Here is a 269,788-nt window from a genome sequence, read left to right as displayed (position 1 = left end):
AGGATATGCGTTTTATATTATTTTTGTTAATTTTATAATGTTAAACTTTAATAATAACAAATAATTGTTGAGAACTGATTATCGAGAACTGCTTTATCAAAGTTCGCATTGTTGATCAGTTGTTAGAATTCGATCACCATTGTTTGGACTTAATGAACAATGGCATTTTTTGGGGATTGGTAAGGATGAAAACATTTTGTAACTGTCTCTCAGACGATACACATCGTACTGCGTGCTAGTAAGCTAGTTAAACAAGTGATGTCATTACAAATCAGCTATTCAGATAATTTAGGTTATTTATTTATTTCATAAATACATAAATTTTCTTGAATTTAGCAGACGGTACTCGTATTATTTATATTTTATAGTGGCGGCAAAAAGTCTAGCGCCGGCCTTGAAAGTGACACTTACGACTTACGTTACGGCAAATTCATGACCTTTTAAAGAACGACAGCAATCTACTAAAAAAAATTCACTCAAATGAGAAATATGCCAAAGAATAAAATAATACTATACATAATTATTTATTTATTATATTTGTAAATTGTACTTATGTTGAAATTTAAAAAAATATATTACAATACTATTTTTGCATTCTATGAAAATTTTTGTTGCTCCATATAGACAAAATTTTAAATCAAGAACCCCTTCCCGGTCAATGGTGTCCCGCTTTACCAATGTTAAAATCTGGTCACCTTACCCTAAGGCTGCTTTTTCTCGTTATAGAAAAAAAAAAAGCTTATTATAGACCAGTGGCTTTCATTTTATTTTACTGAAATACAAAAGAAATATATGTTAGCCCAGCCTGTATGAGCATCAATCTATGAACCAGGAGGTCACTGTTGGATTCCCTGTGGGGGGTGCAGGAGTCAGCCAATCAATGATTCTCTCTCATCATTGATGTTTTCTCTCTCTCTCCCTCCCCCTTCCTCTCAGAAATCAATTAAAAAAAATAAATATATATTACACACTTTATAATAAGTTGTATGAAATTATACCCTGGTTACATACTATTCTCATCTATTTTTTTTTCCTTTTATTTAAAATGATAGTTGATTATAAATCTACTAGATTGATGTCATGATCCACTGATGGGTCACAACCCATAGTTTACAAACATGATATAAATTCGTCCATTCATTCTACTCCACGTTATTATCTACTGTGTGCCAGGCACTTTTGTGAGGTGGAGAATATACATCAGTTCCTGTGCTCCATGGAGCTTAGAGACTAGTAGCACATTCAACGAAAGCACAATGAGGCTTGCAAACCAGATGCAGTGGGAGTGTATGGCAGGATTTCTCTCCTAGTCTAATGAGTCAGACAACAGTTTTAATCAGAGAAGGGATCTGACTAGTTTTGCATATTAGAAAGATCATTTTGACTGCAATGTAGAGAAACAATTGGAGGGGCCAAGACAGGCAGGGAAACCAATTTTTTAAAAAATATATATATTTTATTGATTTTTTACAGAGAGGAAGGGAGAGGGAGAGTTAGAAACATCAATGAGGGAGAAACATCGATCAGCTGCCTCCTGCACACTCCCTACTGGGGATGTGCCCGCAACCAAGGTACATGCCCTTGACCAGAATCAAACCTGGGACCCTTGAGTCCACAGGCCGTCGCTCTATCCAATGAGCCAAACCGGTTAGGGCAGGGAAACCAATTTGGTGGTCAAATGAGGCACAGTGGTGGCCTTAACTGAGGGAGCAGCAGTGGGATGCAACAGATGTTGGGGTGAGGAGGCAATGATGACTCCTTGGTTTCTAACTTAAACAACTGAGTAGTTGGCAGTGCCATTTATCGAGATGGGAGAGTCTGGGGATAAACAGGCTCAGGGGAGTAGAGCCCCACTTCAGGCTTGGACATGTTGAGTTTGAGATGCCAGCGAAACATCCAAGTGGTGATATCTACATGTTTGGGAATTCCAAGAAGAGTCTGGGCTGGAAACACATTAGGAGTCTTCAGAGTAGATATTTAAAGCTGAGAGTGGATGCCATCACCCAGGGAAAGGGTGTTGTGTAAGAAGAGAAGAGGGTCTAGAACAAAGCCTTGAGGAACACCAACATTCCTAAAAGTGTGGGCCAGCTGTTAGTTCTAGCATGTACAACTATCACTCGAATGAAAGTGGCTTACATCGAAGAGGTTCACTAATTTCATGAACCACAAAGTATGGAGGTAGTGCTACCAGAACTGAAGCAGACTCAGCAATGTCATTGAAGAACTGGGTTCTTTTCATATTTCTGTCATCCAACCTCAGTGTGCTGAGGGAGCCTTGTGGTTGCCACAACTCCAAGCACCATGAGCAGACTAGATGGAGACAGCCTTTAAAAGCTAAAAGGGCGGGAAAGAAGTGACAGAGAACAGTGGCTAGATTTGACTAGTCATCTAGTCAAGTCCATCTCCAGCTAGAGACTGGATATTTAATTTGAGACTGTTTATTATGTGAAATTTTATACTTAAGTGTTTTGTTATAATGTAAAGAGCAGGATTTGGGTCTTATGTGGATAGTGTTTAAAAACAAAGCTACAAAAGAAGCAGGTTCTGAAGGAAAACCCCAGGCACTGACTTGACCAAGGCTTAGCACTAATGAACACTACTTTGGGATTTCCCCTCCTACTCCTTTTAGACACTAGTACAACTTCGTCAGCTCCAAAACAGAAGGGAAGGAAATGAAGGGGGGCTAAGTGTTAACTGCTCTTCTCTGGTTGAATTTAGGGAAACTTTGGCATTGCATAAAAGGCTCTTTTCTCTCCAAAGGCCCAGGAAGAGGACTGATGCTACTAACATTAGTATTTTGCTGAGAAGGCAAGAAAAAGAAAATTTTAATAAATATCTAAGAAAATGCAGTAAGATATGTTTACTACTTATGACTATTATTGGTTTGTTTTGTGTTGGCTGTATCAAAAAAACATAATGGAAAGGAAAGACTTCATGCAGGACTTTCAGTGAAAAGAACTGGGACAAATTACACAGGAAGACAAATGAAAATTTAAGAAGATATTTATTATCTGATTTACATTTGACAAAGCAAAGGTAGGTGCAACAAAGAGCTGTTTGACAAAGTCAAGCCCCAGATATCAAACAACAGTATTTCCCTGGCTGCCCAGAGGGCACTTTGCCACTCCTAGGTAGCTGTGCTCCGCAATGCAAACCACTCAGTGTAGACACGATGGTGCTGCACTTGGAGTATAGACCTCAAAGGAGTGGACCATTAAACACTCAGAGCTCTAGTTCAGATGTCAATAGTCAATGTTAGTAACCAACAAGTACTACTAATTATGTACTAGAGTGGTCAGAAAAGCAAAACAGGCTTTGAATACCGTATATAATATACCTTTATAAAGTAGCTCTTGTTATGAGCTGCCTCTAACTTATTGCCCCTCTTTGCCAAAATCTGTTTATTCGTGTTAAATCAAGGACATATAGTATAAAACTTTTTAAAAAACTACTTTAACAATGGCAATTACTTTTTCCTTAAGTCACATGCCTAAGGTTATTTATAGAAGATTTGGGATCATCATAATTCAGGAGACCCTTTAATTCTGAGCTTAGGAAGGTATCCTTTCTACTATATAACAGGATACTCAGAAATACCTGAGATATAATCACTGAGAACCTTCTTGAAGGAGGGAAAAAGAAAAAGACTGGAGTTTCCTATACTGGCATAAAAGTACATACACAGTTGATAAAAAAAAAGAACAACACTAAAATGTTAAAGCGTAACAGATAATTGAGAAGGAACTTGCTATAAGGCTCCATTCTTCTTACTATACTTTGCACACAAGTTTGGTAGAATAGATTCTCAGGCTGTACCAAAACTAATTTTAGGCAAAAGCTTCAGCAAACAGTAAAACCCAATTCAAGACAGAATTCATTTCTAGGGACAAGCATGCACCAGTATACAATTATCATGTTTCTTGGTGGAACAGCAACATCAACCTAATTTTCAAAAACTCACGTCTGGTTCTCCTTAATCAGATGTGCTTCACTTGGCTGTGCCTACACCCTTGCCCACCTCTAAAGTGATTTTAGCACTGGTTATAAAAAAGTACAGTAATGATACAGAACACTCCAAAACCTTAACTTATAGATGCTTAATTTATAGATATTTATATAATAGACATAAATCTCATAATTTAACATTTTGTACTACTCTATGGCCCTACATTTTCTTACTTCCTGATATCTCTTAGGAACTGGCAACAGGAAGATTACTTTCTTAGAGAATAAATAAAAAAGCTTTAAGAATCAGCTAAAAAAAGAAATATAGAAAACACACTGCAAAACTTCCAAAATAGCTCACCTGCTAAGTCTTAAGCATGAAGACTTCTGAGTTTTCTGCTGTGGTGTCTGCATAACGGGGACCTTGTAAGTGGCCCAAAGTTCTAGAAATGGCATTGACTAATGGCCAAGACCAATGGCCCAAAGACACTCTGATGTTACTGGACCTCCTGGAGAATAATCCCTTCCAACGACAACCTCACATTCAAAAAGCAAAAGCCTTGACTCCCCCATTAAAAAGTTAATTCTATAATTTCACAGATATCTAGAAAAAGGCAGATGTGTTTTAATTATTTTATATTTAAAAAATCAGTCTTCAAAGCAAGCACCTGGGTTTTACTTCAGCTTATAATAAATAATTTAATGTGCCTGAGAATTTTTGTGCAAATACATGTCATCTTTCATTAAAAATATGCGTAGCACACTTTGGAAAGAGTTTAGTTGCCAACTGTACTTGTTAAAAAAAAGTGTACAGTGGTAAATATACAATATTCTCTAATTCCTACTGATTGTACTTCTGATTTAACCTCATCCAGCCTCCAAGGAAATTCATTTATGTTCACATTCCTTGGCCACCACACTTATCCAGAATAAATATTCTGGAAAAAAGTTACGTTGGTTCCAATTTACCCATATTTCCTTCTTAAAAATAAATCCTACCTCCCACAATGTTGTGTTTCTTTTGGATGTTGTATAAAAATACAAATTTTAAAAATGAACTTGTTAATCACAAATACAAAAGGAATTTGGGTGGTGTTTGGGCTCCCAGAGACTCACCGGCCTGAAAATAGAAAGCAAAAAGACTCTCTACTGTTCTGATTTTATGAAAATACCTTGCTTGCTAATGCTGAGAGCTTGCCATATGATGAAGGCGTAATCTAACCAGACATCAACGGAAAACATAAAAGCCACCTCACTGTTGTCTCAGTAACAGACTGATTACCCCAGCAACCTTCCAGAACAGCTTTCTCTAGGCAACAGTCAAGGCGGGTCCTTTTCTCTTCCCACCTCCTCCTAACCGGAGTGTTCTCTGCTTATACTCACCAGAAGTAAATGTGCTAGCAAATTAAGTATTCCTGGTATATTTCAATATTACTGAATTTATTTTCTGGTCACACTTCATTTTCAAAACAAAACAAAAAAAACAACTGAAGGAGTGTATTAAACCTTTGTTCCTTTTCTGTCTCCACTCATGACCCATTCATTTATACTTTCAATTTACTAGACTTTATTCCACTGAGCCAAACCAGTTTTGGCTAGACTTTATTCATTAGGACCTCATCCCAATTGTTTCCAATCTTCCACTTTCCTCTTCCACATTCACAGCCCATCTGCAACATTCCTTTTCTTTCAATAAGACCGGACTACATGTGTCAGTGCAAATCTATCCTTCATGTGCTCATTTGTATAGGAGTTCAGTTAACTGCTGAACCTCACTCCTCCTTCAGGTTATCCATTTTGGGTGAGGATGTGCAAACTGAGGTGCCAAAACTACCTATCATGATTGGAAGACTCTGATTCCTCCTCAATCCACTCAATAAATTGCTACCTGAATTTAAATAAACAGTAGAGTCTGGTCTTCGAAGACCAATTTCTGCCTCTTGGCTTCTTCCATGTTCCTGGGCATCGGGGGTCTTGATCACTCTGGCTATGCCCAATCTCTTCAGCCTGTCTACTAAGTTCATCTTCAACTGGCCAACATCAGGAGGGTTCCGGGAAGGCCTCAAGCCATACATCTCCTGGAGGAATGTTTCGGCCGGTCGTGAGGCCAAAAAATTTTCAGAGAGATGTACTCGAGGCTCAAAGGGCAAAGGAGAAGGGCAAGGTGAGTGAGATGGTGAATTTGGGGGTGTGGAAGGGATATCCAGGACTCTAGGGAGAGGCTGAAGGAGGGGGTTCTCTGGAACTTGGCTGTGGTACACTTTAGCAGAAATGCCTCGCTCTTGTAGAAGTTTGGCCAAGCTCATGGTGCTGCTGCAGGTTACAGTGGAATCTCGTCGGTTGGTGACGGATTCACCAATGCTGAGTCTATAGGACGTAGCAGGAGAATTCACTGCCGTGCTTGATGAACTGCTACTGCTACTTCCACAGGATAACGAAGGGAACCCAGAGCTTAAAAAAAAAAAAAAATGCAGGAGAGACAGTTTAAGAATAAAAAGCCATCTCCAAAATCAGTATTTAATTACAGTAGTTATCCACAGTAAATATAGAGGAACTGAACTGAACTCTGTGGTAGAGATCTGAGGAATGAAAATTTTTATATGTTACTTCAATGATTGGCTAATATTTATAATTTGAAACATTTCATAGGATATGAAAGTTTACTGTACTCAGATAAATTCTTAAATTTTAACTATGTATCTGAGAATATAATTAAATTTTATGATAGAAATCAAATAAATTTAAATATTAAAGTAACCTCTAGAAATTTTTTATTAATACATCCACTCCATAAAGTGAAATATGCCTAGACAACAATCCATAAGTAAACAAAGGATTTATTATTATTTTTTTTATTTCAGAGAGCAAGGGAGAGGGAGAGAGAAACATCAATGATGAAAGAGAATCATTGATGGGCTGCCTCCTGCATGCCCCCTATCAGTTACGGTCAAGTGCACATGCCTGCATGCCCCGCAACTCAGGCATGTGCACTTGACCGTAACTGAACCTGGGACCTTTCAGTCCACAGGCTGACACTCTATCCACTGAGCCAAACCAGTTAGGGCAGTGGTCGGCAAACTCATTAGTCAACAGAGCCAAATATCAACAGTACAACGATTGAAATTTCTTTTGAGAGCCAAATTTTTTTAACTTCTTCTAACGCCACTTCTTCAAAATAGACTCATCCAGGCCGTGGTATATTGTGGAAGAGCCACACTCAAGGGGCCAAAGAGCCGCATGTGGCTCGCGAGCTGCAGTTTGCCGACCATGGAGTTAGGGCAACAATGGACTTTTTAAAAAACACAACCTTTCATATTTAAACCTAAGATGCTCTTCCTAAGGAGAAATTTGTTTCTTTTTAACCTTTCAATTTTATATTATTGAGAACAAATAAAATTCTGTTAAATTTCAATTTTCAGGAATGTTAATTCCAAACAGTAGTATAAGGATATCATGGAATACATTTTTCTCAACCTTGACTTAGAATACAGGTTTCTGGGAAATTAAAAATAATTAAAAGCTTTAACAGCTATTAGAATGTTTCTTCTTGTTTTGTTAAAAGGAAAAAAACAACTAAGAAATGGTGATAGAATGGGGAGAATATTTCTTTAGTCAATTTCCCCCCCCCCTTGAATGTTACCGTATTTAATAGATAAACTTTCATTTCAACAGAAAAGACTCAGTATATCAAGATATCAAGGTTTTTAAAGATTCTGAACAAAATGTAAGCCTAGGATCACTAAGTAAATTTTTCAAAGTACCGGCTTGTATAAAAGCAAAATGCAAATGACTGCTTGGTTAAACTAAAAACCTCTAAACGGATGAGGTCTGTCTACATACCGTGCTGTCAGAGTCCATCCTCCCTGTCCCTACTTAATGCAGAGTGTGCCTGTCCTTCCCTAAATTGTACACTTCATTGATGGTATCAACCTGGACTGAGAGTCCCCTCAGGAACTAATTTTATAAAATTTACCTTGTGGACTGTAAGAACAATGTGGAAATACTGCAGCTGTCTGTTCGTTACAGACTTTATTGAGATCTTCACTGGATATCCCCCAAATGCTTCCCTACACAATTGATTTGCTTCTATCTGATAGACACTGTGGATCATAATGTTATTTTCCTCCACATTGGCAGGTGGAAAGTTAAGACTCAAATGCATGCTTCACCTCAGCAAGTATATAAAACTTTATGGTACAATATGCACACTAAGCTTTATTCCTCTATCCATTTTATAGCCTTACTCTTTGCTTTACCTTTCTTCTCTCCTTCTAGTTAATAGTATCACTGCAATGGTCTCTGAATTTTTGAAAACTGCCTTATATTCTATTTGGGAACTGATAGGACAGAAATAGCAATATGGCTTATTAAGTTGAGATCCCTCAACTACTTGTTGGAATGGAATATCCATGTTCTAGACCGTGTAGTAAATACTTTGGCCTTGGCTAGAGGGGTCTGGTCTTTTTGCTCCACTTCTGGGAGGTAATCTATGCCATATCTGATACAAGTGTCTTTGTTTAGGATGGAAGCTGGCCACAGCAGATCTTGGTATGGGCCTGGCCATGTCAGACAGACCAACCATTTTATTTAGGGTGGTGGATTTGGGTCAGTGGACCTGGAGGAGAGTTCAACCATATGGGTAATCAATCAATCAATCATGCCTATGCACCGAAGCTTCAAAATAAAATCTGAGACTTGCGTGAGCTCCCCTGGCTGGCAATACTCTGTGTGCACTATCACACATCAATGCCAAGGAAGTAATGAATCCCAAGGTCAAGGGAAGCTTTGCAAGTGGAACCCTTCCCGACTCGGGTCTATGCATCTCTTCCTTTGGCTAATTTTAACCTGTATCCTTTCCCTGTAATAAATAGTCACCGTGAGCATAACAGCTTTCAGTGAAGTCCTGGGTCCTGTTAGCAAATTATCAAACCAGGGAGTGGTTCTGGGAACCCCCTGAACTTGCAGGTGGTGTCAGAAGTGAGGGTACTTTGGTGTGGAGAGGACTAGTCCCCTCAACTCCTGCAGTTTGGCTAACTGTGGGTAGAGCCCAGATGGGCCATTTTCAACCTGTCTGCCCTTGGATCAGCTACATGAACTTCCTATGCCTCATTTTCTTTACTTACACGACACTCACTTGCCCTGCCTACTTCAAAGACTTACAATGACCAAATGAGAAAATACAATGTGAAAATATTCTGAAGACAAATCATCACAGAACATTAATTAAAATTCTGGGAATTAAAGTGAAAGTAATTTTTAAAAGAAATTCATGAACACATAGTTGGAAAAAGAAGTCAGGCCTCAAACCGCCCAGACCTACCTGGGAGTAACCTGAGTGACATCGGAGGGGTGCAATATCCTACAGGTGGTGAAGGTGAATGTTAAGTTTGTGCATGACACACATTTTCCTGGGTTTGAAGCTGCAACTGAAGCACAGACTTCTAGGGATTCAAACACAACATTGAAAGACCAGGTTAATAATGTAAAAAGTTCATTAACACCTATTAATAATAATACAGCACTTATCAAGTGTCATTTGTACAAAAATCCCCAAATCTGGAAATAAAAAAGATATAAATATTTTAATTAGTATTGACTGCTTAGTATACAGCTGAATCCTTTAATACTTTAAAACTGTAATTTAAAAGGATTAAAAATAGCTTAGAAACAAGACAAAAAGATATTCTGAAAAAAAAATTAAAATAACCAACAAGCAAGATCTAGTCATTCAATCTTTTATTAAAAAAATATATTTTATTGATTTTTTACAGAGAGGAAGGGAGAAGGAGAGAGAGTTAGAAACATCGATGAGAGAGAAACATCGATCAGCTGCCGCCTGCACACCCCCTACTGGGGATGTGCCCGCAACCAAGGTACATGCCCTTGACCAGAATCGAACCTGGAATCCTTCAGTCCGCAGGCTGACGCTCTATCCACTGAGCCAAACTGGTTAAGGCTCATTCAATCTTTCTAGTCAAACTATCTATTCCAGTGGTTCTCAAAGTGTGGTTTACAGACGCTGTGGGAGTCCACTTTCGTAACAATGCTAAGACACTATCTGCCTTTTCGACTGGGGTGGCATTTGCTGTTATCTATTCATAGCATTAAAAAAAAAAAAAAAGCCAGATTCACATAAGCAAGTCCTTGATGAAGCAGCAAAAGTTATTAAATCTTGACTCTTGAATCTTTTTAATATTCTGTGTGATGAAGCGGAAGTAGTCATTAAGCACTCTGCTGTATACCAAGATACCAGAGGAAAAGCACATGTGCAATTGAGTTGTAATTTTTTCATGGGACATCATTTTTGCTTGAAAGAACAATGAATAGGTAAACTACAGTAATTCAGACTTGGATAACTGGCAGAAATCTTCTTGAAAATGACTGTCGTGAATCTGTCTATTCAAGAAAAATAGCTGACAATATTTGCTATCACTGACAAAATTTGCGATTTCGAATGAAAATGAGATTTTGGAAAACTTGTGAGCTTGAAAGCTTCTTAATACTAAAAGACTTATCTGATGAGACAGGTGGTGATATTTATATGATTTTAATATATTACATAATGAAATGTGTCAACATCTGCATAACTTCAGTGAATCAATATCCTCCAAATGACCAATGCATGATGCAAAAATTCATGCATGGGGAAAAATGCATTCAAAATGTAGGACAGACCAATAGATTTTAATGTAACAAAGTATAAAAGTTCACTGATAGGGTTTCAGATATCATATTGCTACAAACCTTGATCAAGTTTTGGTATAAAATCAAAGAATATCCACAAATACCTGTAGAGGCTTTTAAATTCTCTTTCTTTTTCCAACTACATATATGTGTGAGGCTGCATTTTTTTTTGCACTCTTCAACCAAAACAACAAACTATAATAAACTGAATGTGGAAGCTGATACAAAAATTTATCTTCTATTAAAACATAAATAAGAGATTTGCAAAATTATAAAACAAAACCACTCTTCCCACTACTTAAAAAGTAGCCATTTTTCATAAAACATATTGTTAACATGTAATTATTATTTTTAAATTAGTTAATACTTTTATAATTCATTTCCAATATGGTAATTATCAATAGATACAACACACAGAGACAAGCTCTCTGGAATTCTCATTGATTTTTAAGAGTATAAAGAGGTCCTGAGCTCAAAAAGTTTGCAAGCCAGTGACTGAATTGATCTCCCCAACCCCCTCCCCCCCAAATCTAATTATGTTGGCTGGCTAAGATAAAGTAGAATTAGAAGGGCCACTAAATGTTATAGGTTTTTACTATATTACTAGAGGCCCGATGCACGAAAATTTGTGCAAGAGTAGGCCTTCCTTAGCGCAAATAATTAAAATGTAAAAGCTATCAAGACTACATTATAAAATTTCCAAAAGCCTCCTAATATTTAAATTTAAAAAGGGGGTGTTAGTAGAAAAATATCATGTAAGGAAAAATATCCTGTGAGTAAATTACATCTAGAAAATTTGTACTTTAGAAAATTAACTTTCATTTGAAATGCTAACAGCAAGACACCCATGAAAAACACACATGGTGTCAAAACAAGCCAGAGGAAAATCATTTGGGGGGAAAAAAAAAGAAAAAGTATCCCAAATCAAATTTATAGAAAATATCCCTTTATTAACTTTTGGTTGAGAATATGTTTGTATATTTTCAGAAAACAACTCCGAGACCATGTGGATTCCTGCAACTGAGAGGAATTGACAGGAGTGCTCCAGCCATGAAGACAGAAGAGAAACAGTCCAGAGATGGAAGACGCTGACAACGCCTTGCCATACTAGCAGACAGCAGCTGTGCATCGCTGAAGGATGCCCAGGACCAAACCAGAGACGGTCGGACCTGCATCACCACCATTTGTCCACCAACCAGAGACGGTCGGACCTGCATCACCACCATTTGTCCACCAACCAGATCTGAAATATCATGGCTGACATGTACACATAAGGAACTGTTTGACATTGAAATTTGGACTCAAAAGAACTGTTGGCCCAGAAAGGAACTCACTACAGACTGATTTATTTGCCTCTCAGCATAACCATTATGGCTTGTCTCATTTTCGGTTCTTATAAGGGTATTTCTTGTATCACATGATCTCACGCATCTAGGGGAAATAATGAACAACATAAATGATGAACAAAAACAGACCCGGAGACAGAGAAGCAGCGATCAGACTGTCAAACCTCAGAGGGAAGGTAGGGGAGGGTGGGGGTAAGGAGGAGAGATCAACCAAAGGACTTGTGTGCATGCATATAAGCCTAACCAGTGGTCATGGACAACAGGGGGGTGGAGGCATACGTGGGGAGGGGTTTGGGATGGGAATAGGGGCATGAGGACAATTATGTGATACCATAATTAATAAAGAAATTAAAAAAAAAAAAAAGAGGAGGCCTTCCTTCCCCTGGCTGCCAGCACCGGCTTCCCTCCAGCACCCGAGACACAGGCTGCTGGCACCAGCTTCCCTCCTCCAGCCACCGGCAGGCACCCGGGACCCGGGCTTCCCGCCTCCGGCTGCCCGCAGGCACCTGGGGCCCGGGCTGGCTTCCCTCCAGCTTTGGCTTCATCAGGAAGGATGTCCAGAATGACGTCTGGAAGATGTCTGGTCTAATTAGCATATTACACTTTTATTATTATAGATATTACAAGACTAAGTACACTACAGTGAGATTGAAATGGAGGTAGTCAGCTGACCATAAGTAAGTGAGGATGCAAAGTACTACTAGTTACTAGATTATATTCAACCAAGCACTTTTCTCACCTGTAACTGGACCACCTGCTGAAGTAATGGGCGGTAGAAAGATTCCTGTTACTGGCTTGGGATCTGTAGGTTTCTGTTCCACTTGAAGAGGTTGCTGGACCTGAAAAGTGATACCTTCTTCTTCATCCTCTTCTAAATCTGAGAGGCGATAGATGTCCTTGGGCAACTGGGTAAAGCCTTTAGTGATGACACCGGGTCGTGAGTCAAGAATGGTTCCTAAGTTTGGTTGAGCAAGCTGCTGCCAGTGGTGCAGAGTTTGTGATCCTGAATACGCAAGACAAAAAAAAAAGGCATGTTGTAAATTTCTCACAAATATTAAATCTTGAAGCAGAAGCTAAAATTACATGTGTAAAGAAAAAGAAAAAAACGACTTATTTGATCTTAATATTTGGTAAAATTTGCAAATTAAAGTCCTCTGTGGAAGAATGACAAGTTGCTGAAGATACAAATAATAACCTTTCTATTTCAAAAGTTAATTTTAAAAAGGACATCTAAAGCAGGGGTGAAAGAAAAACAAGACAACAGCCTTAGGAGGAAATGAGGTGCTGAGGCAGTGATGAGAAGGAAGATACGTGCCTCAGAGGTGGGGCTGTTATTTTCCCGGGTGACAAAAATCAATACTTCCTTGGCTTATAAACTTTCGAGTCAAAAGCCAGGATCCTAGGATGGAAGACACCTTGAATTTTCAGTGGGTTTTGTGTGTACTTCCTCACCTTGCTCATGACTCTCCTTTCCCCAGGCTGGCAGGGAGAGTCAGACAATGAAGGAAATGATGGAAGTAGGATATGTCGCCCTGGTTCCTGTCTATGAGTCCTGGTGAATGATTACCCCAAGCATTTGCATCACATGCAATGTCTAATTAAGACACTACAGTCATTTCATCCTAAAAATGGCAACTCCGACAAATGCCTGCATTAATCATTAGTGAATGAAACTAACATATAGAACCTTTGAGTTTGAGGGGTCCTCAGGTTTCCTACTAAAAATTTTTTCTAACACAGACTCTCTTATGATAATAGCAGAGAATCATTTGAAGGCTGGCAATTTTCTATAAAACAAGTAATTTATTTTGAATTCAAGTTCTATCGTAGGAGAGAACAGTAACAACTAAAATGAACAGAACTGAAAAAGAAAAATAGAGGGACATATACCTCCAAGTAGATGATATTTCTGGGGTAAAGAACTCTTTTTTAAAGAAATATATATTTTATTGATTTTTTACAGAGAGGAAGGGAGAGGGATAGAGAGTTAGAAACATCGATGAGAGAGAAACATCGATCAGCTGCCTCCTGCACACTCCCTACTGGGGATGTGCCCGCAACCAAGGTACATGCCCTTGACTGGAATCGAACCTGGGACCCTTGAGTCCGCAGGCCGACGCTCTATCCACTGAGCCAAACTGGTTAGGGCTGGGGTAAAGAACTCTTTTTTGAAAAGAAAAGTAGAGGTGAAGTATTACATCTAGATTATTCTTACTTATCATATTCCATTTATCTTACCATAAAAATTGCCATCAACAGTATTCCGTAGGAAAGGACAAGGAAAGATTAATCTTCCTCCATCACATTTATATTAAAAAAATAATCAGTAAAAAGAAAACTAATGGCTGATGACCTGGAGAATGCAGATCTCTTCATTCATTTCCCACAAAGTACTGCAAAGCATTGTCACCCAAACAGTGGTATTTAGGGATAATAAAGACATCTTTTGCACACAGTGCTCTTACAATGACAATACAAATATCGTCTAGGACAAAGAAAAGGCCAATAAGGAACATGGCTTAAAAATGGCCTTTACTGATTTATTACCTTCAAGGGGCTTGACAATTTGTAATTTTTCAGGCATAAAACACCGAAGGCAGCTGGTACTGCTGAAGTCCGTGGTCTCCGACTGGTCAGTGCACAGAGAGGCAAGGCTCTCGGTGGAGGTGCCACAGCCACTAACCCCTTCCTTCTGGTCAGCCAGAACCTGCATCTTCCGCTCCCATTCTTCAGCAAAGAACTGCTTCTCACTGAAGTAGTTTTGTCGCCGCAGACTAAGGCGATGCAGTGCTGTAGCCAAATCACTATCTTCAGAGGGCTCTGGTTGACCCAGCTTCTGAACGTTCCTGTGGGAAAATCACACTCACTGACTAGGTCACAAACACCACCTAGCCCTCTCCTTTCCGCAACGGTGAATGTTCAAAGACTGATCTTAAAAACACAGTAGTTTCTCTTAGATATCTAGGATACAGAAATAGTAACAACACACCAAAATCATTAGTACTATATATATTTTGATAGACAAAATAAAAATAGTGACTTCAGATAGACAAAAATATACTTTGTTATTATGTTTTGTTTACTACCCTTTCTATTTCACTTGATATATGAAACTACAGAAATGACCATCTATAAATTCAGTTTAGGTAGTAAGTATAAAAAAATAAGTATTATATTTCATGAGTCTATAATACCACTTATTACAAAAGGCGCCATTATTTTATGTGCTACCAAGAAAGAAAAAAAATGCTACTCCTTAAACTATGAGATGCAAAACATAAACAAGTTCAAAAATATTAAAATGTGAAAAAGTTGCTTTGGGTCATAGAACTCTCTATGAACATTACAGAACATTTAAAAAGCAAACAAGATTTATAAATACTGCATTTTCATAGTTCTATGACACATATTTTTTTTACTTTTCACCAATTTTAAAATTAGAGGCATCTTATAATTGAAATCAAAAGGAAGAGTAGCAAGCTGAGTTGTAGTTGCTCCTGGTACTATGAGTGAATTCACATAGATCTGTTTGTTCAGTCTTCTAAGGTCAGGTACTATTCACACATAAAGCTACTATGGGTGCAGAGCATGCTCACTACAGACCAGGCAATAAAATAAAAAACCCAGAGTACTGTCATTATTTTTGCATTAGGGAAGATTTCTCTCAGGTGCCAAACATCTATCACTCAAAAACTTTCAGCTGAGCTCTAGCCAGTTTGGCTCAGGGGAACAAAGAGTCCCGGGTTCGATTCCAGTCGAGGGCATGTACTTTGGTTGCACGCTCCTCCCTGGCCTGGGCCCCCGTCAGGGCTCCTGCAGGAGACAACCAATCGATGTGTTTCTCTCACATCGAGGTTTCTCTCTGTCTTTCCCTCTCTCTTCCACTCTCCCTAAAACTCAATGGAAAAAATATCCTCCGGTGAGGATTAACAACAACAAAAGGACCAAAAACAAACACCTGAACAGAAACAGCTTTTAGCAGCTGCCCAGTCATGTTTACTTTCTAGTTACACATAATTCAATGAATTGAATTACATATTTAATACAATAAAAAGTGGAAAAAACATAAGTTTAAACAACTAGGAAATTAAGAGCAAGCTAGTTTTCCTCAATAGGTATTCATACTTACTGTTTATTCTAAAGGCACCAAAGTAGTTGAGATTATGAGCATGGGTTATGAGAAAGGGTCATCTGATACTATGTACGTATAACTGCTAGTGACCAAACGCATTTAAACAAATTTGAATTTGAACAGGAAGATTTAGACTCAAACTTGATGCAAGCTCCATTTTGAATACATTTAATTAAACGTAGCTTTTTCACTCTAAAACCTTTTTTGCTATCAGTGATCAGTCTTACAAACAATGATATGTGGCATCATTACTGAATGAAAAGGCGGTTCCAGAACTTCCTTGGGACAGCACAGAGCAATGCTGGATGTGTGCATGTGAATCTGTTATGTCAATGCCACAAGAAATGCAGAATCACTGCCTCGATCTGTGTTTCTTACCCTGGAACCTCCTCCGAGCTGCTCCTCTGGCTCAGGAGGGTTTTCTCTGCTGTTTGTTGTAAACCAGACTCAAAAGGTTTTGCTGTCATGATGACACTTGAGTGGTTGGAGCCTGGAATGGATAGTAGAGCTGGGAATGGGACAGTGCAGCCCCGTGTCTCATTGGCAATCCTGACTGTATCAAATACCCGTTTCAGTTGGGCCCTGTCAAAAAAGAAGTGCTCATTATCACTCCCTACTGCTGGGGTGCTTCAGGAAAGAGATGTCCTATATAATAAAAGGCTAATATGCAAATAGACCAAAAGGTGGAACAACCAAACCGGTTGCTATGACGTGCGCTGACCACCAGGAGGCGCGCATGGAACATGGAGGGCGTCAGCAACAGGAGACAGAGAACGGAATATGGCGGGCTTTGGCCACGGCGGGATGGTGGAGCAGGTGAGCGGGGGCGCCAGACCAAGGCTGGGAACCAGTTGCTGTCATCGGGGCGAGCCTCTGGTGGTTACTGAAAATTCTTTGCTCCCATGCGCTGTGGTCCTGCCCGGCGCTTGCACCTGCTGCTGGCGCCAGCCCCACTTGCACCCACTGTGGGCGCATAGCGCTGACACCTCCCCCTGCTCCTGAGGGGCGATTGGGGCAGCAGCCACTGCTCGCACCCGCTAACAGCACCGGTCCCACTCACACCCTCTGCGGCACCGACTCCAATTGCTCCATGCCGTCAGCAGGTGCGAGTGGGGCCGGCGCCGTCAGCTTGTGGGAGCGGTGGCAGTGGGAGCGAGGCTGCCAGCAGACAGGGGACCGGGGGCCACGGTGGGAGGGGCTGGGCAGGGGCGCGGAGGATGGACCGAGACCCACCCCTGTGCCCACCGCAGCCTCGCGGCCCATAGTTCCTTTCAAGGTGCACAAATTCGTGCACTGGGCCCCTCGTATAGGTATAATTCATTAAAAATAAAGCCATCCTGAAGAGCCTCTAAAGTGGAGGAGAGGTCATGAGAAAATAAACATCAGAACACAGGCACTCTCTCACAAATGTGAGTAGTAAGAGGAAAAAATGGAAAAGTAAGCAGATTTACTACTGAATCTCTTTATCCCTGCTACTCTGGATTGTGGCTTCTTTTAAATTTCCATCCTAACAGTTGAGTAACAGCACATGTATGTGATCTGCACTTACTTTTGTTTAAAGAGAGACGATTCCTCATCCAAACTCAACTTTTTACGCATGGTCCCCTCAATCTCAGATGCCAGAGATTCCTAAGGAAAAGAGTTTGAGATTCCTATAGTGATTACACAAGAAGCCTGCTGGGTGAAATGGACTGTTCTTAAATTAATTAACAGAGTCTGCAGAATCCAGTACTTTTGGTGTTATAAGAAAATACAGAAGAAAAAAAGAGACATTCTGGAAATGTAACTTTTAAACAAGAACCAACTACTTTTTCAGGAAAGCGGTGGCAAAAACCAGTACGATAAATATTAAACATTATATATGCAGATACACAAAAATAAAGGGTATGAAAGGCTATAAAGTAAGTTGTTAATAGTGATTCTGTGGAGGGCAATATTTGAATTTCTTTTGGCTTCTTTTATTTTAGAAAAGTCATTAAAAGAAAAGTAAGCAATGTTCCCCTTCCCCTGGGCTGGGTGAGCATTCAACTAGCATGCGTGGCATGCTCAGTGGGCTGAGCTGACAGTGACTGGGGTTGGAGGTACTGGTGTGAACAATGTGGATGGGAAGGAAGATACAGCTGTGTTGGTGTGGGTATTATGTATAAACATATGTATATTTCTTAGTTTTATCTGCCGAAGGACCTGGAAGCAATGAAACTAGTGGCAATAGACACAAAGCTCCCAGATGTTGGAATCTAAATATCATTCCTCACTAAAAGTAACCAGAGCAACTTGGAAAAATGGTTGATTCCAGGACTGAGACAGGGAAAGGGCAAGATGAGCTTAAAGGAGATCCCCCTGGCCATACTTGGGACATTTTGAATATTAAAAAAAATTAAAAAGTAATAATGAAGTATAATCCTTTGACTAAAATAGGAATAACTAAATGAATAAGTGAGACAGAAAAGCTCTACCTTACAAAAGATAATAAATGTTGAAAACATAATGAAATTAAAAAATTACTATCTCACAATTATAGTATTGTACGGATGTCAATACTTTTTCTGACTTGATGGTGGCAGTGTGGTAATGTAGAGAGTGCTTTTGTTTTTAGTAAATACACACTGAAGTATTAAGGGGAATTAGGGTGTATCTGCAACTTACTGTTGTTAAGTGATCAGGATAAGAGAACGATATGGCAGATGTAGTAAAATGTTAAAAACTGAGGAATCTAAGTGAAGGATATATGAGAGTTTTTTGAACTATTGTTGGAATTTTATTCTAGATTTAAGATTATTTCAAAACAAAAATGTGCTCCCAACTCTTCTTCAGAAAATCTATTATAATTTATAGTTTCAGTCTTTAAAAAAATTTCACAGGAGTGAATGAATGTGTTTAAGAACTAGATTGTTAAAATAAGTCTTTGAACCAATATTACAAATTCTGGCATAAACTCAAAAGTTTTCATTAATTTCTTTAATTAAAAATACTGTTTATTGATGAATTCAATAAACATTAATCCTGCCCTTACGGGGCTTACACTCTAACTGACGTTAAATATATCAAGAAATTCAAGATTTATGAAAGATTTTAGATGCTCAGAGACTATTTGTTAAGTGGAATGTAGTGGGCCTAGGGCAGTGATGGGCAACCTTTTGAGCTTGGTGTGTCAAACTTCGCCAAAAAACTGAGCATAACTCGGGTAGTGTGTCACTTTGAGGAAAAAACTAACTCCAAGACTCTAGTCGCAAATGTTTCATCCTCAGGAGCAGCAAATGTTTGTTTCATCCTCGGCATGTGGCCGCGTGTCATCAGAAATGGCTACGCGTGTCAGTGCTGACACGCGTGTCATAGGTTCGCCATCACTGGCCTAGGGTAAGGATGACCCAAGGTTAAGTAGCTCTATGGTACACAGACCTAAAACTAATTTCTCTGGGGTTCACGTCATATGCATTTTACAATAAATCTGGATAGTCACCTGTTAGAAGGAAGGCTAGACTAAATAAGAGTATTAAGGTAGATGTAGATATGCAAATTAAGGCCTAAATCAAAGGACAATTCATGTTATCACTTCTTAAGATGCTTTACATCATCAGAAACTGTACCACTCTCAGGACAATCTAATCTTAAACAAGTTTCCTTAAATACATAATATCTTTCTCAGTTCCTTACCCCAGAAAAAGCTCCAAATGATTGGGAGTAGAGGTGAGCAGCAGGGCCAGATCTACTACGAAGTTCCTTTATTTCTTCTTGGGATTCATGTAACATACCTAGACACTCCATATTCCTGTCTTGTAATTCATGTAACTGAAAGAAAGGATGGTAATTAGTGTCTTCTATTATATTCTAAATAGAGGCCCGGTGCATGAATTCATGCACTGGTGGGGTACCTTGGTGTGGCCTGCGGGGATCGGGCCAAAACCAGCAGTCCAACACCACCTGCTGCTCCCACTCATCCCGGCCCTACTGCACCTGCCACAGGCTTGTGCCCAGTCAGTCCCTATCAGGAGAGGTGAATGCCGCTGCCGCGGCAGTGCTCGCCAGCTGTGAGCCCTGCATCTGGTGCCCGCCGGTCAGAGGAGCGGCACTCCCGCTGTGGGAGCGCACTGACCACCAGGGGGCAGCTCCTGTGTTGAGCATCTGCCCCCTGGTAGTCAGCGCATGTCATAGCAACTGGTCGACCAGTCGTTCAGTTGCTTAGGCTTTTATATATATAGATATGACAAGGGGGAGGAAACCTTTGGGACAAGTATTAATTTTATCCAGAGGTCTAAGTTTATGAATATAACTCATTTTAATACAAAGACTCTGGAATAAACTAAGCAAGGAGTACATATCTATTTAAAACTGCCAGAAGTAGGAGTGTCTTAGCCAGAATTACACATAAACATGATTTCTTAAAAATCTGAAATATAGCTGAGAAAACCATAATTGTCAATTCAATATTTAATACTTCATCCCCTTAAAAAAAACTTATAGTCGAAACTGGTTTGGCTCGGTGGATAGAGCATCGACCTGTGGACTGAAGGGTCCCGGGTTCGATTCCGGTCAAGGGCATGTACCTTGGTTGCAGGCACATCCCCAGTAGGGGGTGTGCAGGAGGCAACTGATCGATGTTTCTCTCTCATCAGATGTTTCTAACTCTCTATCCCTCTCCCTTCCTCTCTGTGGAAAATCAATAAAATATATTTTAAAAAGACAACAAAAAAACTTATAGAGGAAATATAATAGTCATGTTCAAGTCAGATTTAGCATACTGCTATATTTTTTAAACATCATTCTGAAGTCTGTAAAAGACAAGATCAAGTCTACACAGTATTATATTTGATGTCAGCATGCTCAATTATCCTAAACAAGTAGTTTCTTCTTCCTTGTTTCAGAACCTTCTTTTTTGTTAGATTCACGAGCATGGTAAGAGTGTACATACTTTTCAGAGTGCATTTTAACTTCAAAAATTTCTTCAAGTGTAGTATGTAGACTGTATATTAGCATCACCAGGGTTGGGAATGCTTATTAAAAATGCAGATTCTAGGCCCTCAGTCTAGACCTACTGACTTAGAAACTTTCAGCGATAGTGCTTGGAATCTCCACTTAAAATTCACACTGCCAGGTGACTCTTATGCTTGCTAAAGAGCCACTAAATTATATCTAATAGTTTTTATGTAGATACCAAGTTAGAGATTTTTGCTATTTCTCCTGACATTTTAAAAACTGTTGTGGTAGCTAAGGTAAACTGGTAAAAGAGTCACATAGTCCTAAAGAATCTTATAAAAGTCAAGGTTTTCCCCATGAATCAATAGGATGTTGCCATGTGACTAGTTTTAGAGAGATAATTTTTTAAATGCTTTACTTCTTAGCTCTCATCTTGATCCTCAGTTGTTATTTTAAATCTTATTTACAAAGATGAAAGAAGCGAACCCTTCCTCCCCTCCTGTATCACACCAGATAAAGAAAGATTTCATTACCTCCAATGTCAGCTGTCTTTGGGCATCTTTGGAAGCTTGCAGGTGCAGTCTCAGTTCTTCCTTCTCAATCACATGCTAACAACATATTAAAAGGGACTTGTGAAGCCTTCCCATATAAAATAGAGGCTACTCTCTTTTTAAAGACATCTTAAGGGCATAGTCTATGTAGAGATCTCTAAAAAGCTTACCTTCCAAAAGCCAAATAAGAGCAATAAAATGGGCAAAATAGAAAATCCATAAAGGTGTTCAGAGGACAATGAGCACGAGACAATAACTCACATCACAACTTTCTGAGGAAGATCTGACCCATTTTACTGTAACCAACCCCAACATTCTTTTAACATTATTTCTGTAAATGATGACCTGTTAACTAATACATGACTGCAGATAAACAGTCTGCTTGCCTAAGAATTCTAGGAACTAACTTCAAAAGCAGCAGACTCTGACCTTCAGACATTCCAGCTTCGGGAGAATTGCTGACCTTCAACCAGTTATCTGAACAGACTGTTGGCTGGCTCGGAGAACTCTCAGTCCCTTCATTTTGATTCCTCTGTTCTGTTGTGTGGTTTTTTTTCTCTTCCTCCTCCCTCCTTACAAAAACCTCTGCCTGTGTCCAATTGTTAAGACAGTCTTGGTGACAGGAGTCCACCATCTTCTCAGGCAGCCGGCTCTTGAATAAACCTACCTTCCTTCTACCAGCCCCTGTCTCTAGATTATTGGTTTTTGAGCGGCAGGCAGCAGAATCTGGGTTCAGTATCATTTTGAGAGAGAAATTGTGACTTGAAAGTAGTTATTCATGCTTCATTACACAGAGAAGACTAAAACAGTCATCAGTTTACAGCACTTTAAAAGGGCAGGGACCGTGTTTATTTTGCTTAACACAGTGCATGGTACTAGGTCAGTACTTAACAAACATCTGTTGAATGAAAGAATGAACTTACCTCTTTAAGTTTGTGCTGAAGATCTACAATTTGAGACAAGAGAGAGGAGATCTCTTCTTGATATCGTATCAGTTCATCACTCTTCCCAGACAATTCCTCAGTCATTTTGGACATCTGAGCATTTGTTTCACCTTGGAAACAAATAAGAATTTAAAAAATTAATATAAATGAAGAGTAGAGGTTGGCAAACTATGGCTGTGCGCCAAATCTTGTTTTGTAGTAAGCACTGGACTATCACAAATACAATTTTCTTTAACATAAATTTAAAAAATAAAGATGCTTCTGAAATAAAAGCTAATCTTAGGAACTGAATATTAGTCAAGGATGACTTGTAAAGGCAAGCTAAAGGTTTTGCTTTAATCTTTTTCATTATGAAGAACAAGTAGGCTGAAAAGATATAGGTGAATTATATATCTTTGCAAGTACTAAGACATAATCTCATTTATGTCTTTGAGAACTCTTCAGGAATGTAAATAAACTCCCACAAGCAATGAAAATTAAACTTAAGAAGTCTAACACAGGAACATTTCCAGAATGGAACAGTTACAATCTGTTAAACCTACTGATAAAGCTACTGAGATGCTGCTGTAGGAGAGAGACTTTCTGGGATACGTGGCAAACTGAGTAGAGCCTCTAAAGCAATTTTTACAGCCTAGCACTCTTGAATGCATATGAAATAGAATCTTTAGAATTCCATGGGGGAAATAAATCTTTATTTCATATAAAAACTTGGATATCTAAGCACAAGTGGCAGAACCATGTATCAGCGTCATATAAAACTATTTTTTAATTGACAGAAACTCTATAACATTTCATAGAATGGCAACAAGAAGGAAGGAGACCTGGATCTGAATTCCTGGACAAGTAATTTCTTCTTTGTTTTTTAAAGTTTAAAAGGTGGGTAATGATAGTGTTGATGGAGAAGATTCAATTTACATTACTTCTGGTTCTCTAATATTCTGTTACTCTAAGTTATCACATTCTGAGGCCCACAGCCCAAATGAACTGATGTGATGTTACATTTCTCTTTCAATGTAACAGGCTTTATATTAATAGAGAAATTAAATATCTTTCTCTAGTAAAGCTTATCTTTTCCCAACTAATTTACTTTCAAAACTATTTTAGTTAACATTACATCAAACCAAAATATATTCCTTTATAGACGCATAGTTGGCACTTAATAAATTACTCACTGAATGTTAGACCAGGCTCTGCGACTGATCTATCGTTTTCTGACTGACAAATCACATTCTCTACAGGACTATTTTCTCATCAACCAAATAAGAGCTCTGGTTTCTTTCATTCTAACATGCTGTAACTGATAGAAATATAGATCTTTATTCAATGAAGATGGCAATTGAAACAAAGATATTTTTGAAAAGTACATATGGTATTTTATTTAGAGTTGTACGTTCAATGTGGTATTCCAAGATCTTCAGTAATTATTTAATAGTGTTTCTTGAGATGTTTCTACTGAAACCATTGATCTAATTTCTGAGTTGGAGATATCCTACCAAAGAACTGCCCAAGGCAAACAGAATATGTTAATACTTACGAAGTTCTTTAACACAGTCACTGACAAGCTGTTGTTCCTTCTCTTCATAGCTAATAGTTTCTGTCTTTATGTGACAAGCCTTCAAGAAAAAAAATATAGTGATATCTTCTAATTATTTACAGTATTAACTAAAAATAACCTTTAATTCTCATTTGAACATAAAAGTTAATCACTTACAAAGGAAAAAAGAACCCCATAAACCTTTATCTACCATAAAATAAAGGTATGGAAAAGGATGTTTCAAACATCTCCCTCATTCTCTCTGAATCTCTGTAAATGCCTCCTCATCCCTCCAGCCCCTCCCCCCAGCTCCCATACATTTCTGCCTGGCTAATCCCTAGCCTCAGCTAAAATATCACTTGCTTAAGTAAGACTTCTTTATCCCCACCTCCATCATACAAGCTCACAGAACCTTGTAATTTTCCAACATAAACTCCACAAGGTATATATTCTATGCTGTGGCTTTCTCATCTGTCAACTTGCTATTGTCCAATTCTCAGTGGGATCTAAGAAACAAGGGAAGGCAAATAAATACGAGCATCCTGGCTGTACTCCTTAATTAGAATGTCAATAGCAAATCCTTAGTTATGCCGCATTTCATCTCAACACTAGCTGGGTTTAAACCATATGACCTTTAAGTTAAAGAAACTGGGAATTGGGTTGAATGTACCTTGGACCGAAGAGCCATATTCTCTTCCTCCAGTTCCTTGAGCTTTTCTTGCAGCATGTCCAACTGTAGCAAGCCCTGAGATAAGCTGAAGGACTCATTGAACCGAAGAGGTGTAGAACAGCTGGAATCAGTCTCACTCTCTTCCGAAGCGATGGAGACAATTCGAAGTAACTCATCTTTCTTGGATAGCTCATGCTGCAGTTGATTGACCTGCACAGCAAAAGAACTAGATTCACAAGATGTCCTTTATTTTGTAGTAGAGGCCCGATGCACGAAGATTCGTGCAATAATGGGCCTTCCTTCCCCTGGCTGCCTGCACCACCTTTGCTCTGGCCAGAGCCGCCTTTCCGCCTTCCCATGCTGCCCAGAGGCCCAGAGCTGCTGGGGCGGTGTGGACCACCTGCGTATGCAAATTAACCCGCCATATTTGTTGGAATAATTTGCATACTCACTCCTGACTGGCTGGTGGGCGTCGCGAAGGTACGGTCAATTTCAATTTTCTCTTTTATTGGTGTAGATTATTTAATATAACATATGTAATATAACTTTTAATTCATTGAGCAATTATTCCTCATCATAAAACAAATAATATAATTAGCTGGAAGATTTACTGACTAAAGTAGCAAGTGCTAAAAAGAAAATAATAAACCTCAGATACTTCCCAAACTATAATTTTAGAGCATTAATTCAACAAATACAGCTTTTTCTAAATTAGATGAGAAGGAAAGCCAATTTTTACATTCTATATAATAGAAATATTGGAGGAAATTTTTCACAGTTGAAAACAAAACAAAACTGAAGGAATTTCAAACTATCAGAATGGATCCCTACTTTCAAATTCTCATCCTATAGGTTTGTACTTTTAAGCTGTATAACTCTGCATGATTTCCTAACTTTAGTTCTAGGAAATAAATATATTCAACACAAAGGCTCAAATGTTATTAAATATAATGCATTTGTAAAATGTAAGTAAAACTAGGTAAAAATAACAAATTACAGAAAACTTGAAATTTAACCATTCAAGTTAATAATAAAGCAGTTCTCACTAAAAAATTTCATTGCTTAGGAATAAATAAATTTTCAAAAGGTCTTTTCCTTTTCCTTTTATTTGGGTTTTTGATCAAAGATACTTCATTTAGGTATCTATTATTTGGGGCTGTATTTTTAAAAAAATAAAGTTAAAGATGACACACAAAGTTTACACAAAGGGGTGAGGAAAAAAAACGTTAGAATCTAAGTACTACAGGTACTGAATATAAGCTTTTATATGGACCAACGCAGACTCACATAAGCACTCCTCTGTATAGTATTTTTCATTTCTCTACTGGTTAGTTCAGTGGTTACCAACAAAGTCCACACGTACTGGTGTTACTTACCTACTCATTGTCATCAATTTAAGGACACCCAGGAAAATAAATTCCTCCACAGCCCAAGACCTAAATACTTCACGCTGCAAATACTTGACAAAGACTTACTTGGTCAAAAGCTTGTCCCAGCTGCTCCTCCAGGGCTTCATTCTGCTCAGACAAGACATGATTTCGCTTTAAGAGAGCTTGTCCAATGCGAGCAGCTAGCTCCAGATCACGATCCCTCTGTTAAAATACAAAAACACATTTCTTTGAGTTCCAACAAAATTACATGGTAGTTTAGAGATTTTGCAGTCAATTTTGCTAAATAAACACAAAAAGCAACATTCTAGAAAGTATTTTAACACCCAGATACCAAATAAACACAGGGCCTGGCACACAGGTGATGTTTAAAATATGTTGTCCAAATGGATGACCACCACAGTTATAAATGCAAGAGGGCATTTTTTTCCTGATATCAAGTGAAATTTATTGATTAATTAACCCTATTAATTAGGATCCAGTGACCTAACCTTTACACTTACAACTTCGGGGAATTAGAAAATCAATGCAGTCTTCAAAACTGAGGACAGGGCCTGGCATACAATAAAGGCCCAACAAATGCATCTGTCTATGAAGCATGGTAATGATACAGAACTCGGTATTTAGATATGAGGATCAGGTAGGTATGCTGAAAAGTTTCATTTAGAGGAAAGCTTGCTTATATGCCCTGAGAGCCAGAGGTTTAGAGGAAAGCATAGTCAAGAGCCCTACTGTCAACTGGTGCAAGAATGATGTGAAATAAAATAGGGGATGAAGGACTGGAAGTTTTGAAATGCAAGGTTCTGTTTAAAGTTTAGAAAAAAAGAGAGTCTAAAGAAGTTGGTGGTAATGATGCAGGATGCCTACAGAAAAGCCAAACAAAGCAAGAGTTACTCTTTCTGGGTACATGAAATTAATAGGATTACTTAGAACACAGAAATCCCATCTACATGGTGGTGGTGAGGACTGTATTCTATAGGATGAAAACCTGTCAATATACATATAACTACCTTATATGTGAGTATGGGCTCTGCTTACAGTAATCACTGTAAATAAAATTAAGCTTCTGCTCTTTTGCTCCATAGTACATGACAACAGGTGGATGGGTTATTTCCAGATTTTCAAGGCCCACTTATCTCATTGGCAACGTAAGCTAAGTGGCACACACAAAATTGTTCTGGGGAACTAGGGGAGAGGGGAAGGGGTACTTCAAAGAGAAAGACAGTCTTCCATAGATCAACTGAAACTGAAGTGTAAGGAGACACTTCTATGACTGCCAATTGGAAAAGGTACACTATACATATTAAAAATGTCATGGACAAAGTGAGCTAAAAAAAATAACCCAAACTGAGAGCAAAACTCTGGGAAGATGCTCCAGGCTGCAGGAGATTTGCAATGGATCTGTCTCTTGAACAGGCAGTTCTGCTCCAGGCTGAGTGACATTTTTTTTAGGACAGGGAGGCCAGCCAGCACCATTGTAATAAAAAGCAAGCAAACAAACAAAGCCCCCTAAACCTTCTATAATTTCATAACCATTAACTTCAGGAACCATTCTGCTTTGGAATGCCAGATGGTATGCCAGTTGTTCCAACTGTAACAACCTTACAAAATAACCCAAAACAAAGACATCATCATTTTTCCTTTGATATAAAAACTTGATAGATTCCAAATGATCTTTAAGCTTTAGTTTTTTGTACTGGCGAAAGAAAAAGATATATTCCTACCTCTGCCAGGAGATGTGTAACCATGTCGATGTCATTGTAAGTTTTGGTCATCTGCTCCACCCTGTCTGTGCCTAGAACTAAGATAGTTAAAAACAACTATTTATAGGATTTATAAATAAAAGATAATTTTAACTATTCATAAGAAACAAAAGATGACAACAACAACAAACCCAGGCTTTTATAAGCCATTTAAGAGAATAAAAATATATGTGAAAAAAAGGGGAAGGAGATGTTTCATGTGTTAGACAATCTGTAAATAGATTCATTATTACAAACAAACATACATCATACAATAAATTAAGAAAGTATCAAATGATCACAAGGCAGTCACTTCCTATCTCCTCCTCCCTTGGTAAGATTAGAACTTTGGCCCACTCACACTACAGAATGTGCGCTGGGAGAATGTATTAAATCACCAAATGTTTTACATCCTAATCTAATTAAAGTCACTGAGGGGCAGTTAGTGAGAAGTTATACTGTTACAAAGGAATTCAGCTGGAATTTTGTTGTAATTATCTTGAATATCATCACCTATTATTGTGAGTTAACATCAATAAATAAGGAATAGGACTTGTAAGACTTTTTGTAGCTTTGTTATGACCATAATCATTTTTCGCTTAAAAACCCATTATGATAATCTTCATATCTAGGCCACTGCTATAAAATAAATCGTATACTATATTGTTACCTGCATAATGCAAGCCCACTATTTCTGAACCTCATAAACTCAGGAACTGTCAATGCACTTGGATAATTTTGCTCCAAAGAGGAGAAATATGACTCCAGTGACTCCACAGTCATAATAAGTAATATCTTTTTCAGCTGAAAATGATGCATAATACAAAGGAATCTTTTGACTTTGGAGTGTACTACATGATACAGATTTATGTTTTTATAATTAGTTTTAGACTTAGGTTTTTATAATTAGTTTGTCTTGAAGAAATAAAAGAAAAAGAGAGAGACTTTGGAGCAGAAAGGCTTGAGTGAGCTTGAACAAGTCACTTAACCCTTCTGAAATTCAGATTCTGTATTTATAATATGGAGGCCATAACATGCATCGCACAAGGTCATTAGGAGGTTCAAATATGATCATTTGACTATCATACAACTATATGAAGCTATTACTCTCTAAACACAACTGGTATGTATGAAATAGCCCTGATTTTAAATTCTCTGCAAATAACTCACTGAGTTGGCAGCAAATACTACGATTTCAGTCATCTGTAGTTCTTTAGACCCATCTTGATACTTGAAGTTGCCCAAAAGGCACCCTTAGACATGGTTATTATATCTGAGCTTGTAATTTTTCTTCCTAGCATTATTGCTTAAACTGAATCTGAGAATTACCTAGACCTTAATTATTAATGATAATCTTACTCCTAGTTAAAAGTAAAACAAAGTGCTGTGTTGATATCAGAAGACAGCTAAAAATAGGAGTTTTAAACTGAATATAAGAAAACTTAAAAAAAGAAAAACTATCCAAAACAAAAAACATTTTCACTCAAAAAGAATTTATATTTACAAGTAGAGAAAGTGACTCCATAATTTAACCACAGGATTAAGGAAAACAGGTTTTTGTGTTTAAGAAATCTTCACAATTTGGTAGCTTATTGTCACTAATAGAAATTCCTTCCTTGTCCTATATAATAAAAGCCTAATATGCAAATTGTCCCCTTGACTGGGAGTTCGACCAGGAGTTTGACCAGGGGGCGGGGCCACCGGTGGCTGGTGGCCAGGGGAAGGGAGGCGCCCTGGCCAGCAGTCAGGCAGCTGGCAGCCACTAGGGACCTACCTGTGCACGAATTTCGTGCACTGGGCCTCTAGTATTCATATAATTACTTCCCTTCTCTTTCTCACAAAAACCCCTTGACTTCACCCCATAATCAGAACACTATTTGGGTTTCTGCTTGAATCAGTGCTTCCTGAACAGCTATTTTTTGTGATCTCAAATAAATGCTTATTGCCTCTTACCTTGGCCTTTTATTTTTAGAATAATAAAATTCAGTTAAAAACAATTTTATACAACTAATTTGAAAAAATACATGACATAGCTTATTTTACATAATTGACCACAGTTGAAAATGAAGTGGCAAATTTAATTTGAAGTAAAGCCAGTAAGTTAAGGATGTAAAAAACAGCTGTGAGCTGCAAGTCACACATGATGTAAGAGGAAGAGAAAATGAAAGACACAGTACTATACAAAACCATCTGTCACTGTTTGAGAATTTAAAGCTGAACTTTAAGAAGTTAATCTCATTTAATGACCTCATTTTCTTGTATGAGGAATCTTGACTGAGAGGAATTATATGATGTGTTCAATACCACAGAGTAAGCCATTAGTGGCAAAGCCAGGATAATAATGAGGTGCTAACAACCCCAGCTCACAAGGTCAGAAGATAAAACCTGGGTCTGCTCATTCCTAGTAAGGAGCTCAAACACCATCCTGCTGTTTCTACCACAGTCCCACTAAGATCAAAAGGCATTTATCTGACGAGGTAGTAGAGTATCCACATGTTCTAAAACAGCACAGATCCCAATTCTGTTCTTCAAAGTGTGGGCATATCTGCATATAGAAGAAGCTGGAAGGATATATATTAAAATGTTAATAGTGGCTATCTCTGGGTAGGGATTATAGTTGATCTGTTGTTTTTGTTTCTGTTTTTTGCTAATTTTCCGTGAAGAATAAATGTTATCTTTATAATAAAAAAATAGTTCTTGTTAAGAGGTTGCAAAAGTAAAATTTAAAATGCTTCAATATGTATTATGGCAAAGAAGTTAGATAATGCAACCAGAATTTTCCAATTCTTATGTTTTATGTGAAACAGGCTGTATACTACCACACCCCAAAAGGCTGAGCCAGCTCAATTGCAGAGTTGCTCCAGGGATGTCAGTCACAAAGCATATAGGAAGAAACACAATGGATTCCTCTCTGCAGCCTAATGAGTTCTGTCTTCTCTGCCTCATCACAATACTCCTGATAAAGACGTGTTGCTTGGAAGATTTCCAAAGTACTTCAGGGCATAGCTCTTACACGTTCTCTTGGCATTTAGGCATTGAGATTAAATGCTTCTAAAACCATAGACTACATTAACTGTAATTCTCTAACCAGGAAGGAAGAGACAGTCAAGCAGGCTGACTTTATTATAATCGTTTCTATCAAATCCTATTTTCCCTTCAGTTCTTAGTGGTTAAAATAGAAATATGTTCAATGGTACAGAAATTAGCAATGCTTCTTGCTTATTTCCAGACATGAACTTTCCTAACCTAATTCTCTGGAATAACAACAACAATAATAACAAAACGATATACATCAGGGAGATAATAAAAAAAAAATTATTGAGGTACAATTGACATATAGATAAACATTTTTTTTTTAACAGAACAATTTTGTAACTTGGTTTTGGAAGGTTGTTAATTAATATTCAACGTTTTTGGTGTAATATTTAGAGAATTTAATGTGCCTGAAAAAAAATGGGGGTAATATACATAAGCATTTTATTTATTCTGCATCAACTACCCCAATCTCACATTTTTTCAGGATAGGAAGTACCAATATTAAACTCTGTGTGTGTGGTGGGGACTAAGATGAACTGTGGTTGGTTTGCACCATTCATTGCTCTCCGGATCTATTTTAAAAGTAAACAACCTCTTTCCAGTCTGTTTGGGGGGAGCTACAGAGAACAACTGGTATCATTTCGCTCATGTGAGACAGGCTTCCAACCCAAAACCCTGCCCATGTTCCCTTCCAAGTTTATTTTCTTCTCATATCTCTTTCAATTCCTTTACGTTATATAAGAGAGAAGGTGCCACTTCTTTATAGTTTGTTAAAATTCATTTTAATGAGCACAGTATCTACTGGCATGTGCAGGAAGTAGGGATAATAAGGGGCTGAACCCAAGGATGGCTTACCAGGATACATAATTATTTAAAACCACCAATCTTGAAATATCAAGGGGATAGAAAACAGTGGGAAAGGGTAAGAGAATGTTTTTTATCTTACTTTTTAAAGCCTTGGTCAATTTGCTAAATAAAGTAAATCACTTATCTTTTACAGTCATAAGATGCAAATTCATAATGAAAGTTATTTATATTAGAGTGAATTGCTAACCCAAAGAATTGATACCTTTAAAATAACAGTGAAATGAAAGGAAATTACAAAGATAAAGTATTAGGGGAGCAATTATAATCCCAGTTATTTGCTTCATGATCTTAGGTATATATCAACATATAGTATAGAGTTTAATTTTCAAAGTAAAGTAAAAACCGTAATATTTGACTAATGGAGCAGGAGTGTTTTCCAGGACCTGAAGGACAGATCTGTAACATCCTATTAATCTCATTTTATGGCTCCCTTGAACATTATGGTTTGTTTTATATAAAGTCCTAAAACCCAAGTATTTAAAAATCTTTCATTTCCCAGTTTGTTTGTTTTTAAAATCATCCTAAAAATAACTCCATTAAATGTTTAAGACATCTTTCTAGCTACAGTGCCTCCCTAACCCTCCATGACTTACAGGACAAAGAACATAAACTAAGGGATACTTTCTGTGCCACTTTATCAAAATAATGACAAACTAAATTTATCGTGATGAAATTTCAGTTTGAAATTTTCTTCTCACAAATCTAGAAACTCATGGAACAATGGGAAATGGAAATCAAAAATAGTGTTCCTTTAAAAAAGCATTTTCCAGAAAAATCTCAAGCAAGCTACTTCTTAAACTAGAAAGTTAGAAAAACCTTAAGAGCCTTATTAATAATATTCAGCTATTTAAAAAATTATTGGGGACAGAAATACAGTCTTATCTGAGTTTCTTGATATTCCAATTCAAGTTTAAAACATGTTTAGGATTCTTTCTGAGCAGTGAGTAACCTTATTCTAGGAAACTACTATTGAAAGCAAGTTAATGATTACTATGAAAACAAGTATTTCACAACCATCATTCTCCAGCCACAATCTTTAAAAACACTGAAGCATGGGCTAGGAAAATGTCTAGGATCTAATGCAACCTCATATCTAATTCAAATTAAAAGAATTTCACAAACATAATGTGGAACCTACAGACTTTTATTATATACTAGAGGCCCGGTGCATGAATTTGTGTATGGGTGGGGTCCTGGCGGGCTGGCCAGGGGAAGGGGACACGGAAGATTGGCCAGCCAGCCCTGCCCCCTGGTCAAACTCCTGGTCAGCTGAACTCCCACCTGAGGGGATAATTTGCATATGCGCCTTTTATTATATAGGAGGATTATAACAGCTATTATATAAACAAAATTTCTATAGGGAGTAAGAAAAAAGTAAGCACAGCCTGAATGCAGATCTTTGGAATTAGGTCAAAAGCAAAAAAAATCTCCATACTTTAGTTAAAAAAATATTCTATTTAATTTTGTCATTTCTAAGAGTTTGGTGTAAAACAGACATACTTTCAGAACAATCTGGCTTAGCTTTTCACTGAAATATTCTCTATGAACTAGAGGCCCGGTGCACGAAATTCGTGCACGGAGGGGGGTTATCCCTCAGCCCAGCCTGTACCCTCTCCAATCTGGGACCCCTCAAGGGATGTCCGACTGCCCTCTCACAATCCAGGACTGCTGGCTCCCAACTGCTTGCCTGCCTGCCTTCCTGATTGCCCCTAACCGCTTCTGCCTGCCAGCCTGATCACCCCCTAACCACTCCCATGCCAGCCTGTTTGCCCCCAACTTCCCTCCTCTGCCAGCCTGGTTACCCCTAAATGCCCTCTCCTGCAGGGTTGATCACCTCCAACTGCCCTCCCTTGCAGCCTGGTCCTTCTCAACTGCCCTCCCTTGCAGGCCAGGTGCCTCCCAACTGCCCTCTCCTGCTGGCCATCTTGTGGTGGCCATCTTGTGTCCACATGGGGGCAGGATCTTTGACCACATAGGGGCATCCATATTGTGTGTTGGAGTGATGGTCAATCTGCATATTACTCTTTTATTAGATAGGATGGACAAACTAAAAGGATAGAAAAAAATACTCACTCATATAGCGGAAAGTCTCTTCAGCAAGGACTGGAGAGAGGGAGCCAGATGCATGATGCTGCCGGTGTGGGGACCGAGTCCAGTCTTGATTTTCATATAGAAAGAGAGAGTCCACTTTTAGTCTATACTGGGGTAGCTGTTCTTCTAGCAAATTCACCAGCTCAACTTCAGGGAGATCCTCATTGGAGCAGACATCTAAAGAAGAGAGTTCATGTAAATGAATCCAATATATTTCAATTACTAGGCTACAGAGAAAATTCAGTGAAATTCATTTTGTGAGAGTAAGAAAATCAAAGATATATTAGCCAAGATCACTTCTCCACTAATTTTTACTAATATATCCTAGTACTATAGTTGGTCTTTCTCTGGGTTACTTTAATAGGAGAACTACAGTAAAAATAATACCACAAATATATAAAAATATATTGCTTAGTGTATATGTTTTTAAACTTTAAAATAAATTTAGACAAATTTATTATTTCCTCCTTGTCAACCTAGTTAGTGCTGATTAAAAGAGATCTAATCTCAAAAGTTTATATGCTTGGGTAAAAAAAAAAGGCAGCACATACAACTAGCAGAAAGTAGTCCTAAAGAAGTAAAACTACATCCTCTTTAGTAAAAGAATTTAAACTCTGTGGGAGGATTCTTTAAAATCTGGAAAAATCAGCTAGATATAAAAAATTAACACTTACTGGTTAAATATTAACCAGTTATGTTAACATTCCAGCAAAGTGTTCCTGCACTGGTTCTGGACTAAGTACTTCATTTTTTTTTTTTAAATATGTGGTACACTGAACATCCTAAATACCTTTCACATCACTACTCTCACCTGCACACCCGAACTCCCCCGCGTCATTCACATCTCTGAACTCACCTGGGCTTCTCCGCCTTGGGGTGTTTGTTCCTGGCTTTCTGTCCCAAACTCTGCCCATCACTTAACACCTTTCAAATTTAGCCATTTACAAGAAAAGGAAAGTTATCCCTGTAACATGCTTAAAATACTAGGGCTTAAAATAGAGAAAATACAGGATGTCACACCAACCCTCTCACTTTTTTAAGAGATCTAGTATTTCCTTTGTGGGTTGTATAAAGAAACATGTCCTAACTCTGGCAAAGAACAACAAAGTGAAATCATACCCTAAGAGAGTAAATTTCTACTACTTGACCTTAACTTAACAATAACAATTTAGTAAATCAATTACAAGAAGGCTGACAATATTAGACAACCCTATCCACCTCCTAGAAGGACATGCTGTGGCTTCATAACCACAAAGATGAGGTACATTGAAAACCTTAAATATGGTTCTAAAGGAGCTCTTAGCAGATCACTTAAATGAGCCTTAAACTACATCATATCCTATTTCTATGAATTCCATGTGATTATCCAAAATTTTCCTGCCACAAATATATCTCTTACCGGTTGTCACTGTAATACCTAGCAGGAAGAGAAGTTGCTAAGTGAAATAAGCCAGTAAGAGAAAGGTAAGTATCACATGGTCTCACACATATGTGGAATCTAATGAATAAAATAAACTGATGAACAAAATAAATCCAGAGACATAGAAGCATGGAACAGACTGATGAATTTCAGAGGGAAGTTAGGGGTGGGTAGGGAGTGATTAACTAACGGGGAACTTATATACATATATGCATAGCCCAGGGACACAGACAACAGAGTGGTGAAGGCCTGGGAGGGGCGGTTGGGGGTGAAGGGGGCCAATGGGGGGAAAAACAACAGACAAACAAAGGGGACATCTGTAATACTTTCAACAATAAAGATAAATTTTTAAAAATTACTGTACAAAGTTAAAAAAATAAAATACATTTTCAGCAAACAAATATAACTAAAGTGAGGTAAGTTTAGAAATAGCTGCATAGATCAGGTTTTGTAGACCAAAGAGATTTAGAACCAAAGTTTAGAAAAAACATTGGGTGTTCAGTTTTTGTATTTAGTCTTGCAAATGAGGGCTTATAGGCTTTTACCTGTGTTTGTACACTCTGTCTGTCCTGAGTGCCTCTTACGTGCCAGGTATTCTTGCTGGGTGCTTGCAGGATATACAAATACAAGCAACTCTGTCCTTGCCCTTTGTGGGTAGGAAGACTAGAATGACAGTTCCTGCTGACTGTCACAGGACCTCACATGGTAGAGGGAGTCAGACACAGACAAGGAAAGGCACACAGGCAGATTTTGATAATATGACAGGAGGCTATGGGATGAAAGAATTAATTCAGTCCTTCTCCGTTTCATTATAGTGATCTTATACACTGGATAAAGGCATTTGCATTTTATCCTGTAAGCAACACCCTTCGATATTTATTAAACTGGACTCACCAGTGATGCTCTCTGAGTCTCTGTGATTGTTATTCATGAGGTTTTCTTCACCCATTGGTGATGTAAAAATGGCATTCTGGGATTGATTCATGCAGGATCCTTTCTTGCTTTGGTTGACAAGGACAACTTTGGTATGAATTAGAGTAAAGGAAATCCATCAAGCCATTCAATAAAAAAATGGATCTGGTTGTATGGTTAGTTCCCGATGGACAAATGACATCTGCAGCAATGTATGCTCTCAGGTGATTATCATACCTTGACAGTCATGACCTAAAACAAAGAACACAACAAATGACTTTGAAATTCAGCACGCTCGCTAATAATAGCAGTCCAATTACCTGCAATGCAATGTCTGGCATTAAGAATGCTTTCTTAATGATGCCTACAACATGGGTACATCTCAAAGTAATTACGCTGGATGAGAGAAGTCAGACAGAAAAAAGAGTACATAGTTTATACTTCCATTTATATAAAATTCTAGAAAATGTAAATTTATCTATAATGACAGAGAGCAGATCAGTGGGTGCCTGGGTTTGGAGGAGGGATTACCAAGGGGCAGGGGAAACATTTTGGAGATGATGAATATATTCATTATTTTGATTGTGGTGATGGTTCCACAAGTGTATACTTATGTCAAAACTTACCACATTGTACACTTGAAATATGTTAATTATAGTCAATAAAATTATTTAAAAATTTAAAAAATTAATTGACTGTTTAAAGTAAAATAATAACATATTATGGGATCTATAATATATGTAGATGTAAAATGTGCTATAACAATAGTACAAAGGCCAGGAGGAGAAAAATGGAAATATACTGTTGTAAAGCTTTTATATTACATGGCTATAGTAACATATTGCTTAAAGGTAAACTGTGATAAGTTAAAGATGTGTACTATAAATCCTAAAGCAACCAATAAAATGACTCAAGAATTAGAGATAATAAACCAACAAAGGAGATAAAATGGAATAATATACAACTGTGTTTCTCAACCGTGGCACTGCTGACATTCTGGGCCAGATAATACTTTGTCATATGCTTCGTAGAATATTTACTATCTGACTCTTTGTAGAAAAAGTGTGCCAATCCCTAATTTAATAGTAATATTATTCAGCATCAAATAGCCATCTGTCTAAATCAATTATTTCCTACATCAACTTCTTAAACAGGGTTCCCCCTTACATTTAGATACCTGCAATTATATCACTACTTCTAGAAGAATTCCAATAAACTAAAGAACAGACTTCTACTTTTTAACACCTACAAATATATTAAAATTATTTTCAATTTCTAAGAAAGGATTGTAAGAAAAGTAATGTCACAAATTTGCTTGTGAAGAAGAGAGGGGAAGGAGAAAGGGAGAAGGATGAAATGGGAGAGGATAAAGGCCAAGTGTCTTTTATACTGGTCCAATTTGGTTCTTAAATAGAACTGTGGTTCTTAATCATATTTTAACCAAAAATCATTGTGAAAATTTAACCTTGAGACCCTCTGCTGAACACTGTTACATGCCAGCTGGTTTAATCTTATATTTACATTACCATTCCTATTTTTTCTGTTTGTTTTTAAATTTTTTTTTTACATATATCACACAGGAATACCCCCACACAAAAATCCTAAAGTTTCAACTATGGATTCCAGATCTTTGCTCTAAAGAATTGCTTCTTGCCCTAGCCGGTTTGGCTCAGTGGATAGAGCATCGGCCTATGACTGAAGGGTCCCTGGTTTGATTCCAGTCAAGGGCACATGCTTGGGTTGTGGGCTTGATCCCCAGTAGTGGGTGTGCAAGAGGCAGCCAATCAATGATTCGCTCTCATCATTGATGTTTCCATCTCTCCCTCTCCCTTCCTCTCTAAAATCAATAAAAAATATATTAAAAAAAGAAATGCTTCTTTTTAAAATTGTTGATACTATTACAGATGTCCTCTTTGTGCACCCTCATTTACCCACCTCCATCCAGCCCCCACTCCCTCCCTCTAGCTATCACCACACTGTTGTCTGTGTCCATGGGCTATGTCTATATGTTCTTTGGCTAATCTCTTTGCTTCTTTCATCCAGTCCCCCCAACCCTCCTCCCCTCTGACCTTTGTCAGTCTCTTTCATGTATCCATGCCTCTGGTTCTATTTTGTTCATCAGTTTATTGTGTTCATTAGATTCCACATATAAGTAAGATGTCCTGGCCGAGTAGCCCAGTTGATTAGAGCATTGACCCAATACACCAAGGTTGTGGGTTTGATCCCTAGTTCAAGAGAATTGCTTCTTAATCAGTTTTGGGGTTTTGTTAAGGGTTTGGTCTTAACTCTCGCAAACGAGAATAGAGAAAACCAGTTGAACACAGAACTAAGTCCACCTGCGGAGTCATGCAGGAGGAATCTAGACCTCCAGGGCAATCCAAGAACCTGCCCAACCTGCAGACTGTGGAGCAAGTCAGGGATGATTTGGAGGTGACGCTTAGTACTAAATAAACCCGTTGGATATGCTCTAGTCTAGATCTCAGCTCCTCAGTAGGCCTAGTTTGGACTAGCAACAGTGAGTACAGAATAATGTCTATAACTTGGCATTGGACAAGCCTGAATTTTCAAGCCTGGTTTTCTGACTCTGAGCAGATTATCTAACAGTTTCTCATGATCAACTCAGGAGTTATAACTAACTACTCTTTATGGGGAGGGTCAGGTATGAAGACTAAAACACTAGTTCCCTTTAGTTTCCGCCTTTCACTTGGACCTGAAGAAAAGATGATGTCTTCAGCCTAATATTTATTCTTTTTTACTTTAATAAAAAACATAGAAGTTTATTGGAAGCAGATACAAACTCCATCTGGGCAAGGGTGTCCCCAAAGGGGCCCCCCTAATATTTCTTAAGTTTCTGGCTCCACAGCCAACTCTAAGCCCAGAATGGCTACCCTGTTTGTGTACAGAACAGATGTAGTCTAAAGATTACAGCTGAATAATCTTCCTAAAGAGATAAGAACTGAGAAAATGTGCTATAAAGAGACAAGTGTCATAAAGCAGGGCTATTAAGGGAGATTATTTCTCCATGGATTGTGCGGAAGGGCTGCTTATAATAAGTCTTAACTATAACTGGTACCATTATCCATAGTATAGTGGCAGTATTAGTTTCCTGTCACTACTGCAACAAATTACAAGTTTAGTGGCTTATTATTATCTCACACTGTTGGATATCAAAGGATGAAAGGACTTCAATGGACCAAAATCAAGGCTGTGCTTCCTCTGGAAGCTCTAGGGGAGAATCCTTGTCTTTTTTAGCTTTCGGAGCTACAGTCCTTGGCTTACGGCCCCCGCCTCCATCTTCACATCTGTTTCTTTGTCACATCACCACCTTCTGCCAAGTCTCCCTTTACCTCTCTCTTACAAGGGCAACTGTGATTACATTTAAATGGAGTGGAATAATCCAGGATAATCTCCTCATCTCCCAAAAATCTTAATTTAGTCTCTTCTGCAGAATCTCTTTAACACATTAAGCGTCAAGCCTGTTTTGTCTTCCTTTCTGTTTAGCCTGAGATAGCTGATTTCACCAATATGCTGGCGGCCAGAGACTGACGAGGTCCAAACAGAAAGTTCAGTGTCAGTCACCAGTGACCCACATGGTACTTAACGTGTTAATCATCCTATATAATAAAAGCCCAGTGACAGAACGACCAGAACCCAGAACCGTGGCCTCTTTCCCCGCTCAGTCCTGCCCCCAATCAGCCCCCATCGGGGCAGGCCAGCTGGAGCCCACCAGTGCATGAATTCGTGCACCGGGCCTAGTATAAAATAATAGTCACAGGCTCCAGGCAATAGGATCTGGATATCTTTGAAGGCCATTACTTAGTCTACCACAGTAGTTAAGAACATGAATTCTGGAACTAGACTGTCTATATCTGAACTCCAGCTTCACTTACTAGTTGTATTGATCTTGGATATATTACTTAACCTCATTTCTTCATCTATAAAATGGGTCTAATAACAGGATCTACTTAATGGGGTTGCTATGGGGATTAAGTGAGTTGAGAGAGGAAAATAGTAGCACCTACCTCAGGGTCCATGGGGGAATTACATGAATTAAACATGTAAAGCTCTTAAAACAATGCTTTAGAATACAGTAAATATGATGCAAATATTAGTTATTAGTACTATTAGCACCAATTAATTCTATTTGTCATCATTATTAGTTCTGTACCCTACACGAAGTTAAGCACAATGTAAACCCTATTCCTGACTCCTTAATGGCATCTTTCCTCAACATCAAAAGTCACATTTATTTCCTGCCTTCTGACAAATGATATTTAGTGCCATTAATCCTTTTTTCTTTCTACTTCTCTGATGCTGGAATAAAGAGAAAGCATGCAAAATCAGAGTCCTAAATGTAGTAATAACTGATCTTTGGCAAGCCAAACAACACCCTTTCAGTGCCCTTCCTAGTTTGTATACACATATTCTAAGTTCTACTCTCTATGCTGCATCTCTGCTCACACTTTTTAGGAACTTTGTTGCTTTTTTTTATAAAACAATCAATCAAGCATATGCATTATTAACAAGAAACCAGCTTTTGTAATTCATGCACATTGAGGAGAAAATAAAATAGCCAAATGACTCCTTTTAATAAGAAGGAGACTTAAAAAAGAACAAGCAAAACATGGCATTGATATAAATATTGCTGGCAGATAACAACATGGTTACTGACTTAGTTTAGCCTAGCCATGGAAACTAATGGTCAACAATGAGTGCCTAAATATAGGCCCTGTGCCTTCAAAAAATATTGCTACTTCCTTAACACAGGATACTCCAGTCAGAACAGCCTTAGAGAAAGGCTAAAATAAATTCTGGGAAACTTCCTCTTGACAGAAGTGCAGACAGAAGTATAGTAAATATAATGATTTAATAAAACACTTAAAGTAGAAATATATTTAAAATTTTTATTGTACAAATAATACTTTGGGGATTAATTTAAGATACATGTTAGCTGTTGATCAGCATTCAGCAGTAACAGTGCCATCACCAGCTCCAGCAGCAGCTCTTTCAGGCAGTGGCAGCCCTAATCCAGACAAAGGATCACTTGTGTAATTTAAGAAATAAGTGTACATTGTTCCTACATTAAATAATAGATTTTGACAGAGACTCGCTAATTTTAATGTATCTGGTTACATCAAAGATGTAAAAAAAATCCACAATCATTTTTAAACCAGACACTGAACCACAAAAGACTATTCGATGACTTTAGTGCTAGGAGCTGAAAGAAAAAGAGGGTTTGGGGGGGAAGGGGAACCCTCACCAAAATCCAACCAGGACAGAGCAGCAGAGCTGAGGAAGGCAGAGACCACACACCCACACCAAGCCCAGGGCACTGATGTGCTACAGTGTATCACACTGGCTACATTCTACCAGCAATTGTAAAGCTCGCCCTGAGCAAACAGGATTTGTGCCCAGCAAATACTTTGTCCCTCTTTTTTAGTGCTATTCAATTTAAAGATCAGGAGGGTTTTCAGAATATGAAATATATGGAGGCAGTTCTACTTACAAACAGGTTGGATTCCAAAGGTAGTTAAATCCATAGTTTAAAAGTCCAAAACCATGAGTGAGATTTAGGCTTACAGGGTCCACATTTCCTCCTAGCTGATATTTTGAACATTAAAGAAACCCTGCCCTGTTATGGTTAAAATGAACATTTGCTGAGGTGGGCAACCCCTCCCTGCCACAATCTCTACCAACAGGAGGAGGGAGGGAACCTCTGGCGGCTAAGAAACCCACACCTGCAGATTAGGAAAGGCCTTGAACCCATGGTGCCATCTGTGGGTTTTGATAAACTTCCACAGTCGCACTTCCATTCACCATGCTTAGCCTTTAAGTTCTTGAACGCCTAATTTTAACCTGTATCAACCTTTAACTAAATAGACATCCCACTTTAACTATGATCCTTTAAAACATTTCTTCATCGTTGTCTGGTTGTCAATTGCACAGATACATACTGTATATGTCACACACACTGTGGAACTGTTCTTCATAATCATTCTATGTCCAATCATTTATTTAACATGTATAATTTTCCCACTTTCACTTTTGTATAAATCAATTTATCACAGCTCTGCTTTTAGAGAGAAAATAAGGTTTGTAATATTTATAAAATACTTCAGAACTATACACATATAAAATAAACATACTATCAATAGCAATAAGGGCAGAGTTGAAAATGACCATTTGTTGGTGATCGGCAGAGCTGAATCCCTTGGTCTCGAGCATACTTTGTCCCTCTGCTAATTTAGAAAGTTCATAAATTACAAGATCAGCTCCTACTTTTCCACATTATTAAGTTAGCTCTCAAAGAGCACATGAGCTTATAAAAAGCATAGCTGTATATCTCATCTGGAGCTGCCACTTAGCAATAATTTGGGAGTTCTAACAATTATTCTTACCTATGGTAATCCTTTCTTGTCACTAAACTATTATTGGGCTTAGACAAACTTATAAAAATGTCCCCAAATAAAAAGCCCTTGGTGGGAATGCAGATCAGTGCAACCATTCAAAGAAACCATCAGACACTATGTCAAATGAAGTACATACGTACCCTAAGACTCAGCAATTGTGCTCCTGGGTTTATGTATCCCAAAGAAATACCCTAATCAGCCCATAAAGAGACATTTCTGAGATTATCTCCTGCACTGCTGTTTGTGATAGTAAGGTGAGGGCCTACTCCCTGGAGAGCAGATAGGCAAAATGTGGTGGATACATACCTCAGAGCACCATAGCACTACAAGTACAGTGCTGAGAGAACAATGCAAGAAACAAAATGAGAGAGATACCACAATGCCATTTACATTATTTCATTTTTTTCTACATTATATTTATAAACATATGAAAATGCTTGCCTTAGGGGAAAGAAAATAAGGAGAATTTGGAGTAAGGTATGGGGATAAAAGGGAAATTCTTAAATCCTATGGAAATCCTACTGTTCTTTTAGTAGGCTACTTGCCATATAATTATTATCGCAGCTCTTCAATCCATAAAGTCTGAACATGAACCTGGACACAAAAACATTTGCTGGAGACAATCTATGCAAAACTAGCAATCTTGGCAATGCAAACTATGTGGATACAGTTCCTGACAATTTCTTAAAAAGCCATGTTGCTTTTATATTACTACCTAGCTGCTCTAAAGCAGTATAATTAGATTTTAATTAAGGAAATGGTAAAATAAATAAATAAATAAAACAAAAAACAAGTGTGATGAAGCTTCAGTGTTGACATTTTCAGGTGTTCCATTATCTGATAAAAGCTTTGAAGGAAAAAGTGTTTTAAGTTCAAAGATGACAAGAGTGTAAAAGTGGCGCATATAGACTACATTCCCTAAATAAACAAACCTCTGATTCTCATCAGATGAAAATCAGTCACAAGCTACACTGGAAATTTCCATTCAGTTTCTCTCTTCAAAACACATAAACACAACACAAACATGTGCACCTCTGTTTCTCACTATAAATAAATACAGTAATATGTTCATTCAAAAAAAAAAAACACACCACAAACTCAGGCAGTATAATATGGCAGATAAAAAAATAAAGAATAAATGAAAGCTAATTGTAATCTCTAACCAGCTTTCACTGGGAAGTAGAATACTAACATGCTGTTTAGCAGTCTACTCAGTTATCTTTCCATGTCAACTTATTATCAATATATGCAATCATTTTAAAGTAATTCATTTCTGAATTACACAATATTCAGAATACACAATTATATAATCACTGATAGTTTCCATTAGGGACTTTCTAAAAATGAACAGGTTATTCATCCACTTTAAAACTCAAGAATCCATATAACAAGGGTTTAGCAAACTTTTTTGTAAAAAATGGGTAGTTAATATTTAAGGCTTTGCAGCCCTACTGCCATACTGCCCCCCTTTTTTTTCAACCCTTTAAAAATGCAAAAAACATTCTTAGCTTACAGAATTGGCTAGATTTGGTCCACGGGATATAATTTGCTGACCTCTGGTTTATACCCTAAATCATGGTATTTTTGTATCCCAACACCAAACACTTATGGAAAATATTATAAATAGCCAAATAAGAAATATCAACATCTTTTAAAACTACTTTTGGACAGGAATTTCATCTTTTGCTTTTCACACTCATTTCTATAAAAGATGACTGGCCTAGCAATATAAAAAACAAAGCACATTATTATTTGGCAGTCAAAAATAATTTAGTGATGTCATATGGTAGCTTAAGTAAAAGGAAATAGGATAGAAAATAGCTCAAAAATACTAAATGCAAACCTCAAAAGGGTAGAAGACAGCACTATCTTCTCTGTACCACATGACAAAAGAATTACAAAACCCTAACTAGTTTGGCTCAGTGGACAGAGCATCAGCCTGCGGACTGAAGGGTCTGGGGTTCGATTCCTGACAAGGGCACATGCCCGGGTTGCGGGCTTGGTCCCCTGTGGGGGGCGTGCAGGAGGCAGCCGATCAATGATTCTCTCTCATCATTGATGTTTCTATCCCTTTCTCCTATTCCCTTCCTCTCTGAAATCAATAAAAAAATATACATATATATACATATACATACATATATATACATATATAAAAAAGAGCTACAAAGAACTATGTAGTTAGTACATTCAATTCTAACATTGCAAAAGCTTTTAAGATAGGATTTTCTTAAAACTTCTAAAGAATAGAGACTGAGTTTAAATATATGAAAGTTTGATAAATGGAGGAAATAATATTTACTTGAATATTACATCATCATTTTAACACAGGACAGCAGAGCTCCTCTGAGGAAAGAAATGTTTTTGTTTGGCAAAGCCCACGTATGGTGCAAGGTGAGTTCTTGCAGCATCCATAGGAAAGCTAACTCCTCTGCATCAGACTCGGGAAATGATTGTTCTCTTTCTCTGGAAAGAAGCCCCATACAGATGGCAGTAGCTCAGAGGCCACAAGAACACCAGAGATTTGCAGAAATCTAGGGAGAGTTGTGACTTCCCTATAACATGAAACTGAAGGTCCAAAACAACTATTTAGCACTTAAAGTCCAGACACTCAGCGGATACTTGGGTTACTGGCATATTAAAATACTTGCTCACAAGAGCAGTTGCTATCAAGAATTTATATTTCAGGATAGTAATAAAATCATCATAGCTGTTATATTTTTAAATCTTTTCCGATATAGAAAATTATGTCATTTTGACTAAAGTACTGGTTTTAAAAAAAGGAAAAAACACAATTATAAGTCTTCAAAATTGACTAATGCAGAGTAAGTGGTATTATAGTTTGTGGGTTTCCTGTTCTCTTAACCAAAAATGCAGTGGAGGGGGTAATGTCTTGAGCCGAGGCATTTTATACAATAGATTCTGTGGGTACTAAAATATGTACTATACTTCTACAACCAAAAAAATTCTTCCCCACCAAATTAGAAAGTGTTTTTTTCAATGCTGACTGACAAAATTTAGGTAGTAAATTAAATCAAGAGACACCATTACCTGAAAACCTAAAGACACTTCACAAATTAAGAACCTGAACAAATATAATCATGCTGGCAGATTTAAGAGTATTACTGTGTAATCTGCTCTTCACGACTTATCTTCAAATCAAATAGCTCAGGAGACCCCTTGAAGCAGCATTTTACACAGCAATAAAATAAATACCAATTTTAAAAACAGAAATATTTCAGGAGTAGGTAGAAAATCTGTGTCCTCATTTCTTTTTGCCCCTCTAAGAATCAAATGTAAACTTGTTTTTTTGCTGGCTTATGATGATCCTAAATTTTTCAGTTATTTTAAACTATAATACTTAATTAAAGTCTTCAGAAGTAGACGTTTCCGAAAGGTGCCAAAAGAAAAACTGTAGGCAATATAGCTCTTCAGATCAACAAAGTAATCAGTGGCACCAGGACATGCAATCTTAAGTGGCCAGAAACAGGGTGTAACTTAAAATGGAGTGATGCCAGGGTAGAATATTTATTATATAAACATACGTATAAACATATATAATTCTAGAATGAGTCTAGAATTCTGCATATCTAAGATTTATAACCATTTTAGTAATGTAATTCTACTAGGCAAAAAATGTTCAAATTATATTATGGTTGGGACATAAGACTCATTGTTTTCCAAACCATTTGTCACAATCAATTCCACGACTTCACGATAAGGTCACCTTTTGAGGGAGAAGTGAAATGTAGTGGATGATTTTGGTTTGCCAATGAAATTCAGGAACCAAATAAAAACAGATAAAAATTCTGTTGGCTGTCTGCAATTCAGGAGACAATTAAGATTCTCAAATGAGCTAGCTGGGTCTGTAACTAGGTGGCTAAGGAAATTTAGTAACTCGATTCCTCCACCTGCCTTTAGTAGCTGGTATCCCCAGTTCCTCAGGATTTTAACATGGGCCCTCTCTTTTCTCTCCTCAGAAATCTCATCTACTTCAAAGGCCTTAATTTCTAATTATATGATAATTACTCCCAAGTCTCTATCTTTAGCCCAAATTGGCATATTTTTTAAACTGAAACTCTTTTTATTTTAAACTGAAACTCTATCAACGTATAATACCATAAATTTATCACATTCTAAACTGAATTCATTATTCTTCTCCCATTAAATCTGTTTTTTCTTGCTTTACTAATTAGCTAATATTATCAATTCACCTGATCGGCAGGGCCAAAAACCAAAGTCATCTTTCTTCTCCTCAATCCCCGCTTTCCATGTAGTTACAGTTACTGTCCATTGATTCGCCAAGCCTATTGCTATGGCCTTACCCAAGTCCTTCTCTCTGTCCCCGACCAGGGCAATGGTTTCCCACCTGGTCCTCCAACCTCAGCCCTCATTCTCTGCTCTAATCTACTGAGGTTCTTGGAACCCATACTGCTAACTCAGCCCACCCCTCCCATCCCCTTAGCATACTGTTCCTTATGCTTCAAGTGTCCTCCACCTCTCAATGCAGACACAGGAAAAAATGTCTGGTAACTTGGTCTCTCACGCAGATTTTCCTACAAGGGAAAAGTATAGTATGGGAACCAAGACATGTGGCCCACCCGAAGGTTCCGCTGTATACTGAGCAGACACTCCGGCGTCTTTATCATTCTTTAGTGGGTCTGCTTGGTGTATACTTTCCTCAAGGCCTGATCCACAGAGTACCCGAGAAAACTTCAGCTTCTAGACCTGAACAACTGAAAAGCAGACATCACTGTCCTGTGAAACTTCCTGAACAGAAACGAGTTCTTTTGACACTAAGAACAAAAAGCAAAACCTCTTTGTTAAATTCATGACTTTACTACAGAATATACCAAATGAACCTAGCACCACAGAAGTTTGCTGAGATTAGCTTATAATGGTAAACAACTGATATAAAGACAGAAGAGCTCTGTTTCAAATGGAAAATACAAGATAGAGAAATTGATTCTCAATTCTGTTCCAAATTCAGTCTTTTCCAATAATAGCTAACACTGACAGAGCACTCATTATGTGCAGGGCATTGACTTTATTCTTCTCCCATGAAGCCTGTTTTTGCTTTATGCACACAATCCCCTCTCATCCGCACACTACCCCAAGATGTGGTGTTACTGTCAAGGTTTTATAGAGAAAAGTTAGGCTCACAGGTTAAAAACAGCCAAGCTAGTAAGAGCCAAGAATCAAACTCAGAGCTGGGCCTCTCATTTCTGAGTTCTATGAGGAGAAACAAGGAGTGTAGGGGACTGTGAATGTGTGTAGTTTGGCCAATTGATGTGTCTGTCTGTCTGTCTCTCTCTCTCTCCTGTTCCTTCCTCTCTCTCTAAAATCAATAACATTTTTTTTTTAAAGAAAAAGCCGCAGAAATCCTTCTAAAACAGTCTTAGCTCTTAGCTCTCCACTCCATTTTGTAAAAAATACATACTGATTACTGAAAAAGAAAAAAAGGGCAAACAAGCCCCCAATTTGTTCTTATGAGCTTTTAGAAAAAAATGAGTCACCTGATCCCAAAGTTGGCTGTATTAACAAAGAAACAGAATGATCTGTGTTTTTATGTTTATTGTGTTTCTTTAATAAGACAACTCCAAATCTGCATTTGATTTTGCCATTAAATAACTATTCAACAGTATTGAGAAAATAATACAGATATATTATTACTGTAAATTGGGAATAATTCTGTCACTTGTTCTGAGCTGCTAAAAATAAGTGGGATAAAGATCAAAATAAAATTTTGTTGCAGGAAATTAAGTCCACCTATATGGTAATACATATCTTGCTAATGCCATGCATTCAATAAATATCTGTTAAGAGAATAAATCCATCTGTAGTCAAGTTACATCCATGCAATCTATAGTAGAGAGAAAAACAGTACTACATGAGAAATATAGGGTTGTTAGAGCATTTGAAAACTGAAGGCTTTCTTAGCCTAATTTACAAAAATCTACATAGTCCTCTCATGGGTTTTAGCAAAGAGATATGAGTGTATATATAGGGCTACATCAATTAAGCCCATCAGTTACACTAATATTGCAAACATTCCCTAGAGAAATGTGTTTGAAAACACTGTGGCAAAAACTACAAAATCTTTAATACTCTCCCCTACCCCAATTTTCTTATTTTAAAAACACTGGTAGTAAGATGTTTCCCAATAATGTTAAGACATGGTAATGAGGAAAAGTCCAACAAACTGCTATTGGGGGGAGCAGAAGTCCTGAGATAGAAAAGGCTGATAGAATTCGATGACTCAGGGTCATTACTATGACTAAGCAATTACTGTGTTATAGTGACTATAGCACTATCCTCTACGATTATAAGCTTTTAAAGAGCACCTTCTCCCTACACTAAATGGTCTCAAATTGCTATTTTTTATTTTTACTTTTGAGATTTTAAGTCTACTTCTAATTTGGTTTTCTGCCTCACTGTGAGGCAATCAACCACTACACTTCACGGGTGCCAGTGTCTCTCCCCTTTCTAATCTGCTGTTAGCTGAGAAACCAGATAACCAGGTTATCAGAGAACCCAGAAGTGTCTGCTTGAGACTAAACCTTAGGGCCTGTTTGCCTGCCCTTGGCTGGTTCCTCAGCACCTCTTTCTTTCATCCCGCCACACTAGGGATTTAGCTGGCTTCTTTTCTTCCTCCGGCACAGTCCTGCCGCCAGTGTCTGCCTCACCTGGTGTGCTCTTCCCGAGGTTGGCTGTGAATACGCTTTGTCCTTCCTCACTGTCTCCCAAGAAAAGTGCAAGTCCTCCTCTTGTGGGAGAATTTTACTGTCAGTTGTTATAGAGAAACATAAAGTAGATTACAAACATGGAAAAAGTTGTTTAAGGAACCTTAAAATTTTTCATTGTGATTTTGTTCCTTAATCAGCGTTTACAGAGTCCTCTCTTGAATGCTCGCTCCCGGAGACTATGTGCTCACTTTCTTCCTCACTTCGCTGTGAGCTCCTGGAATGAAGGTATCTTATGTTCCTATGCCCAAAACTTAAAGCAACTGATACAGGCTAGGCTAGCAATACATGCCTAACTGTAAAGTTAGTGATTTAAAATGTCAACACACTGAATTATAGAAGTAATTCGATGAACAAAATTGCTTATCAGTACATTTCAGTCCAACATCAACTAAATGAATTGCCTTGGGGGAAAAAAAGCCTTAAGCTAACAGTGAACATTTGAAAGAAAACATTGTTTTTGCTTTACGAATAACTCTGTATAAGAGTTTGCTGTTAAAAGAGGGATTTATTATTTTTATAGCAATAACACAGTACCCACTTTTCTTATAACTAAAAAGAAGTGGCTGACAATTTCATAGGAAAGTTACAAATGAATTTTTGGCTCACAGCTTAGTTTTATCATGTTTCCCACCAACAGTATTTGCAGCTGTTTATAAATTACATTTAAATTAAATCTCATATCAAATAAGAAATGAGAAAATATCTACTTAAAAAACCCACAATAGCTAATATTTGAAGTCTTTTGTTTTTTTATGACTAAAAATAGAACAGTGTTTAGCCTAGTACTAGCTAAAAAGATGAGAATAGATGGGAAAAATCTTGTTAAGTTGTTAAATTATGTGCTTTAGGAACAGCTGTACCATCTCAGAGACATTTTAGTTGGCTCCCGGCCTCCTTCTCGTCCTTTCTTCCTTCAGACAGAGAGTGTTCTTTCTTAACCAACAAACTTCCCTTTGTTTTGATTTATACCACTGGCCTGAATAACCCAAAGCACCACACACAACATGCCAATGACTACAAGCAGTAAGAACAGAAAGCAGAGGTTTGGTGCTTAGACCCTAACCTTTCTGTACGTGATGAATTTTAGAGAAGTCCATTTTCTAAGTTGACAAGCATTTTATTAAATGTAAAGAAGTAGTTAAGTACTCCTGAAAATATTACAAATGATATGAATGGGGCTGTTGCAAATTTGGCCATCAACCTGGTCATCACACCACAGGCCATTATCCTCTTAAACGTCCTTTCCTGAGACAACTTTATACCACACCATTCTTGCTAATCTCGGAAACCCTATCTGTTCTCTATTCTCTTACTCTCATTCCTCCCACCAATAAATTCACAAAATCTATAGCTAGTATTCTCTTCAAACTCTAAGAACGAAGTACAAACATAATCTCAATCATGCACTTTCACACTTGCTGAAGGGAATATAAATTAGCAATCCTCTTAGAAGAGGAACTGGGTGAAAGATAGAAGGGGGAGAGAAACTTATTTTTCCTAATATACCTTTCAATTTTTCTACACGTGTATATGTCCACCAGGTTGAAAAATAATGAAATATGTTACTTAAAAGTCTCTATTCCTGCCTTCTCTAAATCTCCCTCTAACTACTGCCCTCTGTTCTCAGCCATGCTTCTTTAAAGGGTATTTCCTCTCATTCTCTGTCCTATCTCTTATTCATACCTTAACCCACTACAATCTGATTTCTCCTGAAACCACTTTCCCTTCAGTCGCCTGTAGTCCCTGCTAACCAATTCAATCAGACCTTCGTAGTTGTTATCTTATGTCATCTCTGGTTCAGTATTGTTGACTACTCCCTGCTTTCCTCCGTTGACTCTCTTTTCTGTTAATAACTCCCAGTCTGGCTCTTAAACCAGACTTTTTCCTGAGCTTCAAACAATTTTCTCAAAGGCTGATCATGATCCCCTAAACTGATCCACTGAACAGATGTCTCCTTTTTCTCACCTTGCCACATCCAACCCATTACCAAGTTCTGTGCAGTCTAATACCAATACATGTCTCTCAAATTTACCCACTTCTCTTCATTCCCTCCTCTTTCATCCTAATTCAAGCCATCATCATCTCTTAGATTCCTAAGGTAAACCAAGCTCCTATTAGGACTCCATGCTAATCTTTTATTCTCCATAAGGCAACAAGAATCACGTTTTTTAAAACTAAATTCCTTTTAAAAATAAATGAAGGGGTCCCATAATACCTAGAGTAAAATCCACACTTCACATCACAGTCTACAAGGTCTGCCCCTACTTGTCCCTCATCTTGCAACACTGCTCTTTGCTCTTACTCAGCCGCAGAGACACAGACCTGTCGTTTCCTTTCACTTCTCATCACACGCTCTTATCTCTGGGCCTTTGTAACTGTTCGCTGCACCTGGAACACACACTCTTCCCTCTTGTTCTTTACAGGGCGACCACTTCTCACCCTTCAGGTCTCAGGTGAAAAGCCATCCTAAGGGAGACGTTACCAGTCTATCTTATCTAAAGTAGTCTCCTCTGCCACGTTTATTTTACAACGCAGCACCTAATTTATTTCTTTTACAACATATATTACAACTTACTTCCAGGAAGAGAGAGGGAAGCTGCTATCTTTTCCTTTTCCTCCTCCTGGCTGATCAGAGTGGCAATACAATGGCAGGGGCAGCAACTCAATAAGTATTTGTTGTTGAACTATCAACTGAACTGGTGGGTGAATTCTTTCACTATTAACGTGCATAATTTATCAACTCCATTGGTACACAACATGGTGTAATGCTTTTAAATTAGACCCTAATTTATTTGAACTATTTCTTCCTTCTTTATGACTTGTGAGAAAGCTTTCTAAAGAGAAAGAACTCAAAGTCTGGCAACCACTGACAGCGATATATATAGATAAGCTTCAAAGACCTCTCTGATCTTTACAACATGAATTAGCTCCACCTCTACACCACGAGTAGACTTTGTATGCTCATTTCCTTAGCATAAATAAGTCATAATACAGGGTGGGGTGGTCAAGTAGGATATGCCTAAGGTTACGTGAGTTCTGTGGTAAAGCTAGGAATAAAGTCAGAACATTACATACTAAAAAGCAGGTCAGTGATTGAAAAAATTTCAATAAAATGACCTCAATTAACAATTGGCCAATCAGCTGTTTATGAGACAGCTTTCAATGCCTCTTGAAATAAACTAAAAGTACTGAAAAGAAATAAAAAGTAGTGTATAATAGACTCTGCCCTAAGGAGATTAAAGATGTAAGAAACCTAAGATCTACTGGTGAGAGCTCTAATAATCTCTATGATTTACATTCAACCTAAGATCTAATAATCTAAAGAAATTTAAGAAAATAAGATACCACCACCAGATTTATTAGGAATTTATGAGTGTTAGGACAGAACTGTTCTGTACTTAGCCAGGGGGGAGAGCATTTTATAGCTGAAGTGGTGTGGCTTCACATAGGAGTCAGATTTAAGTGAGTTCCTCAAGGATGGGAAGATTTGGATAGTGAGAATGGGGACAGCTGGTAGGGAAGACAGAAGCAGGCAGAGCCAGTTTGGCAGCAGTGCACAGACCAATTTAAGTGGGAATATTATGGGAAAGTACTTCGAGCTTTAAATTTGACTAGCTCAGATTAAGAAATCTGAACTTGATCCAACAGGGGAACAAGTTTCTAAATGCAAAGTGACATTTGAGAAATAAATCTGGAGTCAGACTAGAGAATAAATTTCAGAAGTGGAGAAATTAGAGACAGAAAAACAATTAAGAAATTTTATCACATTATGCCTGAATTATTGTAACAAACACATAACAAGGCGAATGGAAACAGAGGGATCTGTGAGACAGTGAAGGCAGGACTTGCTACTGATGAGCTGGGACTAGATGAACTTTATCCTCTCCTAAAAGATCATTACATTTAGTGTAACTTCAATCATTTGGCTTAAAACCTCACAATTTTCCTTGTTCCTCAATCCCTAAGAGTTCTCTTTCCCAGGCATTTCCTGTTTTCCCATCCCCCAAACTCTTTTCTCCAACTACACAATATATTCCCAACAAAACAAAGGATTGCACTTACTAGTTTTCTAGACACATCAGGAAATTCCCAATCCTATAACTTTTTCGTGCTATTGCTTGTAACTTTAATGTCCTCTTTCTCTTCTACATAGTCAAAGTCTATCCAATTCTCACATCCCAGTTCAAATGCCAGTTTTTCCACCAAGCTTTCCCAGAAGCCCTAGTAATCACTGCCTCTCAATGCTCCACTTTTCTCTAAAACACTTTAAAAACACCCAAAAACTTATTATTGTTCCTTATCTCCCCTGATAAGCTAGCTGTATACTCCCTATGGAAAACATACCCAATTTACTTTTGTCTTCTCCTTTCATAGGCAGTTGAAGATCTCAATACTGTATGGCAAGAGCATAATGTAATGGCTAAGAGCACAGATTCTGAAGACGGCTTGTGTTTGAATCTTACCACTGCCATTTATCAGCTATGTGACAGGGGCAAGTTACTGGACCTCTCTGTACGTCAATATCTGTATGTATAAAATGGAGATAGTAATAGATATTTCATAAGATTGGCTTATTGCTTCTCAGCCTTTTGGCTAAGATCAAAGTATAGGACTTGGCTTAGAACAGTGTAAGCACCATGAAAGTGTATTAGATACAGTGGGAAAACAACGAGAATTCTGTGGTAACTGAGTAAAGCTTTATGAAAAGCCAAGTGTCAAAAGCATAGCCAGTCTGTAGGTACAAAAAAGTATATACAAATTCTTCCAAAATCTTGTTATGTATGCCCTAAAGGTTAGCTGTGCCCTTTAAAATCTTCCTTAACAATGGAAGATCTGTTTTAGTTTGATATTTGATATTCAAAGAAAATATTTAGTTCAGCTTCCTGTGGCAATAGACACCTAAACTGGTCTCCCTGCCTCCAGTCTTATCCCCTTTAATCTCTCCTCCACAAGGCTCGCAGAGTAATCTAAATTGCTCTAAAATGCAGAGCTAATGTTTTTGCACTGCTACAAACCCTCTTCATCCCATTCCCTTAAGTTAAAGATTAAACTCCTTAGCATCTCATACAAAATTGTCCTAATATGGTCCCAGCCTAGTCTCCAACTTCATTTTTCAACACTTTTTACCACAAAACCTAATCACCTGGCCACACCTAAAAGGCTTTTTGTATGCCATTCCTTCGCCTAGAACATCCCTGTATTAATCTTCTAGGGCTGCCATAACAAAATACCACAGGCTGGGTAGTTTACATAACAGAAATTCATTTTCTCGCAGTTCTAGATGCTAGAAGTCCAAGATCAAAGTGCTGGTAGATTTGGTTTCTCCTGAGGCTTGCAGATGGCCATGTGCCCTCACATGGTTTTTCTCTGTGTCTCTTTCTGTGTGCAAAGTTTCTCTTATAAGGATACCAACCAGAAAAGATTATCATCTACCTTAATGGGTTCAGTTTAACATAATCACTTCTTTAAAGGCCCTGTCTCCAGATACAGTCACATCCTGAGGTCATGGGGATTAGGGTTTCAACATTTAACAAAAATTTTGGAGGGACAGAATCCAGCCCATAATAGCCCCTTCTCCTTTCTTTGTCCAGGCTAATTCTCATTTGTTTTTCCAAGACTGGCCCAAGCCTTCCCACCCTAGGAAGATTTCAGTGCTCTTTCTCTATGTTCCCACAGTACCTCTGTATGATGTCCTCTGTATGCTGCTATCCTGTTACACACTATCACAATTGTTTCTTTCCCTCTTCAGCTGTATTTCTTAAGAGTAGAGACGAAATCTCTAGCACTTAGCACAGTGTCTGGCCCCTTCAAGGTATTTAATCAAGATTTGATTATTGAAAGTACTACAAAAACATGGACTTGAAGACAGGCAAACGTGGGTTCAAGTCCTGGCTCGATCATTTAATAATCTTGTGACTTTGGGCAAGGCACTAAATGTTGAACTTCCATTCTATACAAGCTAGTTGTAAAGATAAATGACCTAATTATAATTTTTTTAAAAATCCAGTTGTGGTTTGGTACACAGCAGATGCTCAAAAAATGTGAAGAGTAAAGATTCTGAGGTTGCCTGGGGTTAACACCCAATTCTACCACGAGGTAGCTGAATGGCCTTGCGTATGTTAACTTATCCTCTGCTTCAGGTGCCTATCTATAAGATCACCTCTTCCACCTGACTCTATCACTTAGCATGATACTCTAAATGTCCATCATGCTGTCACAAAAAATTTCATCTTTTTTTTTATGGCTAAGTAGTATTCTATTGTATGTATGTATATACCACATCTTATTTATCTAGTCATCTGTTGAAGGATACTTGGGTTGTTTCCATGTGTAGGCTACTGTAAATAATGCTGCAATGAACACAGGGGTACATATATCTTTACAAATAAGTGTTTTCAGTTTTTTGGATACCCAGAACAGGTATTGGCGGGTCATACGGTAGCCCTATTCTTTGAGGAACCTCCATACTGTTTTCCACAGTGGCTGTACCAATTTACATTCCCATCGGCCATGTATGAGGCTCCCTTTCTCCACATCCTCTCCAACACTTATGGACTAATTGATAAGAGCCATTCTAATGGGTGTGAGACAGTATCTCATGGTGGTTTTGATTTGCATGTCACTTATAGCTAGTGTGAGTCAGATGGAAAAGGTCAGGAACCAAGAACCACATGCTCTTACTCATGCATGGGACATAAAACAAAAAGCAACAAGCAAAACAAACTCCTAGATAAAGACAACAGAATGGCAGTTACCAGAAGGGAAGAGAAGTGGAGGGAGGACGAAGAAGGTAAAGGGAGTCAAATACAAGGTGACAGAAGATTAGATTTTGGCTGGTAAGCACACAATAGAATGTATAGATGTTGTACTATAAAGCTGTACCCCTGAAATTTATGTTATCAGCTAATAAATATAATTTTAAGACTACCTCATTGTGGTTCTGTGAGAATACGGTACTACAGGTAAACATTTAGATGGGTATCGAATAAATAGGTAGTAAGCATATATAAATGTTTCCCGTTATTATATGGACACTGCAGATCTGGACAAATGACTGGAACCCATGCATAATTTAGTTCTTTGCATTATTAAATCATTTAAAATGTATTACGTACTTTAATGCCTCAGATTTCTTACCAACTAAACAGTATGGTAACTAAAGAGGTTCAAAAATTAGTACAGATGATATAACAGAGCTCAAAATAAACATGAAATAATATATTATCATCATGTCTCATTTCTTATATTGGTTTTTAACAAAAAGGGGTATAAAAGTAAAAATTTTAAGAAACAAGTCTTTCTACTCTTAAAATCTATAGATATTAAGCATTTTCAGTGGAGAATAATGCCCATTGGCTCATATTTTCAATTGTAGATTCACTAAAACTCTGAACCAGAAAGGACCTCTAAGGTGAAAATCCAATCCTATGTCTTACACAAGTAAATTGGAGTGGATTTGGCATGCGCTTTTAGGATCTTAATGAGAAGCTCTCTGGGGGACGGGAATTGCAAGCAGAAAGAACAACTTGTTCAAAAGCAGGGGTTTGGACTTACTCTAGATGTCCAAAGTATGTAGAAACCAGTATTGGGAAATAACACCGGAAAATGCCTTCAAGAAAAATTTCTGAAGGAGGTACAAGTTATCTGACCTGTAACTTTGAAGCGAGGCAAATCTCGGTTTGAATCTCCACTTAATGTCTCTGAGCCTCAGACTCAGTGCAAAGGGGTTACAGTGATTGAGTGAATGTCTGTAGAGCTCATGACTGGGGTGCCTGGCAGATTGAAAACACTCAAATGTTTGTTCTTTCCAACCCCTTCTATCATAAGAATAAAAACCTCTACAATGACAAAACACTGTCTTTCATAAAGTGTGCGCTGGCTGAATGTCTCAGACTTGTTGAACATTTACTTAATTTTAAAAATAGAAAGCTGAAGGAACGCTGCCCTCTCTCACCCCCAACTGTCCTTCACAGTTGGTTTGGAGGTGCCCCGTCTCCACCCTTAACAAGCTACTTGGAGACCACTGTAGCTCAGACATCCGATTCTACAGCAAAGATTTGAAGGTCGGGAAAAATTTACTGAAATATATATATTTTTAAAACTGGGAGTCCATTTCATTTTATTCCTATGGCCCATTCTAGCTTGATGAATTGCCAGTGAACGGTTGGTTTCTTTTTTTTGGTGTGTGAGTGTGTGAGTGTGTGTGTGTGTGTGAGTGTGTGTGTGTGTGTGTGTTTGGCTCAGACACTGCACGTTTAAATACCGGTAAAAGGTTTGTGGGCAAGCACCACTCTGTGACCCAGAAATCTTTGAAGTGGTTGATAGATTATCTTTACATCAGTCCTAACAAGGACATCTGCCAATACCCATTATTTGCGCTGGAAACTAAAGTCAGCCGTTTCTTTTGAAAGACGTGTGGTGTCTGGCTCAGAATCCATCACAAAAAAAAGCCCAAGGCCACTGAACCCAGAGAGAGCTCTTCCCAACACCCGCTCCCCCGGGGCACATCACAGATGGCGAGCGAGGCTGTGGGTTTAACCGCCGGACACGGTGCCGCTCACCGCTCAGGGCCCCGCGGGGGCTGGACGGATACCGCCCCGCAGGGGAGGAGAATGCCGCCAGTCCTCGGAGGTGGGGGAGCCCGCAGGCCAGCGCCCAGCGCCCATCCCTGCGCACCCACACTTGGGAAACACCCCACTTCCCCCGGCGGGGCGGGGCGGGGACCCGGCGCGGACCCTGCCCTCGGGCCCCAGCCTCCGGCTCAGGCGTCCTCGGAGGACCGGGCAGCGTGACCTCGGAGGACCCGGCAGCGCGCGGGGCTGGAGGGCGCCTCCGCGTCCCCGGGAAGTTGGCAAGGGCAAGTTCGGGTCGCGCACGGAAGGTTACTCACAGGAATGGCCCCGCGTCCTCCGTCCTCCGCCCGCGTCCCCTCAGGGAGAAGCTTCTAAGGCGGCGGCAGCCTCCAAGCAGCCAGCAGCTGAGCTGCCGCCGCCGCAGCCGGGGACCTCCGGGCGTGGCAGGGACGGGCGGCGACTTCACAACATCATTACTCGGCGACTTCAGATTTGCGGCAGCACCGGATCAATGGCAGTCCCCATACAATTGGGGAAGAGCGAATGAGACTCACTCTCCCATCAGCCTCCACGCACCGGCCCAGGGCTTGCTGGGAATTGTAGTTTCCCGAGTTGTAGTTCCTCCTTGGCCCCGCCCCCAAACTCGAAGGCCCCGCCCTCTGGCTGCCCGGCCCTGGGGCGGGAGGCGGGGCAACCCGGGTCGGGGTGGGGCGAATTCCGTCCCGACAGAGAGCCCGGGACTGGGGCAGAGTTCCCCGCGGACCGCCCCGGTCCGGGTCGCGCCGGCCTTCTACTCCCCGCGGCCCGCGCTGGGAGCGGGCCTCGCGCGCTCGCCTTGCCACTGGGCGGACCGGGGTCCCACGCCGCCCAGGCCCCGCACCGCTGGCCGCCTGAGAAAGAGTCCTGGCCGTGATCGGCTCCGGGTAACGTGGGAGGCCGGGTCCGGGAGGGGGCGGGAAGGAGGGCGGTAGGTCCACGCACGCCGCGCAGAGCCCGAGGCTGGACCTGGCCGCCGGCCTCGAGCGCGGCCCTGCCCGGCTCTGCCCGCGCCCCCGGCCGCGCCGTGGCCGAGGCACCTGCGTGCGGGGGAGGCGGCGCCCGTGGGGTTGGCGGCGCCAGGTGCGCGAGGTCCGAGCTCCCGCGGCGCTGTGCCCGCAGCTCTCACCTTTAGCCGCTCGGGGGCTGGAGAAGTTTCCGGGCCGAAGACAACCCCTGGCCCGGGCTGTGTGCCACCTTGGAGATCGCTACCAACCAAGCCCCTCCACTCCCCCCCCCTCCCCAAAAGCAGGTCTAGGAAGGAACTTTTTACAAAAGCAGATGAAATGCCCGGCGCCGTTTTTGTGCTCAGCATTGAAGTTCAGCGTTGTGTTTGCCTTCGTGGGTTTGTTGTGTCGGGTACCCTTCCCCCTGAAAACTCCATCAGGATTTGGGACACATCGCCTGCCTAGCACAGAGCACACAGTAGGCGTTCAGGAAATGTCTTCTGAGAGCATGAGTCACGATACTAATTTGGAAAATTACACTGAGTTGTGCGTTGCTATAATTTTTAAGATATTATGGATATTATAGGTTTCCAAGATCACTTTGAAAATTACAGTAATTTAAAAGCTCAGCAGAGATTTAAATAAGGGTTTGGTTTTTATTTTATTTTGGTTTGCACTCCCTATAACAATGGACTGTTGGAGTTCTGTAAATAGACACAGCTCCTGATTTTCACAGAAAGTGTCACCCTTTCAGATTAAAACCTTCGGACTACCAGTCTATTATAGGACAACTTTAAATTATTTATAAAGCTTTATCCTAATTAGCTTTTCAGATACAGGTGCAAGGAGCCACACTAATGTACTTGTGAATACATTTAGAAAATTAGGTCTGAAATATGAACATTTTTAAAGTATTTATGTTCATACCTAGTGAAAGAACATGTAGAGAAAAATATGACAGCAAATCTCCAACACACACACTTCCCCGCCCCTTAGTAGGTGCAGCTGCTGCCTTGACCTCAAAATGTCTTGTAAAATTATCTCTTATTAGACTGGTATAGCCTAAGCAAAATCCTCTGGGATTAAACCACCCCATGGGGGCAACCCTTTAGTACTAACAGTTCTCACACCTGGGGCCCGTTTCTTCTGAGCTTTTCCAAAAAATAGGTAAGGTAATGAAGTTTAAAGCTTTGTGGTTGTTCTTGTTGTTAAGAAAGAACTCACTGATATTGAGTGGAACAAGCAGAAAACAGAATCGTAATAACCAGAAAGTTCAGTTCATTGAGACATCCCTAGTCTTTCTGCCTGTGGGAAGGTAAGTTACACGTGGTCAGAGCCTCACCTGCCCCGTCACCAGTGAGTGCCCCCAGTGCCCAGCACAGTGCCCAGTCCGTAGTAGCCGATTATGAAACAACTGTGAAATGACTACTTGGCTGTTTCACATAACAGTATAATGGCTTTCTATGTATATATGGTTTCTTCATTTGCTTGCATATTTCCTTATAATAGATTACTGGAAGTGAGAATTATACTGGGTCAATATGAACATTTTCATGTTTATCAAAATATTGCCCACTCACTACCCAAATGAGCCATACCATTTTGTGCTGGTATATTTGAGTGTGCCTTTCAGAGCATCCTCTCAGGCTCTTATATTGATACAGTGTTTGGTGGTTATGGGTACTTTCAGATGAAGTATCTCACCTGATTTCAGTCACCCTGGAAGGTGGGCAGGGCAGGGCAGGCATTGCATTCCTCCTTTTGTAACAGCAACTCCCAGCGCCTTACATTGATACAGTGAATGACAGAAGACAAAATAATCATGCTTTCAGGTTCTTCCTCCTCACGTTCTTTACCTTTGGTGTGTAGTGACCATCCTGAACAAATACATATTTTTCCTTAGCAATAAAATTGGGTTCCACTCTGTAATATCTATGGTTTACAACATCTCCTTTTCGTTCTCATTTTGCTCAGATATTTGCAGATGCCTTCATCAAACTTGAGAACTTCATTAAAATTAAATAATGAAGCACAATTTATATGAAAGTAAAGACATTGATTAATTATAAGGGAACACCAAAGCACTAGCAAGTTTAGAAAATTACCACCCTTTCTATTAGGAAAGATCTGGAAACTTTTGGTGGTGCTTTTATAGCTCCTTGAATCTGTAGAAGTTACTATTTTAAATCTCTGAATCTGTTGCAGAGTCTTCATAAACTATTGAGCTTAAACTCCATTACTGAAAGTGGACAGTAATGACTTCTATAATAATCTGCATATTTTCATGTCTATAAATAAGTTCCAAGAATAGAACTGAGAACTCAAAATAAAGTAAAAAATATTCAACCTACAAAAAAGTTATTTTACATGAAAACTGAAAAAAAGTCTTTTATTTTAAATGTAGCAACAAGAAAATATTAATTCTTAGTTTGTTACTAATCCTGATTCTTTCCAAATTTGCTGGGTAGGAAACCCAAATGATTGAAAAGGTAATTAATCTGATAAGGAAGCCTCAAAATTTATTTAGAGTGCAATCATTGAATTCTTGCAACACCATTTATATCAAAAGTGGGCTCAACATTGTTTTTCTATATTGTTTTCACATTTGCTAGGGCTCTTTTACCAAGTACAGAAAAGATAGGGAAGGAGAGATGCAGGTATATTGAGGCTTTGAACCTCCACTCTGCCTTTCTGTTGTGATGTCAGGGCCCAAATAGTGTTCAGTAAACAGAAATGCTCTTTAAAGACACTTTCCAGGACTGTCTCTGGTCCTTGTGTCAAAGAGTAGCTGCCTAAATATTGTGTGGGTTTATGATAACTAGTTCTTCAAGAAGCTTATACGTAAGTCTAAATTATTTTCCTTTTGTTTTTATCGTAGGATATTTCTGCATCTTGAAGATAAAGCAATAATCTTCTCTGCAATAGATGGATTTTTGTCACTTTCTGTGAAATAAAGCGATTCAATGTCTTTTCTGGTAAGTTCTTGTTAACATGGATCTGATTCTGTGCCATCAGAGTACTTAGATGTTAATGCAGAGCCATAACAAAAGGCATATTCTCATGAGATATTCTTTACCTGAATGACTTCGGGTCTTAAGAAATGAGTTAAATTCTCGAGTTTTTGTTTCTTTAAAAAAGAGTTTCTCCTATACTTTTCTGATATACTCATTATTCTGTTCTTTTGACCCATACCCACTTTTTCTCATACATATTCTCTACTTGGATATGCCTCTCTCATCCAGTTAGCTGTGTCTTATCCTTTAAATCTTTCAAAAATATCTTAAAAATTTCCGACTAAAGGCAAGCAAAATAATATTTAAATAAGCCCCTCGACTTAACAAGACAAAGAGCAGTTGGGGTCAATGTATAATATGATGTATAAATACTTTTTTTCTGTTAATATTAGATCCACATCTAATATACTTTAGGTATTGGTATCTACTTTAGATTAAGTAGTTTTATGACTTTCATCTTGTTTTATATAGAATACAATACAATACTTGAATATTTGAATTATTATATTAAAGCAGTGATCTTTTAAAAAGTGATGGGTGCACTTATATGAGGATGTATAGTTTACAGAAAACTTTCATACATTGTATCTCTTCCAGTCTTCAAAGTTGTGATTAACTGGCTGGGCAGGTGGTATAATCCTCATTTTGAGTTTGGCCCAAGATTGCGAAAAATTAGAGCCAGGGCTCAAACTCATATCTGCTAATCAACACCTTCATTTGCCAAGTGTAAGAGGCAGAAAAATGAAGAGAGGAGAATGTTGGTTATATAGAAAATACTGTCTGCATTACTTTTGTTTAAAGTACAGCTTTTCTACTTAAAAGGAGGAGCTTTATATATCTGGAAAATTCATTAAGGTGAGATACCTACTTCATTTTCCAAAGCAAATCTGAGGATCAAAATAAAAGTGATAATAGTGGGTAGAGCAGAATAATCTTTAGCTAAATATTCGGAAGAAAACTGCAGGTGATAGAAGAGTTCAATATCAATACCAACTGTAAAAATGAATTGATACTATGACCTCCAGAGAGAGGACAAGGATCAGAGATATGCCAAGTAGCATTATAACAGAAGGAATTAGTCTTCACACACAGCTGCTTCTCTGTCCTCTCGCATACTGTACCCCCACAGTATGAGTCCTGACTTCAATTCCAGGTCCCTGCGTGCTCCCCTTTCTCTCTGCCCTTCACTCCATCACTAGACCTTGTATCCACATGTCACCCCTGCTTATTTTGTGGGGGCTTTTTTCACTTATTTAATTTCTGAATTTCCAGGATTGTTTCTGCACTTCACGAACACAAGTTGAATCACTCAGACCTGAAAAACAGTCTGAAACCAGTATCCATCAGAACTTGGTAAGAAATGATTGAGTACAATTAATACTCTTTCTCTGCCTTCTGTAATACCACTCACTCCTGGTTCTCCAACATCTCTTCTCCTTCACCGTGTCTTTGCTATTCTCCAGTGGTCTATCACTGGCCTCTTCTCTTCTGTCTAAACCATCTCTCCTTGAGCATTCACCTATTCTAAGGCTCCGTTGCTCAGATTTCAGATTATCCTGGAGCTTCCTCAGGTCAGGAGGGGACTCTGGCATCAAGCAGAACTGATGATTTTCACATTTTTACCTACACCTCTCGCTCTTTCTTGTGCACAGGGGTGTCTGTAGACTACCTTGTGTTAGGGTTTTTGAAGACATTTTTATGCAGTTTGGGTAAAACCTTAATTTTCTCTCAGACTCAGCAACACATTGTGTTTCCTGCTCTGGCTAATAAGAAACCCATCTACTCGATCATCCTGACCAGAAACTGGAATTACCCTCACACTGCCTCTACCTCTGCTCCCACATACAGTTATACACCAAGTCTTGTGATTCTGTATCTGAAATACCCTGAGTCCATGCCCTCCTTCACCTGATCACTAACTGCTGCTACTCACGTTCATCATCTCTCACCTGGACGATTACCGGAAGACTCATTGCCTCTGGTTTCCTAGGCATGCGTATTCCCACCTCTCACACTCACATCAGGATTCAGCACTGTTACCAATACAGGCCTCCTGTGTCACTTTCCAGCTTTAAGACTTCATTGGTTCCCCAAAGCCTATGGGATAAAGCCTAAACCTTTTCTTTTTCATGCAGGAAAATTATTGGGAAGTTCTTTCTAGACCAGCACTGTGAGAGATGGAGGAGGCAGTGTTGTTGGTACCTAAGAAGTCTGAAGAGAGGCCTTAGCCGTTCCCATGAGCATCCCCGGAGCTGGCATGGCTCTACCTAAATGTCCTAGTTGTCCAAGGGCTCTGGGCATTTGTACTCCTGTACCCACCAGTGTTGGATTCAAACGGACCCCAGGGAAGTGGCTAACTGGGCAGGGTGGCTTCTTTCTGAAGAGGGCAATTCCCTGTACAAGACTCAGTGGTCCTCGTTGGGGAGATTAGCACCTCCATTCTGAAAGCAAATCTGGCTGTGCTCCATAGTATCCACTAGAGAATCAGCTAATGAGTGAAGGACAGGAGATTTTACTAACAGTCTTAGGATATTAATAGAGGTTTTCCACGTGGGTGAAGGGGGAAGGCCTAAACTTGTTAGCATGGTATAAGGATCTTAGTGGTATGGAATAACTTTAATTTTTGAGTCTTAGCATATACTCTCCTTCCTGTTTGAAATAGTCTCCATTTTCTGTCTCTAAAATTTCTCCTCATTCATAAAGAGTTGGCCCAAATATCACATCTTGAAGCTTTTCTTCTTGTACCTTTATTTATTATGCTCCAACATATGTTAGACATTCCTATAAAATGGCATTTATTCATTGTCTCACAATGATTGTTGTATACGTCTCTTCCAACTACAACATGATCCCCATAAAATAGGCATCCTGTCTTTTTCTCCTTTATCTCTCCTGGGCAATGCCCGATGTAAATAATTTAAAGAAACATGCTTAGGAATGAATATTTCTCACTAGAAAATGGAACCTGCTTTGCAAATGGCTTATTTCCTACAAAATAAGATAATCCCATTTAATGCTGTTTGTATATTTATCCCGATTTTATCTTCATTTTTGTCATTTCACTTTTTGCTCACTAATACTCTAAAGTCTTCTAGTTACCTGTCCTTTTGTACAGTAGGATGTAGTGTCTAATCCTTGCTTTTATTCAAATATTACCTTCAGGTTAAGGTAATATTCAGAGAGTAAAGTATCTGTTGTTATCTCCTTGCTGTTGCCAAGAAACAGGCCTAGAACTCAGTAAACTTCCACACGTGCTACCTTTTTTTTGGTATGTGCTAAAGTACATGTAACAGAAAATGTACCATATTGACCATTTTTAAGTGTGTACAGTTCATTGGTATCAAGCACATGCATAATGCTGTGCAACCATCACCACTATTTGTCTCCATAACTCTCCATCTTGTAAAACGGAAAATCTCTACCCATTGAACAGCAACTCCGTTCCCTCTCCCTCCCCTTCCCCTGGCAACCATTCTACTTTCTGTCTCTGTGACCTTGACAACTCTTAGTACCATATATATATATATATAATTTTGTTTTTATTTATAGATTTTTGTTTTATCTATAATAATAAAAGCATAATATGCTAATTAGACCAGATGACCTTCCAGATGAAGCCAGGGCAGCGAGGGAAGCCCAGGTCCGGGTGCCAGAGGGAAGCTGGTGCTGGAAGCCTGGGGAAGGAAGGCCTACTCTTGCACAAATTTAAATTATTATATGCTCTTCTTTCTGTCTCTTACATGTGTTCTTTAGATCTCAGTTTGTTTGAAGACTACCTGTCCTAAAGAAATTAAATTGATTTATTTATATTTCTCTTTTTTTCATTGGGATTGTTTCCAATTGTATAGTGGAATTTCTTTTTACAATCTTTCATCCCTCTTTTAACAATATTCACTTTCATTCATCTTTAGCCAGGAGCTTATCTTTTTCTGCTCTCTTAAAACTTTAGGGAACATGTTGAGTTAAGGATATAAAAAGTAATTAGCACAATTCCTAGCACATAGTAATGTGACTTCTGACGCCCTCCTTCCTTCTCTTTACCTTGGAGGCAGTAATAAGATTCGGCGCCTGCTGGTGCCTGCAAGGCGCCCGAGTGTCTTTGGAGTGCTGCTGTCCTCTGGGAGAGCCTCCTAGCTATCGTATGACACCAAGTTGTTGGCCTCCCCTTCCTCCTGCGTGCATGTTTCACTGCCACTGGAACGGTGCAGCCCAGACTCCGGCTCCAGAGCACCCTGTGAGACACTCATAGGTTCATGTTCATTACCTCGGGGCGTCTGTACTGTGGCCTCCCATTTCTTGACATTGATTTATTTATCTCCCTTCTGATTCATTGCATCTTGTGAAGAACACCTTCGGCAGTTTAACAGACTAGAGTGTGGAAATTGTTTCTTGACGTTAGCACCTCCACTAGCTGAGCGTGTATCTGTGTGTGTCATGGATAAACCTCGCGATTCCTTGAAGCAGTAGCACAAGCAGAGAATCCTTCCTCGCAGGCCCCTGCATCTCTTCCTTTGACATATTTATTTATTACTGCCTTGAAGAATGAATTATTCTTAAGAACTCCTAAAAATGCTTGCTTGAAATTGTGCTGGAAAGTATTCTGCTACCTATAAATCTGTTTTTCCTGCCCTCTCGCCTTTATCAGCTGATAGCTTTCTAACTAGCATCAACTATTAGCAATTGTAGATCTTGAACCGGTGTCCTAAGTCACCTTTCAGTGTGCCTTCCCTAATGAGCACTGTGTGTTTGAAAATACAGCGTCTGCATTTATATTGAGGTAGCGGATCAAATTGGGGGACCAAAAGAGTCTAAACGTATTTTGTTTTCATCTTTCTAAAACCATGCAGGTTGATAAGCCAGCCCTTCCCTGGTTGTCTCCATCTGCTAGACTCAGTGAAGCGGTCTGTTCCACCAACGCTTCTCACTATGAACTCCAAGTGGAAATAGGTAATAATCATGGATTTCACATAATTGATCCTTCATTGTTAGAAATGAAATTGATGAGAAAAAAGATCTTTTTAGTCATAGTCCTTTAACCAAATTTCTTTTAACTTAAAAACTTACCTAAAATCCCATCTGTTGTGGTAACCTGTCTGGAACAGGATGGGTCATTATCTATAGCCTTATACACGTGAAACATTTCCTCTGAATATTCAGAAACATTAAGCACTGCAGGTGCTGTTAGATGCTGGTCTATAAAGCCTTGTAATACACCTGAGGAGTTCATTCTCTGGGAAGATGAACACACAGATGGCTTTGTTTTATCCACTAGAGGGAGCTGTAGTGGAGGTGTGCGAGGTGCTGTGGGAACAGAGAAGATGGAGCATCCGACCATCCATCTGGGAGTCAAGAAAAAGCAGAAAGAGCTGGGTCCTGAGAATGAGGAAAAGGCTGCCAGATGTTCCAGTCTGAGTGTTTGTTACAAACAACAGAAAACAATCCTAACAAGCAAAAGAGAAAAATTTTTAACAGTGTTGCTAACACAGAATTATTGACTAGAGAAATAATTAGGCTTGGAAGAAGCCAAGAGAAGCTCAGCCTAGAACCACAGCCAGGGCCATGACCTGGAGCAGCCTCGGTCGTGTGCTACCTCGTAGGGTACTTCCACCACCAGACGGTGGATCCCACGCAGCGAGTTCTGACTGCCGCTTCTTTATGTCACTCACTCCATCCTCCAGTTGGCCACGCTTAGGTCGCTGACACTCCGTGCCAGGGTCAAGGAGACAAGGAGAATAGGATCTGCCCTTTTCTAAAATAGCACTGGTAGAAATGCCCTTAGGAAGGAGGTTCGGATGGTGTCAATTAAAAAAAAATAAAAAATACTTACTTCAGTGATGGTTAGAAAGGGCCTGCCACATGGTTGCCTAGCAGTGGGAGCACGGGGAGTGTGGGCAGCGGTAGGGCAGGAGATAAATGTGGGAGGTTGCGAACACATTGTGTATTTAGAGGTTCAGACTCTGTCCGCCCCCACAACTGACCCACTTTATTACTCAAAGGATTTAAGGCCGGAATTTGGAATTTATCCTCTCTGTGCTAGAAACACATTGTGGAACGTGATGATGCTAATATTAGCATCTACAAGGCATTATACTGAACATTTGATACGTGTTTTTCATTTGACCCCTCTACCACTCCCATTTTGCAGGTAAGAATTCTGAGGCTCTGAGATTAATTTAACAGTCATACAGCGAGTGATTTGAAAGCAAACCTTTTGACTGCGGGGTCTCAGCTTTCAGTACCTTTCTGTTGATAAAATGCTGGATTTAGAAAGACAGCGGGCAGCAATTCCATGCAGAAGTCTGGAAGGTGTAGATTAGTGCTGAGGAAGTATCCTCACCACCCGAGTCTTTTTAAAAAGTGCAGTGCCTGTGTCCCATCACAGACTCACTCACTCAGAATTGCTGGCGACTGAAGGTAGGCTTAGGCTTAGGAAGTGGTCCCTCGGTGAGTCTGCCACGGGCCCTGTTGAGGAGATAGGGCACAGTGAGGAAGCCCCTGCAGCTGTCCCGGAAAGAGGACAGGACTTGAGCCAAGGCAGTGATGCCGACCCTGCAGAGGAGGGGATGAATTCGAGATTAATGTCTTTTTAAAGATAAAAGTAACAGAATTTGGTGATTTACAGACCCCTAGTTAGTCCAGTCACAATGTTTGGAACTAATGTTAAGTGCCTATTAATAGGTGCCACTCTAGGTGTTTAAAAATTTGAACACTGACACCAAATGCTGGCGAGCATGTCAAGCACCTGCAGCTTTGGGGAACACAGACGGGTTCAGCCGCGTTCAGAGAGGTTGGCACCTTCTCATAAGGTGAACCCATGGCCCGCAGTTCCAGTCACAGGTATTTGCAAGCAGAAATGAAAACATGTCTACCTAAAGGATGTTTTTGACAGTTTGATTCATAGTCTCCAAACACTGAAAACAACCCAAGTGATCTGTCAGCTTGTAAATGGATAAATAAATTGTAGTATATTCATAGAATGAATTATTACTCAGTAGTAAAAAGAAATTAGCTACTGAAGCCTACAAAGTGGTCTGCTAAGCAAACGAAGCCAAGCACAAAAGACTCCATTCTTTATGACACCATTTCATGACAAAAATCACATAGTGGTTGTAAGGGACTGGAAGTGGCTGTAGGGACTACTGAGCAGCATTCCATTGTTTGACTGTGTCACAATTTGTTTATCAAGTCACAATTTTAGGATTGTAATAGGCATGTAATGCCATATTGTTGTGGTTTTAATTTGCATTTCTCTATCTTGAACATCTTTTTATGTGCTTATTGGCCATTCCTATAGCTTCTTTTATGGATTGCCTATTTAACCTTCTGCCTATTTTTAATGAGTTTTTGTTTGATTATTATAGAGTTGTAAGAGTGATTTATATACTCTGGATGTAAATCTTGTCAGTTAAAAGTATTATTAATACTGTCAGACAGTGGCTTGTCTTTTCATTTTCTTGAAGAGTTGAAGTTTTTAATGAAGTTCAAATTATCAGTTTTTTCCTTCTTTGGTTGCTAACACAAGTTTTATGTCTGATTGTAGGAAGAGGCTTTGACAACCTGACTTCCGTCCATCTTGCACGGCATACTCCCACAGGAACCCTGGTGACTATCAAAATCACAAATCTGGAAAACTGCACTGAAGAACGCCTAAGAGCTTTACAGGTGACAACACCAGGAAATAATACATTTAAAGTACTGTTTATCCAAGGAGTTAACACCTGTAAGAATTCCCCCACCCCCAAATTAACAGGCCTTTCTGTTAGAGAAAAGTAGATTTCTTTCTTCTAATAAATATGCAATTACAGAATTAGAAAGAATACTTGGAAGGCAGATCCATGAAAGAACAAATATATTCAAACTTTGGTAACTCTATCCACTGAGCCAAACCCGTTAGGGCTATACCAAAATATCAATAGTGGTTTTCTCTGTGATATAATGTTAGCAATTACTTTTATCTTCATATATACTTTATCTTCATGTATTTTTTAAAATTTTCACCTGAGAATATGTTTGTATTGATTTTTAGAGAAGAAGAGAGAGAGAAACCTCGATCGGTTGCCTCCCGTACTCACCACCACTGGGGATCGAACCTGCAACCCAATGTGCCCTGATTAGGAATTGAACCCGCAACCTTTTGGTGTACAGGACAGTGCTCTAACCAACTTAGCCAACTGGCCAGCACTTTAAATGTATTTTTTTAAATGTTTCTATCCTAAGAACACAGTATCCTATATAATAAAAGGGTAATATGCAAATCAACCAAACAGCTGAACTACTGGTTGCGGTGATGCGCACTGACCACCAGAGGGCAGACGCTCAATGTAGGAGCTGCCCCTGGTGGTCAGTGCGCCCCCATGGGGGAGTGCTGCTCAGCCAGAAACCGGGCTCACAGCTGGTGAGCACAGCTGCGGTAGCTGCCTCCGCTAGGGCTGCAAAAGGGCGCAGGCCAGGCTGAGGGACACTGCACCCCCCCCCCCCCCCCCAGTGCATGAATGTCATGCACCAGGCCTCTAATTGTTAATAAGAGTTTGTTCTAAGTTCATATCCCACTCACTTCTTTTATCATGTGCTCTTGGACAAGTTTTCTAACTCATTTCTAAGTGTCCTCTTCTGTAAAGTCATATCACAACGTGTAGTGGATACGAGATTTAAAGGCATGACAGCACTGAGAACAGTGGTTAGTGCTAATAAGTTCTACTGAGAATTAGCTGACACGACTGCTGTTACCTTCATCGTAAGGGGAAAAAGGTTGTTTTTACATGTCTTTTCTCTTGTGTTTATCCTAGAAAGCTGTGATTCTATCCCACTTTTTCCGGCACCCCAATATTACAACTTATTGGACTGTTTTCACTGTTGGCAGCTGGCTTTGGGTTATTTCTCCATTTATGGCCTATGGTAAGAAAACTCTAGATAAAATAACTCATAGCTTAGTCTGGATGCTATAATTGTAATGATGAGTGGGCCCTTAGATTTATGATTAACCACTTTTAATTTATAAATCTGATGGCCAATTCCAAATTTCATGCTATATTTTTATTTCTGGTTTGTGTTGAATTATAGTCTTCAGAAAAAAGAATAGGTCTGATGATGAGTGAGCCACCACTGCTTCTCCAAGAAGCCCGTGCCTTTGAGCTCGCTGCCTCTCCCCTCGGTTTCTGTCCTCCTCAGTGGGGAGCTACGTTGTTCTTCAGGCAGAAGGAGTGTTTCTGCTCGTGCACAGCATCCCCGTCCCAGTTTCTCTGCATAGTGAACTTACATTCACTTGCAGTAGTAGTTACATCTGTGTGCGTGCCTGACTCCTTCACTGGATCGGAGCACCCTGCGGCAGGATTATGTGTGTATTATCATGTGGGTACCCGGGGCTCATACAGCACCTGGCACAAAACAGTGTGCAGTAAGTGTGCTGAATAAACAAATGGATTCTAGAACTTGGATTTTTAGGATAGCTTTTGTGAATTGTATCTGGATTTAAAAATATATATATACACACAGTATGTTTTGTTTTGTTTTATTTTCTCAGTAATGCTAAAAATTGTTAATTCTCTTTTCTGGTCCTGAGTGTCTTTTTAAATATTTCCTTTGCATAGGAAAATGGTTAATTCTGAAATGTAACAAGGGTGTGTGTGTATGTGTGTGTGGTGTTTATAGTTGAAAAGAACATTTAAAGCATAGATAGGCCTGGCCAGGTAGCTCAGTTGGTTAGAGCGTCACCCCTTTATGCCAAGGTTGTGGGTTCTATCCCCAGTCAGGGCACCTACAAGAAGCAACCACAGAATGCATGAATAAGTGGAGCAACAAATTGATGTCTCTCTCTCTCTCTCTCTCTCTCTCTCTCTTTCCCTTCCTCTATCTAAAATTAATCAATCAGTCGATAAAAAATCATTTTAAAAAAAGTTATCCAGAAGCAAAATCACTTTCAATGTTCATTTAAAGATTTCAGGGGTTTCTTTCAGGTTCAGCAAGTCAGCTCTTGAGGACTTACTTTCCTGAAGGAATGAGTGAAACTTTAATACGAAACATTCTCTTTGGAGCAGTGAGAGGGTTGCACTATCTGCACCAAAATGGCTGTATTCACAGGTACTTACTTATTTGTATTTTGCAAAATGAATTTTAGTGGAAGAAATCTTTTAGGGAGCTTTTAGGAAGGAGGGAGCAGTTGAGTATCAGAAAGGAGGGGTAGGAAACTGAGGGAGGAAGGGCCGATAGGTACTGTTGAAGCTTGCATTTTGTGCTCATTCACCACCGTGTTCAGACCCCCTCTCTGTGCCGAGTGCTGTGCTCAGTGCCTGCTGGAGCCTGCCCTCACGGAGCTCACGTCTCAATCTGATGTGGGATGGGAGCTGTAGGGAGTGGGGTCCTAGTTAGCTCTTTTTTTTTCCTTAAGCTAATAGCTCCTTTATCCGTTTTTCATCTTTAAGCCATAGTTATATCATGTACAAATTGCAACAACCCTTCTCTGTTTTCTTAAATATTTTGTATATCTTGAGATTATCATACTAAATATCAATTCTCTAGTTACCAAACTGTAGATGCAGAATTGGCTGAATATTAAAAACAGTGCTTTTCTAAGATACACTGGAACTTTGTTTTCCTTTTTAATTAAGTTACATTTAAATAAGCTTGATTTTTTATTGTTTGTTTCAAACTCCATAAAGCTTTTTTTCTTACATTTGTTGTTTTTTAGCAGCATTCTGGTTAACTGAGGATTTCTCACAGACTGTATTGTAATTTTACCAGATTATTGGTCATCCTACTGTAGTTAGTCTGTTAGGAACTCTATATTAGTTTTCAAATCCAGTGTTTTGGATAAAAAACAGGCTCTTTTATAATTTGACAAAGGAAATTTTTATATGAGACATCTTTGTAAATATTGTTAATACTATAAAAGGCTTTTTAAAATAATACTGCATTTAACTTTAAATTATAACCTTATGCTTTAAGTATTAATTAGTTCTTTGATTTTTTTAGACTTTTCCTTTTGCAATAGCATCCTACAAAAGTGAAATAAATCATGATTCCTTTCCAAGTTTGAATAAAATATTATCACTTCCAAACATGTATGTAGTTGTCAGTTACATCTTTTCTTGTCCTAATGCTATTTGAATAGCTGAAAGGATTCCTTAATTCCCTGAGCATTTCCCATATATTCATAGCAGTGTCCTGCTACTTTATAAAGAGCATTTAATTTCCAAGAGCATACATGAATTTGTTCTGACCAGATTTTTATTCTTTCTTCATTGGCCAATTTCCTAGTATTTAGGATTGTTTCTTTTTGTTCTAGGAGTTTTAAAGCCAGCCATATCCTCATTTCTGGTGATGGCCTAGTGACCCTCTCTGGCCTGTCCCACCTGCATAGTTTGGTTAAGCACGGACAGAGACATAGGGCTGTGTTTGATTTCCCACAGTTCAGCACGTCAGTGCAGCCGTGGCTGAGTCCAGAACTACTGAGACAGGTCAGGTGTGGCCGTTGCATTGGGTTGTCTGTGCGTCTCGAGTGTCTTCTAAGCTTGACTAAAGGACAGTTGTGACCTTATATTTGGATTGGTGAATGCACTACTACTGCAAGACTTTTTTCCCTCTTTCTTATCGAAATTATTATGTTAGGAATTTTAAAATGTGTACCATATGTTAGGTATAGCTTGATTTCTCACTTGTAAGTTTTTTCCATTATTGGTCACCATCCTTTATAAAAAAAGCACATGTATGTAACTTTTTAAGTTATTTACACTAAAGGACTTCACATTCATTGTTCTACAGGATTTACATGGATACAACGTAAAGTCAGATATCTACAGTGTTGGCATCACAGCATGTGAATTGGCCAGTGGGCAGGTGCCTTTCCAGGACATGCACAGGACTCAGGTAAATGCTACTAAACTCCCAGAAGTACCATCCTTCCATATGATCCCTTATGTTCTAGGTAACATCTGGTAAATCCCTGCTGTAGACTCTTAGGATCTTTATTGTTGTTGTTTTAATACTTTGCCTGATAAGGGTTGAAGGAAATTTTTCTGTCTTTTAGATGCTGTTACAGAAATTGAAAGGTCCTCCTTATAGCCCATTGGATATCAGTATTTTCCCTCAGTCAGAATCCAGAATGAAGAATTCCCGGTCAGGTGTAGACTCTGGGATTGGAGAAAGTGTACTTGTCTCCAGTGGAACTCACACAGTAAATAGTGACAGATTGCAAACACCATCCTCAAAAACTTTCTCCCCTGCCTTCTTTAGCTTGGTACAGCTCTGTTTGCAACAAGATCCTGAGAAAAGGTAATATTGCTCACCTCTAAGTAACATAAAACATATGTTTTACATTTTATAGAAGCTTTGTGATAGTCCCTTCCTGCCAAATTCAGATCTTTAATCCCAAAATTATAGTCTAATCTAGATAGCATCAATGCTAAAAACAAATAGAAGCAGTGAGCAAAAGGGAGGAAAATACAGGATTCAAAATCAGAAAACTTGGCTCCAGTTTTAGCTATTTCATTTCCTAACCAAGTCACCTTGTAAAAATCAGTTAATCTTCTGGACGTTAATTACTGCATTTATGTTAAGACATTTTAGAAATTTTTAAGCAGTACAAAATGTTAGTTGCTGCTATTATAATAATATAAATTATTATATATAACTACACCTTATCATTAATATTTTGGAAATAAGGTGTGCATCTTATCTTTTTTTAGCCCCTTAATGCCTAGCATAAGCTCCGTATAATTAGTAAGTGCCCAGTAAATGTTGAGTTATGGACTAATTAAAGGATATCTGTAGAATTCTCATTAGTCAAGGAAGCTAAGAATTAGGCCTCTGACATATATTATTTTTCCTTAATTTTTTAGTATTGGGTTTTGTAGCTCTAAACCTAATTTCTATTATATTTTTACACCTAAAAATCAACATTCTAATATGAGGTTCTGTTTTTTTATAACTTTTAAAAATTTTTCAGGCCATCAGCAAGCAGTTTATTGTCCCATGTTTTCTTCAAACAGGTAAGCTGATCTTTTTTCTGTTGTCTGTATATTTTTAATACTACTAAAAAGTCACTTCATGTATTGGCTTAATGGGACAGTTTGGTTGTTAAGGTTCTTAATAAAAGCTTTCTTACAAAATAAAGTTAAAATCAAGAAAACTTTTGGGTAGTTCAGTTAGACTTTCTAAAATACATCCATTCTGCAAAACGAATAAAAACAAATCATTATATGTGACGATATGCTCAGTTGATATTTTGATTAATTTAGAGACATTTTATTGTTCTATATTGTCTAGAAATGACTTAAGGGCAAAACAGTTCTGATAAAAATCATTCTATTTGGCTGTCACTTCTTCCTGTTTTCAGATGACCAGAATCAAAGGTATTTTTAGTGACTTGGTTAAAAACAATCTTAAACACTTTTAGTGATTTCTTTAAAAGTTGTTTTTTGCTAACAGAGCTAATGTATTAAATTTATGTACCAACAGCCTTATTTTGAGTTTCTTTGACAGATGAAAGAAGAGAGCCAGGATACAATCCTTTCACTGTTGCCTCCAGCTTATCAAAAGCCATCAGTAGCACTGCCTCCCGCACCACCTTGGACTGAGCCAGACTGTGACTTTCCTGATGAAAAAGATGCAAACTGGGAATTCTAGGGCTGCCAAATCCTTTACATCCTATATACTTGACACTTTCTCCCTGCTGCTTTTCTTCTGTATTTCTAGGTACAAATACTAGAATTATACTTGAAAATACAGTTGGTGCACTGGAGAATCTACCACTTAAAACCACTCTATTCAAAGGAGCATGAGTTCGTAGCCCCTTTGGTTAGCTCAGAGTGCTACTGCACCTCCAGGGAAACTAGAAGTATCCATCTAGCTGCACTTGGTGTCATCTCTTCTCAACTTTTATTTTTTCCAAAGCTGTGACTAATTCTTCTTGATCTCACTATCATTTTTGAGCCATTTAATTCTTTCAGCATTTCCTGCCCTCAGGGAATGTGCCCTCAAAGGACAGTGCTTCCAAATACATTTTTTACTTCCAGATTTTCGAGCCTTTTTGATCAGCTATTGTTAGACCAATAGGCTAGTTGATTCTGGCATCAAACCCTTGTTTGGTAACAGGGAAAAGTTTGTACTTTCCCATTTTGTTCTGTTAATACTTATGATAATATAAACTGAGCCTCACTCACATTAAATGATTCACTTGAAATATACAGAGAAGTTGTGATTTCCTTTTTTTTTTTTTTAAGGGGCTAAAGTAACACTTTTCTACTTATGTAAATTATAAATCCTAAATTCATGCATCCCGTGGGAGCTCAATAAATTTTATTGAATTGAGTTTATGCTTTTATTTGTTTTTCTTCGCCTGGTTTGACAAAGCTGTTTTAGATTCTAATTTGTTTTGCCAAGGAAAGCCGTTTGCAAACAAATAGCTTTACTTACATAACCTGTGAATTGGGGACAACGTGGTCTTTGATCAATGGAGAAAGAAGATATTCTGGTCCTTTATATGGTCATTCTTGCTTCTGTAGGTGATATAACATATAATGACATAGAGACCTTAATTCATGGAAGTACCACATTAGCAAGAGAGAGATGCTGTGTCTCAGAGTACGCAGTTCGAATTGTAGATTCTCTTAATCTGTACACTTATCTGACATTCCATTTAAAATTATTTTTAAATGATTGTCTTGAGACTAAAAAATTAGAAGCAATGAGACAGTATATACTAGTAAATTAATAGACAACGTGAAACACAAACCTTTCCATGTTGATGCCAGCCCTTGTCAAGAATGTTTAGGTCACTCCATCAAGTCAGCCACAAAGACCTGCAAGGTGGAGGAGGGAGAGGTGAGCACCAGTTGAGGCCCTGAGGTCACTGTAGTAGCGGGGGCTGGAGTGGTCCACCGACCTCCGAAACTTCCCTTCACAAGAGACCCACAGGAATCAGAGGTTCTCCTGGATCTGCGTGGAGCGGAGGAATGTGGCGTGCAAAAGGTGGACTGGAGAGCGTGAGGCAGTGCCTCTCGGATCTCCCGTGTGTTCTGGTTCTCCAGAGAAAAGAACCAATAGGAGACTTACTCTTAGGAATTGCCTCACACGATAATGGAGGCTAACAAGTCCCCAGATCTTCAGGGTGAAAGGACAAGCTGAAGGCCTAGAGAGCCAATGGCGTTCCAGTCCCAAAGCCGGCAGGCTGACCGGCAGAGCTGATGCCACAGGCAGGCAGGCGGGAGGAACTCTTCAGACCTTGACCTGGAGAGGCCCACCCACATGGAGGAGGGCAGTCTCCTTTGGTTTGTCTACAGATTTAGATGTTCATTTCATCCAAAGTGCCTCACAGAAACACCCAGAAGTTTTCACTGAATATCTGGGCACCCTATGGCCCAGTCAAATTGACACTTGAAATTAACCAACACAGTAGATATTGTACTTGACTGACATCCTTACCCGGAGATTGGCTTAAATTTTGCACTATAGGCTCCCTGCTTGCTGTATTAGTTCTCTATCGCTGTTGTAACAAATGACCACAAACTTAGTGGCTTAAAACAACACAAATCATTTTCCAGTTCTGGAGGTCCGACGTTTAAAAGGCGCTGGCAGGGGGAGAATCTGCCGCCTTTTCTGGCTTCTGCGGGCTGCCTGCCCCCCTGGCCTCAGGGCCAGCACTTGTTTCAGTGTTCACATCTCCTTTTCTGACCTTCTGCCTCTCACTCATAAAGACTCAAGATTATCTGGGGTCTACCCAGGTAATCCAGGATCATCTCATCCCAAGATCCTTAACTTAATCACAACTGCATAGTCCCTTCTGCCAGGTAAGGTACCATATTCACAGGTTCCTGGGATTAGGATTGATGGATCATTATTCTGCCTAACACACATGTCCAGTCATGTTGGCTTTCTGAAGGACCCAAGCTAAAATGCCCTATGAGCTAAGTACTTTTCCCAAACAATGCTTCTGTAACTATTATTACTACTTCTGTGCTTGTGTCCCTAGTAGACTGTGGATTCCTTGAGAATATTCTTATTCGCTAGTACATCCTGATGCTTAGCAAAGTGTTTGGCATATTATGGACATTTAATAAATATTTAAGGAATTCAACCTTGAATAAAGGTAATGAGATTTTTTTTTTTAAGACTTGAATATTTGAGAGATTTCCCTGGTGGGACATTTTAAACTCTGTGCACAGTATTGCCACTAAGAGTTTAATGAGACAAAGGGATCTGAGATTTCCATCTAGTAAATATTTCCTCCATCAATGGTTTTCCTCATAAGTACTGCTGGTCAATTGTCTGTTTGCTCTTAGATCCATTTCTCCACTCTTCCCTTGCTCGGCTTCACTGGGAACTACATTTCCCATGCACCCTCTCTTTTGGGTGTCCAGGGAGGCAATAGTGGAAAATCAGAGAGCAGGAAGAGAGAGGGGACGGGGCATTTCTCACCCTGTGCTCCTCTTCCTGGTTTCTTGCGGAGTCCTGGCAGTGGCTCTAAGTTCTTGGCCTTTTGACTTTAGGACTCTGGCAGCACCGCTTGCTCCTGCTGTCTCTTCCATCTGAGAGGTAGCAGCGCATCCTGCTCTTGCTAATCTCTGGGTTGACCCACCGTCCCTTTTGATTTCTTAGCCTTGATTCCATCACTCATGAAATCAATTCCCCATGTTTCTTCTACTTAAAGATTCAGAGTTATAACTGTTTTCCCAGTTACACTATGACTGATGCAAGAACAACTTTGAGGATTACTAGAAATTCTTGGCCTCCAAAAAAATGTACTACCTTGATCATACCATTAAGTGAATGATCAGGAATTAAGTTCTCCATCAGCCAATCTACTTAAACCCCATAGTTTTTATGATTTATGGGAGAAAAATTAAAACTGACAAAAAATTCTTTAAATTGAAGTTTTGCTTCTCAAGAATGAGCCCAAGTTCAACAAGACCCCAAATACTGTACTTGATAGGAATAGAGCCAATTCTCAGAAGTCTCTGACTTAAGTCCAGGGCTGATTTAGCTAGGCAATATTTTAGGCAGTTTTTATAAATGTATGCAGCTTCCTGAGTTTTGTGTTATTAAAGAGGCCCTTTCATAGTTTTTCAAGTAAGTCACTACAGTGTAGGAGCTGCCTCAGAAATTCGTATTAAATCTGTTCTTTATAATCTTTAAAGTGTAAAAAGTTGTGATAGCCAATATTAAAATTAACAAGTTTTATAGGCCTAGAGAATTATATTCTGTTGAATCAAGAAATATAACTAAAGCTGAAGAGTAAAAGGGGGATCAATAGCACATAGAGAACTTAAAAACTGGTGGGTAGGGATCGTTCAGAGCATAAAACAGATTTGAAAAATCTGAGAGCTATGAATTGGAGCAATACTGTCATATAGTGAAAAAGAAGAAAAGCTGGGAATACAACATTGCTAATGAATACGAACTGAATATGTATTTCTGGGTTTGTTCCCTATGATTCATAAACGAAAACATTTACATCAAAAAGTGTTTCTTTTACATTTTAATTAAAACAAAATGGTTCTAACAAGATGAAATTTGGTTGCTGACTTCTATCACAGAAAAGGACAGATCTCCAAACCATTTTGTTAATTGGAGAAATGATATTCTGACTGTTGGCCTCACATATCATTCTGAGCTATTTAACAATTGGATAATATTACAAGTGAGCAAACATTTTCAGCATTTTCTTTCAAAAATTTTTGGCTGTGTTTTACGGATTTCATAACGTGGGACGGTATCATTTCAATGAGCTAAGCCTGCTGAAACTTGTAAACTTCCCAGTGTAGCTCTCTCGATGCTTGTTAACCCCCGGAGCAGTACACGGTCTGGCGTGTTTTAACCGATCGTGGCTCTCCTCTGGCTTCTTTTCTAAAAGCTTTGCTCTTGATTTCGCTTTTTCAAGATGCTGAAATGAGGTCATAGGAAAATCCTCAAATCTATCCGAACAATCCTAAATATTAAAATAAAAGATCGAGTTGGTGAGTTAGGCTTCCTTAAAGTATATTTTACATTTATAAGAACCAAAGTTTGTAATATCAACAAAGACAAAAAAATGAGAGCATCAAATGTTTTATAGGTAAATTCAGACCTTCCACCCAATGCCTCCCATTAGAAACTATAGAAACCTTGTAATACTACCAACAATAAATAGATATAAATAAATAAATAACCAAACAAACAGAAACAGAGATGAGAATGTAGAACCACAAAAACAAACAAAAAACAAACAACAACAACAAAAAATCACAACATGGTTTCAGCCTGCCGGTGTGTTTCAGTGGTTGAGCATCAACTCATGAACCAGGAGGTCAAGGTTGGATTCTGTAACACCCCCACCCCCTACCCCCCATCAGGACACATGCCTGGGTTACGGCTTGATCCCCAGTAGGGGGCGTACAGGAGACGGTGATTGATTATTCTCATCACTGATGTTTCTACCTCTCCCTTTCCTCTCTCTGAAATCAATAAAAACATACCTTAAGAAAAATCTATTGTTTCAAAGGATCTGTTATTTCAAAGGGACGGAAGATATAAAGCTTGAAACCAGATAAATTTAGGGAAGTTGTCCCTAGGGGTCAGACTCCTAAGTAAAGCTGAACAGCCTGTTCTATAATTCTCCTCTTCCAAAATACGTCTTCCCCAGCCCCAAGTATATATTATAAACTCTTATATTTTACTTTTTATGTTATCCCAAATTTCATTCCTTAAAAGTTAATAAACATCTTTAATACACACACATGCACAGAGTTCAGCATCTAAGGATATGGTTATAACGTTTATATTAAAACAATTTTAAAAATGTGTATATTTTGAGAGTAAAAAGTAAGACATTCAGAAATAACTAAAAGATATATACCAAAATAATTTTTTAAAATGGTGTCTGTGTTAGGGTGGCGGGATTATGGGCTTTGTTTTCCTTTTCTCTTCAAATTTTTAATAATATGTCTGTATTTTATACTTTACATTGTAAAGTTTACAAGTGAGTGAGGGGTTGTGTGCACTAGGAATAGGAAAAAAAGGGTTTATGGTCTTCAGAACACAAAGACTCTGAAGATTCTTTAGCCAAGTGGAATCATTAGTATCACTTTCAAACAAAACAAAGAAATTATGTTTAGGTTACACGTTATGAGATCATATAGGACAGTGATGGGCAACCTTTTGAGCTTGGTGTGTCAAACTTCGCCAAAAAACTGAGCATAACTCGGGTAGTGTGTCACTTTGAGGAAAAAACTAACTCAAAGACTCTAGTCGCAAATGTTTTCATCCTCGGCATGCGGCCGCGTGTCATCAGAAATGGCTACGCGTGTCAGTGCTGACACGCGTGTCATAGGTTCGCCATCACTGATATAGGGTCTCAGAATTCTTATCCTAAGACTGGGCAAGAGAGATTGAGTTATCTTTATTTCCCTCTCTTAAACCAACGGTACCTGAACTTTTCTCTCTAGTGACATTGGCAACAGAGAATAAATGGTAAGGGAATTTTTCAGATCATCAGAATGTCTGGCTCATCTGATTCTCTAAACTTTACTTGTAAAGTTTACAAGTATGCATAAGGGAATATGGAGCTATTAGTCATTCTCAAATTAGTGTAAACTAGTTTCCCCTGCAGTTTGAGCAGCTTGTCTCTTAACACTTCAAAGAGATGGCCACACCAAAGAAATGGGCTGCTTTCATTTGGAGAGGAAGTGAACAAGGATTATTAGAATTGGAGAGCTGGGGGAGGTTTGGCAGGACTAAGAATTAGACAGCAGTAAAGAGATTTACAAAATAGGAGATACCAAGAGTCTAAAGAGAAATGTGACCCACTTCACATTTTTGCCGGGGTTTGCAGAGGACAAGGAAGCATTCTCCCTCTCCCCTCTCATGTGCATAGAGCAATTAGGTAAGTCACAGCATTAAGGGAGTGTCTGCTACATTGTGAGTGATTTATAACTTGCTTCACAGCAGATGTACTGTTGCTAGAGGACCAGTGGAAGTGCATGGAGCCCCCGCATCCCCCCTACGCCCCCTGGTTATTTTTCTGGATGCTCCTACAACTCAGTTTTTCAGTGTTCTGTTTTGAGTCCTTTGGGAAATTCTTGGATTTTAGAGAATCAGATGAGCCAGACATTCTGATGATCTGAAAAATTCCCTCTTACCATTTATTCTCTGTTGCCAATGTCACTAGAGAGAAAAGTTCAGGTACCGTTGGTTTAAGAGAGGGAAATAAAGATAACTCAATCTCTCTTGCTCAGTCTTAGGATAAGAATTCTGAGACCCTATATGATCTCATAACGTATAACCTAAACACAATTTGTTTTGTTTGAAAGTGATACTAATGATTCCACTTGACTAAAGAATCTTCAGAGTTTTTGTTTTCTGAAGACCATAAACCCATTTTTTCCTATTCCTAGTGCACACAACCCCTCACTCACTTGATACTAAATTACTGAATTTAGATAGAAAAGAGAAATCCAACGTTGAGAGTATAAGCTATATTAATAATATTTACCCTGCTACTAATTTGTTTTACTATTTACTAAAGCTAAATATTTGCTTTACCCTGGAAAATCAATTTACTATGGACCTAAACTGGTTTGGCTCAGTGGATAGAGCATCAGCCCGACTGAAGGGTCAGGGTTCAGTTCTGGTAAAGGACATACCTCGGTTGCATATTCAATACCAGGCCCTAGCCAGGGCTCATGCAGGAGGCAACCAATCGATGTGTTTCTCTCACATGGATGTTTCTCTCTCACTGTTTCTCCCAATTCACTCTCTAAAAATCAATGGGAAAATATCCTTGGGTGAGGAAAAAGAAAGGAAAGAAGGGAGGGAGGGAGGGAGGAAAAATAATTTACTACGGAAATTCAACTATTTTGAACTTAGATTGATTTTCTCAAAGATAGAATTACGCACATCAAATTACCATTACAATGTATGAATTTACATGGTAGGTCATGCCTGTTTATATATACCAACAGATAAGAGCAGTGGTCAAGAAAATTAAAATACATCCCTTCCATTCCCAGAATAGTTTGTATAAAGTGTAGTAGCAGATTTACCTTCCTGTTTTATGTTATACTAGAGGCCTGGCACACGGAATTCGTGCATGCGTACGTTTCCTAGGCCTGGCCTGGGATCAGGGCCATCTTCCCCAGCTGCCCGCAGCTGGCCCCGCCACCCACCGCCACCCACCCCCGGTTCCCCATTCACCATCGGGTGATTGGTGCCTGCCGGCCAGGGGAAGGGACCGAGAGGTGGTCAGTGCACCTCATAGTGACTGGTCCAGCGGTCATTCTGGTTGTTCTGCCGTTAGGGTCAATTTGCATATTACCCTTTTATTATATAGGATTAAAAATAGATTCCCAAATTTGTGAGCAGTGGGGTTGTGGTAAAGAAAAAAAAAAAATACTGGAAATTAAAATGAAATTTTGCACTTCATAATTTGATTGCATACCCTAATGCATAGCAGAACAACTGGCATATAATATATTTGTTCACTGAAACAGTTGTTCAGTGACCTGAAACGCATTATATATTTCCATAGCATACAGCCACTGCCAGTGGTTGTTCGGGTTGTGCCTGTACAATGGCCCCTGACTCGGGGCTGAAAGCCAGCCTGTCTCTCATGGACAGGGCTTGTGCTCTGGCTCCCGGCTGGGTCAGCCTGCAGAATCTTCCCAGAGGGAAGGGGCCTTTTCCTAATACTCCAGAGGGTGTGCCCTTTATCTATTTCACACAAAGGTACTCATGTGTTAACAGTCCCTGGTTTTGTGATTATATTTTGGATCAGGTAAGATGACATTTGGATGTCAGAAGAATATTTTTTTAAATTTGGAGATCTGTACATCTTGGGGCAACAAAGGTTATACACACACACTTGCATGCAGATATATCCGTATAAATATACAGATATAGATATCCTAAAGTAGATTATTTACAGAACTTCAGAAAATACAGGAGATTAGAAAAGCATGATTACGTGTATAGTTCTTCTTGCAGTCCAATGAAGCAATGCCCTTGGGACAGATTTCCTTGGCCTTCTCCTGGCAGGCGGCGTGGTTGCCAGTATCTTGACTGTCTTAGGTGACTTCGTTTGTTGGTTGACACGATCTCTTTCTTTTCGGACCTTGGGCTTTAGATTTTCTTTCTTTAATACTTCTGGGAAGAGGGATGGTTTTGAGTTTTTCTCAGCTTCCACAACTTTATATTTAACCAATTCAAGGACCTTAGCACAGTTTTCATTGAAAATTTCACTTGGTTTTAGATAAAGACTTTGTATTTCTTTTTCATAATGTGCAAGTGTTTCTAAATGTTCTTTTTTATTATTGTTATTATATCCTTTCAGTCTCTGACAATGGTTGTTCCCAGCCTCCGAACTGAAATGAGTTAAAGTGTTACTCTCCCTGGGAGGAGACGTGAGTTTACCCATGTATTCTTCATCTTCACTTGGCATTTTGCAATAAGGAATCCTAGGGTTCGGTGGCAACAATACTTCATGTCTTTCCTGTACCATCAATTTATAGATATTCTGCTCCTTTTTTTCAAGGGACTTCATTTTTAGTGTGCTTTCAAAGCAAGTGTTTGATTGAGTTATTTCTGATTTACCATTCCAACTGTGTGGATTTTGAATCTCTGTTTTGAAATCAAAAGTTTCTGCTTCAGAAAGCTGCATGAAACCGTGTGCTTTCCTTTGTTTCTTAAGCACTATATCTGTAGGTCTTTCTGATGACTTCTTGGATGGAATTGCTTGGGTATTTTTGTTGGAAGAAGGTTGTACTTTAATTAAAGCCAGTGTTTTCTGTTCTCTAATGATTGCTGGATTTCCTTTAATATTCTGTAAGGGAAAATACTCCTTTTCCTCCTTCCTGGTCAATTCTGTTTCTACAACTCTATCCTCAGGAGACTTTTGTAAAGTAGCTTTATGAATAACTTTTGGATATTTATCTTGCTTTTCTGAATGCTCACGCATAAATTTATTTTCATCTCTGAAAGATAAATCTGGCTTTATACATTTAAATGGTGTGAAACTAGAATTAATCAAATTTATATGGTTGCTGATTCCCTTTAATTGCCTTTCAGTGATTAGTCCAGATTTTGAAAGTTTATCTATAAAAAGTATCTGGAGGTATTTACTTAAATCATCTTTTAGACTTAATAGTTCATTTTCTGATAAAGCTACAAGATAGTTTTGCAGAGATTTATCTACAGGATATTTCATGTTTATTTCAAGCCTTCTACCAAAATCCCCCTTTGAAATGTCTTGTCCTAACTCATGAAAAGATACTGAAGAACTTTTAGAATTTAGAGAAGATATGTTTGAGTGCATAGGTTCAGTTTCTGTCTCTTTAAATAAACTGCTTTCCGAAAGGTTTTTTTGGAAATAGTTTTGCAGAATTTCGTTTAAAAAGGATCTCAGCCTTATTTCCAAATGTTTATCTATGAAATGATGATTAAAATTATCTACAAAAGACATTGTTTCTTTTACAATTTCTGAAGATTTCTCCAGAGAAACATTTTGCCCTTTTGGTTCTGTTTTCTCATTCATCAAATACAGATTTTGATAGATTTTAGGTAAATCCTCTTTGGTGATATGTCCTGATTCTGAAAGTCTTTCTATAAGGTAATGCTGGATATGTCTGCTTAACTCAGATTTAAATTTTTTAATTTCTGACTCTGAGAGTGTTTCTAGAAATACACGCAGCTTTGGATTCAAATTAGGTTTTCTCTCTAATTTGTCTGCTTCCTCAAAATTCTCTTTGATTTCTTCAAGGTCTTCTGCATTATTTAGAAAAGGATGTTGGATTAGTTTCTCTAATTCTTTTTCTGGTTGTCTTCTCTTTTCAGACTGATTATGTTTTAAAAAAACATTAAATATGTTTTTGAAAAAGGATTTTAACTTTATTACATCTGGCTCATTAAGTTTACCCATTAACAAGTTATTTAAATTTTCTAAGGTAGAATTTAGATCATTTTCTTCTCTATCAAGCCTCTGACGATTACTTGGCAAATCTGTTTTTTCATCTGGTGTTGACTGATATTTTGTATCTTGTGTGGATGTATTTTGGCTTTTGTCTATAAACGTGGCTCTATTCAAAAAAGAAGTGGTTTCTTTGGGAATGATGGGTATATTCTGCTTTGCAAGAAAATCTGTTTTGCTCTTGATTTCTGAATAATCGTCTGTGGAGTCCTTTGGCTTTTCTCCAGCAAAGGCTGATTCTGTGTGCAGCAAAGAACTCTTCTGGCCTCCATCATCTAATTCTACCACTTTGATGATCCCAGATCCTAAAAGAGTATCTACAGGAAATGCTTGCACTATCTGGCTTGCAACAGATCTGGCCTCTGGCAATTCTTCCCCATCATCGCTTTCTTCATAGTGACCTGGAATATTTGAATATAAACTCTCCCAAGATGTGGGTAATTGATTCTGCCAGCTCAGCTGTGTCTCACTCAATTCTTCCACTCCCATCGCCAACTTGGAGAGGAATGGGGCAGTGAATATCTGCTTTATAATGTAATCATGTGCGATGCTATTGAAATCTGGTTCGGCGCTCGACACTTCACTTTCTAAATGTTTCTTTTTGACACTACTTTTTTTTTTAATTGGAAAAGCTATCTCACCGTCCTTCAAGTGGTTTTCAGAGACAAGGTCCCTTTCCACCTCTAGAGAATTTCCTGGCCCATCTTCTGACAATGAAACTCCAGGAATATCTTTAATTTTTGGATTTACAGGAGACTCTGAATTCAAAATGTCTCCTTTTGAAAGCCAGTTATTTAAATCTTGGATTTTTTCAAGTATTTTATCTTCCAAACTTCTTGGTGGTTTATCATGAACAAGTGGAAGTGGAGAATTATGGCTTTTCTCTCCTGCTTCAGTGTCATTAGGAATGTTTGATTTAGAAAATATTTTATCTAAAAGGTCTTCAAGATTTTTACTTAAACGTGGGCTGAGCACCACAGATTGCTGTAAGTTGTGTAGGAGGTCAGTAAAACTTAATGATTTTGAGAGGCGACCTCTATGTACATCTACACTTTCAGTCGGTGATGATTCTCTTTTAAAGTTTGGCAAAGATGTATTTGGTAGTCTTTCCTTCAACTGATTCTTAATATCTAAACTCTTTATTGTGGTGATGGTAGGATCACAGTCTAAATTATTCTTACTGCTTACAGTCTGTTTTGTGATGGTATCAGGATCAGGGGCTAACTCTTTCTTAGTGTCTACAGTCTTAGTGTCTACAATGCTGCTATCAAGACCACTGGGCTGGTTTGTATCAGTAGGGCTTGAAGGTTTGGAATGTGTTGGGTCAGGAGGATCTTGGTCCTCGTGTTCTATAACCTCTGTACTTAAAGTGTTTCTATATTTAGACATATCTTCATTGTTCCTTTTACTGGCTGGTATTTTGTTGTTTGTAAGCCTTAGAAAAGGATCAAAATCGTCCTTGGTGTTGAAATTCTGTAAAATTAAAAAAAGGTAAGACATCCTGTAACATTTATTTTGAATTTATAATACATTTTCTAGCTAAGTCTTTGAGCAATCTGTCAGTCTATCTATCCATCCTCCTACCTTCTACAAACTGAAAACTAACTTTAATTATTTTAAAAATATTTGAAATTTTAATGCAAAAATTTCCATTTTCTAACTCTGATACTATTTTGTGTCCAAAAGCTTTTTCCTACCTGGAATATTTGTGAATACTTCACAAATAGTAAAGAATTCAACTTCCAGTGTTAGTTGCATTTGCTTAAACAATGGCGACCATCGGGATCTAAGTCCTATCCATACAAACATGAATCATTTTAGGAAATTTTTTAAAAATGCAAAATAGTATATATCCCAGTGAAAGTATCAGGAATATTCTTTTTTTTTTTTTTTTTAGGAATATTCTTTAAAGGCTGACTTGGGGGCATATATCACCTGCTTTTAAGTCTGAGAATTTCAACTGGGATGAGTTCCATTCAACCCTTAGAACATCACAGTAAAATCTTGCTTTTTGATTAGTACTTTATATGCCTCAAAAATGGTTAAGAGACAGCAATACACAAAATCCTGGATTACAGTGAAATTTCAGTGTGACATCCATAGGCAGTTTTGTAGCTCTGGAATCGAACTATTTTATCACTGAAATGAAGTCTCTTATTCAAAACTTTTGTTCAAACAACTTCTACATTATCTATCCAATTGAAAAAAACAAAGTGTGAAATCAACCTAGAATTTTAGTTCATGTCACATTAGTAGTCCAAGCTTCATTTTAATGGATACACTTCATTACAACTGGTTTTCAAATACTAGTTGATATCCAGGTGACAGCATAAGAACCCACTTAGGTTTTTTGAAAAGTACAAATTCCTAGGCTCCATTTCGAAACTGAGGTTCTTAGGTCAGAGGTGGGACCTGGGAATATGTATTTTTAAAAGATATCCCAGTATTTCTAATGATTATTTTGGTTTTGGAGCCATTGAATTACATATTGTATTAGGAAAGCCTAATAGTTAAGTATGATTGGTATTGGAATAGAATAACTCAGCACTCACCTGATATTTTGGTTTGGGTTCTGAATGTTCTGGTCTCAAAGATGCTACCATGTATTGTTTTTGAAAAAAAGCCACCTTATAAAAAGAGAAGTTTTAATTTTGGACTGCTTGTAATGAAAGAATATTTCCCAAGTTTCTCATAATATTATACTTTTCCAATTATCAAAATAAATCTATATTTATAGATACACAAATATATATCTATTCTTAGCTTCCTTAATACTGTAATATTTATTCTACTGAATTTATAAAACCAAAATGATGTACAACAACTTCAAGGAGAAACAAAAGTAGAAAACAGAATTGTCAGAACAAATTGTAATTTAACTTTAAAAGATTTTAAAATGCTTTAGATAACAAATGGCATCTGATAATATATTGAAATCACATTCTCAGTGATTCTCAGGAGACAGAAAATGAAACCTTTAAAAATATTTTTCATAATTCATAGAAGGAAACTGGTAGACAATGTCCATTTGGTTTATATCTCAAGAAATATTTAAAATATATTCTTAAAGCCTTAAAGATAACCATTAGAAAAATAAAAATTCATGCCTAATAGCATTGAGAAAAATTAGAGGGAAGATTTGAAATATAAATGCTCTAAATCACTCATCTTTCCAAGTGTAATATCAACACACTCTACCTGAAGTTGGTAAGTTGAAAAATCAAATAGACTTTCAATAAGTTAAAACTAGAATAAAACTTACTGGAAGAACTATAAAGCAAACTGTTAAAAGTAGTCATCCTAGGGAAATGAGAATGGTAGTGTGGTTGTGGGTAGAGAAGGATAACTTTCATTTTGCATTATACCCTTTTGTGCTGACAGAATTTTTCAGGGCTGTGCAGGTATAGCTTTAATTTTTTTTTAAAAAAAACTTATAAAACTTATAAATGTAAAAATAATAAAGGGAATTCTTAATAGGGCATTGATTAAATAATTGTACAGGCTCACAATGAGAGACAGTAGAATTTGGTGGTTTGCAACACAGACTCCAGAGCCAGTCTGCCTGTGTTCAAAACCCAAATTTACCACTTAATACCTGTGTCATTAGACAATCAGCCCCTCTATGCATGATTTCCCTACATATAAAATATAGTAATAATATTTACCTCATAGGATTGTTGTGAGAATTTAATGAGTTAATATATAAAGGCACTAATATAGTAGCTTGCAATAAGCGTATTGGATATTATTATTATTAAAAACATTTTAGCCATTTAAAGTAATTAAGTAGATATAAAGGCTATCTAAACAATGTGATATTAAGTGAAAATTAAGATGCATAAAACATGGCTAGTTTATCATGATAAGCAACTGGAAAAATGTTGGTGGCATATAGGAAAGTCTTTTTGCAAAAGGGACTCAAGTGGAATAAGAAAACTTGAATAGACAATATTATTAAATTTTTTTAAAATAATTAAAATACATCACTATACATTGTCAAAATTCATTGAGCTGTATTTCACAGAGTAAACATTAATGTATGTAAACTAAAATTAAAATAAAAACAAAATGTTGGGGGTCAAGAAATAATTCAGAGACTTGGCTAAGAACATCCCTATTTGAGGAAGTGTCAAACCCCTTTGACACAGGAACCCTGAGTTTTAGCTCCTCACCCCAGCTTTAACTCTGTAACTTCGAGTAAGTCACTTAAGCTCTCAGAACTAGCTTTTTTGTTTCCTCACTTGAAAACAGTTGGATAAAGGAGTCAATTCTGAGTTGATAATAAATATAATAAATCACTTATTTAAAAAAGACAGTGAATCTAACTGTATTACAAATGTAAGATATAACTACACTGAAGGGAGTAGGAGAAAAAAAGAACTGATCTTGGTAACGATGTTTTGACTAGAAATGTAAGGCTAAAGATAAAATGTACATAAACACTGTATGTACACTAGTAGGTAAATTTGTTTGTCATGGGTACAGTACAAGTTAGGAATTCTGAAACTGCTTTATATATATGTAAATGGATAGTGAATGTTGAGATCCATATTTCTCATGGTTGGAGAGAGAAGTTACATCCTAGACAAACAAGAAAGGAAGACTAGAATAAACCAGGATGTGGGATAATGGGTACTTTCCTACATTTGGGGTGTAAATACAAATTAATAAATTTGGCTTAAAGGGTAATCTGGCAGTTTCTATGAGAATAAAATGTGTGCATATACTTTGACCCAAACAATTCCACTTTTCATATCTATATAATAAAAGCCTAAGCGACTGTTATGGCAGAACGACCAGAATGACTGGTCGCTATGATACGCACTGACCACCAGGGGGCAGACGCTCAACACAGGAGCTTCCCCCTTGTGGTCAGTGCGTTCCCCAGAAGGAGTGCCACTCAGCCTGAAGCCGGGATCACTGTTGGCGAGTGCAGCTGCCATGGAGGGAGCTTCTCCCAACTCCGGGCAGCGCTACCAAGTAGCGACAGCAGGCGCAGTGGGCTGGGATGAGCACGAATGGCGTGGTGTCAGGCCCCGATTCGGGCTTCTCCTTGGCCGCCTGCCACTTGGTGCACTGCTATATCCCCCAAGGGGTCCCAGACTGCGAGAGGGATATCCTACTGTCAGCTTAAGCCCAATCTCAGTGCCGTTCTCTGTAGAAGGCAGTCAGTCTAAACAACTCAGTGACTCAGGGAAGCGCAGGAAACTCAGGGTGAACCTGCCTCCGTGCTTGACTCACCCACTCGATGGTGTTCGCAGGACAGACTGTGGTGGCCCAGCCCGTGCATATGCAGCAGCAGCTGAAGCTCAAGCCACAGGCTGTGCAGCAGTAGGAAGCCATCCAGTCACAAGCTGGCAGTTGGACATCCCCTGAAGGGTCCTGGACTCTGAGAGGGCACAGGCTGGGCTGAGGGACACCCCCCACCCACTGTACGAATTTCGTGCACCAGGCCTCTAGTTTATCCTATAATATACTTATACAGGTGAAAAAAAGATAATGCTTACCATTTAGCAAGTGACTATTATGTTCTAAGCCCTTTAAAATTATTTGAAATAAATGATAGCATACTTATTTTGCAGATGAGAAAACTGAAACTCAGATGTAAACTGCCCAAAGTTATATGACCATGGAAGTGAAAGAATCTAGGTATTTCTACCTGTAAAATCCAAGTCCTTTTATTATTTCATACAGGTTTCTCTTACCATCACCAAACACTGCCTTTCACTGGTGGGTAAAGTTAAATTCCTCATCCCTCCCCACCTTTCTTACATCCTGATGTTTGGGAAAATATTTTAGCATCTAGACATTGTTAGTGTTTAAATAGAAACTAATTAAGCCATATCTGAAAAGTCTTAATTTATGAAGGGGCTCTAAAAATGTGAAGAAACTATTGAAAGACTGTCACCTGAATCAGCCAAGAGTTGAAAATTTAGTCCTTTCCAATTCAGATTAGCACTTCAAAAGTTTGTCTCAAAATACTGCATTTCTTTTTAAAAAATACGTTTTTATGCCGAAACCGGTTTGGCTCAGTGGATAGAGCGTCGGCCTGCGGACTCAAGGGTCCCAGGTTCGATTCTGGTCAAGGGCATGTGCCTTGGTTGCGGGCGCATCCCTGGTGGGGGGTGTGCAGGAGGCAGCTGATCGATGTTTCTCTCTCATCGATGTTTCTAGCTCTCTATCCCTCTCTCTTCCTCTCTGTAAAAAATCAATAAAATATATTTTAAAAAATACGTTTTTATTGATTTCAAAGAGGAAGGGAGAGGGAGAGAGAGAGAGAAACATCAATGATGAAAAAGAATCATTGATCAGCTGCCTCCAGCTCGCCCCACACTGGGGATGGAGCCCACAACATGGGCATGTGCCCTGACCAGGAATCGAACAGTGACCTCCTGGTTCTTAGGTCAACGTTCAACCAACTGAGCCATACTGGCTGGGCAAAATACTGCATTTCTTTAACACACTACCTTAGGTTCATTTTTTAAAACCCTCTTCTTTTAGCCCTGACCAGTTTGGCTCAGTGGATAGAGCATCAGCCTACAGACTGAAGGGTCCCGGGTTCGATTCCAGTCAAAGGTATATAACTTGGTGTGGGCACATCCCCAGTAGGGGGTGTGCAGGAGGCAGCTGATTGATGTTTCTCTCTCATTGATGTTTCTAACTCTCTATCCCTCTCCCTTCCTCTCTGTAAAAGATCAATCCTATCTAATAAAGAGGGAATATGCTAATTGACCGTCACACCCTCACAAAGATGGCAGCGCCCACAGCCACAAGATGGCTGTGCCTATCCCCTCATCCCCCCCGCCTCTCAGGGCCAGCCCAAGCTGCAGGCAAGCCTCCGATGGCAGCTGCCCAGCCGTCCAGGGCCACCTGAGGTTCAGGTTACCAGGGCCGGCCGAGGCTTGCACTGCTGGCAGTGGCAGGGGTAGAGGTGTGATGGGGGCATCACCTTCCCCTGATCGTCGGGTCACCTCCTGCCCCTGAGGGCTCCCAGACTGTGAGAGGGGGCAAGCCGGGCTGAAGGACCCCCCTCCAGTGCATGAATTTTCATGCACCGGGCCTCTAGTAAAATATATATTTTTAAAAAGCTGATTAAGGTAAAAATTAACACATTTCTATTAAAAGAAAGGAAAAAAACCTCTTCTTTTAAATTCTAACAACTTAAGAGTTTATTTTACCATAAAATTCTGAGGATTTTTGTGACTTGTCTGTGAAGCAATCAGCTTAGACTTTTCAGAATTTTTTTCAAGAACTCTGATATGTCTTCTTCAGAAGCCTGTTGCCATAGGTGATGGATTCTTTCAACCTTCTAAATCTATTGATTGTACATAACCTACAGTGTATGGATTACCCACTAAATTTATCTTGTTCAATTTACTTTAGTTTCACCTGTTGTATACTGGTCTGACTACCACCTTTAAGAAATATATATATAAGGTAAGTTTTCTTTTTCTTTATTTTTTGAAAATCCAGCTATTTGGAAATAATTGTTGATTTATATGCATTTGTAAGACATAACACAGAGAGCCCATGTACCCTTTATCCAGTTTCCCTCAATGGTAACATCTTGTAACCAGGGTACTGACATTATAAGGTCAAGTTGCAGAACATTTCCACCAGGATCCCCAATGTCCTTTTACAGATAATAACACCCATTTCTTTTCTGCCTCCACCACCTACTTAATGCCTGGCAACCACTAATCTGTTCTTCATTTTTATAATTTCAAGAATGTTATGTAAATAGAGTCATACAATGTATACCATTTTGGGATCAGCTTTTTTATTCACTCAGCACAATTCTCTGGACATTTGTCCAGGTTGCTGTATGTAACAATACTTTGTACCTTTTTATTGCTGAGTATTATTCCATGGTATGGATATATCACAGTAATAGCCATTCATCAATTGAAGGACATCTGGGTTGTTTCCACTTTTGGGCTATTATGAATAAGGCTGCTATGAATATTTGTATTCAGGTTGTTTTTGTAAACATAAGACTTAATTTCTCTGGGATAAATGCTGAAGAGTAAAATTGTTGGGTTACATAGCAGTTGCATATATACTGAGTGGCCAGATTATTATGATCTCTGAATGCATAATAATATGACCACTCAGTATATATCCTATATAATAAAAGGCTAATATGCAAATTGTCCCCTCGACCAGGAGTTCGACCAGCAAGCAGGCTGGCTAACTACCCATGTCCCCTCCCCATGCACTGGGTCTCTACTATATATATACACACTGAATGGCCAGATGATTATGTGTTCAGAGATCATAATAATCTGGCCACTCAGTGTATATTTTTTTGAGAAACTGCCAAACAGTGTTCAGGAGTGGCTATACATTTTAAAATTCCCATCAATTTCTCCATATTTGGTTTTATTATTGTTGTATTGATGTTTTCATATTTTCATTCCTGATGTTGGTGACTTGCATCTTCTCTCTTCTTGCCTTCATCAGTCTTATAGAGGTTTATAAATTTTGTCAATTATTTTGAAAAACTAGCTTTCTTTGTTTCACCGATTTTTTCTATATTTTTCTAGTTTTCAATTTTATTAATTTCTGCTATTTATTCTTTCTTCCCAAGTTTCATTTTTCACTTAGAGTTTACATTCAATGTTATTTTGTATTAGTTTCAGATATATAGCACAGTGGTTATCATATAATCATAATTTTACAAAGCGTTCTTTATTATTTCTTTTTCTTGTTGGTTTGGGTTTATTTTGCTTTTGAGGGTGGGACCTTAGATTATTGATTTGAAAGTTTTCCTTTTCCAGTGTACATTTAGTGCTATACTTTTTCTTAGTGCAGTTTTAACTGTGTCTTAACCAATTTTGATATGTTCTATTTTCATTTTTATTCAGTTCCTCTTTGATCCAGGAATATTTAGAAATATGTTGTTTAACTTCCAAGTGTTTGGGGATTTTCCTGTTGTCTTTCTGTTCTTGATTTCTAGTTTGGTTCTGTGTTCTGACAATGAGACAAGATGGACCTATACACTAGTATTGCTACCCCACCCCACATTGTCTACTTCTTCACAGCAGGCTAAGACCCATTAGCTCAAAAACCTGCCAGAGCCACACTAAGTTTCATACACACCCAACTGTTTTAAACATAACCAAAATGAGCAGACTTTTAGCTATTTAGAGCCAGCCTGCTTTGCATACCCCATGAAACTGTGCCCAGAATATTTCAGTCATAGATAAGGTAAACCTTGAGGGTATAAAGACCCCAGGCCTTTGATGCCCCGTGGAGTTCTCTAACCCAGACACTCCCTTCAAGGTGGCTGAGAAAAATAACCAGGCATGCACAGCCTCATTAACTCTTATTACTAAGTGGGAATAGGGTCTCTGTTGACTATGCAGCCCACTGATACTGTGGTGGTGGGAGAATCAGAGCGTTCTTCAGGCAGGGGATGACAGATCAGCTCCCAGCTGAGCCCTGACAACACTCTCCCAGCTGGGCAATCAGAGCACTGCCTTGTTCTGTGGGTGGAGATGGAAGACAGGCTGCCTGCTCTCCCCCACCTAATTGGAAAATCAGACTGTATCACCTGCTCCCCAGGGGTGGCAGTAGGGGTATGAGATAGAAGACCAACTTCCTGCTTGTACCCACTGATACCATGTATGGGAGAAAAGCATGGCTTTTCCATTGGTGTTTGGCTGGAGTAGGGTGGGTATTGTCAAAACAAATTTGCTTCATTTTCACATAAAACTTCTGAGGATTTGTAGGTTTCTTAGCACTGCTATATAATTGCTCAAGGTCCTTATAGTAATAATTTTTTACTTTAAACAGCAGTAATATCAGATTAATGATTTGTAAGACAAATTGGGATGTCTTTACCTTAGGAATTACAGGGAGATCTCATCTTGCTTCCTATTCTGTTGATATGTATGAAGGCTGTCTTTTCTTCTCTTTCATTAACCACTGTGCCTCTCCATAATGCCATGATAAATACCTCTCTTTCCTTTATCTCTCATTTATCTTTTCTTCCTCTGCATATTTTAAAATGGTGAACTTTTGTGTACCATTTACATAAATATTGTGTGTGTATGTGTTTGTGACTGTTTATAACAAAGACATATACCCATTATTTGCAGGGTTTTTTCTGAGTTGAATACCCTCCTCCCTAACCCAGACCTTAACACCCGTAATCGAGATCCGTGGGAAGTCGTGGGATGCAATTCCCCACATTCACACGTGGCCTTAAGCCTTGGCTGCAAGTGATCTTAGAGGGACTGAGGGATATATCTGGGAGTAGGAAAATATATTTAGAGTATACTTGTGAGCATTTGCCTAACACTACCAATACCTCTAGGCTAGGGGGTAGTCACTTGGGAAACAAACTATTAGTGGCAACAGCAATAAGCCAAAACCCACATGGCAAATACAACATCTGTCGGGTGACTACTTTATACCATTATGCCAGATGCAAGAAGATAGAAAGATGAGTGACATAAATATCTTGCCCCAAATATATAAAGGCTGTGGTCACATAATCAGGTACAAAGGATGGAATAGTGCTCTGGTGACAAACCACCAGAGATGCCGTAGTTAATATGGAGTCAGGCCCAATCTCCAGCCAGATCATCTTTACCTGTCAGTGCTACTTTGCCCATACTGACTGTACTTTTTAAAATTATAGCTTTTAGAACAATTATGTTGCTGTGATATAATGTTTCCTTCAAGTAAGTCTTTTCCTCTACCTGGCTATAAGGTCTTTGAAATCGAGAGCTATATTCTTTTCATTTTTGTATCCACAGTGTCTTGCACATAGTAGGTACTCATTAAAAACGTGTTTGTTGAGTTCTTAGGTTCCAGAAACTGTTCCAGATGCTGGGAAAACAAGATACAGAACTCCCAGCTCTCATAATGCTTACATTCTGGTGGAGAAGATGGACAACTGTGACTAAAGATCTTGTACAATGGCACTTAGGAGATAATTTATACTTGCCTAGCAGTCTCTAAGTGAGTCCTTTGGAGACCCTTGGGACTGCATATTTCTGATAAAATTTATCTTCATCAAAATATTTTGAGTTGGAATAGACATAAAATTTCTATTTCTCTAGTCTACTGATCCTACCACAATAGGATTGTTTGAATGCCACTATTATGAGGTTCAGTTCAATTCAACCAACACAATACAATCTGTATGGGCAAGATACTAGAAAATATTCTTATATTTTATCTCACTGGGTCATCATTTTGGTTAAAAGGCCTTTCATTACTCATATCTATCCCTATCTTGCCCCAGGTCCCTGCATTCTTTTTTTAAAAATATATATATTTTATTGATGTTTTTACAGAGAGGAAGGGAGAGGGATAGAGAGTTAGAAACATCGATGAGAGAGAAACACCGATCAGCCGCCTCCTGCACGCCTCCTACTGGGGATGTGCCTGCAACCAAGGTACATGCCCTTGACCGGAATTGAACCCGGGACCCTTCAGTCCCCAGGCCAACGCTCCATCCACTGAGCTAAATGGGTCAAGGCAGTCCCTGCATTCTTAATAGGATGCTCCAAGGCACTCTATGCCTTCATCTAGTGTGGCTGCATTTGCTTTTCTGTCAGCTACATTCACTAATGGAGATTTGGTTACTCAAGATCAGGTGGCAAGAGAAGGTGGTTGATCAAACTTCAATTCCTTTACTGTGACATGGTACAATTTATCTAACCTCACTGAACCTGTTTCCACATCTGCAAATGTAAACAATAACAATGCCTATTTGTTGTGAGGATTAAAAAAAATAATGCACATTAAAGCTTAATACGTGCCCATCTATAGTATATTATCATTAACTACTAGAGGCCCGGTGCATGAAATTCGTGCACGGAGGGGGGTTGTCCCTCAGCCCAGCCTGTACCCTCTCCAATCTGGGACCCCTGGAGGTCCCTCAGCCCAGCCTGACATCCCTCTCACAATCCAGGACTGCTGGTTCCCAACTGCTTGCCTGCCTGCCTTCCTGATTGCCCCTAACCACTTCTGCCTGCCAGCCTGATCACCCCCTAACCACTCTGCTGCCAGCCTGTTTGCCCCCAACTTCCCTCCTCTGCCAGCCTGGTCACTCCTAACTGCCCTCTCCTGCAGGGTTGATCACCTCCAACTGCCCTCCCTTGCAGGCCTGGTCCCTCTCAACTGCCCTCCCTTGCAGGCCTGGTCCTTCTCAACTGCCCTCCCTTGCAGGCCGGGTGCCTCCCAACTGCCCTCTCCTGCTGGCCATCTGTGGTGGCCATCTTGTGTCCACATGGGGGCAGGATCTTTGACCACATGGGGGCAGATATATGTGTGTTGCAGTGATGATCAATCTGCATATTACTCTTTTATTAGATAGGATAGAGGCCTGGTACAGGGGTGGGGGCCAGCTGGTTTGCTCTGAAGGGCGTCCCGGATCAGATGGGGGTTCCCTTGGGGTGTGGGGCAGCCTGAGCGAGGGGCCTGTGTGGTTTGCAGGCAGGCCACGCCCCCTGGCAATGCAAGCGGAGGCCCTGGTATCTGGAATTTATTTTCCTTCTACAATTGAAACTTTGTAGCCTGGAGCGGAGCCAAGCCTGGGGCTCCCTCCGAAGCCAGCAGCCATTTGTGTTGGGGTTATAATTGAAACTTTGTTGCCTTAAGCGGGTGAGCCCGGCAAGGGTGTGCGGAAAGCTTTGCTTCCCCTGTTGCCAGCGGCAACCCTGGCCTGCTCTCTCAAGCTACATTCTGCCGCCATTTGTTTGAATTTGTTTACCTTCTATAATTGAAACTTTGTAGCTTGAGTGGAGGCTTAGGCCTGGCAAGGGCAGGCGGAAAGCTTGGCTTCCTCTGTTACCTAGGAAACCTTGCTCTCTGTGGCTGTAGCCATCTTGGTTTGGGTTAATTTGCATACTTGCTCTGATTGGATGGTGGGCATGGATGGTGGGCGTGGCTTGTGGGTGTGTCAGAGGTATGGTCAATTTGCATATTTGTCTATTATTAGATAGGATTAACTAGCACGGTGCCTGCTATATCATAGATATTCAAAGAATGTTTCACGAATTAATCCCCACTTAACTTCCAGTGAATAGGGGAGAGAATGGTGCCACAATCTAGTCTTCTGACTTAAAATCCTGTACTCCTGCTGCAATATGATGCCTTGTAGATAGTATGCAATTCTCCCCCCACCTCCAGATCAGGCTCGTTCTGGGTGGTATGGCCGTAGACTATTTTTCCCCCCTAAATAGAAGTTTAAGGCAGTAATCTTAATGGATTTTTTTGTGCTAATTTTAGGTGCTTTAATCAGTCTGGAAGGAGTAGTCTAAATATCAAAACGTTAAAATTTTCAGGGCATTTTAATGGATTATTGGGACAACTGAATTGAATATTAGTATCAGTAATGTATTGAAAATTTGGGATTACTGTCCTTAAAGGGACTAATCCCTTTGCATGGAGTCCAAGACATTCTTATATTAAATTCTACTCTACAAAAGAGTATTTGCATGGGGTTCCAATGTCTCGAATTGAGGCAGTTAAGTCATTAAAAATTGCAAGGAAAAGCACTGATGCTTCCTCTGGGGCTCCAAAACTTCCTCCCTGAGTAAGCATGGTCCTTCTCTACTGAGTGCAAAGTGTGAAGCAGAGAACGTTTTCTTTCTCTCCTTCTCACTTTTCATCTCATATCTCTTTTAAAAAAAAATATATATATATATATATATTTTATTGATTTCAGAGAGGAAAGGAGAGGGAGAGATAGAAACATCAATGATGAGAGAGAATCACCCAGCGGCTGCTTCCTGCACACCTCCACTTGGGACTGAGCCTGGGTGGCACCAAGCCCCACAACCTGAATTGAACCGTGACCTCCTGGCTCACAGGCCTACACTCAAGTACTGAGCCACGCTGGCTGGGCTCAGTATTTCTTTCTTGTCTGATCCTCATCCCAAGCCACACAAGCTCTGTTGTAGCTCTGAAATACTTACTGCTGGTAGTCTGCATGTAGACAGTTAAATCTTGAACAATTAATCAGTTAATTGCCACGATATTTTGAATTTAATTAAAAGAAGTCCACCACTTGCATCTATAGATGCTTATGGCATACAAATGGTTAAATTTTTTCAAAGAAAGGAATCCAATATCATTAATTTCAGGTATTGATGGGCAATTGGGATGAGAAGAATGGTTTCTTTAAAATTGTTCATATCACAATAGATGGGCAGAGGTAGTCCATGCTTTCCGGGTAATATTGTGAGTTGCTTATTAAGCAATAGCAATTTTGGCGGAGGCAGAAGTAAACAATTCAATAGCATAGTCTGCTAAAGTTAATGTTATATTTATATTGCTTTATAATAATAAATTTATAATAAATGATAAAATAGATGCATGATAAAATATTAATTCAAAACAATATAAAATGTTAATAATTGTTTTTAAAGGATATGTTGTCTACTTACTGTTTTTCCTTTTTTATTTGTATTTAGCCATCCGCAGTTCTTATCTTGCATTAACTCATCTGAAAAAAATTTTAAAAATAATTATATAAATAAGTTGGAATTTATCGCATTTGACCAGCATGTTCTATACCTGCATCTAATGATTGTGTAGCATAGCTATTAAGAGCGCATGCTCTGGAGCCAAACCACTTGCTCTCAAGTAGTCTCTGTAACTAACAAACCATCTAACTTGGGACAACTTATCTGGACTCCCTCTCAGTTTCCTCACTTGTCAAACAATGAAGATCCTCCTTCATAGGGTTGTTATGTGATTTAAAGGGCTAAAGCATGTCACACCATGTGTGGAACATAATAAGCACGCAATGAATGCAAATGTTGTTGTTATAACATGTTACCATCATTACTACTCCTTTTAATCTCTGTCACACTGCACTCTTGGGTCTGTCACTAATAAATCCAATTACTATTTTCAATAGTACTGTTAAAATGCACACACGTAATTAAAATTAAATGGCATTGTGCTCTGTACTTTTGTGTACAGAAAAGATTGTCTCTTAGTCAGATTATAGTCAATGTTTATATTGTGTACTTCTACTTTTTCTGGCACTTAATGCCAATTCAAAAAATAAAGTAAAAACAAACAAAAAACTCATCATGCACTCTAGGTGGTTCTGAATGTTTTTGTAGCTGTTAAAAGGGAAGCACATTCTTTCCTTAAACCCCAACATGGCACAGCGGGAAACCTCCAGAACTCTGACCCAACACCATTGTTTGATTTGGTTGTTACATGCTCATGCTGTTCTAGTTGTTAAATATTCTGATTACTACCTTAGGGTTTACTGGTATGTTGCATATGTTTTCATAATGATATCACGGAACAACTTTTTGAATTAGAAAAACCTCTTCACTAATAGATCTACAGGGTAGCCAACATGTTTGTAAACACAGATAAACATAAGTGGTTTACTACATGGTGATGGAAAAAAATTAAAAATAAATGAACAGGCTACTAAATATTATAATACATAAAAATAAACATTATCTAGGATTTTAAGGTCACTTGTATGTTGCTTTATTTTCCACTTATATTATAATTCCATAGATTTTTCATACCAGTTATTACAACATATAAGTGGATTTACATTTTGAAAGAAAATTTTGATAACCATTGTTTTATATGAGTTCATGTTTTCAATTTCACTGAATATTTGAAAATTATAAGAATACATATACAAATAATAACATACGTATAAAACCAGGGAGCTTTACATATTCATCCAGCGTGTTAAATGAACAATATGAACTCTGAAATAAAAACAGACCAGTAAAAGTTAATAGAAACAATAATTAAATATCAATATAAATTTTAAACTTAGTATTATTGATGGCTATAAATAACTAGAGGCCCGGTGCATGGATTCGTGCACCAGTGGGGTCCCTCGGCCTGGCCTGTGGGGATCGGGTGGAAACTGGCAGTCCAACACCCCCCGGGGAATGTAGTAATGCGAGAAGCAGGAGGCAGCCAGGGAGGAGCCCAAGCCCGGGCCAGGCAGCATGGTGCTCCTGCTCATCCTGGCCCTGCTGCGCTTGCCACCCCCAGTTGGTAGGCTCGCTGCCACTCCACTGCAGGTCTCCGTGCGCCTGTCCTAGGGAGATACCAGCGCACCCGTGACCAAGAAGCGGCCGTGGGCTTGCACCCAGTCAGTCCCAATGCCAGTTGGGTCCTGATGGGGGAGGGACACACAGGGGAAGTGTCCATGGGAGAGGCTCACGCTGCTGGAGGTGCACTTGCTAGCCATGAGCCCAGCGGCATCTGGGGCCCATCGGTGTCTGGGGCCCTTCGCTCAGCTGAGTGGCACTCCTGCTGTGGGAGCACACCAACCACCAGGGGGCATCTCCTGCATTGAGCGTCTGCCCCCCTGGTGATCAGTGTGTGTCATAGCGACCTATCAAACAGTCTAACAGTCACTTAGGCTTTTATATATATAGATAATAAAATGAGGTCCATTGTTATCATTTGGCTTTATCTCACATAAAGAAAATAATTCCTTTATAATTTCACTAGTGCAACTGCAGGTGGTGAGATAACTTGCATGGCTGAAACATTGTATTAGTAGGTTTGGAGGTAGGGAATGGCAAGCATTAAAAAACCCCACAGGTCATGTGATATTACTTTGTACATCATTGACCCCCTCTTGTTCTCTCTAAGCTCTGGCATGGGGGGACTAATAACTTAAAAAATAAAGTAAAAAAGAGAATAATATCAAAGAAAAGATATATCAAAAGAGAAGGGAGAAGTGACATTATACAAAATGGTGTAGTATGGTGCTCAAAGAATTGGTTTCTCCATTGAAACAAGTATAAATTGTCAAACACTGACAGATCAATTATTTCAAATTCCAGAATCTAATTTTGGTTGCAAAACTTATAGCAACCAGAGGGCTGGTTAATTTTGAAAGGATAGCTAAATTTGGGTGTTCTAAGAAATCCATTAGGTCATTACCTGGCTACTGAGATAATGGAACAGAGCCTTAATGGAAATGAGATGGAGCACAGTCTTTGCAAAAATAATTTGAATAAATCACAAAAGAAATAGCTAACTGCAGCCCTAAAAAATCAACAATAATATCCCATATTATGGAGGAGAATAATCTAAGTTATAGAGTTACATTATAATATTTTAAATGCCCAATTTCCATAAAAAATTATAAGGCATATAAATAAACAGGAAATATGGCCCATTCATAGGGGGAAAAAAAAAAGCATAGAAACAATCCCTGAGAAAATGCAGGCATTGGACTTACCAGACAAAGATTTTAAAACAACTTTCTTAAATATACTCAAAGAGCTAAAAAGGATCACAAAGAACTAAACAACAGAAACAATGTATAAACAAATCTCTATAGATTAAAGGCTAATATGTTAAGTGTCCTTCCCTCCGTCCAGGTAATGACATCACATAGCAATGCCCAGCTTCCTCTCCCTAGAGATGACTAGCCTCCTTGCAGTTTCTTCAGCCCAGAAACACTATGGCCAGGTGGAAACACTTTACACTCTAACCAAATGTCTGTGAAGTGTTTTTCCATGCCTCATCTCATTTGATCCTCACAGAAGTCCTGGAGTAGGTAGATAGGAGACTCATTGGAATCCTATTTTCTTTTCATTAGCTGGAAAATGGAGATTTAGAAAGTTTAGAAACTTGACCCAACTGAAAAGAAGAGAGAACCAAGATGGTGGCATAAGTAAACACCTATACTTGCTGCCTCTGACAACCACATCAAAATTACAACTAAAAGGCAGAACTACCACCTAGAACTGTGGGAAAGCTGGCTGAGTGGAAGTTCCACAACTAGAGAGGTGAAGAAAGTGCATTGAGATTGGTAAAGAGGTGTGGAGGCGCGGAAAGTGCTGGCACCTGGATGTGCTGCTCTTTTAATCGGGAGGAAGATACAAGCTCCCGCTTGCTCTGAACTCCAGTTCTGGGCAAGACTCTGGGGGACCCAGACACATACGGGGAGAAACTGGACTGTCTGGCATTGGGACAGGAACGTGAGGGCAGCTTTCTCTCAGAGGTTCTCGCAGTGATCATTGTTCCTGTACAGGGGCGCGAGACACAAAGACCCGTGGACCTCTCTGGTGCAGGGCTGACTGGCAGCCATTGCTGTTTACTCCACCCCAGTGATTCCCAGAGACCCCACCCCACCCAATTTACAACACCACCCAAGCTATGTGCATCGGCTTTTGCATATGAATGGCCTGTCCTTTCTCCACCTAAAACCTGTCAAACTGCAGCTGGGTCAGAGAGCCCCAGAGCTTTCAAAAGAAGGCCCAAGGCCTGGCAGCAGCAGCCTGCCTTGCTTCACAACTGGGCCTCGTCTGGGCACTTCCAAACTCCATACAAAGAAGAGGAATCTACAGATGTCTCTGTAGCTCCTGCTGCATGGCCCCAGACAGTGGCTGACTTGCACCTCCTTGGAGATCCAAGAGCCAGTGTGTCCAGTGGTCAGAGTGAGACAATATCAGACTACAACTTCTCACATCCATAAGAGATACACTCAAGGGGCAGACTCAGTGAGCACCAAAGCCCCACTGAAGCAAGTCCTGCCCCATAAGGGTGCCTCCTGTGCAACACATCTCCCATTGTAGACACAGCTGGTCATCACAGCCAATTGGCCGGGAGGTCAATTCCTCCCAGTGATACCAACAGCAATCAAGTGTTAACTACAATAAGACTGTGCACACAGCCCACAAATGGGTGCACCAAGAGCGTCCACCTCAGGTGACTGGGGAGGCTGAGCCACTGGGCTCTATAGGACACCTACCACACAAGGCCACTCTATCACTCAAGGAGACTTAGCAGCTACCAAGTACATGGAAACAAACACAAGGAAGCAGCCAAAATGCTGAGACAAAGAAACAAGTCACAAATGAAAGAAATGGGTGAAAGCAAAATACTGGATATAGAGTTCAAAACCACAGTTATAAGGTTACTCAAGAATCTTCTAGAAACCTCCGAGAAATTTAGTGAGACCTTCAAAGATATGGAAAAGGACCAATCAGAAATTAAGCATACACAGACTGAAATAAAGAATAATATACAGAGATTCAAGAGCAGACTTGAGGATCCCAAGAATCAAGTCAAAGATTTGAAATACGAAGAAGCAAAAAACACCCAATTGGAAAAGCAAAAAGCAAAAAAAAAAATCCAAAAATATGAAGATAGTGTAAGGAGCCTCTGAGACGACTTCAAGCATACCAACATCCGAATTATTGGGGTGCCAGAAGAAGAGAGAGAGCAAAAACCTATTTGAAGAAATAATGATAGAAAACTTCCCCTACCTGGTGAAAGAAATAGACTTACAAGTCCAGGAAGCCCAGAGAACACCAAACAAGAGGAATTCAAAGAGGACCACACCAAGACACATCATAATTGAAATGCCAAGGGCAAAAGACAAAGAGAGAATCTTAAAAGCAGCAAGAGAAAAACAGTTAGTTACCTACAAGGGAGTACCCATATAACTGTCAGCTGATTTCTCAACAGAAACTATGCAGGCCAGAAGGGAGTGGCAAGAAATATACAAAGTGATGAATAGCAAGTAACCAAGATTACTCTACCCAGCAAAGCTATCATTTAGAATTGAAGGTCAGATAAAGAGTTTCACAGACAAGACAAAGCTAAAAGAGTTTGTCACCATCAAATCAGTATTATATATATTATATGAAATGCTAAAGGGTATTCTCTAAGAAGAGGAAGAAGAAGAAAAAGGTAAAGATAAAAAAGTATAAACAAAAAAAAAGTATAAACAACAAAATGACATAGAATACATATCTATCAACAAGTGAACCTAAAAATCAAATGAATAAAAAACCTGATGAACAGAACAAACTGGTGAATGTAATAGAATCAGAGGCATGGAAAGGGAGCAGACTGACAATTCTCAGGGGGAAGGGGTTGTGGGGGGGTGCAGGACGAGATTGAAGAAAGATTTTACACCTATGGACGAGGTCAGTGTGGGGGAGGGGAAGGCCTGGAGTGGGGTGGGAACCAGGTGGAGGGGAGATTTGGGGGTGGGGGGGGGAAAGAGGAACATTTGTAATAATCTGAACAATAAAGATTAAAAAAAGAAGAAGAAATGGTGGACCTTGAAAATGACTTCAGGTTTTCTCACTGCACAGAATATAGTCAAACACTGCTGCAGTTAAATATTTTATCCTTTGTTCTCCCTGTGTGATCTACAATAATAATCTGCTTCGTGTTGATATTTACTGCTGTGTTGCTGACAATTACCTGAAAGAGAAGTTGGGGTGCTTCACTGGGCTGGAAAAAGTTTAGCTAAATCAGAAAGCAGGTCTAATTAAGCAAGTTTGTTCTATTTCTATGAAAAGCTAAGTTGACTCCTGCATGTGCGATATATATAAAGCTCTTGCTGGTGCCAATCGCATGCCTGTGTTTCAATCTGTCATTATTGATCGTGAATTTGATTGACACTTCTATTAAAGAAAAAGGGCAAATAGTTATATGAAAATATTTCTTCTAATTAATTTTCTTTCAATGTGCACGAATTCAAGCACTGGGCCACTAGTTTAAAATAAAGAGATAGAAATTTTGAAAAGGAACCAAATAGAAATTCTGGATCAGGAAGTATAACTGGAATGAGAAAATTATTCAGGGAGTTTGAGAGCACATGGAAGCAGATAGAAGGCAGAATCAGTGAATTAAAGATAGGAGAACAAAATTATGCAGTTTGAAAAAAAAGATTCAAGAAAAATGAACAGAGTCTAAAGAACCTTGGGGACAACCATCAATATACACATCATGGGAGTCACAGGAGAAGAGAGAGGAAAGGGTTGGAAAGAATATTTGAAGAAATAATGGCCAAACACTTCCCAAATTTAATGATAGGCATGAATCCATACATCAAAAAAGCTTGACAAACTCCAAGAAGGATAAACTCAAAGAGATATATATCAAGACATACTATAATCAAACTACCAAAATACAAAGAGAGAACTTGAAAGCAGCAAGAAAGAAGTGACTCATCATATACAAAAGTTCTTCAATAAGATTAACAGGCATTTTCCATCAGATACCAGGTAAGCAGACAGTGGAACCACTGAATTCCTTCAGGAGGTAGAGGGAGGAATATGGTTTCCCTAATGACACAATGTAAAGCTGAGATTCACTAGGGCCAGGCTGTGTTCTTGAATATATCATTTCCATTTGGAAAGCTTATTGGGCCCTTTTCACCTTGTTAATTGCTGAGCTAAACTTGATCCATCCCAAAATGGAAACAACAGGCCAAAGAGTCAAAAGGCCTCTACAGGTAAGGTGTTCACGAAGTTCAGTAGCTCTTGGTACTAGGTACTCAAGGTAATAATTGCTTTCCAAAAGGGGGATACCTATGAGTTGTGTTTGAGAACTAATCCAAAACCCCAAGAAGGGTTTCCAGGCAGGGTTTCCAATCAGCACAAAGATCTGTAGCTCACAAGAATTCTTAGGATTGTTGGACCCCAAAGATAGTGTATCCAGCTTGCTGAACAGCTCCTAACTCAGCTTGTTGGCTTGGGCTCCACTAAAAGGATAGTAATTTATAGGTTAGCCAATACAAAGGACCAGTAGAATGCCCAAGTGAGGCACTTACTATCTTCGATACTCAGAGTCCAACAAAGTTCTGGGCATCCTCTTATGGAGTTGATGGAAGAGGGTAGGGCAAAGAGGCAACAGTTTTTCTTTTACTGCCAGAAGGATTGAATGTTATGAATCTGCCCAGATAACCCCAATGAATTTTACCTGGTAAGTAGGCACATGAATTTTATCATGATTTACTAGCCACTTCTGCTGGTGAAGATGTGATAATACCATATTCAAGGATGTTGAGAATAAGACTTTTGATTTGCTGACCAGGACATGATCCATATAGTGAAAGCTGGGGACATCATCCTAAATGCTTACCCACTCACTGGTAACAAATGGCAGGTGAGTAGGTACCATGGCATAGCACAGGTGGTGGTGGCAATGTCCAAGAGAACATACCAAGTGCCATTATTCTGTATAATGGATTCACTTATAGTCACAATATTTGGAACAGTGTGGATATGGAAGCAACAACTGGATTCTATTGGTGATAATCTACTGTAAGTCTCCAACTCCATTAGCAAATTTGACTGGGTTGTTGTACTGAGATAATGCATCTCTTACTTTCCCTGTAGCCTGTAAGTCCTTAATGAAGGCTGTTACTGCCCTTTGTTCTCCTAGAATTACAGTATTAGACCACCTGGGAAGGCACAGGGAGACAAGTTGGGTAGTGACATTTCCCACCAGTATTTCTCTACATGTGGCTCTTCTGATTGCTCTGGCACTTATGGAATGTAGATGAACAAGCACGTAACACAATAATTGCCACTACACATCCAGATATAGAAACAACAGTATATTCTATTGACCTACAGAGCCCCATCCACAAAGTTATGTTAGTTCCCTTCCCCATTGTGAACCTTGCCAAACCCCATAAGCAGAATCTAAGTGCCTTTGCTTTCCACAGGCGCATGTAAGACAGACTCTTGTGCACCCATATCCAACAGAGCTATAAAAGATTGTGTCCTACCCTCTCTGAAATTCCCCAGCAAACCTGCATAGCTGTATAGAGCCTTCTATCTCCTTTAGGGACAAGGAGTCCTTGGCTCCACCTCCAATCATGTTTCTCCTCAAGCAGCTGAGATTAGGTTAAGGTGGAAGGGAGGTGACATGGGTGCAGAAGGAGGAAGCAACTCCATGCCACTTAGCAGTGCTTCATATTTACTTTCAGTTTTGAGTGGTGTAGCAGCAACTCATGATTCAATCCAATGAACTTCTGTTGCTGTTGGTCTTTCCAACACTCTATATCAGGCAGCAAGTTCTTCAGAGCTGACAACTTTTACTTCATCTTTGGGAATGCCTTGACAGCAGCCATATCTACACTGTTTTCTGTAAAGGACCGTGAAGTCTGTGTCCTCAGATAGCTTGGAATTGGTTTGCATAGCAGTGAGCTACTCTGTGGAGTCTACTTCAGTCCAAGGCATCTGCTGTCCCATTACCATGATGACATCTCATAAATTCTTACCTGTTTTCAACATAGAGGCTAGAAGAGTTATCCAGAGCAAGCCAATTGCAAAAATTTATCTGTATTTCTTTGGTTCTGTTTCTCATTTCCTAGGGTATCATCTTCATCAGCATTGTGTACCCAACACAGGGCAGTAAGAGCCTGAATACTAGTCAATGTCTGAGTATGTTTTCCCACAAGAGTTCATCTGCTTCAGGGAAATCTCCTAGGAGGGCCAAAACTATGTTATAGCAGCCAAAACTCACCACATAAAAACTCTGAGATATTTTACTGTTGTTTTGAAATGGGTGTAAGGTTGACACTATATACTTCAGAGTAGTTGACTATAAGATGGCCCAGCTGCTGCCACTGTTCCCTTACAGGTATCACACAGTCTGCACCCTCATCTCCCAAGCAAACCAGCCAAAGTTCTGATGATTCACTTGGTTTCTGTCCATGGCAGTCATGAATTCCTGTCCTGTCATCCTCAGTGTAGGTCTGCATCTCTGTAACTGTTGTCAAAGAGCAAACTCTTCTGAGGACAGACCTGGGCACCAATCGTTAAAATGGAACAGACCGTCAGATTGGCAAGGAAGTCTTCCCACCTGGAGGGTAATCAGCAACAGCCAGGACACTGTTCAGGCAGCTGAACCTACTACTCCACACTTGGCTTGCAACTACCTCTCCAATTTCCCCCCATTAACAGGCAATGAAGTGGAGGACTATTTATTGCCCGAGTGATCATACAATTTGGTCAGCATATTCACCTACCAATTCCCATGGGCTTCCCCTAAATCCAATTGATCAGACCACAAAGTTCTTGTCCTGCATCGTTCAGAAAGCCATGTCTGAAAGTATCCCATCTTGTCACCAAAGCTGCCAAGAACTTACCCCACGTTTAAGCTAACAAGTTAGCCTGCCACGGCTCTGAGCATGCTGATAGAAGACATGAGTCTTCTGAGTCATAGGCAAAGGACAGATTATTATTTAGAGCAATTTCAGTAACTATCAGTTCCTCAAGCCCTAGTTGCCACAAGGGGATCTGAAGAGGGCTGGATAACAACTGCACATGCAATGGATTACTTTACAGGAGAGGAATCCTGCGCCTCTCACAGATCTGCAGAGAGGCAAGAGAATCATAGTGGTTTCTGACAGTATGAAAAAATGTATGTAATGATGTTCATCACATATTAACTATTGACACTGATAATTTCTGGGTGGTGGCTTTATAGGCTCTTATTTTTTCTATTTTTTTTGGGGGGGCACTGCTTGAAGAATCATAAGCATGCATCATTTTCAACTCTGTACCTTAAAAAATTCATTATGAACATTCCAGTCAAGATAATAGTTTGAGTTTTTACAAAGCTCCTGTGAAATGAGCAGAGATATACAAATAGAGAAAAATATGTATGCATTTAAAAAACTGAGATTAGCTGAAACCGGTTTGGCTCAGTGGATAGAGCGTCGGTCTGTGGACTGAAAGGTCCCAGGTTCGATTCCGGTCAAGGGCATGTACATTGGTTGCGGGCACATCCCCAGTAGGGGGTGTGTAGGAGGCAGCTGGTCGATGTTTCTCTCTCATCGATGTTTCTAGCTCTCTGTCCCTCTCCCTTCCTCTCTGTAAAAAATAAAATATATTTTAAAATATATATATTTAAAATATATTTAAAAAAAATAAAAAATAAAAAACTGAGATTACTAGATAGAGTTAGGACAGGAGTTAAGAGCTCCTCTAAAATGGTTCAACTAAAAAACTTTAAAATAAATGAAAGGTGCGTGTACAGATAAGAAACCAATAAAGGATTTAGATGGCAACAGTGAGATGTTACGACTCCAGCCAGAACCCAGTGTTAGCTGGAGGCACGGAGGTGGGGCCTCCAGTAGTAGCTGTGCATGTGAAGGAAAATCCATTGTAAGAATCAGCACCAATAGGAAGACAGTGGGACAGAAAACCCCAACCTCCTCTCCAATGTCCTGCCATGACTGCCATGTGCTGGACATAACAACTGGAAGTCAACTAGAAAGAGAATCTAGTGAGACAGCTCATAGGTTATGAGGAAAGATAAAAATGGTTAGAAATTTTTAAATTATCTATTTCAAAAGAAGGTCTATTAGGACCAATTGGAAAAGTTCCCTTTACTACAAAAATCATGGAAACTAGTTTTATCCTTTATAGTCTCAATTAGTTTAAAAATTCATTGTATCTATGAAAAGAAAGCATATAGATCAGAAAAACTTCAAGGTGAAAAAACTGAATTAAAAAAGATAGAGGATAAAATAATTGTAAGGTGCATTTCACACACATGGCTTGCGTTGATTCAAAGAGCAGAATAATCAAAGACAGAGTTTGGGAGATCATGGCATATCTCCCATCTGTCCATTACTCAAGGATTAACATTTCATAAATAGAATTCACAGCTTCGTGAAGGAAATGAAATTTAAATGGATGAACAGAATATTAGTGATATTGCATATATCACTTCCTGCCTTTAATCCTAAAAGCTTTAAATTCAAGAGACTCAAACATAATGGGAGCCCTATCACTACTCTTTATGGGATGTGGAATTAATCTAGCAGCCTGATGCCTGGTATTTTCTATGCTAGAGCTAGGTGGAGTATTCTCCTTAAAAGTATTAAAATAATTTGCATTTCCTATGACCTGGTGATTTTGATTAATCCATACAAAGAGGTCCAGAGTTGTAATATATTCAAAGATTCTAAAAAATGCAATACCCTGCAGTATTTGTAACTAATGAACTAATTCAAAACTATTTGTTGAGTGCCTATCATGGCCTTATCACTATTCTAAATGGTAAGACACTGTGGTAAGAATACTAGTATATCACTACCATCTAGAACTAAAATGGAGTGGAAATGACAGATAATAAACAAGTAAGCAAATATGTAATATGATACCAGGTAATGAGACTTGAAGAAAAAGTAATAGGGGTGGGGGATTGGGTGATTATTTTACATGGAGTGGTCAGAGAAGCCCCCTCTAAGGCGGGAACAGCTGAATAGGGACCTGAATGATGTGAATAAATGAACCCTGAGAAGATCTAGGGGGAAAGCATCCCATTTGAGAGGAGAATAATTGTGGCACTACTGCTAACTGATTACACGATAACCACTTCCCATACTATCTTGTTTCTGACAGAACCTGAATTTTGCTTGTAACAGCCATGTTTATCGTACAAAATTCTTCTTTGAAGCTACAGATAGACATGTGATCAAATTCTACTCAAGGAGACACAACATCTACTGAGATTACTGGTTAAACTTCTGTTTCTCATTTATTTAATTTATTGAGATACAGGTTTCAAATGTACAGCTTGATAAACATAATCTACACACTGTATCATGCACACATCACCTCAAGCAAAGTCTCTTTCTGTCCCCATTTATCCCCCCTTTGCCCACCTACTCCCACCCTCCTTTCTATCACCAACTGTTGTCTGTGTATATGTTTTATACATATACATAATTTGTTTTTTGTTCAATCCCTTTATCTTCTTTCATCTAGTCCCCAACCCTGGCTAGGTAGCTCAGTTGGTTAGAGCATCATCCCAATACACCACACTTCTGTTTCTTTGCAAAAATAAAAGGGAGCAGTTGCAAAAGTACTTGATTGTTCTACCCCACATTCTTTCACCTGCCTTGATCCATATATGATGCCTAGGACTGAAGCAACACTTTATGATCATGAAATGTCAAGCATGAGCATAAAAAGGAGGAGGAGGAGGAGGAGGAGGAGGAGGAGGAGGAGGAGGAGGAGGAGGAGGAAGAAGAGGTAGAAAACTAAAGAGGTTCCTGTTTTTTTTATGACCCAGTTAAGCCACTGAGTCAATGCCCAAAAATCCTCACCTCATGACTTCATTACTCAGGGCCCAATGGCATTTTGAGTAAAATGTGGTTTCAAGGTCTAGATCACAGGATGTGGCTGTAAGAATTGTTAAGACCTCAAAAAAAGATTTAAGGTGGTATCACAGACCATCTCAGCTAGACAAAAAATATTCTAAGTAACTTAGGGTGCGTAGACAGGAGAGCTTCTAAGGTTTTTAAGGATATGGTGCTATAGAACCTTGACTATGAGCCAAAGGCAAATAGCCTGTCTTGAAGATATTTAGAGATGTAACATTTGGCTGGGGTCATAATTTGACACATAGGAAGCTCACAAGACCTTTAAGATAACCATAGCATCTTGGACTGAAAGGAATAGAGACAATTTAAAATGAAAAGAGGGTTTCAACTTTCTACAGACAAGACATGAGCTGCAAAACAACCCAGTTACACATATAAGCTCATTTTTAGAGGGAAAAAAGGATCATTCAGAAGGTAAAGCCAAGTCCCAAGAGCAGGGCCAGGAGCTTCCGAGTTGGTATAGCCCACTCACTGCCCTCCCTTTCCTCTTCCTCCACCTTCAGAAAATGGCAGTTTTTCTGATCCTGACTCCTTCATATATGCAGCGGATAGCTAACTGGTATCTTCAGTTCACAGAGAAGCCATACTCAGGAAGCCTCTTTCTTGAGGCTGATTTAGATGTTGAAATTCTGTATCTCAAGCCTAAACCTGGTGCAGTAGAATATGAGCCTAAGGATCTTGGAAAAGCAAAGTGATCAGAGATACCAGTAATATAAGGTCAGTCTCATTGATTGGTGTAAAATTTAGCTAAAAGTGTAACAAAATGTAAATTCAAAGGAAATTTAAAAGCCTGGAAAGTTATTTCAGTGGAAATTTTTAATAAAATTGTTAATACGTTTTTTTCCTCTTTACATGATGAGTATAAATAGGATAGGAAACCTATATAATAAAGAGGTAATATGCTAATTTGTCCATTAAGGTGTCCGAGTCACGACCAGTCAACGGGTTGTGCATGCACAGGAGTGGGGACGGGGACTGGGACTTCTGCCCCCAGCGGAGGCACACCCAGGCCTGCCCAGCGCTAACATCCCGCCCAGCGCTGAGGTCAAGCTGCCTGCCTGCATTCCTGGCCAGGTATGTGATGCTGCCTGCCTGTGTCCCTGACCTGGGACGTGACCCTGCCTGCCTGTGTCCCTGACCTGAAATGTGGTGCTTGCATGTGTGTGTCCCCCCCTCTAGCCCCTGCCCCCCTCACCCAGCACAGATCTGCTTCAGTGTCTCAGTGAACTTTGTAACTGACCCAAGGAGGAAACCGAGAGGGGAGAGGCCAGGGGCTATGGGTTCCCAGCGCTTTAGCCATTTGAAAACAGCCCCGCTTGGAATTCGAGGTGGTTGTACATTCAGCTGAGAAGTGAGGGGGCTGAACATCACCGTCGCTGGGCTCAGGTACAATCAAAGGAAATGTGTCTACTAGATTTTCCCCAGCCCTCTCCCTCTTTCCGCTGCCTACAAAAGCCCCAGGCCCAGCCACAGTTCTGTCTCCATGTTTTAGTCCCCTGTTCTCCAACCACAGAGGAAAGAAATAAGGAGTCCATGCTTCCTCCAGAAAGTATCTATATACCTGATTGGCCGGTCGCCTCCCGTAGAGGGAGGCCAGACTGCGGCCTAAGCCATCTGTAGGACATCACATGAAGGCTCCCAGACTGGGGGGCAAGTGGGGGAAGGGCCGGGCTGAGGGATCCCCTCCCCCATGCACGAATTTTCGTGCACCGGGCCTCTAGTGTTTACTATACTTAGACACACTTCTGCTTGGAGACATTTGAAAGCATTTTCAATTTATTTGTATTTAATTTGTTGTTTTAAATGAATTGATTTTGTTTTTTCCTAGTCTTATACTAACATGAGGGCAAATACCTTTATTATTTTTTAAAAAATATATTTTATTGACTCTCTATAGAGAAGAAGGGAGAGGGATAGAGAGTTAGAAACATCAATTAGCTGCCTCCTACACAGCCCCTATTGGGTATGTGCCTGCAACCAAGGCACATGCCCTTGACCGGAATCGAACCTGGGACCCCTCAGTCCACAGGCCGATGCTCCATCCACTGAGCCAAACCAGTCAGGGCAAGGGCAAATACCTTTAGTTCAAGGTCTTCCTTTGGATTTTGGCTTTGAAAGCTACCTTTTGATTTTTGAATTTGGAGAAACTGAGCTTGTGTTCTTCCTTCTAGCTAAGCTTAGACTTCTACTTTCCCACCTAATTTCTGTTGGGAATAATCCTCTTTATTCTACTGGGATTTACTATTAGCAATATTTTTCAACATTACCTCTGATGCAGATGTCTCTGGTTTTAAAATGCTTGGATGTTTAGCTAATACTTTTTCTTCCGGTTGAGAGGATTTATTATGCAGTTTTCTGTCTGTTGGAGCTTCATATTGGTATTCCTCTAAAGGTACCATTTTGTTCCCTTCGGTTATTGTCAGGTTAGGAATAGTGAACTCTGGAGCAGCTCTTTGTTTTGCTGGTTCATCCCTTTTAGGAGCAGACTCCTTTGGATGATCTCTATCCTGCCGGTTCAAAGTTGGTAGAGTCTGGCCTTTCTTATCATCATTACCCAGTAACTAGAAAATATATCAATAAAACAAGCTACCAATTAGTCATTACTGACTAGAAATATTTAAAACTAACAAAACTGGACTTAAAATCATTTGTACCCTTATCCTTTATCATAACAAGTTACTATCAATATTTGTAAATTATTACAGTCCTTATAAAAGAATTGAGCAATTCTCTACTTGCCTGAAAACATGGACTATTCTCCATAACAATGTTCATACTACTTTATAAATCAATGGTTCTCATATATTCAGATGTTATAAATCAGCAACATCTCAAAAAAGAATATAGTATAACATTTTATTGTTATACTATTACCAACATATAATAAAATAAAGGACATTTTAATAGCAAAATAGTACAAAGAATGGTATCTTATAATAAAGGACTGTTAAACTAAATAAATTGAGCTGTATGAAAAGTTCCGTATATTTTTTTCCCCTCTCTCTCCCTCCCTGGACTGAGGGAAACAGTACATATTAACTCTTCAACTGATATTTGACCCAAAGGTGAAAATCATTAAATCCCATTTGTCAAGTAATATAGAAGAGTCTTTTATTTTTTATTGGTTTACATAGGAATTCACTACTTTATGGAATGTGCCTTCTATAAAATTAGATAAAAACCAAATAATATCATGTGAACTCTATTTTTATTATAAGATATAGATTATCATTACATAGAGAAAAAGTAAAGAATGTGGTTCGGTCTGCGGCATCCATTTCTAAGGTCATTATGCAGAACTTAATGCTTTTTCTTTTACATGCCCCCCTTCTTTTTGTCCCCTATCTTCATAGAGATTTTTAAATGTTACTATTTTATGCTAAAATTTCTCTTTTAACAGTATAATTTTACTTAAACAAGTCATGTAACTGTAACAATAATGCCATAACAAAAATAACAGGATAAACTAAATAACTTCTCGAGTGCTTTTATTTCCATTTGTAAATATTTCTCCTTTTATAAATATTTCATCCCTTTAAAAAATAGTGACTACTAGAAGTTGTCTTCCAAGTTCCCTTACCTCAGTTGGAATAGTTTCAACTTCCTTATTTCTATAAGAGATATCTGTTAAATTAACAGAATATTTTATTATATAGAAAATAAACATATTAATATGTACACCAATAAATTATTATTATTATTATAGTTTTTCTCACCAAGAATAAAGAACAATTTAAATAAAGGTAGCTATTCAAACAAACACTACTTAGTAAAAACAGACTGATGAATCTCTTGGAAGATCGGGGAAAATGTACAAGTGTGAAGGTAAAATGAAAACATATAAAATGATGACATTTCAGATTCATCGATTAAGACATAAAAACCAAGTACTCAGTGTATTTTGCTAAAAGTCAAAAGGAAATAAAATAAACCCCAGATGGTCAGTGATAAGGTTGGAATTGGAAAAAAGAGTGAAAAGAGACCATTCAAGAGAAGCTGAATAAAGCACTTATAAACTTTTTCTAGAAATATGAAGGATACATTTTAGTAAAGAAAAAAGGAAAACCTAAAAGAAAGAGAGAGGGAATAAAGAATTGAGATACAAAGGAATTAAGTCTAGTAAAAAAAAATTATGTGATCATTACTAGCTTCACAATCGTGCTCAGCTCATTTTTCTGAGCCTTGCTTTTCTCATATATAAAATAGGTTAATGATATCTTATAGGTATGACACAAATATATGTAAGATGTGAGCAGCCATATGGTTAAATGCTTGAGTTCTTGGGTCAAACAGAGTAGGCTCAGATTCAATCCTCACCATTTATTGGCTGTGTGACCATTATTGGTTTGATCCTCTTTTTTTTCATCTGAAAAAAATGTGGTTAAATAATAATAGTGTCCTTAATTGACTGTTGTGAGGATTGATTTATAGAACCCAAGTAAAGTTCCTAGAACACTGTGATCAATAAATGTTAGCTATGCCCTCGCCAGTTTGACTCAGTGGATAGAGTGTCGGCCTCTGGACCAAAGGGTCATGGGTTTGATTATGGTCAAGGGCACATACCTCGGTTGCAGGCTCCTCCCTGGCCTGGGCCCTGGTTGGGGCTCGTGCAGGAGGCAACCAATTGATGTGTTTCTCTCACATCTATATTTCTCTCTGTCTTTCCCTCTCTTCCACTCTCTCTAAAATCAATGGAAAAATACCCTTGGGTGAGGAAATAAATAAATAAATATTCGCTATAACTATAGGAAACCATAGGAATACCAAAAGGAAAGAAGTCACTAGATGATCCAATGGGACTTAAAATAAGCTCTTTGGATAAGTGGAAAAAATTAATTAAAAAAAAAAAAAAAGATGGCCACCACCAGTGAATGAAAGAGGTAAACATCCCATCTTAAACAGTGATACTGAAGAGAGAAATGTGATTTCCATACACCTAAAACGTGAACGTCTCAGGCGAAGAGTAAGCTAAAGATGCAGCAGCTCTGCCAGGCCGGTTGACCTCAGAGGTTAGGAAATGAATATATAGATGCCTGACGTAGCCAGGGAAGGAGAGGCAGAGAAGTAGAAAAGTCACCTGTGACCAAAATCTTATAACAATGTACTTATTCCACACCTTCAGAGTTTAAGATTTTAAAGATATGGTATTGTGCATCCATTTTAACTTTCTAAATGAAACTTTTTACAGAGATTTTTTTCAAAAAGATTGCATAAACAGTTTTTTCCATTAATTAAATATCTTATTGATAATTGTGTTATGTTTGCAAATTTAATGCTAATTTAATTTCCTGTCCCTCTCTCTCCCATTGCCCCCTTTCTCTTTCACACACCACACACACACACACACACACACACACACACACACACTTTCTCTCTATATATATACGTAAGAGAGACCAATAGCTCTACAGTTAACAATGTTTAAAATACCTTTTCATAGGTCATAGTTAAAATTTAACTTTTTTCTTGTCCTTAAAGTAGGAAAGGACCATTAAAAAATTAAAATGACTGGATTAAGTCTAAGTCTTTTCTTTGGAGTGTTACAAAAGAAATACTATGTACTTAAACTATAATGAAAGGCATATTTATTCCTTACTAAACTATGACATCCACTCAAAGCAAATTACTAATTTTATATTTGTGATATAACTACCCTGTTTTTAATTATCTTAATAATAAACACAAAAAGTAAACTAGTTTCTTAACCTGATGTTACAGTATCTTCAGGCTTCTTTTCAAATTGGCTTTCAGGTACCTCATAGGTATTACTTCCCTAGAACCAAAAAAAGATGAAGAAAGAAAGAAAGAGAAAAAATGTATTAGACAAATGTTTAAAGAACTAAACATTTTTCTCTGCCTTTGTAACTTTTAATATTTTTAATGTACAGAAGACAAGAAGGATCTGGGTCTGTGAGAAAAGCAAACCAAACAGCACTATTTTAAAGAGAGATACATCTGGCTAGGACTTGAAGTGCCAGGGAGAGGATACCAAGGAATCGATAGGGTATTTAATGATGATTGTATGAGAGAAAAAGATTATAAGATAAATGACATAATGTAACTTCGAGGACTGTGAGAGGAAACAGATGACTTTTTTATTAAAATACATTATGGCCTATGAGTTGATAAGTGATGTGGATCTTTACAAAATTCCAAGAAGAATTATAAGGTAGAGTAATCATGCTTATATATACTGATTTTTCAGTAAGAACCCAAAGTCCATAGTCCCTTTAATGAAGAACCCCCAAAATTTTACTAAAATATCCATTCAGTTTGGTAATGCTAATCCATTTATTCTATAGCAGCAGAACTCAGCCCAATTATAGCAGAGATATTAAAAATCATGAATATATTAATATAACTACCATTTCATTTCATTGTTTATCTATCTACTGAAATCCCTGTGAATCCTTATTGCCAGATAAAAATAGAGGTTAGACTGCATTTCTAAATATTAAACCTTACTTATATATCTGATAAGTGTCTAAATTTGTAAAGAACTCTTACAACTCATCAATAAAAATACAAATAACCCAGTTTTTAAAATTAGCAAAGGATTTGAATAAACATTTATCCAAGAAGACATATAAATGAGCAGTAAGCACATGAAAAGATGCTAACATCATTGGTCATTAGAGAAATGCAAATCAAAACCACAATGAGATACCACTTCAAAATCACTACAACAGCTATATTTTTTTTAAAGGGAAAATAAGTGTTGGAGAAGATGTTGAACCCTCATGCACTGCTGGTTGAAGGTAAAATTGTGCAACTGCTGTGGAAAACAGTTTGGTAATTCCTGAAAAAGTTAAACAGGGAATTACTATGTGATCCAGCAATTCCACTCCATGTATATCCCCCATCACCACCACCAAATTAAAAACATATGATCACATAAAAAACCTGCACATGAATGTTCATAAGCAGCATTATTCATAATAGCTACAAAGTGGAAACAACCTATCAGCTGAATAGATAATAATGCCTATCAGCTGAAAAGATAAATAAAATGTTGTATATCTATACAATGGAATATTATTTGGCAATATAAGAAATAAAGTATTGATACATGCTACAACAAAGAAGAACCTTGAAAACACTATGCTAAGTTAAAAAAGCAAGTCATAAAGGACCATATATTGTATGATTTCACTTATATGAAATGTCTAAAAAAAGCAAACCTATAGAGACTGAAAGTAAGGCTAGGGAACATGGGAACTTGAAGGATACAGCCTAAGAGGTGTGGGGTTTCTTTGGGGGATAATGAAAATGTTCTAAAATTGATTGTAACAATGGACACTTTATTATATTTTTAAATAATTTTGTATTGATGCTTTGAGATAAATTCTTTTTTGTTTTAAAATGTTTTTTATTTTTATTGATTTCAGAGAGGAAGGGAGAGGGAAAGAGAGATAGAAATATCAATGATGGGAGAGAATCACTGATTGGCTGCCTTCTGTATGCCCCCTACTGAGGATTGAGCCTGCAACCCAGGCATGTGCCCTTGACCAGAAAAGAACCCGGGACCCTTTGGTCCACAGGTCAACACTCTATCCACTGAGCCAAACTGGCTAGGGCAAATTGTACACTTTAAATGGGTGAATTATATACTATACAAATTATATCTCAACAAGCTGTTAAAACAGATCTAGAGACAGAGAAGCATTGATCAGACCATCAAACCTCAGAGGGAAGGTAGGAGAGGGTGGGGGTAAGGGGAAGAGATCAACCAAAGGACTTATATGCATGTATATAAGCCTAACCAATGGACACAGACACCAGGGGGGTGAGGGCATGAATTGGGGGGGAGGTAATGGGGTGAAAGGACACATATGTAATACCTTAATCAATAAAGAAAAAATAAAAGGAAAAAAAAACAAGCTGTTAAAATACTAAACCTTATAAATTATTAATAAATATTTATTGAATGTCACATTATAAAAGTAGTAGAGTGCATGAATCATAAATAACATTTTATATCAAGAACATAAATAATACCTGATCATCACTTTCAATTATCATAATCTTTTTTTTCTTTTTTTTTTAAATTTCTTTATTGATTAAGGTATCACATATTTGTCCTCATCCCCCCATTCCCATCCCAAACCCCTCCCCACAGGGTAAAATAAGATTGTTGTTAGAGTATTAAATTTGACAGTAAAATAGTAGTCAAGTTTTCAGACTAATTTAAATTGGCTAATTGAAATAAGCGAATATTCTAGAAAAATTAATTGTACTGGACAAAAAAGCTGTTCCTAAAGTGTTAACTAAAATTTTTATTGGTAGTTCATCTTATGGTAAAATTACATAACATGTAATGAACCTATAACAGTCATATTTTAGTGCAAAAAAATTAAAATTTAAAAGCTATCAAGACTACATTATAAAATTTCCAAAAGCCTCCTAATATTTAAATATCATAATCTTTTAAAATAAAAATTATTAAAAGCTCTATATGGGAGAACATGTGTTAATTACCTTAAGTTTATTAGGTTCCAATTTAGGGTTAAGAATTCCTTCTAAATATGTAGCTTTTTCTTTCCATGTAGGCAGATCTCTATATTCTTTTTTCATTTTTTCCAGCCTAAAAAAAGAAAAGACAGAGTTATAGATTTAAAAAGCAAGAAAAATATATATGGTAGATTCACAAAAGAATACATCTAGTATAATCCATTTTTAAAAGTTCTAAAAGAGGCAAACCAATAATATAGTTTAAGGAAACATTGGACTTAAACTATACATTATATCAGATTGGCTTAATATTTACAAAACATTCCATCCAACAGCAGTAGGATATACATTCTTCTCAAGCACATATGGAGCATTCACCAAATTAAAAGCATATGCTTGCCCTAACCGGTTTGGCTCAGTGGATAGAGAGTCAGCCTGTGGACTGAATGGTCCCAGGTTCGATTCCAGTCAAGGGCATGTACCTTGGTTGTGGGCACATCCCCAGTAGGGGGTGTGCAGGAGGCAGCTGATAGATGTTTCTCTCTCATTGATGTTTCTAACTATCCTTCTCCCTTCCTCTCTGTAAAAAATCAATAAAATATATATTTTTAAAAAGCATATCTACACTAATAAAAGAGAAACATGCAAATTAACCATCACTCTGCTACACCCACCAGCCAATCAGGAGGGAATATGCAAAATAGAAGGAGAAAGATGATGGCCGCCCAGCTGCTCCAGGCGCGGAGTGGCTGGGCGGGTGAGGATGCCTGCTATGAGAGGGAGGGCGGGGGGTGAAGGGATCTATAGGAGCGGCACTCTGGCCACAGCAAAGACGAAGACTGCAGACTCTGACCTGAATCTGCAGTGAAGATGGCAGACTCTGGTTGGAGTCTGCAGCAAAGACAAAGAAGGCAGACTCTGGCCTGAGCGAAGGCCTGGGTCCCACGTGCCGGAGGAAAACCGGTGCTGGAAGCCAAGGGAAGGAAGGCCTATTGCATGAATCTCTTCATGCAACAGGCCTCTAAGTGCTCACATAAAAACCTGCACATGAATACTCATAGCAGCATTATTCATAATAGCTACAAAGTGGAAACAACCTAATGCCTATCAGCTGGCTGACACCTGTCAGGTCTGGCTGGCTGCCAGATGCAAATGCATATTTCTTTGAAAATATATACACCCAAGAGTCTCAAATTAGTTCTATAAATTTTCAAGTACAATGTTTGGCACTCGATAAAGACAAGTAGGAATATTATAAGATTTGACAAAAAACTATAAGAAAAAAGTCATCAATAGAAACAAACTTACAGGAGGAGACCCAGATAATGGAGAAATGATTAATATGTTCAAAAAAATTAAGAGCTACAACTGAGAACTTTGGTAGAGAAGTGGAAACTACATAATAAAGGAAAATTCCACAACAACAAGAAAACTGAAATTAAGAATTCAATTGGTTTAACAGCTGTTTAGATACAAAGAAGAATGAACCAGTGAACTGTAAATAGGTCAGAAGAAAATATCTAGACTGAACTATAGAGCAGAGAATGAGAGGCCTATAGATTCCACTCAACGTCAAAGGCAAAGCAAATATTGTATTTCCTCCTGTGAAAGAATTTCAATCTAAATGGAACCAAAGGATACAAAATGGAAAATCTTACCCATGTGACCTCAGAAAGCAAACCTTAGGACTGAAAAACTGACTTCCTATAAATCCCTAGTTTACAGAAAACTGATAATATTGAAATTTTCTTAAATGATAGGAAATTAACCCGAGGTTTGCCTCACTCATATCAACCTGGGAAGTTTGTGGGTTTTTTTTTTCAATATAATATTTTAATAAATTAACTTGGAAAATGTAAGAGGTTAATCTTACTCTTTCAAGAAGAAAATCAACTGGCATAGTTTAGTGTTATCTATCTTCTTTCCAGATTTCACCAAGTGCTAATGACAAGTACCATATAAGTCAGTTCCTTATTTGCGTATGAGGTGTTAAGTTTCTATAAATTAAGATTTTTTTTAAGCTTCATATCAAATGAGTTGTAGATCTACTTAAAGTATGACTTCTCCTTTCAAAGAAGGAAGGAAGGGTGACAAGGGAAGGCGATGGGATACCTGCTAATGATGATGTGCTAGACATACGACTCATTACGTGCTTGTCATTGCTGAGAGGACTTCTTCCCTCCACTGAACTTTGGGATGTCATAAGAGCCCTTCGTAGAACTCTTCTTGGAGTTTTGGAGAAAGAGAATGCTCTTGTAACCCTTTTTGAAGTCTTTTTTATTGCTCTAGATGCTCTACTCAATGTACTGTCCATATCTTTTGTATTTACTTCAAAGGTTTCTTGATCAGCAGTGTAAATAAGATTTTCAGCATCCGCTTTACAAATGGTGTTGGCTACATGTCGACATAGCATCTTGAGCATTTTCTTTTGGAAGTTCCTCTGATGTCATCTGGAAACTGAGCAGCACATTTGCCTGCTCTGTTGGTGGCCCCACGAGCAAGGCAAAAGCATTATGGCAATCTTCTGTCTCTCTCTCTCTCTCTCTTTTAAATATATATTTTATTGATGTTTTACAGAGAGGAAGGGAGAGGGATAGAGAGCTAGAAACATTGATGAGAGAGAAACATTGATCAGCTGCCTCCTGCACACCCCCTACTGGGGATGTGCCCGCAACCAAGGTACATGCCCTTGACCGGAATCGAACCTGGGACCTTTCAGTCCGCAGGCCGACGCTCTATCCATTGAGCCAAACCGGTTAGGGCTCTTCTGTCTCTCTTATGTCCAGCACTTTCTTAATTTGAGAGAGGCATTAGATGAATATGCTTAAGAGAAGCTGGGGGTCAGGTCTGGCCATGAGGACTCCTAAAAGTACCAATAACTTTGTGGCATTTCCTTGCTATCTCCAGGCAGTCATTGAAGAGAAAGAGGGTTACTTGCTCTCCTCTATCACAGGGGTGCTTGCCTAGAGAAATTGTTTCAACTCATTGGATTAAGCTTCAGTGAGAAGATAAAAGATTAGCTGGGCATCCATTTACTTCATAAACAACATCAAAAATTTGCTTTTGCACTTTGGTTTTTCTCTTATCCTCATTAATATGCATCATTACTTCCTTTAGTGATTCAATAGCTTTTTCTAGAGTGCCTTTGTCAGGATTTTCTTCAGCTGTATGTTTCTTAAGATCATTTAAAAGTAACACAACACTAGGTAACCTCTGTACTGGTTGGATGAGAAGTTCAACAAGGCTTTGCCGTCACATTCTGGTTTAGCTTGGTTGATCTTCAGAAAAGCATGAAACCTTGGTTTCTGTTTTTCACATTTAATAATTGTTTCCTTGCTCATTTCAAAGAAGTTAACAAAGGGAGGGTAGGTTTTTACCAAATCTTTTGAACATTTAAGAAAGATGTCACCAATGCTTTTGCTTTCATCCCAATTAACAATAAGGTCTTCAAGATCATCCTTTATCTTAGTGTGCACATCAAAAATATCTGGGATACTACCAAAAATAGTCTTAATCTCTTCTGGTGCAAGGATAGGCCCACCATGTTGTCCTTCTTCTTCCAAAGGTACCTGAAATAACTGAATAATTGTGGCCAATATATTTACATAATTACTTCCAGTCTGATAGAGTTCTTTTGCAACTTGCCACCTGGCTGACTGCTTTGAAGGAACCAGAGTGGAATTTTTAGAAGACTTAGTACAAGACTTTGGTGTTTCTCCATAGTTAATGCTAGACTCTGGTGTGTTGGAGATATCTAGAAGTGACCCTATAGAAAGGGAATGTTCAGCTGATGGGCACTTACGGGGAGGGAAAGGTGACAGGTCTGTCTCTCTTGAAAGCTGAGCAAGTGTCTCTTTTAAACGACGTCTTTTGCGATTGCTGTTTGGAGTACTCAGAGAAAGCAGAGACACCAATTTCTTGAGCTCTGGTGTATTAGCCTTTTCATATAAATACATAGTTTCTCCAGCTCTGGCATCCATTTGAATGCTTCCCCAGAACCACTCTTACTTGACAGCATAGTTTCTTTGAAGGTTCAAATGGAAGTTCTTTTACTGTATTCTCTTCAACTATAAGGTGAGTGCACCTTTCATCTCCAACCTGTAAATAGCTACCTCCTTGCATTTCAGTCATTTCTTCCATATTGGTTTTCTCTTCATCTGAAAATCCCAGGAAACTTAAAATGCAATCTTGAAATGGAGGAACTTTAAATTAATTTCTAAAGTCATCAGCTGATGCACAGAAATCCTGTTCATTCCGCCTTTCCCAAGCTTTATAAATCCATTCTGGCTTCATAATTGGAGTACCCAGGCTCACAGCAATCCTGGATTTTTCTCCTTGTGTACAATTTGCCACCAAATGTGTTACTTTGGAATTAAAGTCTTTTCGAGTAACTCCACCCATGTGATGGACCAATGTCACCAATCTGACTAGCTCTTCTTTCTTCCTGAATCCAGTAAAGCATAGTACTAGATTCATCATGCTTGTACAATAAAGTGGACGACATGAAAATGGCAAAAGCTCTCCTTTTTGTGCACAGTTTAATACTACTGGTGGTCCAATAACTCTATAATCAGTCTTGTATAACTCAGTAAAGATAGGATCCTGGAAGTCCATGACTATAAATACATTTTCAAATTCTGGAGAATCCAAACGTTCATATTCTTCTACTGATTCCATCTTTACAAAGGGCACTTTAATTTCCATATTAACAACACTTTTTATTAATTTTTCATCCAATTTTCCAGGGCAACTTTCTTTTATCTTTATAACTGGTACATCCATTATTTTAATAGTCTTTAAGGCTTTTATAAATTCTTCTTGTTTTCCAGCTTCTTGAACCAATACCACTCTTGTTTCAACCTGAGGCATTTCTTCAACACACAAAGTAGGTCCATTAAGTAAGTTTTCCTTATAAGTTTCAGTAACTTTAGAATCAAAAATGGAAGAGTCTGCCAAGCTTGTCCTCCCAGTACACGTTAGTACATTATTGTCAGCCATTGTTTGTACTCTTCTAAGTTCACACTCTCACAAAGCGCCCTGGAAGTGCCACTTCTTCAAACTCCGGTTCCTTTCAACGTTACCGCCATTCCTCCTCAACCTGGGAAGTTTTATGGTTCCCTGATCATAAACAAGAAATGACCCAAGTCAAGTTGGTCTTGCAAAATAGTTAAATTGAGCTGTTTGTATGACTGGCTGACTGGTTTTCTCAGCTCAGGGAATTTTCAAAGCTGGTCTCTATTTTTTAAAAATATATATTTTTATTGATTTCAGAGAGGGAGAGGAAGAAATAGAAACATCAATGATGAGAGAATCACTGCTTGGCTGCCTCCTGCATGTCCACCACTAGGGATCGAGCCTGCAACCTGGGCATGCGCCCCCGACTAGAACTGAACCTGGGACCTTTCAGTCCACAGGCAGATGCTCTATCCACTGAGCCAAACTGGCTAGGGCTCTATTTGTTTTTTATTTTACCAAATTCTACATTCCCTGTCCATACAGTCTACCCCAAACACTCAAGTGACTTACTTATAGCTTGCTACAATTTGCATGTTCTCTGTTATTCCTGAATAAACTAATCTTTTCAATTAGTTGACAATTTTGACCTTGCCTCAGTTTACCTCTTTATTTTCTTGACACTACCTTATGAGTTCTCATTTCTTTTCTTGCCATAACACTGACTTTTTAAAACAAACACCTAAATATGATAAGCAAAACTCAGGTATAACCTCTGAACCCATGAAATATACCAATGATGAAGGTTCAGACTAATAGCAAGCCCATGCTTCAAAAGAAAATTTTAATCTATCTGCACTAATAAAAGAGAAAGATGGAAACTGACCATACCTTTGTGATGCCTACCATCCAATCAGGAGTGAGTATGCAAATTAACCCAACAAAGATGGTGGGTTAATTTGCATATGCAGGCGCCGAGAGGCCAAGGGCAGGGCGGGATGCTTGTATCATCGCCATGGCGACGATGCAGGCTTTCCGCACCGCCCCAGCAGCTCCAGGCCTCTGGGCAGCATGGGAAGACGGAAAGGCAGCTCCAGGCCAGAGCAAAGGCAGAAAGGCAGCTCCTGGCCGGAGGGAAGGCAGTGTCAGCAGCCAGGGGAAGGAAGGCCCATTCTTGCATGAATCTTCGTGCATCGGGCCTCTAGTGTGTGTGTGTGTGTGTGTGTGTGTGTGTGTGTGTACCGTATTTTCCGGCGTATAAGATGACCCCCAACTTTTCCAGTTAAAATATAGAGTTTGGGATATACCCGCCCTATAAAATGACACCTGGCATATAAGACGACCCCTGACTTTTGAGAAGATTTTCCTGGGTTAAAAAGTCGTCTTATGCACTGGAAAATACGGTGTGTGTGTGTGTGTGTGTGTGTGTGTGTGTGTGTGTGTGTATAAAACCAGCAACCGCAACCCTGTAATGACTGTAACAACCAGTCGCTGTGGCCAGCGAACCGGCTCGATCAGGGGGTGGGGCTGGCCAGCCAACCTCCCACGGCCCCTTCCCCCAGCCTCCCCGCCCCTGATCAGCCTCTTCCACCCCAATCGAGGGTGGGGCGGCCGGCCAACCCTCCAAGGCCCTTCTCCCCAGTGGGCCTCACCCCTGATTGGCCCACCCCATCCCAATTGGCCCATAGCCCCTCCCCCTGGCCAGCTCCACCCCCAATCAGCCTCCCACCCCAATTGGGGGCAGGACCCATTGGCCAATTGTCCATGGCCCCTCCCCACAGCTGGCCTGGCCCTGATCTGCCGATTGGGGCCAGGCCAGCCAGTCCCCCTTCCCCGCCCCCCATGCATGAATTCATGCACTGGCCCTCTAATATACAAATAACACATAAATAATATTTTAAATATTTTTATTTTGCTTTTGTTTTTTACCTTTCCCGAGGTTGTTGCTGAAGTTTTTCAAGTCGCACTGCAGTGGGCTGGTTGGGTTGGGCTACGGGAGGTGGCATCCCAACAGTAACTTTGAGGTCTGGGGATAAGAATGCTGGATATTCTATTGACTGTGGTATAATAACATTTCTGCAAAATGGTAATAAAGTTAAATATTGAAATTATACAAAAGTACACTTCTAAAACCGCTGGTAGCTATCACTTTAGAATCTCTCTTTTTTACCCTGTAAGCTCACCCTATCTACCTTGAGCCATCAGAGGACAAGCTAGGAAAGAAGACAAAGTCAGAAATCCTGAGAGAAGTGCTCTCTGAGTACTCTTACTACTAAGATCATGGGCAGCAGAAGTGGGAAGGAAGGACTTAAAGTTCTAAAGAGAAAGAGAAAGTGTTTGAGCCCACACCTCTCTCCCAATCTCTATCATGGCCTAGACAAGTTGATACATAAAATATACTATCACATCCACCTTTTGTCATCTTGGCACTCATAAACATTTCCTTAAAACATATTTAGTCACCAACTGAAAACAATAACAAGTCATAACTCCTCCTAATCTGCTACTACTATCCTACACACAACCAAAGAGTCACTAGTCTCTTCCCCAGAAGAGGAGGTGCAAAGTCATTTACCCTTCTCCTCGCTATCCTGAAACTTAAATTCTATAATGCAAGGTTAACAATATTTAAATATTATCATGTAAAGTCAATATATCTTATGTTAAATGATAGAAGATAAGAGAGGGAAGAAAAAAAAGGTATTTGTGATATATACAGGGTATCCCCTCAAAAAATATACACACATTTTGAGTAATTATTAATTCCAATGGGTTAAATCTGAAAAGAAAGAAACATCAAGAGGGCTATTAGCTGTTAAGTATGTATACATTTTGGGGGGGTCACACTGTATTTTCAGATCACTTGGTAAATGGGCCAGAGTAGCACACCCAAATGAGAAATGTGTTGCCTCCAAAATCCAGAGGCTCATTCGATGTTGTGCCTCTTTGTTTAGGAGGGGCCAGACACAACTTACCTTTCACCTTAGAAAAATTTTGACAAGCCCCATATCACTGACTCCTAAAATTTCACTATGGTAGAAGGCACCTGAATTTTGTCAGATTTATTTCCCACCCTGACATGCAAATGTATTACCAATAAGTCTAGAGCTACGTATGGTGCCAGGAAGGTACTAGAATTATCAGGGGGATCACTTGGTTAATAATATAATTGTCTAGCCACTGTTCTGTACACCTGGAACCAAAAAATTTTTAAAAAATATAGTTCTTGCTCACTTGATCTAATCAGCACAATGTCATCACTATGCTGGACCAGGGTGATCAGTGTGTAAGGGAAAGGTGACGAGTCCTGTGAAATAAATTGTGACATATAGGCCTGAAGGATTGACACACCCCTCAGATAGAACAGTGAAGGTGTGATGCTGGCCTTGCCAGCTGATAGCAAACTGCTTGATGGTCTTTATTAACAAGCATGGAGAAAAAAGCATTTACCAAGTCAATAGTTGCATACCAGGTACCAGGGAATATGTTAATTTGCTCAAGCAAAGAAACCACATCTGGCACAGCAGCTGTAATCAGAGTCACTGCCTGGTTAAGCTTACAGCAATCTACAGCAGGTCCTCGTATTACATTGGAGATCCGTTCCTACAGCGATGTAACACGATTTTCGCCATAAGTCGGAACCCACCTACATCACTCACATGGAGCACATACACAGCAGTAATGAAGTGAAACAGTAAAAAAATAAAAGAAAGATAACAATTCCTGATCTTTACTTGTGGTAAATAAATAATAAAAAACATAAAGCACAATGTACAGATGTCGAAATGACAACTTTTTAAAAAAAATAAATAAATGGGAGATGGCAACGTAACCACGAAACTACATACATCGAGTCTGATGTAACCCGAGGACTGCCTGTACTGTCAGTCTCCAAGATCCATCTGCTTTCTACACAGGTAAATAAGCGAGTTGAATGTGATGGGAATCTTTCTCCTAGATCTTTCAAGTCCTTGATGATGGCACTAATCTCTGTAATTCCTTGAGGAACGTGGTATTGCTTTTGGTTTACTATTTTCCTGGGTAGAGGTGGCTCTAGTGGTTTCTATTTGACTCTTCCTACCATAATATCCCTCATTCCACAAGTCAGGGAACCAATGTATGAATTCATCAACTGCTGAGTATATTTCTTCCAACTACGTATTCTGGAATTAGGGAAATAATTCGTGAATGGGTTTGGGGACCCACTAGGCCCGCTGTGGGATGGATCGGAGTTAAAACTCCATTGATCACCTGACCTTCATAAACCCCTGCTCTGGTCAACAATAGTGATGTGTTGCACCTTCTGAAATTAGTGTCAGCTCAAAGCTAATGTCCAGTAACTCTGAAAACTTGGATTATTTCCTTTCCCTAATGCACAGTTATCCTGGTAAAATGCTAATGACATTTTCTGACTATAGACAAACTTTTGGCTAGATTTGGAAGTAACACTAGAAGTCAGGTAAACATTACTATACTGCAGAGCAGAAAACTAAAAACTATGAGACATCTTGATCTTAAAAGTCCCCCACTTCTTTCTCCAAAAGGAATATTCCACTGGCCACCCCTCATCAGGCCACCCACCTCCTTCCCTCCTTCAGCCATGAAGCTGTCACCCACCTCCTTTATTTTTCTTATCTCCAGACCTCCTCACCAGCTCTCTTCAGGACTGTAACCAGAAACTCAAATTTTCTTCCTCCTTTTTAAGCAAAACAATTCACTGATCTCTTTACCTTGGAGACTAACCCATTCTGGCCATTTTCTAACAAAACCAAGATGCTCATCGATCGGATTCAATGTTTGAAAAGCCACATGATCTGACAGTGTTAGTAAGACTTAAACACTTACGTCACAGGGTCTGTTCTTTCCGGAGGCGGTGCAATATTCATAAACATAGGTGGCTCAACAATTTTCTGAAGAGGTTTTAACTGAAGAAAATGGTAAGTATACTTTAACACTGTTTAATGACAGTTACAGTTCACCCTAATTCTACTATTCTTCAGGACTATAAAATAGGCCTTAAACAACACATATAACGAGAAAAGAAATTAAAAGAGGAAAAAAGAACTAATATCTATTGAGCACTAAATATCTGCCAAAAGGGGAACTAACCTGATGTGAAAATCCATAACCAAAGTTTCCATAGGAGAACATAAAGTCCACCTCCATCCTGCAGACAAACTAAACATGTGGAAAACTTACTTTATTGTTTGATCAGAAAGATATTTTAATAAAGAAGTGATAACAAGTTATGTTTTTACTTCACAAATTTATAAGTTAGAAAACCAAAGCATGAAATCTCCTGATTTACAAACAAAACAAAACAAAAACAAGCTAATTAAAAAACCCCACATTTACACAAGGAAATCTTATTAAAAAATCTATGAAGTTACTGAAATTTTAAAAACTTTTGTGTTAAAGTTAAGGAATGTTATATGACTAGAATATGGAGAATATCAATTTATAATTGCTAGCAGGATTATGCTGAGATACATATATATGTATACATATAAAATATATATATGTATATTCATATACATATATATATTTTAAAGTATTTACTCACACTTCTCTCACCTCCACTTCCATTTTCAGATAATATTTTGATTCAGACACTGAACTCAGCTCACTAATATGTGAAATAAAGGAGGGTATCAGAGGTTATGACCTCAAATGTCCATCATTCTGGGGGTTTTTTGTTTGTTTGTTTTTTGGTTAATCTTCACCCCATGATATTTTTCCATTGTTGTTGTTGTTTTTTTTAGAGAAGTGGAAGGGAGGGGGAGTGAGAGAGAGAGAAACATCAATGTGAGAAAGACACATTGATTGGTTGCCTCCCACATACGCCCCAACCAGAGCTGGGGATCAAGCCTGCAACCAAGATACATGCCCCTGACCAGAATTGAACCCAGGACCCTTCAGTCTACAGGCAGACACCCTATCCACTGAGCCAAACCAGCCATCATTCTATTTTTTATGTCCCTGTCCCTATTTTGGCTATTGGCAGCGGAAGCCTCTCTGAATAGAAGTGCAATTAATCAAGATAGTAATTTTAAATACTTAGAAAGAAACTCAAGTAAGAACTGTAAACATCTCTTCAGAAACTCCCCAAGAAGAAAAGTACAGTTTCCTTTGCAAGGGAGGATCCTGAGGCTGTGCAGTCAAAGGAGCAGTGGAGGCATCTTGCTCTCTTCCACAATGATTCTCTTTTTCTCGTTCACCATTTAGCAGTCAGATAGAGTTTTTTAAAAAAGGCGGAGATAAAGATTTTATGAATAAATATTGTACTTTCTATTTAATATATTTCCATTAATTCAAATTGTGTCTAGCAGGATACCAAAAGAATAAAAACAATAGAGGCTACAAACAATATCAGAGTAAAGTTACATGAAATGTTAAGTTTGGGCAAAAAACCTTGAAAGTTTCAGTAAAGCTCTTACTGTGTTTTCATTCATCATTTGAAATTCTTCAGTAAAGCACCCTTTCTAGAAAAAAGTAATAAATAAAATTCTTAAATATTGACTCACTCATGTATATAATTTAAACCATTTCATAATTTTAAAAAATCAGATAATGATTTTAATGCACATACTAATTTAATAGCTAATTACAAACAAAATGAATATTTGGAAGAAAATAAAAATTCTAGGTTGAACCAAAAATAAATATTAATATTTGTTTTAGAAAAATGTCTTCCTGCTAGTTATAGTTCCTCCTTTTGGAAGTCTTAAAGGACCTGCCTACAGTACTTTCAGGAATCATTTGTGTAGTTTGTGATTAAAGGGTTACTTAAACATAAATTTAAAAACACACACACACAAAAAGCCAAAAACCATAACCCTAATGCTAAGCTGACTGCTGACAGGACTGGGGGCTTCTCTCATCTTTCAGGGACTGTTGGGATCTTTTAAACCAGGTCAACCTTGGTGTCCTTGGTCACCATCTCTGGTCATCTCTGCTGTGCTATCAGTTCTCCCACTAACGCAACACCCCACGGTTCCCTTCCTTACCAGCATTTCCCACCTCGACTCGGAAATTCCCATTCCATGATTAACAGCTTTACATCTTTTTAAAAATATATTTTTATTAATATCAGAGAGAAAGGGAGAGAGAGAGTGAAACATCAATGATGAGAATCACTGATAGGCTGCCTCCTGCATGCTCCCTACCGGGGGATCGAGCCCACAACCTGCGCATGTGCCCTGACTGGGAATTGAAAGGTGACCTCCTGGTTCATAGGTTGACGCTCAACCACTGAGCCATGCAGCAACCTTACACCTTTAACTGATCCACTATCCATCTCCCTTTACTTTACCTGAAACCCGGTTCACCACTAAACTCAAGTGAAGGCCCACGTACCTCAAGGTCAGGAGGTGGGGTAACATCGTCCACACTCCCTTCTACTGCTTCCAGGTAGATATGAACAGTTTCCTCTTTTAAGCCCCATGCTATCTGGCATCTCTTGCAGACATTCCAGTCACTAATCACTAATTCTCACTTAGCGAAACATAGATCAGTCAAAATAATAAGTACTGATCTACACTCCCCCTGGATTAAACACCTGTCTAATTTAACAAGTGTTTTAACATCTGGCCACGTTTGCGTTGTCTGTGTGTCCACATACACGTTTACTGCACAATTTACAAGTTGCAGCCGTCATCTCACTTGACTCCTAAATGTCAGACTGCCCCCTGAGTACTGTAAAGATAAGGATGGCCTTCCACATAACCACAATATTAGTATCAGACTTTAGAGCATTAATAATTTTAGAATTTATCTAATATGCAATATATATTCAAAATTGCCTAAATTTCACAAGAATGTCTTTTGTAACTTTTTCAAATTTGTATTCAAAGTTGTATCTAAAAATCTCGAACAGTTGCTCCATTTTTTTTTAATGACTTAACTTTTTAAAGAAGCAAAGCTGGTATGTCTCACATTATGCATTTACCTGACCACGTCATTTAACTTTTTCCCTATTCCCTAAACGTTAGGTCAGTTAGGTCTAGACTCAGGTTAGTTAGGCTTGGGCTCAACGTTTTTGATGAGAATAATTCCTAGGTTGTGTACGTCATATTGTATCACGTTAGGTGTTAAATTGTCCACAATCTCTCATGCCAAGTTCAAGCTCTTGGTTAAAGTGGTAGCCACCACATCTCTCTACTGTACAGGCACTTTCCCCTTTGTAATAATTAATCTGTGGGCTCTTACTATGGCACCATGCGAATATCTTATTCCCCAAGCACCTTTTACCTAATGTTTCTAGTACCATTGCTAACTCTTGACTGAATTTACTATAAAAAGTTGTAAAAATGGTGAGTTTGTAATTCTATTACTCCTTCTACATTTATAACTGGCATTCTTCTGTTTAAAAATAAAAAGCTTCTTTTTTTCTTCCCAATCTCTCTCTCTCCTCTCTGTCATCACCAAGGATTCATTGATTTTTCCTTTTTCAAAATTTGTAATGTGGGAGGGAACACTCCTAGGAAGGATGAAGCAAGAGAGAAGGACTCACAAAATCTGTATATAAACTCTGTCCAAAACTTTGGCTGACCCCTAAATGACACACGCACAGGGCAGACAGCAAGCAGCCCAGCTAAGGATAAAAGAACTGACATTTATGCTGCCAACTAAGAGACAGAGTTTGTGGTTTGAGTCTTATTTTAAAACATTTCAGAAAGCATAATAAAACAAGCTTAATTTTTCAGATTGTATCACTGCCCTTCCAGAAAATAAAATTTCAAAAACATTACGCTGTTATAAACCAAATCTCTCTCTCTCTTTTTTTTAACAGGCAGATGAGATATTGTTTCCTGAGCCCATGAGTTTGAAGGCAGATAATAAACAAAAGGAATCCATCAGGTATAGGTAAATCTTAACAATAAACACCAACTGGACAATGTGATACTAAAGTCAAAAATACTCTGATACATACCTGAATTACTTCATAAAGGTGTACCTGAACACGCCCTAACAAAATATGTTTTTCTTTATTATCATATAGCACTAGATCCAAGTAAATTTTATTCCGGGCATCATTTTGACGTCTGGGAACCTTGATAGAAAATACATATAAAAAGAAGGCTTAAATTGTCAGTCTGAATTTCAGATATAACTTCTGAATAAATACATCCATAAACTATATTATATTATGTGCATAGTCTAACAATTAGTTTTCATGTTATTAGTCATAACTTTTCAAACTCAGAGTCACTTATACCCTAATCTCACAAAAATCAGGATCTTCTTTATGTCTACTGTCAATTACAGTCTTTTTGAAACACCCATGCCTACATTCTCTCTCTCTTTTTAATCCCTTTCTGTCTTTTTTTTTTTTAACTTTTTGATAAAATGGACACAGTTGTCTCAACTTGGAACTTTGAAACCTGTAATACAATACCATTACTATGTCACCTTTAAAATCCATACCCTCTTGCTAATTAGAAAAATATCTCATGCCTCCCTACCCCAAGATTCTAAGTGCTTAAAAAAAAATTTAAGTTATATATAATTGACATCATTGTATTACTTGTAGGTATGCAAAATAATGATTTGATATTTGTATATATAGCAAAATGATTATCACAATAAGTTAACATCCATCACCATACAGTTAGAATCTTTGTCTTGTGATGAGAACTTTTAAGATCCAGTCTCTTAGCAATTTTCAAATATACAATACAGTATTATAACTATTGTCACCATGCCATACATTAGATACCCGGAACATATTTATCTTATAACTGAAGTTTGTACCTTTTGACCACCTTACCCATTTCACCCACCCCCAAAACTCCACCTGTGGTAACCACCAATCTGTTCTCTGTATACATGAGTTAGGTTTGGGTTTTTTTGGTGGTAGTGTTTTTTCTTTTTCTTTTTTCAGAGTTATATGAGATCATGCAGTATTTGCCTTTCTCTGTCTGACTTATTTCTCTTAGCATAATGCCCTCAAGGTCCATCCATTTTGTTGCAAATGGTAGGATTTCTTTCTTTTTTATGACTAAATAATATTTTATTAAAAATATTTTAAATCTATTCACCCTTAATGGGTTCTTAGTCCCCCCCCCCCCCCACACACACACACACATATTGGCTATTGTAAATAATGCTGCAATGAACACGGGGGTGAAGATACCTTTCTGAGACAGTGATTTTGTTTTCTCTGAATAAATAACCACAAGTAGAATTACTGGATCATATGGTAATTCTATTTTTAATTTTTAAAATATATTGTTATTAATTTCAGAGAGGAAGGGAGAGGGAGAGAGAGATAGAAGCATTGAAGAGCTAGAATAATTGATCAGCTACCTCTGAGCCACTCTGGCTAGGCTGTAAATACTTTTAAAAATATATATATTTTATATTCACAGACAATAGGGTGCTGAAGACCTGTGGGGGAGGGCAGGGGCTGGCTGGAGGGAGTCAATGGGGGAAGAAGGAGACATACGTAATACTTTCAACAATAAAGATTTTTAAAAATATGTATATTTTTTATTATTGGTTTCTGAGAGGAAGGGAAAGGGAGAGAGACATATCAATGATGAGAAATGTTTTCCATAGTGGCTGAACTAATTTACATTATCAACAATGCACAAACGTTCCCTTTTCTCCAAATCCTTGCCAACACTGGCAATTTCTGGTCTTTTAGATCGTAACCATTTTAACACTTGGAAGCAATATCTCACTATGGTTTTGATTTGCATTCCCCTGATCATTACTGAAGGTGATACCTGTTGATCATTTGGATGGCTTCTTTGGAAAAATGTCTCTTCAGATTCTCTGTCCTTTTTTAATTGTTTTTTTTTCTATTAAGTTGTATGAGTTTATATATTTATAAATATTTGGATATTAACCTTTTATCAGATATATGATTTGCAAATATTTTTCCCATTTTGTAGGTTGTGTTTTAATTTTGTTGATGCTAATGAGAGTATACATATTTAAGGGGATTATTATAAAGACTGAAGAGATTAATCCATGCAAAAATAATTGGAGAGATTTTATATAAGAAGAAAGAAAAAAGAAAAAGGGGAGATGAGAAAAAATGGTGTGCTATGAACTGAATGTCTTCTCAGAATTCATGTTGAAGCCTTAACCCCCAGTGTGATGGTATTTGTAGGTGGGGTGTTTGGAATGTAATTAGGTCATGAGGGTAGAGCCCTCATGAACTGGATTAGTGCCCTTATAAGAAGAGACACAAAGAGGATGACCTCTCTTTGCTCTCTGCTATATCACTACAACAATGAGCAGAGGGCCAGCTGCAAACCAGGAAGCAGGCTCTCATTAGACAACAGATCTGCCAGCATCTTGATCTTGAACTTCCCATTCTCCAGAAAGGTGAGAAATAAACATTTGTTGTTTAAGCCACCCAATCTACAGTAATTTGTTATAGAAGCCCAAACAGATTAAGACGGGGTGGGCAATGGGGGATAGGAGGAGAAGAGCAAGACAGAGAAAAATGCATGTGTGATAAACCATATACAGTAAGATCTCAGGGAAAAAGACCACCAAAATTGTGCATTTTACAGTAACCTATTTATTTTTTTAAAAGGTATTGCTTTTGTTTCTTTCCTATCCCTTCCCAAAGGATATAATTAATGTAGCATATCTGAAACAAATGCATTCTTATATCTAGAAGAAAACTTCAACATTACCTGTACAGAAAAATACTTCACTTCATCAAACTTAATCATCATTTTCCTTTCATTATTCATAAATGGTATATTTTGGGGTAGCAAGCTACACATTTTTGTAAATTTCACAATGTTGTTTATAGAGATACGAATGCAAAAATTGTCATGCTGTAAATCGACTGAAAACAAATAAATATTTAGGAAGCAAATTTTGTTGTAATTAAACAATAACACATTATATAATTAATCTATTAAACAATTCAGACTAAAACTTAAGAATCAATCAAATAACTAAAGAGGTAATTGTAGAACACATAAAACAATGAAAAGTCCTTTAAAATAGTATTTTTGCCCATCAATGTTAGGTACAATATAACTAGAAAAAGGTTGATTCTTCCTTAGATCAATTCCATATTTTTATAGTCACAATTCCATTATAATTCCTTTGCAATTTTTTCTATATTTTAAGGTGAATAAGCATTTACAATATATAGTTGACAATTTTTGGTAAGCATAATTATATAGAAATTTTAAAAATACGTCATTTGAGAGTAATTTCTTTTTAATTTTAGGACAAAATTTAAAGCAGCATTCTACTTTAATTCACTACATACTCGCTTATACTATATTGGCTTGTTCTTTTACTTTTCATAGCACTCCATTAAAACAATATTTTTTCATGATTTAACTAATTATCTTCAAAAACCTCTTTATGTAGAATTCTCTTCACTAATCACTTATATAAAAAAGAAACACATCTTCATAATGAGACTGGGTTTATGCCATGATAAATCTAAGAAGAGGTATTCAGCTTATTTAAGGGTACCAAGATAAATAAATCCACTTAAGAGAAGCACAGTTATTTCTTAGAAATGAATTAGTAATATATATTCCAAGAAGATATATATATTTTCCTTTAACTTAGATGGTGATTGAGGTGGGTTACTGATGGCTAAAATTCTTTTGTCACTCTCCACATCCAAGAGCGACATTTCTTGTCCTCTGCTCTTGAGTTTCGCCTGGGCCAGTGACTGCTTTAACAAGCAATGGACTTGACCAGGCTGGGACTAGGAAAGGGTCAGAGAGGCGCTAGCCAGGGGGCAAAATTTAAGGGGACACCAACAACTTCAGTAATGAAGATAAATAGTATTTTAATGTAATCCTACATAATAAAAAGGTAATATGCAAATTGCATCACTCCGCTACGCCCACGACTGGGCCGGCTGGAGGGCGGGGGGGGGGGGGGACTCAGGGGGGCCGATTGGCTGGCGGTAGGAGCGGCTGGCGCTGCGGAAGGACCCATGGGGCCAGCGGAAGACGCTGGTGGCGGAACTCGGGGTGGCCAATTGCGTGGCTGCCGGCACCAGTATTCCCCCAGCAGCAGTTTTCCTCTGGCCACCATCGGAGCGCCTCCCGATCGGAGTTCCTCTCAGGGTGGCCAATCGCACTGGCAGGAGGCGCTCTGATCGGCGGATGGCCAGAGGAAAACTGGTGCCGGCAGCCAGGTGAAGGAAAAGTCTATTGCACAAAACTTCGTGCAACGGGCTTCTAGTATAAAATAAAAATGAATAGAGAAAAAAATAATGCCAATCTTCTAGGCATTTTCACTAAAGCACCAGACACATAAATGTGTGGCATTTTACATATCCCAGCTTTTCTGACCTGCCAGGTGATTGTAGCCTCAGCTGCGATAATGAAGCAGGAGTACCACCCAGTGGGTGCACATATAGTGATTAATAATAAAATAGTTAATATTCTAAGCCATTAAGTCTTAGAGTATCTTATAATATAGTAATATCTAACTGAAATAGTGATATATGACCATAGCGTGATTCTTAAATCAAAAGAAAGGATACTCTTAGGTGTAAAATGACTGCAGTTCTTTACATGAATAGCCAGACAGCCAACCTATAACAACCAAAATAAAAACACAGTGAATAAATTTTTAAAAGTAACTTTTCTCCCATTTTACTCTACACCAAACTACATATTTTTAAAGCTCTACTTTGTTAGTCTTTCTCATTAGAAATATTGTTTCTCATTAGAAATCTCTAGTTATTGGAAAACACCAGAAAGCAGAAACAGAGAAGAAAAACAGGCAGGCTTTGTTTAAGATAAACCTAAAATGAACAAGAATACAAAGCAAAACAATGGTTCATTACCAATTTAAATCCAACCATCACTCTTTGAATCATTTTTATTTTATATTGGGTAAGAAGTGGTAAAGTGTAACATCTTCCATATAATAATAAGAAATAAGCCTTGCTTGAGATAAGCTTTTTTATTCAGTATCCTAAAACCTCTTTATTCATCCAACAATCATTTGTTAACTATAATAAGCCAAGGGCTATGAAATATTCATTCTCTCTTCTACAAAGTGGTTCTAAATGTTGAAGAAAATTATATCTTGAGTTTAACCATAAAATTAAATACAAAACGAATACAGGAACACTTGAAAGTAATATGCAGGATTAGCCAAGTTTGGCTTTAAAAAAAAAAAGAGTAAAAGCAACAGCAATATTATATTAAACATTATGAAATAACATAAATGGCCCAATAGTATTTTTAAAGTAATTTAACTGGCTTTAGAACAATACAGATAAAGTTATTAGCATCCAATATTTAACTAAAAGAATACTGTATCTTCCCTGGCCAGTCTGCTCAGTGGTTAGAGCGTCAGCCCACAGACTGAAGAGTCGCACATACCTCAGCTGCAGGCTCCATCCTGGGTGCCTGGTGGGGCACGTGCAGGAGGCAACCAATCCATGTGCCTCTCTCACATCGGTGCTTCTCTCTGTGTCTCTCCCCTTCCCTTCTACTTTCTCTAATAATAAATGAAAAAGAAATGTCCTCGGGTGAGGATTAACAACAACAAAAAGAATACTATATCTGAATGATGAAATCCTAAAGAAAAATATTATTATCTACTTTTTAAGGAAACATAGGTACAAAATATTATGGTAAAGGAAAGATTCTAAATTTTCAAATTTAAAGGAGGGGTAATGTCCATTGTATATTCTAGGGGGGATTTAAACTGGTATTGATAGGTGATTCTACGAATCAGTTTATTTGTTAAAATTGGGTTGTATGTAAGGAGGATAAACAGGAAAGTATAGCTATAATTTTGTATTGTATAATTTTATACAATGCAAATCACTGGCTGCCTGCCAAGTATCTCCACATGAAGCCATGGGTAGCTACCTTAATCTTCCTTATGTTTCAATAGCTCTTTATACTTTTACATAAAAAGATCCATATAATATAGAAAACAGACTTAACACTCAAAAATATAATAATGACCACAGACTGCAGATAACAAATGCTGCCACAGAATCTGAGACCCATCTGTGGCCCAACACAATGCCCATGTCAATATCTTCAATATCTTCACCCCCAAACACTCTCAAACATACATTTAAAACAGGAAAGCAACCAGAAAGCTATTCACAATAGCACTTTTTTTCTATTTGTTATTGTTGATACTATTACAGATGTCCCCATTTCCCCCCTTTGCCCTCTCACCCAGACCCCTTCCCTTTGGCCATCACTATACTGTTGTCTGGGTCCTTAACACAAAAGCACTTTGTGTCTAACTTTAAGATACAGCTTTTTCACATTTTTTTCTGAAAATGGGATGTGACTATCAGAAACAGAGGTAGTGGTTGTCATGTTATCATTTGTTGACACATTTGAAAACCTTGCCAAATATCTCAAATCACAGAACTTTCAGAGAGGAAATGGTGTGACTACATCATGCATGGGAGGAGCTACTAATTACATGCCAAACATCTCTCTGTCAACAACTTCCAGTGGGCCTTTAAGAGAAGCCTTTTCATGTCTAGCAACATGTCATTCAAATAAGAAAAATACAAACTATGACGTTAGAAAGTGTGAGTGAAATCTGAATGGTTTTCAAAATGTCAGTTCTAAAAAGATGTAGAACTCATATTCAAGAGTATGGATTATAGAAATTACTATGTCAACATAATGACATGCATGACTGCTTATGGGAAAAGTGATTTCAAAGAATCTTTTCTAAATTTAGATTCAGACAGTGAAGGCTTATTCTCCAACTTTGATTGTGATAGAACAAAGTGTTACATAATTATATTGATAAATGCACACCATGGTCATTTTATAAAAACAAAATTGTATACATTAATATAACCTTACTATTTACCCTCCAAAAAGGTGATGTTAAATTAATCATGTTTTTTAATCAAGAAAATGTATCAGTATCCTATATAATAAAAGCCTAATATGCAAATCGACCAAACAGCGGGACAACCGGTGGAACGACTGGTCACTATGATGCACACTGACCACCAGGGGGCAGACACTAAACACAGGAGTTGCCCCCAGCCTGCAGGCCCCAGGCCAGCCAAGGTGAGTGCCAGTGTCCCCCTTCTCCCGATCGCCCCACCGGTCGCACTACAGATTGGCCCTGATCACCAGCCAGGCCTAGGGACCCTACCTGTGCACGAATTTCATGCACTGGGCCTCTAGTTAGTATTTAATAGGAGCTAGAGAAGAGGGATAAGAGAACGTCTTATTTCATAGCTATGAACTACTCTAATAAGGCTCAGAGAAAAAAGACAACTGTAAAAGAATAGCACAGTGTTTGGCAGTTCTAAATGCACACAGATCCTCATGTCCTATACTCTGTAGTACACAAAACAGAAAACAGATTTTTCTGTTCCTCAGCCTTGATATTAGGTCCTACCTGTGTGCTTGTGTGTATGTGTTTGATTTTTTTACCCTGGAGTTTATTATTTTTTGGATGAGAGAGGTGAGGGGCCAATTTTTAAACTGTAGCTCAAAGGTCACTAAATCTGACAATAAATACAATCATCTGAAGAAATACCGATTCTAGGCCCCATTAAAAATAAAATACCGATTCTAGGCCCCATTCTCAAATTCTAAGTTAGCAGTTCTTAGGTGGGGCCTGAGAAGCAATGTTTTTAAAAATTATTCCAGATGATTCTTATAAAACTTGACTTTATGAATCCCTAATATAGAAAACATTTTTTTCTTTGAATCAGGATGTTTTCCATAATTTCAGTGATTACCAGAATGGTGTTTTGACTCATAAAAATGAAAAAAATCAATGAGTATATTATCAGAAAGTACCATTTTCTATGCATACTTTTGATTACCAAATAATAAACAGTAACTGGTTTTAATGTAAAATAAGAAATAACTTATATGGGTTTACAAAGGATTAATCATACATACCACATCCCCAAATGGCACCAAATTTTCTGGTTTAGGTGTTATTTTTGCTTCTTTACTTTCAGACCCTGTAAAAGTTTTCCTCTGCATCTACAATGTAAATAAATTAAGACTTTAGAGGCAAAGAAGAATATAACTAAAAGCTATTTCAATTCAATTTTATGAGTCTCTAGTATCAGGTATTATATTAGGAAGTGGGATATTAATATGACTAGAAAACTCATCCCCACCCTCAACAAGTTTATCAATAAGTTAGCAGAGAGCAAAGGAGAGAAGTACACTGTAGCATAAACAATGAGTTCTTGCTAAAAAGGACCATCGTTACCACGTTCCAGCCTCAATCTTCCAGTCTCAATCTGGTGTGGACTTGGTACTGTATCAGACTAAGAGCAGTGATCCTACTTGCAAATTATCCCAATATTCCTGCAGTTATCAGTCATGGAAGGAACTGGGATTTAATCCTTGGAATAGTTAGTACATGGGATAAAGCAGTGAACAGACAGTTTGGGGGTTTTAGTTATGATTTCCTCTAGAGCAACTTCACTAACTGATACTTGTGGGTTGGTTTTTAACTTTGTTCTAAGGGTTCTAATCACTATACACAATGGTTAGCCTTAAAAATTTTAAGACATTTTAATATATATTTTTAAAGTAAAGAGAAAGGGGGAATGGAGGGGAGAAGCAAGAGGACTAGGGAAAAACTGCCTATTAAAAATATAACTTAGCCTGGGTGGTGTTTCTAAGTGGTTAGAGCATTGGCCCGTGCAACCAAGGGTCTTGGAGTTCAATTTCCAGTCAAGGGCACATACTTGGGTTGCAGTTTGAATCCCCAGCCTGGTTGGGCACATGAGGGAGGCAACCAATCGATCTCTCTCTTTCTTTCCCTCTCCTGCCCCCTCTCTCCCTCCCTTCCACTCTCTAAAGAGCAATGGAAAAAATATCCTCAGGTGAGGATTAACAAACAAATAAGTAAATAAATACATATGTGTGTACACACTCACATGCACATGACTTAAAAACTGGCATTTGTGACAACATGGGTGGATCTTGGGAATATCATGCTAAGTGAAATAGAAAAAATTAAGAACCATATGATTTTACTCATATGTGGGATATAAAACTGAAAGCAACAAATGAACAAATAAGGAAAGCAAACAAACAAAAGCTCAGAGACTCGGACAACAGTATGGTGATTATTAGAGGGAAGGGGTAAAGGTAGTAAAGGATAAAGGAGGTCAAATATATGGTGATGGAAGAGGATTTGACTTAGAGTGGTGAGCATCCAATACAATAGACAGATGATGTATCATAGAATTGTACACTTGAAACTTGTATCATATTACTAACCAACTAGAGGCCTGGTGTACGAATTCATGCACCCATGGGGTCCCTCAGTCTGGCCTGCTGGGATCGGGCTGAAACCAGCTCTCTGACATCCCCCAAGACGTCCCGGATTGCAAGAGGGCGGTTCTCAGGTGATGTACCCTGGAATCAGGCTCCCTCCTCTCTGGTTCTGGGTGTGTCACCCGAGAAATGCCGCTGCCAAAAGACCGAAGCTCGGCAGCTCCTGCATTTAGCGTCTACCTCCTGGTGGTCAGTGTGCATCATAGCTACTGGCTGGTCAGCCGGTTGCTTAGGCTTTTATATAGATAGATAGATAGATAGATAGATGTCACCCCAATAAATTTAGTTTTAAAAATATAGCTTGGAAAGAAGTATATTTATCCCCAGCCTTTGCTGAACTCAAATTAACATGATCTTATTTACAAACATTAACCCTTTGCACTCGCTTGCTTTTTTCTCGATTCCTTTATTCTAATGCTAACCGTGTCGAGTCACACTCGACATCCGAGTGCAAAAGGTTAACTTCCCAGGAATTTTTGTTGTTATATGTCTTTCATGAATCACTGATTTTTCAAGTATATAATAAATCCTTAGTTATGTTGACATTTTTATTTTAAAGTTGTATAGAAAAATTTGTTTTATACATTTTGGATCATTTTGTTATTGTTGCATCTACCGTATTTTCCGGCGTATAAGATGACTTTTTAACCCAGGAAAATCTTCTATATGCCCAGTTGTCTTATACGCCAGAAAATACAGTAACTGGTTTAATGTGTTTTATATTTGCCCCACAGAGTGGGGCAAAAGGAGGTTAATAGTTGTGAGTATGCAAAACATAGAATTTATTTGTGTATTATTATTAATTATCTTATTTTTCATATGAACTGCAAACCGACTTTCGTCCCACCCTGTGTGTGTATATATAGTTATATATATATATATATATAACTATATATAATTTAATTTGTAGTTTAAAGTAATTGAATGACAATTACTGTATTGTCAGAAAAATATCAAACTGGATACATTATATATGTGTTTAACGTGGTACGGGGGGGGGGGGGGGGAGCCAAATCCTAGTACATATGGTAACAGAGTCTAAAGGTGACATCTCCAGTCCTAAGGGCAAATATGTGTTGTTGTTTTTCTTAAATAAATGATGTTAGGACACTTCTTTGGAAAGAGCCTCGGGAATCGAAAACAAGGGTAACTAAAGTTTCTGGAGTCTAGCCCTTTAACCACATACATGAAATCCCAATGAGGCGGAGGACAACGGCTAAAACTGACTGACTCTACGTTGTTCTCTGCCCTGTGAAGCCCTTTATAGCCTTACCTCCTGTGGCTGTTCCGAGCCAGGCCGTCCTCAGTGCATTCCGTTCCCAGCTGATAAAACGCGGCTCGGACAGGTGAAGGCATTGCCAGGACCCCACAAGTAGGCTCTCTCAGGCATGACCGCCTTCCCAGGTAGGCCCGGTCTCCCTCCCTCCCAGCGGCATGCCCTGCCCCCTTGCCTTCCCTGCCCTCGGGGTGGTCGGGTTGGGGCAGGCTCCCCGGGGGGAGAAAGGGGGAGAGACACTCACGTTGGGCCGCCGGTGCCCAGGGCCCGCTTGGCCTGGTCCTCGGAGAGATTAATGGTCTTGCCTTACTCCTGGAAGGGACGGCCCGGGGAAAACGCCGACCCTCTGATGGGCGAGTGTCCAGGGAGCTTGGGGGGCTCCTCTGAAGTGCGGGGGCTCTGAACAGGGAGTGGACCCGCCCGCGTGGTCGTCGGCTGCGGCTGCGTTGGAAACCTCAGGCATCTGTTGGGGAAATCCATCCGTCCATCCTCCCAGGGCGGGTCTGTGCCTAACCGACTGCCTGCGACTGCGCAGGCGCAGCCCGCCCGCCGCCTTTCCCGCGCTTTCCTGCCCCCTCCCTCCCACCCCCCACGCACAGGCCCACGCACAGGGATGCGCACGCGCACGCGCGTACAACACTGCGCTCCCGCACGTTTAGGGGATGAGCAGCCGTGCGAGCCTGGAGGGTCAGGCCATGCCCGGCGCCCTGAGGAGGAGTCCGCCATGCGGGTGGGCAGCAGCTCCTCGGCACGTGATCGGGGCCCGACCCCTGAGTGCGTCCTGTCTGCCCTTAACCTACCGAAGCCCTCCTCCCTGCGCCGCTTCTTCCCGGAGACGCAGTGTCCATCCTCCTCCCTGCGCCGGTTCTTCCCGGAGACGCAGTGTCCATCCTCCTCCCTGCGCCGCTTCTTCCCGGAGACGCAGTGTCCATCCTCCTCCCGGGGACGCAGTGTCCATCCTCCTCCCTGCGCCGCTTCTTCCCGGAGACACAGTGTCCATCCTCCTCCCTGCGCCGCTTCTTCCCGGAGACGCAGTGTCCATCCTCCTCCCTGCGCCGCTTCTTCCCGGAGACACAGTGTCCACCCTCCTCCCTGACGCCGGTTCTTCCCGGAGACGCAGTGTCCATCCTCCTCCCTGACGCCGGTTCTTCCCGGAGACGCAGTGTCCATCCTCCTCCCTGCGCCGGTTCTTCCCGGAGACGCAGTGTCCATCCTCCTCCCTGCGCCGCTTCTTCCCGGAGACGCAGTGTCCATCCTCCTCCCTGACGCCGCTTCTTCCCGGAGACGCAGTGTCCATCCTCCTCCCTGACGCCGGTTCTTCCCGGAGACGCAGTGTCCATCCTCCTCCCTGACGCCGCTTCTTCCCGGAGACGCAGTGTCCATCCTCCTCCCTGACGCCGTCCCCCGCGTTCCAGACGCGCTCCTTCCAACAGTCCAGTCGGACAGCTTGACTCTCCGGACCCACCGACATAACAGCGCGTGGATACGCATCTGCCCTCCCAGGCCTCCTGTGCGCCCCAAACTCATTTGAACACAGCAGTGTTCTACCCACAAAAGCTTAAAACGCCAGGCACATGTTTGAATTCTAACCCCAAATATTTGAAGCCTACTCCTTCCCTTTATGGCACCTACTGTACTGTGGGACATCTCACACAACAACCATGGTGCATTCATGGGGCGCCCAGCCCGCTGTCATCCACCCTTTCCACAATTTCACCTTTAACATTTAAAAATACAGTTTGCTTTTTGAACAAACAAAACCAGAAACGCCAGAGCTTCTTTATTGGCCATAAATTGGAATTTTTAAAAATATATTTTTATTGGTTTCAGAGAAGGGAGAGGGAGAGAGAAATAGAAACATCAATGATGAGAGAAAAATCATTGACTGCCTCCTGTACACCCCCCATTGGGGATCAGCCTGCAACCTGGGCATGTGCACTTGACAGGAATCGAACCTGGGACCCTTCAGTCTCTAGGCCGATGCTCTATCCACTGAGCCAAACCAGCTAGGGCTAAATTGGAATTATTTAATGCGAAAACCAAGGGCCTGCAAAATCATTATTAATTGCTATTCTATTTGGAATCTTATTTTTCTCTTATTCAAGGGCCAGCTCAAAGTTCAGCTTTCGGTTAAGCCATAAAACCCCCATACACATACCCCAATGCAGCATTAACCGCTGTCTCCAAGTTACCACTTGATATAGCTCATTAGTGGATTCACACTATTGCAATTGTTAATTTTTTTAAAAAAATCCATCTGGCCAGTGTGCTTCAAGTGGTTGAGTGTTGACCCAGGAACCAAGAGGTCACCAGTTCGATTCCCAGACAGGGCACAATCCCCCACATTGGTTTTCTCATATTTATCCTTCATAACATTGTTCAGATGTGGTGAGCCTCAGCTCGAATGAGCGTGGTTTCCCTGGAGTTTGCTGACAGTGAAAGCTGGGCCTGGCAGGATGCCAGCGCAGTCACAGTTCTGTGAAAAGGGGGATTCTCTTTTCAGCAACTCCAGCCTCACAGACAGCAAACCACTCCTATTATGATGCCTACACCAAATCTAGACCTATTCCAGGAGCATCCATTTCTATCATCCATTGGTCAGTCCTCTTCTGTCCTACAGCATTCAGCTGTTTGCTAAGGAGGGCTGGCCCACGAGTTTTCTTGCTGTGCCCCAGAGGCTTTGAGACACCTTGCCCCACGGAGCCTTATTTCTGCCTTGAGCTCCAGGGTTTCACACCAGTTGAGGCACCACTGGACACAGCTCTGAAGAGACCTGTTCCAGTGCAGGCCACCTCAGGAGTGGGATTTCGAGAGCCAAGGATTCCTCGAGAATAGATTCAGTGAATTTCTACTCATTCTTCTCGTCACGCAAAAACAGAGGCAGCGGAAAGGGTTCTGCAGAAGTCAATTGAGAGTTAGCTCAGCAAGCTCACTGGCCTCTGCTTTATTTCCCGGAGCGCCTGGCCTGCTCTGCTTCTCTTTTGCTACATTCTTTTTTTTTCTACATTATTTTTTAAAGCTTCCTAAATGATTCTGATGTGCAACCAGCTCTGGGAACCACTGATAACGGTTTTAAAAAGAAATAAACTTTTTCAGTTATAAAACTGTTCAAACAAAAAAGATATATTTTATTTTTATTAGCCATGAAGTAAAGCATCTTTCAAGCTAAATTACATTACATTATACTTATTACATGATACAGTCACTAAGTCACTTTAAAAAAAGACAAATTTCATATTTCAATGAACTCAGTAAGAAGATATCAAAAATAAATAATGAAGGTCTTTATTTCCCTTCTTTCCCATTCCCTGAATTTATGTTTAAACCTGATATAGCTTTTGTAACAGTAAAGTTACTCGTGCTCTTTAAGAAATGATTATAAATGCCACTGATTTGACAGAACAGGAAATAAGCACTTTCACCTATTTGTTTCTAGCTTATTACCTCCTTTGTCATTAAGATAATGGTGTTTGGGTATAAACTGCAGGTACAATTTTAACAATTTCCATAATCTTGAGAATTTTTTCAGTATTACATAATAAAAAAATCAATTCCAAATACACCTGTGCATATCTTATAAAAATACATTTAAAAACAAGGACGGGAAGAATTCTAAGCACTGGGCCGTTATTCCTCTGAAGGTGAGCAGGCTTTAGGAAGAGGCGTTGATTCCTTTATCAGGATATTCTTCCACCTCAGAGGAGAACATCAACTCTGGGAGAGAAAGTGAACAGAACATACTCAAAATGGTTTCCCAGGACCTCAACAAGTTTTTCAGTTTAGTTATAAACAGTCCTTTCACGTATTGACATGATATAAACACTAGAAAGCCCTCAAGTACAAGTAAGAATTCTTGATAGTGAAATCTGATTTAAAAGGTGAGCTAATGACAAGGGTACAAGTTTTGCATTTAAAAATTTCCAAAGGGTAAAAATTTCCAAGTTTTAAATATATTGCTAGCCCCTGAAAAATAAAACATCTGTAATGGAGATAATATAATAATGCTCACCAGGAAATGTAAGTCACCTGGGGAATCCAGGATCATTAAACAGCTGAAATGTCTAATTCTGTAAGTGATCATGATAACCTAAAATGTAGGGGACAGATGTAGAGAAAGGACCTGGAACTAATACGAGGTGCTTGCCAGGATATCTTAAATGTGCTATCCCATTTAGTTACCATAATGACCCTGTAAGTGAGGTGTTATCATCCCTACTTTACAGTGATTTTTATTTATCCACATGGAAAAAATATTATATAATTCACATGGCCCTAAGAGAGAGCAGGATTCTGTAAATATTTAGTAACACACACTTTGTTATTTAGTCTGAATACTGCACAAGCTTGCTAGATGTAACTTCAATCCCAACTACAGTGTAGAAAGATATTAGTTGACATTTCTACACTTAAACTATTACTTAGCATATACTAAGTAATGCTTAGTATATGCTAAGTATGTGTAGTTTATTAAAATAACAAGAAATATTTAAAAAAGAAAACCTTAGGAACCAAATACAGTCTTCTGATATAAGTATTATATGAAAAAAATCTTTTTTTTCTTCAGATTACTTTATTTGAATTATAACATCTAGCAAAAATGAGTGAGGTTTTTTCCATCACCATTTACCCCCTCCCCCCATATCCTCTTCCACTTCTTCCCTTCTACCACCTGTGCCCCTGAGTTTTTTCTCTTTTTTCTTTTTTGCTCAATCCCTCCACCACCACTCCCCAACCCCCACCCGCACCAGAGCTGTCTGCCTGCTCTCTATGAGTCTGTCTTGATTTTGCTTATTAAGTCAGTCTGTTCATTAAATTCCACAAATGAGTGAAATCATATGGTACTTGTCTTTCTCTGACTGGGTTATTTCCCTTAGCATAATGCTCTCCAGGTCCATGTGTTTTATAGGGTAAATTTTTCTTCCTTTTTATGGCTAATTAGTGTTCCATTGTGTAAATGTACCATAGCTGTTTTTATCCACCCATCTACTGATTTAAAAACTATACTGAGTGAAAGAAAATAGCAAAATATATAAACCCTTAGAACAGTGGTCGGCAAACTGCGGCTCGCGAGCCACATGTGGCTCTTTGGCCCCTTGAGTGTTTAGCAAAGGCCAGCTTAGGAGTACCCTAATTAAGTTAATAACAATGTACCTACCTATATAGTTTAAGTTTAAAAAAATTGGCTCTCAAAAGAAATTTCAATCGTTGTACTGTTGATATTTGGCTCTGTTAACGAATGAGTTTGCCGACCACTGCCTTAGAAAATTTTTAAAAAATACTTTACATATATCAAAAGAAATAAAGCAACAGGATATTTACTGAAGCCACATAAGAATGACGATACAAAAAGGCACATTCATCAATGAAAATACACAAGATTACATTTTTTTGTCTTGGTTTTTACAAATGGAAATGTTGGGAAGGTTCTCAATTCTAACACTTCTGAGACAGTGTGTAATTAGTTGATCAAATTGCAGCTAAATGCTCAGGATGTTCAACAATCAAGAACATAATAATAACCAAAGTCCAGAAAATATCACAGAGGTTCAAGGGTGAAATTGTGGAACGTCTGCCAATGAAATACACCTTGCACTACATACACCTAAATGAGTGCTGAAGGACCAGCAGTTTGCCAACATGCCTCCTCTCCTCCAGGGGTCCCAAAGGGTCTGAGAACTAGAGACGAGTAAATCTCGCTTCCCACGGGGCACACTAAAGGTCAGGTTACTCAACACTTTATTAGACAATGAAAGGTTAAGAATTTGTTCAATGTAGAGGAAGAGGTAAGAATAATTCACTTTAATTTGCAACTGACAGAGGCTGCATAGATGAAGCATGATTTATTTCCTATTTAAGAGATATTTTGACCTTGTACAGTGTATGACTGTCTGACCACTGTGCTGTATGCCTGCAACTAATACAAAATAAAACTGAAGTAATATTAATAAAATAATATTAATAAAACTGTAATAAAAATAAAATAGATACTTTGATTGTAAGGAGAGTAGGAGAAATGAAGAGCAGAGACTTTCTATAAAACACTTGAAGGGTTAAAAAAACCAAAAACCTCCTAAATGTGCACCAGGGCACAGAGGGCCTCATTCAGCAATTCCAGACCCCAGCTCCCTAGACGCTCCTCTCTGCTTCTCTTAGTATTGTTCCATTACTTAATTTCACTCTTCTTATGTTATATTACTTTAAATATCTTTGTTATCACAGTTATCATAAGCTATAGCCAAAAAAGATTTCTAAAATCATTACAGAAGATTCCATGATATGCTTATACTATTTGTTCTTTAATACCTTCACTCAGATCCATGCCTGGCCTATAAGACAGGAAAAGCCAGGACAGTCCAACCAGAATGGCCACCACCAGATTCACCAGGATCCACGGCTGGAGAACCTGTTTCTCATTTCCTGCCGCCCTAGGGATACAGAAATACTCATTATTAATGTCTTCATTTTTGTTCATATATCTAAATACATCTATTTTATTCCTCATCCACAGGAATAGCAAGGAAAGAGTGAAATAAAATGTGATACCCTATAAAATACAACCATATATATAGATCTCATAAATATGTATCATGAAAACAAAGGTACAAAGGTTATTGACTTCTAAACACACCTGCTTTGTACAGTGATAGAGATGGAAATTCAGTGTTGCCAAAATTTTTTCTAAGTTTCCCTTCCAGCTACTGTGGTGCTACTTACTTTTCATGAGATATCTTTCCTTTCTCGCTTTACCTCATGCCTCTAGCCACTCTCTCAAGAAAGACGCCCCCACTCTAAGTTTTGTGAATTAAAAAATCTCTGTTGTCCTGTTAGCTCCAGGGTTGGCCACTGGCCCGAGGAGGGTGGCGCGCCCTAGTCTGCTCTATCTCCCCATTGCTTGGTTTTCCGACTCGATCCCCACTTTCCCTCCCATCACTATTCTGACGTATTAGGCTCCAGATTGGGGGTGAGGGTGCCAGGCTCTTCCAGTTCATCGTGTAATGGCATATTTTAAAACCATAACTTAAGAGATTTAAAACAGATCGTAAAAAGAGGACATTTCATTAAAGATGCAGGTGTTTATAACAATAGTTATCCATTAAAAAATTTAATAAGCATTTTCTTGCCACAGTTTTGAAGACAAAAACAGGGCCTTTATTAATAGATAAAAACACGGAAAAGAGTGGAAGGATTAGAATAGTGCCATTACTCCCATTGTCGCTGATATTACCATCAACAATTGCTAATGCCGTTTGAACCTTACCAGAGGCTGCCATTAACAGAAGAAGGTGTGTAAAGGTGGATCCTGTCACTTGTCATTTGCTGACTCAGAGATAGTGTAAGAGCAGCGAAGTACACTGGGAAAAAGATAAATGAAATTTGTATTTTTAACAGTCAAGTTTATTTTTAATTTATAGATTACTTTAAGGTCAAAGTAATCTGTACTTTAGGGAATGACAATATAAAAGAAATTCATTTGATCAATTTCAATAGGCTGGATTATTTTTCAAGAACACAGGTACTTTTACGATGCTCACTATTTCATCTTTAGAAATGACTAGAACCTAGGAGATCTTTTAATAAGTTAAATAAGTGACTCAAGGTCCTAAAACTAGTTTCGTTAGTATTTTCATAATGTATTCCAAATTATCCAAAGATTAAAAAATATCATTTGTTACTGAAATGCTATGCCAGCTCAATCTGTTTAATGTCAAGTAGAAATACAAAAGCTAGATATTACTTAATAAGAACAAATTAAACTCTTAAAAGTTACTAAGCTCAACTTCTATTGAAAAATAGTGTTACCAAAATTATGGTTACCATGTGTTTTTTTAATTACAAATTCTAACGGAACATCTATAAGTAATGCTTATAGGTAGCAATAATATATCATCTTTCAAAAAATAAAATTAAACTTTTCCTTGTTCAAATTTACAATGTCACTCAAGCATCACACAGTTATCAAATTAAACTATTTACTCACAGAAAGATGCAAAAGCTGTTGGATCCAGGGCAAGAAAATTTCGGATTGCTACTGATGTTTTGGCAAAGTCAATCCTAGAAAATACAAAGGTCTCTTGTCACAGTGCAACCATAACCTTCTTACAAAACGTGACTAGCGTTTTTCCCTCTCTGTTCTAATGCTGCCACATTTATTGTCTCTTATTAAGCCTTAAGTAGCCACAGCTTGTTTGGAAAGAGGGTCTTTGCAGCCATGATCAAGTTCAGATGAGGCCATTAGAATGGACCGTAATCCAATGTGACTGGTGACCTTAAGAGACACAGGCACAGAGACACCCAGAAAGACTGCCATGTGACAACAGAGGCAGAGACTGCAGTGCTGAGTCCACAAGCCACGGAGCCCCAGGATGGCCAGCAACACCGGAAGCTAGGAGAGGCATGGAACAGGCTCTCATGGAGCCCTCCAAAATGAGCCAACCTTGCTGACACCTTGAGTTCAGACTCCTAGCTTCCAGAACTGTGAGAGAATCAATTCCTGTTCTTTTAAGCCACCCAGCTTGCTGTACTTTGCTATAGTAACCCCAGTAAACTGATAAAATATCCAGACTCTCTTCTATATCTAATTAAAAGTATTTGGAAGATTATATTTTGGACTTTTTTGAACTGATTATATTTGAAAGTAGTTTTAGACTTAGAGTGATGCTGAAATGAGTTAAGACTTTTGGGTGTTGTTTCTCCTCCCCACCCCCAACCCCGCCACAGTATTCCCACCTCCAACTCCCTCCCACAAATAACAAAAACAGATTGGCCTAAAAAAGTCAAAACAATTCTATTGTGAAAACTGTTCAACATTTGCCCCTGAAGAAAAGTTAGAAGGATCTATAGTCACAACAGTCTTACCTGTCAAAAGCTGAAACTGTACTTAGAGCCAAAAGCAAGTAGAGAAGACTCTGGAATGGATATGCTAACGTCTTGTATTGTTGCAGAAGGTTCGAGAGGTCAGAAAGCTGATCTCCTGCTAGAACATATATCACAACAATATTCCACACAGCACAGCCAGCCAAGAAGCCATGAGAAAACAGACCCACCATCCTGAATGGAAAAGGGTTTAATTATTACACATGAATTACTAGAGTGAACGGCTACCATATTTTTAAAACCTACTCATATATAAGAATAAAATTCAACATTTCATAAAAAGTAAAATCAAGCATTTTCTTATTTAACAGTGTTGAACAATCGACACTTTAAAAAAAATTATAGAATATTTGTTTTAAGAAAAGTCCAACAAAGGCAGCCACCTGAAAGCCCGGTGCACGGAAAGGGCGACGTCCCTGGTCGTCCAGGAGGGCTTCGTGTCCATCGACACGTCTACGTTCTCCGTGGTCTTCATCAGCTCTGAACGGTCGGTGGCCTGGAATCGCCCTAAGAACACATTACACAATTATCCACCAACAAGACAGAACCTGCCGGTCTTTTTAAAAATTATTCCACCCTGAAGAACCCTTAGAACGAGTGTGTCCAGGTGCTTCCTTCTCAAACCAAAATAGATGTTGAAGTAACAGTTTGGGAAATTGACTATCTTAATAATAAAAGGGTACTATGCTAATTAGACTGGATGTCTTCCAGACATCCTTCCGGACAAAGGCGGGCTGGCGGGGGGGGGGGGGGGGGGGGGGGGGGGGGAACCAACCCAGGTCCCGGGTGCCTGCCAGTGGCCGGAGGACGGAAGCCTGGGTCCCAGGTGCCGGAGGGAAGCCGGTGCCGGCAGCCAGGGGAAGGAAGGCCTGTTCTTGCACGAATCTTTGTGCATCGGGCCTCTAGTATTTAATAAAATATAATAATGAGCTTCCAACTAAGAAAAAAGTCTAGAAACCTTTAAGATGACATCTAATATATTCTAATTTAGAGATTTTAGAAGTACTAACATTTAAATGTCAACACTATAAAGGTACGCCAATATTTGAAAACCCTTTACGTTTCTTAGGAAAAGACCCCAGTGTATGTAGCATGGCACATGCTCTGTGATGACAGAAAAGAAATGGATTGTTTCATAAACTTCTAAAGATTCCTGTGCAAGTATCGGTTCAAGTGTCAGCCTGCAACACTGTGTGAGCAAGCAGAGCTTTACCCCTTTACTGTTGACGAGGAGGCCCCTTCTCATGTCTACCAATCACAATGGACCTCAGGCAGCAGGTCTTGCTCGCCAAACCTGACTGCCGGGTCCTTTGGAGAACAAAAGTCAGGGGTTTATCACCTAATTTTCCCTAAGAAAAGACAACTTTTGGACAGAAACTAGTATTTATATCATTACCTGCCCTACCACCAACACCACTACCAATTGCAGAAAACTGGTGAAGTACAACAAAGAATAAAGAAATGGGTGGAGGGTAAGGGGAGATTTTTAAAATCACCCCAAATCTCATAACCCAGAAACAACTAGGTATATTTCCTTCTAGTCTTTTGTCCTGTGCATGCTATAGTTGAGATCAAACTATCTGTGTACGTATGTTTATTTTTCATTCGAATTTTTCCACGAAATGTAAAATTCTCCCTAAACACTATTTTTAATGATGCAGACTTTATTTCATAGATAAAGCATACCTTACTGAAATCACTTCCCTGCCCTTTTATATTTAGGTTATTTCCAGTTTTTCGCTCATGTGTGGTGATTAGCTTGGTGTATACATTTTTGTCCATGTTTTTGCTTATTGCCTTAATTCAGATGTCCAGAAGTATAATTCTTAGATCAAAGGATAGCCTTACATACTCTTAAAGAGCTCATATTCCAAAACAAGGAACTACTTACGGCTTTTTTCCACAAACACTTTGTCTACAGGCTGGCTAATGCCAGTGGGCGCAGTGAATACAGACTGTTGTTCTGGACTCCTTTGCTCGTCAGTAATTATGTCTTCATCTTCCACGCCGAGCTCATTGGCATACTGCAGTTCTGCTGGCCGGGCCTTCCTGGAGTCAGGGAGAAAGGAAGAAAACGGGTGCTTACTGAATTTTTACAGACCCACACAAGGACGTACCTGTGAGTAGAATGAAAAGAGCCCTGGACTTTGAGCAGAGAAATTCGGATTTTACTCAAACAGATCGGTTATAAACTGCCATGTAGGCCTCAGTTTTATCCTCTGGACAATGCAGTGGCTGAACTAGATTGTAAGGTTCTTTCCAGACTTAAAATTATATCATTTTATATAGACACTAGAGGCCCGAGCACGAAATTCGTGCGTGAGTACGGTCCCTAGGCCTGGCCTGCGATCAGGGCCATCTTCCCCAGCTGCCCACAGCAGGCCCCGCCCCCCGTCACGACCCACCCCTGGTTCCCCATTTGCCATCGGGTGATTGGTGCCTGATGGCTGGGGGCAGGAAGCGAGAAGTTGGCTGTTCCTGCCCGCTCACCAGCCCCGCTCACCAGCCCCGCCCCCGCCATGGGTGACCATCCGGCAATCGGAGCCTGCCGGGAAAGGGACCAAGAGGTGTCAGTGCGCCTCAGAGTGACTGGTCCAATATTTTGTCCAAATATTGGCTGGTCGTTCTGGTGGTTCTGCCATTAGGGTCAATTTGTATATTCCCCTTTAATTATATAGGATTGACTGCTAGTTACATGGTCATGTCTAAATACAAATAATAGTGTTATATAACTTCAGGGTACTCCTTTAAAGTATCATTTTATTTTATCTAACACTGAATCCTATGCTAAATTACACATTATTTATTGCTGAAATAATCATAATTTGAATTTTGATAAAATGAGAAAATAAATTACAATAGCCTATTTTATTAATATTACCTTTCATTTTTAATATCTTGAATATGTAATTTTTTGCTACTTATATAAAATCTTCTACTTGTGTTTCTCTTTTTTAGAGACAGCTCCTAAGAATTTTTATTCAAGTACAACATTTTACTTTTCTCAGTGGTCTACACTTTTCAAATTTGTCATTAGATTGGTTTAACTGATATCTTTGTAATAATACCTATCCTAGAGATATACTAGTATTTATCAAACTTCATCAGAAGCTATCACTTGGAAGTTCCAAGTTAAGCATCAGAGTGTCCCTGAAGAATATTTAGAAGAACAAATAAATTCTTACTTTGTCTTCCTTCGAGGTTTTTTAATAACAGGCTCCTCGGCTGGCTCCACATCGATACCATTTTCATTCCGTAATAAAGATGGACTAGATGTCTTCTGGGTGAAGGCAGTCTCCAATTCTGGAAAAAAAAATAGATTAAAAATTTTAATTACTATAATGTAAAAAGAAAAGTAATATACAAGACTTTTGTAAAACAAGAGAACCTTAAAATTTTTAATTGGGCAACACTGTTTTGCATTTGATTTAAAAATTTTTATACCTCTAAACACAACAAAATGTTTGACATTGCAATGCCAAAAATATGGGGAAAATGATGTAACCCAACAGCGACACACACAGAAGAATGTGAAGACAGGCACAGAATGACATTATGCTGTCATAAGCCAAGGACGGCTAAGAGCCACCAGAAGCTAGAAGAGGCAAAGATGGGTTCTTTCCTGGAGCCTGCGGAGGGGGCGTGGCCCTGCGCACACCTCGCTCCTGAGCTTCTAGCCTCCAGATCTGTCTGAGACTAAATTTCTGTTGCTTTAAGTCACTCAGTTTGTGGCAATCTGTTAAGGCAGTCCTAAAAATTAATACAACGTATTTTACAAAATGGGATCCTCTGATACATCCTATTTTACAACCTTTGTTTTTGACTCAACAATATATTACTGGTGGTTTTCCATATCACAATATCACCAAAACAATCCTGTTAATGAGTACTTGGTTTCTATCAAATGGATAACATGTTTTATTTGGGTATTATCACATTGTTAAATGTTTGATATTACCAGTTTCTGCTCTTATAAATAATATTGCAGTTAACCCTCTTTAATTACTGTAGCTGTTGTAGTTACTTCTACTCCTATACGTTTGAACAGGTTATACCATTTTATCCTATCAGCAGCGTATGGGTGTACCCTTTTCTCATCAACACTTTCGTATTTTATAAATTTTTAAAAGCATTGCCAATTCGATAGGCAAAATAAATTATATAGTCTTGTCTACCTTGTGAACAGTCCCTGAGACACAGCAAAACTCAATAAATGTTAGCTGTTGCTTTACTATATTATTGTCAATAGAGAATCTATCCCTCATAATCTACACACATAGAATCAAAAGACCCTCTAAAGTGTTCTTGACTTAACCCATTAGAGCAACTCTAGTGATAAAAAATTTAAGCAAGCAGGAAAAATAAAGGGATATGGGTGGGGGGGTGGGAGAGGAATGGGAACATTCAGGTTTTTACTCATACACCCCAAATCACAACCTAGCCTGGTTGCTTTTACATACCAAGAGGTACCCTTGTCTTCTGTCTTCTTTGAACAGGAGCTGCTGGATGCTCTGGCAGTTCTTTAGTTGGTGGCTCACTGCTCTCAGGTGGCCTATGAAGAGCAGTCTGAACAAGACCTTCCAGAGAAGCACTTGCTACAGAAATAGAGTGAAAAAATGGGATAACTTGAACAGAGACCACTGAGTCGTAAAAAGATGGGAAAAGAGGGAACTGGAATGTTTCCTATGTAATAACCCCTTCTCCTACAGAACCAACCTTGATTTCCTTTCTCCTCGCTTGTAACTTCGAATTTTAAGTTGAGAAAAGAAATAAAGGAAGGAACAAGGAAGAATGAAGAAGAAAAAAGGAGGGCTATTAGGAAGAAGAACAAAAAGGAGAGGAGAATTTGCTTCAGAATTTCCATTTTCACAACAAGGTAAAAACATAATGGAAGCTGTTGCCCAGAGAACTCTCTCATTTGTCTTCTGCCTTGAGAATTTTCGGCTTCTATATAGTTTAGTACTTCACTAGTAAATTAACACATGATAACATCACCTTGGATAAATGGAGTTAACAGAAAATGTATAAATCTTTTTATTGGGCCATTCGTTTCAATCTCTCCCATCATCAAGTCTTTGAACAGATTCTGACACATTTCAGCATATTTGAATTTTACTTGACTACATTCCCGTGCCCATCTTCTTCACAAAAAGAACAAATATGTATGTATTAATAAACAAATAAAAATATGCTTAACCTCACTAGTATCCAGATAAATAAAAAACTAAAATAAGCACTTTTTTCCCACTAGATTGACAAAAAAAAATTTGAAAGACTGATATTGTCCAATGTTGTCAAGGATTTAGCAAATGTGGTGATGTAAGAACTAAAGCTTCCTTAAAGGCAATTTAGCAGAATCTTATCCTATTACTAATGCACACAGGTCCTTTGTCTAGCAATGTCAGTGCTAGCAATCCATCCTCCAGAAGTAGCTCTTCTCCCCCGCCACCCAGCATTTCAGAACTGCAAAACTGTGGAAGTGAAAAATCTGAAATAACCTAAATGAACAGTAAAAGCCTAGCAATGTATCCCCTTTTGTCTAGAGCACCGAACCTTCGTTTTCCCTTTTGTACCAGGAAGCCGCTGGTAGCCATCCCTCTGCTCCAACTGCCTTTACTCCTTCCTCCTCTTGTTACCTTCCTAAGCCCAGATGTACGTGTCTGTACTGAACTGTGAGTGGATTTTTAGAGCCTGGCATTTCAGCATCTTTGTGAATCCAAGTCTCTTTGAACCTCTTTTCTTTTTTTGTCTGTGTCTACATGTCTTTTTCTCTTTCTCTGCGTCCATCTCCATTTCTTTCTTTTTCTCCATCTGTCCCTCCATTTGTTAGATAATCGATGCTAAGCCAAAACAAGTTTCTGACCAAGTGAAAGGTATGACCAGCTATGAGCTTTAAGCAGCTCATCAGCAGGGGTGGACAGGACTTGAGTGAAAGAAATCTAGCAGCACAAGCTGGGGGCTAATCTGATAGCTCGGAAGAGGAAAGGGGCTAAGTGGCCTACAGTTGTGACAGTGGAAACGAAAGGGAAAAGGGACACAGCGATGTCACAGAAGAAGCAAGCAAATGGGGTGAAGGGACCAGTTAGCAGTGCCACTGAGGCTTCCAGCCTGAGTGACTGCCTGGGAGAGTGGGGGTTCCAGTAACAGAAATTTGTGAGAAGCAAAAACTGATTTATTGTTGAAGGTGATGAATTCTGGATGTGCGAGTCTGAGTTACTGGCGGAGCATCCAGGATTAACGAAAAAAGGGGTTTATAGAACTTGCTCATTATCGGGGCTTTAATATCTGCCTTCAGACTCATGCTCTAACACAGATATTCTTGGGCTAAAATGAGAGATCCAAGCCCTAGCTGGTTTGGCTCAGTGGATGGAGCATCGGCCTGTGGACTGAAAGGTCCGGGGTTCGATTCCAGTCGAGGGCACATGCCCGGGTTGTGGGCTCAATCCCCGGTTGGGGGTGTGCAGAAGGCAGCCGATCAATGATTCTCTCTCATCATTGATGTTTCTCTCTCTCTCCCCCTCTCCCTTCCTCTCTGAAATCAATAAATATATATGTATATATTAAAATATATTTAAAATGAGAGATCCAAGAACCCTGTGTCTCTAAATCCAGTAACCTGTTCAAGGGTCTGGAACCAATTATAGCTTAAGATAACTCATGTTGTCATGGGGATAAAAGACCCCCAAGAGTCCAAGAATGTAGTGGAAGGAAGAGTGTTGGTGGCACAACCCTTTATTTTATGAATCCTTCTGGGCACCCTTCGCGCTGCTCACTGCCTGTCCCTCACTGCCACCAGGAGCCCCACTGCTTCAAGGTGACCGTGGTTCTGTCCTCCCTCCACACAGCAGTGACTTGGCACTGCTGGGACCTTGTCTCTCCCTGGTCTGATGTTCCTCATGCCTGGGGGCCTGGAAAAACCTGTGGTTCCACACCACAGAGAGCAACGCCTTACCTAGCACGGTTTTTGTTCTCGGCTTCTTTTTCTTGGGATGACTAAGTGGAACATCATCTATAAAACAAAAAGGACAGGAAAGGCTGCCTAAAATTCTAGGCAGGGGACAGTGTTTTCAAAAGGGAACGTTTAATAGGGAAGACCTTTCCCTCTCTTCCAGCCAACACCTACACGTGAAGGGAAAGAAGGTAAGAAGTTGACAAAGTCAAAGAGAGCCCACGGTGTGGTACTAAGAGCTCACTGCTGGTCAGTAATGGCAGAAACAGTGACACAGAAAGTGTGCTCACCACATAGTCATGTGATCCCCAACTTGGGCCTACGATTGGTTCTGGTCCATAGGCTATGAGAGAAGTGATCTGTGTCATCTGGAGGCCAGAACACCGAAAGAGCCAGTGAGAAGCCCTCCAGCTCTCTCCTTCCTTGACAACTGAGGAGACCTCATGTTGAGATGGCAAAGCCATAGGACGGAAGTGGACTGAATCACTGCCTCGTTAGTGAAGAGGCAAATGCCCTGATTCGTTGCCACAACAGACCTTGCATTAACCAGATGTAACCTTATCTGATACTAAGTCACTGAGATTTTGGGGTTGTGCAGCATAACCCAGTCTATCCTGACTAAATGAGGCACAGTAAGATGCAGTCCCTAATACAGAATGATAACTAGCCAGGAGTTTTGATCTGGGTGACTCCATACAGGAATGAATGCTTTTATATTTGTAAGGTCAAATATCAACCATATTACTAGTGTTACTTATCAACCATCATTTAAAAATGGCAGCCATAGATTATTATAAAGATATTGTATTATTATAAATTATACCACCCAGATTCCATTTTAAGAGAAACATTAATAAATTAAACTTCTGAATATTTAATACCATATTTAGAAAATTTTACATTAACAGTGAACTCACCTTGAATAGCACTTTACATGACACCGACCAAATTTAATCAGGACAAAGACAAAAAAAGAAAGTCTATTAATTAGAAATCTATAACACTGTCAACCTGAAAACTGACTTAAATCATTACAAATTTAAAATAAAATTAGTTTTCACACAAAGTTTGCTCATTTACAAACTAGCTTATTTACAAATAACAAGCCAGTAAACCTGCTAATAAAATAACCCCAACATCTTCTGAATCTACATATACATACTCCCTTCTATCTATTAATAAAGTGGATTAAACAGATTAAGAGCTCTTATTCGGCCACTGATTAAAATCAGCTTAAACTCTGAGGAAACTATTCTAGCAAACAAAAGTCGGCCAGGATTCTACTAAACAAGACCCTAAAACATCCAGAAGAGATCCATTGTCCTCCCAGGTTCACAGTCAGGCTTTGAAACAGAACACTTAATTGTAACTGTTATCCTGATGATTCGGGATTGTTCACCTTTAAACTGTTAAGAAGCCTTTTCTTAAAAATAGCAAGAAACCTTTTCTGAATTATGATGGGTTTGCAACGGCGGTCACTTTTTCCCGTTGTTCATTTTGCACACTTAGAACCCCGTCATGAAATCACTGTACGTTTACCTGGGCACCGGTGGGAGGGCTCGTGGAGGGCGCTATGGGAAAAGAAGAAAATTACTTGTCAGTAACAGCCTAGGGCAGCTTTCCTTCCCACGTTTCAAATCTTCTGATTACTGTTCACCAGTGAAAGCCTGGCGGTTCTGATGAGAACCCAATGGGCAATATTTGAATTTCATATAAAAGGCCTTCCTTTCTATGTACCTTTTTATCTTATCTACGGCCAGGCCCTGTTCTAAGCACGAAGAATGCATTTATGAACAAAAGGAGGAGATCCTGCTTTCACGGAACTTGACATTCAGATAGATATCCCTCAGATACCTGAGCGGAGACTGGCTGAGAAAGGAGCCTGCGTTTTTGACAAAGGGGAGCAAACACCAAAGCCCTGGGGGAGGTGGGCTGGGAGGGTCCCAGGTCAAAGGCCAGGAAGGCTGCAGCGGCGACCACGGAGAGGTGGGCAGAGGCCAGACTAATCAGGCAGGGTCCTGAAGATGGAGGGAAGGGAGCTAGATTTTGCTTTAATTCATTAACAGGAAGCCGATGGAGGTTTCAGGCCACATAGTCACACACTTTTTCAAAAGATCCCTCTGAAGACAGGATGAAGGATGCATTTTGGGGACAGAAAGAATGGAGGGGAGGAACCCTTAGAAATGCTGCTTTCCATGAGTAAGAAGAGCTGTATTTGTAGTTCAGAGAGATTATAGTTAAGAAGCACGCTGGGATCTCTCAAAATAAAATACTAACAGAAATGCCTGCATCAGTTCCATGGGCCACGTATCCCGCGCTGCTTGCAGAGAACATCGCTTCAAAGGGGTTAACATTCAGGCTGTTGCAGTTGATTCTGCAGCCGCCCCTTTGAGCAACCCGCTCGTTTAACCTTTTGCACTCGGATGTCGAGTGTGAGTCGACACGGTTAGCATTAGAATAAAGGAATCGAGAAAAAAGCGAGTGCAAAGGGTTAAACTGTGTGTTGCTGTAAATGCTACCAGGGGAAGGCAAGGCGGGCTGTCTCCACACCGCCCCGGACGCGGCATTCCCAGGGGAAGGGACCACAGTCGCGGGAAAGCGCTTTTGTTCTAAGGATGCTACGCGGAGCGTTCCATCCAAAGGCCAGTTCACACAACTCCCCGCTTCAAAAGTCCCGCGAAAATGACAGGTCGCCCATCCGAACCCCCAACGTGCAAGCCTCTCCAAGGCAGGACGGTTCAACTGCATGCAAAAATCCAGTAACTCACGAGTAACGGAGGCTGGCTGACCACCTGCTTCGTCCCCATTCCTCCTAAAGTCCCGAGGCCGCCAGCTCCCCGCGGCCCCGCATCCCCAACCCCCCCTCCCGGCTCCGGGCGGCCGCGCGCAGGCGCAGTGCGTCCCAGCGCGCAGCCCCCTCCCCGCGGCGGCAGCGAGTGGGGGAGACGCCGGGACTCGGCCTGGCCGCGCCGGCACCCCCGCTGGAGGGGGGCGTCGAGGGGTGGCTGACCTGCCCCGGGGGACACGCCAGCGGGCGTGGGGTGCCATCACGGTTCCCCCCGGGTTCCCAAGTGATTTGTTTGTTGGAGAAACGGGGGAGATGCCCACGATGAACCGTCTCCACGGGCAAAACCCGGTCTCTTCCCCGGCGGCGGCCACCCGCCCTCCGGAGGGGCCGGCATTCCCGCCGCGGGCCGGGCCGGGCCGGGCCGGGGCGACCGGGAAGTGAGGCGTCGTCAAGGCAACACTGGGCCCGGAAACCTCCCGCCGGCCCGGGTTCGGTGCCGGCTGGGAAAGGACTGCCCGCCCCGCCCCGCCCGCTCCGTCCCGTCCCGCGGGCGCCCCTCCCGACCCGCAGCCGCAGGGCACCCCCTCCCGGCCGCTGGAGGCCGGCGCCCCTCGCCGCTCACCGGGCGGCCCTCCGGCGGCAGCCCCGACTCGGCCCTCATGGCGCTCTCCGGCGGGGCTCCCTCGGCGCAACCGCCGCGGCCCGAGCCTGGTCCCCGCGGCGCCGCGGCCTCCGGACCCGCGGGAGGCGGGGGCTGCGGCCGCCGGTCTCCGCCCCGTTCCCGGCGTGCGCGCGGGTGGATCCGGGCAGTGGTCTGGTTTTCTCCGGCTGCTGCCCCGCCATCCCGCGGCTGAGGAAATCCAGTTTGGGGACCCTTTTCTCAAAGAAGGGTTGTCGTTAAAAATGACAGTTTCCGCTTTGTTGGCTGGGATTTTTAGAAGACGCTGTTCACTTTAAATAACAAACTACAAATAAAGCTCTCTGTTGTGGAGTGAGGAGTGGGGAGGTGCTGGGTGGGGAGAGGGGTTGCAGAAGGCAGACACGGGCAGGAAGAGCGACGGGAGGCCGAGCCCTGGGGAAGAAAGAAAACCAAGACTTCTTGGAATAATGCTCCCTTCTTGCGGTTTTCCCAGATACTGGTCTCGAGGACTAAAATTCTGTCTACATAGAAGACTATGCCCTGACCGGTGTGGCTCAGTGGGTAGAGCGTGGGCCTGCGGACTGAAGGGTCCCAGGTTCAATTCTGGTCAAGGGCATGTACCTTGGTTGCGGGCACATCCCCAGTGGGGGGTGTGCAGGAGGCAGCTGATGGATGTTTCTAACTCTCAATCCCTCTCCCTTCCTCTCTGTAAAAAAATCAATAAAATATATTTTAAAAAAAGAGAAAAAAAAGACTAAGCTGCTGTCTGACGATCTGCCCGGCCGGTAGGTATGATGGGCACCGACCACCAGGGGGCAGACGCTCTAAGCAGGAGCTGTCAAGCTGCGGTGACTTGGCAGCGGTGGTTCTCGGTTCTCAGGTGAGGCACCCCAGAACCAGAGAGGAGGGAGCCCGATTCCCAATGGTTTACGTTGTTGCTGGGGCACTGTCAGCCCCCAATCTGGTTTACTGCCGCCCCGCCGGCCACCTTCTAATTAATTTCCTTTCAATGTGCATGAATCCATGCACCTGGCCACTAGTTTAAGCATAAGCTTTTAGGAAACTTAATATTATTACAGCCCTGATCAGAAGAATAATTTTTTCCCTTGTAGTCTCGTGTAAACTGAGGGCAGTGCAGTTTCTGTAGGTTTTGATGTTAGATGTGAAATGTGTGTATCACCCATCTTTCTTGCTGAAGTTAGTCAAGTAGGCATTTTTTTTTGTAAAATTTATAAAACTTGTCTTCCGAAAACAAGTTTCATAAGGTGGAAAGCAGTTTCTGAAATTAAATACTACTTGCTTTATTTAGGAAAGCTCTTTTTATCTGAACTGTACAACGACCATATGAAAACTTTAACAGGTTCGCATACTCAGTCACTCGACTTTGTTCGTATCCCTACCAACTGCTGTATAGAAGGTAAAAGCAAACAATTTTTTTCTAAAAGCCAAACAGGTAACTACATAACCATGCAATGCACACATTTTTTCAAGTAAGAGTAACTAACAAACTGCAGGACTTGAAAAGTTGCACATATTATAACGGGGCAAACACCTTTGCTTCAGATAGCAGCTGTGACTCCAGAGCTGAAACAGACAAGCGTTGTTAAGACGCCAGCACGAACAGAAGCCCTTAGGACCCAGGCTCAGAGGAAACCCACGCTGCTGGCACCCACTGAGGCTCCTCCTGAGCCTTCTGAACCGCAGACACCAACTGGGCACACGCATCTTGCAAGATGTCATTCACAATCACGTGATCAAAAAACTGGCCAAACTGAGTCTCCATTTTTTGGGCTAAATCCTCCATCTCTTGCAGGTCTTCATCCTTCAGGGGAAGTGAAAGAATGTGGATAGGACAAACTCCACGAGAGCAGTAGAGATGATAGCAGTTTGTTTACGCTGTTACATTCAGATGCGAGCTATTTTTTAAAAATTAGGTTAAGTAAGTGTACTCTATTTTAAACCAAAGAACATATGATTCTTTCTTTAGTCTTACTAATGTTTCCCTGGTCAAGGTTTTCCAAAATTGGATGATGGCTTGTAGACAGACCAATCCTCTCAAGTTCTCACTTAGACTTACATTATCCCATTATCTAAACATCTGGAGCGCTCAAACCATATACAACATAAAACCAAAAAATGTTTACCAATTAAATGTAAATAAAACTTAAACATAAATTTTAAATAAACAATCTAATAAGAATGGTGTTATTTTGTAGATACAAAATGGTCACTTTTAACATGAGGATGGCAAGATGGTTCTATTGAATAGGCATACCTAAATTACACTTTGCTTCATGATGACTTAATTCACCTATAATATTGTCTATTTCTACTATTGTGAAATGTTCATTCAGTGAAGGTTATTTGGCCTTCACTCAACACTAATGCATTAAGTTCACTTCTGTTTTCTAATTTGTCCACAACAATTAAAATAGTACACCTTGTTGTCAATACAATCATAAACACAAATATAAATGCAGACACTGAAATCTTGTGGCAGTACTCCTTTACAAGGTGACCACACACATGATCCAGAAGTCATTTTGTTAATTTGTCTACACTGTCATAGAAATGAGAGAACACAGTTTGAAATGCCCATTAGACTCAGAGACTATATCCATGGACTCCACTGTCTGAAATGCAAACTGGAGAATCAGACTTGCATACAGAAGTCATTGAAATAAAAGAAGATAAAAATAATGAGAGATAAAGGATAATATAAAGACATCTATGCTCACTTAGGCAACATATACACTAAAATTAGAATGATACAGGCATTCGTATGGTCCCTATGTAAAGGATGGCATGCAAATTCATGATGCATTTCATATGTTTAATTTCAGTTTTGCAAGACAAAAAAGTTCTGGAGATCTTTTTCACAATGTGAATAAACTTAACACTACTGAACTATACCCTTAAAACGGTTGAGATGGTAAGTTTTGTGTTTCATGTTACATGTTTGTTGTGTGGTTTTTTTTTACCACACACACAAATGAGTGGAAGAAGTAATATCTTGATCAAGACAATGGCCATCTGGGTGCACGGACATGTAAAAATTAATTGAGCTTACACCTAAGACTTATACACCTTGCTGAATATATGCCATGACTTAAAATATTTAAAGTAGATTTACTTTTAAAAACTGGGGTTGTGAGGGGAAATCAGCAATCCTAGTAAAAGTTCACTGATTAGTCCCACCTGGCTTGGCCCCTCTTCATTAATAAAAATTTTAATGTTTAGAAATATGTATAAAGATGCCTCATTACAGACGAGATATATTCACTAAAGCATTTAAGAAGTAAAATCCCAAATGTTTTTATAAAACATATAATTCATTTTAAATACAGATATCAGGCCTGTGCACACCCAGTTTCTATGTGGCTTTGCAAACTGTGGTTTGAAGGGTTAAGTTAGACACTCCCCCTCCAAAAAAGAAAAAGAAAAAACAAGAGTAGCATTATAACAGTTATTAAACTTTAATATTTATAAATGATGTCCAAGAAAGATAAATCATAAGGCATTATTCATTAGAAACAAAACAGAAGTTATATTCCTTAACATAAGGAGGCTGTGAAAACAGTACAGTGATTTTACCTTGAATTTCATGTCCACAAAGTAGTCTGTAATGATCTTGGCATTTTTTCGAGATTGCTTCATACAACTCAGGTTCGATGGCTTTATAAATATGACATAGGGCTTCAATTCATGGGTTCGAGCCACTTGAATGCCCTACACAGAAATTAAGTGCACATTTAAAAACAGAAGTCCTACCCTAGTCAGTGTGGCCCAGTTGGTTGGAGCATCATCTCATACACCAGAAGGTGACGGGTTCCATTCCTCATCAGGGCACACACCCAGGTTAGAGAGTCAATCCCTGGTCAGAGCAACCAATCAATAATTCTCTCTCTCTCTCTCTCTCTCTCTCTCTCTCTCTCTCTCTCTCTCTCTTCAATAAAAAACATAGCCTTGGGTGAGGATTAAAAACACACACAAGTCCTAATTTCCTAGAGTCAACATGAATGTTCTCAAAATTTCTCAGACCAGAAATTAGCAATTATTTTTAGCCAGAATATATTCTCATGTGCCCCCAAGTTCTCAACTCTACAAACATTTTAATAATCAAGAGAGCCCAAGCTGGTTTGGCTCAGAGGATAGAGCGTTGGCCTGCGGAATGAAGGGTCCCAGGTTCGATTCCAGCCAAGGGCACATGCCCAGGTTGTGGACTCCATCACCGCCCCCAGTAGGGGGCATGCAGGAGGTAGCCAATCAATGATTCTCTCATCATTGATGTTTCTCTCTCTCGATCCCTTTCCCTTCCTCTCTGAAATCAATTTAAAAAATTTTAAAAAACCACAATAATCAAGTGATAGGACTCTAGAATAAAAATTTACTTTGAATCCCGACTCTAACTCTCACTAGCCATGACATCTTATTGAAAGTCAAGAATAGGATTCTATACATGATCTCATGAGACAAAGACAGAAACTCTCGGGAAGGATCAGCTCTGTTTCATTCTCACTGCCCTTTCCTCTTGCCTTTGGTGCTACTGACATCACACTGACCACCAGCTTTGAGCCTCGTAAGAACAAATCTATCGTCCCCTGATTCTCTTTAGCACACAGGTATACTTTTAAATGACTACAGAAAAGGGAAAGAAAAGACAAGTATCATTAAAATTGGGCCTACACATTGTATGTTCTTTATCTTACCCTAACTTGCTCTCTCCTGCTCCATTCCACATATAGTCTTGAGGAGGTAGCTATAGATATAACAACATAGGAACCTCACCTCCTTGTGTAAAGCAACATCTTATCCCTTCTACGAAGTAACCTTGATGCCTTTGAGATTAAGGTCAAAGCAAGATTCTAAATTTTCTTTATGGCCACCTCTTAAGTTCTGGTTTTGTATCTGAGAAAGTAAATTTATTTCCCAACTATACATAAGCTATTGGCAATTGGTTCTTTTTAAAAAATATTTTTTATTGATTTTAGAGAGGAAGGGAAAGGGGAGAGAGATAGGAACATCAATGATGAGAGAGAATCATTGATCAGCTGCCTCCTGCACGCCCCTTACTGGGGATCGAGCTCACCACCCAGGCATGTGCCCTTGGCTGGAATTAAACCCAGAACCCTTCAGTCCACAGGCAGATGCTCTATCCACTGAGCCAAACCAGCTAGGGCAGTGGTCGGCAAACTCATTAGTCAACAGAGCCAAATATCAACAGTACAACGATTGAAATTTCTTTTGAGAGCCAAATTTTTTAAACTTAAACTTCTTCTAATGCCACTTCTTCAAAATAGACTCGCCCAGGCCGTGGTATTTTGTGGAAGAGCCACACTCAAGGGGCCAAAGAGCCGCATGTGGCTCGAGAGCCGCAGTTTGCCGACCACGAAGCTAGGGTGACAATTGATTCTTTATTTAAGATCCTGGCCCTTAGATATGGGAAGTAGTCTTATCCTTAAAAGGCCAGCAGTAACAGAATAAAACCTATAGCATGTGCCCAAAATGAATGGCATGCATTCATTACTTTGGGAAGATGGGAAACATTCCACCACAGACCCACCTGAGGCTCTAAGTCCATGACACAGATCTTCCCTGCATCGAGGACGGCTTGAACAGCATCCACGCTGGTGCCATACAAGTGGCCTTTGTACTCACCATACTCGAGCATCCTGCAAGGGTGGGACAAAGAAAACAAGAACTCTTTCTACAGGTAAGATACTATTAGTAGTAACATGAAGATAAACTCCAACAGAATGGAATAAAACACGGAACTTTGCTAGCACAAAAACAATTAGTGGACATTTGACAGGAGAAAAAAAATATTTGGAGATCTAGGACTTAATGAATTTTCCAAATTCTCTAAAATTTGCACTTCTATTCTGCTCCCTCTCAGAGCCCAGTGACTGGTTTGCTAGTATATCAATTTACATTCTTTGGTTAATTCTTCAGGAACAAAAATCAATTTCCTCAGAAGCTTGAGCAGTGCATAAAATAGAGACTCTAGTTTGAATGTAAAACAAGCAGAGGTGAGAATCAGATTCTAAACATCTAGCTTACCTCTGACTATACATGAGGCTTTCAAATGTTTCCTTTGACACATAGTGATACTCACGTCCATCTACTTCATAACTCTTTTTGGAACGAGTAGTATCTGTCAGAAAGAAATTTAAAAGATTTTAGAGTCTTCAAATGTTTTGATTCATTACAAAATAAGTGAATGAATATATAAGTATGTAGACAAAATACTAGAACCAAAAAGAAGTCTGACTTGGTGATAAGAAAGTAGTTCTGATATCAAAATTATTTAATCTGTAAATCTTTATTTAATGCTCATGGTGTGGACAAGAATATATTAGGTATTAAGCCAGGATAGGGATACCCTAAGGGAACACCTGATCTAACTTCTAAATAAGCACCAGTGAATTGTGTATGAGCCCTAATATGCCTCCCAGGTAGCAATATCAGCAATATGTTGTTTATATAGTGCACTTCACAGATCTCACGCCACCCCTCACACTCCTAGCTAGGTGAAGTGCTATTACCATAGCTAACTGAAGATTTTTGAGAGTAACTAACTTGCTCACATACATAGACTAATGAAAAGCAAAGTTGAAAACAAGAACCTAGGTGTTCTGACTCCTCCTAGACTAATCTTTTCTACTGCACCAGAGTGTCTCAGATTTGAAGTGGAGAAAGCCAAGGCCAGTCCGCAGTCTGTGTGGAATGGTGATTAGGGATCTCCAGAAGGGAGAGGTCAGGGGGTCTGAATTCAATCTGATTGGTTGATATGAGCACTTTGATTACAGAGTCTTCAACTTAAAGAGCATCTGGTATGGAACATAAGAATCCACTGACTACCTAAAAGTGACTCATTGTCTGCTCATCCAGGTGTAGTGAGTATTTCAAATCCACCTCTATTCCAGCCAGTCATTTGTGATTTCTTCCACACCCTGAAGTATCTGGGGTCCCCTTTTGGCCTCTTTCTACCGAGACTTCCTCTTTGGCAAAGCTAAGACAACCCAGGGGTCGCTCTCCCATATAATCCACCCACGTCTGGTCCTTGGGAAACATCTCAACATTTTTACTGTGACAGACTCTAAAAGGGAGGCTACCTCCAAAACCACAGCCATTGGCCACTTCCTCCAAGCTCTATCCTTTAGATATTTTTAGGTTCAGTTTGACCCTAAATTGCAGGAAACCCATATTAAGCTCTTTAAGTGGTTTCCCCAAGTTCCTCTGTCTTGCGTTGGGGTGAAGGGGAAGCACCCACAAGCTCTTCCCACAATGTATGGTATAATCACACTTACATAGCATTATATGTGCATATATTATACATTTTAATAAAAAAGCAAATAAGAGTCAAGCACAGTGCCAGGAAGGTAGAAAGTACTGAATAAATGGTAGTTACTATTTTTTTCAAAAAAAAAAATTTATTGATTAAGGTATTACATATGTGTCCATAGCTCCCCATTGCCCCCCCCCCACCCACTCCAATACATGCCCTCACCCCCCTGCTGTCTCTGTCCATTAAATGGTAGTTACTATTGTTAAATATCAGTGGTCCTGAAAAGTCATTTATATTACTGCTAAGAAACGGAAAAAAGACAGTCACCTTTTAAAAGCCTAGTTAGTAATTCATTTCCCTCTATTAAAATAAGTACAGTTAGAAATTTTAAGAACTAGCCCTTGTGTCTTATATTTTTACAACAAAGAGGGTAAGACATAACGAAGTGAGCTCGGTGCATCTGCAGACGCAAAGAAATTTTTACCAAAACATGAACTGCGATGAGAGAGAAACCATACGTACGCGGCACAGCACTCTGAAAATGGTCAGGATTAACTTCAATGAGCTGTCTTCTCAGTTCGTTCACTCCAACTCCAGAAGGCCCTACACACACACAGTCAAACAGAATCATCAGATGTGGCAAGTACAGGGATGTGGTGAAATCACCATGTCAGTCTTCCACTGAGAAACCTGAGAGCAATGTTCTCAGGGGGATGGCAGAGCTTCCATGAACTGGAGCAGCCGCAGAAGAATCCACAGCTTCAACACGCAGAAATGAGGGCGGGAAACTGTCAGCCCAGCAAACCTCGTCTAACGTTGGACCCTGTGCGAACGCGCTACCTCATTGCAGAGCCTCTGCCTTTCCTCTTCAAATGAGGTTTCTGCCGAGTCCCAACCCAGAAACCAGGCTCCACAGTGAGCGGTCCTGTGGCTGACAGAAGTCGGGGCACTTTTCCCCACAGGCAGGTGCGTCAACACCCCACGTGCCCCCGGAGGCAGGGCTGACCTCCGGGACACAGAACCCGTGCCATGCGCAGGGCCCGTGCTTCGGGGACTGCACTTGGTTAAATGCTCTTCGTGTGCTGCAGGAAACCCCTGGAAACTTTTGAATAAGGGGCCTTGCAGCCCCCTTTTGCACGGTGCCCTGCACACTCCGCAGCTGGTCCTGGCTATGAGCCATGCTGTTTGCCCTACAGGGACCTGCCCTGATCACAGAGAAGGTGGCAGTCAGACGAGGTTACTGCTGCTGCAGGGACCGCCTGGTGGAGGTCTGGGTCACAAAAGGCCCATCCGCCCTTATGTGCCTTCTTTAGCACCAATGATACCGTCCAGGAGTTTTTGTCACTTAAAGGAGATGGTTACAAATTTCTTTTAAAAATGGATCTTAAGGATTTCTTTTTCTTATACAGACTAATGATCCAGTCTGGGAGAACAGTCATTAATGCTTAGAGAACAAATTCTAATCAGGCAAAAAAAGCAAAAAAAAAATCTCAGTTATGGTCTTACCACGATACAACTTGTTATTCTACAAGTTCAAATACAAGACAGCATGTGACATTCCACTATAGACAATAAAAGCACGATACATTGAGGGTTTATCTATAAACACACACATAAAACGGGCTTTATTTTTTACGCTGTCCCTATGGCAGCCCCTGCTCCCCGCAAGGCCACCGAGTGGAGAAGGGAGACCTCACTGGAGGAGGGGAGGCTGCCTGCCCGGAGGGGAGGAGGGGACGTACCCACGAGCACGATGAGGCGGTGCTTGTCCTCGGGGCGCCGCTGGTGCCTCACCACCTCCTCGTAAGGGGCCCGGGGGCAGCGGCTGGGGCAGCACAGGCCGGGCAGCAGCGACTTCCTGCGACAGAGGCGCATGCTGCGGCGGAAACCGGCTGCGAGGGGAAGGCACAGAACGTGAGACCCAGGCAGGAGAGACTCCTTCCAGCGTCCAACCTGGTGGACACCAGTGACTGCGATCTAACGTGCTAAGGAGCAGAGCCAGGCCTGTCTGAGGGTAGGAGAGAGGGAGCGATAGGAAGGCAAAAAACAAGATGCCCAGACGTTACCTGGAAGGGGCGCCCACCTAGCGCCCACTCTGTGCCAGGCATTGTGCAGGTGCTGGTCAGATAACGGCCAACCAAACCCAGGCCCTTTCCTCATGCAATTTACATTTTAGGGAGGAGGGGGGACAAAAATCAACAACAAAAGCGAGTGCTCAGGAGGAGGATGGGTGGGTAGAGAGCTGACAAGGTGCTTCTTCAGGCAGGCGGTTCAGTCCAGTGTCCGAAGCGTGGACACTGAGCAGGTGTCTGGATGAAGTAACGGAGCCAGCTAAGGGGGCATCTGGGGGGAAGAGAGACCCGGCTGAGGGAACACTGCGAAGGTGCAGAGAAAGGAGCGGGCTTGAAGCGCTTGAGGAAGAGCATGGAGCGTGTGGAGCCGTGGGCAGTGAGCAGGAGGGACAGTGGTAGGAAGTGGCCGCAGAGGAAGCTGGGGAGACCACACAGGGCCTCGGTCCCACGTTGGATTGTGCTCAACGTGGGGTGGGAAGTCACTGGGTGGTCAAGAGGTGGGTGTGACATGATTTGGTTTACGTCGGAAGAATTCCTCTGGTTGCTGAAGGGGGGATGTAAACTGTAGGCCGAGGAGGCAGAGGGTCAGGGGGCAGCAGTTGGGGGGCTATTCCCGGATGAGGGGGGCTGGTGGCTCGGGCCAGGGTAGAAACAGTGGAGCAGGCTTATTACTCCCATCCTCCAGATGGGAACACTAAGACACAGACAGGATCGGTGGTTGCTCACAACTGTGTGTCCAGTGGCAGAGTTGGACATTTCAGTCGTGATTTGCAAACTCCTGGAATCCTGCCTAATCTGCCCACTGAACCACGGGGCTTTCTGGAAGTGCCAAAGCTGCTCCCAGGCCCTCTCAGTAGATAGAGCTGGGGACCATATATGTATATCACACACACACACACAGACACACACACACACACACCCATATTTGCATCTATGTATATTGAAAAGTATGAGTTCACACCAATACCTTCAAGGGCAATTCAGCAATATAAGATTTATCTTAGCATGTCTGGCCCTCCCCTCCCCACCCAATTCTTCCACATGTGTAACTCCTTTCTCTAACAAAAACAAAACAAAACAGCTCTTATTATCCTCAATACATTTACTTATTGTATCACTAAAGAGCACTTGCGGGACAGTCTGGCAGAATACAAAAGATTTATATTGGGTAAATAATTAGAAATATCCACTGGAAACGAGATGAATAACAATGAATGATCAACACATCAGAATATAGACACACACACACACACACACACACACACACAAAAGATAGAGGAAAACCAGAAGAAGGAACAAGGTTGGAAATGTCCATCAGCAAAACAAGCTATCAGAAGATTGTCAGGTATGAATATAACTTAGGAAGTGGCAAAGACCCACCTCTGATTCATCCAAACCTACCGACAAAGAACTTCTGACCGTAGCCAACGAACTCCTCCTTGTCTGGGACACAGAGCGGCAGGAGCGGAATACGTGGGGAAGGAGGAGAAGTTTACTTAGAGCCATGCAGTTCCCTCCAAATCTTCAGGGACACTATTTCAGCCGATGGCAGCACCGCTGTCTTAGCCTTGAGTGACTCACTGAAGAATGTCCTAAGCACTTTCCATCCTATCCCGTGTACCAAACCACATGGAGACACTCTTAGCAGTACACTTCATATTGTCTGTCTCGTATGGTTGGGAACAGGAACCAATTTTAGGCTTATATAAAGTTATAAGAGAGATATTGAACCATTGTAAAAACATATAAAAATTGGGTATATATTCTTAAACATGCCCAAAGTAAACTGATTAAAAAATACACACACAGATAACTGGCTCTGGCTTTAACTTGTAGCTATTGATTTCTGCAGGTCCTGTAAGTAACCTCTTTGTTAGAGATGGGTTTTTATCTTCTCCACTAGAGACCCGGTGCACAAAATTCATGCACAGGTATGGTCCCTAGGCCTGGCCAGCGATCAGAGCTGATCAGGTTCTCTGCCTCCCGGCCTCCCCACCTCCTCCTTCCCTCACTCTCTCAGCACCCCACTGCTGCTGCTGGTTGCCAGCCATGTTCCATGCCACCCCCTCGTGGTCAGCACATGTCACAGCGAGCGATCAAATTCCTGGTTGAACTCCCGAGGGGACAATTTGCCTATTAGCCTTTTATTATATAGGATTATTGAATGACTCATTCTGTATAGTTAGCATTTGCTCTACAGCTGCCAATTACTTCTGACTGTTCAAGAATGGGAGAGGCAAAAAGGGAGGAAAACTGTCCAGCGGCCCTGAAACTCCTGCCTCTGCTTCCCCTGGGGTCTCAGTAAAATTGTTATAAACTCCAGAAAGAAATATTACAGAAATGTCATTTCCAGTTACTTTTTACTAACATCTGTTTCTCGTCACTTATACAACCCTGTTCTGATCATTGAAAAACTACATAAAGAGCATTTGTTCATAGAATGAACTGATACATACAAGCTTTTTCTCTTAACCTTTGTTTTCTTAAAAAAAAACAACACACATTTTAAAATATAAGGAAAACACACCAATATCGAGTCCATCTCTGGTAAGCATATTTTTCTAACTGAAACATGTCAGTAAGTTTAAAAGGAAATGTTTACTTAGGGATGTATTCATCAAGCTGAATTTCTTTCATTGTTTATTTTTAAATATTTTCTATGAAATTGAATATTTCAGCCTTAAAATATCATGTATCTTAAAATGTATTCTGTCAGGTATTCACTTTGAGGCACTGAAAGACCCTAAACATAGCTTTATTTGGCTTACCCAGGAAATAAAAACAGTTACCTTCTGAAAGTTCCTCTGGACATTTGAGGAAGTGTAAAAACAAATAAATAAATAAACATGAAAAAGTTAAGCCTTTGAGATCAAGCAGCCATCAAATAAAGACAAATGACAGAGCGAGGCAGTTAACGTCCCCCTTAGAGAAGCTGGGAGTCCTGGCAGGGAGAACAACAACACCCCCTCACCCCTTCACCCCCCCTCGCCCCCCCCCCCCCCCCCCGGACCCAGAGCCATTGGCATGACCCTGCTGCTGGGGCACAGTAGCTTTTTCTGCAAGTTGCTTATCTGGACTCTCCCTGAAGGCTTTTTATCCATGAAAACTCCTCTCTACTTGGCATGGAATGAGGCTTGAGAGAGAGAAATTATAGAAAGGCAACTGATTCGAGCTTCCGCTCTCCCCCTCCCCCAGAGGCCGCTGGGCTGCAGCCTGGGAAGCCAGGAAGTGGAGGAAGAGGGCAGGGGCCTGGGACGGGGCCTGGGGCAGGCGCTGCCACAGGGGAGCCTGAGCGTCCTCCTTCCTTACCCTTCCCTGGCCACGCACCCTCCCATCTCCAGCTGGCCCCTTGAAGACAGGCGAAACTGAGCACAAACGTTTCCTTGAATACGGTGAGAGGAAGAGAACGTGCCTTAAGTGAACTAGGGGTAATATGCCAGAGCAGTTACAGATGATGAAAGGAGAAAATGAGGAAGCACACACTTGAAAGAGGGTGAGTAATGCTAACAGGCCCCAGAAGGTGGCCAGTTTTTTAAAGATATTCTGAGGGGTCTCTGTTGCTACTAATGATGTCAACATTATTTTGAGGGACAGACACTTGATGATACATGTGCCATCAGTAATAACAAATCACACATTAAAGAAAACAACGGATTCGGTACCCATCGCTCACTATCCAGGTTATCTGCTCTCAGCATGCTATATACACAGTGTGTGGAATTGACTGATTTTCAGCAATTGCAAGGCCATGTCTTTTTTCTGTTCAAACGTCTCTCTCCATGGTAACTATCTTCTAAGCCACCAGCTCTCCGTGTTCGTCTGCTGAGAACCTACCTCACGATTGTGTACCGAAGAGCTTCTCGCGTATTTGTAATGAGTTTTGTTCAGCAGGAAATTCAAAGCATGGTGCAGGACAGTGTCACGGACTGCACCCCCTCTAGCCTTCCCGGCTCCCACCAGTTCAAGGCCAGGGGTGCCCCTCCCCAAGGAGACACCAACAACGCCCTCGCAGTTCCCAAATGGCCCTAATGGTTAAGGTGGAATTTACGTCTCACAGCTATACTGTTGATGAATTTAGACAATGCTTGTGTCATATCCCTAAATAGGTGTTCAAACTACACCAAAATCTGAAATACTAGATACATTTTAAAATCAGAACCACATACTCATGTTTTACTTACCAGATTCAAATGTTTCTTCGTCTACGGTTTTCCATGGAGGCAAAACACCAAAAGTGTCATTATATTACTAGTCATACTCAATCTGTAGTTTAATAGCATAATTTCCTGTCCCTGTGCTTCTGCACACACACCACCTGCAAAATGTGTTCCTAAATCAAGGCGAAGTCAGCGGTGTCTCTATGGCACGTATAAGTCTTAAATGAGAGATGGTGTCGAGCAGTTGGGCCATGATATCAAGCAAGGGTACAGTAGGAGCTTAAAATAAACGACACAGGAGAGAATAAAGAGAACGAGGCTCAGAGGGGAGGGACAGGCGGGATGTCGGGGGAGCTCCTATAGGTGGTTGGATATTGCAGCTGCGCTGCTCGAGGGCCTGCAGATGCAGGAGGGGTGCACCCTGCGGAAGACTGGGGGTTCCTCAGCCAGGGAGGCGTGGCAAGGAGAATAAGTATATGAATGGTTTGACTGGGTGACTGGGAAAGATTTGATAAAACCCAACTTTCTCATCAGTTAAAATGTTCTTGTTAGTGTTGAAAAGAGACACTGAGGATTAAGAAACTAGGTTTTATATGGCGAGCAACTTGAAATATATAGCAACATCACCAATGCACACATCCTTGGATCAGGCAATGCTGCATCAAGCGTATTCATTGCAGCATTGTTTATAACAAAAATAAGCTGTTTAAAAAATATGAGGTGGCTTCTTATGTACCAAGATGGAATCATCTCCAAGATATATAATGCTAAGTTAAAAAGCCAGGAACAGAACAGTTTGTGTAGGGCAGTGGTTGGCAAACTCATTAGTCAACAGAGCGGCAAACCCCGGCTCGCGAGCCGCATGTGGCTCGCAAGCCACAGTTTGCCGACCACTGGTGTAGGGTATTATCAGAGGGTATTTTTATTTGTGTGGGTTTTTTTTAAGGTAAGGATGAGTGTGAGAGAGAGGAGGAAAAAATGTACATCCCTGCTTTCATACGCACAGAACATGTCTGGAGGGATTATGGAAGAACCTGGGGAAAGAAAGGAACTTTTTACTGAATATCATTTTGTAGTTTTTGAGTTTGAAATGTGTGAATGTATTGCCTAATAAAATTTAAATTAAAATTATAGAAAGGAAATGAATTTACTGCAGATTTTTTTTAAAAAAGAATAATTACCTGGAAAAATAAATATTAAATCAGCATTATTCTGTAGTTATTCTAGAAAGTATATGTGAATTTTTGAAATAACCACTATTTAAAGATTTCACATTGTTCTTCAGTTTCTAAAAACTAGATTAGCTTATTGTTAAAAACAAGACAACAGTCCCAAAATGGAGTCACTTATGCTAAGCCCCACATCACCAAACGGAGACTTACCTTAATTATAATTTGACCTCTCCTGATGGACCCCTGCATCTCCTGAATGAAATGACCTTGCCATAACCAATCCACTTTTTGCTAGTATAACTTCCATTCTCCTGCTCCCTTTTGCATATGAAAGTCTTACATTTTGTACAATTTCTCGGAGCTCTTTTCCATCTGCTAGATGGGATGCTGACCGATTCATGAATCGTTGCATAAAGCCAATAAAATCCTTAAAACTTACTTGGTGGAATGTTTTCCAGCACCATAAAGCCAAGACAAATTCACCTATCAGACCAAAGTCTCTTCAACTAGTCTCCCAACAAAACCCAAGTGATTCTTGAGCCAATCTTAGTTCTGACACTAGATAAGAAAAATTTCCCAATTTACAAAAATAAGTTAAGTATAGAAATATAAAAAGTTTTCATATATTTCTCAAAGTTGGAACCCGCTACTCTTTATCTATACTATAATCTATCAGAAGATGGTACCAGACAATATCAAACTATATATTTTGCTTTTTAAAAGTTTGAGACCTCAATATTTTATAGTATTTCACATGGTGGTTTCCATATGTTCCACCTGAATGTTATTGAATGTAACACCCGAGTGTTGCTGGGATCCTTTCCAAGGTACTGATTTCTAGAAGGTTGGTTAGACCTGGAGACATCCCCACGGCTGGACTGCTCTTCCAAGTGTCAAAACCACAGAAAAAGGAGAAGGGGGCGGATTCAATTTACACATTTCTAACAGAGGAAAGGCCTGTGGCCCCTTTGGCTGACTCTGCTTAAGAGACTGGATCTGAGGGGCTCCATATTTCTGCTGGTAAAACTATCAACAGGAAATGTTACCTGCTTCCACACACTTCTCGTCAATCTTCATGTCGTCTTCTATACAAGAGCACAGCATTAATCAACGTTTTTAAATAAAATATTCAATATGAAACATTTTATGAAATAAATTCTGTTTTATAGAGAAGGGGCACAGATAAACAACTAGCGTAGCTGAGATTTTCAACGGTATCATTCAATGCCTTATCTTCATTTAGAGATTATTTTCTAGATTAGTAGTTTATAGCAACAATGAATTCACTAGTTCCTAGGACATGACTAGTTTGTTTTTGTTTTTCTAAAGGCAAACAAAAGTTATAGTAACAGCCCTGATTTTTAAACTTGTCACTCTGGGATCTCATAGAGCTACTGATTTTGCTCTCTCAAAATCAGCAAGTCCACACTGCTGGCTGGGGTGGCGGCTATTTTGAAGGCAGTATGTGTAAAGCAGTTGATTCAAAAGAGCGGAGCAGTTTCCTAACTTTTTTTTCTTCTGAGTTCTTATGGTGGGCTGCCTTCGACTTTGGGACTGCACACTGTAAATGTGAGTTCTCTTTTCTTTTATTCCTCTCAGTGTTAAGACAAGACAGTGTGTGTTCTTTTGACTGACATCTGTTTATACATTGGGGCATTAGTGACTAGCACACCACGAGGTACATAGTAGGAGCTTAATAAATAGTAAGAGCTTAATAAATAGCTGAACTGAATGGAACTGATGAGGAGAACTACAGGACATTTCTGGGAGACTTTGGAGGGGAGGGTTTTCCCCAAATACTATTTTTTTACCTTCTTCCATAGAAATCGCTGGATACAGACAAATGATTGAAGCAGAGAGAGAGAGAGAGAGAGAGAGAGAGAGAGAGAGAGAGAGGTAGGGAGCACACATTAGTCTATACTCAGTTTCTCATATTAACTTATTTACAATAGGAAAGCAAAGAGCCAAAATTATAGTAATTAATATTCTGGGCTTATTCTCCAGAAATTTAGTAAAGATTTAGTAACAAAATGGTAAGTGAATAGCCTATAAAAACTAATATATTTATGAGCCTTATTAAAATTGGGGATCTACTTGTTTCTGGCAAACCCTACTTTTCATCCCAATAAAAGATTGCATTCTACTCACTTCTGAATTAATATGCTTAGTTCAGCATATTTTAGGAACTCGTATCTTGACAGGAAGGGAGGGAGGGAGGGAGTAAAAGAAAGTGGTAAAGAAAGAGGGATGACAACTATAAGTGCATCTTCAGTAAATAACTTTTTGATAACCATCTGCAAACTAGCAGAGGCCTGGAATTTTTCAATAAATCTTCATTAATAAAAACGCCCAAATCTCTCGACTCAGTAAACTGCTCCTGGGATTTCTTTTTCCTAAGGTAACATTTAAGCAGAACATTTAATATCTATTGTAGAATCATCTACAACAGTTAAAAAGAAATGATCTAATAGTTTAGAAAGTGATCGCACTCCATCAGAAACATCCCTGTCAGAGGTGACCCTTGGAGTCAGTGGCTCCAGCCCTGGCATTCCTGGCCTTAGGGATTTGTGAGGATTTAATAGGGTCTGCGAGCTATTTTCAGGATGGGCTTTTCAAAAACGCTGATACAAATTGGACCTGGGATATATGAGCAAATTGCATGTCACCCAGAGGCCATACTAGTTACCAGACACTGATTAGAAGCTTTGTTAGCATTCCCATGTGTCTGAGAAATGAAACAGGAAAATGAATTACAGAAGTGTTTCAATCTGGCTTGATGGGCAAACTTTGTTAAAACACGAAGGAGCCTGGCCTGCGTGGCTCAGTGGTTGAGCATCGACCTATGAACCAGCGAGGGTTGCAGGCTCGATTCCCAGTGGGGGCGTGCAGGAGGCAGCCAATCAATGATTCTCATCATTGATGTTTCTCTCTCTCTCTCCCTCTCTCTTCCTTTCTGAAATCAATAAAGATATATTTAAAAAATAAAAATAAAGATCCTGTCTTGGGCAGGAAGCCAGTTTGCCACGGTGCACATGCTGGGTTTGAGGTATCAGCGCACTCACAGGTGGGTGATTTGAGGTGGGTGTGCGGCTGGTGTGGCTGAGACCACCAGAACTCTCGTTGCTTCCTATGGAAAAAAAAAAAAAAAAAGCACTATGAGAAGAAAAATCAACCCAGGTCAACCCAGGAGGCATAGATCCAGGTCAGAATGTCCCTAGAATCTTGCTGCCTCCACCCAAGTGAAAAAGATTTCTTCCCCAAACGCATTGTCAAATACATTCTCTACACCAGGCGTCCTCAAACTACGGCCCGCGGGCCACATGCGGGTGTTTTTGCCGTTTTGTTTTTTTACTTCAAAATAAGATATGTGCAGTGTGCATAGGAATTTGTTCATAGTTTTTTTTTAAACTATAGTCCGGCCCTCCAACGGTCTGAGGGACAGTGACCTGGCCCCTGTTTAAAAAGTTTGAGGACGCCTGGTCTAAATACACCGCCTTTCTTAAGTTTCTCCTGCCTTATGGGATATTAGAGCCACACTGACTTAGAGTGAAAATTTTCCCCGTGACCACTAGTTCGCAGGCCGCAGGCCTCAGCACAGGAGCCCTCCCCTCCGCTCCCTCCCCTCCTCGGCTGGTCTCTCTAGAATGTTCTAGCAGGTTCTGTTTCCCTCTGGCTGTGGATGCCTGCCCTCCACCGTTCCTTTAGAGACAGTTCCTGCTACTGCTCCTCGTCCAATACACCTGGCGTTTCGTGTGCCCCGTGCAGGACCCCACCAGAGTCTCCTCGCCACATTTGCCCTCAGGAGACCATGGAGAATGATCTCTTTGGGCCTTTATCCCTGTTCGTGTCCTCAGGCCCGAGAGCTCAGGTCACCCCTTGGCCCCTACACTCTAATCCCTGCAGACTGCCCACCACGCCCCTCCCTGAGCCCTCTCACACACACCCTGGGACCCCAGCCCCGCCTGTGAGCCAGCTCTTCACATCCTCGCTCTAAGAAAGCCCCATCTCCCTGAGGCCAGCTGTGCTGCACCTTTCCAGGGGGAACCTGGCCCCTCCCCTCCCAGTGGTGTCAGGCACAGCAGCTCTGGGGCAGGGGAGCCCCGATATGTAGCTTTTGCCAGTTCCTCTGATGTCAGCGCTGCCACCCTGACTTCGCTGACACAGCGGCTGTCAGCCGGCCCAGCGGCCTGCTGCTCATGCCTGGAGCTGGGTCTGAGTCCTTGTGTCCCTTTCTCCCTCTCCCTAGAATCCCCAGCTCTGACTGTTATCCCCCCAACCCCTCCTTCTGGTGATCTCAGATTACTCCTGCTCACCTCATGCTCTCGACACTGCTCTGCCCTAATTCCCGAAGACTCTATCAGGCACATAAATACCTCTCCTAACACCCTGGCCGCTGGGTTCCTGGATCTCCTCTCCCCCAATGGCCTTCCCCGCGTTCTACCTGGGCCACTGCCTCCTACTGTCATACCCTGGAACTTCTCAGACCAATAGCCACAATCTCTTCATAATTTCCATTCCCAGCATCCCTCTCTCTCACCAGCACCTCCTTCCTTCCCAACCCCAATAATCTGTGGACCCCAGAGGACCTATAACCCACTGATCTTTCTAGGACCATTCCACCGACCCGTACCTCCTCACCTCCCTCCTTAGCCTAAATGTCATGTTCCTTCATTTTAGTTACTCCCTGGGCTGTTAAATCCAACTCTCTGTCTAATCTTGGCCTGCCCCCAGGAAACTGACCAAATGTATGACCTTTAACCTGAAGTGGGCCCTTAATGCCGACCATACGGTATTTGCCTAATCCGTTCGCTCTCCAGCTCTCATAGACATGTTTCAAGTGGTCTCCTCGCTCCTTCCTAGCTCCTCCTTACCCACCCTTTTCCCTCAGCTCATGACACGGTTGCTTTCTTCACCGAGAAAGGAAGAGCAGCTGGAAGAGAACTTCCACAAGCTCGACCGTATCCCCACCCCCAACTCTGCTGCGCTCTCCGAGTCCCTGCTGTCACCGTTGCTGTGGGTGAACTGTGGATGACCCCACAGATGGCCCTCCTCTCTTCTTCTACCTGCTCAAGGCAGTTCTCTTTCTCCTAAGTCATAAAACATTTCCTCCTCACTGGATTATTCCCACTAGCGTTATTTATCCCACCTACACAAAATTCTCTACTGTTCCCTCTAGCAATTTCTCCATTGTTCTGCTCTGCTTTTATACCAAAATGTCTCAAAAGTTTCCCCCTGCTCACTGTCATCGATTTCTTCACATCTCACTCTGCTAGCATTTTGGCCCCACCCCTCCACAGACATCACTTTTATCAGGACCCCCAAGGACATCCATGTTGCTAATTCAATGGTCAGTTCTCAGTCCCCTCAACAGCAATGGACCTAGTTGATCAGAGCACCATACTGTCTTGATTTTCATCCTGCCTCATTGGTCATGTATTCTCAATATCCGTTGCTAGTTTCTTTTCGACTTCCTGGTTTCTTAACATGGGCTGAGCCTTGTAAAAATGTTTTGTTTTGTTTTTTGTCTTTACTCACTCCCTGGTACCTCAATAGCACAGAAGCGAGGGTGATGGGTTGAGATTCAGCATCTGAGGTTTCAACTCAGCCTTGAAAGATTAAGAGAAGAGTTGGAACTACCGCTTAAAGTTTAATTTAGTTTCCTACATGTTTTCCCTCTTTTCTAACTGGTATTACTCTTCGAGTCCTTCGGTATTTAATAAGCTTAGGGCATATGGATACGTTGGCACTTGGATTTATAAGCCAGTGTGTGAGTTTGTCCATCTGCTTGTTTCTCTCTTCTCATCTGAACTGCAATAACGGAGCCTGCAAAACGCTTTCTTTCCCGATGGCTCGGCGCTGAGTCCGGGAGTGCGCATGCTCCTCACCTCGTCAGAAGGTGGCTGGAAGGGATGAGGCCCGCACAGGTGCCCGGGTCTGAGATCTTCCGGGCCTGCCACCAGAGGGCATCACTCTGGTCCACGACCTGGAGGATGTCCCCCTTCTGGAAAGGCAGTCCGGCCTCCGTGCAGGGGATGGTGGGGTCCTCCTGGGGCCAGTACTCAGTCATGGCTCGAACGTACACCTGACGGGGGGGGGAGGGGGGGATGCATAATGGCACTATCAGAAGAACCTGTGCACTCATGGGCCACCCAGACAGAACTTTCTTCCACTCTTCCATCTACCGTTCTAGCTTTCCTCTCCATCCTCACAGAAAAGGAGGACTTACTTGCCTCTTGAACTGAGTCTAAGAGCTATGGGGAAAGTGACTTCAGGAATATAATCTCTTAGTTCTCAGAGGTTTTGCTCAAATGTTCACCATTCTTTTTTTTTTTTTTCAATCCTCACCCGAGGATATTTTTCCATTAATTTTTAGAGAGAGGGAAAGACAGAGAGAAATATCAATGTGAGAGAAACACATCGATTGGTTGCCTCCTGCACGAGCCCCAACCAGGGCCCTGGGCCGGGGAGGAGCCTGCAACCAAGGTACATGCCCTTGACCGGAATCGAACCCGGGACCCTTTGGTCTGCAGGCCGACACTCTATCCACTGAGCCAAACCAGCTAGGGCATGTTCGCCATTCTTTATATGACTTCTTAACTTCTTGGTACCTCATCTCCTTTTATTGTATTCGTTTTTTCATTTGCCTCTCATGTCATCAGTATTGAAAAATATGCACAGTATTGAACAAGTGCTCAACAGTATAGAGAACAGTAGCATGAAGGCGCAGTACATTCTCACCATCTTCTGGCTATTCACAGGCGGGTCAGACACTGGAACCACCTTGAACACGATTGTGCCGCGCGACATGGCCTGGAAAATGTCAGAGGGGGAAGAATGACCAATGGCCAAGTTCAGTGAGTTCCTGGGATTCAGCACAGGGAGCTACAACTCACATGCTCAAGCGTAATGGTGGTTTCCTCCACAGGGACTTTTACAAGGGGTCACAGCTAAACAGGACCACCCAGAAATGGAAATTAGGAAGAAGTTTAGCTCTGCTCTGTCCTGGGCGGGGGTAGGGGAAGGGGGAATGGCATACAGAAACAGACAAGGTCTGGGCCCTGGAGAGAGGACGTGAGGAGAGGGATCAAGTCCCCCTCACACACAGTGAACACACCAGGGGCTGCACGGCCCATTCGGCCTCGCATCTCCGTGAGGCATGCAAAGGCCAAGAGGAGGCGGTTACCAGAATGTGGATCACTTGCTCAGGGTCCAGCCCCTCAACTGCAACTCCATTCACTTCCACCAGTTTGTCTCCGGCAGATAACAAACCTAGGCAGCCGGGAGCACAAAACAGAGACGGGGACAAACATATTGGCAAAGACAGAGGCACCTTTCCCAAAGCTCTGTAACAAAGTCGCTCACTCAAGCATGCTCTGACAGTTTAAAATTGACTGTGAAATACTAATGCTACTACTAATAGAGCAAACAGTTATTCTAATTGACACCACCACCAAAGTGCAGGAGAATTGCATTCTTCCACTTCCCCGCCAACCCTGGATATTAACTGATGGTGGCATCTTTGTTTTTGCTAATCTGTTGTTGTGAAATGGAAACTGGATCACTGGTTAGAAGGTAACACTACCAGTAACGATGTCAGGGTCCTGAGGAAATGGTAAGTGGAAAGGAAAGGGGGGAACACCTCAAAAGAGACCCCGTGGAGAAACCTGGGGGTGAAGATCAAGCCTGGAGAAAGACGAAGCAAAGCAGTGGGACGGAGAGAGAGAGGAGACAAGAAGCAGGATGATGTCATTGGCCAGAAACCAAGGAGGATGACAGTTTCAGGAAAGGCGAGGTCAACAGCATCACATGCGCTAGAGAGGCTGGAGGAAGGGCCAGTGGACTTAGCAAGGACCTGGGAAATCCTGGGGTGATTACTGTAAGGATGTCGGGGTAAAACGCTGTGCCAGGGTTTGGGGCCATGGACAGTGAGGACAGGGGGCAGCGGGGACAGAACGGCTTGCTTCAGCAGCACAGCAGTGAAAGGTTCATGGTGGGAAGAAAGGGCCAGCGGAAGGCGTTTCAGGATGGGGCAGAGCTGTGCCTTTTGAGAGCAGGAGGACCGAGGGAAGAGTGAAAGTTGGGAACATAGAGTGAGGCCGACCTGGACTTGAATCCTGACTCAAATCGAGCAAGGTCGATCATCACTGTGAGCCTCAGTTTCCTCCTCTGTAAAATGGCACGATAATACTTACCCTGTTAGGTTGCTATGAGAACCGAGAGAACATTATTATGAGCCCAGGCGGAGGAGCTCAGTGAAGGAGGAACAGGATTCCTCTGGAATATTTATTCCTTCTTTCTTTAGTAACCAAGCAATGCCATGGCACTTATGACAGCCCCAACCTTAGTTAGGACAGAGGGCTTTTCCTGCAACGAAGACTAAACTACCAAGCGTTCCCTAGTTTCCTGGTCCCGCTTGTACCCTGCGGCGCCAGCCTACCACTCCGCTCGGCCAGCCCGCCGTGGATGACTCTGGCCACCAGGATGTCCCCGGTCATCTCGTGGCGCTTGATGGTAGCTCCCTGGGGAGAGAGGACAATGGGATTCCTCTTTCAGCTTCGTGACCATTCTTCTGCTGGCTTCCCTCAGCGGAGCTCTGGTCTTTCAGATGAAGGCATTCATACCAAGCAGGGCCATGCCAAGCCATCAAAAGGGAAAGTCTACTTTAGCTGGTTTGACTCAGCGGATAGAGCGTCAGCCTTTGGACTGAAGGGTCTCAGGTTCGATTCCGGTCAAGGGCACACGCCTGGGTTGTGGGCTTGATCCCCATTAGGGGACGTACAGGAGGCAGCCAATCAATGATTCTCTCTCATCTTGGATGTTTCTCTCTCTCTTTCCCTCTCCCTTCCTCTCTGAAATCAATAAAGATATTTTTTAAAAAAAAAAGGGAAAGGCCATTCAACATCGGCCCCCTGAGTTTTCTAACCGCACAGACATAACCACATGTAGATCCTCCCAGAGATAAAGAAACCTCCCACAATTACAACCTAATCAAGGGGGCTATTCTTAGAAAATCAAATGAATGCCTGACTTAGCTTCCCATTAATAGGGGCGGGGGGAGTGGGGGGAGAACTTAGGCAAACACATTGGAATTGAGTGAAATATATGTACATGCCAGGAAGCCAACTAATCAAGTATATTTCTCATCTCTCATAGCTCTTTCAAAAAAGAAAAACACTAGACAGAAATCTTTCCTCGTGGAGGCATTACAACAAGTGATGTGCTTGCAGCCACAGGCCAACGTCCTTAAGATCCAGGTTAGCCAGTGTTACTGTGGGTGCCCCTCCCATGTCCTGAGTGCCTCGGACTGTGCCTGGGACCACAGGCAAGAATATGGCCAGGAAACCACTAGAGATCATCTAGTTCACAGTGAACCCCGGTAGAATTCTAGCGGGAATTATGAAATGGCTGTCTTACCAGGGGCTGTTGGTTTTTCACCAAACAAACAATCCTCATTGCTTCCTCCCCCTCGGGGATGTTGTCCGGCAGTGGGGGCAGAAGGGGCTCGAAATCTTTCTGAGCCACAGTGTCGTGGGCACGGAGCAAGGCCTGGGGACAGGGAAGGGCGAGGTGAACCAACATCACACATAGGACATAGCTGTCTAGAAAACAGTGACTTGATGCCATGTAAGACACAACAATGACAGCCACCAACACATACATGCCAGTGCAGCTCTAAGCCCTGTATAAAGTGGATGGACTTGATCTTCAGGATAACTCTGTGAGGCAGGAACATTTATTGTCCCCATTTTACAGGTAAACGAGCAAGACACAGAGGTTAAGCAACACATAACATATTCTTTCATCTCTGTTCAAATGTGTTATTCTGCCGCTGTCTCATTTCCTGGAAACCCATGTCATCCATGGTGCTCCTACGACCTTCCGCTAAAAACAACTTTTCTAATGTTTTCCCTAATGAAGGCAGAATAGGGGGTCTGGGGGTGGGGGCAATAATCAAAACACCTTAGTTGTTTAACCTGTCACCAAAATTTCATGTGGAACAGAATGAGAAAAAATAGTTCCCTGGTTTAAGGTATGATAAAAAGTTCCTTCTGATGACCCACGATGCTAGTTTTTCCATTCCACGGGGTGGGGAAACAGTCCTACAACCCTGCCCAGGTACGTGGGGCAGAGCTTCATCGGAACTGAGAGAAAACCCTCCAGGGTTATCTTGTGAACTAAAATTTTTGACTCATAAATTCCATTGCTCCAAATGCAGACATTCTCTTGAAGTTCTCATGTGCTGATAACTTGACCTCCAAATCTAAGTACTAAGAGGTAGGCTTTTCTTCTGCCATCACATGTTTTCCATATACCCTCTTCCCGCATAGCGCTAATCATCACTGTGCTGTGGTTTCCACACACCTTCACCCACTTTATCCAAAACTTAAACTATTCCCAAGATGGGAAGGAAGGATGCTTCCTTGATTGCGCCGGAATTTTAGAGGCTTTGCAGGGAGGGAAATAAGACACCATGGAACGTTCTGGATGCCTCCTCATAAATGCATCAGACTTGGCTCATGACTGACACGTTGAGCCGCTCATATCCGGCTCCTATATGTTTCGGTACAAACGGCGGGTCACCCGTGTACAGCGATAGGACATGCCTTCAGAGAGCACATCTTCCCGACATTTCTCTCCTTTCCCCACTTTGTCTATGTGCCAGGTGGGCATGTCTTGTCCATTTAGCAAGCACTTGCCTCAAAGTGCGGAGCCTGGAGGATGTGTCTCAGCTCCTGGGTCTCAGGGGAACCAGGGGCTGCACGTAACATCTCCACCACCTGGTTGGGGAGAAAGCATGCATTTGTGAAATTGTTTAATGTGGGAGACAGCCGGCCAGTTTCCCCCCCTCCTAGTAAAACTCAATGAGAAACCCTCAGTAGATGCATAATCTTCCGTCAGACTTTGCCATGAGCGCCTTTGGTTTCTTTAAGAAGCACGGTGCGTAAAATGCACCCCCTCCGAGCTCTGCTGTTCTGTGGACCAAAAGCCACCTCACCTCACGGGACAGCGCCTGTGCCCGGGAGGTGGCAGGAAGCAGTTTCTTCCCTTGGAATTCCTGGAGGCAGTCATAAACCTGCAGAGGGCAGGGGAACGAGAAGGGCGTGTCCATCACAGAACCGCGGACATCCTGGGGGTCAGCATCCCCAAGGGAAGGAACAGCGGGAGCCGCACCAGCAGCGGGCAGCTGTGTGGGCCTGCAGCAAGGGGTCTCGGGTTGCCAAGGAGAGATGAAGCCACGCTGGGTGGTTCTCACGCTCCAGAGGCTCCCCGGCCGGTTGCCATGGGAAAGTGATCTTCCCTGACTGATTTCACTGAAAGACTCAACCTTTTACTCTTGTTAAACCAAGAAAGAGAGGGGTTTCTAGGACGGAGACCAATGGCGACTTGGGGCCAGACCCCCGCAAGGCCCGGGGCCGGGCAGCTGGGCAGGGCGTGAGCTCTGGGGTCAGGGTTCACGGGAGAACGTGAACAAAAGGCCGGGCACACACATGCTTATCTGTACTCCACTCTTACCTTTTGCTTGTCTTCCCCTCCTTCCTTAATTCTCCAGTAGGAGTTCATTTATACAAATTCCGGCTTCACCTCTGCGGACCCTGAGGAGTGTTTCCCATACCAGGACCCAGGGTCCCGCCTGGCTCCAGGGGGCAGCCCTTCGTCCCATTTTAGAAACATCGTTTCTCTTACGGATGCAGAACCGAGACCAAGAGGCCAGCATAGCCTAGTCCAGTGGTCGGCAAACTGCGGCTCGCGAGCCACATGCGGCTCTTTGGCCCCTTGAGTGTGGCTCTTCCACAAAATACCACGTGTGGGCGCACACATCCAGTGCGATCGAAACTTCGTGGCCCATGCGCAGAAGTCGGTTTTTGGCTCTCAAAAGAAATATCAATCGTTGTACTGTTGATATCTGGCTCTGTTGACTAATGAGTTTGCCGACCACTGGCCGAGTCCCCTCGCTGGAGAGCCGCACGCCTGCTCGGCCTCGGGGCCAGCGCTCAGTGTCCGGGACGCACTAGGCCGATGCTCGGAGGCGGGAGCGCACAGCACAGACGCTGCCGTGTGAGCACCGTCAGGGACACCCAGCTCGGGCTCGAGCTCCTCTGGAGGGAAAGCACCTGACAGAAAGCAGGTGGGGTTTCCCCAGCTTCCCTGAGATGTAATCGATACATAACACTGTGTGAGTTGAAGATATAAACGTGGCTGCTTCGTGATCCCAGGGCCCTCGGGGAGAAAAGGGAGGAGCTGCCATACTCTTTACCATCTAACTTAGTTCCTTCCTAAACTAAGAGGTTTGTTCGCTCTCTCTGAGAACTGCCCTCTAAGAATGTTTTTCTGCCTGGCCGGCGTGGCTCAGTGGTTGAGTGTCGACCTATGAACCAGGAGGTCACGGTTCGATTCCCGGTCAGGGCACATCGCCAGTGTGGGGCGGGCAGGAGGCAGCCGATCAATGATTCTCTCTCATCATGGATGTTTCTCTCCCTCCCTCTCTGAAATCAATAAAAATACACTTAACAAATTTAAAAAAGAACATTTTCCCAGTTGGGATTTCCTGCCAGGGACAAGTGGCCCTGCTGGGTAGGCGGTGTCTGCCCCCAGGATGGGCCAGGGCTTCTGAGCGTCCGGGCGCACCTTGAGCAGAGCCTGCAGCCACGGGGAGTGGAGGAGGTCGTACAGGAGACACAGTCCGCTCACGTCTCGGCTGTAGAACAGATTCAGCTCCTGCAGCACAAGCCTCAGGATTTGGGAGAGACCTGGGAAAGGCAGAGGGCAGTCAGGGTGGCAGGCAGGTGGAGGAGGCAAGAAAGGCAGTGTGCACGTGAGGGACAAGCCAGCTGAGACGTGCCACAGGGGTCAGATGGCACTGAGGGGTGGCGATGACACTGGGTTTAAGGCCAGAAGATCTGCCTTCAGGCCCTATTCTGTCACTTGCTCAGAAAGTCACCCAACTACCTGGAACCCAGGTGCCTGTGGCAAGAAGAGAACATGCTAGCTCTCCCATAGGGTTGCTGCTAACGCCTGATGAAATAAGAGCTCATAGTACACAGGTGGAAGATGTGGTGAGAGCGATATTGTTTTTATTCTATCCAATCTTACCAGCCTTTGGCTTATTCCAAATTATCTAGTTGTTTTCTGGGTCCTCCTTCCCTAATTCAAACATAGAGTCATTTGTCTTTTTTTTTTTTTTTTTTTTTTTTTTTTTTAATTTCTTTATTGATTAACGTGTCACATATTTGTCCTCATCCCCCCATTCCCATCCCACCCCTCTCCCCACGCATGCCCCAATCCCCTGTTGAACTTAACCGTTGGATAGGCTTATATGCATGCATACAGGTCCTTTGGTTGAACTCTCCCCCTCCCCCCACCCTCTCCCTACCCTCCCCTATCCTCCCTCTGAGGCCCGATAGTCCGATCGATGCCTCCTTGATTCTGGTTCTGTTCTTGTTCCTCAGTCTATGTTGTTCATCATTTCCTCTAGATGAATGAGATCAAATGTCACTAGATATATACTAATAAGAACTGAATGTGAGACGAGCAATAATATTTATGCTGACAGGCAAATGAATCAATCTGTAGCGAGCTTCCCCCTGGACCAACAGTTCTTTTGAGGCCCAATTTCGATGTCCAGTAGTTCCTTATGTGTACATGTCAGCACTGACCCCTCAGCTCTGGATGGTGGACAAATGGTGGTAATGGAGGTCCGACTCCCTCTGGTGTGGTCTCGGCCGAACCCAGGGGCACGGCGTCACCTGGACTAAGGGGCACGTGGCCTCACCCATACCCAAGGGGCGCGTGGTCTCACCCGGGCCTGGGACCCAGCCTCACCCGGATGGATCCAGGGGCGCACGGCCTCACCCGGACCCAGGATCTGGCTTCACCCGTACCCAGGGACGCTTGGCCTCTCCCAGACCCAGGGGCACGTGGCCTCACCCGGGCTTAGTTGCACAAGGCCTCACCTGGATCCAGGGACACATGGTCTCACCCAGACCCAGGAACGTTTGGCCACTCCCATACCCAGGGCCACTTGGGCTCACCTGGGCCTAGGTGCACGAGCCTCATCCGGATCCAGGGACGCATGGTCTCACCCGGACCCAGGGACGCTTGGCCTCTCCCAGACCCAGGGCCACTTGGGCTCACCCGGGCCTAGGTGCACGAGGCCTCACCCGGATCCTGGGACACATGGTCTCACCTGGACCCAGGGATGCTTGGCCTCCCCCAGACCCAGGGCCACTTGGGCTCACCCGGGCCTAGGCGCACGAGGCCTCACCCGGATCCAGGGACATATGGTCTCACCCGGAACCAGGGACGCTTGGCCTCTCCCAGACCCAGGGCCACTTGGGCTCACCCGGGCCTAGGTGCACGAGGCCTCACCCGGATCCAGGGACACATGGTCTCACCCGGACCCAGGGACGCTTGGCCTCTCCCCGACCCAGGGCCACTTGGGCTCACCCGGGCCTAGGTGCACGAGGCCTCACCCGGATCCAGGGACACATGGTCTCACCCGGACCCAGGGACGCTTGGCCTCTCCCCGACCCAGGGCCACTTGGGCTCACCCGGGCCTAGGTGCACGAGGCCTCACCCGGATCCAGGGACACATGGTCTCACCCGGACCCAGGGACGCTTGGCCTCTCCCAGACCCAGGGCCATTTGGGCTCACCCGGGCCTAGGTGCACGAGGCCTCACCCGGATCCAGGGACACATGGTCTCACCCGGACCCAGGGACGCTTGGCCTCTCCCCGACCCAGGGCCACCTGGGCTCACCCGGGCCTAGGTGCACGAGGCCTCACCCGGATCCAGGGACACATGGTCTCACCCGGACCCAGGGACGCTTGTCCTCTCCCAGACCCAGGGCCACTTGGGCTCACCCGGGCCCAGGTGCACGAGGCCCCACCCTGATCCAGGGACACATGGTCTCACCCGGACCCAGGGACGCTTGGCCTCCCCCAGACCCAGGGCCACCTGGGCTCACCCGGGCCTATGTGCACGAGGCCTCACCCGGATCCAGGGACACATGGTCTCACCCGGACCCAGGGACGCTTGGCCTCTCCCAGACCCAGGGCCACTTGGGCTCACCCGGGCCTAGGTGCACGAGGCCTCACCCGGATCCAGGGACACATGGTCTGCCTGGACCCAGGGGTGTGTGGGCTCTCCCAGACCCAGGGGCGCTTGGCCTCGCCCGGGCACGGGATCCAGCGTCATCCGGGTCCAGGGGCACTTGGCCTCACCCGGACCCGGAGTCCGGCCTCACCTGGACCCAGGGGCATGTGGCCTCATCTAGACCCAGGGACGTGAGGCCTCACTTATACCCAGAGGCGTGTGACCACACCCAAGCCCAGAGGCGCGCAACCCCGCCCGCACCCGGGTCTCAGTGGGGCCCCGTCTTCCCGATCCCAATTCCTGCCGGTCAATCCCCCCTCAGCAATTCCCCTGGCCATCCTTCCGGAGCTCCAGTATGGCTGCTGCAGAACTCGTCGGGCGGCGGCTCGGCGAAGCTCCGGTGCACCCGGTGCATGGCGGTGGGCCAGTCTGGCGTCGCTGTGTCGGCCCTTGGGTCTGCATCGGTGGCCGGTCGCCGAGCATGCGCACCTGGCCGCTTCCGGGGCGTTGAGATTCTTGACGGACTCAGAGGTCAGCAAGCGCGGAGTCTCCCACCCCATGTCTCATAGGGGCTCGTCTGTCCGTGCTTGGCTGCCAGTGGAGCCGTCCCCTCAGCCGGAGACCGCCGGGGGAACTGCGCCGAGCACGTTCCAGGCCGCTGTTGTATCGCCTGAGCCATAGTTCTTTTGTGTCGCCTGAGCTGTAGTTCTTGAAGTGTGGTCTTTGGGTCACCGGCATCAGCATCATCCCACATACCCCTCTTTTATTCTAGTTGTAGAGCATCTACTCAGCCAGCCCTATGGTGGTCTTGGATGGTGTCTGCTCTGCTCTCTTGTTGTAGTCTCAAAGTTGTTGTGGTAGGCAACAATCAGGCTTCCGCCCTATGCCTCCATCTTGGTCCTCCTTTGTATAGTTAAGTCTTGATTGGTGTTGGTGTCACTGGGGGGGCTCTCTTTGTCTATAAAGGAAGAGTTGCTGTGCAGGAGATACGTTTATGGGCCGGGTCTTGGTGCAGCAAAGCTTTGGCGCTCACTGAATATTCCCGTTGAATGTGTCCCTTATGCACGTGGTTGAAATCTGGTGTCATCTCCCACAGACCACTAGATGCCCTCATTTCTGGGTCTCCAATGGGGTGTAGATCAGCTACTGCCTTAGGCACTCAGCAAGGATTACAGCAAAAACTGTAGTTTCTTCCTCCTGTCTGAGTGGCCCTGGAGCAGTCCGACTAGAACAGCAGATCATCTGGTCCGCTGCCAGAGGGCAGTCCACCCACATGCATAAGCCGTTGCTTGGGGCGCAGGTGTGCCTGCAAGCCTTGCGGGGCAGGTCTTCAAGACGTGCAGGGCGGGTCCCAGGGCGGGGCGGGGTCTCAGGGCGCCAACAGGCCATGGTGTGGCGAGCCTCGATGGCTGTGAGTCTGGTCCTTCTGCCTTCCATGTATCTAAGTCCCCTCGTTCCGCACTCCAGCGCAGCAAACACTGATTGCTGGGCGCACCTCTGCAAGAGTCCCGCCTCTCCCCGCAGGCATCTGGGTCTCCCGGGGTTCGCCAGAAGATGGGTTTCAGGGTGATGGAGAGCTAATCTCCCTTAGGTTTGGAACAAAAGCCCCTTTCCCCCGCCACCAGCCAGACCCACGCACCTCCACACCTCATCCCCTCCGATTTCGCTGGGTGCGAGGCAACAGAACAGCCTTTAACCTCCGCCGCCATCTTTTTCAAACTTCTCAATTTGTGCTTCTTAATCCCTTCATTTCAGTCAACTCTACTGAAGTCTAGCGCCGCCGGGAGGTGCACGGAAAGGGCGCCCGGGCCTCCGTCCGGTGCGCGGTACGCGTGTCCTGCGGAACCAGGCGCGTGAGGGCCGCGTGGCTGGGACGGGCGCTGGGCGGCCGCCGAGCTCCAGGCACCGCCATCGCCGTGTTCCGGACGTCGCCGCCGCGGCGTCCCCCCCAATTTATACTTCTTAATCCCTTGAATTAAGTCAACTCTACTGAAGTCTAGCGCCGCCGGGAGGTGCACGTAGAGGGTGCCCGGGCCTCCGTCTGGTGTGCGGGGCACGCGGCCCGCGGCACCAGGTGCGCGGGGGCTGCGCGGCGGGGACGGGTGCTGGGAGGCCGCCGGGCTCCGGGCGCCGCCGCTGCGGCGGCGTCCCCAGCGTCCCGGGCCGGGCAGCTTGTGGGGGCGGCGGAGTTGCGAAAGTGAGTGAGTTTCCCAGGGTTTCGCCCGGAATGGGGTTCAGTGCAATCGGAGCCGGTGCTCAGCGCACTCCGGAGCCTTTATCTCCTTCCTGCCAGTGAACTCCGGCCAGGTCATCAGCCGCCCCCTCCTCTCCGGTTCCATCCTCCCCGCAGGCGCGTGTGCTCGTGTCTCCGCCCGTTTCTCCATACCTCAGGCTTTTACGGCTTCCCCGACTGTCCCCGTGGCCTTCTCCTTCCCCCCAGCTGTGGGCATTTCAGTCCGCCAGCTCTCCTGTGGTTCTGGACGATGTCCGTTCTGACCTCTAGTTGTATTTTTGAAATTGTTGTGCCCGGCTGCAGGTTAGGTGTTTAACCTATGCCGCCATCTTGGTTTCTCCTCGAGTCATTTGTCTTTGCCCTTTCTGAAAATGCTTATTGAAAGTGTTATTGAAAAACTCTAACTCCCAATAAGTTTTTAATATACCTCTCAGGATTCCACTGATTAAAGGGACTGGGCAGATTTTTGTGAATGCTTGGTTTTTTAGAAGTATTTTCATAGAAATTCTATTTGATGCAGTGACATTTTGAATGCGAACAAGTTATGAAGCTCTAATTTTAAGTAAGACTTTGGGTCCATATCTTTTCCTCCCTGCCTTGAAAATTATTTAGACTTATAACCAATACATGTGGTAGGACACTCAAAAGTGTACAGGATCCTTATAGGAATCGCAGTAAATCTATCAGAATTTTACCCATGTATTTGATCACCTATCCAGAGTGATGGTATCAGACCTTCCTAGTTTAGAAAAAGGATCCCGGAGCCACATACCATTCTCGGGATTGGACGGCGTAGAGCGCTTCGGGTCCTCCTTGCCAGGCACGTCTGCGCCTTTGTCTGAGCGTATCATCCTCCCGCCTGAGCTCCCAGGAAGAATCCAGGCCTGGGGAGCAGATCCACAGACAGCACACCACTCACTCAACCACGCTGGCCACGCAGCTCTTGGCGCCCTGAAGTGTCTTTTCAACGCACTTACTGGGCGAGCCAGGCACACTGGGATCCTCCTCAAACAAGACATTCTTGCACTGTGGTCCTTACTCGCTGACCACCGCTGGTTGTGCGAGAGAGAAAACTGCTGTTTCATAAAACACTCGCTCTCCTTTGCCTAGTTGATTTTACCATCACTCAGAGCCTAGAAGCTTCCCTGGCCTGACTCAGGAGCCCCGTTCCCTCTCATTGTACCAGCGTCGTGTGTTACTGCCGAGCCACGCTCTTAGAGCTTACTTTCTATATTGCTTTGGGCAGGTTTATTTCTTCCTTTATTTTTTAAAATATCTTTTTATTGATTTCAGAGAGAGGAAGGGAGAGGGAGAGATAGAAACATCCATGATGAGAGAGAATCATGGATCGGCTGCCTCCTGCATGCCCCCTACTGGGGATTCAGCCCACAACCCAGGCATGTGTCCTCACCAGAATCGAACCCGGGACCTCCCGGGTCATGGGTGGACGCTCAGTCACTGAGCTATACCGGCTGGGCTGCTTTAGGTGGGTTTAATTTCAAGAAACAGAAACCCAAAACAATAGTGGCTGAACAGTTTAGATCTCGCTCCCGTCAACGGCCAGAGGCGGAGACCACCCCGGGCTGGTTGGGCGGCCTTGCTCCACGGAGTTCTCCGAGTGGGTTCTCTCCACTCAGCCCTCCACCACCCCGGAGGCGGTGTGCTCCTCACCCTCCTGCTCCAGGTGGCGGCTGGGCGCCACCCATCACGTCTAGTTCAGCCGGCAGGCCAGGGGGAGGGGCACGAGGAAATGAGGGCAGGGGAACGTGCCCACGGCTCTTGGAGGAAGTTTCCCAGAAGTTGCCCTCCCTTGACAGTGAAGAATCACGCCATGCCCTGGGTAACCCTCAAATGCCCACTGCACTTGCATGTGGCTGGAAGAAAACCTCTAGAACTATCTGAGCCTAGAACTCAACTTTCCTTTTTTTTTTTTCCTTTTGTAATCAATAGACAAGCATTTATTTAAGGCCTATTTTATACCAAGTCAATAATTGCCACAAGGGAATTTTTCAACTTTTCTTTACATACAAATACAGAGTACTTTTGCACAGCTTTAATACACACCGGATTTTCTGGAATCCTACTAAATGCAACCAAACCACTTAGACCAGAAAGCCCAGACCTGTACCTTTAGCCATTGAAAGCGGACAGAAGGGCAGACAGGTGGATCCCCGGCATTGAGGACCACTCGGCAGGGTCTCTTACCTGCGAGGCTGCAAACACGTAATGTTGCTGGTATGGAGAGAAAAGCTTCAGCGGGAAATTAGCTGCTATCAGCTGCCAGTCACCTCGCTGCTCCAGATTAAATCTCTGCACATCCTCTTTGATTTAATCCACAGACGCCTAACCATTCAATGACCCCCAAGCCTCCCCTGTCACAACTCTTAAGTAATCCTTACACTGAAGAGTCTAGTAATTTCTTTCATTTTTAGCCTTCCTTTAGTATTCTCTCTCTCCAATTGCCAGCACATTGTTAATGGTTAAAGATTAATACTTGTGTTGAGTATTTCAGGATAACAGACAACCCGCAACAGAAGATAGCATTTTATTCTAGTGGAAGGGAAAACTGTGGGGATACCGGAGAGTAAGCCTATGAGAAAACGATGGAAGACAACAGCAGTTCCTTCTGGAAGGCCCCCTCCCAAGCCACTGCTCTGAACTTAGTGGTTCGCCCATCCTGTGTCTCAGATTGGAGCTACTTCTTTGTCTGATCATTTCATATTGCAGGGAGGGGGGAGAGCTTGGAAAGTAGGCATCACAGAAAACAAAACAAAACAAAACAGGAGAAAGGGTACTGCTGACAGCAAGGCAAAGGGTCAAGACCAAATAGCGATTATAAGAGGTTTATCAGCCCCTTTATCCTAAATCAGTGATGGCGAACCTATGACACGCGTGTCAGCACTGAAAGGTCCCAGGTTCAATTCTGAGGCGGCTGCATGCCGAGGATGAAACATTTGCTGCTCTTGAGGATGAAACATTTGCGAAATAATGTTTTTTCCTCAAAGTGACACACTACCCAAGTTATGCTCAGTTTTTTTGGCGAAGTTTGACATACCAAGCTCAAAAGGTTGCCCATCACTGTCCTAAATCAACATATGGCTTTCCCCTGCTCTCCACCGTAGAGGAAAATCCAAGCTGGGAATGGGATACATTTGTGAATGTTTGATGAAAAGCACTTAGTTTTATTAAAAGTTCTTATTTTCACACTCCTCAGTGTGGATAGAGCGTCGGCTTGCAGACCAAAGGGTCCTGGGTTTGATTCCCGTCAGGGGAACATACCTCGGCTGCAAGCTCCTCCCTGGCCCGGGCCCTGGTCAGGGAGCATGCAGGAGGTGACCAATCGATGTGTTTCTCAATCGTTATTTCTGTCTTTCCCTCTCTTCCACTCTCTCTAAAAATCAATGGAAAAACATCCTCAGGTGAGGATAAAAAAAAAAGTTTTTATCTCCAACTCACTTCTCACTTTTGAACTTTTAATGCATGACCTGTATGAAATGACATCTCTGCAGCTGGAGGAGGAAAGAGCACTGGGAAGTTCTAGGTTCGAGGCTCAGCTCTAATAGGAAGTGAATCACAGCCACTCCTTGTCTGCAAAACGGGGATCAGTGGGGTGAACCCCTGCCTCCCAGGCTGCTGAGCATTCATCAGGGTGAGGTCCTTGCAAATTGCTACAGACATTGGCCTGGAGATTTAGGGGTTTTCCCCCAAGAGAATTGAAATTTTATGGTTTTAATATGCTATTTGAAAAGTGTAAGTACAGTAAGAAGAAACTAAAGTAACAGGGTAGTTTCATTCATGACTCCAATAAAAGGATGAATTGTAACATGTTTTTTGTGTTTTGAAGAACTGAGATGGCCTACCAGCATTTTAGAACTTCTCAGTGGGTCTTAAGTTTTTCTCTGTCCATTTCCACAGTTATCCCAGTCTCTATCTCCTAGGGGGTCAAAGGCATGCAGTACAATTGCCTTTACAAGTCAAATGTGGATTTCGATGTTTACTTACAAGTCAAAGCATTCCCTAATGGAAATGAAAAGTGTTTAACATACACGGATCTTCCAGTGCCGTCCCTCAGCAGCGAGCAGGCCCACGCGGGCAGAAAGCACCAGGCCTCTTGAGAAGGCATTACAACAAGGAGATGATTGGCTAAGGCCTAATATTTCTAACCAGGATTTTAAATCCTCACTCCTCCCTTCCCTGAATCTGTTTAAGGAAGAGAGAGAAAAAAAAACCCCACAAAACAAAAATGAAAAAACAAAACAAACATAAAAACCCAGTAACTATCGAAATATGCCTTTTATTCAAAGAAATAACAGACTTCTTTTAAGACCCTTGTCCTCGGGTTAATAGGATCAGAAGGTTAATAATTTGTCCTTTGCCACCAGAGGTGTTATAATTATAATTAAGTTTATTTTAAAGAGAGAGATGTCTAGGACCCTGGAGGAAGCTCTGCGGCACAGACGACGATGTGGGCACCAAAACACGAAGCCGGGCTCCTTTTGAAACCGCAGGCTGCCCTGTGTCGTTTCCTTTGCAATCAAAACAACCTCGTAAAGATGAATGTCTTTTATTATGAAAATTGCTGTTACATTACAGCCAACATTCCAAAACAATATTTTAATAAACACTCGTCTTGATTATAAAGTAGAGCAGAAACCATGATCCTGTTTAAGTTAGCATCTGCTGATGTTTAACATAAATCAGGAGGACACTCCGTACGCCCCCCACGTGTGCAGATGAGATGAGGAAGAGCACCTATGTTATCCAAACAGCTACTAGTGTTACTTGTACAGTATAAACCACCACTTACAACATAAAAAAAAAAAAAAAAAAGCAGAACACGACGACGCTGAGGTGTCACAACACTTGTGAGATGGGAAAAGCCGAGCGCGTTTCCTTTTTCTTCCCGTGAGTCCCATGCGAGGCGCAGGGAAGCACAGCACCAGGTCAGGGCCGGATGCAGGGCTCCGCTTCCCTGTCTCCCAGTCTTTGCTCCACTGCAGCCTGCATGCAAGTCTTCGCCTCCCTCCCAGCCTCAGGCACAGCCTTTGCCTGTGGACAGGGGAGGGTCCGCAGCAGCTCAGAGTCAGTGTTGGAGTCCAGTGTATTCACTCTGTAGCACTCACTGTAGGGAAACCAGGGACAAAACTCCTATGTTCTTTCACTCAGGAGGCAGAATACTCCTATGTGGACACGATCCTTGCTTGGGGTTGGAATCTGTTGGTCATTATATTGAACCTCTCTCCCATGATGAATACCCTGGTGGAAAAGCTTAGAAAAAGTTAAAACTGCAGTTTAAAAGTTCCTCTTCCCCTGTCTCAGCAAAGCAGCAGGATGCACCCAGGATTGCAAGGAACTCAGGAAGGCATAGTGTGGTTACCGTCGTTTCGAGAACAATCTGCTCCTTGCAAAAGGGTCTGGGGTAACTGCAGGCAAACCAGAAACTCAAAAATACCCATCAACTTCCTTAACGTAGGAAGCTCCACTGAGAACCTTCCTGACGTGGAGCAGCATAGCCTTCGCTGAGGAAGGGATGGAGGGATGTCCTCTTTTTTCAAACAGTAGTAGATGAGAGTTGGGGAACTCAACATAGACCAGGGACTGGTCCAATCTGAATTCTACCTCCTTTCCGGACTCCCCTTTAAACTGTACAGTCTTTTCCTCCGGGCTCAGAGCTCTGATCATTAGTAAGGCTCAGAAATAACCAAAAGAACACAACATCCTAACTTCAAGACCATTCTTTTTTGCCACTACAGGAAGGTGCCAGATGGTGCTTTAACACTCTGTAGAGATAATCCAGTTGTTAGCTGTTACGCAACCTAGTTAAGCTTCTCACGCTGGATCTGGTAGTAACATGCCTGAAAAAAAATCAAAACAATTTCAAATTTACTTTGAAAGAAATTACATAAACATAGCAATGCACATGGGACTGAAGAAAGGAAATCCCTTATTCATTCTGATGGCCCAATAAAATCAGTTGCTTTAATTTTCCCTGTTCTCTTCCAGTCTCCGATCCAATGTCTATATTGCCTAGCTATAATTAAGAGAAATACAATTTTGTGCATTTTCCTCTAATTAAAAAACAAAACAAAAAACTTTTTACAAGCTGTATAATATTCTTCACTAAGTAATACTATAATTTGCTAAGGCACTATTAATTGGACATTTAGAGTATGCTGCTCATTATAAGATACACAAATAACCATAATCAGAATCATGTTTGGTAAACATGCAGATTAAGCATCATTCCACACCTACTGAGTCAGAATTTCTAGGAACATTTAAAAAAATATATTTTATTGATTTTTTACAGAGAGGAAGGGAGTGGGATAGAGAGCTAGAAACATCGATGAGAGAGAAACATCGACCAGCTGCCTCCTGCACACCCCCTACCGGGGATGTGCCTGCAACCAATGTACATGCCCTTGACAGGAATCAAACCCGGGACCCCTCAGTCCGCAGACTGACACCCTATCCACTGAGCCAAACCGGTTCTGGCTCTAGGAACATTTTTAAAAAGCATCCCTTGGTGATTCTGAAAGTATCCTGGCCTGGGAGTTACTCACACTACAAACAACACCTCATCCAAATAATATATAATGTTTCCCATTCTTTAATTATAAATCTCCAGGAGTAGGACTACTCAAACTCCACAAACATTTTTGATGTTGTTGACATCAATGTTAATAACAGCTGTTTTCCAAAAGGGTGACTATTATTTAATCCATTATCAGCAATATTGGGAATAACACTGATTTCACCATAACCCCATCAGCAGTAGATACATTTTAAAACCTTTTTGCTAATTTAGCAGACACAAAATGACACCGTGTTTAAATCTGTGGTACTACAATATTCAGTAAGGTTGAGCATTTTCCTACATGTAAGTGTAATAATTCAGTTTCTTCCTTGGTGATATGTTTAGAGATGCTTTTCAATAACATAAGTAGTTAATAACTAAGTCATTGGTGGTATTTTCCCCAGTTCCCACCACCCTTTTCCAGTTTATTTAATAAAAATGGTATTTCAGTTGGAAAGTTAATAAATTAACCCAAGGCAGAAATCTGACATTAAATTCTAGTTTTTCCCCTCATTTTAATGTCTGCCTTTCCTTCTTTCTCCCCTTTTCTATCTTTAACACTAAAGCATCTGTAATTTGCAATATTGGTGATCCCACCTGATTCCACTCTCCTTCCAAAATTCTTAGTGAGTTATCCCACTACTTTACCATTTACTAAGTAAAACTTCTTGTTTCCATTTTTGTGTCTGATGTTTCCATTTTTATATGTGAAGTTTTCATTACAATGTCTACATGGGAGCTATCCCTTCCACTTAGTTGTCTATTCCTGTAACAGTGATATACTATCTTAATTATTGTAATTCTGTAACATTTTACTAACTGGCAGAGTGGGTCTATTCTCCCTCTCTTTTTTCAGAAGTATTTTTGTCATTTTCTTTCTGTTGTTCTTCCAATAAACTTCAGAATGATTCTACCATAGTCCAAGAAAACTTGAGGTGGGGGGAAGCAAAATAACTTAGAATAATCCCTGGAGAACCCAGATCAGAGAACCTCATTTGTACCTACTGGCTACAGTAATTCATGGGGGGAAAGAAGATGCAATTCATATTCATTCTCTACATACTGCCTCCTGTGTTTTACCTTAGTTCCACTAAGTAGCTCGGATACTTTTTGGACACAACGAATCCTGTTTCTTCTCTAAAATTATATTTATATAGATGCTCTACACTTATAAGCATTTATAAAACTTTGAATTATCAATTTCTAGGGAGATTGGGTGGTGAATAATTTGCTTTAACCCTTTGCACTTGCTTGCTTTTTTCTCGATTCCTTTATTCTAATGCTAACTGTGTGGAGTCACACTCGACATCCGAGTGCAAAAGGTTAATATTTTAGAAGATAATTGACTGATTGGTCAATTTCCTTAATATATCATATTTTAAAATATTAACAACTAGAGGCCCCGTGCACGAGATTTGTGCACTGGTGGTGGTAGTGTGTGTGTGTGGGGGGTGTCCTTCCGCCTGGCCTGCGCCCTCTCGCAGTCCAGGACCCCTCACTCCTTACTGATTTGCCTGCAGCGGAGGTGGGAGAGGCTCCCGCCACCACTGCTGCGCTCGCTAGCTGGAAGTCCAGCTTCTGGCTGAGCGGCACTCCCCCTGTGGGAGTGCACTGAACACCAGGAGGCAGCTCCTGTGTTGAATGTCTGCTCCCTGGTGGTCAGTGCGCATCATAGCAACCAGTTGTTTCACTGTTCGGTCGATATTAGGCTTTTATTATATAGGATATGTTCTCTAAAGGCGTTTGCATTAAACTTATTTAAAGAAGACAACTGGCTAATGACAGATCTATACTATGGTAACTGAAGGGTAGATTTTAAGGTAATGTTAAATAACACCTATACTTACCTTCAGGGTGGTGAACATTATGCCCTGTTCCCCATGCTGAAGATATGGGTCCATTAGATCCTCAATGAGATGTACCTCAGAGCCTAAATTCCTAATCCTGCCAATGAGAAAAGATACTGAATCATTTATGTGTACATCTTCCTCCTGAATCTATTTGAGGGGGGGAAGAAAGAAAGCTCAACAACGAGGTATTGACATAGTGGAATGGTTTAATAGAAATAGAATTTTTTTAGTGGGGGGGAGCATATTCCTGTCATCAGTTCAGAAAAAGCAAAAGGCACACATGTTAAAATAAGTGGTCACTAACATTAAAGTCAGAAAGACTGGTCACCTGGCCCGTAGCACCACATATAAGAAAACAGGAAACAGGTCGTCCATGGACCACAAGAAGTCCTCCTGCAGAGATGCCAGGACACCCTGAGAGATCTCCTCAAAAGTCTGCTGGATGACCTTCAGTTTGTCTGATGGGGTAAATGTTGTGCTGTTGTGGGGGAAAAAGACAAAAAGATCCCTAGTAATTTTCTTAATAGCCATTTGTTATTGCTTTTTTAAGAGTATTCCCTCCTGGGGTACACCAGGCATAATGAGTCGCTGGAAGGGGTGACCTCTGTAACCCGATGGTTCTCTGGGGAAAGAAGCTTCCAACTATCTACGATTCACCTGGAAGAATTCACTAAGTCACATGTCATCTCCTTTCACCAAGTGGATCTTATTTTCCCATTGTATGCTCTTCTCTGAGGAAGTTTAGTTAATTTCCATTTGGCTAAAGATGTGATTATATAGTAAGTTTCTGGGTAGGCGCTCCACTTTTGACAATACAAGGGCTTTGTAGCGTGAAAGGTAACACACAATGTCTCAAAAGAGCCTTTCCTATCTCCAGGCTCCAGATGAGTTTGACAACATCTAGTAGGGGAGGAGCGCTTAGAGCTTAAGTAAAAATAAGATCTCATTAATATCTTAATAGACTTACCACTACTTTGATATATGTGTTTTTTCCAACAAATAAGAGATTACCTGATCTGCTGTAGACATTCTACGGCTGAGGCAAAACAAGCATCTTTTGTGGTTGGCAAAACCTGCAAAAAGAGTATTTATGAAGCTCAATGAGAAAAGCTATCTTTTCCTGTAATAATAAAACAATACCGATGGCAGAGTGTGGGTCTTTGGTGAGTAACTCATGCTTGGGTACTATTCTACCGAAGTAAGATGGAAATTTCTAGTATCTCAAATCCCCCCTTCCAAAGAAAAGCATAGTTGCTAAGGAAACTAAAATCTACTATACCTTTTTAGTCTCTCCAAGGATTGACAAGGTCACTGGCCAAAATTTCCTGCAATGGAATCCATACTTTGTCAATGCAAGTTGTTACTTATAGTAAATTAACCCCCATAAAAACAGGTGATGGCTATATTGGCTTTCCTGTCCCCATTTAAAATAACTGCACCACAGACAGGTCAAGTTTTAATAAACATTCCAGAAGTAATTTAAGGTCTATCATGTCCTTTATGGATCTGTTATTCTATACTCCAAAATCCCTATACATTACGAATATGACCTAATAATGGCCAAAATCTTTCCTTCACTCAGTTTTATTGATCTCATCTTTACTATTAAATTATTCCCCACTAAAAAGATTTACTTTCCAATTCAGGTTTATTCCCTTTTTTGATAGCACAAATATATAATTATTGGGCATTGGGGTGATCAGCCTTATTACAGCACAAGAAAGCATAATCACTTAGTATCCTCCTAGAATAACAAGAAACAATGCCTTTCAAAAAAAGAGCACTTCTAAAACTTTTAAATTAGAAATTATGTATGGGGAAGGAGGAACAAGAAGGGAAGGGAGCATGCCCAATACTGAATACAATTAGCTTTCTTTGAAAATATGAATGTATATATATTTTGCTTTAAAAACTGCAAAGTATCAGGTACGATAACTTAAATTATATGTATATAATTTGATTATATATATATGTATATATATATGCATATGCATATATATATAATCAAATTATATACATATAATTTGAGTTATCGTATGTGTTATCGTATGTGCATATATATATAGCATGAACACACACAAATAAAAAATACTTTCTAAAGAATAATTGGGTCCATACTCATCTTCAAAAATAAAGATTGTTAAATATCACTATTTTGTGAAATAAGACAGATATGCAAATAAGTGAATAAACTGCAAATTGTATACATAATTAGATATCAAAGTACTCAATTCCTGATAATGCTATTTACATTTTAAATTGAAACCACCTGATTCCACTCATAACTGCTGTACGTACCTCTGCACCCCCAGGAAGCCCAGCAGGGCAACGTCTGGCTGCTTGTTTAGTCGCAGGACACACTCCCAGTAAATGTCCTCCTCCCGGTCGTTCTCCAGGGCATAGAGCATGAACAGTGGCGGGTAGAGCCGAGGCAGGAGCACGGGCAGCAGCAACCCAGAACTGGTTACCACGTAACTACAAAACGGTGGAGGGAGAGGGAGAATCATTCACATTAAAACTCAGTGCAGAATCCAAGTTGAAAGTAGAGGTGGGAAATTTTGAGTAAAGTAGTTACAATATTACTCTACTTTTACATATGGAGTTCACATGAGGAGCTTAGCCCCCGAGTCTGTCTTGGACCAACTGTGAACTCTTTTCATAACTCAAAACCTAACTGGAAACCCACTTGGTTTCCATTGTGAGATGATTTCTCGGTGGTTATTCTAGATCAGCATGAGGTGGCTTTCCTCCGCAGCCTTGGTGCCCAGTCATTTGCGGCTGTACTTGCATGAACTTGAGAGCTAAATGAACCTCAGAGATCACCTGTCCAACCACATCACTTTAGAAATAAGGAAGCTGAGATCGAGAGAAAACAGCTTTTCTGGGGTCATTTGGCCGCCACCCCCTTTCTTCACCATCTCCACCACCTCCATTTACCCCGGCTCTGGGGATTCGGATCTGGAATCTGACTTCCCAGTGCAGAAGGATTTCCTTTCTGTGGGCAGAGGAGCGGAGAGAGGAATTGTGCTGCCCTCTTCAGGAAGTTCGGGAAATAAAAACCTAAGGAGTAATAAAACATGTAATTATGGAATTACACCTCCAGAGAGGAGGAAAGAGTAAAAACACATTCCCATTATTTAATCTACTTAGGGACCTATGAAATCAAACTTTATATCAACTAGATATTTTAGTTGTCTGAGTTTCTTAACTGATGCTTCTCACAGAATAAAATTAAGAGTGCTGCTAATGAATAATACCACTAAAAATCTTCATGTGCTATGGCTTTTTTCTATCTAGTTATTTAAGAATGAAGAATTCTGATCTTTATGTTTCTTTTACTGGAAAATCCCATCTGAGGTCAATCTGTATAAACTCTTCGAGCAGAGACCATTATTCTCAGAGTATAAATAAGTATCAGTAGAAACTAAATGTCCGTTAAGAAAAAAACTAAAACCCAATTATTGTAAAATTTTAAAAAACGTTTTCATTGAATTTATTGGGGTGGCAATGGTTAATAAAATTATATAGGTTTCAAGTAAAATTTTTCAGTGTTTATATAAAAAGCCCAGTTGCTGAAAAAAATCTTTAAGTGATTAAACTGCCAAATTGTTGAGGATTTTCTTCTAGGCTCTGAATTTGCCCTACATTTTATCTCCAATCTCAAATGGTAGGTTTTTACCAGGGACAAGTTTATTGTCCTCTTTATTTTTACAGACTTTAACTGTGACCCTTGCTGTTTAAAGACAGTCTGCAATCTTCTCTATTTTTGTAGACTTACCCCCCTAATTTTATAGTTGGTAAAGCTAACGAAGGTCAGGAAACTTATCTTCATTATACCCTTGCTAATGCCAGAGCGGAAATACTCACAACCCAGTGGTCTTTTAGATCACAATGCCCCTAAAAGCTGAAATATTTCCACATATATTTAAGAAAGTTTTCTGGGACAAAATGATAAACTTTTGCATAATTATTTCAACATAATATTTTGTTGGCTTACACCTAGTAAATGACCTTGGATTTCACTAGTTCCAGATTTGCTTACTGCTTTAAAACTTTCAAAAAATGCTTACTTGCCCACTTTCTAACCTCTTTCAGAGTCTCTATTCAGATATGACCTTATTAGTCAGGCCTCCTTGACCTTCTGTTAAACAGCAGCATCTTACCCCAGCCCCATCCTCTTTCCCTATCATATTCATATTGTGTATTTTGTCTACTCTGTTCCCACTACAATGTAAGCTCCAGGACAATACAGATTTCAAAAAGTTTTGTGTGTGTTGTTTTATTCTGATAAATTCCCCCAGGAGCTAGAATGGTGGCTAACACAGAGATGCACTCGGTAATATTTGTTGAGTAAATGAACAAAGATGATACTGTTGTCAAGGAGCAGGACATAAATACTCAGGGACAAAACTTCACGTTAGACTTTCTCCTCTCTGTGATGGTACCTAGAGATGAAATCCAAATAAGACTGCTCTATTTCATACCAAAATTACAGTTAAATAACACTATTTTAGCCTTCTATTATACTTAATGAGTAAGAAAGACATAAAGGAAATTAATTCACAATGGCTAAGGTTCTTCTTTTTTATATTTATAGCATAAACATAAAATAAAAATGTACTTTCATGATTCAATCTATTTAAGGATCTCTGGCACAAAACCATTTTCTTGATGAATAGTTTCTATGATAAAGAAAAACATTTATGTTTCTTCACCAAGTTATAATCTCTAGATTCAGAGCAAAGATACCCAAACATTAGTAGAAACTAGTATTCCACAACTTGCCACCTTTTCATGGAAAGATCTCTTACCTCACCAGTTGGAAAATCCGCTTAAGGTAGGACTTAATCTCCTTCACAGCCTCCTGCAGTAACCGGCGGTTTGCTCCCACACCCACGTATGTCATTCTATACACAGCAACCAGGGTCTCCATGAGCCTGCCCAGGGGGTGCAGAGGAGTGTCACAGGCCTGAGCAGGGAGAGAATTAACAAAAGAAATACATAGAAGCAAAACCAGGAATATGACAAAAATGAGCAGTGAGTAGACTTGGATGATATGTTGTAGTTTTGCATCATTGATCCACTAGCCCAGAGTAATTTTGACTCTAGTTTTACCTTTATTAAATATTTCTTGATGTCATCATATTTCTCCACTGAGAAGGCACCAACATGCTGAGGAATGAATTCCAAACTCTCTAGTGTCTGAGTCTGTGAACGACTTAGTATCTCTGGACTATAAAAGGGAAAAGAAAGCCTCTTATGAATTTCACATCAAGAAAGCAAGATGATTGTAATGTGCACATAAAACACAGTTGACAACGAAAGGATAAAATGGAGGATCTAGAACAGCGTTTGCCCCAAATGAGCACATATATGGCTACTGACCTGCTATTAAGTTTATGTAACAGTCATTCAAAGCAGCATTTAAGGTTACTTCATAACAACAATACATTAAAGAAGATTTTACTCCACTATAAACCATGGTGTCGGAAGATACTATGTCAGCCTGAAGAGAAAACTGGTGATAGATTTGTCAGTAATGAGAGAAAAATGGAATAAAAGGGAAAGGAATAGCGAAGGAAAAAAGAAATCAAATCAGAGGGCAACGGAAGAAATAAAATGAGCTCAAGGAGTAAGAAGATAATGAGGATGCTACAGCAGGTGGTGAGGTAAGCACATTAACGGGTAAAGGGAAGCTTTGGACGAAGAGGCTAAGACAAAACACACTACTTATAATCGGCAGAAATGTTTGGTAATGGCGCTCTATCATTAGATTATAACCAATCAGAAATTAGAAACAATACACAATCATTATTTTTACACTATGTTAGAGATACAAATAAGATATGGTTTTATATAAAAGTTCATTCTCACTCCTTGGGAACATTCAACAACAGTTCATTAGGGTTAACTGGAGGCCTAAAGTATCAATGTCTACAGTAACAGGCTCTGTCAGTGAAGGCTGACCATCTGCAGCACACACAAGGGCAAGCCCGGTTTTAGTCAATTCTGGGAGTTTCTATTTCTTCCACTGATGGAGTAGAGGGTAAAAATCATGAACTTCATGAATGAAACACTATAATCAATTGCCATTTATCCCAAATACAGAAAAGAAAGACCCAAACTTAAATGCTCAGCAATGCTTGTGGAAGTTACTAAGTTAAAAAATAAGGATATGAAAAAGGGCAGATGGGGAAAAGGAAAGCAGGAGAAAAGGATAAGAAAAAGTAGAAAAACAGCCCGGCTGGTGTGGCTCAGTGGTTGAGTGTCAACCTATGAACCAAGAGGTCATGGTTCGATTCCAGGTCAGGGCTCAATCCTTAGTGTGGGGCATGCAGGAGGCAGCTGATTAATGATTCTCTCTCATCATTGATGTTTCTATCTCTCTCTCCCTCTCCCTTCCTCGCTGAAATCTATAAAAAATGCATTTTTTTTTTTTAAAAAAAGAATTTCCTCAAGATTTTTAGCTCTTGAAAGCTTCCCGTCATGGCTTCTCAAGCAGCTGGCATTGCCCCTGCCACGGAAGTAGTGGAGGCTAGAGCATGAGGAAATAGAGGAGAGAAAGAAGGCCCAGTGTATCTCCCCCACTCTATCTGAGCTTTAGGAGTCTTTTTTGCATCTTGAGCCAAAGCAGAGGGATTTTTCTGGATCTCTGTCCATCTACAGGAACATAGTACCTGCTTCCAGGTTCCAGGTTCCACTGCGTTCAGGCTGAGGGATATTTCAGTTTAAAAACCTAGTTAACTCATGACTGGTTCAACGGCCCTTTGAATTCAGATGTTCTTCCCCAGTACACTAGCTGACATTTACTTTTCAGTATTCAAATAGCTATCCATATATTCGGTGTGGGTTTATAGCTGAGTTCAGTAGAAGAGAATGGGCATGGGGGAGAGGGGTGGTGTTTTATCACTCTTACCAGAAACATAAGTATACCACTGACTTTTAAATTAAATTATATTTTTTTAAGTGTGGCAAGCCTTGACTACTCGTTGGTTTTTGAGTTTCATCTTCCTCCCATGCTCTGCTCTGTGCTGGGCGGGCATTCACCCACCTGTCTCTGTGTTGGCGCCGGTTGGCAGTGAGGGCCACAGCAATGTTGTCCCATGCTTTCCAAACTTCCCCTTGGCCTGGACTTTCACAGCCCAGCTGACGCCAACATTCGTCAAACACTGCTTTCCACTTCTCATCAGCTGGTACGGCCAGATTTCCTAGTTTCCTGCTATAAAAAGTCATACCACGCTTTTATTAATCACCTTTTTTGTGCAAAAATCCTAAAAAGAAACTAATAAACAACTGGGAGTGCTTCTGTGACAAAACTGCCTGAATTTGATGGTGGTTCGATTTTAAAAACACTGAATAAAAATTATGAAGGGATGGTTTTTAACTACTATTCATACACTAACGTCTATGAATTGTTAAGTACAAAGCACACAGAAGGGATTCCTTTGCTTTCTCCATTTACACAGAGTTGATTTTGTAAAGTTGATTCCTGTTAAAACAAGGACTTTCTGTGCTTTGCTCAACTCATGATAGGAATTGTGAAATGCATTGAATACTGGGTTCTAATAATACTCTAAGAATAAACATGGTATCAAGCTCCCATCAGAACAAAGAATCTAAGATGCTACCAAAAAACAAAGCTAAAGCTGGAATCAATAAAGGAAAATATACATATGCCAAAAACTTGTTGGGAGAACATAATATAACTTAGAGACTTAGATTTTAACTTTCTTTTCCATGAGTAAACTATTAGTAAACTAATAGTATACTCTTGCAGAGTATACTATTCCACTTGTTATATGAACACATGCCTGATCTTTATTTTTCAAATCAAATTGTGTAAGGGTTCCATTAAGAATGCTCTCTTTTAATCAACTTGGATACCTGCACCATTAACAGTAGTATTATTCCCACATACAGAACTTTTATTTTAAACATCTGTGCTCTAAGGCTTTAATCTAAACCAAGACTTTAGATTTAGCTATCCACAGTAGTGTCAGCTGACAATTCAAGGTTATACTTTGTTAAAAAAAAAAAAGAAAGAAAGAAAAAGAAACCTTCAAAAACTTGTTCTGCATTTAAAATATTAACCAGCTTTGATAAAAGCAAGACAACTCAAAACATTCAATAATTAATGCAGAATTAACATTAATTACTCACAAAACTTTGGGTTTGTCTTTATCACTCTCATACAGACTAGGCTTAAAGTAGGTTCCAGTGATTTTTATGCCAGATCCCCATTCTCCACTAAAATAACCTTCAATGTAATCTCCATTTGGCATAGTCAGTGTTCCCTAGGTAAAGTTAGAGAAAATGTGGAATTAGAAAAAGTATTTTCAATTTTAAAAAGAGAAAAAACAGCACCAAATGGTTAACATTTTTCTTTTTAACTTATTCTTTACCAACCCCCAATTCTTTTTTTTAATTGTGTGTATATGCATGTGCAGAAAGAGTATGTGAAAATAAACCCTGTAAAAAAAAAAAAACACAGAAAAAAATTGGTAAAATATTTTGAGCTGAATGAAAAGAAACCACAATTTACACAAATGCATGGGGCGCTGCCAAAACACTGCCCAGAGACAAATTTATAGCATGTGAAAATATGCTCTAATGACATATAACATCATTAATCTTAAGGGAAATGCAAATTAAAATTACAAGATAACACTTCATATCCACTAGAATAGCAAAAAAGGAAGAAAAAGCAGAAACTAAAAAATATTAGCAAAGACATGGAGAAATTAGAACCCTCATACAATGATGGGGGGAATACAAAATGCTGTAGCCACTTGGGAAAACAATTTGGCAATTTCATAATATGTTAATCATCAATTTTCCATACAACTCAGCAATTACACTCATAGGCATCTACCCAAGAGAAATAAAAACATATGTATACACTAAAATTGGAAATAATAGAATGCCCATTAACTGGTGAAGGAAGAGATAAACAAAATGTGTTTTTGGAATACTATTCAGCAATAAAAAGGAATGAAGTACTGTGTGTGCCTGGTTTGCGGGTTGGATCTCCAACCCCAGTCGGGGTACGTGTGGGAGGCAACTGATTAATGTGCCTTTCTTACATCAATGTTTGATGGAAGACCTCAAAAACACTGTGCTAATAAGAACCCACACAGAAGAGACCACGAGCTGTATGATTCCATTTATATACAGGCAAACTTAGAGAGTAATCAAGTCCACCAGAGGTTCTCTGGGACTGGGTTAGAAATGAGGGCTGATTTCAGATGGGCAGGAGATGGTGATGATAATGCTCCAAAATTGGATTGCAGTGATGGTTGTACAACTCTTACTAAAAATCATTGAAACAAGTGAATTTTATGAAGTTAGCCTTTTTTTAAAATCAAGGAAAATGAGTAGCACTGTATTAGAGAGAGAAAGAAGAAAGTTAGTTTCCAACCTTTCCACTAAGAGTCCAGTCATCCGAAAATTCTCCCTCATAGATCGTATCATCTTCAGAAAGCAAAACCCCATTTCCCTAGGTGAAGAAACAAAACAAAAATCACAATACATAAAATGCAGATAACTTGGGAGTACACGCAGTCATATTCCCTAAAGTCTTACATACTTTTAAAGACAAGAAAAACTAAGAAGGTAGAACATTAATAAATAATTTTAAAAGTTAATGACATAGGAGTTTTAAAAAAATCAATAGTAACTATGTGTAAATGTTCCACTCACCATCATTTTATTAAGGTGAAAGTTGCCTTCATAGTATAATCCAAACTGGGTAACTACCACACCATTCCCTTGACAAACATCATCTTGCCACATTCCCATATACTTTTCCCCCCTTCATAGAAAGAGAAAAGAAATGAAAAATCAATGATGATAAAGATGAGGTGGGGAAAAAACAATCATCACATGAAAGATACCAAGCATCATCCTAGGTTGGTATGTGTTCAATTTTTCTAGTTCAAGTGGTTAATCCAATTGCCTCAAACATAAGACCATGCGACAGCAAAAGGCATCGTCCTCAGAGCAATGTTCTCCCAGGGATTAAATATTATAGTCTACCCGACATAGATCTGCTTCTACTCCATGTACATCCACAATAACTTTAAAATATATAACTATTCAAAATGTGATAGGCAAACTCAAAACCTAGGAAGTTTTTTATTACCCAAAAGTTTAGTAACCAAAAAAAGAGAAAAAAGAAATGAGGTTTATCATACAAGAGAAATCTTACTAATCTCCACTAAAAAGACAAAATAACTACAAAATACTGTTAAATAAGCATGGATTTTAGTAATAACAGCAAACTTTTTTTTGCTAATCCTCATCCAAGGCTATTTTTCCCACTGATTTTTTTAGAGCATGGAAGGAAAGGAGAGGGTGGGGGAGAAAGAGAGAGAAACATTGATGTGAGAGAGGCACATTAATCAGTTGCCTCTCACACAGGCCCTGACTGGGGTTGGGAATCAAACCCACAACCCAGGCTTATGCCCTTTACTGGGAATTGAACCTGCAACCTAATGGTCACAGGCCGACGCTCTAACCACTGAGCAACTGGCCAGGGCAACAGCAAATTTTTTAAAAATTTCACATTATGACAACAACATGAAGGAAAAAGAGTACATAATTAAGTCCAAAGACAAATCAGGCCAAGTCAAATATAGGGTCAAAAGAACTCCGCACCTCCCCAAGGTTTACATGAATTTAACTAAGCTTGATATCTGGGTTGTGGCATAAAAAAAGACGTTACACAGTTTTAGACATAAGAGCAAAGAAACTTTACTCACTGAAAATTTTGGCTACACAAACATTTACATTCACATGATTTTTGAAAAAGCAGTTGTATACCTCATTCCTGTATCTGACCTGAGAGGAAGACCTGAGCAAGAGGTATTTAAATACCATGCTAGGACTGCAAATGGAATTTCCACAGGTCCCCTTCTAACTTTTTACCCCTCTCATCTACTAATTTCAAGGTTTTTCTTTGCATAATAGTTAATGATTTGGTAGCCTCTTTGAGACACTAAAAACTTTTTAGGTGTGAAGCTTTAAGAAAAATGGTACCAATGTTAATTCTGAATGATCCCGACAATATAAAGAAGTAACCTATAGTTTGGTTCACAAATAAATGAATAAAATGATGTCTGACAAGTCTTCTTATTAAAATTTTTCTCAACACTGTCGAATTAAGACACTCAGCCTTCATAAAATCATCACTGTTTTTGGAGAAATACTTTGAGATTAGAAGCAGAATACTGTACCTTGTGATATCATCAAAGACACCATATCCTGATTTCTTATCCATTACCCACTGGCCAATGAACATGCTGGGAGAAGAGGAAGTCAATTTTCCACTTCGTAGGAGACCATGACCATGACGCATGTTATCTTGAAAACAACCTTCAAACACTTCACCAGAGGCATAGCTGTGGTTAAAAGGGATGGATAAACATCACATCACATTTAATTTTGATGCTTATTTTTGCGAAGTTAGGAAACTTAAAAGTATATTAATGTCTTACTGGTAATTATAATGATTTAGTTATATGATTATTTTTCACCAATCAAATCTCATTTCCAATAGGAAAATGAAATGAGTGATCTCTGAAAGAATGATAGATTCATCCATATTCAGTCATATAATAAACATAAATTTATAGGCAAGACATTTAGGAGAGCCTATGAGAAAGTTAGGGTTTATAGTTTGTACAGTTTTGTTACGAACTAAATAAAAACCTAGTATTTTCATCTTGTGATAGAACTTTTAAAAAAAGACTTCACACAGTTTCAGACATAAGAGCAAAGAAAATTTGCTCCTTGAAATTTTGGCTATACAAACATTTAAATTTATATGATTCTTTGAAAAAGCAACACCAGTCCTACAACCTTTCCAACGTTATTACCTATAGACTCCCTGACCACACATCTTTCCTTCTTTCCAATGGCCTACATAATGGTCTTCTTTGCTCAGTGCTTTGTTTGGGATTCTGTATTCTCCATACCTGCCAGGAGAATGAAAAAGAGAAGATACATGTATGACATAGTCACCTTTTGCATGTAGACACTTGTAAACATTTTAACGAGGAGAGATTTACCAATAGGAAGAAAGGGGTATACGGAGTCTTGGTTTACGCTGTATCTATTACCTAAGCTGCTGGGCAAATATCAAAGGAGTGAGATATCAACCCCACTATGCAGAGAGATTAAATGTTTTATCCCAGGTCCAAGGCAAAAGAGAAAACCTGTGTCCTAGGTCTATCACTGCCACTTAGTAGCCACATCATCCTGGGTAAGTCCTGGTACCCAGATCCCTCACTTGTATAATAAGGGGGGTAAATCAGGTTATCTAAACTCTCTTCTCATCCTAAAGTTCTAGCAAATAGGAAATTAAAAGACATCACAAAAATTTATATTATCGCACACACACAAAATCACCTACCCAATCTATATAATAATATTTAGTAAAATAATTACTTCTCTAATAAAAAATAATTCATTGCCATTAATTCATCATGTAAATATATTTAAGAATTAGAAAGCATGACAAGCTTATAAAAAAGTAATGCCATTGAGTACCAATAGGATAATATAGAACTTAGAAGATTTTCCCTTTAGCATCTCACAGAAATTAAGATGATTTAAAACTACAGAAAGAAAAATTTCTGTATTCCTTTGTATACAGGGGGCAGTACTATTCCAACAGTCTCACCATCAACATTGCCCAAGGTTCTCAGTCTTCATAATCGAGAAGTGGATAGAAAACACAGTCCCATTTTAACAGATGCAAGGCTGGCTGTGTAATCTGAGGCCACCCCGCCATCAAGGTCATTGATTCACTCTAGGTAAATCAAGGCTGCATCCTATTCCTAGCTTCGCGTTCACGCATCTGCATTATAGACCTTAATACATGGTATGTATTTCTGGTAAACAAAACAAAAATCTAGTGCTTGTTTTGAAAATGACTTTGATCACAAAATAACATAACTTGTGACTGAAGTTGAATTTACACTCATGTTTTACACAATTTTCTTACCCATCTTCCAAGCCATTCCTGAACATGCCAGAATACATCTTTCCATCTGGCCACTTCAAAACCCCTCTGAAATACATAATCAAAGAATAATACATATCAAGTAATGTCTCAGATAATCCTTATCTTCTCAGTAATTAGACTATCATCCTCACCCCAGGCATAAATCTTAAACATTTTCACCTTCCATGAGGCTTCCCTGAAAACCAGCGTCCATCATAGGTTGCATCCTTCAGGCGAGGATCCTTGTAGAAAGTGTATTTAGCACTGCGTGAAATGGGCGGCTCCTGCCTCTGAACGCTGCTGCCACCTCCATAAGGTGGATGATCAGATGCCCCTCTCAAAGCCTGATCCACAGCTTGGCTTATAGCCCGTAGCCACTTAGTCTAGGAGAAAAAAAAAAAAAAGTGTCAATAAGCTTAAGGCAATAACTCATCACGCACTGCGTTAAGTCCTGCTAGCTGTTCTTGGTGTGAATAATTTTTATGCCTTCTAATGCTTTTCTTACTGAGTAATGCTGACTGGCTCTTGGAATCCACTGCTATATGTTTAAAATTAAGTCACATTAAAAAAATCTATAGTCTTAGTTTAATGAAGATTTATCACATAATCATAGATCATGAGCCAAACAAGAACAATTTTTATCTCTTCTTTACTATCATAAGAGACAGGAATATTGAAGTCAAAGACGGAAAGAACATAGCATCCTGGACTCACCTTTTCCTGGGGTGTTGATGAAATGAGAGTGAACTGCTCCTCCGGTGTAGTTATCTTTAAGCCATTCCTAAAACATTCATAAGGATAAATACCAGTAGGTATGAGAACCTGTCATTACAATTCAATCCTCTCACATGAAAAGCAACTTGTTTATTTCAAGAGGAGCAGAAGTCAATTACGTGTAAATGCAGCCACGGGCTGGTTTTCCTCCCAGGGTGGGAGAAAGGACACCGTTACTTTGCTCTGTGTTGAATGACGGGGATGTGAGCAACAGAGAAGCCCTTCCACCACTTATGATCTGTCATGACTGTCACAACAGCCACTTTACTACCTCCCTGCTGGGAGGGGAAGCCTCATTATGCAGAATGGAGAGGCCTCCTAAGCCTTTTTTCACATCTAAGGAAGCAACCTGGGTAACAGAGAGAATTAGGGTAGAGGTGGGGGTAGGGGGCACACTTACACAGCACCTGCTTCTTCAGAAAGTGGCTCTGCCCATATGGTGGCCAAAGGGAAAACATGGTGTGTGGAGAACTGAAACAAAAACATGGAGACACATCTGAGAAAGCCCATGTTCTGTGCTGCATAGCCTGTTTCAAATGGGTAAGTCCATATGGTGTCACTATCTCAGCCAAATAGTCCCCATAATATAGCAAGGACCCTGTCACATGGCTGTAACTCACTTTCAAGATGTAAACTAAAAAAGCTCCCTGAAATCTGGCCCATACCAGAAATGTAAGCTAAGTATTCTCTGTCATTCAAGTTTCAGCGAAATCACAACAAGATTTTAACACAAACTGATGGTATAAATCCTATCTAATAAAAGAGTAATATGCAAATTAACCATCACTCTGCTACATCCACCAGCCACGCCCATCAGCCAATCAGGAGCAAGTATTCAAATTAACCCAACTAAGATTGCTGCAGCCACGGAGCAAGCAGGAGGCTTGGGTTTCCCCGGCAATGGAGGAAGCCAAGCTTCCCGCACACCCTAGCAGGCTCAGGCCTCCACTCAAGGCTATAAAGTTTCAATTATAGAAGATAAATAAATCCCAACAAAAATGGCGGCAGCCACAGAGCTGGAGAGAGCAGGAGGCTTGAGTTTCCTCCAGCGACGGAGGAAGCCAAGCTCCTGCAGCCCTGGCCTGCCTTGGTCTCCGCTTAAGGCTACAAAGTTTCAATTATAGAAGATAAATAAATCCCAGATACCAGGGCCTCCGCTTGGGTGGCTGGGGGGCGTGGCTGGCCTGCAAACCACCACAGGCCCCTCGCCCAGGCCCCCCCACACCTCAAGGGAACCCCCACCCTGATCCGGGATACCCTTCAGGGCAAACCAGCCAGCCCCCACCCATGCACCAGGCCTCTATCCTATCTAATAAAAGAGTAATATGCAAATTGACCATCACTCCAACACACAAGATGGCTGCCCCTATGTGGTCAAAGATCCTGACCACATGTGGACACAAGATGACCGGCACAAGATGGCCAGCAGGGGAGGGCAGTTAGGGGCAATCAGGCTGGCAGGGGAGCAGTTAGGCATCAATCAGGCTGGCAGGGGAGTGGTTAGGGGGTAATCAGGCTGGCAGGCAGAAGTGGTTAGGGGCAATCAGGAAGGCAGGCAGGCGAGCAGTTGGGAGCCAGCAGTCCTGGATACTGGGATCGGGCCTAAACGGGCAGTTGGACATCCCTCAAGGGGTCCCATATTGGAGAGGGTGCAGGCTGGGCTGAGGGACACATACCCCTGTGCACAAATTTCATGCACTGGGCCTCTAGTCCTATATAATAAAATGCTAATATGCAAATAGATCGAACAGCAGAACCGAACAATCAGTCGCTATGATGTGCGCTGACCACCAGGGGGCATGTGTGGAAGATGGTGGGTGTTGGCCCTGGCAGGATGGTGGAGCATGTGAGCGGGGGCACCAGACCAAGGCAGGGCACCGGTCACTGTCATTATCGGGGCGAGCCTCTGGTGGTTACTGAAAATTTTTTGCTTCTGTGCACCGCGGTCCCACCTGGCACTCACACCTGCTGCTAGTGCCGACCCTGCTCGCACCCACTGCCAGCGCCGGCCCCACTCATACCCACAGCCGGCGCCAAAGCTGCCACTTGTACCCACTGCCCGTACCCAGTGCCGGTCCCGATCACTCGGCGCCATCAGCGGGTGTGAGCGGCGGCTGCCAGCCCTGATCTCCCTGGTGGGCTTCTTCACCTCCCCCTGCTCCTGAGGGGCAATTGGGTCAGCAGCTGCTACTCACACTCACCAACGGCACCAGCCCCACTTGCACCTACTGTTGACGCTGGCCCCAATCAGCACGTGGGAGTGGCGATGGCGGGATTGGGGCTGCTCCCAGACAGGGTGCTGGGGGCCGCAGCAGGAGGGGCAGGGTGGGGTCGTGGAGGATGGGCTGAGACCTGCCCCTGTGCCTAACGCAGCCTCGCGGCTCACAGTTCCTTTCAAGGTGCAAGAATTCGTGCACTGGGCTCCTAGTTAATTAAATAAGTAGAGTACTCCACTTTCCTTCCAGTGTTTTTTAAGGTGAGGCATCTGGCCTACCTGGGCGTGGACCAGGGCATCATTAAAGAGAATGAACCAGTTCACAGAGAACCTTCCAGCATGCTGGAGAGATAAGGCTCGGTTACTGCTCTCACACAGCAGTCGGCGCTCTGGCTTCCTTAAGGAATCCTGGAATTAAAAATAAATACAAAATCAAATCACCAAAATTATTTTAATATGCAAAGGGAAAATAAAAAATATACAAAAATACATTTAGGGAAACCTGTTGGTCCTAGTTTAGCTTGGTGTTAAACCTAAATTTAAATGCAATCCAAATATCCCATAAAATTAGCAGCCAAAGGAGATTGAAACAAAGAAAAGAAAGTGAGACACATGTTCAGAGAGGATTCCTAGGAATGAGGAAAGGAGATGTTTAGAACATCCATGGCTGTGGTCCTTAGACCACACTTGGCAAGGGGTTCATTAAAGCATTCTCACCACAATGAGCGAGGAATGGAGAAAATGGTGGCAGTTGTTATGGATATGCCTGCGGTTTGCTGAGGTAATGGCAGTTGGCATGGCCTACTTACCGTCATTTTCCCAGGGAAGGTCTTCCAGAAGCCCAGTGTGTATTCTGCTTCCTTCCTTTTCCTGCCGAGATGGAGAGCAAGACACTCATAACAAGAACTGGAATCCTGCAGTTTCTGGTATTCTGGAGATGTCTAGAGGCCAATATATCAAAGGGGGAAAATAATATAAAACAATTGTCCAGAATCTGTAGCTTCCGTGTGGTTCAGATACTTAGTATTAAATTTAGGGAGGAAATCCTGCTGGTATACTAAATGGAGCTGACCAAAAAGCAGAATGGTTCCAGAAAATTCTGTAACATACAGGTACATAAGAAACAGAGAAATAACTCCAGGGGGAAAGAAACAAACCCTGGTAATTATTAGTGAGTAGAGCAGCAGAAAACTCAGGATAGCCCTAACCGGTTTGGCTCAGTGGATAGAGCGTTGGCCTGGGGACTCAAGGGTCCCAGGTTCGATTCTGGTCAAGGGCATGTACCTTGGTTGCGGGCACATCCCCAGTAGGGGGGTGTGCAGGAGGCAGCTGATTGATGTTTCTCTCTCATCGATGTTTCTAACTCTCTCTCTCTCTCCCTTCCTCTCTATAAAAAAATCAATAAAATATATTTTAAAAAAAGAAAACTCAGGATAGATTGGGAATTTCAAATGTTTTGTTCTCACGTTCCCTCCATTTTGCTTATGTGGGTTATATATGTTGATATTTACCATATTAGAAGATACAGTTGAGAAATAAAACTATTTTTTAATTTACTTCAAATACAATACATTTTATTTTTATAATATATTTTTATTTATTCCAGAGAGGAAGGGAGAGGGAGAGAGAGATAGGAACATCAGATTGATCAGCTGCCTCCTGCACACCTGTGCCATGAGTGGGAATTGAACCTGTGACCTCCTGGTTCATAGGTCGATGCTCAACAATTGAGCCATGCTGGTTGGGCAATACAATAACATTTTAAATAAAAAATAACAAATTTTCCAAAACAAAAAAAAATTTTTTTTAGTGAGAAAAGTGGCATTGTTCTACATTTTTTCAAATCTCTTTATCATCTGGCTTAAAAGATGATAGCTGCTATTGCATTTAATCTTTTATGGTTGAAATATATGAAGAAAATCTTGCTTTATAAAAATATATTGTTGGGAAAGGAAGGAGTATTTTAATAGTCATTTTAAATAATTGTGGCTATTCTCCTCTGAAACAGGTAGAAGAAACAAAAAAGGTATCTGATTGTGGAGTCTGTATTTTTTTACATAGAATTTGGACCCTTGAGACTGGAAATAGAACAATATCATTCTTTAAACAATTCCAAGTTTTCTAGGAGGGAAGGTTTTTAATTAATTGAGGATATATTGAGGTAATATCTGTATCTCATTGGGTTGTTTGTGTAGCTCAAATCTTCATTGCTAAAACTAAGCCAGTTTGGGTTAAACTAAAGAAATCACCTACAGGACCCCAATAGAATCAAATGTAGAAAGCCTATATCAGTTCTTGGGTCACTCTGGAGACTGAAATCTGTCCAGCTAAGGAGACAGAGTTTAACAAGATTCTAAACTATAAGGAACCCTGAAGTCATCATGGTTTCTCTAGAGCCCTTCACACAGGAAATGAAATGAAACTGCACATTTCAGTACAACTTCAAAGGCGAATGTCTTAGGACCAGCTTTATCATACACCCACACCTTAAGAGCAGTGCTAATTTTCTAGGATTCCACCTAACTAATTTCATACAGAAAGTAGCCCAGCTAACATATGATGAAATCCTGTAACACTGTGATTTCTCATAGCATATGCCATGGTGACCTAAATACCTGGTATGAATCTACCATGAGTCCAGGCCAGGTGGCAACTCCACTGCCTTACAGGTGTGTGTTGTTTATACAGAGAGCCAGTGTTTGAAAGCTCTGTGTAACTTGTACTCAGTGTGCACTCAGTAAACTTTAACATCTATTGAATGACTAGCACTCATACTTGGCTCTCAACTTTACACACAGTTTCATAACATGAGTATAATTCATCTCAATAACATCCTGAGAGGAAACTGAATCCACCGCAAAGAAAACTAGATTTACCTACAGCTATACATTTTTCTTTCATTTCCCTGAAGAAAAATAAAGTTAATTAAACATATGTAAATATTAAATTAGTGGAATTCCAGGTTGTAGAGTGGCATAATTCAAACAAACAAACAAGCAAACAAACTATGACCCTTGGCTTCCCAAGTGTCCATAGAGAATATATATGGGGCTTACCACTTCAAAACAAGTAGCAAGCTTTAGCAAAACTTCTGCATAATTATGAAGTCGTCTAGTTGGCAAGAAAAACAAAGTATTCAGTATTTCTATCAACTGCGTGTTTTCATCAGTCACTTCTGATAAATCTTGCAACAGCTCCTGGTTTTTATTTAGGAAATCACTGGAGGTGGAACAAAAAGAGATTAAGTTAATCATTTTGGTAATGACAACATGCATGATTCTGAATAAAAATATTTCACTAGATCCTACCTTTCTCAGAATGCACATCTCTAGGTGCTATGGAATAGTAGACGATAAATACAATAAAATAAGCCAGGTATAATTAAAAGAGTTTCCCTGCCTACAAGATGGGATTTTTTAATATATGAAAAGTAGCAAATGGTAGCAATAGTAACTCCATAATAGAAATGATTAATCTCAGTCTTGTGCCTCATGTTCTAGGAAATAACTCGTGCAACCCACAATTTCAGGGAATACTTGAAGACCAGCTAACATCATTATCTATTAATTTCTAAGCCAAAAGTCATAGCAAAAGGTGGCAAGACTAAATGCTCTAATCAGTTGTGATAAACAGAAATACTGGAAGAAAAACAAAACTCTTTACTCCACCAAAATTGGCATGAAATGTTAAAATACTTCTAATTTCTTCCTTTTTATTCATTAAGCGTTGGTCACCTAATAAGAGTTTACTACAGGAGAGTAATAGAGCTGTAGGTACCAGTACTATAATGAACAGGAAATAATAAAGCAATTTATATGTTAATATTTCAATGCTGAGATCTTCAAAAGCATTTCAAACTTCAGCTAACATTTACTTTTCATACTCAATTTTATATATAAATTCATTATTAACATTTTACTGTAAACTTTAATGCCCACTGAGACTATGCTCACTAGACCAAATGCTTTTATAAAAAAGCAAGAATTCATGTGACAGAATAATAATTATCTGCCACTTAATGAGCAATTATGTGCCAGGCCTGAGTGCTTTACGAGCATTATGCTACAATTCTAAGCTACAAGGCCTCAAATAAGACAATGCCACACAAGACTATTAGGCAAGAATGAATCATTTTATAATCCCTCAGGGAACTATGAAATAAAGAAATGTTAAGTCAGAAACTATGAAATGTTATTGTGGAAAGATGGAAAAAATGTGTAATAACTTCCAGGAACCCCAAAGTTCAATGGCACAAACTGGATTCTTTTATAATGCAATTAAGAGAGAGTGCCCTGGGAACTGGCCCAGCGTTTTATTTGTACTTGGCTTGTGTGACTGTTTCTGCTGCTGAGATGTCTTGAGGACACTAGCTTAAGCCTTTACAAGTGTTCTGCTTTGACCTGCTCCCGAGAGAAGGACATATCACATGGCAAACACATACTCTCTCTGACCATGTTTCTCCTGAAAGCCGAGCACTAGACAGAAATGTTCCAACTTTGTGAACCCCATTAATTTTCAGGATTTATTTCCTTGCCTATAGACTTTCTCAAGAGGGGCCCTGGTATGCTCTCAGGAGATCTGAACCAGAAACTGCCTAGCTTCTCTTCTCTTGGGCGTTGTTGATCTAATAGTGACAATACTGCTATTCCCTTACATGGCTAGGTTTGTACTTGTTACTCAAAAAATAAATATATGAAAGATAGAAACTACCCATATGTCCATCAACAGATGAATGCATAAACAAAATGTGTTGTATATATATAATGGAATATTATTCAACCATACAATGGAATAAAATTTTGGTATATACAACATGGATGAACTCTGAAAAGATTATGCTTCGGGAAATAAGCCATACACAGAAGGACAAATACTGTATTATTTCTTATAGAATAGGCAATTTGTAGACAGGAAATAGAATGTAAGTTACCAGGGGCTGTGGGGAGGAGAAAAGGTAACTTATTGTTTAATGGGTACAGAGTTTTTGTTGGGGATAATTTAAAATACGTCTTGTTTATAGGTAATGGTGTTGATTTATAAAACATGTGCCAGAGAAGGGTACAATTAGGAAGGGTAAAATGATAAGTATTATGTTATGTATATTTTACAATAATAACAATTATTATTATATACCCTATATAATGATGAACCCACCAGACTAGCCTGAGGTAAGCAGCTAAGTGATAAACCAGCTAAGTGATGAGAGCCTGAGCCTTATCATCCAAGATCCACACTACCACGTAGGCTCGCTAGTTATGCTCTAGACTCTAGAGGTTCTCAAACTGCTCCCTTTTAAAATGAATACTTGAAAATAATTTCAAATATTGACTTGATATGAATAACAACTGGAAGGTATCTGCTTACATGGCAGGCTTAGCGAGCAGCTGGAATCCTCCCATAACCAGGAAATGTGTAATAGATGTACAATACCTTCAGCAAAAAAGAAAACATATGTACATTAGTGTTCAAGTGCATATTAGTTCTTCAGAGTTTTCGAACAAGCATCCAGCATCTCTCCAATGAGTTTCAGCATTTTTATGATGTCAACATTCATGAAGTATAAAGGACTGAAGAGAAGGGCAGGTTATGTGATAATCACAAAATCAGGGGGAGGGAAAAAAGCCACCTTAGTAAAGATGCTAACATAATAAGAAATTTTAAAAAACACCCACCTAAAGCTATGCAGAAGATGCTAGAATGTATCTGGTAGATTTTATTTAGTAACTTAACAAATCTGAGAAAGTATGATTGAACATGGTTGAACATGGTTCCATGCACCAAGAGGTCACTAATTTGATTCCTAGTCAGGGCACATGCCCTGGTTGCAGACTCGATCCCTGGTAGGGGGCGTGCAGGAGGCAGCCAGTGGATGGTCTCTCTCTCTCTCTCTTTTTTCTCCCTTTCTTTAAAAAATAAAAAAATTTAAAAAATCAGCCCTAGCCGGTTTGGCTCAATGGATAGAGCGTCAGCCTGCAGACTGAAGGGTCCTGGGTTCGATTCTGGTCAAGGGCATATACCTCGGTTGCAAGCTCCAGGGTGAGTGCAGGAGGCAACCAATCGATGTTTCTCTCACATGGATATTTCTCTGTCTTTCCCTCTCTCTTCCACTCTCTCTAAAAGTCAATGGAAAATACCCTTGGGTGAGGATTAAAAAAAAAAGATGTTGAAAAACAAACAGATAAATAATAAAATAAATTTTAAAAAATCAATAAGAGCATATTAAAAAATGGTTACAATGGTAAAGTTTATGTTACATATATTTTATACCACAATTAAAAATAATTTTTAAAATTCATAAATAGCCCAGCCAGTATGAATCGGTTGAGCATCATCCCATGTAACAGGAGGTCATGGTTTGATTCCCAGTCAAGGCATGTGCCCAGATTGAGTGCTTGACCCCCCTGTAGGGGGGCGTGCAGGAGGTAGCCGACTGATGTTTCTATCTCTCTCCCTATTCCTTCCTCTCTCTGATATCAATAAAAACATATTTAAAAGTAAATTAAAAATTTACTTGCTTCATCTGTATGAATAAATTATGTTAAAAAATAGCCCACGGTATCAAAATAAAAAGCATTTCAAGCATAAATTCTGAAGTATCAAAGAAGAAAAAGAACTGAAATAGATTGCACTGAATATGTCAAAAAAGAAAAATTATACTACTAAAAACTGAAACCTTCACACAAACAAAATTTAGCTCAAAAAAGTAAATTGGTTTCAAATTATGTTATTTTCATGTCTGAAAGATGATGAGTTAAAAGACTCCAACCAGAGTCTTTTCCACTCAGACAATAGCTTCAAGTATATTAAACTTTGCTGAGAATTAAAATCACATACATCCATTTGCACATTTATGCTAAGTCCAAAAGGAAATACACTAAGATTATGAACAATGCTTATTTCTGGATGGGAGGATTATGGACAACCTAAACTATCTTTCTGACTACCTTTCCTTGTACAGCTGTCAGTAACGAACATTGTTTGTAGTGTGAACAACCCAAACAGAACACCAACAGCACGTGACTCCCGCGCTGTGCCCTTCCCTGGCCCTGCACTGTGCTGCCGTGGTCTCGGAGCTGCGTACAGAGCCCGGCACTTAGGGGCTACTCAGTCAAAGGAGAAAACCTACACTTCAGATGAACAATAAACGTTAATAGACATTAAAATAACACTTAAATTATGTCTCACATCACAATGTCAAACTATAAATTAAGAAAAAGTGAGAAGTATTTAAATTTTCAAATACACTTGGGATAGTTTACTTGAAAAACATGAAAAGAGCCTTAAATAACTATCCTTGGTTTTACTTAAAGAGCATCTTTATTTTAAAGAGAGCCTGGTCTTTAAACCCTCCGTTTACACCACAGGGGAAGCAGCCCTGGGAACGGCTCCACATTTGCAATCAGAAATCGGTCTTGAAATAATTTGTTTAGTTACTTATTTCCTCAAAGTTTAGTATAATTTACTTAAGTAAACAAGTCTGTTCTCTAAAGGGAATGTTTACATATTCATATTTGTTACAGTACACTTTATGCTAGGATATAGAAGAAAATATGAGAATTATTTTTAAAGCTTTTTTCCCCCTTAGAAAAACAGTAAAATTTTAGCAATGCAGAACTATAGTTGTCTTAAGATTAAAATACTGCTTTGCAACTTCTATTACCTTATATCACTCTCCCTAATCTAGTCTCCTCTGATTAAGGAGCTGTTCTTAGCAGAAAAACCCTGCAGAGGTTGAACATGACACGGGACTGGATACTTGCTCTGTGTAACTATCCAAGAAGAGACTGGCATGCTTCAGAATGACCAGGCTCCTGGCTTCCTTGACCCCTTGAAGGAAGCTGCTCAGTGAGGCTCCATGCTGCCCAATTAGGTAACACAGCTTACTGAATCGGCTTGCCACTTCTTGCAACAGCTGGACAGTACTTGCGGTGCCCAAATTTTCTGTAACAAAATGATGATGATGACAACATAACGTAAAGATTCATTTCCTGAATACTTCCTTACAATTAGGATTATGAATTTCCCTTTTCTTAAAGTATTCTCAACTGTGGAACCCCAATAATCACAGAGTTAAAGAAAGCAACTTCAGAGGCCACAGAATCCAGTCACTGAGGAACTTGCTAAAGAAACCGTCACAGAGGCCCCACAGATTCTGACTCGGGAGGCCAGGGTTAAGATCCCAGGATGGATATGTTAAAAAGAAACGTTTTTGCAGGTAATTCTGCAGGCTCACCAAATGTGAGAGCCATTGAGCTAACCCAACTGTCCTCTCATTTTGAAGATAAGTAATCTGAAGCCAAGAGAAGAGAATTACCTAGTTTCACACAACTGGTGAGGGACAGCCAGGAATTCAACTCACTTCTATAGCTTGGTTATCATTTTCAACTTTTTGTACTGACTTCTACTCAACTTATTCTTTGGACAAGCCCCCCACTTCCGTACAGAGAGGGCAATCCAAACCCTAGACTGCCCAGGTTGCTCTGAACTGTACAGAGGGCATCAGGAGCCTATGTGCTCTTTCCCAATCTGGAGGTCCTAGTTTCTAGGACTTCTCCCCGACCGTGAGGCTGACGAGCAGACCAGGTGAGACCAACCCAGAAACTGGCCTCACCTGGCAGCCTTTTCTTTCCTGTCAGAGCAATCCTGGAAGCCTACAGCTTGGACTGCTTCCTCCCCTTGCCAAAGTCCTAGGGTATTGGGTCCACCCACTGGAGGGGAATTTATAGAGCAGGGAAGTCTACTACATTCAAAAAGCAAAATACCTTTTTCCCCCCTTTAATGCAGAGTCTCTAACATACAAAGGAAACACTAAGTTAGTTGTTTGAAAAGTAGATGTTTTCCCACTGAAAACAATGAGCAATGATCCATACAAGCCAATGTCGCTTCACTGTGGAAAAGCTGATGCACTAATGAGGTAGAATTTAGTACTAGAATATTGGCCTGAATTCTGAGTCCTCCGAGGGGCTCACGGAGTACAGGAGATAGAAAGAGAAAGAAAACTTCCTCTCCATTTTCTGAGTGCAGGGTCAAATCTAGAAAAATTTTGAAAAAAGGCCCAGCGTGGCTCAGTGGTTGAACATTGACCTATGAACCAGGAGGTCACCGTTCGATTCCCAGTCAGGGCACGTGCCCAGGTTGCGGGCTCAATCCCCAGTATGGGGCCTGCAGAAGGTAACCTTTCAATAATTCTTTCTCATCATTGATGTTTCTCTCTCTCTCCCCTCCTCTCTGAAATCAATAAAAAATATATTTTTAAAAAAAGAATCAGATTTCATCAATCCATGCTAATGTGGGATAAGACCCTAGCATTCTTACAGTTATCAACAATTTCAAATGAATCTCTACTTGACATAATTCTAGGAACTATAACAAAGACAGTGTATAATATATCTTAGGGCTGGTGGGGCTAGAGTGTTGTTTGGAAGTCTAGATCCTAGGATCAACTGTCCCAAAGCTATTTCTGCTTCTCTGCCATGAATATTCCAAAAGCTCAGCGGAAGGAGCTCCGGAAGTGGTAGGATAGGAGAGCGGCAGCTGGGCCTCTGAAAACGTGGGAATGGTTTGCAAGGTGTTGACTGACTGTGTACAAAAAGAAGAGAACGGAAAGCAAGCAGTAAACCATAATGCAAATATAGGAAGAACAGGTAAAACAAGAGTTAAGTGTTCTACTTACCTAAACTGAGAAGAGGCCTGAGAATCTGAGATTTGATGTCACTTAGTTTTGAATAAAACCTTCTTTCCGTAGCAGCCAACTCATGGAGACTGGCAATATACCCCATAATGTTCTTGTCCACCAAGGCTAGATAGCTGTCTTTTCCAGCTGCCACTCTGCTTATATATCCAAGCTAAAACACGGGACAAGAAAAGATTAAAGATAAGATATAATTTACTAGCAGCGATTTGGACACTGCAGCTGGCTTATATCAGCTGGGGAGAAGCCAACTGGCAAATATTCAGGAATTTTAAAAGTTGATAATGAAACCACTGGTAGCTTGAAATTGGCAATAATAAAATTATAAACAAAACTGGCAAAGATTACAGATCAGGGCTTTTGGTTTTGTGTTGATGTTAATTTTAGAGATGATTTACCAGTACACCATAGTTATATATGCATATCTGTACCTATAACTAACTATATACACTATACTTTTATTTGTTGCCAAAAAACCTTTTATTTCATATTATATGTGTTCAGTACTGCAGACACACACTCTGAATATACAAAGATCCAAATGATGTAGATAGGACTCCTTTTTGCATAAAATAGGATAAATGAGAGCAAAGAGGATTCTGTGTTATAGACCAAAATAAAAAAGGTCTAGGAGTTACCTTGCCTTTTAAAAGTACTTTACAACATAAAGGGATTTTATTTAAAAATGTACTTTTTTCACTTATTCATGACACCACTGAATAAAAACATTCAATACCTTTATTCACATATGCCTATTAAACTAGGTAACCAAGCTGCAGGCCCAATCCTATCTAATAAAGAGGGAGTATGCTAATTGACCGTCACACCCTCACAAAGATGGTAACACCCACAGCCAATAAGGAGGGAATATGCTAATTGACTGCCATGCCCTCAAATATGGCAGCGCCCAGTCTCCTCAGACCGGCCGGGGTGGCAGGCGCACGGCATGACCATGCTTGCCTCCAGACGGGTCTGGCTGCTCCTCGCGCCTGCCTCCGGAGTCCCCCAGTCCCCACAGCCCCCCAGGGCCGGCCCGAGGTGCAGGCAAGCCTCGGATGGCGGCTGCCCAGTTGCCCAGGGCCGGCCCGAAGGATGATCAAACAACTGGACAAGCAGGCTGCGTGGGGCGATCAGGCTGGCAGGGGGTTAGTGAGGGACGACCAAATGACTGAACAAGCAGGATGTGTGGGGCGACCAGGCCGGCGGGGCGGGGGGCAGTTGGGGGCAACCAGGCCGGTGAGGGGGGTGTTGTTGGGGGCAACCAGGCTAGCAGGGGGCAGTTGGGGGCGATTAGGCTGGGGTGGGGGCAGTCAGGGGCAACCAGGCCGGCAGAAGGGGGTAGTTGGTGGGGGGGGGGCAGTTGGGAGCGACCAGGCCGGCAGGGAGGGGGCAGCTGGGGGCGACCTGGCCGGCAGCGGGGGGCAGTTAGGGGTGATCAGGCCGGCAGGGGTTGGGGCAGTGAGGGACGACCAGGCAGGCAGGCAGGCAGGCAGGCAGGTGAGCGATTAGGAGCCAGGGGTCCAGGATTGTGAGAGGGATGTCCAACTAGACTGGCAGTCGGACATCCCCCAAGGGGTCCCAGATTGGAGAGGGTGCAGGCTGGACCCATCCCCCCCTCCTCCCCCATGCATGAATTTCATGACCGGGCCTCTAGTAGACTATTAAAATTCCATTGTAACTAAAGAAACATATTAGAGCCTCATCCCTTTCATCAGGATATTTCATACTTTATCTGGACTGTGGCATCCTGGATGGGGAATGTGGAACCAGGGCCGACAACTACAAACAGTCAATTAGTGTGTGTGGAGTAATAGGCTATATATAGGTTAAGAGCCAAATCTCAGCCAGTGTTGTCTTCAGCATGAAAGATCTTGTCCGGGTACATTCACAGCTCACATATTTAGCCAGAAAAACACCAAGGATAAAAAACAGTCCATAGGATATATTATTCAATAAGAATAAGAAATCCAGAACGAACTAGCTTTGAGGGTTAATTTCCTTGAAGGCACATAACTTAGAGGATGTGAGTTACCTTAGTGAGGGGAGAGGGAGAAACACATCAGAAACAGGCCAACGATTTAAGTTTATGAAAAAGAATTAGAAAGTAGGAAAGCAAAGAAATTCAGATCAACAAATGAAAAAGGGATAAACAGTAGTACATAAAGTGAAAGCTAAGAGAAACAGGGAAGTGATGGGAAACAGGACACTGTGGTGGCCTGTCAGGCCCCTGGGATTTTTACTGCCCACTTACAGTTAAAAATTCATCTCTATTTCTATTCTAATTCACCTCTGAGAGATCCACAAATGCAGTCAAGAAACTTCACTGCAAAATGTACTTTTTAATATTCCTACATGAAGGTGTTAATTCAACAAAGTATTTACTATGAGAATACAGCAGTACATAAGAAATCCTAAAATCCCCACTCTTATGAATCTCACAGATAAGGAGGACAGACAATAGACAAATAAGTAAGTTACATAATGTGTTAGACAGTGATATGCACTGTGGACGTAAGTCAGGGAAGGGAGAGAAGCAGTGAAGGAGAGGATGGGAAGGGCTTGCACAGCAGTGTAACACAGTAGTCAAAGATACTTAGTCACAGGCATATGCACAAATGACAAAAACACAGTATTTCTCGTGTGTTACAGAATGTGGGCCTTGGGACCCAAGTCCTGTTCACCTTACTACAGGAGAGAAGTACTGGAGCCTTAGTACCACTGGGATTCTCTGGAAGGTTGTCACCTTCTGTATGGTCCTGCCGGCCACTGTAATATAACCCAGGCTGGAAGTCTTCTGTATCCACTAAAAACAGGGAATAATCCTGGCCTGCAGCTACACTCCAGACTCCATTGTCACTCTTTACCTGCAACGACAGCAAAATATTGTCGGTCCAAGATGAAGGAATGAGATAGAACTTCAGCTCCATAGGAACTGAAATATTAGCTTACTTAAACAAGTGTGGTGCAAAGGGCAAATTTTCCCAGCAATGTACCCAACCAAATGCAGAACAAACAGGGGAAAGAAGAAATCCTTTGTTAGTTTTAAATTTAGAACTGGATTGTTTTTTATAACTTAGAATTCGGGAATAAGTTGCTATAGAAGTTTATCAAGTTCACAAAAGTACCTTTGCAAGACGAGGAACAGTTGTTGGAAAATCGGAATGCCCAAGTTGGCCAAAGGTATTGCTACCCCATGAGTAAACCTATTAGAAAACCACAGGAAAGTAGGTAAGAGTTGTGAATCTAACTTTGCATGTCAATTCTGAGTCTTTAAAATAACATATATACTATATTGTATATATACCAATAGTTACACATAAATTACTTATACTAGTCTTTCCACAAATTACTTACACTAGTCTTTCTACTCTTTAAAATAACAGATATTAAGAAAATTCATTTTAAAAAGACCAGAGATAATGGGCAGACAGCATAGTTTTACAATATTTTATGTGGCTAATTCTTATCCTACCTTTCTATTCATTTTCAGAATTTATGTGGCTCACCGCCTATGCTTAGTCTCCTAGAATACTTTTGGGATCATTGGCCTTCCATGAAATTAAGATCAGCTTGTTATAGTTTGCCTCCTACCTGGGATTTCGCAGTAAGTGCAAGGGAATGGTAGCCACCTGCCTCCAGGTGAATTATTTCTTTACCATCCAGGCATTTTACACACAATGGTTGAAGCCTTAAAGAAAAACATATACACACAAACTCAAAGAAGTATTCTCAGCATGAATTATGACTTTTCTCAAATTATAGAGTAAGTGCTTTCAGGTAATAATAAACATTTCAAAAGAAAACATTGCAATTAAAATGATGCACATATGTTCAATCTACTCCTAAATATAATTTTTGATGGTTTCAACTTAATCTTTATCTATCAATCACTAATTAACCACCATAATTCAGAACTTGTTAAGAATCATCAAACTATTAAATGATTCATACAGTAGAGACATACTTAGGACACAATGAAATGCAACCATAGAGGGGAGTTAAGTCTTTTTTTTTTTTAATGTTATAGTTGTCTATATTCTGCTAAGTATAGACATTAACTGTTTTAGATAATCATTCCAGTTACACACCTTCACAAATGTCTAACTTGTTAATATCATAAGAGTTGCTCTTAAAACAAGTTTTTCCTTGAGGTACGTAGATAGACATGGCTTAATATTGCAGCTATAGTTATTCTGGCAGTTGAGAAACATCTTTCAGGTTAAAAAGAATGTTGGGTGTTTTTTTAATGTAAGTTAAAAATTTGAACCATGCAAGGGTTCCTATGAAATACAACTTTATCCCAAATGTGCATTTCTGTGTTCCAAGATGTATGTACAGGGTGGGGCAAAAGTAGGTTTACAGTTGTGAGTATGCGAGACAGAGTTTATGCTTGTATTAGTATTTATTAATTACTGTATTATTTTCCATAGAATAACTGTTAACCTGCTTTGCCCCACCCTATACATCAAAGATGGGATGAAGACGTATGCCATGGATACTTAAGTCCTTTATTGTTAGGAACAAATTCAAGACTAAGACCACAGTTGTTTTTTAAATCAGAGTTAATGGTTTCGAGGCAGAGGAGACCAAATTGCCTTTATGGGGAAATAAAGATTTAGAAGCCTCCGCAGGAGTCCATTCCTAACAGCAAGCCCTGGCAGCACTCACCTGGGCAGGACGTCGCCATGCCCCAGCTGCCCTTCCTTCCCTTTGCCCCAGGTCCACACCTCTGTTCTCAGGGAAGGCAGGAGCGCATCTGCTTCTCCGCTGTATGTCGGGGTCAGAACCACTGTCCGTGTTTTCACCCGTGCAGCCTTTCTTAGCAGCCTGGGGGACACTGAACACAAACCAGAGATGGGGTGAGGGAGTAGATGGGGGGATGGGGAAGGGGGGAGATATCATTTTGATAAACTGCTGATTTTCAAAGAAATACACTAGCATGGTTTTGTGAAGCATATTCACTAGGCTCTGCAAAAATGGGGATTTAATAGTCAAATGAGTTTGGCAAATGCTGCCTACTACATTCTATCCTCCTACTGCCGCCCTGTCACGCATACATTAGCATGAAAAGGGGCTGACAAGTCTTGTGATTAAAAGCCCTACTTAAATCAGTCTAACCCTGGCTCCCTTCCAAACATTTGCCCATAGAACCCTTTTCTGTATAACAAAAATCAATATTCCACATCTGTGATTTAAAGAGAGCTCAAATATAAAATGCTAAAGGACATTTAAGAATAAGAAAAATTTGGCACAAAATTCTCCTTCAGTCCTAATACGACTGATTCATGGGCTTTCTTTATACGCACACTAGAATTAGCCAGGACTGAGGGTTTTACTTGCACAGATGAAAATTCAGTGGCAGTGAGCATTAGGAGGCAAGATAACAGCAGTGCTCAATGGCCCAAGAAAGCGTAATGAACAAGTAGAGCAAGTGCAGGGAACAGCGGAAGGGCAGAAGAGGCAAATGTATTCTAGGAATCCTAACTTTAGAGCTTTGCACAAAATGGTACAAAGCAGGGGGTGGTGAACGATAGCCAGCGGGTCAAATACAGCCCACCGCTTGTTTTTGTAAAATCTTACTGGAATACAGCTTTGACCATTCACTTATCTGGCTGCTTTCAAGCAACAACAGCAAAGTTAAGTAGTTGTAACAGAGACTATACAGCCAACAAATCATAAAGTATTTCTCTTTAGCTCTTACAGAAAACGTTTGCCAACTCCTGGTCAAATTCAATAATTCTCAAACTTTAGAGCGCATACGGGTGGGTCACCCAGGATCTTGTTAGAATGAATATCTCATGCATCAGGTTTGGAGTGGAGCCTGAGACCCTGGGTTTGTAGCAGATTCCCAGATGCTGCTGAGATTGCTGGGCTGCAGGACACACTTTGAGAAGCAGAAGTCTAGATGACTGAGATGCCTAAACTGATCAAGAAATGCAGAAGGGCCAACTGTGTCATATTCTTAACATTCTAAGAATTTATTGCTAATGGTTTTGGAAAATGAAGTTTTCTCTTTTTGAAGCTTAAAATTATCTCTACTTTCAGGTCAAGTACAGTAACTCTGCATGTACCGAATGGTCACATCTGCAACTCCATCTTTCGGTAGTACAGGCCTCAACTTGGAAATAAGGCCATCGCTGCATTCCAGAACAACAGAATGAGAGTCATAAAAAAGCTCACAAGCAGAAGTAAACATCATGAAAAAGTTACCTTCTAAAGTTATTTCTAGAGCAGACAGATATGTAACTTTCTTTTAAAACCACCTATGGTGACCAAAATTAAGTAAATGTTGACATTTAAATATGCCAGCCTTAACAATTGGGAAAGCCAATTGATTATAATATAGCCTGTGATGTCAGGAGCATCTTGGACTCAGCAAAAGTCAATTCACGACACCTGGCAATGTCCTTACCTTGTGACAACAATCCGGGGAGGGAGAGCCTGCGGCTGCCTCCCTCTGATTCTTCTTCTCTGATATCCACGAGACTTGAACTCTTCTTTCCTTGCATGGATTCCTGTTTAACCTGCTCTTCTCTGCTGTCCTTCAGACCTTCTGGGCCTATGGAACTGCTGCCTGCCTGAGCTCCAGGCTCACATGGGGCTGTACTATAAAAGTTCATAACTTTCTTAAGAGACAAGGCCCCAGCTTCATAGGTAGCAGCCACTCTCACACCAACAGCAGATGCACACGAGACCACGAGGCTGTTTAGGGCTGAGGTGCTTGTGGTTGGTGGGCTGTGAAGATTAGGAACTGCTTCTTCTACAAGAGGCTAAAATATATACATATAAAGAAGTATATAAAAATGTAAGTCCTTATACAATAGCCATCAATAAAAAAAGTTTAACATCTATCACTATTTGCAAATATAAGAGTGTAAAACAAAGGTCTCTTTATCTCCAAATTAAAGATATGCCCTCTTGAACATGGATTTAACAGTATTATATGGAAATCAGTACACAAAATATACAGTTCCTCATCAAAAGTACTTCCTTTTGAGTGTTGAATTTTTCTATGGTATTTACAAATAAGCCATAACTGCATTCATAAAATTAAACACAGTAAAAGGGGAAAGGAGAAAAAAAGTATGAACATCATCTTTAATATGAAGTATACTGTGACCGCCCTGGATAGAAGGTTGAAAAGATGAAAGCTTTATTTAGCGATCAGTTTTAGGAAAATTTACACAGAATGCTACTAAGAAATATCAGAAAAACAATTAATTGTTTTTAACAAAGCTTTTCTTAAAATGTTTTATAAATGGAAATTTAGATACAACATATATAGAGAGGAAATGTTACAGTTCTGGCCCATCAGCCCCTAACTTATACTCTAAGTTCAAGTCCTTCTACTGTCTCATTAATGAGTTATTTTCCATGGCCCAGAGGCTAGGTAAACTGGAGAATTACCTTTGCTCTCGCTACCATAGAGAATTAACGTGGGAGGTTAATAATTAAACATTTGGAACTAATGTTCTTCATGTTATTCACTGCTGTATTAGAAAGTCAAACTCAAGTTCTCTAATACCTTAGTGAAAAATCAGTTGAAATGTATTGTGAGCTGTCAAGCACCATTACTTACTAAACAGGAAAGTCATTAAATGCACCTACTAACCACACACAGAAAGCTTTTTTTTTGACATATCAAAATAGGTCACAATAAACAATTTGCTTCCTATGCTACCTTAAAGTCAGAATGTATATATACATTCCTTAATTTATCCTGAACTAAAAATCAAACCAAAAATTTTTTTAACATTGGCTTTTGAGTTTCTTAAAGGAAGTAACTTCTGTTGACTAGAACAGTGCCGGACAAGTAGTAGGTACTCAATGCATTTGTCGAATTAAATGCTAGTCAGAGGCATTGAAACCAAGGGTCTTTATTACTTTGGTTAAATTTAGTTTTAAATCCTAGCTCTAGACATCATATTTCTCTCTCTCTCGAGACCTCACCTTTCCCTGGATAATCAGCAGCCCCTGAGGCAGCGGACCGTAACCCACACTGGCAGGCTAGAGAGAACATCTTGAACTAAGTTATGCTTCGGCTCCTGAGCCCTAATGTAGAATGGCCCCCTGGCTGCCTTCCCACGGGACCAGACAGAGAGCTCTCAGACCTGGACTCAAGATCTAAAGAAGTGATTTACTGCCCTTACCACACTTTGGACCCATCAGTTCCCAGCAGGACCTCGAACCCCCTCACCCACAGTGTCCTGTCCTTTTGCCCTATATAATCTGTGACCTACATGTCATCGGGGAGTTTGGACTTTTGAGTGTTAGCTTCCTGTTCTCCTGGATGGTAGCCTTCATCATAAAACAGCCAATACTCTCCACTGCCATTCTCCATGTTGTGTTTGGCTCTGCTAGAGCCGGGTGGTCTAACTCTTTCAGTTCTGTAATAGAATCTTTGTGAATATAACAGAATCTTTGTTGAATTATTCAGGGGCCTGCCAAAATGCAGTACCTTAGCCAAGGGGGCGTGGAGAGAGAAGTACTAAGAAAAAAAAAAGGGGGGGGGGGAGGGGATTTTGCTACTTATAAGGCAAGCCCAGCATGACATTTTTCAACATCATAAAAGGCCAGAATTTGAACATAAAGAGTAATTTTGAGTTAATCCAGGTATTTCCTTATCTAGGCTTACATTATGAAACCGATTTATAGTCAAATTCAAAAACTAAAAAAAGTGCTACCAAGCCTTAGGCATTTCCAAGTTTCTAAAGAAAAACTCAAGATGGTTGGACTCCAGTAGCAGCTTTCAATTATAAAATTTAGCAGGTACCTGGGATGGCACTGGCTTTTCATGGTTCTCCGAGTTCTCTCTCTTTGAGGGATCCGACAGTTTCTGCACGTGTTCATTCCCTGCCGGAGCATCAGGGTCTGATGGTATGTTTCTAGAAGAAGATGTTTCTGTTGTTCCTATGATGTCCAGTTGTGGGGGAATGGGATCGCCACTGGTGGTATGAACATTTCCAACATTCAGTTTGTTAGCTACAGCCAGATCATGCTGTACACACGTGTTCTCAAATACTTCTCCCTGGCTGTCCCGGGTTTCCGTGGAGGGGCTGATGGCAGTGTTAGCCTGGTTTTCTGCCTGGGATTCCGCCAAGGTCACACCAAGTGGACAACAATGACTGTCTGATATAATCACGTGGTCCTCTTTGTCAGTCATAGTCATTAAGAGCTGGCTGCACTGGTTGCATCGTTCTGGGACTGGCTTCTGAGAAGGGGGGCACTGCACGAGTGCTAAGCTGTGGAACGCGCCACAGGCGACCTGGAGCACTACCCGCCCAGCAAGATGTTCCACCTTTTGTGGCTTTGTCACTGGGAAGGTAGTGGTCATGAGACCCAACTGACAACCGGTACCCCATGCCCAAATCTCTCTGCTTATCGACAATGCCAGCGTGTGCTCCTCGCCACATGCCAACTGCAAAATCCTGACTGCTAACGAAGGACTGGTCTCGGAGTCAGCAATGCTGACGGCACTGGGCTCCGGAACCCACTGCTGGTTGGCGACGGCGCACTGGCCAGCAGAGTTCTCTCCCCACATATACACGACACCGCTTTCTGTCACCGCTCCACTGTGGAAACTCCCCGCTGCCACAGTAACGACACATTGCCCAACCAGGGCATGTTCTAGAATGGGGCTGCTCGGACAGGTCTCCGCTGGTGCACTTCTCCAGGGAAGGGTGCCGAAGCTGTACACCGCCCCATCTGAAAGTTAAAAAGGGGAGGAGGTAGTGAATTAACTAGACATCAGCAAAGTTTTAATCCCCTCTACATTTAACAAAATAGGATTTTTTTCCTAAAGTACAGTGTAGAGATTTGGTTCAAGCATATAATATTCCAAATGTATTCATCTTTAAATGAATGACAACTTCTAATATTCTGAAATATAGTGAGAATTTCTATAAATTGCAGGGTATTTCTTCAAATGAAGGGTATTGCACTTCCCTTCAGCCTCATCCTACAAACTCTAGCATTGATCCACTACCAACAGCTACCATCGCAGACTATTACAAAAGCAGAGTCCCACTGTTCAAAGACAAAATGATTGTGACAAAATAAAGTAAGCAGAACATAAAGTTTGCTAAGCAGAAGACACACTTGTTAATATCTACAACATTCACTACTACTGAATAAGTCAGAACAGCAGAAAATTTAGGAGGCATAAAAACATTAGATTCATTTTGGCCAAAATTAAGAAATTAACTTTATACCTCCAGGTTGTACAGAAAGCACCAGTTAACAAGATGTAGCTGTCTTTAGGTTGCGTGCCATATGATGTGTAAATTTAAATGTTATCCTATATAATAAAAGCATAATATGCAAATCAACCTAACGGTGGAACAACCATTTTGCGGGGGACGGGGCCGGCGAGCAGGTGGCGCCAGGACAGCCAAGGCGTGAGCCAGTGGGCAGAGGGAGGGAATGGTGATCAGGGGGCGGTGGTGATCAGGGGGTGGCGGTGATCAGGGGGCGGCAGCGACCAGCGGTGGCAGAGGGGAGATTGGGGAGTGGGGGAGGACCAGGGCCGGCCACTCGCCGGCCAGCTCCATCCCCTGATCAGCCCGCCTGGACGCCTCCAGCTAGTCAGACATCCCCTGAGGGGTCCCGGACCACGAGAGGGCGCAGGCCGGGCTGAGGGACGCCCCCTCCAGTGCACAAATTTTCATGCACCGGGCCTCTGGTATATATAATATACAGTGTGTGCTGCTTAACAACAGGAATACATTCTGATAAATGTGTTGTTTAGTGATTTAGTCACTGTGCGAACATCATAGAGTGTACTTATACAAAGGTGGTGTATGCTTACTATAAATCTAAACTCTAGGGCAAAGGGTATAGTCTACTGTTCTATAGGGGAGGAAAAATAATTTTCCCTCTATCCTTCTGGGTTCTAGGCTGAAAGAGCCCTGTAATAAAAGACAGATTAATGAGAGAAAAACTATCATTCTCCACTTTATTCTAGTTATGGTATATCTTAAATATAAGAACTAGCTAGCCCTGCCAGTATGGCTAAGTGGTTGAGCATCAACCCATGAACCAGGAGGTCATGGTTCGACTCCTGATCAGGGCACATGCATGGGTTGTAGGCTCGATCCCCCAGTGTGGGGCATGCAGGAGGCAGCTGATCGATGATTCTCCCATCATTGATGTTTTGATCTCTCTCTCCCTCTCCCTTCCTCTCTGAAATCAATAAAAAAATATTTTTAAAAGATATATAAGAATTAATCTGATTTCTGATATAGTATATATCTTAAATTTAATAATTCAATTTCTGATAAAGGGAATAAAAACATATTTTGAAAACAAAAAGAATATATGTTCCAGCAAAGTTCATTAGAAACACCTGGCATCCAGTAACTCTCTTCCTGCTCGTCCACACTCAGACATTCGTTAGACTCAGTTACTATTCGCTAAGCCTTCTTTTCAATACCTTCCGTCAGAAGAACTCCATGCTTCACTCCCAGGGCCGCCTGAAGAACAGTCCTTTCTCCCCAGCCAGGCAATCTCTCTGGGGTTACAGAGCAGGATCCTGCCTGCCAGACATGGACCAGGCCTCTCTCTTTGGATCCTTCTGCCTTTGTTGAGCTACAAATATGAAGAAAAATCACTTATATGTTCCTGCAACTCAGAGTTGTATCTTACTAGTGTGTCATGAGATTGGCACCTTTTACCAGCACATAGGAGACTGCGTCAGATAATTTAACTAGCACCTATTTTATGCTTTAGCACAAGAGTGGAGATAAAACTGGTTATATAAAAGGTGTGAAAAATAATCTAAACCCACAAATTACTTTATCTCTATCTAAGAAGCAAACAAAACCTGGGTTATTTTTTGAAGGTTTATGATTTCGTAGCATAAAATGTCAAGATCCTAATTTCTCAATATATTAATTCCTTGGTTAGGTATTAAAGTTATAACATGCCCCAAGTTGGAGTTTTCTTTTAAATTTTTGTTTTTAATGTGGTAACAAAGTATTTGATGAGGAAGATAGAAGGAATAGGGATCCATATTTCACTTCACACTGCATTTAAGTTCTAGAATTGCTATTAAAAATTTAAGAACCAAATTTAAAGGAACTAGCAACAAAACTAATCCCTAATCAGCTTTATTTCAACATCTTTCTCTACCAATCAATACAAATGTCACTCACTATTCCTATGTAATGACTATCAACAAGAAAATTAAAGTGAAAAGAAGCTGCACATATGCGGACCTGCTTGCTGTGTTTTCCTACAAGGAGAGAGGAGAAAGAAGAAATGGTTTTTTACCTTCCCTTCTTTGAGTCCATCGGTCAGTGGGAGCACTCCATCACCAAATCATTTCCTCTTTGCAAAAGCATCTAAAGACCTAAATGTCAAAGCACAGGTGAGCACAAAGAGCAGTGAAAGAATGTTTTGCTATTTTATCCCACAGATTAAAAAAAAAAAGCAGCCCTCTAACAAGTGCACATTCACTCGGCAATAAATATGCAGTGAAACTATTTAAACTATTTCACATGTTGCCTGCCAAAGAGGACTATCTAGACTGAGCCTGCCCATATAAAATGCCTGTTGACTAAAACGCAATGTCAAAGGAAGATTAGCGACAATTGGGCTGTACTTTGTCAAGGCAACAGACTTATTTGGTTTGTGTTTCATTGTAAAGAAAGTAGTTCAATCTGAAAACTCAATGCGTTAAGTTCATTTCATAAACATTATGGTTACTTTTTAAAAGCCTCTGGAACAAACGAACATTTAAGTACCAATTAAATGAGAATTCTTAAAATCTCTTCAGTAATGTATCAAGTAGTTTTAATTTACATTTTTCAGTAATGCACACAAAAATTACATTATGAAAATAGAAGGGTCTTCATTTATTGGAACTAGCAGTGTTTTCCTAAAGTCAACCTCAATTCAAAACCATAATCCACAGGGAAGAGTAAAATATGTCTTAAAGTGAACCACTGAACAGAAAAGAGCTATATGAAAATTATGGTACAAATATCATGACCCATCAGTTCAGAAACTTACTGTTTAAGAAATAGATAGAAAAATATAAACAGGCAGACAGTAATACTCAATGCATTTCAACTAAAAATTCACTTTTTTAAGGGTACCAAAACTCATGAAAATAAAGGCAATGAGGTTTTATTTGTGTGAACCATAAAAATACTGGGGCCAAATTTATGATTTTTCTGCAGAAAGATGTAACCTGGTCACTGTGCTCTCAAACAGCCCCTACCAGCAGGAATGATGTAAGAGCCATCTGCTTACTCCAGGTTGCCTGTGAATTCTTATGGTTTCCCATCTGTATATCTGGAGGAAATTACCCTCTTCCTAATGCTTATTTTAGAAAGAGTTTGAATCGTTCAAATTTGGATGAAGGGTACTATGTGAACAAAAGATATAGCTGAATAATTTTAATAAATGCTATTAATTTGATAAATATGGTCATTACGTGACAGTTTTATGTGTGACAGTAATTAACTTTACGTAAAATGTGCAGTTCATGGTGTACAGAGAAATTCTGAAGCCAGATCTAACTTGTGCTTACCTATCAGAGATCAAGAAGTAACTGTTCGACTGTGGAAGCTCAGAGGGAAGGCGGAGGTGGGTGGGTGGATGGGAAGACAACCAAAGAATGTGTATGCATATCTGCATAATAACCCATGGCCACAAACAATAGGGTGGTAAAGGCCTGGGGTCAGGGGTGGAGGCCAATGGGGAGAAAAAGGGGACATAGGCAATACTTTCAACAATAAAGATAGATAAAAAAAGAGAAGTAATGTTCCCTTGATTAAAGTTAAACCATACCCAGCAGAAACCGCTGGGAGGGTGTGGAAGTACAGGAGCACACTTTACAAGTAGTTAACTGTATGTAAATTGAATTTTGTTCTACTGCCTGACATTCAGAATGTTGAGAATCTTTTGGTAAAGTGAATAAAACAGTAAACCTTCTCTTTTAGTGCTCTATTTTTAAATACAGAGCTTTTTAAAAGGGGATTTCACCTTACACCATGTGGTTTCTCACCACCACTCATTTTTTTCAAATCCAAAGGGAATTAAAACGCTACAAACTGTTTTACAACTTTCTTTCGTTACTAACTATACACGGTAGGCACAATGGTCCCAAAGATGTCCTTGTCCTATTACCCACAACTTGTGAATATGTTAGGTTACTTGGCAAAAGGAAATCAAGGCTGCTAGTCAGCTGACTTTAACCCTTTGCACTTGCTTGCTTTTTTCTCGATTCCTTTATTCTACTCGGGATTTAATTTTTTAAATACCCCAGATTTTACAAAGCGCGGCAGTAGAATAAAAAACTGGAGTTTCTTTTCATACAAACTTATTTATTTGGATTTTTTTATATTTCAAATTATTGATACATTCAAAGAGTAATTTTAATCTTGATGCTAACCGTGTCAAGTCACACTCGACATCCGAGTGCAAAAAGTTAAGATAGGGTGCCTATCCGGTTAGCCAGGCAGACCTGATAGCCAGGCAGACCCGATGTAATTACAAGAGTCCCTAAAAGTGGAAGAGGGAGGGAGAAGGAGAGAGAGAAAGATGTGATGATGGAAGCAGGGTGAGAGAGATGCTACACAGCTGGTTTTCAAGACTGAGCAGGGAGGGGGCATAAATAGTGGCCTCTAGAAGCTAAAAGGCAAGGAAGGAGGTCATCTCCCAGAGCCTCCAGAAAAGAATGCAGACCTGCTGACACCTTGATTTCAGCCCTGAGAGAATTGTTGAACTTTAACCTAAAGGGATGTAAGATAATAACTGTTATTTCCAGCCACTAAGTGTGTAGCAATTTGTTACAGTAGAAACAGAAAGTTACCTAACATACTACTCATAGATATCTTTCTGTATCAGTTTCTACAGATCTATCTCATTTTGTCTTAATGGTGTTTAATGTTTGACTTTCAAGAAATGTCTGCCTGAAATTCAAATACAGCAATGAGAAGAAGAGAAAAAATTGCAAAAGAAACATAACTAAAAAGGAATATTGCAGCTAAATAGTATGGGAAACTTATATCACAAAGTGGCCCCAGGCAGGGCACAGGCAGTGGCTGACTTTGCACCTCACAGGAGGCCCCAGAGCCAGTGCACCCAGTGGACAGCTTTAGACCATTCCAGATTACAACTTACACTTCCATGAATGACACACTCAAGGGGCAGACTCAGTGAGCACCAAAGCCCCATTGAGGCAAGTCCTGCTCAATAGGGGTGTCTCCTGCACAGCAGCTCTTCTGCTGTAGTCGCAGCTGGTCCTCACAGCCAACTGGCCTGGGGGTCAATTCCTCCCAGTGACACCAATAGCAATCAAGGCTCAACTACAACACAGTGCACACAGCCCACAAAGGGGTGCACTTAGAGTGTCCACCTCAGGTAACTGGGGAGGCTAAGCCACTGGGCTCTACAGGACACCTACTGCCTAAGACCAATTCCAGGAGACATAGCAGCTCTACCTAATACACAGAAACAAACACAAGGAAACAGCCAAAATGTGGAGACAAAGAAACATGTCACAAATGAAAGGACAGGATAAATCTCCAGAAAAAGAACTAAATGAAATGGAAGCAAGCAAACTATTACATACAGAGTTCAAAACAATGGTTATATGGATGCTCAAGGATCTTACTGAGAGCTTCAAGGGACTTAGTGAGAATTTCAAGGATCTTAATGAGAACATCAAAGACATGAAAAAGGACCAGTCAGAAATAAAGAATACACTAACTGAAATAAAGAATAATTTACAGGGAATAAACAGTAGAGTACAGGATGCAAGAGAATCAAATCAGCAATTTGGAATATGAGGAAGCAAAAACACCCAATCAGAAGAGCAAAAAGAAAAAAAGAATCCAAAAATCTGAAGACAGTGTAAAAAGCCTCTGGGACAACTTCAAGTGTACCAACATTTGCATCATGGGGGTGCCAGAAGGAGGAGAGAGAGAACAAGATAGTGAAAATCTATTTGAAGAAATAATGACAGAAAACTTCCCCTACCTAGTGAAAGAAATTGACTTGCAAGTCCAGAAGTGCAGAAAACAAGATAAAGCCAAAGAGGCCCACACCAAGACACGTCATAATTAAAATGGCAAAGGTTAAAGACAAAGAGAGAATCTTAGAAGCAGCAAGAGAAAAGCAGGTAGTTACCTACAAGGGAGCACCCATACGACTGTCAGCTGATTTTTAACAGAAACTATGCAGACCAGAAGGGAGTGGCAAGAAATATTCAAAGGGATGAATAGCAAGAACCTACAACCAAGATTACCCTGCAAAGCTCTCATTTAGAATTGAAGGTCAGAAAAAGAGCTTCACAGACAAGAAAAAGCTAAAGGAGTTCATCACCACCAAACCAGGATTACATGAAATGCTGAAGGGCGCTCTTGTAGTAGAAAGAGGGGGAGGGGGAAGGGAGAGGAAGAAAGAGGAAGGGGAGTAGGGCAACTAAGACTTGATTATGTTTTAGACATGGGGGGGGGGTGATAAAAGAGAAGGAGGTATCAAAAATTATCTCTAGGTTCTGCCTTGAAATGTATGTTGGTGATGCTGTTTACTGAAATGGGGAAGAGTAAAGAGATAATTCTGAAGTGGAGGATAAGCTTCTGGTAAGATAAAGTTGTTTCTGTCAAGTTTAAAATGCCTGTGGGAAATCCAAAAGTACATATCAAGTGAGTAGATGAATATATGCGTATGTTGTTCAGAAAAAAGGTTTCAGTTTACAGATATAAACTGGGGAAGGCATATGAATAATATTTGAAATCAAGACAGGGGGTAATATCATTGGAGTGTGTATTAAGAGAAAGGAAAGGCAGAGATCAAGCTGTAAGGAGCTCCTGCACCAGGGCTGGAGAGGATGAAGAACAAGCAAAAATGACTGAGGTGAGAAGTGCTCTGAGAGAAAGAAAACACGAGTCTGTGTGGGCACAGAAGTGAAGCGGAGGGCGTTTCCAGCAGGAAGGACTGGTCAATTGGGTCAATGCAGCTGGGCTCTCACAGGAGGAGGACTGAAAAGGGCCCCCTGGACATGCCAGCACAGACATCATGCCGAGATGGCCACGGTTTGAGCAGTACAGGAGGGGACCGAAAACCAGACTGGAGGAGGATGACTGTACATGGCAGGTAAGGACATGAAATCCAAGTTCATGCAACTGATTCTTTTGAAAAATGTTGTTAAAATGGCAAACAGAGAAATGGAGCAGTAGCTGGAGAGAAATGTGAGGAGCAAGGGTGTGTTTTTGTGTGTTGTGGGAGAGTCAAACATGTTTGCAGGACAATGGCATTGATCCTCGAATGCAAGGGAGATAAGGAGAGAGGGCAGAACCAAGTCCTGGACAAAGTGAAATAGGAACATGTGTGGTGGGTTGATCTTTCACAAAAGGAAGGGTCTACATTTTAAAAAGGAAGGAAACCACGGGTAAAGATATAGGCAGGATCACAGATTTTGTAGTGGGAGGATATAGTCCCATATGATGTAAGTGACTAGGACTTCACAGTATGTGTGATATGTGTCCTAACCTCACTCCTGGCTCCATTCATTGTTTATTTTATCTTGCCATATTTACACATTTTTGTAAAATGCCTTAATATTTTTTGGAACAAGGCAGAATATAAATAATTTTAAAATGAGAACAGAAATGTGTCAGTAGACTATTATCCCAAATGCACAGAGAAAATCAAATCATGTAGGAGTCTTTATTCTTCGGATAAAGTCCTTTTGCCTTAATAATGCAGTGAAAGGTAAATTTGTAAGTCATAGATATACTAACTTTCAAATGCTTAAATTTCAACAACTAAAACCATGTGCGTTTTTTGCACTTACTATGTTCCAGGTTTGCTAATCTAAAACTGCCATGGGAGCCAATAATATCTTATTCTCTTATTATATCCCAGCTGCTTAACACAGTCCTGATATGTAACAGGTACTCAATAAATTACTATAGACAGACTAGGCCTATAAACAGACAAGTTCCCGCTGTTAAGGAGTTTACGTACTGGTGTGTTCTGTCTTTATCACTAGAAGAATGACTATGTAAAGCAGACAGTACCCTCAACATACAGAAAGCTAACTTACACTAGCAAAGTTGGGCCCTCTTGTCTTCTTCTCCTATCACTTACTGGTTTAAAATAGGTGTATTGGTTAAAATAGTAAAATAAAGCAATAATTGTAGTTATAAATGTAAAGATATTAGTGTTCAGAATAACAAGACATTAAGAAAGACAATAAAAATAATAGAGAAGCAAACTGTATCAGAATATCCTGAAAGGAATTTGGACATAGAGTAAACCCAATATAAAACTACTACAGATTTCATGCAGTCACTTACACTCTATTTTTAAAATATGACTACATTTCATTGCAATGTAGAGTTTATACTGTGAGTTTGGTAAACAACAATTTAAAACACTATGGTACTCTACACATGGCACATGCTTAATAAATGTTTGCTTATATTTACACATAGATTAAGGCAACTTTGGACTCAAATGCCTGACTTACAGCTAATCTAAACACCAACAACTGCTACTTCCTGAAGATCCTGCCACGGAAGCCATCACCAACACTACTGAAGGTCAAGCAACACTCATCTTGCAGTGACATCTTGACAAACCAACCACTACCAAAGGTCAAGGCCTCTCTGAATTCCAGCCCTCTCAGCCTTAATTAATGCAGTGGACGCACTGCCTGATACCACTGTAGGAGCCGACCAACCCCTTAAATCCTGACCCAGAGTTCAGGGATTCGGTAAATTTATGCCTTCAACAAAGTCAGTAGGCTGGCCTAAAAGTACTTGTTATTTACAATGCTGTTATTAATGAGATAATGCACTTACTAAGCCATTGATTCAAAATATATTATAAACTCCTAAAGGTCAGAAACTATGACTTACTCATCAGTATACTCTTGTACCCACAGCAACCACCAGGTACAAGCTGAGTCAGTGGAAGACAGCCCTTGATCTTAAGTTCCAATCCACAGACTTCCAAATGATACAGAAGATTTCTAGAGCTTGTAATAAAAGTCAGTATCAGACACAAAAGGAAAGTGACATCTCCTAGTAGAAACATACATAATTTGCTAATGTATTTTCTAACAATAAAATCACTTATATTTCATATCACTTCACAAATGTTAGACAACCCAGGAAAGAACAGTCTCTTTCTCTTTAGTACATGAGACAGTTTTTGGTGCAATCAGGGATGCTAGGCTCTTTTATATGGCCTGCTAATTTCACCTTGAAAATTATTAAAACTGCACACTTTAAAATGGATATTACCATGGAGGGGAGGTTACATGGGGTAGGGGTGGAGGGTGGGGATAAAGGTCCAGCAATGCCCATTAGCTCCTTTTTGTACTTACTGCATCTTTTAAAAATGAAATTTTTCAGACTACTAAATTCCCCATGAAACATTTTGATGGATATTAGAATACTAGCAACTGAATTTCAAATTCCTAGGTACTCCAATAATTTGTCCCTGTTATTACATGTTGCAGTATAATTTATGACACAAATTATTTATTCCTTTAATATTTTGCTATTATTCTTTTATTAAAATGGCCAATGTTTTTAAAGGCAATATTATAGAAACACAGTTCAAAGTATATTGGCTTATTTTTACCAATCAGTAACATCCAAATGCTTAATTTAAGATCATCAAGGGGCCACATAATTGAATAGGGAGTATACATAACAAAAAAAATACTGCTCTGGAGTTATAAGTTTCACTTATTTTGAAAATGCTAGTAACAGTGTTCTTGATTAGAAATGGAAATACTGTTTAACTCACAAGTTTAAATACTGAGGTTACATTAGGGATCGGCTATTAAATTTACTATTCATTACTCAACTACTTAACATATTGTCAACATGTTTACTTATTAATACCTGTAAAGAGAGAATTATTTTCTTAGAGCAATAACTAAGACACCTGCATTCACAGTATAAACTCGGGCTTACCACATTATACTAAAATGTAATCAACTCAAACTTTAAGTGTTAATGACCAGTAGTACTTTTGCATCTGAGTCACTCTGCCAATCTGCTCCGCAATACTTTACAGCGTTCATGATCAGTATATGCCTGTATTTCCCAAGAGTCTTTAAAATTTAAATTCCCCTGCAGCCTTTTAAGAAAGATCATTTCTTATATCCTAAGAAAAGCATTTTCCCAGGAGCACAAGTCAAACAGCAAAGTAAAATTGACTAAATAATTGGTCTGTCTCTTCTTAGAAAAGCTTTCACAGGCACACATTGCAGGAGAAAAATAACTCTTTTTCCAGAGCCGACTGCCTTGAGACTAGGAAGTAAAATAAAGAAAGCTTACTGGGTGAGAGCCCTGATTATAAACAAAAATGTTAAAGTGCGAGGCTCACAAACTATCTTAATCATACATAAATCTGTAAGAGGAAAAAATACATGTACCATACCCTGTCACTCAGTTTTAACAGATATTAACATATTTTCATATTTACTTCAGTTCTTTAAAATAGAAGAAAAACTTCTAGAGATCTGAAGGAGCCTCATCCAAACCTTTCTTGGCCAGAGTTAATATGTCTTATTTCTGTATGTTCCTATATTTTATGTACTTTCATTAGGTACATGTATATCAATAAACAATGTATCATGTATTACTTTAAAGCTCTATATAAGTACATCACACTGTATATATCCTTTGGCAACTTGTTTTCCACTCAATATTATATACATGCAATGTATCCATGTTGATGAACACAGATCTAGTTCATTCATTTTTACTAGGGGATAGTATTCCATTGTATAAATAAACCATAGTTTATACATTTCCCTACTGAAGTACAGCTGAATTGTTCTACTTTATTGCCATTTTAAGAGCTGCTATAATCATCTTTGCTAATGTTTATTTGGGCAATTGCCCCAAGTTTAGTTAACATTTCGGAAGGAAGGAGGAAAGCTCACCCAGATGCCAATGTTAGGTCTAACTGTTACCAGAGAAGTTAGTGGCTCCAATTTCCCCATCAATGGTGAGAGTGGGATGGCTCTTGCAATATATCTTTAGAAAAAGAAGTCTAAGACTCGCCTGGGAGGATGAATGGCTTTTGTTGGCCTGGAATTATGTTTCTTGGGTTGCAAAGTCCCATGTCCCTTAACCCAGTCCTGAAAGAGGTGCAGCTGGGGTTCCAGTAGAGCCCAAAGCAAAGCCAGTGTCCAGAGCTTCCTTTCCAAATTGCAGCCAGGTCAAGTTCAGCATCAAGCTAACTAAAGTCCATTAATCCACGGTGTGGAGCCCACATGGCTATGTGTCACGTGGACGAATGCAGGCGAGCACACCCCCTACAACGGAAAGCCAGGAGCCTAGCACAGGAGAGAGAGAACCAGGAGCCAAGAGAGAATTCCCTTTGTTCAGAAGTTTAAATATTCAGGTTTCACCCCTGCCCCTTGCAGTGGCCACGCCTATTCTGGCCAATTACCTGTTCCCAGGTGCGATTGACAGACAGGTAGGCACCTTCTCATGTCACTCAGACCTTGATGGGCATGTATCTAAACTGCCTTTGTCCAATCCCTTCCCCCATCAATCAAAACTTAGAGAGTGTTAAATTATCAAAGCTGTATAAATGGCATGCCTATATTATCTGGTCTTCCCTTTACTCCTTTCTTGTTAAATAATAACCAGGTTATTATAACCGTATCATAACCACTACCTTCCTAATACAGAGGTCATGTGAACTGTATGATGACTCAGAAAAAAAAAAAATTTTAATAATGTGACATTAAGGGAAACATGAGATGATCAATTTGTGGAATTAATGAGACTAAAGCTGATCTTCTCTCTACCAATAATTCACAAAGAGCCCCATAGGAGGTGAGAGAATTATCCCATTTTTTTCACAAAAGAACTCTAGCCCTGGCTGGCATGGCTCATCTGGTCGGAGCATCATCCCATACACCAAAAGGTTGCAGGCGGGTTCAATTTCCAGTCAGGGCACATTGAAGTTTTCTCTCTCTCTTTCTCTCCCTTCCTCTCTCTCTAAAAATCAATAAACATATCCTAGGGTGAAGATTTAAAAAACACACACACAAAACAATGTAAAGACACCACCATTACATATATAAACAGGTGATGAGGATAGGAAAATAAATGCAATACTAAACAGCTCCAAATCATAGTTTATTGCTACTTTATTTGTGGTTACCATTCATTTTCTTAAGGAAGATTTTATTTTACCCTATAAAATCTACTACTCACTTATTACTGATGACTGAACTGTTTGATCATCAATAAAGAAGAGTTAAAAGAAAAAAATGTTTTAAAAAATCTCTACCAGAAAAACCTATATCCCTAATACAGTTGGAATATGTCACAGATTTAATTCCATAAAGTTATAAAAACCGCTAAATGATTTAGAAGTCATTAAAATCCTCACAGCATTCCTGAGTGTCTGAGAAAGGGACACAACCTCACACTACATCAAAGCAGGCCTTTCACACCAGCTCAAAAACCACCACTCTTACATCCCTTCCTATTTTTTAACTCATACCTTATATAGTCTCACATTCATACAGAATTATAGAAGGTGTTTACAAGCCAGTCATATTCTTTGGAAATAATTTTAAAATGGACCCAGCAATATTACATTAAACCAGTGTCTTTTCATGAAAAGACAAACGATTAATAGTAATCTTTCCAACTAACCACACAAAAACTAAAATCAGGTGTCAAGAGTGTTCTTACTGGTAGTAAACCCTTTGCTTCTTTAACAGTCAAACTGTTCAAAGTGTTTCAATCACAATCTAAACTGTGAAAGGCTGAGCTTTGGAGAAAAGAAATTCCAGTTAACATTGCTTAAATCTTTTTTTTAAAAAAGGCTTATATAATGCCACTCAAATCCCCCCACCCCACTGGGAAAAAAAAAGTCTTGTTTATTACTTTACTTTCTTCATCATTATCTTTTAAAATGTTAATATTGTGAAACAGCTTTGAACTTTTTTGCTATAGTTATAAGCCTTGAATCTGTCAATAGTAATCACAGTTTGAGAACTAAGTATTAAATTTAAACTAGGTATAGATTCCATCAGCATCTTTAGATGCCCTTATGGATTCCAAAGTTACTACAGACAATCCTGAAATCATATCTTCTCTAACTATAAGTCTATGTATCATAAAATTATCTGGAAACTATCCCTTGATTTTTAAAAGTGAATTATAGTTCTTTTCTAAAAATATTTAGTTCTCTTTCCCACCATTTAGTAAAAAAAAAAAAAAAAAAGTCAGTTTGGGTCATGATATAGTGAAAGAAGAAATTAATAATTATAAAACTAGCTAGTATGTATTGAATATCTACCAGGTGCCAGGCACTGTAATAAATGATACATGAACTATAAAATGTAAAGATACTACTCTGAGGAAGGTACTTTGACCTCCAACTTAAAGATAAAGAAAATGAGGCAGGAAAGTTAAGTAACTTTCCCCAACATAAGTGGATGTATATCCAGATCCAAATCCTAGGATCTTAACCACTCTGCTTTTATTAATAAGATTAAAATACTGCAATTTACTGCAAAAGCAAAAATTTCACTGCTTTTAAGTTAAGTATTCATTAACCCGAAGGTGGTCACTCCAAACCATTCATATCAATGATAAACTGAAAAAAAAAAATTGGACCAATAAGTTTGCTGAATGTTTATACCCGTTCATCATAAACACACATCGTAAAGCCTCTGAGAGAACAGTCACGGCCACCAACAAACCTAAAAGGCAGTAGACGAAGGATGTGCATGTGAGCCTTTTCCACCCTCAACCAGAACGAGAACACAGTCCCTGGCATAGGAGAGTGCATTCCCTGTCCCCTCAGCATCCAAGGCCTCCCGCGCGGGAGTTCGCACACCTCTCCTGCCAGCACACAGCTGTCTGTCTCCAAAGCAGCCCTGTCACCCACGGGCACCCACGCCAGCGCCAGGGCCGTTTCCTCAGACAGCCCCTGTTTACGTCCCGTCGTCGCTCCTCCAAAGAACTTGCCGCCCTCGGGCAGATCATTTTACACACGCCAGGACTTGGCTAAACTACGAATTCTTCACGTCCAAGTCATGTTCTTTGTCCGAAACCGCCTTGTCAAGCCACCAAAACCCTCGATCGCCCCTCTCCGCGGCGATCTGCATCCCGGGGCAAAGCCGCCCGGTGCACTCTCCCCGGTTCGCGGCCAGCGACCCGGGATTTTCAGCTCCGCGCTAGGAGTGAGCACTCAATCGATCCTCACGAATGAATGGGGGGAAGGCAGCGTGGGTGGGGCCGGGAAGAGGGGGGTCGTGAAGGCGCTTCACGCGGCTGAGACCACCGCAGGGGCGCCCCGTCTGGGGAGGGAGGAAAGGTGGCGACTGGGAGAACCTGGGGCCCGGGCGAAGGGGCGCCGTCGGTCGGATGCCGGCTTGGGAAACCGCGAGCGCTGTCTTTGTGGGTCCCCGCAGCGCGATCGCGGGCCCCGCGCCTCCGCCTCCCACCCGGACCCCGCCTCCCGCACACACCGGAGGCCCGGGCCAAGCCGCCCTCAGAAGCCCAGGCCGCCCCGGGACGCGCACCGGCTCACCTGACGCTCTGCCAGCGGCACCGCGGTCTGCATCCCCAGCGAGCTTGCAGCCCAACAACACCGCGAGATCAGCTGATTCACGGGGGGCGGGGCCTTCGGCGGCCGCGGGCCAGTAGGCGACGAGCGAGTGTGAAGTAGGCGGGGTCAGTGGCCGACAGTGCCTGGTAGGGATCAAAATTATCCAAGAGGCGTTGGGCCCCGCGGACAAAAACCTCAGCAGGTCTGCCCCTCCCTTACCATAGGGCGGGGCCCCCAGTTCTGAAGCCGATGACGTCACTTGGAGCCGCAGGGGGCCTCACTGCCCGGTTGCTGCTGAAACTGCTGGTGGCAGAGTGATTGGTAGCTGCAGTCATTGTGTCACCGCCTCAAACTGCAAGAATCAGAAGGGTAAGTTTGCTACTCTTTACAGCGAAAAGGCTAAAATATCTGCAAAGCGCTTCTAGGGACTGTACCCTAACGGTAGTCTCTTCCGCTCCCGCGAATGACGTCATCGCCTGAGGCGCGGGTTGGCCCTGCAGTGCACGCTTTTCACTCCTTAGCTGCAACCCCAAAGGACGGAGGAGGGTGGGAGGGAATGAATTGGCCTCTCCTACGATACCCACAAGGCACCCCGCTATACAATAGGAGTAAAACCCGTTTGCTTTCCGCAGCCACAGCCCCCTTCGGACTCAGCTCGCACCCAAGACCCCCACGAAGATTTCCGGGAGCCGTGCGGAAGCTCCCTCTGCCTTGGCTGAACCTGCAAACTTGTATCCGGGCCACCGATGGCAGGTGTGCAGTCAGGGTCCGGAGCTCCTGGCCGAAATGGTCTGTCACGTTCACCGTTACCCTCAGCTCAGTGGTCGTCTTGATCCTCCGCCCACCTGCAAACCCGTGAGCCTGCAGCAGTTAAACCAGCCTTGCCCGCTCTGCACCAGTGCTGGAAAGCACGCAACCTGTGACCTGGCTCCAGTGCACACCAGCGTGTCCAACTTCAGTCGGGACTTCCATGGGACCCGGCCACCTTGCTAAGCCTAAAACAGTCTTTTCCAAACTGCTACTCAGATATTCTGCTATTCCCGGCCCCCTACTATTCCCAACCCTCACGCTCCTAACTTCTCACTGAATTCTATCCACCCCAGCCCTTTGGGAAAAATGAAAAACTTTGCCTCCTACATTTCTGAAGAAAATGAGACCACTGCGAAGGAATTTCCTTAACTCCCACCAGCCACTATTACAAAACCTACCTGCAGCCCTTCCATTCCTTCTGAGAGGTGTTCTGTCCTCTCAAGGTTAATCCGGCCACTTGAACCCCAAATCCCTCCCAATCCCTTTAGAGACTTTGCTCTGATATTATCCCTTCTCTTTTGTGCATTTTCAATCTCTGCCTCTTTCTTACTCTTATTCTTCAGTATATGAGCCTGTTCCTGCCTAAACCATCTTTTCATTTCTTTTTCCTCTGTCCTCGTTTCTTTCTTTTTTAAAAAATATATTTTATTGATTTTTTACAGAGAGGAAGAGAGAGAGAGAGATAGAGAGTTAGAAACATCCATCCGCTTCCTCTTGCACACCCCCTACTGGGGATGTGCCCACAATCAAGGTACATGCCTTTGACCAGAATCGAACCTGGGACCCTTCAGTCCACAGGTCAAGGCTCTATCCACTGAGCCAAACCGGTTAGGGATCTGTCCTCATTTCTTTAGCAACCTCCTTTTCTTTCCCACTCTTTCCTCCCCCTTTCTATAATCTCTACTTTTTCAGGTCTACCGACACCAGTAGTCACCTCCTACTTTTGGAATCTAATGATTCTGTCTAAGAATGAAAACATTTTATGCAGCCGTTTAAATGAAAGAATGAATTTATCTGTATTGATATGGAATGATCTAGAAGTTAAAATTGTTAAGAGAAAAAATACTAGATACTGAGTCGCGTGTATTGTACTCCACTAATTGTGTATATGTGACTTTTAGAGAGAGAGTGTCCTCTAAAAGGACACATTAAAATGTAACTAGCCCTGGCTGGGCAGCTCAGTTGCTTAGAGCATGATCCTGATACACCAAGGTTGTAGGTTTGAGCCCTGGTCAGGGCACATATAAGAGGCAAACAATGAGTGCATGAATAAATGGAATAACAAGTTGATGTTTCTGCCCTAGCCGGTTCATTTCAGTGGATAAAGCATTGGCCTGCAGACTGAAGGGTCCCAAGTTAGATTCTGGTCAAGGGCACATGCCCAGGTTATGGGCTCGATCCCCGGTAGGGAGCGTGCAGGAGGCAGTTGATCAATGATTATCTCTCATCATTGATGTTTCTATCTCTCTCTCTCTCCCTCCTTCTTCCTCTCTAAAGTCAATAAAAATATATTTTTAAAAATTGATGTTTCTGTTTCTCTCTATAAAAAAATTAAAAATAAAAACTTTTAAAAAGTGACTAATGCCAAGGAGAATTGGGAACAAAAGTGGAAGTAAAACTCACTTTTTACTCTATGCAGTATTGCACTGTTTGAGCTTGTAACTTTACAAAATATAGTTTGAGTATACTTTTTACTTATTTTTTGAAACACGAAAAAAGTATGTAGTCTTATCTTCCTTTCCCTCTTATTCTTCTAGACTTCTGGGACAAACTCCTGGGTTTTCCTCCTACACTTTTCAGACTCTTTCACTTGTCCCTAAAGTTCTTGGATTAAATAGATATTTATTAAATGTGCTATTAAATAGATATTAAAACTTATACTGTGCTGGGCACTGCTCTAGGCACTAGGGAGACATGATAATGAAACGAAACAGGCAAGAGTCCCTGTTCTCACGAACTTGCACTCTGCTGGTGTGGACGATAGTCTCCAGAGATGGCGCCATGGGTTCCTCCATTCATGTATGCAAATGCCACTCTTGGCAGCCAGTGATGGAATCTATTTCTTCTTCTCCTGATCGTGGCCTAGGTTTGTGGGTTTTTTGTTGTTGTTGTTTTTCACTAATAGAATGTGGCAGAAATGAAGTTCTGGGGCTTCTGAATTAATTCCTTAAATAAACTGGCAGCTTCCAGATCTCCCTCTGAGAAGCCAGCTGCCACCCTAAAGAAGCTTCAGCAATACCACAGATTGGTAAGAGAACGTGTAGAGATAAGCCACATGGAAGCGCATTCAGGTGCCAGAATGTGAGTGAAGCCCTCAAGTTCCTTCCAGGTCAGCCCAGTTCCTGGCCAAGTGCGGCCGAAGGATTGGCACCAGCGAGTGCCAGTGTTGCAGCACAGCTTCACCAGGACCTGCCTGAATTCCTGCCTGACGCTGGTTCTAGCTCCAGTCTTCTGGCTGATTATCCACTGGAGGAACTGAGGAGTGATTCTCCCACTTTTTTGTTCTTAAAAGTCAGAAAACAAGGATCCTCTTGGACTCAAAGGTCAAAAGGGTTCAATGCCCCGGAACAATCCAGGAGTGAGTGTGTCAGTGTGTGTCTCTGTGAGTGTGTGTGGAGGGGAGTGGGGTGCAGCCTATGGAAGGCAATGATAGCCTAATTTAGATGATATTGCAATACAATATATTATTTGCAAAATGCTTCACATGTGTATTTTATCCTTAAAACAACTCCATGATGGGTATAATTATTCCTAAAATACACATGAACAAACTGAAGCCCACTGACTTTCCCAGGTTAACCCAACTACTCTAAGTGGCAGAGGGACCCACACCCAAGGTCTCTAAATCTAGATCTCCAAACTCCAAATTCTCATTCCACCACACGCCCCTGCACACACACACACTTGAACTCCCACTGGATCAAAGTGTTGAATAGAGGACTCAGGACTAAGATAAAAAGTAGGGTTCAAAAAAGAGATGATAGAGAATAACAGAAGTAACAGGCTCAGTGAAGGCTGGCATTAGAAACTAAGACTCTTGGGGGGCAGTGGACAGGGATGTGCTCAAACTGGGGTCACAAAAACAAGAAGTAAACACTGGTTCTAGGCCCCCATCCTCCATGTGTGTCTATGTGTGGGGTGGGGGTGGCTTCACACACATATAAATGCTATTATTTACTTTAACAGCCATTTATTAGGAGCCTGAAAGGAGCATAGATAAAGTTCGTACTCTTCAAAGAATGCATTTACTAACTTGCTAGGAGAACAGTGAAATTAGTCCTTAGAGAGCACAGTTCAGACAATCAGAGATCCAGGAGCTCAGCCTCTCAGGAGATGGGGGTAGAGGTGGGGAGAACCAGAGAGGTAAGGAAAGGTTCAGAGCAAAGATGGAACCTCAGCTAGGCCTTGAAGGAGGGGCAGAGACCGCCAAGGGAAGAGCATGTCAGATGAGAAACAGAACAGCAAGGAAGGTTTGTTGGACAGTGAGGCTACTGGTGTGCTGCCGTGACGTGTAGGTGGATGATTGGGGAATGGTGATGGGCGGGGCAGGGTAAAGTCAGGTTGTCAGAGCCAAGCCCAGGAATTTAGACTGATTCCATTGGGAGTAGGGGAAGAGGGGGTCCTTTGAGGATATTTAAACAGAAATGATCAAAAAGGTGTTTTAAAAGTATACCACAGGAAGCTATTCTGGGCTTTTAAAGTATAGTTGTAGCCTGTTATTGTATTCTACCTAACCATTAACATAGAGGCTGTGTGTATGTGTGTGTTACACTTTCTATTCTTACTGAATTAGATTACATTTCTCTCTATCCCAAATTAAAAAGGGGAGTTTAAGCAACTTAGACCTTTGTTTTCAAAAATGGATGCTGAGATTCCGAGTGGTTGAGATTTTAGAACAGGGGCACCCAACTCTCGTTGACATCTGGGAGTACTTTACTATGTGGCTGGACTTCATGCAAGAAGATAATGAACCAAATGAGGGGCAAAGACCTGCTGGTGGCATATTGTAATTTTGGGGAATGATTTAAATAGGAATGCTTCTACTCATCTCATACCAAAAGTAATTAGTGGATTAAATGATTAATCACCAGATGTAGGTAAGCAAATGCTGACTTATTTTTAGAATGGAAGCATGAAGCTATATGAGCGTTGTTGAGGCACATGTTCATAAATCCTGCATTATGACATATAAGTAACCACTAAAGCAAGTATATTTTAATAAAATGTAAATATCTACATATTCTTCTGTATCTGAGTTACTTTTATGTAATATATGCTTAATAATGTTACGCTTCTCAAGCTGGGCATTTCAGTCACTTTTTTTGTGGTGTGCTAAAAATAAAGAGCAGTAGTTTGGGCCAAAGGGCCTCTTTTTGTGTGTGTATTACAGTATATAACATATAAATTATAAACATTTAAAGAAAGCATTTAGGCCCAACCTATAAAAAATAGCATCCCAAATATTTATTTGCAAGTGAGTTTGAAACTTAGAACATGTTTTTCTATAGTAACAGTGAAGTAAATACTGTATTTGTTCCTGGACTAATCTACAAATGTTATGTGATTTATGATCCTATCTAATAAAGAGGAAATATGCTAATTGACCATCACACCCTCACAAAGATGGCAGTGCCCACAGCCAATAAGGAGGGAATATGCTAATTGACTGCCACACCCTCAAAGATGGCAGCACCCACAGCCACAAGATGGCGGCGCCCAGTCCCCTCAGCCCCGCTTGGGCGGCAGGCGCACAGCACAGCCAGGCCTGCCCCCAGGCAGGTATGGCCGCTCCACGTGCCTGCCTCCAGAGTCCCCCAGTCCCCTCAGCCCCCTACCCACCCAGGGCCAGCCCGAGGCACAGGCAAGCCTTGGACAGCGGCTGCCCAGCCACCCAGGGCCGCCCGAGGCTCAGGTAACCAGGGTTGGCTGAGGCTTATGCTGCCAGCAGTGGCAGCAGCAGAGGTGTGATGGGGGTGTCGCCTTCCCCTGATCACTGGGTTGCCTCCCACCCCTGAGGGCTCTCGGACTGTGAAAGGGGTCAGGGCAGGCTGAGGGACACCCCCCCCTCCAGTGCATGAATTTTCATGCACCGGGCCTCTAGTGTTCATTTGCAATGAAAAAAAGGAAGCAATGCTTTTGCAATACTTTATAATTTAAAAAAGAGGAGAAGCCCTTGGTACTAAGTACTTTTTCATAGATGCTGGTACTTAAAGAAAAGCAGGTTTTAAGGGACAAGGACGAAGAGTTCGATGGAAGTTGTGGAGCTCTGGCGTGCAGAGGGGAAGGGGTAGGAAGTGGGAAACAGCCGATCCAGCCACACTGGAGCCTGAGGCAACAAGAAAAATGTGCGCCCTATGCATACGTGGATCAAAATAGCTTCTCATATTTGGAATCAATGGGAAAAAGTTAATAAAAGCCTAACAGTTTGGAAAAACATCCATAAGTAAAACCCCGTGTTGCCAATCTACTCACACACCATTGTCAACCCTCATAAACGCGCCTGCCCGCCCAGGCAGGGTTGGAGGTGGGAAGCGGGGAACCCCTGCAGCCACTGGGTGGAACCGATGGCTGATTGGAAAGCCCTGACTGATCCCTTTGCACAGATCGTAAAACAAGCAGCAGGAGCGCGTTTTTATTTAAAATGCTGTTACTGTACTTTGTTCACCATGGGTTTTTTACATTCATTTTTGTTTTAATTTAAAAATATTGCATTAAGATTATTTATTATTTTTATTTGTCTTGGTTACCGAGGTGTGTGTGTGTGTGTGTGTGTGTGTGTGTGTGTGTGTCCTTCTGCCTTATCCCAATCCAGGCACTGGTGGGAAGCAGTGAGGAAGCCCCAGGTTAAACTTTTCCCCCCTCCTCTTCCTTCCCTTCCTTCCTTCTCCCTCTCTCTGCCTCTTGCTCCTCCTCCCCTCTCCCCTTCCTATCTTTCAGTTAATTTTTTTAATGGACTTTTCTTACTCGGGGTCTCCAGCTCCATCACTTTCCCTGGCTGTTACTGAAGGCCCTCCCATGGTAGGGGCTCCTGGGGGCTGGGGGCTGGGGCGGGCACAGGAGTCCTGAGGGGAAGAGGCCTAATCGATTGGCACAGATTTTAAAATGCTTAATTTTTTAAAAAGTTGGTTAAACACTTTAAGTTTTAGAGACTCGGGGCCATGTCTGGTTTGTCCAGCCCTAGTAACGGCTAGGCTTAAGTATGTGATAAAGGCAGTTGGAGGAATAAACCTATGAAGTAACCGGGTGGGGTTAAGAAAAAAGATGTTTGTAAAAGGACGTGTGTAACTTTGAGAGTTTGCCCGAGGTGGAGCCACCTTGGCTGTGAGTGGCAAAGCACATAGAAAACTGAAGTGATGGGTGGTGTAGTCAGTCGTTAGAGCATCAGCCCCACACACTGAAGGGTCAAGGGTTCGATTCCCAGTCAAGGGCATGTTCCTGGGTTGCAGGGTCAATCCTACTTTCCGGAGGCAACTGATCGATGTGTCTCTCTCACATCAATGTTTCTCTCTCCCCTTCCCCGCCCCCGACTCCCTTCCGCTCTCTCTAGAGATAGATAGAAAGAGTGTCCTCAGGTGAGGATTAACAACAGCAACTGAGGTGAATTGTGGTGGAAGGAGAGATTTGGGGTTTGGAGGAGTCTTCTCTTAAGGAAAAAGGAGGTTAGAGGGAAGTGGATTTGTTCAGTTCTCCATCCTGGCCACCGGGTGGTGCTGTTGGCACAAGGCTGGCTGCTTTCTGGACGTGGGATGGAAGGCGCCAGGCATCCTGGGATGGAGATGGGGAGAGGGAGTCACAGAAGGTCCTCCACACAGTTTGTGAGAATCAGAAATTTACAAGTTAGGTTTTTGTAAGTTGTGTTTATTTGTATTTATGTACCCACAATACATGTACATTTTAAAGTACAGTAACAAACAGCACTAAAGCTCTACTGCGCCTTGTACTGTGGAATGTGCTACTCTTCAGCATGACAAAGGGTGGGGTTCCAGGCTGCCGCTTGACTAGACAGAGCAGGAAACTTCAGGGCAATGTTAAAGAAAGTTCTGGAAGCACTTAATGTATTTCATAGAAATGCACAATGACAAATTGTACACAGGCGTCATTATTCTTTAGTCAGAGCACTTCTACAGTGAACTGCCTGTCCCGAGGGTACATTGACTGGGGGCTGTAGGAAGAGAGGCTTGGAGTGAAAAGAGCAGAGGGAGGGCATGCACCTCAGCTTCTGCTGTCACGGATGCGTGTTTCCTGTCGAAAGGAAGTTCTTCCATGGGGTTCAGGATCCCATTCTGAGAACCAAGAAACAGAAACCCTGGGTGCCGAGTTGATGGACCCACTATGTATCAGGGAGAAGGGTACTCACTGTGTGGTGAAGAGCCTAGATCCTAAAATCAACACCAGTGGATTTAAATTCTGACACTTGCACTCTAAGAAACTTGGGACAATCCCCAGTTTTCTCATCTAAAATTGGGGTGGGAGCCCTAACTGGTTTGGCTCAGTGGATAGAGTGTCGGCCTGTGGACTGAAGGGTCCCAGGGTCGATTCCGGTCAAGGGCATGCACCTTGATTGCGGGCACATCCCCAGTGGGGGGGGGGTGTGCAGGAGGCAGCTGATGGATGTTTCTCTCTCATCGATGTTTCTAACTCTCTATCCTTCTCCCTTCCTCTCTGTAAAAAAATCAATAAAAATATTTTAAAAATAAAAAATTAAATAAAATTGGGGTGGTAGATATCTATATCACAGAATTTAAATGAGATGATGTATACGAAGTGCTTGCTTAGAACAGATCAGATAAAATGGTAGCCATATGAGGTGGAACTGCCTAGTAAAGGAAGGGGGGGACCAAGAACAGGCGTGGAATCTCTTTGGTGTGACTTATCATCTCCCAGTTCTTAATTTGTCTCAAGAAGGAAAGCGAAGTAGGTTTAAAGTATGGACTTTGAAGCTGCTCTGCCTTGGCTCAAATCCTGGTTTCACCACTTCTTTCTTGTGTGGCCCAAGGCAAAGTATTTAATACGTCTGACGGCGGAATTGTTGTGAGTAAATTACAAGTAAACCATGTGCTTGCCTTATTATTAGTCACTTTTCCCCCTACCGGTAGCCAGGAGACTTTGACTAAATATGTAGCAAGTTGCCTCCCCGTGGGACCTGACTATCCTATATTTACAAATCTATTCTTTATTAAAAGAACATTAAATCACTCTTTTAAAAACCATGCCAGTATGTTGAAATGGGAGATTAAATATAAAATCGGTGTCCTCTATTTCCGTGGGCCACAAATCCTACGTTCAAGTCATTTCTGGAATTTTCCCTCAATGCCTTGACAAGCAATCCTACAGATGCAAATAACAACAGAAAACATCTGGTCTGCAGAAGCACAGTTTTATTTTATCCTGGAAATAGGGAGTCTCCCACTTGCCCTGCATCTACAGATTCCTGAAGATTCCTATATGGTTTTAGACAAAGGGTCCTTTTTCGGCGTCGTGCTCAGCCTAATCGCGCTGTTTCACGAGCTAAACCATTGTGTCGCAGGAACACCGTGCTATTAGATTTCTGTACCTGCCTGTGAAATGTCTCTTTTAACCTGTCATTACTTCCCAGTAGTTTCAGAGGGTGGACCTACACATATGGAATCGCTCAGCACGCTTGAGCGTTCCATCTGTAGCTCACAGTTTTGATCCACAACAGGTTTAACTACTCTTTCCAAGTGAAGGCCAGGATGTGGGGAGAGCCCAAAAGGGAGACGGAATCTAGTGTTACAGCCAGGAGCACGGAGCTTAAGGCTCGAAAACTGGAACTGGGGCATTTGGCATTTCTGAGCAGAGATTTCCAAGGGCTGTAGGAATTTTCTTAAATCAGTAAGAACTTGTGAAATTTGTAAACATGGCCATCTTGCTCCACACATTTTTTTTTTTTTGTCATTAACTCTTTCGTTTTGAACCCTAGTCTTTCTCGAAGGCAGTGGAAATAGAAGGTAGCACTGGAACTTATACCACCAACCTCCTCGTGAAAACTGAGTACAAGTACACAAATAGCACGCTGACATGCGGTAACAATCGGATGTAAAGAAGGACCACAGATGCATGTAGTTACAAAGGAGACCCAGACACCACGTGCTTGCAGTTCTGCTACGGTCAGCAGACAGCACTCTCCGCTTGTAAACGTTTCCAGGGAAACCAGAGTTGAAAGTACTCCAGGAAGAAGAGAGACGTAATAGATTTAAGAATCATACTCTGTAGCTGTTATGTGGACCAAAGATGATGTCACATGAGTTTTGATTAATGAACAGAGTCACTTAACTATTACTGGTTCACCTTAAATAGAATCACTAACTTCAATCTAGTCCTAATGAGAAATGAGAAATGAGACCAGAGATTTTTTTGCTTTTTGTGCAAATTCAATGATCAGTGTCTCCTCATTAAGTGAAATTTGAAAAATTCAGTAGTCTTTACAGGTATTTTTTACTATTTGCTAGATTAGTAGCCTCGGGAAAGTTACATAAATTCTCTGCGACTCAGGAGCCTCATGATGAAGTGGGGATAATAATGTTGCCTACTCACTGGCATGGAGCTGGAGGATCAGCAGGACTCTGACGCAGAGCAAGCTGTTACTGTGATTACTACTTCTACTACTACTACTACTACTTCTACTACTTCTACTTCTACTACTACTGAGATAGGCCGAGCCTCTCCTAAACAGATGGGAATGTTCTTCGGTTAGTGTTTGGGTGTTTTTTTTTTAAATCTCTCCTGGATAAGTTTAAAGTTTCTCTTCAGAGCTCTGCTCTGCACCTGCTCCAGTAGATACCAGCCAATGGGTGAAACCTGGAAAGCAAAGAGCTCCCTCTGCGCCTGCGTGAAGAGCCCCGCCCTGTAGAAGCCTGACCCCAGCGGCAGTTTGGAGGAGCCACGCTGTTGTTAGTCTGTGTTCCCCTGGGGCATCACGCTCACTCCCTTTCTTCTTTCTCTCCACCTTTTGGATTTGTTTTGCCTCCTCTCCTGATTTCTTCCTAGAGGGGGGCAAGACTCCCTTTGGTGGTTAAACTACTATTGTACTTTTACCTAAAGAGACACACACACACACACACACACACACACACACACATTAGAAGTAGGCAGAAATGAATATAAAGAGATAAATAAATAATCAAAATGTATGGATTTCATGGAAATGTGTTTTTAAGAATATTGTTTTTGCCCAGCCAGTGTGGCTCAGTGGTCGAGTGTTGACCCAAGAACCAAGAGGTCAAGGTTGGATTCCTGGTCAGGTCACATGCCCGGGGTTTTGGACTCAGTCCCTGGTGGAGGGGTGTGCAGGAGGCAGCCGATCAATGATGTTTCTGTCTCTCTATCCCTCTCCAAAAATCAATAAAAATATATTTTTAAAAATAATTTTTTTTCTACTTTCTTATTTTGAAAATTCTTAAATACACAAAAGTGAACCTCCCTTAAACCACCATCTAGCTTAAACATTCATCAACATTTTTACCAATTTTGTTATTTTTATTCCCAACATTATTTTTCTGGAACAAGGAAATTATATCATTCTGCCTATAAATATTTAGTATGCATTTCAACTGTAGGATTGTCTTAAAACATAATTACCATGAAAAATTAAAAATAATTCTTAAGATCATCTAATACCATATTTAATTTTTCATATTTGTCTCAGAAATGCCATTTTACAGGGCATGGTTACCAGGGGCTGGGGCATGGAGGAAATGGGGAAATATTGGTCAAAGATATGTATATATAAATTCAGATTTGCAGGATGAATCAATTCTGGAGATATTCAGCAGGGTGACTATAGTTAGCAATACTGTATTGCATACTTGAGATTTGCTAAAATAACTGCTCCTAATTGTTCTCGAAAACAAAAAATTAACTATGTGCAGGGACAGATATGTTAATTAGCTTGATTGTGGTAAACATTTCACAATGAACATATATATCAAAACATAATCTTGTATACCTTAAATATATACAATTGTATTTGTCCACGATGCCTCAATAAAGCTGATTGGCGAGAGAGATGTTTTACAGTTGATTTGTTCTAATCAGGATTCAAACAAGGTCTACGTATTGCATCTGTTGAAGCTCTTAAGATTTCTGAATTATCTTCTTTTTTTAATGTCATTGATTTGTTAGATAAATCAGGTTATTCATCTTTTCTGATGTCGCTGTTTGCTTTCTTGTAGTGTTATCTAACTTCTCTGTCCTCTGTATTTCTTGTGATTTGGTATGAGATCTAGACACTTGATTAGATTCAGACTAAATTTTTTTTCTTTAGTCAAAACTGCATCAGCCCTGGCGGGTGCTCAGTTGGGAACACCACCCTGTGCACCAAAAGGTTGTAGGTTCGATTCCCAGCCAGGACACATACTAGTATCTGGGCTACGGGTTTCATCCCCAGTCAGGGCACTTACGCACTTACAGGAGGCGACCAATCGATGTTTCTCTCTCACATCGATGACTCTCTCTCTCTCTCTCTCTCTCTCTCTCTCTCTCTCTCTCTCTCTCTCTCTCCCCCTTCCTTTCTCAATAAAAACATATCCTGCCCAGCAGGCGTGACTCAGTGGTTGAGCACCAACCTATCAACCAGGAGGTCACAGTTTGATTCCAGGTCAGGGCACATGCCTGGGTTGCAGGTTCTATTCCCAGTGTTGGGTGTGCAGGAGACAACCAATCAATGATTCTCTCTCATCATTGACATTTCTACATCTCTCCCCCCCTCTTCTTTCTCTCTGAAATCAATAAAAATACACTTTTTTTAAAAAGAAGTCACTTAATTGACTTTAGACAAAACATGAATTATTTTATTTTTGAAAAATCTGAAGGGTCCTTTACAATTTCTCTCAGAAGCCCATTTCAGTATTAAAACAGAGCATTTTAAACCTTTAAAAAACCAGGCTATGCTATTTCAGCAACTTGTGACTTAGGTGAATTACCCCCTAGATCAGTGATGGGCAACCTTTTGAGCTTGGTGTGTCAAACCTCGCCAAAAAACTGAGCATAACTCGGGTAGTGTGTCACTTTGAGGAAAAAACTAACTCCAAGACTCTAGTCGCAAATGTTTCATCCTCAGGAGCAGCAAATGTTTCATCCTCGGCATGCGGCCGCGTGTCATCAGAAATGGCTACGCGTGTCAGTGCTGACACGCGTGTCATAGGTTCGCCATCACTGCCCTAGATAATATATACTAACCATTTAAAAATTAGAAAAGTTATGATCATTAGAGGGTGATAATGAAAAACTGCCTCAAACCTTGTCTGGGATATAACTTTTGTATGATAACATTGACAATCTCCTTTTAGGAAGAAATCACCATTTCTGACAAAATATAATCTAATAGTGATAAATTCTAAAGGAATTATGAAATATTCTGAGAAATTAGCTTTTCTCACTCTGTATTGTCAATCAAAAGTTATAGTCTTTAACCAAATACTATTTTATCCTTTTTTATTAATCTAAGTATTCACCTAAAAAACAAAACAAAACAAAAAACTACATGTCTCTAATTTGACTGACTCTTTGAATTGGCCTGTCCTAGGCATTTTCTCTTGTGGCAATATTAAAATATTAAAATAAAACTTTAATACCTTATCATAATTAAATTATCTGGAAGGTTTTTTTAAACCATTGTGCGGCTCATATGTCCAATATACATAAATATTGTTGTGATAACAGACAAGCCTCATTTTTTTCCTTTAATGATGATGATCGTGTGTGTGTCCTACCTTCTGTCTCACTCAGTTTAGTACATTATAGTGGCAATAACCAACTTTAGGAGTCTATGAAAGTAAAAAGTTCTGTTCAAAGACTACAAGCTAGCTTAAGCTAGACCCTTGATGTGGCATTCTATGAATATAGTAAACATTAATTACACTGATGTGAAAGGAAGGTGGGGGAGAGGGAAGGACAGAGGAAAAGAAGGAGATATTTTATGCAAACTCCTCTCTCTCTCTCTCTGCCGGTGGGCAACGGTATCTGTATTGGTATCTGTGTCATAAGAACAACCCAGGGACTCACTAGATAGTTTTTGAATGAATGAATGAATGAATGAATGACTACCCCTCTAGGAGTAGTAGACACACTATTGCTTGAAGGTGAATCCATGGAGTAAGTATCTTCAGCTTTTTTTCTCTTTTATGATTCTGTGGCTGCTTTGACTTTTAAGAACTGGGTTAGGTTGCAAATCCATTTTAAAGTCTGGAAAGCAAAACGCTCTCAGAGAAGAGGCAGGGAGAAAACACATCTCAGCGCGTCCACTTCCATAGCTCATATCGTTATTATTTACATGGATGAGCACCGTCGATGCAGAAAGACTACGTGCGCCCACAGCGCTAACTTGGGGCTGCA

The 269,788-nt window shown here is 40.8% G+C and overlaps 6 protein-coding genes, 1 long non-coding RNA gene, 1 other non-coding gene and 1 pseudogene across 14 annotated transcripts; 3 read left to right on the top strand and 6 right to left on the bottom strand.

Moving 5' to 3' along the window:
• Positions 1 to 2,985: 2,985 nt before the first annotated feature.
• On the bottom strand, positions 2,986 to 58,428 carry TRAK2 (trafficking kinesin protein 2). 2 transcript variants are annotated; one of them, XM_028153089.2, is made up of 16 exons: positions 58,220 to 58,428; positions 36,159 to 36,428; positions 33,827 to 34,021; positions 27,833 to 27,909; positions 26,196 to 26,312; positions 24,721 to 24,930; positions 24,051 to 24,129; positions 22,496 to 22,626; positions 21,555 to 21,629; positions 19,762 to 19,896; positions 17,657 to 17,736; positions 16,486 to 16,689; positions 14,523 to 14,821; positions 12,715 to 12,978; positions 9,266 to 9,386; positions 2,986 to 6,396 (listed from the first exon to the last, which is right to left on the bottom strand). In XM_028153089.2, the coding sequence occupies exons 2-16, from the start codon at positions 36,247 to 36,249 to the stop codon at positions 5,718 to 5,720; spliced, it is 2,757 nt and encodes a 918-aa protein (XP_028008890.2). In that variant the 5' UTR covers positions 36,250 to 36,428; positions 58,220 to 58,428; the 3' UTR covers positions 2,986 to 5,717. The 2 variants fall into 2 exon arrangements, with proteins under 2 accessions (XP_028008890.2, XP_054579169.1); XM_054723194.1 differs by lacking the exons at positions 36,159 to 36,428; positions 58,220 to 58,428 and adding an exon at positions 35,810 to 35,841.
• A 184-nt stretch (positions 58,429 to 58,612) lies between these two features.
• On the top strand, positions 58,613 to 76,203 carry STRADB (STE20 related adaptor beta). Of its 2 annotated transcripts, none has more exons than XM_008146460.3 (12): positions 58,613 to 58,825; positions 61,764 to 61,860; positions 63,172 to 63,252; positions 66,747 to 66,846; positions 69,440 to 69,561; positions 70,686 to 70,794; positions 71,853 to 71,976; positions 73,181 to 73,352; positions 73,657 to 73,761; positions 73,922 to 74,166; positions 74,840 to 74,882; positions 75,352 to 75,407. In XM_008146460.3, the coding sequence occupies exons 2-12, from the start codon at positions 61,849 to 61,851 to the stop codon at positions 75,370 to 75,372; spliced, it is 1,134 nt and encodes a 377-aa protein (XP_008144682.1). In that variant the 5' UTR covers positions 58,613 to 58,825; positions 61,764 to 61,848; the 3' UTR covers positions 75,373 to 75,407. The 2 variants fall into 2 exon arrangements, with proteins under 2 accessions (XP_008144682.1, XP_028008894.1); XM_028153093.2 differs by having other exon boundaries at positions 58,614 to 58,825; positions 75,376 to 76,203.
• A 3,153-nt stretch (positions 76,204 to 79,356) lies between these two features.
• C2CD6 (C2 calcium dependent domain containing 6) lies at positions 79,357 to 146,187 on the bottom strand. Of its 3 annotated transcripts, XM_054723420.1 has the most exons (18): positions 145,930 to 146,187; positions 143,009 to 143,095; positions 139,630 to 139,681; positions 137,795 to 137,952; positions 135,073 to 135,192; positions 132,578 to 132,622; positions 131,250 to 131,318; positions 130,986 to 131,065; positions 128,070 to 128,216; positions 121,215 to 121,320; positions 118,443 to 118,509; positions 116,317 to 116,360; positions 115,004 to 115,297; positions 101,484 to 101,541; positions 100,237 to 100,295; positions 88,381 to 88,455; positions 83,831 to 87,301; positions 79,357 to 79,819 (listed from the first exon to the last, which is right to left on the bottom strand). In XM_054723420.1, the coding sequence occupies exons 2-18, from the start codon at positions 143,093 to 143,095 to the stop codon at positions 79,607 to 79,609; spliced, it is 5,145 nt and encodes a 1,714-aa protein (XP_054579395.1). In that variant the 5' UTR covers positions 145,930 to 146,187; the 3' UTR covers positions 79,357 to 79,606. The 3 variants fall into 3 exon arrangements, with proteins under 3 accessions (XP_054579395.1, XP_054579396.1, XP_054579397.1); XM_054723421.1 differs by lacking the exon at positions 83,831 to 87,301; XM_054723422.1 differs by lacking the exons at positions 83,831 to 87,301; positions 88,381 to 88,455.
• LOC129150758 (uncharacterized) lies at positions 93,191 to 135,018 on the top strand. Its single transcript, XR_008557502.1, has 3 exons — positions 93,191 to 93,265; positions 113,656 to 113,810; positions 134,932 to 135,018. It is a non-coding gene; the product is annotated as an uncharacterized LOC129150758 (long non-coding RNA).
• Positions 123,117 to 126,185, bottom strand: LOC129150757 (protein ECT2-like; annotated as a pseudogene).
• A 2,631-nt stretch (positions 146,188 to 148,818) lies between the features above and the next one.
• Positions 148,819 to 166,120, bottom strand: TMEM237 (transmembrane protein 237). Its single transcript, XM_054722856.1, is given in 15 exon segments — positions 148,819 to 149,399; positions 151,989 to 152,110; positions 152,944 to 153,037; positions 153,664 to 153,737; positions 154,542 to 154,733; positions 154,943 to 155,066; positions 156,451 to 156,608; positions 157,745 to 157,862; positions 159,020 to 159,154; positions 161,512 to 161,568; positions 162,426 to 162,436; positions 163,048 to 163,079; positions 164,519 to 164,568; positions 164,571 to 165,170; positions 166,117 to 166,120. Coding segments are annotated over 15 exon segments (1,833 nt in total). The 3' UTR covers positions 148,819 to 149,337.
• A 446-nt stretch (positions 166,121 to 166,566) lies between these two features.
• Positions 166,567 to 197,802, bottom strand: MPP4 (MAGUK p55 scaffold protein 4). The gene is made up of 21 exons (XM_054722988.1): positions 197,724 to 197,802; positions 192,253 to 192,374; positions 190,622 to 190,699; positions 190,323 to 190,403; positions 189,040 to 189,171; positions 188,063 to 188,144; positions 186,809 to 186,894; positions 186,364 to 186,435; positions 185,511 to 185,707; positions 182,688 to 182,752; positions 181,437 to 181,454; positions 180,672 to 180,710; positions 178,478 to 178,498; positions 177,086 to 177,100; positions 175,698 to 175,739; positions 173,967 to 174,116; positions 172,747 to 172,827; positions 170,997 to 171,090; positions 170,500 to 170,608; positions 168,531 to 168,665; positions 166,567 to 166,758 (listed from the first exon to the last, which is right to left on the bottom strand). The coding sequence occupies exons 1-21, from the start codon at positions 197,800 to 197,802 to the stop codon at positions 166,567 to 166,569; spliced, it is 1,890 nt and encodes a 629-aa protein (XP_054578963.1).
• On the top strand, positions 167,667 to 167,771 carry LOC114233367 (U6 spliceosomal RNA). The gene has a single exon (XR_003619523.1). It is a non-coding gene; the product is annotated as a U6 spliceosomal RNA (small nuclear RNA).
• Positions 197,803 to 201,499: 3,697 nt separating the features above from the next.
• On the bottom strand, positions 201,500 to 255,633 carry ALS2 (alsin Rho guanine nucleotide exchange factor ALS2). Of its 3 annotated transcripts, XM_054722886.1 has the most exons (34): positions 255,608 to 255,633; positions 243,335 to 243,413; positions 242,496 to 242,650; positions 239,838 to 240,769; positions 237,477 to 237,834; positions 235,733 to 235,901; positions 234,656 to 234,752; positions 234,190 to 234,267; positions 233,746 to 233,928; positions 231,047 to 231,218; positions 229,134 to 229,314; positions 226,738 to 226,803; positions 224,430 to 224,592; positions 222,183 to 222,314; positions 221,653 to 221,781; positions 219,559 to 219,629; positions 219,099 to 219,165; positions 218,565 to 218,767; positions 218,385 to 218,450; positions 217,255 to 217,353; positions 216,613 to 216,777; positions 215,078 to 215,189; positions 214,797 to 214,874; positions 213,539 to 213,672; positions 212,430 to 212,597; positions 210,494 to 210,611; positions 210,190 to 210,347; positions 208,316 to 208,438; positions 207,677 to 207,853; positions 206,658 to 206,703; positions 206,390 to 206,451; positions 205,707 to 205,856; positions 205,376 to 205,472; positions 201,500 to 202,806 (listed from the first exon to the last, which is right to left on the bottom strand). In XM_054722886.1, the coding sequence occupies exons 2-34, from the start codon at positions 243,352 to 243,354 to the stop codon at positions 202,768 to 202,770; spliced, it is 4,968 nt and encodes a 1,655-aa protein (XP_054578861.1). In that variant the 5' UTR covers positions 243,355 to 243,413; positions 255,608 to 255,633; the 3' UTR covers positions 201,500 to 202,767. The 3 variants fall into 3 exon arrangements, with proteins under 3 accessions (XP_054578861.1, XP_054578860.1, XP_054578859.1); XM_054722884.1 differs by lacking the exons at positions 201,500 to 202,806; positions 205,376 to 205,472; positions 205,707 to 205,856; ... (22 more) ...; positions 233,746 to 233,928; positions 234,190 to 234,267 and having other exon boundaries at positions 234,660 to 234,752; positions 235,792 to 235,901; XM_054722885.1 differs by lacking the exons at positions 201,500 to 202,806; positions 205,376 to 205,472; positions 205,707 to 205,856; ... (23 more) ...; positions 234,656 to 234,752; positions 235,733 to 235,901 and having other exon boundaries at positions 233,860 to 233,928.
• Positions 255,634 to 269,788: the final 14,155 nt, after the last annotated feature.

Source organism: Eptesicus fuscus, chromosome 11 (genome assembly GCF_027574615.1).
Source record: "Eptesicus fuscus isolate TK198812 chromosome 11, DD_ASM_mEF_20220401, whole genome shotgun sequence".
In the NCBI taxonomy this organism is placed as follows: Eukaryota; Metazoa; Chordata; class Mammalia; order Chiroptera; family Vespertilionidae; genus Eptesicus; species Eptesicus fuscus.
The sequence above is the reverse complement of the archived record's forward strand: the minus strand, read 5'-3'. Positions and strand labels throughout refer to the sequence as shown.

Coding starts and splice junctions, on each gene's coding strand:
- ALS2 (XM_054722886.1), bottom strand. CDS start 243,354: ATGGACTCAAAGAAGGGAAG. Junction 234,753..235,732: donor CATGGCGACGTCCTGCCCAG/GTGAGTGCTGCC, acceptor TTTTTCTTTAAG/GCTTCAACCATTGTGTGTAA. Junction 205,857..206,389: donor GAATGTCTACAGCAGATCAG/GTAATCTCTTAT, acceptor CCCCCACAACAG/CACAACATTTACCCCATCAG.
- MPP4 (XM_054722988.1), bottom strand. CDS start 197,802: ATGATACGCTCAGACAAAGGCGCAGACGTGCCTGGCAAGGAGGACCCG. Junction 190,700..192,252: donor GGCTGCAGGCTCTGCTCAAG/GTGCGCCCGGAC, acceptor TGCCCTCTGCAG/GTTTATGACTGCCTCCAGGA. Junction 170,609..170,996: donor AGCCTCATGTATAGTCAGAG/GTAAGCTAGATG, acceptor CCACCCTTGCAG/GATGCTCGAGTATGGTGAGT.
- C2CD6 (XM_054723420.1), bottom strand. CDS start 143,095: ATGCAGAGGAAAACTTTTACAGGGTCTGAAAGTAAAGAAGCAAAAATA. Junction 135,193..137,794: donor TGAAGTATTTTTCTGTACAG/GTAATGTTGAAG, acceptor TTTTCTATCAAG/GTTCCCAGACGTCAAAATGA. Junction 121,321..128,069: donor CAGCAACAACCTCGGGAAAG/GTAAAAAACAAA, acceptor TTCTTTTTTTAG/GCTGGAAAAAATGAAAAAAG.
- STRADB (XM_028153093.2), top strand. Junction 73,762..73,921: donor AGGACATGCACAGGACTCAG/GTAAATGCTACT, acceptor TCTGTCTTTTAG/ATGCTGTTACAGAAATTGAA. Junction 74,883..75,375: donor CCCATGTTTTCTTCAAACAG/GTAAGCTGATCT, acceptor TTTCTTTGACAG/ATGAAAGAAGAGAGCCAGGA.
- TRAK2 (XM_028153089.2), bottom strand. CDS start 36,249: ATGAATCAATCCCAGAATGCCATTTTTACATCACCAATGGGTGAAGAA. Junction 17,737..19,761: donor CATTTGGAGCTTTTTCTGGG/GTAAGGAACTGA, acceptor TCTTTTCCTTAG/GAATCTCTGGCATCTGAGAT. Junction 14,822..16,485: donor AGCTCGGAGGAGGTTCCAGG/GTAAGAAACACA, acceptor ATTTTCCCACAG/GAACGTTCAGAAGCTGGGTC.